Consider the following 288358-nt stretch of genomic DNA (forward strand, 5'->3'; position numbering starts at 1 on the left):
ACCTCCTCACCTACACAACTTAGTCCTCAACCAACCTCCTCACTTCTTGGGAGGAATCACCATGTCCAGAAGCCTGGTCATCCTTTTTGCATAAACACTACAATCTGTGAAGCATATAGGACAGCCAGTTGAGCAAGATCGTGCCTAAGTAGGCAATGTTACTCAATTAGCTGAGCTGGCTGAAGGTTTTCCTATTGTAACATGATTTTTCTATTCCAGTATTTTTGGTGAAAAAAAAAAAAAAAAAAAAAGCAGTGGGAATGGGTGGGTTTTTTTGCACAAAACTCGATGCTTTTAATGAAAAAAAGGCCGCTTTTCTCAATATTTTGCTGTTTATTTCTGTTGGGAAAACTTGAAACACATAATTTTTGTCAGAGAAATATCACTCTGTGTCTGTCTGAATTCCTCCAGTGTCAGCTGGGAGCTGTAATTCATGGGCTGTATGTCCCCCCTCTTTCTCAGAAGGCTGGGCTCCTGGGCACCGCTCCAGCCTCCGTGACGCACTCCCCCTTTAACTAACCCGCAGTAAGATCATCATGGGATCTGTAATCCAGCCAAAGAGATGGGCCGCAGGGAGACAGGGGGCACAAGGCGCTCGAATGGTAATTTCTGAGGTCTGCAACGGTAGCTCAAACTGATGCTCCTTTAAGGGCCAAATGGATTTAATTAAATGTTTCCATTTCAAAAGGCTAGAACATTTTATTCAGCATTTTCCAGCTGACAATTTCTCATTTTTTGAAAACTTCCCATTCCAAGAAAATTTTTGGTATTTCAGCTTTCTGTCTCAATTCAGGATGAAATTAAATGTTTGAGTATCAGAAATTGATGCTATATGGACGTTTGGTTTGGGAAGCAGCCGAATTAATTAGCTTCCAACAGTGAAATGACTCCATCCATGCAAGAAGGGTGTGATCCAGTTTGCCTTTGACATCAGTGGGAGCCACTTTTTCAGCTTAGTGGAGCCTGGATGGCATCCCAAAAGACCAAGGGTGGGGGAAGTTGACCATAGTTGCAGGAATTTGAAACAGGCATCAAAAGTGAAACAGCAAGAACCTAAGAAGCCACAACTAAGATGATCCATTACCTGGACTCAATTAAAACTCAGCTTTACTTAATTCAGTGAGTAACAGGAGGAAACATTATTAAGATCATAACCTAATTCCCAGCTACAGTCAACATAGCAGTTAATCAATGCTTTGCAGAGTAGAATAAACACATAGAATGAATTTGGCATGAGCTCTGTAAGTCCCAATGGTCAAAACACTTCCTCAGAAAACCTTCATATACTCTGTATTCAAGGAGACTACTCTAAAGCTGAAGATATAACATGGTACTGAACTGCTTGCCTCAGGTTGTCTGTCCTCCTTCAAACCCCACAAAATTGTTCCCTTGGATCAGTATCACAGAAGCTCTGTCAGGATGGATCGAGGTCCCTGGCCTTTGAGCACATATACAGGTGGGAAGAAGCTAAAGTGCAGGTTTCCAGAGTGGACACTCTGAGTGAGGACTGGGCACTAAATCCATCCTCTGCCTTGCCCAAACTGTTTCTAGATTTAGCCCCAAGCCTTCCACCTTAAAGAGTAAAAGAAGAGCCCTAGGGAACCTCTGTCCATCGGTAACACGGTGTGTGCTGAAAGCAAGAGAGCACTCAGAACAGTAAATAAACCGATTCACCCAACCATGAGGGGTCTAGAGAATTGTTTTTCGTTTATCTTTCATTTCCCTTTAGTACAAGGTAGATGTTTCTAAGTAGTAATCAGAAACCTCGACAATTTTTAAGACTGAAGAAGAAGGGAGGGAGGAAGAAACACGTACAAGCTTTGAGGATGCTCTCAGCTTCAGCTTAAAAACAAAAACAAACAAAAACAAACAACACACCACCACACACACCCCACCAAAAATGTATTTTTGTAAAGGCAAGTTTTTTCTTAAGCTTCTTGGTAATTTGTAGTTCATAGGAGCTTTTTATCCAGAAGGTTCTTGGTGTTTCCAGTCTAGGTTGTAGCAATCTCAGTGAGGCATTACATTTTAGGCTGTTAAAGTCTCTCTGTGCAGCATGGTCATTTTAAAATGATGTGGTAGCCATCATTGCTTTCAGCTGTAACAAAGAAATGCAAAGCATTTTTTCATTGGTTTTTAGGAAACAGCATGGATACAGAACTCTAGATTTTCTTCGTAGGTAGTTTGCAAGAGTCTGTATTCTTGTTCCACAATCCACTCAATGAAAATGAACGTTGAACATCTCAGTCAAAGCATTTATATAAAAAAATACAACATGTGTCATCTTTTATCATTCTACTAGAAGGTTTTATGTTTATGTCAGTGATATCAATGGATTTATGTAAGTTTTTTAACACTGTAACTGCGAAGAAAGCATCGATCAATCAGTCTATCATAGCATAAGTTGATGCAACACCTTGACTTACACTAAATTAGCTTCTTATCTTTTCAGGATAACAGTATGAGTTTGTGATAACATTTAATGCAACTGAAAGGAGAAATTATTTTTAGCACTACATGTAATAGTGGCAGCAATACATACCTTTTAATGTGCTGATAACAAAACAAGATTCATCTTGGAAGTTTTGCACCATCTGAAGGGCAGAAGGAAAAAAGGGAACATGAAATGCTTTAAGCAACTGAATTCCAATTTATTTCAGTGCCAGTATAGAATTTAGAGGAGAGTTATCAAATAACATTTGGTGCCTAGTGTTATACAGCCCTGAGTAACCCTGCCCATAAAATTATTAAAGTACATGACTGATTAATTAAGGTCCTTGCAGCTGCTAATGTGCTTAAGAGAAGCTCATACTAAAGTGCTTGCCTGGGAACTCATGTGGCTGGTTCAGCATTTCAGCATCCTCTTTGCAGCTCTTCAACCTGCAAGTTCTTACACCACTCTGGTTAGTCTATTAGAGACCATGCTCTTAATTGCCTTCAATAAAGCTATACTACTTGAGACTGAATGAAGATAGTCCCTTTCCTAAAATCTAGGAATGGTAACACACATTCAGCTGAACCAAGAAGCTTCACTGAGCTTACATGAGCACCTGGGATCCTATCTAGAGTTAGTCAGCCCTGAGAAATGGACTCCTTGATGAATAAAGGAACGTTGTTCCTGTAAAGCCACCTCAGCAGTGTGCTTTCAGGAATCATTCACTTGTTTGTATTTTGCAAGGCACAGGAATCCTAATGAAACTACAATGAGAAGCAAGGCAAATCATGGGAGGCAAGATCAGTATCTAAAGGTATTAGAGTTATTCATGAGAAACAACAAGTTTTCAGAACACATGCACATTCTAGTGAAGCCCCTAAGCAAAGAGATGAGTTAAAAGATTCAGATGACTTCAGATACAATCTGAAATGCTCATTTAAGCTTCATCCTTCGCCATTCCTCCCATCTTAGAGTAGTTCTGTGGGACAGAGAAGGTTAATTAGCTTCAGGAGGTGTCTCATGCAGTTGAAGCAGCTGCTGAACACCCAACTTCAGAGGGGAGGTGATCAAAACCTCTCTGATCAGCTCAGAAAACCCTGCTTCAAGCAAAAGCCTTCTCCTAGCTATTAAATACCATTCCGGTAGAGCACTTTCCAGCTGTAACCCTTTTCAACTTAGACTAATCTCCCTATTCTCTTTTGGGTTTAATATCCATCCCCTGTTCCTGCAAACCAAACTTCACTGGCCAGCCAGTATGTCTGTGCCTAATGATGCATGAAGCACATTCACAGAGTGCCTCACTCTTGCCACTATAGTACTAGAACAAGAAAAAAAATATAGAAAAAGCAATAAACATTGTTAATAATTGACTTAAATAAATACTTAAAGCCTTATACCCAAGCTGGTTCAGGCAATTCCCCTACCAAGATTTGCCTCCAAGCACTTTACATCCATAAAGCTTCAAGGTTTCAGATTTAATCAGGCTAAAATCGCAAGGAGACTTTAGGAATAAACATAACAGCCTTCTGTTCAGGCTCCAGTTGAGGCCTACGTTCTGCTTCATTTATTTTAACAATGTTTCTTATAAATGAAGCTCCTTAAGTGATTCTGGTGTGTGAATCAATAAGTAATTTAGTGGGGGAAAAGAGGAAGAAGGGCAACTTGCTATTAACCTGCAAGTTAATGGCATGGACTAAATTAAACCATCATATAATGGGACACAAACAGCTAGCAGAGGTCCATGAAATTATAGTGCACTTACACAGCACTGACGGACCCAGTGGCTGTAATCACTGGCCAAGGTTTAAGACTAATTGTCCTAAAAATTTTCAAATTTGCCTTCTTCAAGAAACTCTCCTATTCAATTTTAAAGGTTCTCATTTTAGATCCTCACTTCAGAATTTGTTTAAGTAGCCATCACGAAAAGAAAATGACCGCTTTTGTGTGTGTTTTGTTTTGTTGTTTGTTAAAAAAAAAACAACCAAAACTTGTTTTACAAATCAACAATCTTGAATTCACATTAAAATCAATGGTATGCATGTATCATTTGCTGTAAGTAATTACTTTAAGTAAGTTGGGATTAGTAACCTTGCAAAGCTTCCTTCAAGATTCATTCAATAATTTAAAAAGTAATTCTAACTTCAAGAGTTCAGTCAATGGTTACAACTCTGACAGAGTTTTCATTAACCACTTACCTCATTGCTCACCAATACATGGATCCCTGTGGGTCCCTGCCGATAGATTCGATTTATCTGCTGTGGGGAAATGCTGTACAAGTTGGCAATCTTCTCAATTAATTCCAGCGTGGTCAATTCTTCCAAGAAGATTGCATGATATACTGCAACAAGTTGGAAGTATTCATAATTAAAGAATTACCGAGTAATTCTAGAATAGCAACAACAGATAACACCAAGATGTTCAATATCAGCAACCAAATGGGTTTAAGATCAAGATTCAAATCTTGACAGTAGATAAACAAGCTCAGTACCTTTTAAAGCAGCCCCCCAACATCCAGCTTGATGACTTTTAGAAAAACATCCAGTATTTGGATGCACTGGGCAAATACAGCACACGTCACTTTTGGTCAGTGAAACGAGAGGGACTAATGACAACATGTACCATGAGGCACTAAATCCTCTCATAAAGACATTTTTAGATAATCTACTTTTACTGTTTTTGACATTTTAAGATATATCAAATAAAATAGTGAAACACACGATGTTACACAAAATTAGTATTTTATTAGGGGTTCTCTCATTGATCCCACAAGCACAAACTAAAGACTACAATGTACCAAATAAATGTAGATGACAGTACTATTCTTCAGATCCAATCCAAATCACAGAAACAACCAAGTAGAAAAGCTGTGCCTGGTTAATACTACATACAAGAACTAAGGACAATCTCTATTCTCATTCAATCGCACATCACATCACGAGGGATAGTTAAGAGCAGCAAGTCCCCAAAAGCTTTGAACTTCCAAGAATTAGAACCTCACTTTAAAACATACCAACCTTCCATTTCCCAGAATATTTTGAAACAAGCCATAATCTAAAGAAAATTGTGGATGGGACAGTAGTTTTTAATACTATGGTCCCTATTAAGAACTGAATAGTGAATTTGCTGTGGCATTCTGCAGACAGCATGTAAGTTGGGTCTGTTCATTGGGCAGAGGGTACCAGTTGGAAACTGTAGCCCTGAAACTAAGCCCAGTTGCAGAACTGGGATAAACAGGACCCCTTCAAACCCTCAGTACACAAAGCTGTCCACACAGGAGCTCAGGCACAAAGCAGCATTCTCACCAGATAAGTGCTTAAGAAAATTCATTCATAAAAACTTACCACAAAGACTGCCATCTCCATTTTCTCGTTTTTGGTGGAGATGGGACCTGTTTTGCTCTGGTTCTTGACAGACATAAATTGTCATCTTGGGCCTTACATTTCTATGGATTATTAAAAAACAGTAGTGAGTTATTTAGATCTAAAATTGTTCCAGTCAGCTAACAGACACTGAGAGATGGACTCATTTGGGCTGTGCGTAAATAACTAAGGGATAGTCTTGATCCTTGTCTTAGGAAGTCTAGTAAGAACTCTCAGGAGGTGGTGGCACAATGCATAACACCTTAATCTCTTCAGGATCAGATAAGAATAAACAGTTTACAGCACTTGCCAAGCAGCCTACTGTACCTGCCTTTACTGATCTGAATCCTGCCCAGCTGCAGAATTTATGATGTTACTGCAATAAAAGTTTAACGGTCATTTGAGGCTCCAGGGTTTGGTTGGTTGGTTTGGTTTTTATTACTTGTGATGGAGATACAACGTATTATTGTAGTCTGTGTCTCATATGAAGTAGATGTAAGCTATCAACTGGTAGCAAATAAGCCACTGGAGATCTATATTATACTGCTTCATTTTGGCAACATTTCTGAGCTGTGCTTGGATTTGAATAACACTGTGATCTCCACACTGAGATGACAGATGACCTCTCTGAAGTGCTAAAAGGAATTCTAAATGTTACAGCTCCAGGATTAACTTCTAGTTAACACTGAAATTATCAAAGGATGCTGCCGTAATTAAAAAAAAATAATACAAACCTTCCTTTGATCGCATTAAAGAGCCGAATTCCATCAGCAGGCCCACAGATTTGAACAAAATCTTCTTTGGACATCTTCAGTAAGTCAGCACCTACATATTTCAAATTGATTTTTTTTTCAGAAGTTAAGCAAATCTTAGCTTCCAAATTGTGTGTATGGGCAGCAGGAAAGGACAGAGGGAGAGAATCCACAAAGCTAAATCAGACAGATTTGCCTAGAGAAGTTGCAAATTCAAAGACATGTACACCGCAAATCAATCACTGCAAAACAGAGCACTAGAAGCTGCCAAGAGAGCAGTGCTGAACTGGAAGATATCCCTACCCAACTCGGACAGCAGCTAGATATTTAACATTGGCCATTAAATGTCCCAATTTTCTCTAACTGCCATGTTCACCAGGTTATTTAATCATGTTGCAAGCCAGAGGGAGGCTTCTCAAGGTTTCAACATCTTTAATAATTCCCTCTTCCACCATCTTATTGCTGAATACAACAGGAGGGTATAGTGAAGATGGAGATGCAGATGGAATCAAACTCCTCTAAAAGGTGCACAGGGACAGGATGGGAGGCAGCAGATAAAAGATGGGAAACAGGTACAAGGAAAAACTTTTCCACTGTGCGAATAGTGAAGTATCTGAAGAGGTTGCTTAGAGAAATTGTGGAATTTCCAACCTTGGAGACACTCAACTGCACAAGGCCCTGGACTTGCTTCAAGCAAGGGGTTGTACCTAATGAATTCAAGAAGTTCCTTCCATCTTAACTTATTCTCTTCCATCTTATTCTATATTTCTACAAAATGTTTTGGCAAATGCTAACTAATCTAAGAACAAAAGAACCACCACACTGGATCAGACCAGTGATCCCATCAACAGTGGCCAGCAGCAGATGCTATTGATATGAAGCATGAGCTGCACTTAGAAAAGAGAACAAAGACAAAATAATTGGACTGCTTAAACTCACCCGAAAAACTTGAGAAGAGTCTACAGAATGGAGAGAACCTATTACGATGAAGCCACTGCTGGGCATCTTGAATAGAAGCAGAAGGAAGGAGATGCTACATTGCAAAAAGAATAAGAAGGTCTTGAAATGAACTGTTCACCAGTGTCCTAAAAAAGAAAAGCACCACATTAACATGATCTCAAGTACTTACATCATTGCTGGGAGGCAGGAGCTCCACTTGGTGGGTTGGAGAACTGTTGCTAAAAAAAAAATTATATAAAGTTGGAAGAAAAAAAATATATTATTTTAAATTTTACATTGCAGTGTCCATCCTCTTCCCCCTCCTCCATTTAACTCAACTGTCACAAGTTACATACCAACTTGGCTTTTTTTCTCTATCAGATTTTTGAAGAGGTGTCCAAAATCTGGACTAAGTAAAAAAGAAAAAAAAAAAAAAATCTCTACTTGAGCCTTTTGTTGGTCAGTTGAGGACCTACTCAACACAGAGAAAAACTCAGTTTACTGACCTCATTCAAGCTTTTCTATACAGGTGACTCAATATGTGACACCATCTAAGTAAGGAAGTTGTGACCTACAGGGTAGCTGAACTCAAAATTTCCATGACCCAGAAATCCCCTAACTAAATCCACTCTCTAATAACGATTCTTCACAAAAATTGAATAAAGTACCTTATAATTCAACCCTGGTGTTATTTTAAACACAGTAAATTGCAATTTAACTGTATTAGACAAAACCACATTTCTGCTAAACCCTCCTAAAATATAGACAGTACTTCAACACATCAAGTATTTTCCCAAAGAGTCAATAATCTACCACTGGAAGCAAATGCTCAAGAGATCTCTCTAGTGACAAAAATTTTTGCCATCTCAGTGTTTGTCCTTATTCATAGGTTGAGGTCACTCATTGAAAATTCATAATACAACATGGATTACTTAATAAGCTGTGCAGGAAGGCAACACGGCTGCAGAGTCCTAGAGGATGAAAAGAAAGGCCTAAGCCAAATTCCTAGGGAAAAGTGTGTTGCAGGAAGGATTCAAAAGTACTGAGGGACCCTGCTGCGCATTTCTGTCTTCAGCTATCATCATCCTGGTAGTTTCAGGACCACTGAGACTGTTTCTTTATGATGGTTATATTAATGAATTAAACATGTCTCCTGTTAGCCCTTTGTACTGGAATGGTTTCTCAAAAGCCAGGCTGGTTTGCCCCAGACAGAATTTCTATACACCCCATTCAACTGGGAATTCAGCACCCCTAGCTACCTCAAGACAGAAAGGAAGGAAGGAATACCAACTCTGAAGAGACGTTGATGGCTGAAAGCCTCTAACACCCTTGTCAGAAGATACTGGGAATTACTGGCACAGGATATGGTGTGTTGTCTGATCCCCACAGAAAAGTAAAAAGGGAAATTCATGATAAGAATTGCCCTGGTGGGCCTCTGATGCTCATCTCCCAGCCATCACATAAGCAGCAGATGTACAATCAGTATTCTGTGTTATAGGGAATTCCTGGATGGAAGGTCTTTCAAGGCTTTGTGGGAAACGTTTTCCCCTTTCTAGGAAGGATGGTCCTTGACCTCTTCTTCCAGGGTATGAAATGCGTGGACACACAAAACACATGGACGTGAAGGCTACGATATCAACAGAAAAGATAAAGCATTTATTTGTTACATACCCATCTCCAAGGTTGAAGCTGTTTGGAGAGCTGTTGTAGCTTGGAGATGGAGCATTGTTCATTTGATAAGGCACATCTGGCCAGGGAGAACACTGTTGGAAGAAAGGCAGCGGGGATACTTTCATAAGGATGGAAATATAAAGGATTCGATTCTCATACCACATTCATGCTGTTGCCACGCCACTAACTTCAGCTCATCAATCCTGCTGGGAGGAGGAGACGGGCCATGGATTTTCTACGTTGCTCTCCAAGCGGGCTGTCAGGGGGCCAGATTGATTCCAGTTGTGCATTCCACATTTCTCCCATTTCACAAAGCCTGTCCCCAAATAACACTGGGCCTAAGTGTGCACAGCTGTAAGTCAGAGCAGCGCCAATAAGTCAACTCAGACTGAAGGCAGCAATGATAGAGAAATACCCCTGGTCTCAATTATAAATCCCTAATTAAATCCAGGCAAGAGTGACAAATACACTCCAGTGGCATTTCTTCAGGTTTATACCAGTGAAAGAGCAGAATTTGAACCAGTCTGCTAAAACCTCTGGCTATTAGTTGAATAGCTCGAGTTATAAATGGGTATTACATGGAGAAAATTTAAGATAGACAGACACAAAGCTACTGAAAGCCTTCACAAATATAGGTCAAACTCCATATTCCATTACAGTAGTATAAAACCAGAGAAACCCAGCTAGAATTGGTGACTCTGTTCTGAATTTAAGCCGCTGTAATCAGCTGGAGAAATCTAGCCCTGTGGAAGCCCCCACCATCACAAGCTCAAGAAAATGCTCTGTAGTATTCTTGTTTGCAATGATAAAAAGACGACAAATGTAGCTTTGGTGTTTTATCACCTCCGCAAATACTAGCAAATATTTAACTCTTTAGCAACCTGCATTTCCCCATGCAATATGTCAAAGTGCATCAGAGCTCGCAGGGAGAGTTTGGGATCTGCCAACTCAGTAGAATTAGGTCTGTATACACAAGAGTCTCATGAACAACCACCACGTTGAATTAGAAGATGTGCTGGTCGCTCCTGGCAATTTGAGGAAAATTGAGTGGGAGGGACTGGATCTCACAAACAGGAAGTTTGATTTAAATTAAGAATAAACCCTCATTTTTAGAAGTCCAGCAAGCCACTTCAAAAAAAAATAAGCTAAGTCAAATGACAAGACATTCCCATAGGGAGACAGAACAGCACTTTAAAACCACTGCCTTAAGTCCTGTTGTTTAGTAATTCTGCAGCTTGGGTGAGCTTATGTAATAGCAGGGACTGGTAGAAACACATACATCTCTACACCAGATGCATCAGAATATAAGACATTCAAGATATTCCTAGAGTACAAGCCAGAAACTTCCAAGATCTTGGATGTAATAGTAGCTTCATAGGCACATTCATGGAAAAACAGATTAATAATTCAATCAGACAGCCTATTCATCTGTTCTAGTGCCCTATCTCCAACATAAGCTTTTGACAGACAGTTCTGAAGAAAATACCTCATATAGATGGCATCTAAGTGCCACAACAAGTACCCAGGAGCACAGCAGAAGATAGAGAAAATGTTTCTTTTAAAGCTAGGCTGTTACGGGTTGGTTTATACCCTGAAACATAAGAAACTGGCATCTTTTATAAACTTCACCAGACATTTTATAACTTCACTCTCAATTTGAATCAGATCTGGGCATACATGTCTCCATAAGACAATCTCCAGGACTCAGAATGCATTTGCTCTCAAATCTATCTCCCAACATGCTGAAGTAGTATGACATGTCTAAAACGCTTTACCTCTGTGAGAATAGTTGTCTCATAGGAAGGCTGATACTTTTCCTTCTCTTGGGTGGTCTTCTTCTCCATTTTCTCCCTGTCAGTCTTCTGTTTTCTGTCTGCTCCTTTAGGCTATAAGCACAAGCACAAGCTTTCCCTTATGCCAAGTATTACAAGTTTGGAGACAGAGGCCAACAGATTTATTTTTTTTTTCTAATCTGTTCACAAAACTCTCCTTAAGATTTCTGGGGACTCTGCCTATGGAACAAGATCAGATCTGCATTTTCTAGGCAAAAAAAAAATAAATTGGTCAAGCATCTCTACTGTAATATATCTCATTAATGTGTATTGCTATTCCAAAATAGGCTGACCACAGTCCTGAAATTTGATACCAACTATTTCAGATCATGAGCCCCTCTGTTGCTATTTGTACCATCTCCCCAGGAACCAGAAAGACACTGATCACTGCAGCCCTAGAACCTTTGAGAAAACAGGTCTACAAAAAGCTTGTTGTTAAGTGGCTACAGGTCTGCCATGCCCACATTAGGAGCCTCAGAAATGCTTTCTCTTTGAATCTTTCTCTCCTCCAGGTAGCATGGAGAAGAACTTCACTGAGACAAGCAAAGAGTATTTAAAATCTTCAATATATACTCCCATTGTTCATGGATGATTGAATCAAAGAAATCAGAGATGCCATGATGTCTTGATTGCTTAGGAGCACTAAAACACAGTGGATGCCCTAAATATATCAGTGTTTGCACAGTGTTCAGGGCACAATGGACTGGCATAAGACTTGGTGCAGCACTTGGGTCATTTGAACTTAACTAGAATCGCTGTGTAGTTCAGTGTTCATGACACTTTGTGTGCAAGAGTTCTGTTTAAGATCTTAAGCATACTCAGTTAAAAGTCTGTTCTTTACTCCACTATTTGCATCATTCCTACACAACTTAAAAACTGCACGTTCTTATGTCTTAATCTAGTGGACAACAAAACCAAAACTACATCATACCTTGAACACTTTGATCTGGCAGCTTGCAGAATGCAAGTGTTCCGTGTATTCACCATTTTCATTCTGCTTAAAGGTGTCGATTTGCACTCGGAATGGCACCCCTTTCTCTCCTCCATGTTTCCGTGGAGTAAATTCTGTGCTGATGCAATGTACCTGGCAAAACAAAAGCTGTGCTCATCTCTGGAGACAGTTGGAAGCTGTGCAAATCTGAATTTCAGATTTTGCCTGAACATGAGGTGTTGGCTCCACCTGAGAAACTTAGAGGCAGAAGAGTTCATATGTTTTCATCTCTGTTCCTGAGGACAAAACAATTCAAAGAACAAGCAGCATGGAAAGGAACACAGTGTCAGGAAAACCATCCTTTGACTTAAGGTAAAATCCACATATAGATTAAAAACACATAATTGGAGTTTGGGATGAGAAACTCTCATGAAAGAGAAAAGCAAGCAAAATTACCAGGTTGTGAACAGTTTCCTCCAGACAAAATCCATGTTTAGAAAGCAACATCAATTAAAGAAAAAAAAAAAGCTAAAATTCTAGCCATAGCAGCTAGTACTCCAAAACCAGCAAGTAGCTATCAAGCTGGTTCAGCAAGTATCCTACAAATTATTATACATGACTGTCACTTGAGTTAGTATATTATCATTAGCATCTTTCTTCATGTCCTGTTTGCCTTAACTCTCTAGGTCTTTATAGGATATCTCACCATTGTATTTACTACAGGAATATAACTTCTCTCTTACCTGAATGAATGCTGAGGCTCTCTTTGATGGATCCCACAGAAATTCAACAGTATTCAACTGGGTTGGGCTGGCCCTGGGATCCAAGATACCAACCGACAGTGGAATATCTGTAGAAGAAAACCCCTAAAATTTTAAAAATATTAAATTGAAGAAGAGAAAGCATTTCCATACAATTACAACATGCATGTGAAAAGCCAAGCCACCAAAAATACATCTATTTGGGACGTATAGTGCTAGATCTCCTTCCCACCCAAAGACATACAGGATTCATAAGAGAGTAGGATATAAAAAGCTAAACACACATGCAAACACTCCATACATCATTCAGCATCTCACTTCCAAACACTGCACAGGAATCATAATGAAATAATCTCACCTATATCAAGGATGCGGTCCCCAGGTCGACTCCACCTCCAGCCCTCAAGCTGCTGATGCTCTGTGTACTGCAGGCGTCGATCATGGAAAACTACACGAATTATGCTCTGTTAAGAAAAGACAGTAAGATGAACAACGTGATCCAGAGGCCCTTAGGATGACTTTGGTTTTCCAGCATAGAAGCAAAAGCTGATCTGTTATGTTTCTCATCCCCATTAATGAAGAGAGTAGAAGGACCACCTAAGAGACCCAACACCATCAAATTCCTAAGGGACCTCTGAGTGAGAGAACACCACATGTTCCTTTCACAGGGGACTTCTACACTGTACAAAGCAGCCCTGTACAGCTTTCCGGGATGCAGTCTGGGGGTAATATTTAATGTGTCTGTACCATGCCCCAACCCCAGTATATCCCGCTCCGACCGACCAATGTGAAAGCCAGCTCATCTGTCCCTGCACCAGCAGAGCTGACATGCCCAGACACACTGTCAGTGGGAATTAAACTTGATTCCAGCCATCAACAGCCAGTCATTGGATTTGTCCCAGTGTTGTTAAACAAAAGGAGAATAGGAAAGCTTCTGTAACAGGAGAATTTTCATCTCTGGTCTGCAGTGGTGCAGCCATGTCAACAACCAGAGAAAAAAGGCTGGAATAAGGGCAATCCCCAGGGCAGACAAGTCCAAATTACTCCTAACTAATATATCATTTTGTATATTTAGAGTGCTACACTTGCCTGAGTTGATGTCCCCCTACATCCCAGTTTCTCAAGTTGATGCTCCTGCTGGGAACTTCTGTATCAAATGAGTGAGCAATTTTTTGTGAATGAACCTGAGAAACACCCAAATCAAACCCTAGCTCAAAAAAGCAAGCAAGCTGCAGCGGGAACACTTGCAAAATTGGAATCCCAATCCACACTCTTCTAGATATGGGTCAAAAAGCAAATACGGAACTGCCTAAATTTGAATAACAGTGGAAATCCAGATTGGAATCCAAATTTTGCAACTAGTCCCCATTTCAAGAGAAATCCTGAGGCCGAACAGTCAAGAATTGGGGAGAGAAAGGTTTGAAGGCTGGATCCAGAACTGAGGTCCAGACCAAAGTTTTTGAATTTGAACTGGTTTAATAGGGGGTGGGCCAGGCATCAACAACAACGAAAATATCAAAAATCAGACAATCCAGTTCTATATGTTCATCATTATGCACACTACCAAAGTAAACTTGAGCTATGCAGAATCTGCATGACAGAATAATGTAAACACATGTAACCCCCCACGTGCGTTACTGGGGTTAAGAAGGGAGACCAGTCTGCCTCTCCGCAGTTTTGACCATGTTCACCTCTGAACTTTGGGATTCCGTCAAACCCAATATTCATGGTGAAACTGTGGTCACGATAAAAACAGAGTAAAGGTTCCCCTGAAGCCCTGCAAAGCCAAGCTGCATAGTCTCGTGAAACTATCACAAACTCCAGCAGCTCTGCTCCCACTAAAAACAATGGCAAAGTATTTTCCATTGTCTCAGTGTGAGCAAGGTCAGGCCTTTCATTAGAGGCTGTACGTAGTAGCAGGAAGAAAAGAAATCTATATTTCTCCTTACCTTTACATATTTTGTGTTTAAATCTTGAAACTCTCCCAATTTCCTATTCTCAAGTAGACGGATTTCATAAGACTGACCTAGAGTTTAAGGAAACATTTCCAAGGTGTTTAATATGTTGTAGCAATGAGAGAGTCATGCTGGCATTTATGTGGCTAATAAAGCATACGTTTGATATGGGAAGGTTCAGTTTTGGTAATATAATGCATTTGCCCCAGTAATCGAGTAATCACTAAAGCACAGCAGAAATCTGAGGGGAAGGTATGTGTTTTGGCAGCTAAAATCTCTCAGGTCATCAGTCATAGTCTGTCCCCTGGGGTACACTTCAGAAAGGCACCAAGGTGATCAAGGCAGCTGTCCCCCCCGTGTCACTTGGCTGTAAAGAGCTATGCCTTTGTCTGTCTCTTCTCCTGCAGCAATGGTTGTGTCAAGAGCTGCTGGCACAACAGGTCTAGGCACTATTCTGCTGAGGATAGCAACCTGGGCAAAATCTTACTTTCTCCAGAGAGCAGTCAAGGCTGTAAAGTGTTTCGGTGAACCAGAAATACAAGATTTGTTCCATAAGGACTTGAAGGTGGCTGCCCAGGGCATAAATACTTCTTCAGACATGTGTGGAAGCAGCAATGGGTATCACAGCATGTGCAAGGACAAATCCCATGAAGGAAATTCATACCTCAGCACCTCACCACCTTCCCCCTACCCCAACATAAGAAATTTAGCCAGTTCAGTAGAATTAAGCTAATTAGTTTATGAAATAACATCTCTCTCCAAGGCTGACAGCAGACAAAGGAGACTAGTGTCTCAATACCTTATGCACAAATGCCTAAGACAGCACAAAAGCTCACTGTATAGCACCAAAAATTTACAATCAAACTGCAGCCAGTACAGATGTAGGACAGGATAATCAGGATTAATGGAGCACAGGGATATTTTATAGCTAGTTTTTCTTGTTCATCTTGCTGTCCTCCCTTTTACTGAAAAATATACAGGATATGACAAGGCAGGGACAGAAGAAGGAGATCAGTTTGGGTTTGCTGGCTCAACCAGTATCTCCGCAGAACTGGCCCTGCAGATAACTGCAAAGCAGGTATACCCCCCTCTAAGCAGTTCTTACCAGCAGAGACAAAAAATGATACATTTCTGGGTCTGGAAGTAGAAGACTTATCACAGCAGGTGTGTCAGAAGGGCACTATGTTTCAGGCAGATTCGCTTTTGTGAAACCCAGCTCTTCTGCTTGCCCATGTGAGTACAGACCATATCACTAGAGCACACAGATAGGATAATTGTGCCTATTCAGCTGGCTGCCAGGAGGAGGGCACAGGGAGAGGGAAGAACAAACTGTATGAAGTACCAAATTAAGCACTGGAAACATGCATAGGTTTTAATGCATCTCTTTGCATATAAGTAAACCAAAATTACAACAGTGATCTTCCTCTGAAGACTGATGGACAACAACAGTGGATTTTGTAAACAGTCTTGAAATTGAGGTCTTCCACACATTAACTCAAGAGACTTTCTAATGTTCCTGCTGATACACATTAATAGTGTTCACTTGGTAGTTTTTAGAGAGACACACATATCTCCCCACGTAGCCAATACTGTTGCATTCACATTAAAAGATCAGGCTTAGGGTCACAAAACTGGTTTTCTCTCATAGAATAATTTAGGTTGGGAAAGACCCTTAAGATCATCAAGTCCAACCGTTAATTTAGCACTACCAAGTCCACCACTCAACCAGGTCCCTAAGTGCCCCATATGTTGTACTATGTACTCATGTATATGTTGTATATATCTGTGTATGTATGTTATATGAAGTAGTTGGCTGCTCAATGACTCTGGGGATAGATTTCACCAGCTATAGAGTGATACAGTTCATTGCCTCAAACAAATTTACACAGCCAACCATCTCTTGCACTTAGACGGTTCATTCCCATGCAAATGTAAGGCTAATTAATCATTAGAGAAGATTAATTTAGGCTTTGAGACCATGAACATCCAAGTAACAGTAAAATATATCTATGACTGTACTCAGATGGGATAATAGGGAAAGAAATTAAGTGGCATGAACCGTGCTACAGAAGAAAGCAATAGTAGAACCAGAAGCACTGCCACCATTCAGTGAGCATCTCAGGAATGAGACGGCTTATGGGGCACCTTTGTTCATTGATACACTCCTGCTCTTTGGTCAGCCTGATTTGCTTATTTGTAGTTCCAATGAGACAAAAGAAAACAATAGGCATTAAAAAACAGGCCATGTTACTTTTGAACTAGCATTGAGCAGTCAAAAATTCTGCAGCATGCACCTTGCAACCACTCGCATGGGACAGGAACAATAGTGCAACCCGGCAGACAGCAAGCACCACATCTCCCGACAGGAGAGATTAAGCTTGGATGGAGGTACAAACAGACTCTGCCCACTGATAAAACAGAAACTGGGGTGAAGATAGAGTTAATATTAAACGGAAAGCCAAAGGGGAAATAAAATGCTTTGATTAAAGATATACAGGTCATCTGATGTAAGCCCTGGAACACAATTTACGCCATGAAAAACCTCAATCAAAATGGTATTTTATGCTAACTGCTTTCCCCTTGACCTCTGAATGTTTAACTCCAGTTACTACACAGAACTGTTATCAAAACACGACTGCTCCCAGACAGGCTTCAGGAAACATGAGGTTTATTTCCCTCTCTGTGCAACTCTGACAGTGAAAATTTCATCCTAATTCCTCACAATTCCTTCACATATAAATGTTTTGGTACTGATTCTGAAAAAGTCATTCTCCCTAAATTTATTCCAGCAAATTCATTCCTTTGTGGCTACTGACACCCACTATTCATTGGTATAGCACAGACAGCATTCAGATACTTGTACTTTTATAGCACCAAACTACTCGGATTTTTTTTTTCCTTGAAAAATACCTTCCAAACCTTGTTTATCCAATGTTTTCCACCATCACTACCAGCAATACTCCTGAAATGGTGAATGACAATCTCAGCCCTGCAATTACAACAATTGAAGGGGGGGGAAAAAAAAAGCCCTAAAGAAACAGTACTTGGATGTCAGAAAACAAGATCCTTTTGTAATATAAAGCAAATAATAGTGACCAAACCTGAAAAATGCTGAACTCCCCCTGGTGTCAAAGAAGTCACTCAAGACTGGTACGCAGATCATCTATGAACCCTGCATCACTGACTCACCAGCACTAGCAGGCACAGACTGACAATTTTCTGCTAAAACTGAATCAGTAACAGATCATTCTTCCTAAGGTATCTAAATTTGTAAATAATGTAGCTGCAAGCCTGACTAAGACAAACTGTATTCCCAGTTCCCAAGACAGACAGCAACTAGCTAAGCCCAAAACATCCAGCTGAAATACAGACAGCTCCCCTATGCTGAGTTTTTCTATTTGTCTCAGATGGAAATTCAGATTAACACAGGTTAGATTACATCCTTCCAAGTCAATGTTTGATAGTAAAGCTGGAGACAGGGGAAGAGGGTACTGGATGCTGAGACTCTGCAACGATTTGACTGAATGTTCTGACTTTGTCAAGGGCAGTACCTGATTCTCAGATGACAAGGGTTTAAAAACACCTGTGGCAACGCAGAGCAGCAGCAGCAACCGTTTTAGAGCAGCCCCTGTTTACCAGGATGATATTTGACATTGCTGATTGTTAGTCTTAAACCCAGTGCTAAAGGCCAGCACCTTGTCAAAACCCTTTTCTTTCCATGCTCTCAACATTGGCGATAGCTGCACCACCACAGATAACACAGGTTCAAGATTGCTTCAAAGTTGGTGACCATCCTGCTCTTTGGTCATGTTGTAACACTGGGCTCATGCATATAAGCATCTCTGTCACTACCTGCAACGAAGAAGACATTTTGCAAACAAATCCCCAGCATAACTGAGGCCAAGCAGCCCCAGTGCTCCCCTCGCACAGAGTTTGCCACAGCCCTTCTTCTCTACTTCAGGCAGAGAACAGAACAGTAAGAAATATTTAGAAAATTACAGTAAATTCCTGAGATGCAGTTTGTCTCACAACTTCACTGAAAGCGTCAGGGCTACCAATAAAAACCTGGGTGGGTGATGATACACTGTAATTTGTATTTTGAACAGACATTCCCCGAGCAACAGCAAATTTACGCAATCTCCTCCTAGGCTAGAGTTTGAGCAATTCTGCTTTACAAACAAGAGTAGTATCCAGCAAAGTAGTAACCACCCAGGTCCAGAGGGTTCCTGCTTGGTGATTCATAAAGCAATTGGATCTATCTTAAAGAGGATTTATAGACTGTTCGTTTTTTTAACTTTTATTGTCTTCAGTAATTAACAAACATTAAATGCAGGCATGACCACTTAGTTTGGGGACAAAAGAACTGAAAGTCAACAACTTGCTACAGATGAAAAATAGCTTAGTTCAACACAGGAACGCTTTCACACACTCAAAAGGTACAAGCCATAACTTAACTGATTTCCATTGCTGGACTTTAGTCAGCCGTCAGGAATTTTAGGCAGTTTCTGACTATAAAATATTATTATTATTTCAAGCTCAAAGTCACACTTTGTTCAAAGATTATTTGCTATACAACCAGAATATCATGCTTGCGCTTTTTTGTTTTGGTGTTGCATTTCAAGGGCCACTTGCACTACGCATTTTGTGGTTTTCTGCACAATGTGCCGATACGATACACTAATTTCCAATTAGGATGCTGATGTTCCAGACCAATATGACTCAGGTCTTACTTAATCTACCCAAGCAGTCTGTTTACCCTTTCCAGCAATTAATGAAACCCTAACCTTAGACTTAACAATATCCTTAACAGAAGTCTGCAGAAAGAAGGAAAAAAAAAAATACAACAAATAAACCGCAACCAACTGCAAGTCTTCTTTCTCAGAATGGATCCACACAGCACCAGAGAGAACCAGCTTTGAAAATGTTTGATTATTAAGCCAAGCTGGCCAATAAAAATTCCATTTAGCAACTTTATATGGACATCCTAAATAGTGCACAGATAACGGCAAAGGAATGCTGACAGTCAAATGCAGCACACAGAAGAACAGGGAGAAAAAACAAATAGAAAGCATTTATCCTCCCAAACCAAAGCACATCCAGCAGGCAGGAGAATCACCTTTTAAACAGCCAAGTGCAACTATTCACGGCATCAAGCACACACAAAGATTTTTCTAACAAGAAAAATTAATGAACCCCAAGGATGAACAGGCAAGAGTGGCAGAGCTGACATCTGAACTTGCCTGCTTGACTGCCCACACCATTTTAGCCAGACAAAAACAAAAATAAAACTTAGCAGAAGACTTGCTGAAGTGTCCCATTCTGCAGGACCCTCCCTCCCCAGGCCACAAACAGCAGTGGATATTCTGCAGCTGCTGACTTCAGCTTCATTTGACAAGATGCTGTAGGAGATGTTTATCCAGTGGATATTATGAATTCAGCAGCTACACAATAGGCCACCCTCAAAGCTCCCACTCTGCTAGGAATATAGAAATCCTACAAAGGAGGACCAACTGTGGGCTGGGAAATGCAGAAGGAACACAAGAGTCATCCTGATACTTCAGGCTCATCTCACTCTGCATCTCCAACACAGCACCCAGTTACGAGCACTCAGAGATGGGGCAGGGTGAATACAGCCAGCCCTTTCCTGGCCGTATCTTCCCAGTTTCTGTTATTCAGTGTGCAGACATCACGCTCTCCAGTCATGACCAATGCTCAAGTACTCCTGTTTCGTGTGTTCTCCTTTCAAGCTTTCTTATACTGTGGCAATAAGAAACACAATTTAAACATGCCTTGCTTCATTAATCACAGTCTTAACCTTCACCTGCCTGTTTCTCTTTGCAGAAAAGCTACCTTAGCTCTGTTTCAGTACCCATCTGAGTCCAACACCAGGGACACATGTCCTACTTGCCACTACCACCAGGACAGCAAGACTGCAGGAACATAGGAGAAAAATTCAAGTACTAATTCTACTGCCACACCACAGAGCTTCACTGTCACTTTGTCTCTTATGTTTTCCCTCCTTTAACAACCTGCCCCCAACTCCAGAGGGGTTCTTTGTCCCCTTCTTTCTCTTTCCCTACCTCTTTCTTGTGGGAAAGGCAAACACATGCCTTGGAGCCAAGCCTGCTGGAAGAAAATTTCAGTGCTCATTTACTATAAGAACATTTGGCAAAGCCCTACTCTTCCCAGACTTTTGAAGATTGTCTAATTTTACAGTGGTGACACTTCATAGCTAACAGGCACTAACAGAAACACTCCACACTTACAGTGGTTTCCACTCAAAAGAGAGGGATGTACATTTAATTCCTCCAACACTACAATCTAACTTAGAATCAAAGACACAAAACCAGCCAGCAAACACAAAATTGCTAATTACACTGTACGCACTTGGACTTCTCTTGCATAGACGTCATGCAGTTTGTTGGACCCTGCCTAATCTATGCCATGGTATAAACTTTGATTTTTAATATAAATTAATCAGTGAAAAAGTTACAGATTTCTAATGGAAAGCTGAAAAAATACATGCCCTGAGAAAACAATTTCTTCCTGTATTTCCACTTCTCTAGTGTGTGCTTGAAACACCCAGGACTATCTTAGTCACATCTGTCCAGCTCACAAAACTTCAGCCTCCCCTGCGTAAGTAAAATATACAGGCTTTTTCTGGTTTCAACCTGTTCTAAGTCAATTCGGACAAGTTTTATAGCTCTGTAAGAGCAGCTTTGTGTGTAATATTTACTTGAGTTTCAGATAACTAAGAAGAATGGTCCCAGGTAAGGGTGCTGAAGAGGGATGCAGAAGAGCCGGGTATGACTCCTGACCCCACCCAGCAGCTCCCTCAGATGCCCTCAGGTAAGTCGCTTCCTTCGCCACATTTCTGCAGTAAGAAACTTGGAGAAATCAAATCCCATTCCCACATGTGGCTACCCAGTGTCTACCACAGAACAGGGGAGAAGATGTGATTGGCAACCGTCCCATCAAAGCAGACTGTACCTTCGACACCGGTTGCAAGCATGGCACCAAACTAGGACAAGAGGAATTTCACTGCTCAGGTACTTTCTGTCTAGTTTCAGGAACACATAATAAATGCTTGGTAGGAAGCAAAGGGGAGAAAAAAATGTGGTTTTCCCAGCCTCTTTAGAAAGAAAAGAACCATATATTATTCCTATAAAAACAGCTAGTCATGTAAAATCTACAGTATTTCTCAAGCTTCTTAATGTTACCTAAAAAGTGGTCATTTAGGACACAGCAAACTAAAGAAAGCTAATTGGAAAATTTCCAGATCTTCTCAGATTGATAGGTACATTGATACAAGCACCAAATGCTGTAAAACCACAGACAAAAATTTCACTATCACAATTACAGGAATCTCAGAGTAGATATGGATAATGGGAGAAAGTAAAAAAAGTAACATGAAACACAGGAAAAAAAAAATCACAGATATTCTCTTACTTCTCATTACTCTCAGAGGAACGACTGAGCACTCCCTTCACAGATATTGAAGATTTATAGAAGTGGAAGAACCAAATGCAGTCTAAGGGCTTCCAGTAGGAGTTGTGCACAGGATACAATCCAGCAAGTTCACAGTCCCATTTGAATTTCATCCAGATGTTAGCAACAGAATAAAGGATTACAGAAAGAATAGAAAACAGCCTCTTGGTTAAAAGACAACTGAGATTCAAGCTTCCTAGGGACAACAGAAGTCAGATGCTCTACTTATGCAGAGGTGCCCTGTCATCTGAAGTAAGATTCATAGTGAGCTGAGGGATGGTGTGGTTTGGAGACAGGGTTGTTTATCCTAGGCTGCCAAGTGAAGACAGAGCTGCCAAACATATGGGGAAATTGCTGCTGGCATAATCAAGGGCTTCAGCTGAGACACCAAAACCTACACAGAGCTGTCTTCAAAGTCAGGCAGGAGACAAATTCCTGCTCCAAAGATGAAGAGGTGCACCACAAGAAACAAAACCACCAAGTTGCCAGAAACAGGAAAGACAAACCAGCTTTGTTAAGCTGTTTTTTAAACCGCCCAAGCCTAGGAACAGTTGAAAGGGGTCAAGGAGCAGTACAGCACACCACAATGGTCAGGGATCGAGGACATATAGGTGGGCAGACACCAGGGAGCACCTCATAGTCACAGTCTCAAAGACACAAACTCATGGTTGTGCCTGTGATCTCAGGCAAGGGTAGAATCCATGTTCACATAGGAAAGGCCACCAGCAGCAGAGCTCCTTGAAATAACAAGGGCCTGGTCAGTAACAGCAGTGATAGTTATGAACAGAGTCAGTCCTTAGCATGGGACAAAGCAAAAATATCCCCACAAACAGAGCTATAATTAAACCAGAAGCACACCCAGGCAGAGCTGGTCACTCAGCCTTCTCTACACTTCATTTAGGCAAATAAAGAATTGTTCCAGGAAAACTACAAACATTCAGACGGTTGTGACCCCATAAAAACTCAATTACGTAGGAGTTAACGTCAATACAAAACAGCTTTTTTTCATTTACTGTAAATCTCAGTGTTTAAAACTGGGTTCTCTGGCTGTAGAAAATTAGCCAAATTTGAACTTTAGACTTTTTAAAGGAGACAAAGGTTCTCTTTTGTCTTCTGTTGTAAACTGTTTCATCTCCTACCCAAGCAATTAGCTTCAAGGTGTCCTTTTCAGGTGTCATTGCCCAGTACTGTCTGCACCTTTCTTTGGAGGAGAAACCAGAACATCTGCAGTGAGATGCAACAGGACACCACTGAGCAGATTTTAAATGTAGCACAGTTTAAAGTGCACCAGTTTATTCACGCATGTTTTGAAACTGGATACATGCCTTTGCACCTGAGGGCTGAAATTCGGGGTTTTCATTTAGGTGTGACCCAGGCTCAAACTAAGTCCATCTTTAACTTTATGAGATATCTGTTGCTTATGCATCTCTACAGAAACACTCCCAATATCATCACAGGTCTTCTCAGATGTTAGTGGTTTTCTCTCATGGTTTAAGACTTTTGCTTGTTTGTTTTCTGAACTGTCTAGGACTGGCAATAAAGATGACTCCTGGACAACACTGTAAAGCAGAGATGGCCAGCCTTCCCAACCCTAACCAGCTGTACACCAAAATCCCCACATGGCCAAGAACCACAAGTCACATACCACAGATCTAGAGAGCTGAACAGAGGCCAAGAAAGCTTTACATGCAGGTGACGGCCAGTTACTCTGAAGTACCACTGAGAGACAGGGCTGGATTTGTGCCCCAGCCTGCTCTCAGTGACCCTCTGCCATCAACCTTAACCACCCTCCATTTGGAGTAATTTAGATCTGAGGCTGTGAGCCAACCCTATGTTGGTCATGAAACAAAATCATTACTTTAATAGCTCACAGTCCACATGTGGTTCTGGCACTACAAGCTGATTCCCTTGGGCAATGACTTTCAGGTTTTTGTGTTTTTTGGCTTTTTGCTTTGTTTTTTAAAGGAATGATTTTATTTCCTCACATTTATTAGCATTCATATCTACAGTACAGTACTTGTTTCCTCCACATTCCTCCTGGTGCAATTTCTGGAACCATCTTCATTGCTCCCATTTCTGTCTGTATTTGAAACCAGTTTCAACCAACCATGGTCAAACCACACCCCAAATGACTGCAGACCATGGAATATGCAACTGCATCAAGCTCTCTTGCTAAAGCAGTGGTTTGTAATATGGTTGCTGGCTGATTGTTTGTCTGAAAATCCCAATCCGCAAGAGACACTGAAATAGTGCTAAAAGGCAGGCTAGTTCCAAAAATGTTAGGCGATGTTTGTGCTGCAGACTTCTGGACAGTGCAGCTCTGTTGGCAGATGCAATCCCTGACCAAAGAAGGGATGCCAGGAGCAGCTCCTAATGTGAGGACAGCACTTTTACCAGTTTTGTGGACTGAAGGTATAGTTGTGTTAAGACACCACACTAATAAGTCTATACCTTGTCCTGTTGGATGAGCAAATCCTCCCAAGCTCCAGTAAAGATATCAATGTAGGAACTGCCATATGGATTAGCAAACTAAGATCACATTGAACTTGGGCTAGCAGGGCTCTGGCTCCAGTTTCCCAAGGAATGTGGGAAGGCAGGGGGGAAAGAGATCAGGAAAGACAAGTGTAATGAGTCAGTCTTTGGAAACCAAGCTAAGGATTTGACTCTAGTTACTTCATTTACAGGCTAGTTCCAGATCTGCAGCCAGCAAGCACTCATGGTTTTGAACTGGAGCAGACAAACTTGGGAGCCTGACACTGCTGAATGTCCCCAAGTCAACTTAACACAACAGCTAAGCTCACTCTCTTATCTTCCATCACAAATTCTTCCCCTGCCATTGCTGAAAATGCTGGTCTCCAGCTCAGGAGTCTTCTCAGCTTCCTTCTTCACCCTTGTGGAGAGCCCAGGCCAAAGACCTTTTCTTCCTCAATGCCACTGACCATCTCTCTGGGTCTATCCAGCAAAGAGGACTGCCTCCTGAGCTAGTCCACTTACCAACCACCATTCAATCAGTCACATCTGAAGTAAGTGTTTCAGGGCAGGGAGTAAAGCTACTTCATGATGACAAAAGGTCAGTTACTGAGTGGTGAAGAGTTCAAGTCAGGAAGGAACATGTGGACAGCAACTGAGAAGTGTCATCCAGCAAGTAGAAAACCCCAAACCAAGTCCTCACAATTTGGGTGAGTAACCACACTGGATGTGAATTGCTTTGTTGGCACTGGAACAGCGACTGTGTCTTTGTATCTGCCTTACTAGGAGTCAGCTATGACTGATGTCCACACCAGTGCAGACAGGGTAGAGAGACATCCATTAATGAAGTTACCCATTTGCTAAAGTAATCCATCACAAAAGTCAAGCATACAAGGGAAGTTTTATGTAACAGTGTTTGGCCAGACCATGATAAGCACAGAAAGAGGGTAAGGTGCAAGAGGTGTCTTTACTTACATTGCGTATAAGGTGATAAGGTGTAGGAAATAGTCTAAATTGCTTCAGGAGATGGCTACAGCACTGCGGCTGGCTCACAGTGCTCTGGAGTCAGTCACCTCCTCAGCCATGCTGTGAGTGTTCGGTCCAGAGATTTGGGCTGCCTCAAGGTCCCCTTCACATAACTCCTCAGGCTCACACAACATAATTCTATTAATAGGATTAATTTTCTGTCAGAGCCTTTAACTCGCACTTAGCTCCAGCTAAGGCAGGACAACTGAGGCCAGTATGGAATTCCCTGGCTTGAGTTGAGTAGACTGAAGTAGAGTTGCAGGACCCTCCTCTGGATTTAGAGAAGGGGTGGACATTACCTACACAACAGGTACCTGCTGGGAAGCTATATAGGCTCAAAAATCAAAAGTGGTTCCCACAGAAAAGTGATGCCGACAGGAGAAGAAAATTTGTCTTAAGCACTTTAATTTCTGCTTTTAAACAGACACTCATTTTTTTTATTTCAAAAGGTCAATGCATGAAGAATGTGCTTTTGCCACATTCATAATGAAAGAGACCAAATACCCTTCTGTGTAGAAGTTCCTAAACAGAAACCTCTAAGCGAAATGGAAGGTTATCTGTCACTTCAAATTAATTCTTTGTTCTGGAATTGCAAGACAAATCTTCATTTCTTCTTAACCCCAAGCAATGTCCCACTGACATGCCACCAAAAGAAATTAGACTCCCCAGTTCTGACCCCAGCTGCTTGAAAGGTGTCCAGCATCATCTTCTCCCCATATGTGTAGTTACCCTCAATGAACCCACAAGCTTCTCACAGCAGCTCTTATCCACATGGGAGCAGATCCCAGTCCCTTTTTCCTAACAAGGACAGTCAAGGGATTTTACCCTAAGAGACTTAGTATCAAGGTAGACTGCATGTCAAATGAATTTACGGTCAAGACCTGCGCTTGCTACCTGAAAGGCTCAATGCTGGGAGCAAGAGTGCAGCCAATGGACTCCAAAGCAACCTGCTGGAGTGGACCAGAATGGCTTTTAAAGTAGATATATTGCAAGATCAAGGAAAAAAAAAAAAATCATCTACATACAGAGAGCCAAGAAATTTTTCAAGAAACTCAGAGCATCTCAGTGTAAAGTGGAAGATGAATTGCTCGGGACCTTAAATAAATGAGGTGAGGATGCTTCTGGGAAGGCGGTCCCTTCCCAGATCTGCCCCACTGCAAGGCTCCTGCCAGCCTCATCCCTGCTTTGTTCCTCCAGGCCTGTCCAGCCTCATGCTCTCCAGGGTGAATTCTGCAAGGACATATCCCACCTTCCCCCTTGGGGGATAACAGGCAGATGCAGAAGATATTGAAGAACTGGTGGCCTGCCAAGGAAACAGGTCAGAACTGTGTCAAGATGGCAAAGGAGACAACTTACAACAGTAAGCAGGAGAAAGCCTAAAACAATATGGTCTATCTGCAAAGGCAGTAACAATCTTAATTTGCACAGGAAAGCACAGATTGCTCTGGTCACACAGGGTTTTTTTAAACTCATGATACTAGGTAAAGACTTGCCTTAATTTTGCCCTGCCAAGGTAAAAAAAACAGGTACTGCCTCATGTATGCTAAAATATTTGGTTTTCAGCTGCTTTTCACTACAGAAAATCTTTTACTTTGAAAGATGAAATAATTGTGTTTCACAGGAATGTTCACCTCCATCTCACCCCGATATGCCCTGTATCACCTCCTGGGGTCTGCTGTATTTGGATGAATAAACTGGGAAGACAGTCACAAACCTCAAGCATGTCTTGATCCTGGGAGACAGCACAGTGCCAGCCTATGTGACAGGAAACATCTGGCTCCTTGGGTAGAGCCTGCAGCATTTGGCTGATCTTTCTAAGGGGGCTCCATGGGTCTACTAGCTAGCAACACAGCTCCAGCAGCCAGCTGCACCTGAGGTCCAAGGGAGTCCAGAGCTCTGCTTCGTAAAAGCATTGAGAGAAATTCAACCAAAGAGACACCAGAATGAGCTTCACACTCAGTGCACAAAGCTTAAAGAGCTGGAACAGTGTCCTGAAGCAGGAAAGGGTCTCAGTAACAGGGCAAACAGCCTTCAGCATCTTGCTAAGCCCTTGTTTAAAACCTGGCAGAAGATAAACAGTAAGTTTTAGCACAGTCTGTGCCTGGAGAGGTCTGATTCCCCTGGGACACACACAGGAGGTGCTGCAAAGTGACAGCCAAACTCCAGCCACAGATGTGGCCGCACAAATTCTGCCAAAGCCGGGGAAAAAGCCTAGAGAAACACCCAGTGTTTTTTTATCCAGGAGTTAACGTTAGCCTGCTAGGTCAGTTACAGAGAACCTTGCTGCACTGAACCCCAGCAACTTGTCAAGTTATAAACTGAGCAAAGCCACATCACCCAGCCACTGGGAGCGATGCCACACTCTGCCCAGATCATCCAGGAGCCCTTGGATACCTGCTCACTCCTCCTCTGGCAACATCCTCCAGCAGCACTTGGGAACTGGCAATATTAAGAGCCCTCTCCAACTCCAAGTTTGCTAATCTGCTTAATTAATCTGGCTTCTAAGATGAAGGTAGGAGGCTGCCTGAAATCAAGCTGTACCTGGACACAGGTGCATGCTGTAATGCTGCCTTCAATCAACAGTTAAATCAGTGGTACTTCATTATTTCATATCAGTTGACAATCTGGTATATAAATGTGAAAAATAATCCTCTTTTCCTCCATCCCCCTCCCCACCTCTAGCCCTCTTTTTCTCATCCCACTGCCTTCCCAGTAAGGCAGAAGTATGTGATCAGATGTGTGTCTCATTAATTGTTCCCAGGAAACATGCCCTCCCTTCAGTGTAGTACAAACCCTACCTTGGTTGAGGTAGGTCAGGGTTTCCTCATGCAGTTTCACAGCAGGTGATGTGGCTGTGCAGAGGACGTACTGAAAGGGTGGCAGTTTGGCATCATTCTCAGGCGACAGCTGCGGCTCTTCCTGCTTGAAGATCGGCAGTGCGAGGACATCTCTGCAACATGTAATTCACACACATTCAGTCACAAAGACTTTACAGAACATCCTAGCCTCAATCTGCACTTCGTTGTCATGCTCTGAGAGAATGGAGATGGTCTTCGGAAAAACACCGAGTTATGATGGCTAGAAAAGAAGACAGAATTTGGCCTGTATAATGTAACAAGCCAACTTCTGCCTCTAGGATGTCAGCACTGGATAGAAAACAACACAGCATTAGCAAAACAGAATATTTCTGAGAATTCATGTTTTTAAAATGTAAATCAGATTTACTTTTCCATTAAGCAGTCTTACTGATGAGGAAACAAATCATCAAAAATAGATTCTTCATCCTTGTGGAAGCACATTCTTTTAAGAGTTCTTGGGTTCTCAGACAAAAGACTTTCAGGGAAAAAAAAAAGGGGGGGGGGGGCAAAACAGGGCACTTTATCTTGATAGTTGAATGTCAAACTATAAAATGCCTACAAGTAGCAGCCAAGGGTGAAGAGCAGACAGGTTTGGTGTAAAAAGGAGACATTCAGGTAAATGATGGCAAGAACTGCTGGATTAATTCACTCATAACATCTCCTTGCACTCTAATAAACCTCATCCCAAGGATTCACATAGCTCTTAAGCCAGCATTGGGCTACCTTCATAAATGCACACAGGTTCTCGGGAGCAGCTTCACCAGGACCTACACACAGTCCCAGCTGTCACACCTTTACAAGATGTTTGTGCTGACCTGCCTGCTGGTTTAGTGTCAGACTGATCCCAACCCACACTAATCCCCAAGCAGAACAGGCATTAGCACGACTGAGAACACAGCAGAATGATTAGTACAAAATGAGACACCAGGAACAAGCATCCTTATCACAGTAGGTCTGATACTGAAGAACCACATTAGCCTTCGCCATGTCACTAACATTTCTGATCATTGTGTCCACCTACTTAAGACATTAAAATCCTTCCAAATTAGGAGGATTATATTGAACACAGAGACAATTCATAACAAGAAGTGATTATTTTTTTCCTCCTCCATTTCCTCCAGATGTGTGAAGACTCAAGATCACCATTACCAAGGCTGCAGTTCTGCTGCTTTCAGTAACCCTGTGGCACAAAAAAGCTTTAAGAAAAACTCTTCAGGAACCTGCCAGCATGTACAGGCATGCTCCCTACGGAAAGAGCATTCAGAATTTTTTCCTTGCTTGTTCAGTTAATGATCCACCCTATGTTCACTCATGGCACCGACAACCTTGAAGGCTACCCAGGTCATGAGTGAAACAGTGCAGCAGTTTATAGCAAACTGCTGAAGTGCATGCTTGAAACACGGATACTCCCTATTTATGGCAAAATAAAGCCAGAGAGAGCAAACTCTGCCACTTCAGATAAAGACAGGACAAAAGAAACACCCATCTGTGTTTCCATTCTCTGTTCCAACCCCACCCCCTTCATATTATCACCAACTTGAAGACTTCTAGCCCTGTTTGCTTACTGGCATTAGTGACACAATCACAGCTCTTGCTTAACTGTAGCCATAAAGAGGATGTATTTTTTTTTCCTTAGTGATGATGATTTACTACAGCAACGAAGTGACAGAAATGCCTGCAGTAGATTTCTGAAATAGATAGCATTGCTCCACACACGCAGAGGATCTGATACTGCTCCACAGAGCCATCTCACTCACCCCAGATGCCAACACTTGCTCTTAACATGCTTTTCAGCACAATGCTATTGGAATGTGTGTTGCTTTACAGTTGAGAACAGGTTAAAAACTCTAAAGCCTGAAAGCTCCTGAAGTTCTGCAGAGAAGACTGCACAAAATCTGGCCCAGGTTTAACACTTAAGGGGGAGGAATTTGTACACCTACTCAGCTGAAACAGTTGAGAAATTTAGGCAAGAGGAAGTGGAAATTCAAATATCGTATTTCACATCAGGCTCTTAACACCTCTACACTTGCTGCAGCAGCTGTCTGATCACTGAAGACTACAAGCACTGAGGAATCCATGATTTATTTTCTGGAAAGCTTTGTCCTATTAAAGCACTGATGAAGCAACACAAGTTAATCAGTTTTATTCCTACAGTATTTGAACTAATAGCAAGTTCCATCCGTGGCTTTGGATCAAGCCCTTCTAAAACATTTTGCCTTATTAAAAGCATTTGGATCTTAGAAGGACATGAGCGACAGATCAAGACTTATAAGAATTTCTAAGCTATATGTATATTAGCCATCACAATATCACAGTATTTGATCAATTCTCTTCATTCAAGAGTTGCAAATTAAGTTTTGGGAAGGGATAAAGTTATTTGAGAGTTCAGTCAGCTGGCAGAACAGAGAGTAAAATATATATCAGGTTTCCACAAAAACAAATGAAAATTTACAAGAATTTTGTGTAGTCTTGTCTTGCTGTAACTCCAAATACCAGTGAGGTACGGCAGAATTTACACACATGCCTCAGATACACAAAACGCCTTCGATCTCTGCAAGGTATAATAGACACAAACTTTTCATACAGCTGCTTCAAGGATTGTACAACTTCAGCTTCCTCTGCAAAGTCACTACAAGTGGGTATGGAGAGCCTCCAGAAAGGCACAGCTCCGCAGAAAAATGCCCCTCTAGAAATGCATGTCTTGACACACTCCCATGGAGAGTGAATTGGCCAGAATTAGAGTTCCCTACAAAAAAAACAAAACACCCAAGCATTTTATTCAACTGACCTTCCTGAAACACCTGAGGCCATTGCTGCCATAAAACTGATTTAAGGGCTTTTTGTCCCAGGTCAAAAACACTACAGTCACAGTGGCTGATACTCACTAAAGCTGAAGTTTGTTCCTCAAACACCAACAGGTTACCTAATCTGCCAGATCAGGTACCTTTAACCCCCCAGCTAGCATGAAGCCAGCAAAAATAAATTAATGCATTTTCTGGCCAATTAAAATTAATATGAACTGTGGGCTCAAGCCTGATGCAGAACTGATGATCTTGTAGCACTCACACTACAAATCCACGGAGTTAAGGAAGCAGCCTGAGGACCATAAATGCTCTCTAATATAGAGACAGTACACACAAGTACCAGTGCTGATGCTCTTCTGCTACAACCATTCTCATAATCCTAAATCAATCATATTTGCAAGCACGAAGCAAGAGAGAACAAGACTTTTGCCATATACATGGTTTTTAAACAGACTTGTCGGGATAGAAGGAGAAGGTGAAGAACCTTGTATGAAGAAGTGGAGAAGCTGCCAGAAAGCAAGAATCTCACAGTATTGTATCATTTGATAACAGCAAATTATTATTTGGTAAAAAAAAAAAATCCTTCGCAAATACACTGATAGGGAGCAGGAATAGTTAAGATTGCATGTCTCCTTGAATGGGAAGTATTATCTGTGTTTGAAGTGCTATGCCAGACAAACTCAATGTTCTCTCAACAGTAGTTATTTGGGGGTACATTTTGAAAGCAACGCTCTTGAGCCACTGCCAGGTTCTCCACTGCTGCTATTCAGCAAAATCACATTTCAGCTGGGCAGCAGCAATTGACACCAGCTGAGACCTCAGCTTTACATATGCAGAACAAAAATAATTCATAAGCACCCAACAGAAAGGAAACTCCCAAAGTTGTCTGCTTAGTTGTCTTTTGGAGGGAGGAAATACGGGTTTGTGCTACACGTTACAGACTATTGTTTAGCAGCTCTTGTGCTTAAATTAGGCACATTTAATTAAACACAACTGCGTAGAGGCAGGAAAAAGCTGGTTTAGACAAGTTCAGAAAGTGAAATTCTGAGCTTTTTACCCAACATCCCAAAAAGAAGAGAAAGAAATCCCATCCTGAGAAAACTGGATGCCCTGTTGGTTTGCCAACAGACGTTTTCCACGGACTTCTGACAGTGCTTTGCCACTGTCGCACCTTCTCCTTTTGAACTGTCCTACCCAAGCCCTTGAGAAGAGGGAAACCGTCAAAATCACAGTAAAACAAAACTGCAGATCGTTGCCTAACTCGGCTTTATTTAAAACAAAACAAAACAAACAAATAAAAACATCACAACCGGCCAACCAAAAGAAAACGCCCCCCAAAAAATGCCCACATCCCCCAGAAGGAGTTAGCCGCGCTAAGCTCGGGCGCCGCGGGGCAGCCCAGCGAGCTTTGGGCTTTGTGACCGGCGGACACAGCCTTTCTCACCCAACACCGTGCCGAGGGCACGCCCGGGTTCTCCCGCTGCCCGGGGCGGGCGGGGACTCACCGCAGGTAGCTGCCGGTCGAGTGTTGGTTGTAGTGCTCCGGCTGCGTGTGCCAAAACAGCATCTTGGAGGGGACCCGGCGCGGTCCCTGGGGTATCCGGGCGGCAAAAAGCGGCCAGCCGGGCTGCCCACCCCGAGGCGCGCCGGACACGGCTGCGGACAACTGGAACCGCGGCCCCGGCGGCTCCCGGCACTTTTATGGCTCAGCCCCGGCGGCCGCGGGTTGGCCGGGCCGGGCCGCCAGAACCGGGCGAGCCCTCCCCCGCCCCGCCCCGCCGCCACCCCCGGCCGCCGGGCGGGCAGGGGCCGGGGCAGCCTCGGGGCGGAGGGACGGCCCCCCCCGAGGGAAGGGCGGGGGCGGGAGGTGGTGTCGCCCCGGGAGCAGAGTTGGAGAGATGAAGGATGCACACGGAAACGCGCCGTGGGCAGCGCGGGCAGCTCGCACCCCGAGAGGCGGGGGCGGGACGCAGGGGGACCCCCCGCTCCGGACCGGTTCTGCTGGGACTTGCCCTCTGTCCTCCAAACTGCCCGTGTTTTTTGAAAGCGACTCCACTCACGTCGAACCGTGGGGGTGTCCTGGCAGCTCCGGCTGACATTGGTGAGGCTGGGTGTGAAATCACTGCTCAGGTTCCTCTAAAGTCTCTATTTCTTTAAGTGAAGGACAGCTGATTGTTTTAACTCTGCGCTGTCTCTTGCACCAGCCTGTGCTCCATGTTAAAGTGGCCTTTATGTCAGTGGAGTATTTTCCAGATGGAAGGGGAAAACAAAGTAATTTAACCAAGGACATGCAGGAACAAGAGGATGGTGTCAAGGACTAAACTTACCCCTAACCCGTCCAAAACCCTCCTGTCTTTCCTAACCCAACTCCCCTACTTGATAAGGAGAAATCTGTTCTTTTCCATTTCAAATTGCAGATCCTGATCCTCACCTTCAAGGCCATCCATACCCACCATTTTCCTAAGCCCACTGCTCTCAGAGCACCTTCCTGTCCCGTCAATCCTTCTCATGTTTGATAGTTTGGTGAGAGGGATTAAAAGGGTAGAGGGCCTCCTGTTTGGTCACATCCTATTGTCTATCCACCCACAGAAATGGAAACAGAACCTTAATTTCTCTGATTCATTAAAAACCTTCCAATCAGTTTTGCAGGAGAGGGCTTCCTACCCACGAGCTTCCTGGTCAAATTTCACTTGAGAAAAAGGCATTTTACTCTGGGTAGCTGTCAGCATATATTATTATGTATTGCCATATTTTGCAGCAGAGATAGCATAAATTCACTGTCAGATGAAATTTTTATTATCCTGCTATGATTATAGAATATCGACATTGTCATAGCACCTATAGATCATCATTTGGTCACGCCCAAGAGAGTTAGATGCAGTACAGGCATCGGCAGGTCATATCCTGATGTGTCATGAGGTGAAGAACAAGGTAACCTGAAGGGTAACCAAGTAGCTTCACAGAGGTGCTGGGAGTCTTGAAGTTTTCAAGATGCATTATTTATATCTGCTTGTTTCTGTTAATTTCAGACTAAGAAATAGCACAAATAAATGTGCCTTTAGGGTAGTTTCTTTTTCCTTTGTTACTATGCACTTAGACAAACTCCTGCTTCTTTCAAATGAAAATGACTGGAGTTATTGTGTCACTTTTTTATACTTTTAAAAATATTAAGCTTTGCTCACACAACATCTGAGCAGCAGCAGCTGCTGCTCAGACCTTGATTGAGCAAAGTCTATATTTAGCTCTTGGACACAAAAACAAGACAAAGTTTGCTGAGGTGTCCAAGGACTTCCCTAAACAATAAATATTCTTCCACAGTTTGAGTAGTTTGTTGCACCCACTGGAGAAACATGAAGTTCTATGTAAGAGTAAATGACCATGTTGTACAAAACAAAGGATCCCATCAAGTCGGGCATGTCAATATTTTCTGTACTATATTTCTAGAAAGTAAACATTTTGAAGGGAAAATGACCTTAAAACAATCCCATTTGTTTCCTCTCTGGCCTGTTGCTGAATGTAGAAAGTAAGGTGAGATCTGCTAATTAATTTTACAGAGACTCTGCCAGCAGTGCTGTCTTCTAAATCTTCATATCCCTCCCATCCCTTTCTTAGCCAAATCTCATTGAAAAAACCATCTTTGTTCTTTGTCTATCTCCCCTGAAAGAAATCTCAGCCCTCTTCTGGTCTAACCCCTGCTCCTCTTCCCCCAGCACGGAAGTTTGCATTGCAGCATCAAATACCCTCTCCTGATCTTCAAAACACACCACATCATACAGACCAAGTCCTCCTCTGCTCCCCTCTGGGGCTGCCTTCCTCACCCAGCGTCTGCTCCTCCGCTCTCCCTAACACAGCTTCTCAGTGAAAAAAACTTCACCACCACAGCTTTCTCACCCCAACCTCCCTTTGCTCTCCTACTCCTTCCCAGATGAAAGTCATCTCTTTCCCCCTGCTGTGCTGATTGCTCTTCATCTCTCTTTTTAGATGCCCTTTAGATGCTTGTTCAATTGGCCACAGTAAAATACTTTGCTCATATGATTAAAAGGGACTGAGTGAATATTTTGTTTGATGGATTTTTCTACTTGAGATAATGCTATGAAGTGACCTCAGGATACTTTTTGTGTAAAACAGTATTTTAAAAATAAGTATATTTTCCTGTGGATTTTTGTGCCTGGGCATAAAAGTACCATGCCAGTGAATTCAAGCTGGCATGAAGAGGAACAATATTTTTACTTCTAATGTTGTTGGTTTTTTAAAATGTCTTTTTAATTAAAAACAAACAAATAAACAAACAAAAACCCAACAAAACAAAAACTTTCAAGCATTAATATCCACACTTCCAATTTAAAATGTTATTGCCCCAAAAGTTCATTCTGCTAATTCATGGGTCATTACAATCCCTTTGGCTAAGCAATGAGTGGAAAACATATATGCACTTCATCTGATTTGCTGGAGAGTCAAGAGGTTTAGATCAGCTTCTCCACACTTAGAGTCAACCTAGTAGACTCTACATAGAAGCAAATGAGATACAGTCATGTATTCTGTTCCCTTTGTCTGCTGGAAAAAGAGTTTCCATAACCCAAGGGGCTAAAGGGCTCTGAGCATGGGAGCATTATAACGCTGCAGAGATGGCTACTTAAAAGCTTAGATCGGTAAAAGTAATTAAGCACTTAACTCTCACCAAATTCAAAGGAAACAAAGCATCTCTCTACCTTTATGAATTCCATCACAAACATCTGAATTGCTTCTGAAAATCTAAAAGGAGCTTCTACATCAGATAAGCAATTTTGTGTTCACAAAGCCCAAAATAAACCTAGTTCAAGGATCAAGGTTGAACATTATACTGTGTCGAAGAGCTTCCAAAAGCTGCTATTAGCTCATTATGGCATTAGTCAAGGTTATTCAGAAATCACTCCATCTCTCTTCTGATGCATGGGCCATGGAGTTACAGCTTGTCTGGATGAATTGCAGGGATCTGAAATGGGCTGCAGAGACTTGGGAAGACTTACTGAGGTGGTCACCCAAGCACTGAATATGCGTTAAGAAAAAAAAAATGAGCACGGTACCTTTGGTGTTGCCTCTGTGTGTATTTTAGTTCACAGGTTTCCAGCCTCTGACTTGTGGATCCTTGAGGGAACTCTATTTAAGTAGGCTCTGCAAGATAACCAAGAAAAGTGGCTGTACTGTGACTGGTTAGTTTGTTCTGCCTTCCCTGGAAGGCACTGAAGGCACCAGAAACTAGAAAGGACTGAAAACCCAAGGTTTGAATCAACTGTGATTTTCTGAATGGAGAAAGGAACAGCTCTTTTACAGTCTTTATTATTCTAAAAGCCGGAAAATCATTGTTTTGCCTTTGACAGGGTCTGGGACAGCTTCCATTGGCAAGTGCAGGCTCTCCCGGGTAGCCCACTGACTCCTGTAGTCTCCTCACCCACTCTGTGTAGGTCCACGTTTCAGATGGAAACCAGCCTAGATGGGTTCCCATTGCCTTCTACTGAACAGCACCACAGGGCATAGCTGGTGGCCAGCAGCTCAGGATAATGGCCACCACCAGGAGTATGAGTGTGCTCTTGCTGTTACAACTGAGAAGAAGGAACTGAAATGGAAAAACTGAGAATGAGCAAGGTCTTGAAAATGTAACTTATAGTGAAAGAAACAAGGAGCTTAGTTTGGTTTTATCCAGAGGAAGATTAACAGGTGACTCAGACATAGTCTATAAATACTCACATGGGAAATCAACATTTCATAACAAATGCTCCTAAACCTCCCAGCAAAGATACAAGAGCAAGAGAATAAACACCACAAAGTAATAAACTGAGGCTAAGAAGAGACTGCACAATTTAGCAAGGAAAGTAGTCAACCATAAGTACAACTTTCCTGAAGTTTGTGGTTAAAGCCCGCTTTCCCCATCCCCATTTCCTAGATGTAAATCATGATGAAATATAAAAAATAAAAACAAACAAACAAACAAACCCACAAACACCTAGAAAAGAAATAAATTCATTCAGGTCCTGTGGCCACTTTGACAGAAGAGAACAAAGATGCTCACCATGATCCTTTCTATCTTTATGATCTCTGACGTTTCCTTACCAAAGGTTTCCAGATTCTTTCCTATTACAGTCACCTCCTTGTTCTACCTTGTGTGTCTAAGGCGATGGATCCCCTTCGCCGACAGCCAAACTCCCAGCAATGCGCGTATGTCGTGATGTGCTGTCAACACAATCATCATGACACAATGAGAACCACATTAACTGAACTTAATAGCAAAACAAATATCAGGAAGAATACCACACAGACGGGCTTATTTATTCTCTTATTCAAGTCATTCATTAAAACCCTCACCATTTTCTTGCTTATCAGAGGTCACCATCAAATTTCCAGTTGCTACTGAATTTCCAGGCACAACCAAACACTGATGAATCCACAAGGTCTTTTTGCCACAGAAATTAAGCCTCATTTGTGAGGTTTCCCCAATGTCATATTAATCATTTTGACTGTCTTGATTTTATCAGCAGAATCAAATTTATTTTTCTTCCTGGTGAACATTTCTTTTAAAGTCATTTTGTTGTGGAAACAAAAAAAATATTTACACAATGAGGATGATCGATGATTGGGTGAGAAAATAAGCGCCTTTTAAATGCTCATTATACATGTGTTGGCATTGTCTGTCTCATTGTGGGCTGCAATTACGGGGACCAGCAATCACCGATGGAGCTCACACAGGAGCTGTGTTTACATTGCCGCAAGAGAGGCCTCTGCAGCTGACAGCACTAGCAGGAAAGCAGCACGACTTTAAAAAAAAGTACTTTTTGGCCAGCAGCAGACACTAACTCTGCAAACAGCTGTGCTTGGTACTTGCCCCATGGGTTAGTTACTGTCCCTCTGCCTGAGGTCACTGTGTGCTGCCTGCTCCGAGCAGCCTCGGTGGTCCTGGATGGAGCGGTGAGAATACATCGTGTTGTCACACAGGTGGAGCTGGCAGAGCAAGGGGGACCGTCACCACCGGGGGCTTTGTGGGGAGCAGCGGCCAGAGGTGAAGCATCGTCACCCAGGGCCAAAACTGGACCAGCTCTGCTCACAGCTCTGCTGAGGAAGCTTTGCTTTACAGCAAAAAAAACACAGTATACCCGGGACAAAAGTATCTGTGATGGCTGCATGTATCCCACATCCTCCCACCAGTCTGTTTGGCCAGCCTGTCCCAAACACTGGTGTCAGCGCAAACAGTGGGTGGAAAGTGAGGGATGGAGCAGCCGGGCGCCGGGCTGCAGCAGGGGCTGCTTAAACCAGCTTTGCCAGAGAGGTGGGTGTGTGGCAGTGCAAGAAGAGGTGCCAGGAGATGTCTAGTCCATAGATGCTACAGGCCAGGACTGTGTCCCTCTTTCCTCATGCAAAGTGAGTCTGAAAAGCCTGACAAGAGGCAGAAAGCACCCTCCGCAGATTTGCAGACAACACCACGTTAGGGGGGGTGGTTGGTATGCCAAGCACCAGTGCTTCAATCCAGCAGGACCTTGGAAAACTTGAAGGCAACAACCTCATGAAGTTTAGCAGAAATGTGTGAATTACTGCAGGGATCTGGAATAAGCCCAGACACCAGTTCGGGATGGAAAACGACTGGTTGAAGAGCAGCCCTACTGAGTACCCATGGGTTATCTGAGAAGCCAACTGAAATAGGAGACAACAGCTGCCTCTCACCACAAATGAGGCAAACCATTCCTCATAATGCAGGAGAACAAGGGAAGTTATTGTCCCTTCTGCTTGGTGCTGGTGAGACTGCATTTGTTTTAGCCTCCTGTTCAAGATTGAGGTAGAGAAGCTGGACAGGATCCATCAGGTGAACTGCTGAAATGCTCAGGGACTAGAGGCCTTCTGTGAGGAGACCTTGAGGGCATCAGGTTTGCTAAGTCTGATGATTATGAAGTTAAGGCTATATGTAACAGCAGCCTACAAGCTATGCAAGGCCAGTTAAAAAGATGATGGAGACCGACCCTTCTCAGTAGCAGCAGTGACTGAGGCAATGGCCACAAGCTGTGGCTTGGGGATTAGATTGAACACTAGGAAAAACATCTATGCCAGAAGTCTGGAACAGGTTACTAGACAGCCTGTGGCATCTCCATCCTTGGAGGCAGTCAAGAGTCAAGCAGGCAGAGCCATAGTTGACTCAATCCAGTGTAGGCTCCAGCCCTGTTTTGTAGCGGAGCTTAGATTAGAGACAACCAGAGGTCCCTTCTCACCAGCATTTCAATAAGTCTCTAGAATCCAGCTGCAAGGGATACTATGGTCCTGGCAGAGGTTTTACTGTGCTCCACAGTCCCATTCATGCTCAAGGCAATGTCCAGATCTCACTACACAGGTAATGCCCAAGCACAAGTGGAATGTCCACAGCTTCTGAAGGCACTAATGGTAAATGGTCCACATACTGCTCTACTACATGTACTCTCCTGCCCCATTGAGACTTCTAAGCAAAACCATCTGAAAAGTGGTTATTTTTAACTCTGGAGGAAAGGCATTGTAATTTGAACCTGGCAAAGCAACAGTGACAAGTAGAGACATCCTCCCCAATGCAAACTCCTCAAATGTGAAACGATCCCAGGGTAATAATTAGACACAGTCGAGCATGGAGAAAGATCTCTACTCCAGGGAATTTATCTGTTGTAGGACAGTACGAAGCATGAAGAAGTACATTACAGAGCTTTTCATGTCCCCTTAGACACTTTAGAGACAGTTTAAATCCCTTTAAAGGAAAACATTTTCAGGCCCTTCATGCACTCAAAATGCCTTTCAATAGTCCCTCAGAGAACTCTTTGTACCTTAGCAGAATCACAATTTACAGCTCACAAGACCTTTACAAATACTATGATTTGTAAAATCTCAAAATATGATAAAACAATGAACATTATTATTATAATATTTCGTCTTTGCTTCAAAACGCTCTTCCATCAGATGAGGTTTTTGTTATAGAAATGCTCTAATTAGATGATTCACGCTACAAACTCATAACCAAGAAGAAGAGAAACTGGAAAAGGGAGTGTGGTTTTCTTGTATTAGCTACGTATATTCTTACTATAATTTTTCCCAAATGGAATATTCATACATAAAAGCAATTTTGCAATCAGAGTAATTTGTACAATTATACTAATAACATGTTATTCCCTTAATTTTTATAAACCTAATTTAAGACTCTTTTTTATTGTGTTTGCACAACAATTCCTGAGACTAATAATTAAGCCTCCCAAATCCCCTGCAAGGTAACATAGAGGGAGGTGGAGTGAGTAGAGACTAATTTCTACTAACAAATGCATTTATTTTCTTGATATCCCTTTCTTCCCTCCCAATATCTCATATTTCCTCCTTGTAGAAAGTGTCACCTCTCATCTCTGCAAGTCCTGTGGGGCCAGTTAATACATTTGTATTAAGTTCATATGATAGCACACAACGTGGATGCACTCTACACATGCAACTATCCTATCACTGTTAGGTAGCAAGCTACTAGTCTTACCTTACAGGTGAGGAAACCAAAGTACACACTGACTTCCCATCACTGAGACAGTGGCAGATCTGTGAATAAATCCCGGAGTCATGAGTCCCACTCTATATCGTATGGCTCTCCTCAACAGCCATATGGTTTGACCAGAGAGAGAGCACCTCTTTCAAGGCAGAACATGCAATACTGAAGTGTGCAACTTCGTTTTCCAATTATACATACAGGGAAAAACTGAAGAATTGTTTGGCAAAAATTAGTGGAGTTACATAAATGTAAATGCTGTGTAGGTGGAAGGAGGATCAGACCCTTTATCTCTCCACAGCAGCGGTGGGTACATTGACTTGTCTTTACAGTAACATTAGTGAGATCAGTAGAAACTGGACACTTTTAGCTCATTCCCACACAACCAGGGCAGTTGTACTTGCAAGAGTTTAAGACACAGTTGTTTCCAAATTTTTAAAGACAAATCAGCTCCAATTTCAAATCTCTTTAATACAGAAACCACCTAACCACTGAGGTACCCTATGGTATTCATGAAGACTTCCCGGAGCAGAATGAGATGGCAGCCTGAGGGCATGAAATGTAATGAATATATCCTCAGATAAGACAATCCAAGTGACCGAAGTGCAGAACTGCTACATCCTCACTCCCAAACCAAGGCTTGTCAGTTTGTTTTCATAGTGAAATAACCAGCCTCGCTGCCAAACCCTCCTGGGGACCATTGCTTTACTTTTCCCATGATGTAGTTAGGCAAGGTCAGCGGCAGTTCAGATGCACAACATTCAGTACCACTAGCTATATCATGGCAAAAACTGCCTTTTTCTTGTCTCCTTTAGGTTTGATTGCAAAGTAAAGACAAACCTCAGACTTTCTGAGGATGTTTTCCTTTGTTCTACTTTAATCAGTCAGTGTCAATCAACCAACATTTAGTTTCAGCTTGAGGAAGGAAGACAGAAATAATTATGTCCTAAGACAGACATCTCATCAGCTCCTCCAAACCTATTAACCACCTCAGATAAATTGACAATCAATTAACTGAGATTAAAAAGTCTAACACACAAACCATCTCCTTTACAACCCTCTTTATTAATATCTTTAGAGCCAGGGTGACACAAAACTGCTATCCAACCTCTGCATATGTTCATATAAACGGAATGTTACCCTGTCCATAAAACAATTTTACTGGTTCAGCCCAGGACATGGGTTCCTCTGACACTGAAGTACCATGTGGACTTGTTCCATGCTGTCCCTCACCAGGAAACAGAATAAGCCACTCCTGACATGACTGTTCATAAGGCATCAGCTAAACAACTGTATTATCACAGAATAGTTAATGCTATAGGTTCAAGTTGCCCATTGTGAAATAAATTTGCAGTCCTGAAGTTATTCTAGGTGGATTAAAGATGTGAAAAATACACATACTAGTGTGAAATAGGAGGATAAGGTTGTTTTAGGAGGATAAGTTTTAGGTACTTACAAGGTGTAGGTCTGCCTTTCCTATTGACTTTATGTAAACTTGTGTTTAGGATAGGATGCATAGTGTCACGTGTGCCTTGGACTGTGCCAGAGAGATCCCACTTTCTATAAACACTGGAGATGAATCCTGCCAAACATCTGCTTTCATTTATCAAAACAACGTTAAGAAACTTGATCACAGTTTATAAATGTCTCTTGGGAAGGGTTTCTCGTAACACAAATAGAAGGGAGGCAGCAGCACTGAACGAGAAGCTGACCCTGTCTAGCAGGGTCCAGCTCGCAACACCTGGTGTGAGCAGTAGCAATCCCTGAGATTATTTTGTGAGGCAGCACTGTTATTTTTATTATGAATAAATAGAATAAACCAAAGTGACACAATCCACTTGGTAGTGTGAAGCTATCAGATTTATATCTAACCTTCATAGCTGGTTTTGAATAGTTTCCATTTATTTGGAGTGCCTAACATTTTGATTTTGTCATTATAGCCACCACATGTGCTTTCTTTTTCTCAAATACATAAAAAAAATTATTCTTGAGTTCTTCTACCTGCAGGTTTCTTTTTTTTACCTTTTCTAACCTTACCAGTGAGTGAAATTACATGGTTTTAATCCAGCAAATCCAAGCATGAACTGCACTGAAGAATGGTCTGGACCACTGGTGCCAGTGTTCAAGATGACCTGGAATTCATAGGGAATTCCAGAAGAAAACCCATATTGTGACAATATTTTCAGAACGGGAAGAATGGACTTCTTAAGTATCTTGCTAACTGCCCAGCTCTAAGGAATCAAACAGTAAATACCAGGACAAGGGGAGATGGCTCTTGCAGGAAGCCATCAGAGCGGCACACTGGGTGTTATCACACCGGGTGTTATCCCAGCTCAGCACCGGGGAGTTGGGAACAATCACAGCCTGTCACTTTTTAGTCAAAAGAAATGTGGTTTTAGTAGAGGTAACTACTTAGCCAGACCTCTCAGTCTGAAATATTAATAATTTTACCACCACAGCTCTCTCTAGTAGCACCTAGAAAAATCTAAAATCTGATTTACCATACAGAAGTTACAAAGACACATACTGAGGAAGGCGCATGAGAGATGCCAGATTCCCTAGCTCAGAGGAAAAAAAAAAAGGAAAAAAAAAAGTGTGTTTTAATACAACCAAGCAGGAGTACGGGACATGGGTAGGCACAGAGAACATCAGCCTTACTCACAGGGGGCAATCTGCTGAGGAGACCATAGGAAACACCTGTTGGTTAATAACAGAGCAAGTCTCAAGATGAGGGTTTGGAGGAAGGGAAAGGGAATTCTCATCCTGGCTCCTTCCATGGCTGGTGACCACTCATTGCTTCGGGATGTGCTTTTGAACCCTGGAGTTGAAAGCAACTGCCTTCTTTTGTCTCTCCACCCCACGTCTGTGGGTCATCAGGGCTGACTCACTGCCCTTTCTCTCCTCCCTGAGCACCTCAAGGTTGCAGCCCCAACCTTTAGCCTCCTCCTTTCACTTCTTTGTTTCAGCTTGTGTGTAGGTTGTCCTTTGCTGTAGGCCATCTCTTGTTTGCCTGACACAGCCTGAAGGTGTATTTTTGCCAGTTCCAGCTCAGCCTAGCTTTGCATGGATAAATGTGACAAGAGGTGTTCTTCTGCAGCATCGCCTATGGCGATTTAGATACCAACAATCATGGATGCATTCCTATGGCTTCCCGTAGGTAGGAAGTCAAATTACAGCAGACTTCAGCCAATGATCCAGAGACCCTGCAAGGGCCCAGGTGGCTCCTACGAGGTCTGTGGAAAGTGATAGCACCAAGCTGATTGCACCAAGCCAGCCAGCTGGCTTTAGATCTGACTTTTTGGGAATTCCCATCTCCACTGGAAAAAAAAAAAAAAAAGGTTGGAAAACCATTGAACTAGATAATGCAAGAGCCTTCCAATGGCCTTGAATATGCTATTCATTGAGGTCGGAAGCTGTTATGGAATTTTTCAATACACGATTTAATCTGGGCAGCCTGAGCTCCAGAAGCAGAGGGAGGAAACCCAGCAACTCTGCAGCCAAGGCCCCTCAGGCAAGGAAAGGGAACATTTTCAATGGCTTTTAGAGGATGCCTTGGCCAAGTCACACATGTTACAGCAGCTCACTGGCAGCATTACAAAGCTAGAAAGGCAGTGTCAGGTGAGCTGCCTAAAAGGGAAAAAATTGCTCCCTACTCTGTAGCAAGCTAATAATTCAGCATGTGTGGGTTTTAACTACCTCACAATTGGAAGGCAACTCAGTGCATAGGGTTCAAGCGCCCATCCTAGACACAGAGTTTGCAGCAGCTCCTCAGCCCACGGAAACCTGCTGTGGCATTGACTTCTCAGCAACTGAGGTGTCCCACAGCAGTTTCTGGGGTGACATAGTCCTGCCCAGGTAGCAGCACTGCCTCACCCTGCTCCTCCGTCCCCCCACGCAGGACATGCTGCACCTCTCCCCTCGCCTGCATCAGCAGCACCGGGAGCCAGCGGCTCCTTCTGACAACTGTTCTTTCTCCATGAGAAAAAAACAGCTTTTTTTTTGGTCTCAGCCAGGTCAGCCTTGGGATCTGAGCCCCAGTGTGGCCATGCAACTGGTGATGCCACCGTAGTGGGGGAAGTGGGGAGAGAAGAAACCAAGAGAGGGCTGGGGACGGATCCTGCCCTCAGCCCAGCGAGGTGTGACTGCCACTGAGGATATAACATAGCTTCAGCTCCAAAGAGACCAGTGGTAAAACAGCTTTCCATGAACCACTTCAACATCTACCTACCTTGATGGTGTTCCTTCCCTCCTTGTGCCTGAAAAAGTGTGCTGAAGTTTTTTGCACACAGCATCTTCTTTTCTATTATAGAAAATCTGGAAGTTTATTAACAAAGCAATCAAACCCTAACCTTCTAATCCTAACCAAGTCCTAACCTTCAGTGCTTAGTTCCATTCACTCCCAATATCCCAGGAGAAAACAAAAAAATGCAAAACATTCACTGACTGGTTCCTGCAAGGAGTAGAAGCAACTCACAGAAGAGAGGGGTGGTGCAGAGCCAGGGAGCACCCAAGGGACACCGTGACTGTCCCTCCTCACCCTGCACCACGCAGCACTCCCCAGGCCCTCTGACAAACATGACAGATCTTCAAGTGTGACATCCTTCAGTCAAGGGAGTGATACCGCTATGTCCCCACCAAAGAGGAGCCCATTAAACTTTCTGTCCCTCAAATGCCAGTAGCCTTTGGGTAGGTTTCTTTGATTTTAGAGACTGATGAAGCCCAGGTATCACACTCAAATACACCCAACTTCTAACTTTTTAAAGTAGAAGGCATTGCCAGTCAAAGAAATACAACCTTATCCCAAGGCCTTGAGAAATTCAGTGGCTGTTGTGTGTCTTCCGCTATCAAAAGCAGCTTTTGGTCAAGGTCATCCATCCAACATGAACAAATGTTGATAAAAGAACTGCATCCCCAGTTTCTGCAAATGGTCCTACTGCTCGCAGGGGGTCAGGCCCTATATTTTGTTAAATAAAAAACGACCACAGCCTAGTGAAAGGCATCATGTGAGCACTGTCTGAGGAAGAGTTCTCTGCCCGTCTCCAGGTACCCTTGGCACCAAGGGGTGATGGAGACCTCAGTTCAGGCTGTAAAGTCTGCACACTGGCTTTAGTCCCAAGGGCAGCAGCATTGCTGCACACAGGCAGGGACCGTCAGTTGCGCTTCCCATCTTGGGACTAATTAATTTCCAAGAGCTGAGGGGAGGACAGCAACTCTCTCCCCTGGCAAAGGCGCCTTCTGCAACATCTGTGAGATGGGGTGAATCTGGGGTATAAGTGAAGTTAGAAAAACAAACTCTAATACAAATAGAGCTGAAGGGATGGTTGGATATCATTTAAATGTGTTTTAACAATAGAGGAAGCCCAGGTCTGAGCATCTGTTTTGTCTCCTTGCAGATACATAATAGGTGTGGAGGGATTCTGTAAGTGCAGGGACTCACCATCCCCTTGATGACAGAGGTCTTGAAGGAAGATGTGTCCCATGTTCCCAAAGGACCATCCAGCAGCCATAAATGCTTTGCTGATTTGGAGGTTTTTTTGATGCAAGGTTTGTGTGGCCTTCTCCAGAAAGGGACCCTGCTAGTGCCACCAGCCCGTGCCTCAGTTTCCCCACCTGCACAGCCAGGGTATCTGGGCTGTCCCCACAGGAGCGCTGGGAAGATAGATTTGTTAGTATTTGCTTAGTGCTCTGGAGATAGCACTATACAAGTCTAATTACATTTTATGCCCCCATGTGATAAGGATGTCATCTTGGATTAGAGGGGATTAGTTGTTAATGTCATTCCTGTACATACCGGTCCCCTCCAGGGCTTTGATTTCTGCTGAGAAGGTTTTTTGTTCTGCTTTCATATCAGCAAGGGGCTCCTGGTTATGTTAATCAAGGAAATCAAAGATTTTTGGTGGATGAAAACAACACTTGGTGGATACCAGCATATGCCTTTGGCTAAGCACAGGGGTGTGCTCAGTGAACACTAGTCTGCACTCAGTCAAACTGTCTTGCTTTGGCATCACTAAACCTTTGCCAGGGCAAGGGAAAGGGGGTTGAACGCATCCCCTCCCTGTGCACCGGGCTCCAAACACACCACCGAGTTATTGAGTATAAATCTAAGTTAATGTTTAGTGCTCATCCAAAACACAAAGATTGCCAAATGCCAAAGGAAATGGAGTGAGAAGCCACATACTGGTAACAATTGCAGGGCAAAATGCTTCTGGGAGGACATCCCCACATCCCAGCAGTGCTGCTTTCAAGGAAGAGCTCTGATCCACAGCAACATCCTGGAGCAAGCAAGAGGAGAATCTGGGTCCCACACTGCACTGTGAGAGCCAAGCAACTCATGGGGATTTTGCTTTTCTAAACCTATTGCTGTGACGTTTTCATTCCTTCACTGCATTGATCCTGGCCGCTCTTGAAGGACCGCTTGGAGAGCCAAGGCACTCTACCCTGGTTGCAGAGCTATCAAGGATTGCGCTGAGATCCCTTCCGGGGATCCCTTTCCAGTGCTCCCACTTGCTCCGAGCATTGGCTCAGCCCTGGCAGGAGCTGGATTTCAGCTGCAAAACCAGAAGGAAAAGGGCTGTCCTGTCCCCACCTTCCTCCAGTGTGGGTTTGTCTCACAGGAAACGCTGGATCTGTCACCTATTGCCAAACACGCAGGATTAGCCAGGAGAAGGACCCAGGTTCCTCTCACCAGCAGGAGGGCAACAATCCCACCTCCTGGCTCTCAGCCCCCACCTGATGGGAGCAGCTTTGGCTTACCAGCACGGAGAAGAAGCTCAGTGGGAAGGAAAACCTCCAGGGACTTCTCAAGCTGCATTACATTTCCAAGGAGAGATCCCACCGTGGTCCTTTAGTGGCGACCATCTGCAGCCAGGTATAAACCAGGGAGCTGCAACAAGAAGTGGTGGGAACTGGTGAACAACAGCAAAAGTCTTACAAATGTCCCTAAATTGGGAAACCAGTATTTGCCCAGGCTGCATGGTGATGGCCAGGGATACATGTCAGCACAGGCTGGCGGGCGCATCTACCAAAATACTAGGAGAAGATGGTCTTCCCTGGAGCTGAAAGTGGGAGCAGAAGCTGACAGCCTGAACTTGTTGCAGCATCAGTATCCACCTAAATGGAGAGGTGCTCCCAGAACAAAGGAGACTCCATGGCAGCAAATGCTGATGATGTCAGAAGGGGTTTTGGAGAATGCCAAAATTTCAGTATTGGTGGAGCTGGGCATTGCCCTGGGTCCAGCCGTGATAAAACGGCCTGCTCTGTGGTGCAATGTCCTGGGCAAGAAGAGCCTGAAGCCTCAGACATGTCACCACAGCTTCTGCTGTCCCAGCCTTGGGGTGGTAATTCCCTCCAAACCTGTGGGAGCAGATGGATGCTTAGTGGCCATGAGAAATGAGCTGGACACACAGAGGAAACAGGGACACAGCTTTTACAGTTTATATTTCACTGGGAATAAGCAGCTGGAAGTCTAAACCATGCATGAAGGACAGAAACAGGTACCCTTGCAGTTATATACCAGGAAGTCCGCGTCCTCCAAGGAGGGCAGCCCATCATTCACATGTAGCATTTGGGGGAGGGATTGATCCATATTGTTCACATGCAGATGAGAATCATTTTCCTCATTTACATAAATAAAATCACCCCAGAGAAAGGAGGAATCGCTGCTTTCAGGAGAGTTTTAGGGTGCAAAGGGCAACTGCTTATGGGGCTGGGACCTTTAGGGACCACATTGCTGTCATCTCATGGAGGAGTTGCTCTATGCCAGGGCAAGAGCAGCTGAGGTGCAGATGGGGACATCCTATTTAACTATCTCCAGCACAGCATCCTTAGCTCAGACCAGTCCTGCAAGGCAGAGCTGAAGCTGGCCGGGAGGCTGAATTTTCACTCCTAATAAATAAATAGTCAAGATTTTGAGGAAAAAAATGTTAGTTCAGTGTCTGAAACAAGATAGTTCCCTGGAAGCCAAGCCATGGCACAACAAGCGCTAGGGACAGCTGCAAAGTGGGGTGCTGGAGGATGTGGGGCTGCAGATGCCACCAGGGTGCCCCAGCTTGGCACAACCCATTCAGAGCCTCAGCAGAGCCACCGCCTGAGAGCCCTGAGCATCACACTCCTTCAGCTGCAAAGACCGACCTCCCTCCCAGCAGCTACCTCAATTGCAGGGCACTGAGCCAGCCTGTCAGGGAAAACAGCAGGGTCCCGTTAGCAATTTTATCAAACTCAATGTTTTTTTGGCAGAACATTTCCATTTTGATGAGTCAGCAGCCTTAGAAAACGTCTGCTGACAACAGTGAAGCTCCAGGCGGGCACGCAGGGAAAGATCTTTGGGACATGCACCTGACGCAGCTGCATGGACACCGTGCTCAGAAGGAGCCATACAATGAACCACCCCACTTTTTGCCCAATTCTCCTCCAGTCTATTCCTTGTCTATTAAAAGAGATGCTCATCCAAGTTGAGAACGACATGCATCAGGTTGAGACAACCGAAGGATTTGCCCACTGGCTCATTCACTCTTTGAGAGTTACTGTTCCCTTCACATGCTTGATCAAATCATCAGTTTGTCAAAATGATGCCTGGAAAAAAGTCAACTTCATTACTCCAACTATTAACAAGTTTTCTTTATTTAAATTTTTCTTGCTAAGCCCAAGACTTCTTCCAGCAGGTCCTCATGTTCTTCACAAAAATTTACAGCCTGAGTGTTGCTTGGCAGGGATGGAGTTTTTCGCTCTGTTGGAGAGATGGAGGAGATAGGGCAGGGGATGCAGGCATGGGGGGAGCCAGCATGTGGGAGACTCACTTGGAGACCAAAAATGCTGCCAGCCCCCACAGTCCCCACTCCCTCTTCAGCCACCGGGCAAGGAGTTTGTACACAGGGTACAGGATTGGGTCTTCCACATCAGCTCACAGCCCTTGGACCACGGTTTCACCTGTCCCAAAACAGGGACGTGCCTCTGGACTGGGAAGGCAAGACGTCAAACTGGGCTGGGGACCCACAGCACAGACCGGAGTCATGGAGCCCCTGCCAATGGGTGGCTCGCTTTCTCTCCTCTCCATTTTTTTTTCCTTTTTTGTTGATTTTTAATCAGGATGCATTACAGAAGTGCTGACAGGTGGCAAGTCTCGCCAGACAGGACTCCACCACTCACCTCCCTCTCCCAGCAGCATCTGCGGGGTTGCAGACTGTGGTGGCTGCAGGTACCTCCTTGCAGGAAAAAGCAGGAAAAAACTGGCAGGGAGTGGAAATGAGTAGCAAGCAGATTAGAAACCCGGCTCCTATTTATAGACCAGCAGCCCTGTGACAGGGCCATCTGTTTAACTCTTTCAGCCGTGGGCACTGACCTGCCCAGAGATGCTGGGCCAGCCCCAACCTGTGCTGTGAGGCAGCATTTCAGCATGGGGGAAACAGGAGAAACCCCACACTGGGGCACCCATGAAAGAGGCATGAGGCAGGTCCAGGCACAATGGACCTTATGGGGGCTTTTCTCCAGCAAGGACGATGGGGAGGGAGATGGGGTTATAGGTGTAAAGAAGTTTGGTCATCAGGAAAAGGAAAACAATATCCCAGTGTCCTGCTGCATGTCAGCCAGAGCAAGCCAAAAAACATTTCCTCTAACAGGGAGATAATGAACAGGTTTTAGGGGCAACTCCAACGTTTACAGCCTGTTTGTTGACCCCTGAACTTTGGCAGAGTTTAAGGTAATGGGGGCTGTTGCTTTGAGGGCCATTGCAAATCCATTGCCCACGAATAGCTGCTGATGCTCACAAAGGGCTGCTCCATCCCACAGGAGTGGACTGTGGTCCTTATCTCCTGCTGCTCCCCAACATGGTCACCCCAGAGCTCATTAGCAAGAGGATGGCCAGACATCATCAGCAGCTCCCTGCCAAATTCTCAGTGATTTGTTAGGGTTTCCAAGGAGAGGTCATACAAACACCAAAAAACGTAGGGTTCACTTTGCAAGTGCCCTGTACGTCCAACAACTGGGGATCAGGAATCAAGTAGAACATGGGGTGAGTCCCAGCAAGAGATGGTCAGCACACCCCTGGGTCAGCACACACTGGTGCCTTCTTCCTTTGACCGCTACTCTACCTGCTGTCACTTATAGGTGCTTTTATGCCATACATAGTCATTAAATACAGAAATCGGGTATTTCCAGTTTGCCCAGCCTCCTGATTTCCTGGGCCTGGATTTCACCAAAAGCGAAGACAGAGACACATCTGGGGAACTTTTTAATGGAAAAAAAAAAAAAAAAGAAAAGGCAAACTGCAATATTAGCTCTTGGGGTACACTAAACAGAACAAAAGAGGTGCTTAGCTCTGCCACACTATGTTCAGTATAGCTCAGTTTATCTGCAGGAGAAGAGACAGGGCTGCAACACTGAAAGAGGGTAGATTTACGTTGGACATAGTAAGAAATGATGTACAATGAGAGTTGGGGGTACTGGAACAGGTTGCCCAGAAGGGCTGTGGGTGCCTCATTATTGCAAGTATTCAAGGCCAGGTTGGATGTGGCTTGGAGCACTGGTCTAGTGAAAGATCTCCCTGTACATGGCAGGGGGGATGGACTAGATGATCTGTGACCCAAACCACTCTGTGATTCTGTAAAAAAACAACCAAAAAAACAAAAACAGAAGAACGGTGTCATAGCTGCTTATCTGAGAGTTGGGATTTGGTACTTGACCTGCAACTGTTGCCCATAACAGAGAGAGCTGAACGAGAAGCTGCTGCATACTGGACACACACAGGCACGTCACCACATCACCAGCAATGCAGGTCCTGCACCAGCACGCTGACAGCAGGGCAGGGAGCGTTTTTTACTCCATTTCCCCTCCTGCAGCTCCAGAGGCTGAGCAGCTCCCTGCGGCCGCTGGTCCAGGATCCACTCCACTCCCTGCATGGAGACGGTTGCACAGACATGAGGCTGGGTCCGGGCAGGTTTCATTGCAATTCTCCATCATTTAAGAATCAATACTTCCTCCTCCAAGCCCCCTCAGCTATAGGCCTTAGCCATTTGCTGCCTCTGCCATGAAGAGACTTTCCAGCTGTTCTCCCACTTGCTTGTGTCAATAGCTATTTTTACAAGATTGCTTTTCTTTACTTCTTAATTGATCAAAATCCTTTCCCTTAGCTTTCTTGTTAAAGGTGGATTTAAAGAGAAGGAGTTCATTATCTCAGGCATTTTTTAGTCATTATGAATTTCATCCCTCTCCTCATTAATTACTCATTACCCCTCAGCTCTGGAGGGCTGCTTTGTCTCTGATGTGTTTGCGAGCAGCTTCCCCGGCACCCTGTAATCCCCCCGGCCCCGCATTAGCTCCGGCTGGTTTACGCTGCCTCTGCTTTCCCCTCCGCTGCTCTCTGTCTCCTCTGCTCCCCAACAAGCTTTTGCCTTTTCATTGTGTTCCAAACGGCTCTTTCCTGCTGACCCTCCGGCCTCGGCCCTGGGCCCCTCGGTGGGTTGAAGCCCCACAAACATCATCCCTGTGCATCGTGCCTGCCCCAAGGGACAAGCGCTCATTCCCACTGCCGTGCCAGGCAGCAAGGAGAGTCACTGGCCCCAGTTAAAGGGCTGGCACTCGAGTTTGAATATAAATAGACCTTTTTTGGAAAGCAATGTCTTTGCTTGGCCTGTTTCAGTACCTGCCAAGTTATGACAAAGCTGCACGGAGAGTGAAGTAATGTTGCGTAAAGGCCTTGCGTTTAACAGGCCAATATTTCCTGAGCCTTTGGCTGCAGTCAGGTCCCCAGGGAGAGCCCGAAACACGTCAGGATCTCCTGTGCTGCAGTGGTCCAGGGAAGCACAGCGGCTGCGATGGTGTCATCAGCCTCCCATCCACATATGAGCGCTGCCCTGGCAGGGGAGAGCCTTGCACGGTGTGGGCCCTCGGATCCTGATCCTGCTGCTGAACCAGCCTGCTCGAGCCCATTTTGCATCCCCGCGTTAGCTATAACCCGATATTATCCATGACTGGATCCATGACCAAGGGAGCACAATAAGTCACGGTCTTTCTCTGGACCTAAACAAACACACAGCCAGTGTCTGATGGCAAGAGTCCCCCTCTATCCCAGCTTGATGCTCAAGGTTGCCTTCCACACCCGTGTTGCCCCAGTAGCTTCCCAAAAGCCTTGAAGGACTTTTTTTTCTTTCCCATCACAGAAGGGGATAGAGATTTACGGTCTGTCCTCTTCTCCCTGAGGTACGACTTGACTTTCTGCACTTTCTTCCAGCCAGCTCCTGCGGGGCTGGGCACGCTCGCCCGGCAAATCCCTTTCCGTCCTGCGTGGATGTGGATGAAAAGGGAAAGCAGGAAAAATGTGTTGTGTTGGTAAAGGGAAGAGAGGGGAGTGCAACAGTTGCTCAGGGAGGGTAAACAAGGTTTGCACAAGCAGGCAATTGGGTTGCACAATCAGAAGCAGTGGAATTATTGAACTTATCAATTTACCACTGATCAGCTGAGCCGCACTTTCTCAGGGGTTTTAAGCCAAAACATCTTATTCTTTAACTTGAGTAAATTAAGATAAGGCACCTGGTCCAGGAGTGCAACTCTGCTGACATGCACTGAGCCATTCCTCGGCACATCCCTCTGTGGGAGGGAAGGGGTCCCAAAATCACTTGAGGGCGACTGCAAAGAGCTGGGCTGCAGAGAAATCGGCAGTTCAGACCCTCCAGATCAGTGACTTAGGAAGGGTCTGCAAGTGCTCAGAGCAAGCCTTCAACACTTGCCAGAAATCTCCTACCTACCTTTAATTGCTGGCAGCAACTCCAGTCCTTCACTGTAGGGGAGAGCCCAGCAAAACCATCTAAGCCAGCAACTACAGCCATTCCTCGTTCTCCATCTGTGAAGCAATCATGCAGCTTAGGACAACAGGGAACATTGTGACAGCGGAGCTACAAGGAACAGATACTTTGAGGTGGTTCAATAAACAAACACCCTCTTGCCACCAAGCTGCATCCTCAGCCACAAAGGACACACCAAAACCCAGCACAGAAGGAGCCAGGAGACTGAATGAGGCAATTATTTCCCTCTGCTCCTGTATTTCTTTGGGAGTAACCACTCTGGGATGCTCCTCTTGAGCTTTTCACTTGCTGTGGTTGCATCCTGCAACACTGTGGCCTTCTGCCACGCAGCTCCTGCAGCAAAGAGGGGTGGCCTGTGCTGGCATCCCCAAAGGGGCAAGTCTTGGCACCAAAGCCCATATTTGTGTATTTTCCAAGGACATCAACAGAGGTTCAGACTTGGCAATGAGTACCTAGATGCATGAGCCATTGCTGGGAGATGACAACTTCTCCAAGAGGAGCTTTGTGCATCTGGCAGTAGTTGGTGATGAGCCAGCAGCTGCAGCTCCACCTTGGTCTTCTGCCTTATAACCTGAGCAGCAGCCCAAGGGTTTGGTAAAACCCAGTTGCAGGGTACAGAGGTGTCCTCTGGAGGTGGAGCAGGTAAACACCAAACCTCAATGTCCAAACCTTGCTGCCTGGTGCTCCAGTAGGAAAGGACACGCAGACAGTCCTCTGCGTGAAGTCTTGCACAAGCTGCCAGAATGACCTATTTCTATGTCTGCGGGATGTCCCTCTCCTCACCCCCCACAAAGGGTTTTGCAAGGACTGACCATTTTAAGCACATGTCAGTGAAATGCAGCTCCCTGGCTTGGGTTGTCTAATACCACATTTGCAATGCCTCAGACTTCAGAGCTTTTCCAAATCCCTCAGGGCTGTAAGTCTAATTTAGGCCAGCGTTTGGAGTTTTACAAGGCACAGACGAGATAGTGCTCTATTCATTCCCTCTTCCCTTTCTTATAACCACAAGTACCTGGCACTGCTCAAGAAAAAAAACCAAATCACATGGGAAGAGCCCTGGGAAGAAGACAGAGTCACAGCCAAGGGTGGGCCTTCCATCACGCTGCTCTGACACACAGCAGAGTCAAAAGAGACTCTGGCAGCGCTGGGGTGAGATGGTCCATCTGCAGCATGGAGACCAATCACTGCTCCTCACTCCCACCTAAGCCCCCGAATCCCGACACAGGAGGGTCCCTGGGCCAGCAGGGGCAGCGCTTGGTGGCAGCAGGAGACACCAGGGAGGGCTGCTGGTGCTGTGAAGGGTCTGCAGCTAAACAGAACTATCTCCTGTCTGAAACTTCAAAAAAAACTGTCAATCTTGTTCTAGCTCAGTAACTAGCTGGAGATTAAAAAGTACACTTTAAAATAAGCCTCTTGCAGGATTCCTGCAGAACCACCATGTCCTGAATGCATTGCAACACTCTCCATGTCCTCCTCTGTCTGGGAATGTTCACACACAAAACCTCCCAAAGGAACTCTGAACCTCCCACGATCTCCTGACTTCCTTGCACCCACCACCAGGTATTTGAGGACCTTTTACCTTGATGCTAAAGGAGCAGCATCAAGGTTAAGTCATAACTTGAGGAAGCCATTTCTCTAGCATAGAGCACGGCTTCACTACAGGTTTAGGTGTCATCGTCTTTATTGCCCCGGATGACACACAAGCGCTTGAGCACTCAGGCTCCCCAGTCACTTCAAATTCAAGTTCTTTGTGTTTTGGTACCAGGCAGAGACCTGTGCAGTTCCCAGCACCCCTTCACCTCCTCAAACACTTCATCGCCCTAATTTCTACTTCCACATATTTTAAAACCTCTGCAATTCTCTTAACAAACCTCGTAACGCAGCCATCTTTTGAAGCCCTTGCTCCTTGAGTTACATGACTTTGCACAAGACCATCAGTTTTCAAATAGCAGACGGCTCTCCAGTTTGTTAAGGTCACATGAATTCCCTAAAATAATGACTTCCCAAAAGCTTTTTAAAGCTGACAGTGAATGGCCGTCACCCCAAAAGATCATCTGCTGCTGCTCACAGGCTGGTGCCTGGAGGAAAGAGCCAGCCCACCACACACCCGTTCATTAATGCATGAAAACACAACAGCAGCAGGGCAGGAATAAAAGCAAATCCTTTACAAGCAAAGGTCGCTGGAGTGAGGAGCCGTGTTGAATAATGAATCTGCTTCAGTATTTCCTCCTCAAAAAGAAACTCAGCTTCCACGTATTCTAGGGCAAACTCAAAAGGTTTTATTTTAAGGTGGTTTTTTTTTTTAGCAAATTCTATCACATAAATGTTAACAAAAAACATCTGTACAATTGCCATGATACACTCAAAAGTGAAACAAATAAGATATAAATACAGATATGGATGTAACATGACAAAAGCGGAAAAAATAGAAAAAAATACATGCGCATGAACACGGTGCCAACAATGTCATTTCTCATGGCTGGCATTTTTCAGAGCAGTTTTTATTTCCTATTTAAAACATTGTTAGCAACGTTTTGCTGTATACTACAAAGGTCTATTTTTCTGTCCCTTAATATGTAATATTATGCTTGATAAATAAAGGGGTGGGGAGAAAACGTTTCGATGACAAAGATGCAAGTTACATTACTTATACAGGTTATTGGTAAGCTAGTAATAAGCAATAAAAAAGACAGTCTTGTATTGTATTGTAATCCAGGCAAGCACACATAGTGTACCTTAAGAAAGCCACATGCCTCGATATTTCTGCACTACATGAGAACTACAGTACGTAGACCTGTGGGGCGGATGGAGCCGCTATCTGCCCATGCCCATGGAGCACTGGCGCAGCCAATGGCAGAGAAAACATCCACATCTGAGATTTCGGCAACCTTGCAGCCAGGAGCTGCTGTCTGCTGAGAGTTTTCTCCCATTCAGACTTTTAAAGCATGGTGGGCAAAGAAAATACACTTTTTTTTTCTTTTTTTCTTCTTTTTTTTTCTTTTTTCTTTTAAAGGTACGAAAAATTGAAGCCCTGCATAATGGGCAGCAAGGAAAACAAAAGGCAGCTGCAGTAGGTGCCTACTGCCAGAACAACATGAACACAAGCTTCACTGGTGCGGTGAGGCACTGCCAGCGTGCAGATCTTTCTCTGCAAGCATGTGTGGACACTGTGATTTGCAGCCAGAGAGACCTTTATGCTTGCGGAAGGAAAACAAAAAGATTGTACAGCTTGTTGAAGTCAGAACACTGGAGATGAGAGGTGACATTCAGAGCTAGCCCTTTGAGTACTTCAAAGGAAACAAACAAAATTATAAATCGGGTCATGTTCAACATACTAAACAACGTTACTATGTACATTATACTCAATGATTTATAAATACCTAAGCAGAATGCTCTCTACTGTATACAGGTATAACATACTTGTAGAGTACTCAAAGGATGAACAGTCCTCGACTGACTCACATAACAGAATTGAGTAGCACGTTAATGAGCATCTGTTGACAAACAGAATTGAATTTGATTCAGAAAGTAAGGCCTGTTCTACCATTTGCAGCCCCGAGGGTGCCAATAGTATCGGAAAACACGGGCTTGTCACCGGAGTCGGTGGCAGCAGGTCACAGCGTCGTCTGAAGGACAGGCTGTCAGCTGCTGCGGTGGCAGCACACATGCCAGGGTCAGCTCAGGGACGTTACAGTGCGTTCACTCTCAGTGCATACTAACAGGATTTTATAAAATATATAAAATCAGTTGAGAAGGAATTCAATTCCTGGAGATTTGCTACAGTGTGCCATCCAAAACTGAAAAAAAAAAATATATCCACAAACAAACACACAAACAGCAAAGGGTGATGGACCAAGCTCCATCACAGCTGGGAGGGACTAACTGCCATCTGGTCAGCTATGCTGACCTTCTGAATCCCAGAACTGGAACAGGAGATGCTGAACTGAGATGGGGAGAGAGGCATAAATACAAAGCAGTTTAAGAGTACAAATTTAAAAAAAAATCCAAACCCACTACTAAGAATCCAAACAAGACAGCTAACTGCTGCCAACAAGTTGGCTGAATATTTCCTCAAAAGGGAAAATAAATTTGTGGCAAACTAAGATAATCTGAATCATTCAAAACATTAAAAAAAATATTCTAACAAGCATACCAAAAGATGTTGAAACAAAATGGTCCAGGGAAAGGGAGATGCCAACCATGGAGCAGCCCATCCTCCTCCTCACAGGGATGGCTTTTCTAAAGCCTGCAGAAGGACCCTGGGGGAATCCCACCCACCAGGATGGCATGACTTCTCCTGCTATGGCATCGCTCATTGGGAAAGATGAGGGAATCAGCCCTGCAGCTAGCAAAGGCCTGGACACATCCTGACAAGCTCAGGAGCAGGCCACATCCTCCGCTCTCATGTCAGCTGGGAAAGGGACCCAACAAGCTTTGCAGCTCAATCTTGCACGGTCCCCAGCAGCCTCAACCCCGTGGGAGCTGGGGCCTCGAGGGCTGTGGGTACCCAACGTCACCTCCCAGCATCAGTCCTCAGGGCCAGGGCTGAGACACACAGGGATGAACTGATGGAAAGGGAGGACAATGGGACTTAACCATCCCCACTGTGGTACTGGAAACTCATCTTCTCAATACACTACCAAGGCGTCCCTTCAGCTCCCCAAAGGGGAAATGGAGAGAGACCAAGGCACCAAGAGCAGCCAGGGGCACATATCCATCACCACAGCTGCAGCTGTGAGCTGCAGGTCAATCATCCCCATGTATCACTGGTACTGGGGGAAAAAAACGCAGTTCTGTAGATTTGGGGTGGGCATGCCCATCAGCCAGGACCCAGCCCAGGGCCAGACACAGCACTAGCATCCTCCTGCTCCCCCGGTGACAGGCAGGGGCTGGGGGAGCTCACCCTTGGCAAACAGGGGAGTCTCATTTTGGGAAAGGGTGGTGCTACAGGGTATTTGATTGCTGCTGGTTTGGCTCTGACTTGGTCTGTGTCATTAGGCTGCTAAAGGATTTGCCCCACTGCACCCTCACCCAGAGCAACAGCTGACAGCAGTGCCCAGTGAGGGCTCTCTGCACCCCTTTGAAATGCAGAGCACCCAGCAGGGCTGTGTGTGGGGCTGGCTGGGAAGAAGGAGGTTTCTAAAGGCAGATGATAGCTCTGCAGGTTCTTCAGGCACAGGAGGAGCTGTGGCAGGCAACCAGCACTATCCCAGCTGGCTCAAGCAGGTGCTTCCACAGGGTCTTTTTGTTCCATTTCAGGTGCCCCTTCTGTCCTCTGGGATGCACATTTTGTAAAAGCAGTTGTGGGGACAAAGCCATTCACCACCCAGTGCCAGTGGGTCAGGTCAGAGCGGCAGATCAGCCCTTTGATGCTACAGACTTCAAGAAAAACGGGGTAACCTCACAAGGCAGCACCAAGATACAGCCCTGCCAGGTCCTGCTGACCGCCCATGGACACACTCAGCCTAATCCAACACCCACGCACCTAACTCCAGTGTCCCATCACAGACATCGGTCCCAGAATTAGGTCTCAGGTTCCCTTTGGAGAGTAACAAATAACCTGGAGAGTCTTTTGAGCATATGAAAGAGTTGCATGGGTTGGAAGGGGAGCTATATTTACACAGTCAATGAAAGGAGCAAGAGCCCAGCTGTTTGGCACAGCTGGCTAGAGAGCAGTTACAAAGATATCAGCCCATCATAGGTCTGTCAGAAGAACTATGTACAAAAACTCAGATGTTTAAAAAGAACTTTTTCATTACTCACTTGATATCTCTCAGTATTAAAGCATCTGAGGCTGGAATCACAGCCACATCTGCAACGATCTCCTCCCAGAGAGCCCTGCACATTAGGCAAGCTGCAACAGGGAGTACAAAACAGAATCACAAGACTTGTAAGAAGAGGAGAACCCAGCCAGGACGGCTGCAGCCACGGGGAGAGAGCAGGTTACTAGCGCACAGAAAACAAAACTGGGTATGAACTAAACCAACGAGATTTGTTTGACCTTTACGTGTGTCCAGGTTCTTGGACTCAGTTTTAGAATGCTAACCTAAACATATTTCTGAGATTTCAGCAGGCTATACAAATATGTTTAAGTATGGCTTTCTGTTGCTCACTTTTAATGAAAACTGCAACACAGACCTTGCTTCCTTTACATTCAATACCAGTAAGATTCTACATAAAAGCTTTTAAGAGACTAAAATACTGATTGCAATAAATATCTGCATGGCCTCCTTGAGCTGATGGAGCGCGCCAGTGAAGAGTAGCAGAAAGGTCTCCGAGAGGCACCGTTGATTGCTTCTAAGTCTACACATATGTCCACATATCTCTATTAACTGTGCGTTGAAACATCTGAAGAGGAACTGCTGTTGCTGTTGGTGGTCTGGGCCCTCTTTATGTACAAGTTTAGTAGCTTCATCTGAAAGAAACACAAAAACATCAGGAGAAGATGCCAGGAATAAACAAACCAGGTAGACAAAAGTCAACAGCAAATCTTAAAACTTGCATTCTGTGGTGAACTTAAGTTTTGAGTGAGCTGACACTGGGCTCTCTAGAGGAAACACAGCAGCAGAGTGTATTTCAGAAAGGACAGAGGCAGGAGGGTATGCCTAGTCCTGCTGAAGTTACACACAGGTTTAATGGGATTTAGAAAAACCCCTTACATTTCACTTAAGCAGCCATCAGTTCACAGACCTCAACCCTGCAGCCTCTTCTGGGCACGCAGGATTCCCACAGAGGTCAGTGGGGCTCCAAGAGCCAAGGTTCCTCCTAGGAAACACCCTGAGCTCTCTCTGCTTTATACAATTTTCAATTACATTTAAATAACTTCACTAATTTAATACATCTAATGAAGCTGCAGCTGTTATGACTATCTACTTCCTTTGCATGGGTTTGTTTCTGTTTTTTTTGCATTACCCACCTTAGCTCCAGATCCTGCAATGACTCATGAACATGTTTAACTTTAAACATGCAAGCAGTCTGCATAAAGCCAGAAGAATTACTCACATGTTTATAGTTAGTTATTCGGTGGAGTAAAACTGTGGCACCTAGGATACTGGGATAATAAATACTCTACAGTATTTTATGGAGGGATTTCCTAACTGCCTAAATACAATGAGGTAAACCTCAGCATCCATAGCTGTGTCTTTCCAGAGCAATTTGGAGGCACAAGTAATTTAAGGACAAGGCAACTCAGTTCAAAAATAAAATCCAACTCTCCTCAGTCTCAGGTTGTTTTGGTCTACACCACACTTCCTAACCACAAAATAAAATTATTGCTCAAAAATAACATAAAAAAGCCCTCCGAACTAAGTAAGTAGTCATATACAGAGATCTATTTCAGAAAAAAAAAATGCAGAATTCATCTTAAAAGTGCAGAGAAATATTGGGTATGATGACTTCAAACAGGAGAAGAAATCTTGTGACTGCTTCCTGAGCAGCTCTGAAAAGCAACCTACCACCACCCGCTTCAAAACAAAATGCCAGCTCTTGACTGAATTAGGACTTGGCTGAATTAGGACTTTGTTTTACTTGCAGCATCAGGTCAGAATTTGAGTTTTACTGCTAACCTGAGTCCAGGGCATAAAGCCCTTTGAAGGGTCACTTGAGTTTGCCGGTGTCCCAGGAGGAACGGGACACATCAGCCATGCTTTTCAGAGTGAAGCTTTACCTGCATTTCTACCAGCCCTAATCACAATCTGCTGCTGAAAGGATGTGCTCTCCCACCATCTCAGGCACTCTTTGCACTAGGTTACCTGTGCATCCGCAGAGAGCACTGGGAGCTAATTAATCTATATTGCAGATCTGGTTTTCAGCCAGAGCTGCCAGCTGATCCAGCTCACTGCACAATCATCACCCCTGGATGCAACACCAAGGAGCCAAGGTAAAACAGCTGTAGTGGGAAGGACCCGCTCGGTGGCAGCTTGCAGTTACACAGGATCAAGTGAGATATGGAACTGATCCCTGAACCCCATCGAAACTTGCTTAGTGGGATTTCAAATGCTGGCACTGGCTGAGCAAGTGCTGTGTCGTTCTAGTGGCGTTCGGCAGGGCGAGACAGGATTTAACAGGGTACAGGGAACTTGGCCCAGAGCTACCATGAAGCCACTGGTCTTGCTGTCAGTTGAGCAAGCCGTTTGGCTGGCAATTATCACACCAGAGCCACATTACTTTTGTACCTTGCTTCCCGTGAGTTGTGCGAGATGAGGTTTCAGTTCTTCTCCAATGACTGAATAGATTGCCACTAGGCAAAATACACTAGCTTTACGGACGCTGCTCTCCGTGTTATCATAACCCTAGGAAACAAGAAAAAAAGGTCATAAGTCACGCAGCACTCACATCCTTCCAGAGCAATATACTGGAGAGCTGATGAACATTTTTCAAATGTGGCTGACGTAACATATCAATAGAAAGGTCCTGCTTAACATAACAGTTTGCAACCTGAATATTCAAACAGTGGGAGAATACAATCACCCAGTATTTCCTGTTTGTTCCTTATATTATTAGTTATTACTATCATGTTTTAAGTTACTAACATCTTGTTATTTACAGCATTAAGCAGCAAGACAACATGAGCTTAGGATTCTATCAAATATACACACTCCTGTGTCCAGTTCAGATGACCATATATTTTGTTATCCTGGATGGTCAGGACTTCCTGGAGGAGAACCCTTGTGCTCCCAGCTTGCCACAGAAAAGTCTCTCCTAACTCAAATCTAACCCAAAGGAAACCAATTCTGCTCCTGAGAACAAAGTAGCAGATGGAGAGGATTTTCTACAGCAGAATGGCCTGAGAGTCATATCACTTGGGACATGAAAACCAGAATCCTGTTTTGTGAACAGATATGCTATCCAAATAGCTCTTGGACAGAATAGCTCTATCCAGGCATTAGAAACTGCAAAGTCAGAGGCACCATGGATGTTTTCCAACTCTTTGAAAGCACTGGGCTTAAAGACTGTGTATAACAACACTACACACATGTGCTAGTCTGTTAGATGAACTGCCTCTGTAACCTGGAGCTTTTTGATGACCTGTCAGGTAGGAAATACTCCAGAAAATTAACAGGTTGAAAGACCCCTGTAGGTGTGCTGGATCTCTGGCAGCTTCAGGAGAGCTCACACTAGCTCACCAGCTAGTGACATCAGTGCCATACTCAGGCAGAGATCTGTCACTAAGCAGCCAGGCTATGAGAAATGCAGGCATCGCCTCGGGCTGTGGGACATGGCTCCTCCAGAAGCAGGGTGATCTCTGCCAGGAGGAGGCATGCGGCAAGGCTGGAGCTGCCAGGCTGCCCGCTAGCAGGGCTGACGTTCTAGCTGCAGGGCCAAAACAGTCTGAAATAACAGCTAGCAATCCCAGAGAGTGCTGAACTAGAAAAGCAGGAGACCTGGGTGAGCCCAGAGGAACATCAGGCTATTGAGGACCAAGGTGGAAAAAAGGCAGGGCCCAGGCCCACAGCAGAGGAACATCCATGGAGACAGGAGTCATCCTGCTGGGAGGACAGCTGGGACATGGGGCTCTCTGGGTCCCAAGCCAAAGGCTCCTGAACTCATCAGATGACTCTGCTTGACCTCAAATTTCTCTATGGGCCAACAATTTTACAGCAAAATGTAAGTCAATACAGAATTGCCTGATTCCCAGAGACTGTGATTTAAGAAAAGAATGACAAGAACTGACACTGCAAAGTTGGGACAAATGCCAGGATGCAAAAGGGGAATTTCTGACTTTGCTCTTGTCCGTCATCTTTTTACGCTCACAATAAGGTAGCTTCTTTATGCCAGTTCTCCACTGAAGTCCTATCCACCCAAACATGTCTCCCCTTTCACATTGATTTTTTCCTGTTACAATCCTTTCCCACTAAACACATATAAGTTCTCTCTCCTCCCTCACTGCTACCTCCTCCTTATTTCCTTCTTGCTTGCAGCCTGATCCCGGCCTCTGGCACTGCCAGCTGCTTGTGCAGGGGAACAGGAGACAACATCGCTACAGCCAGTGCTGAATGCTAAATTCACAATGTAAGACCAAGCCTTAGCACTGGCAAAAACACAGCTCCCCACCCAGCCCAAGAGGGTTATGAAAGACGCTGAATCAAGTCAGCGAGTAGTTTGGTCATGATTTCAGAGAGGAAAGAATAAAGGACCAGTCTGCCTGCTGAGATTCAAATTCAAGTGCAAAGTACAATCAAAGTGCAGAACAGCTCAGCAGATTTAAAGGAGACTACGAGATGTATTGCTTAGGATGTAATGAGACAGCATAATATGTGTTTAACTCCTACTCTCAAATTTATTACAGAGCTGCTACCGGCTTGTTTAGGGAGTCAGGCCAAGGCTTCTAATTGTGGAACACACATGTAGAAATCTGAGTTTTCTTTTCCTTAATATTAAAACTAACAAAAGCTCAAAAATATAAAAGCTTTGAGGGATCCAAACTTTATTTTAACAAAATCTGGCCCCAGAGGATCCATCATTCTCAGACCTCAGAAATCATTCCATGCTGGTTTGTGCTCAGGGATGTGCATTTGTAACATGGGATTCTGTACCTGTAACAACCCAGGAATGATATCAGGAAGGAGCTGATGCAATGATTCCTTGGAAATCCTCTCGATGACTTTTGTCTGCATTTTGATAGCAGCTAGGTTAATTGGATAATCCGCAGTCTGAATGATGGGGCAAAGCACCTTGATGCATTGCTCAGGGTGGATGGAACTTGCCAGAGTAGAAGCAGCTTCTTCAGCAGCTCTGACGACCTGCAACAAAAGCAGAGCAAAACTTTACATTAAAGAGGTCACACATCACAGACAAAACCACTGGTGTGTACAAGGAATGACTGCCAGGAAGTGCTCGGGAATGGTCATTAACAAATCTGCAGGAGGCTCTACCAAGAGGCAGCTGGCTCAGAGAGTTCACTTCCTTTGCCTCCAGTGACATCTTTGTTCCAGCCAGCAGTAAGAAGTCCATTCTGCCTAATGTAACTGTGTCAAAGTTGTGGCCGGTTTGAAAAAGTCAGCTGTCCCTCAAGAGATAGGCACCCCCATCCTAGGAGAAGAAAGACAATAACATCTCTCCAGCCACTGTCAAGGAACCTAAACCCACCAGCTTAGACTTAACACAAACTTTAACTCCTTAAACACTAAAATGAATGACACCATTGCACCTTTTAGTGCGCTTCTCATCTGCCAAGTGCTTGGGTGCCCAAGCAGAGACACCTATGCCTGCACAGATCTGTCCTGCCATTTCCGAGCTAAACTATGCTGTAATCTACAGACATAAACAGGCTTCAGGGTATCCCTGACCAGGCAGCTGTGCTCTCAGCACGTCTAACCCATTACGGCAGCACTGGAATCACTATTTAACATGGAAGAACAAGTGGAAATAGTGGTAGCACCCACCTTTTGCAACTAGCCCACACTGCAAAGCAGTCACGCAAGACAAGGGAGATCCTAAATTCAGTTCCACTATTGGCCTGAGCAACAGCAAACTTCATACATATTTTGCACATCGTAAGGTCAGCAAGAGAAGCTGTAAAGGTGCAGGATTTATTTTTGCCCCTGCAAGTCCTCCTTTCAGCAAAGCTGCCCATTTCTAGCAAGGATCTGGCCGCATTTACACAGCAGTTGAGTATTTCACACCACTTCTCCCTGCAGTGTCTTCTCTCTGAACACAGAAGGACACTTTACACGTGTCCAGCAGGCTTCCTGTTCGTATTAGCTTGTAAATGTGACAACACCAGGGAGACTTCCAAGTCTTCTGAGAGCACATCTGGCAGGCAGCATCTGCATCCGAGCCACACTTCAACAAACCCCTGAAGCATATGTTTAACTTTAATAACATGCTGAAGTCTCACTGACGTCAATGGGATCCAAGCGTGTGCTTACATGCTTGCTTGAATCAGAGCCTCTGCAGGTAATTCGCTCCCGGTTCTCTTGGAAAGGGCCGGCAGGGGACAGGGTGTAGGCAGTACCAGCTGAGGGTAAGCCAAAAAGACAAGCTCATCCCTGCTGGCACAGAAAATCGAATGCCACTGTTCCGCAATGCACGTACCAGACCTGTCCAAACGGTCTTTCCTTCTGGCTTTGGCAAGATAAAACATTCAGCCATCCAGATCGACTTCGGGAAAGCACGTCTCTGAATACTTACATGCGCTCACCTGGTTACGCAAGAAAAATCAGCTGCATTCCCACACAGAGCAAAATGCATTATCCAGATACAAAATGCCAGGTCATTTGGCAACAAGAACATGCAATTATAGCAGAGTTTAGCAAAGATATTTTGCCACGAGGCATAACACCTATGTCTTGCAAATCATACCTACCATAAAATATGAAAAAAGAAAAAAAAGAAATCTCTTAAAATCTGACCAACAGAGTGAAACAACCTTAAAAGGAGTTGTGGAAATGAGCAAACAGCATCAAGCAACAGGTCGTCTTCCCATCTTTGGAGGTAAGATCAACAAATACACACCAGGAAGTGACAGGAACGGCTCACACTAACAGCAGACACCACAAGTTGTGGCTGTGAAATGCATCCTTTAAATTCGAGAACAAGAAAGGGTGCTGTCTGCTACACATTCAGACTAGGGAGAGCTCATTGTCACAAAAGGATCAAAAATTAGACAAATTTACTGAAGAAAACAACAAAGGCCAAAATACAGAGCGAGGCAGGCAGAACCATTAGCATGGGAAGGCTGTAAGCTTCAGACTGCTGGAAGAAGGGAGAACATCCTCAGGGAAGGATCACTGTATGCTTGCTAGTCGCTGTCAGGTAGAGTACCAAGTGAAGCAAACTTTTTGTCTGACCTAATATAATTATTCTCAGTGATCCCAGAAAAATGAAAGAAAACTAGCAAAGTTGTCAAATGATGATGGTAGCTGGAAAAAGCGAGTTCAAAAAGGTGGCTATGAAGCAAGACATGCAAGAGCCTGCCGTGTTTTACTGAAACACAGACACTAAGCTGTGTTCAAGGTATGTCACAAACGTGATTTTACCTCCCAGTGAAAGCTTAGAGCAAACCATGGCTTGAACTGGATCGTTTGATACCATTCAACACAGGGCAGGTAGCCCAGGAATGCAGATCTACAAGATACCACTTTGGAAAGGAGAAAAACCTGCTTCTTTAAGGCAAATGCTTAACTTACACTGTATACGCTAGAGACTAGATTCAGCCTGACTTCTGCTGGCATAAATTAAGCTGTGTTTGCTGGTGGCTTCCTTTAAAGACATCCATGGTGCATTAAGACCTTTCCAGTGAGTCTCCCAAAAAGAGAGAAATGGTAATACTTTCACCCAGGTTGCTTCAGGGACGGAACCATATTCACATACACGAAGCCAGCGAGGTGTAGCACACAGGTAGGCTGTTCACCTCTAACAATGTATTCCTTACTGCTATAAAGGAGTTACTGGTTAGACGGTTCCAGGAACATGCACATGAAATGCTTTTTGATATAAATGGGAGGCGATATGCTGATGTGCACTATTAGGAACAGTGTGATCAAGGCAGACATCTGTCACAGATACCTTTCTTTTAATAGAAAAGCACATTGGTATCATCGACATTCTACAGAATTTGCTGGACAAACTTTGGATGACATTCCCACTGGTTTACCTGGTTCACAATGGACTGCAGCCATGGGATCCTGTTCACTTGATACAGCCAGAACAAGGACTCCATCTCTTGTGCATAATCTCTTTTGCTCAGATATTACTCTCAGTGTATTACAGACATTGCTTGCTGCCTGATGGCTGCAGCAATTGGCTTGTCTGTGGTCATCTAATCTTGGTCAACGTGCAGCAGCCTTCTGAAGAGTTTTGATGGTTTCATTTCTGCTTTGAAGTGACACAACTACTGGCAAATAAGGAAAGACAAACACACATCCTGACTCGCGTAAGGCAGAAGATGCCAGGTTCATTGGCTACACCTGGCACCAGTGTAACCTGCTGGGACCTCAGCAGAGCAACACCTGTACACTTAGATGAGGGCTGCACATGGGAACATAAGCTGGAGTACTTTGCTACAACTGCTAGTTGTTCCATCTCTGCAGAAAAAAAACCATGCTGAAAACTTAGAGGCCTTGTATGCTATTGTGAAACATGCAGAGCGCCAGAGAAGTTTATTAAGCTGAAGAACAAGGTTTTTGCTTTCCGGCTTACAAGGCACACAGCTATGTTTTTGAGCCAATTTTTGCCATCTAGAGGTGGTTAAAGCCTGAATAATCTAAGCTGGAGGGGATGGAGGCTTACCAGTACCTAGCCAGGCAAATTCCTGCCCCTGAAGGCTTTACAGTCTGATCCAGACAGGAACAAACAATTAAGAACTGGGTTGCAAAGCAGGAAGTGGACTCAGCAATGGGGAGTGCTAAGCAGGTGAAAAAACAATGTGATTTTTATAAGGGATTCAGAGGAGATGAGGTAGATTAGACTGCTTCTCCTGTGCACTGAATATCTGAAATGTGTTGGGAATTAGAAAAAGCACAGAAGCATATACTATGAAACATCAACGACTGCCAAGCTGCAGCCCTTGGAAGCTTCCAGCATGAAGTATGTATCAATTAACCTTAAAGACTTATCATTTAGTGCCCTTCTTTAGTAAGCTACATGTTGCAGGAACCTATTATATTAATACATAAATCCCACCAGAAGACAGCTGCAAATCATAAGTGTCAGAGGCCAGTCTAAAAGCACCTCAGCAAGATGGTAACAATTACCTACAGTTAAAGGACAGCTGTGATTTCTTCTTTTTCACCTTCTTTTAGAAGGTTACAGCAGAGGCTGTTACATCCCAATTAGGCTTATGGACCTTCTGGATAATAAACAACTAAAACCAGATATTTAAGACATGGCACAATAAAAAATACTCATCAGTTAGATATACACAGAGTGGCATAGACAGAAGCAGGGAATTAGCTATCCTGTGATTTTCACTCAACCATTTCCCAAAATAGTGAACTATTTCTGGTTTAATATACTCAATAATAAGAAATTACACTCATTTTGCTGGTATGAATCCGAATGTCCTAGCAATGGTATTGGGTCAGCAGGCAGCATCTCTCCTTAGTTATGGGTGAGTAACTACACTGGAACAAATGAGTTAATATTAACTAATTGGCCACAGAAAGATGGTTCTCTTCCAATTAACTCCAAACAAAGAGTGATAAAAATCAACAAGATTTAATACCATACACAACTTCAATTACACTCAAATACTCCAAAAGTGAAAAGCATTTACATGTCAACTCCCATAAATATTTACAGTTGCGATTGAAGCAGGCCTGACTCTTCACATCACCCCATTAAATCAACAGCACTGAACAGACTGTTATGCTAAAACCAATATTAAAAACAGGCCGATGTTAAAAAATGCACACTAAACACGGATCCCAAAACAGAGTCTTCTAGTCTGTAGCCCAGGGTTACATTAATTTTGACCCTTCATGGAGGTCTGTGCTTTGCCAAACTCTGGACTTGCGCTCACATAACCTGGAATAAAACCAGAGACCCTTTTGTTTCCATCTTTAGGTATTAGCACTCAACTGGAGGAGCGGGTAGTATTTGCTATGTGGTGAATATGCTGGTTACAACTTGTTGTCCCTCCTGGCCAAGCTGAACAGCACCAATATTGGAATTTAGGAAGACAAATGAACCTTTTTCTTGATTTCCAACAAACTGCCTCTTAGTACAATGACTTCTTGCAGACGGTACCTGAGATTAAGAGTTCTGTACCATGCTCCTCTTCAAACTCTTTCGTCTTTGCTTGGTCACTTTGGACTGATTCTCCATGGACCATACATAACAGAAAATGGGAGCAATAACTTGGGGCAATTAGCAGTCCCTGTGCTGAAAGGGAAGATCAGGTAGGAAAGACTGAAATAGATACAGCTTGCTCAATACAGTCATTTTCGGCTGACTTATGCAGCCTGTTGCATGCCAAAGGATCTCAAGCTGTAAAACTAGGATCCCTCCTGTCTTCTACTACAAGGCAGAAGCAGCCCAGAAACATAAACTATGGAGTGACATCCCATCAAGGCATCGCTGGCACAAGAATTTACACTTTACTAAATAAATTATATAGCAGCTTTCCTCAAAACAGTTTTTAGAGTATAGAGGAAGATTTAATTTTGTATAGTCTAAAGACAGTGCATCACTCCCCTTAATACTGCTCTGATTTAGTGAAAAAGAAAAGTGTAGAACTGGCCACTGAGATCCTCTCTTCCCTCTCCTCCTTCAGCTATTTTTTAGAAGTGCCCTTCAATCACAAACTGGGGAATCTTCACTTAGTCTCTCGGTCAGTGGGATTAAGCCAAAGGGCAGCTCCTCCACCCTTCCTGGAAGAAGCAGTGCTGGGAAGGTAGCAGGGAGACCAAGCCAGAGGGTCACTATGGGATGGGCATGTGTGACCTCCTGGCCCAGGGCTCCAAGTCTGACCAACTGCACCATGCCCAAATGGACTCTTAGTTAATTTTTCACAGGCTTAACTCAATCAGCAAATTCCAGCTATAAGTAAAAGTACCTAAAGCATATTCGAGGTCTATCTTTAGCCTAGTTCATGCAGAGATCCACATGCAAGTTGGGAAACCTTTCTTAACTTAATGAATGCTGATACTCTCAAGCTACCTACAGGTATATTATGCATTTCATGGTTCTGAGAGCCTCATTTAAACAGGGTTCCAAAAAACCACATACATGGAATGAAAAATCCAGCACCAGTGCCACCACTTAATACTGCTGCACACACAACTGTTTAGCACCAGACAGAAAAATAGGAACATACCTACAGCATCCTGCTGTAACAGCTGTCAGCCAAAGGCCTCAAGGCAGCAGTTGCAAATATGACATTTCTTAATTATGAAGATGCTATGCAAAACCATTGCAAATGAAAGGCATGCTATGTACAGCACAGTAGCTACTTGCTGATAGCAATATAGCTATGAATTATTCTTCTATAAAGAAGTGCCAGAACTCGCATCTCTTCATTCCTGGCTTCAGCTTTCGTTTCTCTGTAGCAAAGACTTATTTTCTCTGCTTTTCCTTATGAGGCATCTCATGCAAATCCTGAAGAACCACTCCATACCACAAGCTTGAAAAACACAGTGTGGGGAGGACAGAGGCAAAAAATGCCATGTTTTCAATATCGTACTTTATTTCTATAAAACCCACCAGTTCCATGAGGACAGGGAGTTCTGAGGGGCATTAAAAACAGTGCCAGAGACAGTCTGGAAAGGTCTGCTAGAAATGGCAGTTTTGGAGGACTCTCAGAAAAAAATTACAAAGGGCAATGAGTCAAGGTGAGCTGAGAAGTATGCAACCAGGAAAACTTGCCAATAAAAGGCACTCCTTCAGAACACAATGTTTTGTCTGACTGCTTTATCAGGAAATCAATTTACAACTGCTTCTTATTACTCTGAACTGAAAATGACAGGAGTGCAAAGGCTCTAAATCAAGGAGAGGAAGGTAGGCAGAGTACAGCAGTCCTCATTCACTAAAGGATTGCAAATTTTCTACTTTTGCATTTTAGGGAAATCCAGTCTGTTAGATTCTTTCCTTGAGGGTGTTTTTCATTTTGTTGTTTTGATTTTTAAATAGTACAGTTTCTGCTATGCACAGCTAACATAACCGTGTGCCAATAATGCATTGCTCTGGAGCCGTCTGATCTACACAATGGTCTTTTTAATGGCCAAAGCTCTCCAAACAGATACCTAAAATTGCTAGTTGAGAACAAGCCTGTTGCAGAGCAGTAGAGTCTTACATTTGTTACCAAAGTCCTTGCTTTGAAAGTCATCACAGACATACAGAGAAATTAATGTGGCATTTCCCAAGGTATAGCTCAGACTCTCAACATGCACAAGGTTGAAAAGATACAGCTTGGAAGTCAATCTACAAAGGCTGATTATAAATATAATTTGAATGATCTACTTAAAATATTATCATCATGTCCCTTTATTTTTGTTTTGCTCCAGAAGATACCTTCAGTTTTACACAGTTCTCTCACAAGAGGAAAATGCAATTCACCTTTGCAATTCCCTTCTCTTCTTCCTCTGCCCCAGCTTCTTTTCAGCAGCGTGGCCTCTTGCCCATTTTCTCCTGTTACTCACCAGTTCCCAGTTTTCCAGCATGGCCTTATTTCACCATTCAGTTTTCACAACAATTCTGCTTGATCATGGGGGGCTTTGTGTTCTCCAGTGCATTTTTCATCCTTACCCATACAGATGGAGCACAGTGCCCCAAAATTATTAAACATGCTTTTATACTACAGGGTCTCGGCCTCTCCCAGAACAGGCAAGGAAATCCTGGGAAGTTGCCAAACAGTGGCCTACAATTCCAGATAGCCTCAAATCCACTTTAACAGCTCTGTCAGTCTCAACTTGTTTTCTCTCTGCTTCAGCATGTAAAAATTCTGTCTCTTTGTGCTTGAGAGACTTAATATCAATGTGTTCTACTGTCAAGATGGGTCAACATGTTTGCCTGTTAAATCTCGTGGTTCCCACACTTCTTCAGCAGGTCCATATTGCTTTCCGAGTAGCAACACTGAAAGGATCACTCACCTCCTTGTGTGAATCCTTATGTGCTTCCAGTGTTTTCATGATGGTCAACTCCGCATAATTCTTAAATCTCGCTGGCTGGTTCCGTAAGATCTCTCTCAGGACTCGCAGCGCCAGGGCTCTTATTGAATGCTGTATCAAGAGAAATCCACGTTAGAAAGTTTGAAGCAAATTATCATGGCTCCCTACGCTGCCAGAAATCTTATATCACTCTGCCAGCTCCAGTGGAGCAGGCAGAGAAATATATATAACAAAAATTCAGAATTGGTCTCCTTGCTTGCTTTTGCATACACATGCACACACACAAAAATCACATAAAATGACTGTTGTCACAGATACAAGAAATAATCAGAATGACTCTATTAAATTCCATACTCTTTTGGCAAGGAAGTACAAATTTGTACCCAAGGCAGCATGTCTGCATTAATCTACAAAGAAGCTCAAATCATATTTACTTTGCCCTTCCTCTTTTGCTTAGTTTTGCGGATATCAAACTGGGCATGATCCGTGCAACAAAGCTGTTTCTCATGTACTAACGCAGTAAAATCGACTCTCTTCCTGCAAATCCTATGGAAATTACTTTCAAGAACAGTCAGTCATTGTAGTCAACGCTGACCTATGTGTTAATCGTTTATATCAAAATATCATTAGCAGAAGGGATTTAACACACCTGCTTCAATTTCATAACTGTTACATTAAGTTTTTGGCCTGTGGCCACTCCAAATAGATTCTATCATTTCGGCAGAGGAATACTTACTTTCCTCTACACTCAGCCTTTAAAGCAGGTCCTTTGCTATTCATGCAGTGCTACAATACACATGCACTCAGATAAAGCCACCGTATCTTCTGGTACATGTGTGATGATACTACGATTACACACGCAGGGCTACAGCAGCTCATGCTTGAACTAAGAACGACTCAGAAAACACCAGCCACCTACACTGCTTCAGAATTAAAATTTCTGACAGTGTATCATATACTTTACAAAGAGTATGGGAAATACAATGGATTTTGAATCAGAAGAAACAAGGAAGAACTGTGTGTGGTTTGAAGCATGAATATTGTAACAGCCAGATGTAGTGTGGTACTGATGTGAAGTTGCAGCAAGGTGCTGAGTTTTACCAAGTACCACCGGGCTGCAAGCTGAATATACAGCCCCAAGTGGAAAAAGTAAAACTCCAGCCTGTAAATGGCTACTTTAATCGGCTATCAAATAGAAAGCTGTGATATGAATGCAGCTTTTTTAATACTTCAAAACAAGATCCACTGTAAGCATAGTTTGTTCTCAATCACATTTTTGCAAGAGACAGAGACCCATCCCATGAGATCTAATAGCCTGGATCTTTAAACCACAGATGAAAAAAACCCATCTATTCTAGGGTGCTTTTATCCTCCTTTTTTTGGGAATGGGTATGATACAGTTAAGAGCTTATAGCTTCATTTAACTTGGAAGAGAAAAACTTTTGAGATCTTGATAGTTTTTGTTCAAGACTAGAAAATGACTTCTTTTCTGATTCTAGTTCAATTTCCTAGTTATTTGTTACTAACACTCCAGAGGGAGGGGGGAAAACTGGAACATTTCAGAGTAGCTTACAATTCATCATTGAGCACACTGAAAAGAAAATCACATTTTGTCAACATCCAAAAGAAAAAAACCAAGTAATGCAGCATCACTGTTGAGATGCCGTACAAGCACAGCAGGTTTAATTTAACCTAGTGTGGAGGAACTATCACCCCAGGTGAAGTAACATAAAGAGAGGCAAGACAAAAAGAAAAAAATCTACATCTCACATCTTTGTCTCCAAGTGTTTCCAGCAGCAAGAGCAGAATGGTTTTGAAATGTTCCTCCCAAACTCCAAGGTTATCTTCCCTTGTGATCTTTAGCAGTTCCAGGAGAGCTCCTTTCCGCTCCTCCACCCGCTCGTTGTGGTTGGAGAGCTCTTTCAGAAGATCAGCCACCAAATCTGAATGGTCAATGGGTACTTCTAGGACAAATGGCAGCAAGTCATTTGGGGAAATGGGGAACAAGATTAGAGGTGTCAAGATTACTAACCCTCTACAGAACAGAGTACATGTAACAAGGGCAACCCCCTGCCCAAAAAAAGCACCAGTCAAGAGAATCTGACTAACCCACAATCTCACCTGAGTTCACAACATAGCTCATGACTCTGCAGATGGCTCCTAACGAACCAGGAAGAGATGATGATTGAATTTCATCCAGTTCCAACAATTACTTCTACAAGATGAGAACTGCCACATTTTTTCCCAGACACACACACCCAAAACCAGCGATTGCATGTATGACCTTTAGATCAAACTACAGTGACTGTGACTCATCAGTGTACTGCAAAAAAATAAAGCTAAGGTGCAGCATCGCTTAAATGAAGTGAAACACTCAGTAAGAGCTACTGAGAAGCTTCAGTCATAAAGAGTGGAAGGTGCCCAAAATAGTGTCCTACAGATGTACGTAGATGCTTAAGGGACTAGTATGAGGGAAATTCTAGGCAAATGAGAAGTAAAACTGCAGTATAACATTTTCTCAATCACCAAAGACCAGGTGAAAAGTAATACAAAACAAAAGCATGGGCAGGCATTATCTGGGAGCGCTCCCCATCCACAAATACACCAGTAACAGAACAAGCTGCTGCAGTTTTTTAAGATATGCTGATACAAACCATCCCGAAGCTGATCCATGTCATCATCGAACACTGCTTCCTTCAGGGCAGTCTTGTCATAAGTGTTAATTGTGTCGACGTAAGGATAGGGGTTATATTCTCGAGCACGTGGCCCTGAAAAGGCGCGGGGAGGCTGGGTGTTAAGCAGGGAGGTTTTGTTATCTAGAGCCATCCTTCCACCTTCCACAATGTCACTGCTTCCACGGACATCGCTGGTAGGCACAGCGAGGCCACCATCTCGAGACACCTGGAGGATCAAACAGACAGAAAATACATGAGATTACTCAAATTCTGAAAGCCGTAGCTTTCTTGGAGTTAACGCACCAATATGATGATGCACAGAATCACTTACACGTACGTAATGCTTGAGTAAAACTTAGATTACCACCTCTTTCCCTTAGGTAACTACAGCTGTTAAAAAAATCTCACGATCACAGGGCTATACTAACATTCCTAAATCTAAGTTAATACTGCTAAAACTGTAAAAGCTGGCAAAGATTATAAGTTCTGGAACGGGACCAATTTGCTAAGGAAGGGAAAGGAAGCAAAAGCAACATCCTCCTCACAAAACTTCACATTCCACTGACAGAGGAGACTGGATGGTGCTTAGCAAGATAACATGAAATGAACAACAGAAGGGTCCCAAAGAAAAGTCCCAAAAACGTTTAGATTTCAAGGCTAACTTAATCTGCTATTTTTTTCCAGATAGGATGCAAAACTGTCATAGAATCATGAAATATCTCAAGTTGGAAGGGACTCATAAGGATCAACAGCATCTCACATGGCAGATAATTCTGCAATCATCCATGCAGCATAAGGTACGATATGAGTGGCACACTCAAAGTGATTATAGGGCCTTCCTAGACATGAAGTAATAAGCTTGTGAGGGAAACCACCCATGCATTTTAGGAGCTAACATTGCCAGTCGCAGACCTAACTATACACAGTCCATGAAAACACCATCACTGAGCCATGCTGAGTCTGAGGAACACTAGTACTGTTCCCTTCGTACATGAGACTCCCTCAGAAACCCAGTGAGTCCATTTCACAGGGGGCCAGAACTCAACAGGAGCAAGGGACTGCATTAGTGGGACCCCATAATGTAGCTATAAGAAATTAGCAACCAGTAAGCCAAAGACACTTGCAAGAATACAGCAGGAATAACTGGATTTTGTACACTGACAATCCAAAGCCAAGTTTGAACAAAATGTTCTAAAATTTCAGCTATCTGGGGACACGAATTAAATACTTACAATGTCAGAGTCTTTCTTTCCATCACGTTTGATTGGCTCATTCAGGTCCTCTTGACTACGGAAACTAAATTTTTCAATCGCTTCTGTGACTCCGCGAAGAGAGCTGTAGATTTCATCAGAATTTAGGTTCTCCGTGTCATAATCCAGCATACTAAAGACCAAACGTATATGAAATGTTACGTATGAAACTGGAAACCGCTTTTGACTGTTAACAAAAACAACGCCAAGTCAGAGACAGATGATTTGGCATACTCTTTCTAAGAGTGACTGGTAACAAAACATGGATGGAATCAAAGCAGACTTCAAGTCTGAGTCTCCCCTCAAATGGGGCTAAATCGAGGAGAAGCTCCACTGAAACCAGTGGTGTCACAAATCAGGTCCACTGTTTGTCACATTCCACAGGAGTGAGCGTGCTGGCTTCAGAAAACCAAAAACCTATACCCAGTGTGGTAATGGTGTTATTTAAAAAGGAAAATAAAGTAAATAAATCACAACGACAACTCAAAGGGTCATGACAGACGATGGAAATGAAATAAGTTTCTCAATAAATTAAATATATTCTATCAATGGATTAAAATGTGACAGATTTAAATGGAAAGGAAAATGCATCTTGTCATAAACCTTAGTCTAACATGTCCCATTTTCATTTATAGCACAGTAAAACCAAAACCACTTGCAGGATCCCTTGATAAAAGATGCATTTCAATACTGAGCCTAAGTTTGGGAATTCTCTCACTCAAATCTGATGCCTTCTTGCAGTCTGTCTGTTCCTCAGAAATTCTTGAGCAGCATAAAGCCATGCGAGTTTTTGGATTCCTCAAGGAGTTATCCAAAATTAAGTTCTGTGAAAAAATACCAGGCATGCAAGGGCAGATGATATGAAAAGATGTGGCTGAGAAGCTCCAACAAACCTGGACAAAATGAAAAGGCATTATTGGCAGGGCTTTGCTCTGTCTAGGAGGGGAAGCTGAGTTTGTATGACAATCAGTTTTCCAAGAGACTTACTGAAGAGACCCAGTAACTGAGAACAATTCCTCTGGGGGAGTCTCAGATCTTAGTAGCACCAGAAGCAAATAAACCAAAAGAATATGAGACATTTACATCAAGTTGTTTGTCAATAAATGCCAAGGAGTGGCTCCCTACAGGGGTGAATTACTATTTCTTAACAGCTGGGGGAGGATGACAGAATAGGCTTGGAAGAGGATGGCTGAACAAAGAGCCATGTTCCTTTTCCACAAAAGAAAGATTCCCTGTGAGATGGGTGGGGAAAAAAACCTCCCTTCTGAATCCTGGGTACACAGCTATTTTCAACAGAACTAAAAGTAGGATGTTTAATACCTAGAACCACTAATTTATTTTTTTTTTTTGGAAGAAACTCAGGAACTTCAGACAGGAAAAGATTGGTGCTGCCCAATTCCTTTGGGATTAACACACTGAAAATAGCCATAATGCCTGGCTCCCACGCAACTCGCTCGCTCTGCAATCGCACAAGCATCAGCACGATGTATTCTGGCAAAGAAACCAAAGAACAACTCCCCAGCTTTAAACAGTGTCTGTCAGGCCAGGAAGAAAGAGAAGCCAAGAGCAGGAAAAAAAAAAAAGCCGTTTATACACCTACAGAAGTCAAAGTATTTAGAGCTTTTAACCAGCTGAATGACACTAATGCATTATGACGGCTTTCCAACAAAAGTGAAGGCAGTTCTTAAATTCTTTATAAGTATCAGGCAGGGATAGGACAACTTTGTTTCATAGGATCTCGAAAAGAGTAATCTTGAGCTCAAGCACATTGGATTCCCAGAGGTTCTTCACACGATATTTAAGTGAGCGATGAAACCAACATTCAGGAAGGTGTACATGTGACTGTACCACGTACCCACACCAAGAGATGACATGACTTACCAATGGTCACACAAAAAAGAGAAATAATTGCAAACGTACTGACACTAAATCTTCTGCTAAAATCATCGTTTCTTTCCTCAGGGATGAATTTTGCCCTACAACTGCTACCAAAGAACAGATCAAAGTGCAGACTCGGCAACGCAAAAGGACTAAGGCAATTTCTGAGAGAGTCATTGGTCTGATGCATTTTTCAAAGCACAAAACCACATTTTGATAAAAATCTAAAGAATCCAGTGATTTCATATGTCAAGAGTAAGCCTGTGTAGGTGATCACATTACGTCTGTGTTCTGCATGAACAAAAACTCTACATGTGAACACATGTCTATTGACAGTATGTGTGCTGGAATACTTCACAGACAACACAATGGGGGGAATAAAAAAAATACAATGGAACTACACCCATCTCTCAGGGAAAAATAAAAGGGTACAAAAGGAAAAAAAAATATGACCCATGCCGAAAACTAGAGGAAAGTCACAGGATGAATAAGAAGTGAGTAGAGATGAGCAGTGTTTAAGGATGTCACAACATTATTTTCCATCCTCTGCTGCACTAAAACAATGCAGCTCTCCACAAGTTTATTGGGATATAATTTGGCAGTTTTCCAGTCTGACATGAAATACATTTTACTTCCATAAACTTTTATTCAGTTTCCAATCCAAACTATGTGTAAGTAATCAACAGTTTAGCATCCTCAAGCAGTACACAGTAACTTACTTCCTTGCACTTTCAGGCTCTGGGCTGGAACATATATCAAATTATTCCAAACTTTGGTGACAGCTGATGAATGGAGGAAAATAAAAATCTCAACTAGTTTAATTCAAAAAAATCAACACAGATCTCTTCCACAGATATCTTAGTGTCCTAGAAGAGTCAGAACATTGATTTAAAGTTTAAATTCTGCAGGTATTCACAGAGGTACAGGCTGTGGGATTTTGTTTTCTCAGTCACCACAGATTCCCAGATTTTGAGCCTTCAAAGAACAGTTTCTTTGCTTTTCTTTTGATAGTTTTTCATTAGCAACTTCTTGCTTGAAGGAAGACTTGTATGCAGTCCCTCCTCAGATAACAGGTATATTGAAGTCAGGAGAAACCACATCTACAGCCAGCCTGTTGTCAGGTATAAACTTAAAAATAATCCAAGGAATTTAGCATATAGGTCTGACAAATCTGTATTCAGAAGGGGTCTTTTTATTAAAACCAGGATACAGCTTTAGTCCAGTATACTGATTTAAGACCTGTATGCGGACTGGAACAAAATGCGAGGGCACAGGAAGAGATGTCAAAATTAGCAATCAATAACCTCTAAATCTTGTGGTAAGGACGATTTTAATTTCAATACTACAGATTTCCAAGATGTTCCACAATCACACTGTGCAAGCAGCTGGTAAAATCATATATGCAAGCTTCATCCTCACTGTCCTATGGATATTCACTACTGCAGATGTGAAAACCCTACTGAGCCATGTTTGCCTGGATGAAAGTATCCATGTGCCGCTTGCACAGTGTCGCCAAGTTGAAAGACCTTGCCTGTGCTGTCACAACACAAGCAGTACCTGCCAGAAGTGCTCAGCAACTGTGTTCTGCATTGGAAACCAACTGTGAGATGTATAACCCATTCAGGAACCTGGCAGGGAGGAAGAGCCTGGGAAAATTCCTCATTTTTATTTTCCCACTTGCATGCTGCTGGTTCTCCAAGCAGCGAGCAAGCGGCCACCTGCCACCTCCATTTTCTGAAAGCTATCGTCAACTCTTTTCCTTCTCCAACCAAAGCCTCCGCAAATCATTTCCCACATTTGAACAAATCCTACAGCGTGAAAGGTAAATAATACTGTGACACCTCAGACAAGTTGGTTTAACAGGTAGCTTGTTACCTGGGAGAGTAAGAGCGTCTGAAAGTCTTGTGGGAAGGAGCGGTGGGGATGGAGTTAGGCTGAGGAAGGGGAGGGGGGTGCTTCGACAGCCCGTCTGCACTCCAACCCCAGAACCGACTGCCGTGATCAGAGGAGAAACAAAAGAGAGAAAAAACAGAGAAAAGGAGAGGGAGGAAAAAAAAAGAAACTATAATCTGAGTGGCTTAGTGCTGTCATGCTGCCTTGGAGAGAGAAAAAAATTAATAGAAACAAAATTAAACAAGAATACTCCATTGAGCCCCATAAGTCATTGTTTTGGCCTTTATTATTAATTTCCACTTTTATTCCTAACATAATGATATGGTTCACACAAAAACAGTCCCTGTTTGTACTAACTAGTAAACTTTACAAATGGATATAGCCTCTACAAACAACTCTTAATATGTTCCAAGTGAACAATCCCCAACCACACATCTGTATTCAAACTCTAAGCAGGTATTTGCAAGCAACAGGATTTCCCTGGGAGAAAGGAAAGTTGGAACTGACACTTTTAATCAGATACCTAAATGGAGCTTGTCTAGTTTGGCTCCTGGTACCTCTATAAGTGCTTGCAAACAGGTCCTAGACAAACAGCAAACCTTCATAGAGCTTGCGATCGGACCCTATTTCACTAGATTCAAACTGACCCCAAACATGCAGCAAGTGAAAGTCAGCCTAGAGTATAAATGCATCATGTAAACTGGAGACTTGGCCCAAGTCTCAGCAAATAAACCAGCAAAGACTGGATGAAACCAGCCTCTAAGTCAATTCAGATCTCTCAAAGTTCCAAAAGCTCCTTCTGGTTCCTGTTTGATCTTGTGCCCTTGGGTCAAGGCATCCATCCCTGTTCCTATTTGACTAACCTTTGCTTTCATTCTGTACCCTTTATAGCACACGGATTTTCAAAATCATCTTCTGAATGAAAATACAGATGCTTAAGCTGGTGGAGTATTCAAGACACTGCTTTGTTTCTATTAAGTTTAAGTACACTATCTCAGAAAGTCACATTTGCGTACACACAAGTGAAAGATATTGCAAGATCAGAAGTGGCAAACAAGTCAAGAATTGCTCTAGTGCAAAAAGCAGCAAAGCCAGTTGAAAACTCCTCTGAAGACTGGTGTCCAGAAATTCACTCATTAACCAGCAATCAAACCCCACAGCTGTTACGTGCAATGGTTATAGAAATACACCCAACACCCAGACTGCTGATCAGAAGCCTCACAGCTCAGGTCTCACCTACCTGCAAACAGGTCACCAAACAAAGCAGGCTTGTCCTTATTGTATAAGGTGAGTAGCTTATTTTCATTATTTTTCCATGCCCTACCTCACTCAATTTAATACTGAAACTGTCAAATGGTATTTTCTATTGTCAGTGAAAAAAACAAGCACATAAACTACATTGCCAAATAAAAGAGTGAGCATTTTGTTTTGATGCATTTCCTCTTTGAAAGACTAAATTTGTTGGAGTTTTTTGTTTGTTTGGGTTTTTTTGTTTGTTTGTATGTCTGGTTTTGGTTTTTGTTTGTTTGTTTTTCTTTTTTTGGTGGCTTTTTTTGTCTGTTTGTTTTAATTAGATCTACACACAGGTTTCTCTGAGCTGCTAACAAAGGTAGAAACACTAGGGCAAACCCATTCTTTTGATATTCCTTCACCTAGAATTCTGTTGGAATATTTGAAAATTCACAGCCTGAATGCAACATTTGAGTTTACAGAAAGTGGCTCTGCCATTCAGAATGATATTCTTACACTGGAGGACTCCACAACTTAGAATTTTCCTTTCTGTCATACTACGTCATGAGATACTACTTTATCTCAGAAGATTTTTCTGTCCATCACAAACTCAAGCCATTCATCTGAGCATTTCCCAGGAAACATTCTTTCCTCTCAGTCAGAAGTCTGGGGTTTTTTTCCCCTATTATTTTCAGTCTTCCCAAGTGCCCTCCCCCTGCTTTTCTTCTTCTTCTTCTTTCCATAACTTCTCTTCCCCAAAAACTAAAACCGTGAAAACAAAAAAGCCAAAATAACTCAGATGCAGTGGATATGCTCTAGTGATCATGAAACAGAGCTGGATGGGGCAAATGAAAGCAGAAGGAAGGACTCCGTCTGAGGCCGTGAAAGCATGTTACCCTTCTGAAGACACTAACATCAGGGGATACTTAAGCAGATGTTATCATCTGGACAGGCAAGTTAGTTGTTTGCATCAAAGTCCAGTTCAACCAAAACATCCAAAATCTACCCAGAGCTCAAATGTATGTACACACAAATAGACACACACAAAATAAATAAAAGTGTCAGTCATCTGGAATTCAGTTGTGACAGCAATAATATGGGAGAAGTAATGTGACCTAAAGGCAATGGCACACATATATTCTATAGAAAGTCTGTATCAGCCTTGCTGATTAATATTGAAGATATCATCCACAAACCATCAGTGATAAGGGAAGGCGGCTATGATTTGCAATATTTTTATATGCTATGGGGACCCAAACTATCTTTTCTATACATATTCCCGCCCCAAAGACATGTGTATCTCTAGATATGACTCTTCCAATCTCTGCATCAAGAAAAAAAGAAATAAAATATAATCTTCAAAGCCAGAGCTGGTGTTAAGAACTGGAGAGAATCCTTCAGCCGACTGCACTCAGGCTGCCTGTGCAAGACACCGGCACAGGGCAGCGGGACCTGCACACAGAACGTCTCAGGAAGCGATGGGCAAACGTGACCTCAGTACAACCCTCTGGCAATGGCTCCCACAAAAATGTAAAGCCAAGCCTGGTTTCAGAGGAGGGCTACAGAGAGAAACTGTGGGAATCTTTATCCTTTTACACTGCTATCAGAATGACTCTGGTGTTCTCATTTTCCACCTTTGTAGACAGAAAAGTGACAGTTTACACTACTGATGAATAGCAAATGACAAGCATTTGTAATGGAAACATGACACCGAAGCTTCTATATCAACAACTGCAACACTGCAGTGTACCCTACTTCCCATCAACTGTTATAGTGCATCTTTCAAAGCCTTTTTTTCTGAAAGAAGGATGTCCACATATACTCCTCAGAAACAGAGCTAAATTCTCCCTTGTTCTGTAAGTCAGGACCATGTTCAAACTGTGCTACACAAGACATTTTCAAGGAGGATGCTGTCCCGCAGAGCATCAGAAGCTACAGCCACTGATTTGCAGTCTTTGCCACTGCCTTCTTTACAAAAGGTAAAAATCTAGAGCTACTGCTACTGCTCAGAGGTCACTCGCCAAAAACAGCAGAACTTTAACCCTGAATATTTTAAAGGGCTTTTACAGCAGCTTCCACGTTCGCCTATCACTGAAGAGTAACTTTTACACATCACTCTTGAATAACTAAATCCAGCAAAGAAGCAGGACACACTTCTTGAAAATACACCTAAATTCTGGGATCAGCTTCTCCAAGAACTCCATAGAAAACTGAAGGAATGATTGTTTTCTGAAGATACCAGTGGCAGTTTTGGTCTTGGCAACAATGGCAGAATACTCTGGAATTACTTTAGCTGTTCCTTAAGAACACACCATATGGGGAAAAAACTCCAGTTCCTAAACCCCAAATGCTAGAAAACAGCAGTAACAAAGTATTAAGTGTATGCTGAATGCCATAAGCAATATTCTGATACATGCATCCTGATCTTGAGAGGTGAGAAGAATGCAAAGAGAAACAGAAAAGCAGTGAGTGAAGTGGCAAAACACAGTTGTGTCCCAATGGCAAAACCCCAAAAGCATGGTAAAAGGCCATGGACTTATAAAATAAGTGCCACATGCAAACATGGCCAGCAAAGCCACAACGTAACCACAGGGAAACATATCTCAGTTCATAATCGCCCATGACAGAAATCAGCATAGAAACAATGCTCAAACTAGTCACAAAGGAAGCAACATTGTTGGAGCCGTTCCCCTGAAACTCTACCACTTGATTTCTTAATGAAACCTTTGTTGAAAAAAAGTTGTAATAGCCAACTTGACCTTGGCTTGTAACCTCTCAGTCTAGTTTTGGATTACAGCAGATCTAGAGGTCACAAAGATCTATTTAGATATCAAAAATTTTCTCAGGAAACCCCGTGTGTTCCACATATGTTGCTGGAATTAGTGTAATTACTCATTAAAGGCAAAAAGCCTGTGTTTTTTCTGACACACAGGAACTCACGTCTCAAGCGTCCCTCCAGAAGAGTTGATCAAGCCACGACAGGGCTGATAACACATTTCAGCATAAAGTACTATACTGGACTACAAACTGCAGTCCTCACCCAACACGTTTCCTTCTGTCTGTTCCACGACAAAGGGACATGGCCTCCCATGGAGAGGGCAGGCAGACCAGAGAAGCAGCTTTTCAGCTTTCCCCAGCAAGAATCAAGGCTTGTCCAGGTAACAACCTCATGTTTTCCTCCAATAGTTCTATGGTCCCAGAGCATACTGTTTAAATTCTTATTTGTTCTGCTCTAAGCTTTTATGGTACAAAACATAGACTCTTCAATATTGGGAAGGTACATGTTTGCTCTATAAAAGGTTTTGGAGTGAACCACTATATTCTAGGGTAGCATCTGCAGCTTCAGCAAAACACTGGTTGCAATAGACTCGCTGCCCAAAGGATCAGGTCAGTATTCTGCTGATGAGCAGCCGGAAAGTGCTTGGAGAGATATTTAGCACTGAAAGACAGTCACCACCTCTGCTTGTTTTGCATTTTCACAAAGCATCAGAAGGGAACAGGAGATGCAGTACTTCTCTCAGCAGCACAAGGACTGTACAACAGTCAGAAGAATTACTGATCACAAGAGCACACCTAAAAAACAGACACAATCTGAAACCCTTGACCTGAAAGTCATCATATACTTTGTGATATTCACAACCTCAACAAGGCCTCATTTCTAATGCTGCCATTTAAAATTACCTTTACTGACCCCACAAATATGATTCTGGAGAAGGCCTAGTTAAGAAAGAAAATATTATAAGACAAGACATTAAGATCACACAGATAACTTGAGGACTAGAACACTGAAGTCAATCACCAACCATGTACTATCATGTTCAAACAGTTTCTTTGGAGCAATGTACTGTAAACTTTTGGCCTTCCTTTTGCTTTCAAAGTGAGTCATATTCTGCAAATGCACCCTCAGTGTTGAAATCCTTTAATATATTGTAAGAGTTTTAATCAGCCTGCCACATTACCTTGGAGACAGTCCACCATGGGAACAGTTGGTAGGTGAAGTTAAGGGGCTGGTTCTGCTGCTGGAGTGCCGGGAAGGAGTCCGACCAAGGGTATTGCTGGGGGAACCCTGGCACAGAAGCAGGAAGACAGGGATTAACAACGTGTCGCAATGCACAGGCAGGAACACACAACAACAACAGGTCCAAATATTGCCTTTGTTTGCACTAGACAAGCAGTTTTGGTTCTGGCTCCTGACCTAAAAATCTGCAGGCACGGTTCATGTAGTCATTAATATGTTATTGAAGGTACTACTGTGAGGACCAAGAATGCACATGTGCACTTTTCTGGAATCTACAGTACCTGCAATTTTAACTACGCAACACATACAGACTGCAAATATTGCCAGAAATGGTTTATCAATCCATCAGGCTAACCGGCTTCTCAGACATGACTTGCCAGGCCTCTAAAGTATGCAGACCATTACCCTGGCAATTTAGCAATTTATGCAGCTATTTTCCACATTGTCTAAAGCATTCTGATTGTGCTTATTATGAGCATAAGTAAGTAATCTAACTTATCATTTTTCTACTAGCCTGCACAATCATTTATACCACAGTAAAATGAATAGAAATTACTCCCAATTCCAACTCTCTTCACACAAAGTTGAAGGTACTAGGCAATCCAGTCTGTCTGCTTGGAAGCCTAATGCTGCAGTTCTAGCTTACAAAGGTCTGATTGTCTGTGTGGAAGTGCAAAGATTGGAGGGTTCAAATTCCAGCAAGTTTCACAAGATTTCCACATAAAAAAGGCAAAAAATACTCTAATCCTTGCTGTTCTGGGGGAAAAGAAGTTTAGAAGCATACTTAAATGATCTATTAACATACACCTTCAGAGAAATCAAAATACATAACAGCTCCATGTAAAACCAAAACATAACGTAATAGGTGTAGACTAAGGAGACCTTGTAGGCCAACAAAGATCCCAAAAGCTTCTTTGTAGATAGTATTTCTGTTATTAAATTGATTTCAATAGTAGTGGTAAGCCCAGAAAAATCTGTGGTATGGGGATCTTTGTTTTAGCAAAGAGGTCATTAATGGCAGGATTTTCAAAACCACCAACAACTTGAAAGCACAAACTCCACCACCTTTCGTAAACTTCTCAGTATTTATTTTTAAATCTGTTCTGGTTATGACTGTACTAAATTTAAAATTAATTGAGCTTTTTGTTTTAACAGTCCCTATAAAAGTAACAAATAGAAGCCTCTGCTGCCATGTTGCTTCAAGACAAAAGTTACAGGTAATTCATGCTACTGAACATCTGTGTATCAGTGAGCTGCTGCCTTCGTGGCTCTGCTGTTTGCAAGGACAAGGGCCTCTCACCACACTGGTGTTACTGGAGTTCTTGAGGTGGTTGTGCAGGAGCTTGGTAGCACCATCCTGGAATGTTTTTGGCAAGGCACCAAGTAACATGGTAAACTCAGGAGTGTTCAATTCAAAGAGAGAAATCAGGACTATTTGTGCTGCCTGAAAAGAAGAAGAAAGAAATGACCATCAGTTTTCATTCTTTGAAAAGAGTATGCATCCTGTTGGTAATGATCCTTATGGTAACTGATGTATGTTTCAATCGAAATGAGGACTCCCATTCCAGGGGTTTTTTTTGACATATTCCTTGTGATGTGTCATAAGAAATTGCTAACTCCTATAGTTAACTTGTCAGTTCTTGGAGCTTAAAATATTTGCATTTATTATTATTTTTATTATTTGCATTTATTATTATTTTTTGCATTTATTATTATTTTTACTGTTAAATTCTCAGACATGAAGCATACAGCTACTCACAGCTAGAGACAAAACCTTAGCATCGTCCTGTCCAGCACATATTTCAATTGAACAAGCTACTATAAAAATTTAAAGGAAACAAATAAAACCAGAAGCTGAGATAAGTATGAAGAATCTAGGACTGCAATTTGTCATTCCCAAACTTTCTATTTTAGGAGGGAATGGGACTAGTTCTCTTCCCAACCAACCTCTCCTCTTCCTAAGGACCTGACAAGCTTGTTGCATCGGACAATCTCCGCTTCTGTTTTCCCACCTCTCCTGGCAAGTCTCACCTTCGAGGCTGTTTCAGTAACAGAAGAATCCATCTCACATGGAAGATCCACTGGGATGGTGAGAACCACCTTCCTCTCATCCATGGGCAGGCCAGACCCCATCAATTCCCTAAATTTAACTAAATTTAACAAGTGAAACCAGGCTACCACTGAAACAATTAAGAATTTTACCATTCATTTCACTGGACAGGGTTTGCCCTATCTACCTGGAAGAATAGCTGCCAGAACAGGATCTCCACTAGCTCCATTAGCAAACACACAGTTCTGTGTATCCTGAACTAAGACAATGGAATCAAATGGGAATGGAAGCAGAATAAATCACAGAGTGCAGATCTGCAAGATTAATTAGCATCTCATGTTCCTAACCAGACATTACCAGCAGCATAAAACTCACACATATTGCACCAATTCTGTTTGGTTCTTTTTTTTTTTTTCTGTTTTGTTTTGGTTGGTTGGTTTGGGTTTTTATTTGTTTTCCCCTCTCTTTGCCTTGAAAATATAGAAAAATACAAAAATTGATTAAAAGAACAATAAAACTGAAGCAGTGATGAAGGACCTCTGATGGTCACCAGCATCACCTCCCTCCAACAGGGATGTAGTCATTGACACACCAACCTCCCAAACACATATCTGGATACAAAGCAGTGGCTTAGGCTCACAAAGTAAGAAGCGAAGCTACACGTGCTCTTATTTTGGAATAAGAGCAGACACTAGTGTCTGACCTTCTTGGGAACCTTCTAAAGCTTCCTAAAAATGAAAAAGAACTTTAAAGAAAGTAAAAATATAATTCACTGCTGTGGCAATAACTGTACATTCATTCTTCTCATAAATTCAAAGGAGGAGTTTTGAGTAATGTGTTTGTAAAGTTGCAGTAATTAAGTGTATCTGCAGTTCCCTGTGAAGTGGTATCCTTTAGCAGATGATGAATATGGATACACAAAAACCCTTTTCATATGGGAGAGGAATCAAAGTACTTCATTTTTTCAGTGTCCAAATTGCAATTCAAGCTCTACTGTTCCCTTTGCTCATCAACCCCAATTCGCAGTAACACAGTTTTGTATATAAAAACATTTTCCATCCATGAAAGTTTGGTAAGTAACATCCTTTTCATATAGCCAACAAAGAAACTGAGGCACAACATGCTTAACTGGCTTCCAAGGACTGCAGCAAACAACAGGTCTTCAGACTCTTCACTCCAGATGGACCATGTTGCCTCCTGCCAAGACACTCACTGACTTGAACAGAAACATAGTGTGTCATTATTCACTTCACACTAAAGATCTGAGGATGAAGGAAGTGGGGAAATAGTTTTCCCCCTGGCTTGCTTATCTCTGTACTCTACACTCCTCTGACCTCAAGTTTTGAGCATCTCTGCCATGAAGCCTGTCTGGTATCCAAGAAGGACACGTATTTCTGTCCTTTTTCATCCAAGAACTTTTACGTTTTCACCAGCACAGTATTTTCTATAATAAAAATATTACTGCAAACAAGAGATCTCAGAAAAACAATCAGCAAGTTGAGCTGAATGTGAAGTGACAAGTCATGCCAAAGTTCATTCCTATTTGTGAATGGCATGCATATCCCAGATGGTTAGGTGGTGGACATGCAGATCATCTGTGTCAGAGCAAGCAGGTATCATATTCATTGAGATGAAAAACAAAACATACAAACCAAACCAAAGGAAAATTGATCAACAAGGTTCCCAGGCTGAGAGGTTGCTCAGAGACTGGAATATCTGGAGATACCCACTGGTAAGTCAGGAGCTGCCCAAGGTACAGTGAGGTGGGAAACGATTTCAGATATTTGTCCCACATATCTCTCATTGATGGGTTAGAAATAAGGTCACCCTTGGAGATCTAAGTAAATACAGCAAAACAGGAGCAAAAGCACACGCACTGTATGATGTGACATTCTGGAGGTGTGCCCGAGAGTTCTAAGATGCATCTCACAGATCTGAGCAAAATCTTCAAAGCTCCTCTGGGGACTTTGTGGTCCTGTGGCTTCACTTTGAAGTGGGGAGTTATCTGACTGGGACAGTTCAGCCCTGCCACGCAAACACTGATAGCACAGATGCTGTGCTGCAGGGGTATCTGAGGGAAGTTTCGGCTCCCAGAAGTCATTTCAATTTTGTCCCATTTTTCTTTTGTTTCGTCTTTAATGAAAACAAGACTGTGCCCACCCTCCCTCTTTGCAAAAATACAGCTTGTTTTTAGGACTGTTTGCCAGTATTCTGTGTACACGGTGCTAATTAGTAGCTTTGCTGTTGCCTGCAAACAGGCCATTGGGCTTTGAATGAAGAGCTGAATGGTTGCTCACAATGCTTACAGTCTTCTGTGGCCTGAAAGAAAGCAGACCTATAGTCAATGCTTTTTGAAATAAAGCCAAGTACTACTACAGCTTGGGAGTGGTGCTCCAGTACAGCTCTCAAAAGCAGCACTGGAGCTACGTGGGTTAACCCTGGCTGTGTTCTTTTTAAATAGTCCTCAACCATTCAGCTACACTTCTAGGTTTACTTCAGGCAAAAGCCATTATTTGAAAATTCAGCTGTTATTTCCCATTTAAGATGTAAGAGAGAAAGGTCTGGTCCCTGCCACCATGAAATCAAGAACACTGTTACCACTAACCTCAAAAGCTGGAAGGTCTATGTTAGCTTGAAAGCTCATTTATAACATGGTCCAAATTTCAAACTTGCAAGACTTCCCAGTTCTAATACAGCTTATTTTAGTAATGTAAAGCATCAGGAGTGTAATTTTTACACCTAATAGTTAGATCTGGACACACTTGGTCATTCTCTAAATTTCACTTATCTAGCATACATTTATCTAGCCAAAGGACATCTTTTACAGACAATGTTTCTAGGAGTTTTAAATTTGTGGATTTTCAGCTTGTCACAGACCAGAGGACACTTTCATCATCTCAAAATCACCAGTCATTTCTGAAAATCTTGGCCCTTGTTTCATTATATTACTTAAGAATTAGATAAATTTAAAACAAGAGATAAGAAATTTATTTCTGTACACAATGTACAAACATTCTCCATGCAACACTCATGCTTGATGACACATAGTTTCAAGAAAGAGTAATATCTGAATTTTCCCTTGCCTTTGTGCCTCTCTACCATTAGCGTGGAACGCTAATCCATCTCCTTGCAGTGACATATAACGTAGACTTTACAGATTATCTAATCTTAATGAAGCAGTTTCTCTGCTGGCTTGAGCTGGAGAAACTCCAGTGACTTCAGAACCTGACCATGTGAGTGAGGGGGTCTGGCTCCACGTCAGGTTCCTGAATCATTTGCAAAGGATCACTTATGTAACTTCATTATTTTCCTCATAACAATGCAGTGAGGGATCAGGTTCCACAGACCAGTAGCAGCTCCCAAATTTGCACAGTTAGATCAATGCAATTCATGCTGTCCTACAGTGTCAGCTGCTAAAGGGACACAAATGCTTTTGTTTTTTTGTTTTCACCTAGACAGTGGGTGTTGGACAGACATATTAATCAAAATCGGTAACCTCTGCAACTTGGCTGAATTATTATAAAGTGTCTGCGAAATGGTTTGGGTTCATTAGGCAAAAAGATCAAGGGTAACTGGAAAAATCCATTTATGTTAGAGAGGAAATGTGGTCGGTGACCTAAGCTTGTATTAAGCCCTTGCCTTACGATTGCTGCTGCAGCTGATTCAATAGACCACGCAAAATAAGCAGGTAGTTGCCTGAGCTACGTGAGAGCAGTTTTCAGGTTACTCAGACTTCTGTTGGTCATTGGCTCACAACACTGGCAGCCCCACAAAAGGAGAGGACCTCATACCCTGATTGCTTTTGGGGGACTACAACAACAAAGTTAACAGAAAAGCACAGCAAAGCCAAAAATTACTTCAGACAGAGACACTTTTTTCGAGCTCCCAGTCAAGGTTTCTCTACACAGCCAGACAGTTGAGACTGCAAACATGATTAGTGTGATTAGTGCACACGGTTTTTAGTCTACCTGTTTACATTTCTCTTCCAAGTTTCCTTCACCAGGCCCTGAGGAAGCTGTAGTTGTCCTAGCAGGCAAATCCTCACCCACCCAACTATGCATGGTCTGGGTTTGACAAACAGGAAAGTTGATATTATTTAGAGAAAGCATAGATTTTTACGAAATCATCTAAACAGTACGCATGCTATCTTTTCACAGAAGAGTTTTAATCAGTTGCTCGCTTAATTTCAAGTAAAGAAAAGCATTAATATTTGATTTACCAAGGAAAGCATTCTTTTCAGCAGAGGGCAGCAGCGGCTCAAAATTTCCCACAACTCTCAGGTTTACAGATCACCCCCTTGTTCTCCTACAAGGCTTTGGCAACCTCCTGATGGCCTCCATAACCACCTGAAAGCCTGTGCTGAGGTACAGAGCCCAGGTGGAGATGGCAGTTGCATCTGGCCAGGCAGGAGCAGGGGAATAGCTGCTTGCATCTGATTGCACCTCACAAACATCTCCAAGTTCAGAGGAAAAAGCAGTTAAGAACAAGGAAACTCCTTACTCCAGGGCAGGTATTAGTCTGATAGACCAACAAATGCATTTTGTCCTGTGCCTGGTCCGGGGAAGACCCACACTAACATAGAACAGGTTGCCCAGAGAGGTGGTGGATACCCCATCCCTGGAGACATTCAAGGTCAGGCTGGACAGGGCTCTGAGCAACCTGATCTAGTTGAAGATGTCCCTACTCATTGCAGGAGGTTAGACTAGATGACCTTTGAAGGTCCATTGCAACCCAAGCTGTTCTATGATTCTATGATCTACTCCCTGTATGCATCATTCATTTTGCCACCCATTCTGAGGCAAATAGAGTTTCCACAACTTAAGGCACACTAGAATAGAGAAGGTCTCTCTCATGTCACTTTGAATCATACTAAACAGCAGAACAAATAGAGATCCGCTGAGATTGAGAGGCAGCACTGACACATTAGGCAGCTTGTATTAGCACATATTGGCATAGGGCAACGCTTTGATTCTCCAATGAGTGTAGCTGATGTTAAATGAGTTAATTCACATCTACTGAGACCGTTTGCAGGCTCTAAACAAGTGTTAAGTAAGTGTACTTTCCAGCAGACAGTTAAGTGCTAGCTGACACTAAGCTAATAAACTATCTACCAAACCTCCTGCTTGTTCCTTTTTCAGTCTAAAATCAGATGACTATGGACAACCACATTACTGATATGGTAATATGAAACACAATGGCTTCGTGAGTTCATACATAATCCAAGCACGTTAACTTGAGTATAAGTTTTAAACACACAGCTTTCCCAAGATACTTCTATTAGAGTATGCTGTTTACATCCACAGCCTGAAAAGGAAGAATTTGTTTAATAGACTTAAATTCAGAATTCACATACAGATTAAATCCACATTGCTATTGTGTTTTATACAGCATACACTTAATATATCATGAAAGGCTCTTACAAGTTAGACAGTTGCATTACATGTGTCAAAGGCATCTCAAACAAGTGCCAGCAAAAACTATGCAGTACTGAATCACCACTTATTTAGATTATCATTGTATAAAGGATTACGAATTCTTATGTGTACTGTTGTTTTGTGATCTGGACATAGCAAAGACCATGGCAAAAATGTTCTTTATTTCTGGAAAGCCAGGTATTACTCTAGAAGTCAAGCTGATGAAGGCTACACTGAGTAGCTTTGCATCTTACAAAATGGCACTGGTTGCAAAAATATGTTTCATGACTAGAAACAAAGGTTACATTTCATTAATAACTGATAAGCTTTTATTATAAACCTGGTATAGGTCTGAATTCTGAGGGAAAAGTTCACACATACAAGCTAAGAAAGAAAAGCTACTGAAGTAAGATGGTTTGTAATGAAAATATGAACTTATCTACACAAGGTTTTGAAATGCATCACATAAGTATCACCTCTGAGTTTCAAAACAGATACATCGCCTATAGCTAGGTAGGGGGTTGTGTGTATTTATATAAGAGCCACATACACACAAACATGTTATGCACAGACACATAGTATAAGCACGAGCATACACATTCTGTGAAATAACTCGTATTGTCACATACTAGCTCTTACTGTTTCAAGTAAACTGAGAACATGCATTTATATTACAAACCGCTTTCAACTCAAAGGATACTAGAAGACTGTATAAGGTAAAGAGATTCATTTTCAGGAAATCTACACCCGTACCACTGGGGTAACAAACACGTGATTTTCTGGCCACTGATGTTGGGAAAAGCCATTTTCCTCACACTGCGTTCACTAAAAACATTTGAGTCTCATAGCTCACTAGCATCACATTCAAAACAAACAGAAAATGACGGCTACTATTTTGGAAACACAGCTAGGACACAGAGATCCTTTTTGTTCTAATAGCACTAAATCAAGTAAAAACTGAAGTCCACCAAGTGACATTTTTGATGTATTACACTATTCTTCTAACACTGACTGAAAGGAGCTCCTCTGTGCATTTAGGCTGAATTTGACTTCTTCAGGAATATCCTTTGCCTAAAAGGCTGACCTGAGCAGTATGGACATAGTCCTATTTAAGACTCCAGAAGTCTGACATGAAACCCTAAGGTAACCTCGCTCTTCATGAAGTCCATGAGATGCACAAATCTGGTGCTGGAATATTGCAAGAGTGCCCGAGAAACCTCCGACTTAGAAAGGCCAGGGCCTGTGGCTGGGGAATATTAAAACAATTTGCCATTCAACAGCATTTCTGCAGACATTGTCTTTGCCACTGCTTCTGTAACAGGCCACAGCCAACGGTGTTTATTGCCCAACACCAGTAAAGGTGAACAGTGCCACTTCAGCTCATTAAGAGTCTTTGGGAGTGCTTTTACATTGAAGCTTCTGACCCAGCGTTGCTCAAATCAGCCTGATGCTAGACAGAAAATTAAACCTTCAGAAGAGACTTTAGAGGTCTCATGGCACCACACTGCAAAGGAGCCCAATTCCATTTCCTTAGCACTGTTTGATTTTCTGTCACTGGTCCTCCTACAGACATCACAGCAATATTTTATTCAAACTTGCTCTGGGCTTTATTGATTAATATGATTTCCTTACCAAAGTAACAAAAATCAATATTTCTCAAGAAATGACACCTACGACTACTAATTAAAGTAGTAAATACATCGTCCTTGCCTGTTGGAGCATATGAAGAATTTGTTGACCTGCAGCTTTCTCTCTGAAATCTTCCTTATATTCTGGTATAATTCAGAAACAGTTTCTCAATCGGTTTTAGAAAAAAATCTGATCCCAAACTTTTCTTTGGACACCTCTAAGCTTTGTCTGCAAATCAGCAGTGCCAATCCAAGGAGGGCACTATCCCTAGAAGTCTCAGGGGGACTTCATCTTCCTGAAAATCTCAGTAACAAGCATTCTCCTGGGCTCTTTGATTCATTGCAGTGGTTCTGGTTTCTTACCACGTCCCATCCACTGTCTGTATTCAAGGACAATTGATAAAAGTTTTCCCAGTTAGTTAAGTGGAAGACAGAACATGATGTACATGTGACATGAGCCTGCCCATAACACGTAAAAATGCACCCAAGTTTGTAAAATAAAACTACTATAGGAAAGTGTCATCAGCAGAGAAGCCAGCCAGGATACCTGGCACAAAGGAAAAATGTCATCTTCTTCCCTGACATTAGCAGTCCAAGTGATAATCGGGCAATACAGATCTTGTTACCTATCATTAAGAACAGAGCTTGGTTGATTAACAAGATGCTGGGCAGTGACATCGGCCCTTCACCTTGAAGGCCTTGTTCCCCTTCAGCCTGTACAAGCTCCTCCTAAACTCCAAGATCCTGTGTGCCCTCACAGACAATTCCACCCCCTCAAACGCTGAGCACTCATGTTTAATAAAAGTTTCCATTCACCCAAGCCTTGGGCATGAGGCTTCTTTAGGCTTTGGCCAGAATCAAATCAGAAGCCTCATTTTAATTTCCATTCTCAAAGCGATGGCTCTCTTCCAAGATCAAAGTATTTTCCCATGCAGAGCCCAAGCCTGTCATCCAAATTCAATAAGCACTTTACCTATGTAAGGATTGCACAATAACTCTGCTGGCAATATTAGTGATAATATAGTGAAGTTACTGACAATGTCCTCAGACCAATCATTGTGGTTTTGCATTGTTACTTTTCTGTGTGGTAATTAACTGGCTTTTGTAAAATGACTTCATCAAATCTTAAACCTTTTCCAACAAAAAATCAAATGGACACCTTGTTAGAGAGAGGAATAAACCAAGGTAGAGGAAAGTCAAGTGCATCACACAAGGCTAGCTGCTAGTGCAATCAAAATTAAAGCTCAGTTATCTGAAATCCTGATCTGTGCCCTGCCCATCAATACATTCTGCTTAGGGAAAATAGCAGCAGGACAGCTGTACGTGCAGAAATTACCAACAGGTGCTCTCCTTGCGCTGGAACCACATCCCACCCAAGTTTCTATGCGATGCGGTGTGACCTGTTCCTACCCAGTGGCTTTTGTTCAGCATGGAGGACAAATGTCTTTCACCTTTCTTCTAGCACTGCTTGCAGGAAGTAAATCCTAACTTGAATGCGGTAAACACCCATAAGTATCAACATTCTTTAAAACAGGACAAATATTTACCTGTACCACAGGGCAGTTCACCTTATTTTAAACATAAAGCTTGACAATAATTTTGACCATACATAGCTCATGGCTACTATCAGCAGCTTAAATGGTTTCTGCCCTGAGAAGGAATCATGACATTTTGTCAATGACACTCTGTAATACCAACTGTTTGTTCCTCAAAGTACACCATGTTTTTCTTGTGTTAACAGAACTTATGTTTAGCTACAAATATAATTCCACATGAGAACATAAACTGTTTTATGCACAACAGCATTTCCTTTGACTGAGTTTTTTTTTATTTCACTAGCTATAAAACATGATCTGGAGCTCAAGTGATGTGTCAGATAGGTGAAATATGCTCACTTAGTCATCACAAGAATATGCAAAGTTTATTAACAAAGCTGTATCATTCAGTGTGAAACAGATATCTGGACTAAATGTCACTTTTAGTTCTATTTTCCTCCAGTGCCTTAACACCACAGTGCTGGGACCTCCGTGACCATCATATATAGTGAACACAGTAATGGACAGATGATAGCTAATAAAAGGATAATCCCACTATTGACTGAAAATATAATCCATTTCTGGAACAGATCCTTTGGTTACTACCATAGGATCAGATCTGCATGACTAATTGCCGTTTGCACACGGCAGCTATGTGCTTTCCCCACTGAGAGAGGTCATTTATATATTATACACAACCACCAGCCTGAGTGAGCTTGTTTTACCTGCATCTGCTCCAAGGCAAAATCCAGCCAACACAGCATGGCCATCTCACATACAGAGATGCTACTTGCGTTAAGGTAGCATTCAGTAACTCAAATCTGGGTGAGAACCACCACATTGGGACTACTTATTTGGGGGAAACAGTCCCTGCCTTTGCAATTAGCTGAGACCTGGCATTGCTGTTCCAACAAAGCGGCCACAGTCGGACACACGGACTGGACCACGCCAGCCAAGACTCTTCAGTACCCCCAACAAATTCTGCTCTTGTCAGCTTGCAGGAGCTGAGTCGATTGCACTGGTGGTCTCAAATCCAGGTTCTATTAAAAAATATTACTTTATTCTACACTTTTCATGGCCTCTTGTAGTACTTTGATCATTTGAAGACTGAATTGGTTCTTCTCCCTCCCCCCCCCCGCAACCGCTGTCTCTATTTTCAGCTTGTGTCAATGTTTACAATGCATGGTCTGTTCTGCACTAAGAAAACCTCAGACCTTGAAGGCCACCATAATACATTTCACAAGGGCAGAATCTTGTGATACTTAAATGAATCATCATGATATAAAAAGGCAGTTTTTGTTCCAGGTTATAGTCTCCAAAAAAGGAGGACAATTTCTTAATTGTGTTCTTCAGAACACTTCACCTGTCTGGGTTGGCCCTTGATAATCCAGTTTGTTACTGCATAATGAATTTATTAGTCTGTTAACTACAATCCTGACAGAGATAATGGCCAGTGATTGCTTATAAATCCTTCACCGCAGTGTTTCTTCTAAAGCCCGTGGTTTGTACTATGTTCTTAATAAAATCATAGTACAACAACGGTATGATGAAATAAAAGATCACCTTCATTTTTAGTAGCCTAAGTTAGCTTAGCTGTATAATAATTTATTTGAAATCTACAGGCATCAGAGGCCAATCCAAGCCACACACAGGTTTAATAAAAAGAATTTAGATTCAATAATCTCTTATCAGCCCCAAAGGCACTTGCCCGGGCACCACTCAGGTGGAGCTGCTGGAAGTCCTGGCAGAGCTCTGCATGCCTATGAAACAGATAAAAGGATGGATACCGCGCTGTGAACACCCGCTCCCCACATCCCACAGCAAACAGCCCATTTTTTCAGCTCTGCCCACACTCTTCACTCAACTTTGCATGCAGCAATGATGACCCCTAATGGTGAAACATTTCTTCTACTGTGCAATATGCAGAGATTTTTAATTTGTATTTCTACTTGAATTAATTACAGCTCTCTCTTGCAGACCACCAGCAGAGTAAACTGCTTGAGGTTTACTTGAACTGTAACAGAGAAGCAGCTTCTTTGCCTGTTTAATTCTTTCTGACCTTGTACATAGAAGCATCAAACAGAAATGCATATTCCAGATCTAAGTCCAGGATTTAAAGTCACCCTTTTTTTTCCCTGAGGCAGAAGCAAGTTTCAGTCACACTGGTGGGAATAATCCCTGCACAAAATCTTCAGAAAAGAGGATGACATTTTTCTCCAGATCCAATCAGTTGTATGCCAGAAAGCAAACGGCATGTACCCAAAAAGCTTCTTTGAAGCCTTGTGTCAGCTGCAGCATCTTTGATACCAAGTGATGATCTCATCAGAATCACATAATTGCTAATAAAAAATATATTTCCAAAGTTATAAAATCGTACATTATTCTAGCATTAATTCAATATTTTAAGTGCAGGTGGAGTGTAAATATCCCGTACAATTTATATATTCTGAAATGCTTAAAGTTTTTTTAATTAAAAAAATTGAAGTAAATCTCAAAGTCTTTCACTCCTACTGGAATCTATCTCTACATCTGGGCTGGAAAGAGGAGGTAATTTTGAATCGTGTTATAGATGCCAGGTACATAAAACTAAGTTGCACTTTTCTCTTGGGAGAGATGAGTATCACTATCTGCCCCATTTTAGCTCACCTGACACTTGCATCTACAGCAAGATAAAGAACAAGGTACTGTTTTACCCAGGCCTGACCTAAATGTGTCAGTGTTTTCCAGGTTGAGATAAACACACAGCTCTTAAAAGAAAAAGAGTTGAGAGCCCCTGGCAGGCTAGTGATTTGTTTACTTTCTTTTAACAATATTATAACACAGAAGTTGTGCTAGATTTCACTTGAGTCTACAAAGCACAGAGTCTTCACCTAAATAAACAAAAACCTACAGATATTTCCAGACTGCTCAAGAAAAACATTTTCAAACTGATCTCTTTTTGCACAGTAATAGTACTTCAAGTTACATGGCTAAGTACCCACTAGAAAAAAAAATATATGAAGATATGCTTCAGAAATGTGTTTTTACTGAATCAACAATTTGTTTTGGACAGTAAGATATGTAAAATCCATTTTTCTTAAGTAGAATCTAACCTTTTTTTGAAGAGCAATAATGACTGCAATTTATTCTTCATCCTGGCTTACCTTTCTCACATCTGAGCTCTTTGGTTCTGTAGTCCAAGTTATAATTCTTGATACAGCAAGTCTTGTCTCACTGGAGTTCACAAAGTCTGTTGGATCCATCTGTCTTGCCAAGGACTCAATATACTTCAGGATAGCAACTTTCACCTGAGAAGTGAAAAGGGATTTATTAATCTCATGAGCCTGCAAAGATGGATTTATCCCATAATAAACAGTAACCACTACAGATCGATAAGACCTATGCCATGTTTTGAACATCAAGAGCAACTATCCACTCAGGATAAATTCTGTGTAGAGTATGGACTAGTGTATCAGAACTGACTTGAAATACAAGTATTTGCATAAGCAAAACAGTACTCCACCATACTGTTCCCACTGGCTGTTATTGTTCTAGATACCAAAACACAGCTTTTGGTCTCAAATCAAATGCCTGATGCTGGAGTCTCAACAGATCCAAAATTTGGGAGACTGAAGAAAGAACACCTGAGTCATTTGTCTCAAGTACATTCCTGTCTCCGGAAGATGAATGTTTACAGTGTTCCTACAGCTTTGAAACAGTAACCTCCTGAAAAACAAGTCCGCACAACAGCATCCCATTGGTAGGATTCAGTAACAGAAATCTCTGATGCTTTTTACTTCAAATCCTACATGTGCTATGCCTGATCTGCACAACAAGCACTTAAGCTGTGCCTAGGGCCCAATCCCCCAGTTGGTCAGACTGGGTCTGGTCTGTTCTGTGCTGCACAGCCAGGTTTGCCTCCATCAAGACCATGGTGAAAAGGAATTTTCCATGTCTAAACTTTAATAAGCTCCAGTGTGCCTAAAGCCCAACTCTTATTGATTTGAGTCATAGGGTCCTATTTTAAAGATATTTAGATTTATTAAAACTGAGAACAGAGGAGATTATCAAAGTTGCCAATATGATTTCTATATCATGCAGGTAACTTACAACCAGTTATCTTGTCATGAGCTCTATGCTTTACAGTATGTCTGACACGGCAAGCTAGGACAACCACGTTGATGCTTTAGTGAAAAGGCTTTTGATACTGACCTTCAGGTTTGGTGTTTGGGTCTGATCTACAATAAACCTCATCAAAATGTTAAATTGTTGATCAAATGGAAAAGAATCCCTGTCCAAAGAAAACAAAGGCAAAAATGTAATGCAACATAGATTTTCAGGACTAAATTAACTCGATACATTAAAGTTTACACAACAGATTGCAGCACCTGCAATGCTTTTCTTCTTAACTTTACTGTCACTCAGAGAAACTCCAAGTCTAAGGATTAGCTGATTATTGATTTAGTACTACCAAAATCTGCTAAGTCAATACCTTTATACACTGTTACTCTATCTGTTCTCTGTAAATTTATCCAGCTTTTGGCACACCTTTCCATTCCTTCCCCATTTCAGGCTGTGCTTTGTTCCCTTATCTCTAGTAGCAGACAGGTTCATCTTTTCCTCAGAGTTCATATCTGGTTTTGATTTCTCTCCTCTTTTTCCTCCCTCTATCCTTGTTTTGCCTGGAGTTCTACTACTATTTTCTTAACTATCCTGTTTCCAGGATGGGCTGAACTTCATTATTACGGTGTCCTGTGCTGGATGTCCATAGAAAAGGATGTGGACTACAAACTGCTGTGCACATCGCAGTAGCGTTCAAGGTCTGTTATTTGTTTTGCTGTTTGAACACATGAAAGATATTCTAAACTTTGTGGTAAAAAACATTTTCACTCTGAATACTGCAAATATGTAATCTAGAAAACTGATAAAGCACATGCACACCAAAAAAACCCCCAAATTGTTACACATTTAAAATGTTATGCTTTGAAGCTATCTATTTAGAAGAGAGACAGGCCTTTTTAATTCAATGCTTGAAATGTTGTGACATAACTTTGCTCTCCTTTGTTCTGGTATTCATCAAGAATAAGCCCTCAAAATACGGGTTTCTAAAATGTCCATGAGATTCCTCCTGTAATCCCACAAAAAAACTCCATACCATTTGCCACCTGAGTACTCTACCTGGTGACATCCAGAGCTTTCTGAACTTTCGCCTGCACAGAGCCCAGCAAATCCGCTCCCATTTTTTTTAGCAATTGGGTCAGGAGAACAAAAAGCCAATCCTGCAAGTCATCTTTGTGAATGATGATGAAATCAACCAGGGTTTCCAGAAACATGCTGAAGACCTATAACCAAAGTAAGTGTCACAAAAAAGAACGCCCCGCTTTAAATAAAAATAATCAAAGGGGAGGGGTTTACAATATCAGTTTCAAGATGATTTTGTTACAGACAGTTTAATGAATGAATGTTTTAGTTACTATAATACATTGCTCTAAAACAAAAAAAAACCCAAAAACAATAAAACAGACAAGACACATCTAAAGTGTGTCATATTAAAATACCACATGAAACAAATGAAGGAAGGGGGTAGAATACACTTACTCTCTGTTGTGAATTCCACAGCAAAGCAGGCCATGCAACAAAACAAAACACTCGTTAGCACACAGTGATCAAGGCTGGTTGTTCAGATGCAGTTTGCCAACAGATAAAAGATGCATTCATTGAAAGTTTACATTTTCTTAAAACACAATCTCTTCGTAGTGGAGTTATTAAAAACATTATATACCTTAGATCAGATCCAGTCTCCTCACTCATGAAAGTAACACTTATATATGTTTGTATGTAACAAAGTTTACATATGCTTCACACCAGAACTAGTGAGTTTGTAGCAATAATTCTATAAAGGCAGTGCAGATGACAGATCACTGCTGCCACAGAGGACAAACTGAAGTCCAGTGTGCAACAAACCCTCACCTTACTCGGAAATTGGAAATATTTTGCAAACTAACTATACCTTCGCTCTTTCCACAACACATACTGAACCTCTGAGCACCCAAGCATTAAGACCTTACAGGTAGGAACTGCCATAGGCCTGTGGGACAGCTGGCCCAGTCTATAACTATGGCCAAAAATACACACTTCAAGCAAGATCTGTGACAGGCAACTGTGCCTGCCCGGGAGTTTCCACCTGACAACCATTTATTAAAAGTGGTTTACCAAGTGGTCTGAAGTACAAATACTTATACAACTTATTCTTTCTTTCTCAAACTGTACTTAACCCAACAGCAGATGTTTTTCCCCAGCCATCACTGGTTGCCCTCCACCAGCAAACCTCCTCAGGCAAGGGCACAAAACCCCCTCTTCCCCTCTCACGCTTACCTGCCGGCCAAATACCACTGGGTCTGAATGTGCCTGCGGCCCAACCTCCCCATTCCCCAGCCTACTTCTTTTTAAGAGATGTCTGTAACTTCTTGCCACAGCCTTTAACTTCAACAGTCAGTGTTATAAAGAAGGCAAAGTGGCTACATTGAAGACTTTATTTATGAGACCCTGAACAATATTTTGGTGAGATTCCATATACAACATACAAATCCCGATGACCATGACGCTCATTACCATTCCTGAACTTCACTCTATCATCAAGATAGTCCCTAGAGAAGCACAGATAATACTGAACCTCTCGCTGCAGGAGCTGACACCTGAGAGCCATTAGGCTGCTCCTTGGGAAGCACAGAGTAACCAGCTCCTAGCAACACGAGAGAGACTGAGACACATCCCTCCATTGTAAAACAGATAAAAATCAAGGAGATTTATAAATGGCAGTTTCCCCTGGCAGATGGCGGGGCAGAAATACAAAATATTAATCTTGGAACAGTGTCAAGTGTGCACATACGGTAACACAAGAGAGTGAGCCAAGTCTTTGTGATCTTACCTTGCTGTGAGGGTCAGCAAACATGCGAGTAAATATTTCACATAGCCTTTTTAACTCGACTCGGCTAAAATACATAAATAAAACATGGTATTAATGCTAGAACTCCAGTTGCAGTAAAAAAGCTAGTAAATATTAACAGCTGAAAAATCTAACCTCCTTTATTTAAATATTACTTAAGTCACACTTTTAAAACCATGTATCAAGGCAAAGCCTTAACTGGCATTCTATTAATAGTTTAACTGCTGGAATCACCAGTCTTACAAAGTCTAATAAACTGGTTTTTAAAATCAAAGCCAGACACCTGCATTTCCTGCTGCTTCTATCTTCTTTGGTATTCTGGATTGCAGAAGACAACATGAAATGTGCATGTTTGGGTGGTATTTACTTTCTGCTTGCATCAAGGCTGCTGACTAACTGGAATACTGGTCTCTTGCAGCTTAAGAAAAGGTTTAAGTCTCCTTTGTGTCAGGGAATTTAAATTTTAAGTCAAACAAGAACTTTTATGCTGTTTGGGTATATACTAATCATAAATATTTTGGTCTAAATTCTCAGTAGCTTCCAGCAAAATCAGTGTAGAATTGCACAACAGTTACTAGAACTGACTACAAAGCCTGAGAGCAGGCACATTGAGGAGACAAATGTTTAGACCTGGAAGACAAGTGGCCAACCTAGTAAATCAGAAGATAATTAAATCAAAGCGCAATTTAAGTGGAGGCTCCTTTGAGTAAGAGATTATTAGACACTCAGTAAGTAACGCTCTATGCCAGGGGAAAAAAGAATGATGTATGAGTCCCTTTCATAAGATACTGAGTTTGAGTCAAACACAGAACTGTTTGGTGCCAAAGCTCTTACTTGCCATATATTGAAAACACAAGTCTTAGTTTTCCTGCAAGACAAATTGCCAAAGACTGAAGAAGCTTTGTTTGTTTACTGTGCAAACAAAAACTAGAGCACAACAGTTAAGTAACATTTCCTGCATATGATTGATGCAGTTAGATATTTTTCACAATAAAACCAGAGCAACTAGTGAAATGCACATGGATTGCTTAGAGAACAGCCATTCAGGTCTTGACTAAAGGTATCCTCTTCCCAGAAAGATGTTAATTCTACAATCCACCAACATATACTCCTCTCAAAACAAGCTGCAAAGAACAGGCTGGAATATGATAGTAGTCTGCAATTATTTTATGTTAGCCTGTTTATAAGTATCACAGGACATTTCTTCAAATAAATTTATGCATGAAAGGTTAATCAAACATTTTAAAAGGCACAAAACCAATGGTCTTAAGAGTCTGATGATGAGGAAAAAGTCTTTGTAACGATACCACAGCAAGCTGTCAGTCTCATTCAGGATGAGCCTGCCCAGTCTCACAATGACTACTCTACAACGGTCTCTTGACTTCATGCAGATTGCAGCTCTCTGAATTAATTCCTATTTATTACTCTAATGAATTTTCTTTCAGGCCAAAGGTTGCATGAAGACACCGCGTGTAAGCGTGTCTCATTCTAAAAGCTCATGGACTCAAGGTAACAATGCACGTACTAGATTGAAAGAGGCAGTGGAAGAATGTCTCCTTAAGGGAGCTGTTGGCCTTGTTTTATTTAGAAGACCTTATGGGGAACTCTTATAGAATAAGGCCACATGAAGCTGTAGAACACAAACAGGATATGTAAATGCCACATCACTTTGCATACACATCTTTCTGGATATGCAAATCCCAGCTAATATAGTCTCAGCCATCTTTCAGTTCAGACTACTAAAGAAAACCCAGCCACATCATTGTCTTTTATTAAACTTGTTATACCACAACAGAAATTATGTTTAATTAGAAGACAGACAGACTTGCCCCTTGGACTAATGACCTTGATGATGTTCTGCAAGATGCTGTGGGAACAAACAGTATGATAAAATCTAATAATCAGAACAGGCACCAGATCAACCCCAAACCAAGGAGGAAGCAGACCAAAAGCAAACCAAAATGAAATATAATCTAGAGAACTAAAACCAGTATCAAATTAAAAAAATAACTCCACAGGGGTTTAGTTTCTGAGACAGGTTTATAAACTATTCAGGATCAAAGGTAAGTAAATGTGTCAGCTTGAGGGACTGGTGACAGCAGCACAGTTCAAACACCACCACCAGCACAGCTGAAAACAATAGCTGAATTCTACTGGCATTACTGCTAAGAGCTACTGATCTGGTTAAATAGCTCATCACTCAACCTTCGCTGCACTTCCTCCATTGAACTATCCCAAGAGCTCTCAAAACCTTGGTTATAATCCTCACGCACCTTTCTGGCAAAAAAAACACCCACAAAAAACAAAAACCAAAGTCTGACTCAACTTTCCCATGTAAGTGTATGAGGTGCCTGAGTCTTTCCAGACAGTTCATTAAAATAAAGAAAAAAAGACAGCACACATGTGAGAAGTATCTTTTAAAAAACAGGTAAATAGATCATACCAGAAAGCAACCCTGATCTAGAGACTCTAGCTACCGATGTCATTATAAAAACCTGTAGCACTTCTCACTTAAGAACTGCACCACATCAGGTGAAATGCTAGAATATCTTTATGATGGCACAAGAATAACTTTTCCAGGCCTGCTCACAGTACATTTTCATTCAGCCTGTTAATATGAACCATCAAATATGTTCAGCCAGTGTGAAGTTCTTTCAAAACAGAAAAAAATGTGCAAATCCAAGGATGTAGGCTATAAACCATACAACCACCATTATAAACTTGGTCATAATGTAAGTACATAATATTCATAACAGGAAAATGAAAACATTACAGCTATTTGTGAATGCTACCTTCAAAGGAGCCAAAAGATAAACAGCTTGTTTCCAAGGACTTTCACCATGAACTAAGGGTGAAAAGCCCATGGTTTGAGAGCCAGTTAACTTTAGCTAATGTGACCTGTGGCCATAATGAAGTTTCCTCACGACTGTTGGGTAACTCTACAATCCTTTAATGTGTGACATGCCAAAGGTATTTGAAGGGTTTATGTGGCTTTCAATAAAGAAAATGGTCTGCCTCTCCTAGCATAAGCAAAGTTTCAGAGTCGGTACACCTACTTTATGCCTTAAGAAGCTTCCCTCTACATTATAAATGACATCATTTAGAGGAGAGTCAAGTTTCTGATATGAGATTTTAAAGAGTTACAAATAATATCTATAATTATAGCTAACACAGTCTTCATAAAGAGTTAAAGTATACTCAAGGTATTGAGCATCATCTGATCTCATCTCTGAAACACACACACCCTGAGTCATTTTAGAATAAGTGCAGTGTTTGCTTCAGCAACTAAGTTGCTGGGGAGAAAAAAAATAAAAGATACAGAAGATTCAAACAGACTAATGTAGAAACAGCACCACCCTTTGAGCACATTTACATTTCCATCACTGTGGGAAATCTCACTGTGCTGCAACAAGCACCAACCATCAGACGTCTTCTTGAGACAGAAGAAGGGATGAGGAGACAGCATGCTTATCTAAGTCTTGTCTACATTACTGCTACAACTTAATACAAACTTTACTGGTGACACCACAGAAATTTTTCCAAAAGTAATTAAAGTCCCACATTGTGGAGACAAAGCCTTCAGAACTGTTAAAGTTAATGCTGTCTGCATAAGGCAGGTAAACATTACTGACTTGTGACTATAGCCACCTCTAATGAATGACTGGCACTATGAAACTACCAAGGTCACCTCAGTGTCCGCTGGCTTTTCAGCAAGTTCTGAAGACCTATGAGCCCCTCTTTCCTTTCAGACCAGTTGGAGCTGGCACAGTGGTTGAGGACCTCGGCCACATCTTCGGTCTGCCGCAGGTAGTGAGGAATGCCCCCGTTCCTGGAGCCATAGGAGCGCTCCGAGCAAGCGCTTGACGCATCGCTGTTAGCATCGTCATCAGAGTACATCCCATAGGGTTCATATCTTCTTCTCACGGGCTTTTTCTGGAAAAGGGGAAACGCTGACTTTGTAAGTTATATAAAGTTACATCAATGCCAAAAGAAAAAACATTCCATCCATAACCACTGAAAGGAAGACTAGTGCTATTGTTATAGTGACAAAAGTGTTTTAAATATGTCACCAAGCACTGCCTGCTTACCCCTCACAGTCAAGCAAGGCAGATCCCATTGATTTCAATGAGACCATTCAAGCAACTAAGAGGAGCAGGGCCTGCCTTCCCCAGCATGAAAGCAAGGTAGTTATGCCCAGCGGAATTAGCAACTGGTAATGAAATCATATGTTATTTTATTGTCAATAATGGTCAGTTCCATTGTTAGAGAGTCTATGATTATATAACCTCTAATTCAAGAAAAAAAATAAAGATAAGGAAGGAAAAGCTGAAGGAATCTGTGCTGGCATGCACAGTCACTTTGATATGGATAATTAAGTGACTCTAGAGATGCACTGGGATATAGAAGATGACAATTTCTCTGTTAGTTTGGGCTAGGATTTTTCCAGAGGCTGCTACGGGAGTTTTTTCGAATCCCACTAATTTCCATAGCATGACATTACAGGACCTTATTCCCTTAGGTTCATCTTTGACAACCTCGACCCCTACAGAACAGATAGTACAATAATTATGCTAGCAAAACAAATTGTGTGCTATACTACAAAGCAAACTCTTAAATGAACCTTAACACAACAGGACTGTTAAGACAATGTATTGGGAAAAGATGGCCTATATTCTAAAGTGTTTGATACAGAATTCCTTCCAGTGTCCAGTTGTGCAGTTCTTGGACTTGTGAAGCCAGCAGAGTTTTGCTTCCACTAGGACTGCAGGACTGAAGCGTAGAAATTAACTCAAGTGCAGTATCATGGGTGTTAGCAATAGGGCGGGGAAAGTTGGAAAATAGAAATAAAAAGTCAAGAAAGCACTAGTACCTTGCTCCTGGAGTCTCCTAACAGCTGTAGGCAGGAAAATATTGAAGGGTGGGAAAAAGCATAGAGAATTATGTCAGAAGCTTATGTAGGGTTTGTTTTCGCAACAAAAACGTATAGCAAATGTGTCTTAGCAAATAAAAAGAAAATACAGTTTAAGCAAAATAAAAGTGGGTATAATAACGCCTGACTTTATCTCATAACTGTTGCACTACTCTTACAGCCTACAATCTCCATTAGGGAGCTTGGAAGTGAGATTATCTGTTCATAAATTTTTTAGTGTCAGATCTACACACAGCACCTCTTTGCTTACTTTTCAGAAATGCTGCTCTGGATGATACCAGAGTTTTTAGTAATAATTTATTTCCTCACACATTAGTAGTAGCATTTGATTTTAGAGTCTTGGAAAGAAATTCTGATGTCAGGAAATCACTATCTACAGTACAACACATTTAATCAACTTCACTTAACCAAGTTCTCTTTCAACCCGCAGTTCTTACACCACACTTTTTTGAAGCTTAGCTTCTTTCAAGACCCCCTGGCTGGCACCCCTGGTTTAAAGGCCTTACTCAACACCGAAGTTTCCATCGCCCTTTGAGTACTTCTGACAGATTCAAGCACTGATTCCCAGCCTAGACTGTGGATTTAGGCCAAGTCCAGTTCTCAACGAGAAGCAGTGCATCCAACAGGAATTGTACACAGGGAGCGGAGGTCACAAAATGACCCAATGTGTGTTTTGTTTAAAACGAGCATTTGCCTGAAGTCATCTTTGGAGAAGCTCTTTTCATTTCCTATTACAAGGAAAAAACTCCTCTGAAAGCAAGGCTGCTGAGTTAATGTGATGGCCGCTTTTACTCTCTCAAAAGAAACCTGAGGAGGGTTTGCAAACTGCCTGTTGTGAGAAGACAACCAAGAAAAAGCAAATTGGAGTGGTGGGAAAGAAGGGGACAACATGATCACGTTGCATCCCCTAGAGTCATACAAATTCAGATTGATCAACCAAGTCAGAAGCACCCCTTAGTTTCCAGCTACTTATGAACTTCCTTTTTTATGTATTCGACTCTTTAAGATTTTAACATTCTAGTATACTGCAGTTTAGTTTAAAAGAGTGAAATATTTAAAAGGGAACTCTCTAAGCGTAGCTGATTATTGAGTTACACCCAAAGAGATCTCAGTGATGAGTAGTGAACTGAAACAGTGATCCTCTCCTCCCCCAAGAAACCTGTATTCAGCAACTGCTCACGCTCAGGGACACAGCCCTATTTCATTTACACGGGCAAACCATCGCTTATAATTATGCCCTGAACTGCACTGGTAGCAAATTCAAGGTGCTGAGAACAGAAACTGGCTCACAAGCTGTTGTATTTGGTAACAGAATGTCCACTAACTATTCAGCCCACTAAATGCAGCATTGCCATCTACCATATACTACCTTTATATTATTCACAAACACTTTTTATAGAATCTACCTTTCCTTTAAAAAAAAAAGTTACATTTCTCCAGGAGTATCATCCAGAAATGGAGGTGACATGAGCTGGGTGACAATCTAATATAAAAAGGAAAATGTTAGCCATCCTTAGGGAAGGTGAACTAGGAAATAAAGAAAGTACATTGATCACAAACTCTGGGGACAAGGCTCATTCTCCAGAAAGAGAGACCTGAGATATCTGTCTCAAGATACATCAGGAAATCCTCCCCTCAGCTCAGGTCTAGGGCTGGAGAAAACCCAAGGTACGCTGCTACTCAGCTAATGCTGTAAGGTAATTGCTCCTGTCACTACACATTCTCTCACCTGCAAATACTTAAGCTAAATCCAAAGGTTTATCTTCACATTTGTCCTCTGAAGACTAGAAAACACTCTCTAGCATCTAGCTGAGAGAGATTATAGTACAGTAAGATTATACAGGACAATGAAATTTTTTAAAATGACAAAAAAAATCTGGAAAAGCACTGCATTTTTGAAAGTACTAACATCAAACTAGACAAATACACTTCAATTTAACTGCATGAAATGGTACCAATGACAGGCAAGCTAAGTTATGAGCTGATCCAAGTACCCAGCCAGGTGCAAGTAACACAGGGCAGGAACTTGTGAAATTCTCCGTTATTTTTGAAACCTGATCAGGAATTGAGACTAACAGAGAATACAGGTTTTTTGACAAAGTCTTCATGCAGGTAATGGGGTGGATGGAAAGCGCTGCCCCCATTGGTGCCAAGCAATCCTATAGTGTCACGTTTGTCCTCTGACAGTCAAGCAGAAGGCAAACAACTGATCCAACCCACCCTGTAGCTCTAGCACTGAGCCACAGCCTGCTTGATAACAACTGCAGAGAACTGACGTGGAATAAGGAAGCAAATATATCCAAAGACAAAACAGCAAAAGGTAACCAACTCTACAGCATGAGACACTGGCACAATCAGAACAAAGCTATTTAAGAAAGAGGAAAACGTACGTACAGGTAACTTTAAGCCACTTTCCGGTGTTGGAAGCATTTTGTATTTTTCCTCTTACCAGTGCATCGGCCACAGCAGCCTCCAGATCTGTGCTTGTGCTCAGGACTCGCATGGCATTCACAGAAGCAGGCATCCTGCCTGGCTGGCCGAGCCCAAACCGGTCTGCACAAAAGACAACATTGAAAGGGATTGTTAAATGAATTCACATCCACTTTGAATCCTAATCAGGTGCCCGAGCAGCTCTCCCCACAGGCTCTGGGAACTCGCAGTGCTTTTCCATTAAACACTCTTTTATCCAGAGCTCCAGAGAGTTCACCATTAGAGTAAGAAATAAACTATTGTTTGTTGGGCCCCAGAGACAATTTTGGATCCTCAGGGCATTACTTTTTAAAATTATTTTTCTTTCTTTTTTTAAATCTGGGAAGCAGAGTATCTATTTTGTCTTTCTTTTTAAACAGAACTTGTTTCAAAGTTTTACTTTAATGTCAAAGGTAGACATGCCAGTCCCTATCTGGCACCCTCAGAAATCAAGAGAAAGCCTTTCATTAACTTCAGAGAGACAGAATCGTGCCCAGCGTCAGAACATGTTAATACCTGAGCACTCATCCATCCTGCAGCTTTTTCTCAGGCAAGGATGTAAGACTAGCAGCACCAGATTAGCCTATTTTATGTCTGAAGGCTTGATTAACCTGTAGAATATCCCCCTACACTCTACAGTATAAAAAAAAGATTTGCTTGTGAAGTGACCCCAATTTTTGTTTTATTACTGTTCTTGAGAAGCCATTTAAATGTACACTGGACTGAAATATTGTTTAAAAGCTCTATGATATTAAAACCAGTATTTTTGACGAAACAATATCATCCTCCCCTTGAATTTGACAGTAAAGCTCTCAGTGGCATCAAAGTAACAAGGCTGAGTGCAAAATGATGTTTACACTCCTAAAACTAATTAGCTCACTTTAACATTTGCCCAGTCTGCCAAAAAAGTTACTGAAATTAGTTTATTTGGGCAAAAGCCAAATTCATAAAGGTGTGCTAGCAGGGATATGACAGAATCAGTGACTTAAGTATCACGGGCCGGTCCCACTCAACAGGGACAGATACGCTATGACCGGGATCCTGGCTCTGGTCTACAAGCAGCAAAGATTAGTTTTGGCACTCCAAGTTTGTGTTTCCATGTGGGCTTGTCTTTACTTGAGAAGGGCTGGGAACATCCCTCCTGGGACATACCTTACACCTCTGTCCCCCATATGTGCCAATAGAAGTTTTGCCAGCAAATTTGGTGGAGCAGAAATCAAACTGAGTGGATCCATTTGTATTTTGAGAAAAAAAATCTCAAACCTGAAGAGTAGTATTTATTTCAAATAGGAGTGTTATATATAAAAATTTACTGTTTCTTAGAGTTATGTACCCACACAAGACATTTCTGATTTACAACAAAAGCACATTTTCTACAAAACACATTACAAAGGAAAAAACAAACAAAAAAACAAACCAAAAAAACAACTAAAATTCTTAAAACTACTGCCAAAAAGTAATCAAATCATGACATTTCACAAAGAAATAAAAGTTGTATGTGTTATTACTATCCCCTTTTTTAATGCACTTGTGTTGAAGAATGATTTCAAATATTTAGGTGAAATAGTACATCATCCCTAAAATGGAAAGATCTGTACACTCTTAATAGCAGCACAGAGACAATGACAACGCATTAGGTCTTATTGACACTAAAGGCACCACTACAGAGATATACACTACAAAGATGTACAGAAGACAAGTATTTTCCTAAGAGTAAACTATATCTGGTATGGTACAAGGGCTGTAAATGTTGGTAAAAGTTCTGGACGCATTTTTATATTTAAACCCAACTCAGTGACATTACTCTAGCAAAATTTGGCTTTAACTTTCGAAATAACATCCATCAAAAATACCAGTCATTTGTTTTCACATTAATTTAGTATTACATTAGAAAAGGGAAGATAGCTTTGTTGTTTGTTTGGGGTTTTTTTAAATGAAGAACAGAATGACAAAGTAATTCAATTGTAGATAAGTTTAAATACCCAGCATAAAGAAATAAAAAAAAAAAAAATGGAGCCTTTTTTAACAAATTAAGTACAGTGTGGCATGCTGGTGTTCATCTGTCTCCATTGCTATCAGGAACTTTCTGAAATACTTCTTTCAGTGATCTTTAAATTCGTAACACCTAAAGTCACCCTGGTCTTCTCCCCAAGACACTATTTTCATACCCAAGTGCAGAAGCTGGACCTTAGGAGAGACCTCGGCGTCTCTCTAACGTGAGGCTGGAAACACATTTAGATCCAGAAATAACCAGTACAGGCAAGTCCAACGTTACTGGACAAGAAATAAGCAGAGCATGCTCTGCCCACATTCCCTTCTTCCCCTAACTATATTTATTATACTTGTTACAAACTGGGTGAGAACTCCTAGCCAACATTTTTGGCCTGATTTGGTCATTTTTAGCCTTCTTTAGGACACAGGTAACCATATACAATTTGATTAGGCTTTGCCAAATCACTGGAGCCAAGTATGAAGTGACTATCACAGGAAGCTGAATGCAAAGAAAGTTTACAACTGTATTACAGCTGAGGGCTTTTAAAAATATTTTCAACTATTTTTGTTAATTAAAAATTCAAATTATTACTTTGAAATGATGCAAACTGATTTGACCCTTTGGCATTTTTCATCAAGTAACCTGATAAGTGAAATATTTCGAGAGTTTTAGGTAAGTGACAGCCATATAACTAGACTTCAGAGAAACAGAATATTTTTCACTCCCTACCTAAAGGGATTTAGTCACATAATTTTCAGTATCGCTAATTCCATATGCAATTTTAACCTCCAAGTAAACACTGAGCCCTTACCTTTGACATCATCTTTGTCCTCACAACTAAGTTTCTATTGACCCAAAGCTAGCAGCTCTCTTTCATTTCAAGATTCCCAGTGAAATATCCCCATTCCAAAGGTAGTTAAAAGGTTCTCCATAACCTGCACCTGTGCAAATCCTGCACAGGGATGGGGAAGAAGCCACTGGAATCTGCAGATGTTTCTCATTGTATGTAAGCATTAATTTCCTGATGCAAACACAGTGAAATTAAGGAAATAATTTTTTCAACAACTTCCATGTACTTCGGACAAGGCCTTCAGAATTATATGAAGGATGGATTAGCACGTTATCCTCCAAAGTTCATTTTGAAAGCTCATCAGGTGCTTAACTCGTGCTGCTCTTGTGCATTTTGGAGAGGATCCCAAAAAGCACTTTCATTAACAGAGACAGGAGTCCAGAATATTTAGTAATAAATGGGATGAAACCCACTGGGATCAGGTCCTGGCACTGGGAACTGCTACACTGCTAAAGAGGAAACAAACAGGAGCTACAAGGACTCTGCATCAGTCAGGATTTAGCCCATGCTGGACAACTGATGCAATTTACAGGAGAACTGAGAAAGCCCTGGATCACCCTTTGTTTAAACACTGCTCACAATGTTTGTAAAATACACAAAATTAAAAACATCCAATAAATGATATTTGAAACAAAAAGGCACGTTGAACGAAACTGAACAGAAAGCCCCGCAGTGGTGAGAAGCACATGCCAAGTGCTGGCTGATGCACATGACAGCAAATGTGAAGATGGTGTAAAACAAACGTATAAGAAGTGGATTCATGCAGTTAGCGCTTGTTCACCTGACTGCCCAACAGAATCAGCAGTGGAGAGAGCACTAGTGGACCTGGAATGACGTCGAGAAGCTGCAAGTAGAAGGAATGGCAACACCCACAGGATTAACACACATTGAACCCGAGACAGAAAAATGCCACAGTCCAGAGGGGATGTGTGTGACCGCGACCACTAACAGTGTTTCATAGTGACAGGGAAATGACGCTGTGTATGGATGCAGAACAGATACAGTGCAAGCCTCACAGCGACGCCTCTGTCTGTAGCTTACCCCCACTTTTCCCCCATGATCGTAAACACGATGCATGACAAAACTCACTTGTAACAGTCCCAAACCCAGTGCAGTTCAGCAAACAAAAAAAAACCCGGTGCACATCAGTCACGTTCCAGACCCAGAGATCTGGAAGACGGCATCATGAGAACGTGGAGCACAGACCTACAGAGTAGGATTTAGATGTGTCTGATCTAAACCCCAAAGTGAAGCCATGATGAATGGGTAGGAATTGTGCTTGCAGGTATTTTTCCACAACATTCTAGCCTATGCATAAAAAAGCAACATTAACAAAGAGAATGAGTAACCACAGAAGTAGAAAGAGTCATACAGGGAGGTCAGCCAACCACTGCACATAGGTCTTTGGGCTAGGTTTGGTTTTTTGTTGTGTTTGTTTGTTTTTCTTCCAAGTGAACACACGTACACACATATCACAGCTGTTGCTACTACCTAAAGTCTCTTGCTGTTAACAAATTTTGCATACATGTTTCTTCAATGTATGCGTGTACATGCACAGGTAATCTGAATATGCACATCATACACTGCATGTATGCAAATTGTTAATAGCAAAGGAGCATACACAGTAGCAGAAGAGCTGAAGCCAAAGGCAGCTCCTACTTCAATTCCCAGTTGTCAGCAGCATAGGAATTATAAAATGTCTTTGGAGAGGTTTTCAGTTCTTGGATTCATCATAAAGGCGAGCTCTTAACGAAAGCAAATGGAAACCTGGTCCAGCCACTTCCAAATTGGAGAAATTCAGTTTTTCTCAAGAGGTTTTCCCTGTGTCTTAGCAATGACATGCTCACCTAGCTCCAAGCAACTGACCCCAGAAACCGACTGCTTATTTGAGCAATTCGCCACCACAGACTCACTGAAGGCCTTGTTGCTTTAGCATCATTACTAGTACTGTCAAGAAACTGAAAGAATAAAGCAGAATCCCTTCCTAACACAAATAGGCTTTGTCAATTATGCATATACGTGTGCAGGAGAAAAATTATAAGTCATCCATTTAAGGCAAAGCATTCATAAACACAAATACTAATATTATAAACTAGAAGTCAGCAAAGTGAGAAAAATTAAGAAGTTTTTTCCAGCTGTGAGAGCTTGACTAAAAGCTATACAGATTATGCAATGTGGTCTTTAGCTATGGAGAACACATGCATCTATTCCAGAGAACAAATGCACTGACACCGTAACTCATGAAACATTTGCAGGATCAGTGCAGGATTATGGACTGAACCTCACAATTAGGATTCTGAGCTCACAACTGCTTTCTCCTGAGCCATCCGCTGTGCCCCTGTGGATGTCACCGCAAGATCAAGGCCCATGGAAAAACAGGAATAACAGTTAAAAAAAAATAATCATCACAACTCTGCAAGGAGACTGAGTGTAGAGTGACTCTTCACTGGCGCTTTCCAACTTAGGACACAAGAAGTGTGGTGCACAGACATGCAAACCTGCACAGCAGCCCCGAAACAAAGCAATTTGCGAAGTCAGGATGTCAGCGTTGACATTGACTGTAATACCATTAAATATAACAATCCTGTCGCTTACATATAGCTAGTTTAAGCATAACTTACTAATATACAAGTTAATATTTATGAGGAAAAATAGACCATGCACAGCAGGACTATACTATTCTAGCACTAATGTAAGATTAACTGGGTTCTAGAAATACTGTAACAGAATACATATAGTTTTGGCTTAAATTGACAAATATCAATTTCTTTCAGGTGAATTACACACAATATAATTAACAAGTTCATGAACATATTCAAGATTAAAGCATTCCAATGAAGACACACAAAAAAAATAGGATAACAACCACACTGGGTTACTATTATATTGATACTTCCTCCCTTAACCTTACCTTAATGACTTTTAATAACAATTTCTAGAAATGCCTTAATCTTCATGTAATTAAATACCATGAGCTGAAATGAAATCACCCTCTCTCCACAATAAAGTTTGTTACAACCACTTTAACAGACATCTGTAACTGAAATTTTATAGTCGGTGTACGAGTCAGACTCCATGGTGGTGGTGTACAAAACTCACACCAACTGTGATTCTCATATGCTGCATTTGTTTTTCAGAACAAGGGCTCAAGATAGTATTTCAATTAATGTATTTTCACTACAATAAACAAAACACAGCACAGTGACATAGAACACTGATGAGTTAACCCTGAAATCCAGCCAGTTTAAACACAATGGCTGGAGAAAAAAAAAGCTTAATCCAGAACTGAAACTAGGAAGGGTACTATAGAAATGAGCTGAGGTTGCATACCTGCTATCTCTTTATGGCTCTAGTATCAAATCTGCTTCATTTAATCAATAACAAATTAATCTATTTATCTTAAAAGAGCCATGAATCAAGTTCTGAATTGTAACTCAGACACCTCACAATTTTTTAAAGCAGAAATTTAGATATTACATATAATGCAAATAGGTTATTTCATAGCTCAAAGTTTTGAACGCAGAAGCCTCTCTAATACTAACCTGAAGATTTCACTCCACACCACTGAAATCAATGGGATTTTTGCCAATGATTTCCCATGGATGAAGATCACCAGCCTCTGCACTGATAGCCAAATCAATGACAACACCTATGCAAGTTTAGAAGATTACAGTATACAGTACAGCAGACTAATCAAGTGGGAGAAGCAAACAGGAAAATTTTGCCCATTTGTCTGTATTTTTCATAACTTTTTCTCACTATTGGATTAAAGTTGTAGAACTAAGCCCAAAATGCTGTTCCACCTACACACTACATGATACACCTATATTTTGTCACTATGTACAAAACAGATCCTGTAATATCATTCTTTAGACTTGATTAGATTTGTAACATCATCTTTCTCACTTTTAATACCACATGCGCAGCTATGAAATTACTACAAAAATGAAAAGGGCCTGAGATAAACTATATTTCATTATGTCTGTGATGACAAAAATCTTTCATACAACAAGTAATGTATTTGGTTGAAAATATGACATGGTGTTTGATCAGAAACATTAAATATCCTGCTGTTTTCAGAATTGTGCAGAAAAACTTCTGCATGTGGTAAATGTAATGAAATTTTCTATTTGTACTGTACACTTAAGCTGCACGTTAATGACACTCCCTCAAAATCTCAACCTTTCCACGATTTTAGGCTGCTTGAAAAAGTTTTCTACAAAAAGGCATGTGCAACTTGTTAATATATGATTGACAATGTCGTGTAAAACCTCTACAAAAGAGAGCTTCTAACTCTCTTGGAGGATTTAGTATAGAAATGATATACTGCTACTGTACCTAGCTGTAAGAAAATCAGATCATGAATAATTAAAGTCACTCAACAGTCTACGATGCTACCGACAACTTCACTGTGACCTAGAATATAGAGGCTTGCCTTCCCATAAGATTTCCACCAGTGCTGTGAAGCGAAGCACAGCAGCCCCATACAAGCTGATTTAATGAAACTAAAAATAACAGACGTTCAAAAAATAAACTATTTTCCTGCTACCAGTGAAATGCTGAAAACCAGAATTGAAGCATGCAGAAGAAAACAGAAGGCAAACAGCGTTGGAAACAGGGAGTGTGTCAGGAATCCGAGAGAGGACGGGCTCATTCCACCTGGCAGTGCCTTGAAAGGGCAATCGGAAAAAGGGAAAAGGAGGAAAAAAAAAATTGACCCTTAAAGCTCCAATGCCTACATGTACTCACCAAGTGGAGGAAAGCCCCGAGCAGGGCTTGTATCTCGACTGCTCTCACGGCTGGTATCACGGCTGCACCCCTGACTCATGCTGGGTCGGGGGATACGACTGCTCCGTGCTAGCATGCAGCATGGAGAGTTTCAGAGAAGGTGAACAAGTTTAATGAGGACAGAAAGCTCAAAGTCAAGTCACATATCTGTTAGTTACGGTAATTATTACATTAGTAATTATAATTTGCAGCAGCCTTCCCAGGCTCTTTACAAACCAACTACCTTACGTGCTGAGCTGTGTTTGTGATGTGAAGTTTCAGCAGCATTAAATGTCTGGCTGACGGTCTAGTTTTTTTTCTTAAGCAATTCAAGTTTTGTTATTCAAGTAGAGCAGGAATCTTCAATCATTTAGGGGAGCTCTACTGTTACAAAACATGCAAAACAGGGCTAAAAGAAAGCCTTCTGGAATATTTTTTTCCTTAATTATAAGATAAACATCCTTCTGAAAGAAAACAGGTCAAAATTTTTAAAAGTAGTCACAATATCATTATGCAATTTTACATAGATTTGTCTTTCATATGGATAGTTTTGCCACAAACAAATATCCTAAGGAAAAAAGGTGTATTGTTCAGTCTTGCAGAGATATTTCTCTCCAATGAAAGATACTGGGAAAAAGCACTTAGAACCTGAATACCTGAAAGACAGGTTAAAAAAAAAGGTTTGAATTTTAAGGCAACACCAGCTTCAGATCTTTAACAGAAGCTATCTAATTTCTGCTACTCAAACATTTCTAAAACCTTATGTTTATAGTTTTATATCAACACAGATTGAGATATATGTGCACTTAAGGAGAGTTTTAAACTATATTATTTACTTTGACAAAGCCCTACATCAACAATACTCTTTGGTCTGGTAGCTATCAAGTGTTCCATCTCCCACTGCCTAATGAGGCTCCTGCCTGGCAGCTGTGTCACGGAAACTCCTCATGCACAATCTTCATTTGGCCAAATACAAAGTAGAAGATAGAAGATTAAGCTGCTTTCATAGTAAAAACCAATTCCACTGCCTTTAGCTGAAGTATTGTCTAAGTAGGAAAAACAGAGCCAGGCCCTTCAGTTGCTTAACATCAAGGATTTTATAAAAATCAGCATTTTAGGTATTTAAAATTGGATTATTCCTCTGCAAATCGCGTCATTTTGACATGAGAGATGTTTGTAGCATGTTATTTAGTAAGCTGTATGCCTGGTATAGAATACAATGTTTTCTTATGTAAAAAAAAAAAAAAAAAAGGCAGTTATAAGAGTTTTCCTTGAAAAATTTAATGACTAGAGAGGGATTTCCTTTGCTGTTTTGAAAAGGCAGTAGCATATTTTAAATGTTCAGGAAGTGCCTTTTAAGGAATTTTCTCATGTAGAGTAAAATCTAATCTACCAGCTTTGATAACAATGGAGCAGAGCCACATAAACATAACATCAACTTGCTTTATATGAATACTTTAACCATATCCTCATATTTATAAAAATAGTGCGATTTGCACACTTCAGAATATTTATATTCTTATAAAGTGGTTTGTATACAGAACTCAAATGTCTAGACTCAAGCTAATAAAGTTCACCTACAGTGCTTCTATGGGCTCTCATACTCTGGATCTATTAGGACCCTTTCAAGCAAAACAGTACAGAACAAAATAGAAACCTTCATATTTAGGCTTTAAAAATGAAATAGAGCCTACTGCCAGATTCTTCGTTTCCCAAATCCTTCCCAGTTTTGCAAAACCCAGCTCATATTTCTCAGATGAATTAATGGTTCTGATGGTTGAACTTTGATGCCAGACAACACAAGATGAGCTGTTGACAAGGTGATTAGATCACCATAATGTCTAAAATTTCTGAGTTAGATGGTCTTGTAACAAATAAGACAGACTAAATAATATGAATTGGATGGAATTAAGGCCCACAAATACCATAATCCTACAAGTGAAAGTAACACTTTAAAGTCTTCTACACGAATACTTTCTTGAAAATGAGGACTCTAGAAGCAAAGTTCTCATTCTTGGGTCTCATGCTTATGTGTAAATAATGGCAGCCTTCACATCAGGTTTGCACAGTCTTAAGTAGAGAAGATTTGTTAATCTTTTCTATGATATGACCCTACTAAAACTAGGAAAGGTTCTTTAGAGAGGGAGAGATGTAAATGATCAAAAAATTATAATGGATGCACACAATACACTCTCCTTCTATAACAGCTAACAGCAGCTGCACAAAGTATGAGGAAAATGCAGTTTACCTGCATGAGAACAGACTAGTAGGACAATGCCACAGATGAAGCACAACGCACCCAAAAATGAACACTGGGTACTTCATGAGTAATGGTCAAACAAAAGATTTGCATGCTACTGGATACAAATGCAAGAGAAAAGAAAGGATTGGAAAGAACTGGATGAGTCTGTTGTGGACTCCCAAGCACCTGCCCCACATTTTTACTGCTGCGTTGTGTAGGGAAGATGGGATATCAGCTGTTCTCGTTGGGCACTGCCAGCAATAAGGGCCAGCAGTGTTGTCATTTAGACAAGCCTTGTACTGTCACAGCCTGTTTTTGCAGTGCAGGCAGCAAAGGCAGAGAAGACAGACCTAAGTCTCAATTTCAGAATTCCCAGCCCCTAGAAACTGAATAGATATTAAATAAATGAATAGCAAAATTGATTCAAAGGAGCTGGCAGGATGAAAGCAGACAGTGTGGCCACAGCCAGCTCTGGACTGAGGGCCTGGGACCAGACAAAGGGAGGTTGCTTCCAATGAAGCCCCAACTTCCTAGATGTATCTTAAGTCTTATCTATTTGATCTAGAAAGGCAGAGCAGTTGGATATGGTTATCATCATTATCAAAACACATTATTAGGCTGTCTTACACCAGTGGAACCCAACAGATGCAAATACCACCAGCAGAACTTGATGGTGTCCCTGTTTGCCAATCTACCACTTGGAAGAAAGCTGTATTTCATTAGGGTGTGATTTTTAATGATTCTTAAGTGGAGACTAAAATTCAGCAGACACTTCTATTACAGCAATACAAGCATTTTAAAGAGCCTGTAAATGCTGCCAGAACAACCAAAGGAAAGCTCTGCAGTTGGGTACACCCAACAGATGCAAGTCAAGAACCGTCTTCAGCTTTCCAATAAACACACACAACATAACCCCAACAGAAGTAGTGCTGCTGCATTAACTGGATAACCAGCTGTGTCTGCTTCACTTTCTGGAGAATCAGAGCCTTGATTCAGATCCAACTGTGCCACATGATATGCTAAGCATCCAACAGAATTAACTGCAAACAGATAAACTTTCAAGCCATAGGAAAGAGACATCACCTTTGAAATGTCCTTCAAGGGGCCTGAAGAAAAGCCCCTGGATAACCTCTGGGCAGCACAGAAATCATAGAAAGGTTTGGGTTAGAAGGGACTTTCAAAGCTCATCTAGTCCGATCCCTCTGCAATAAGCAGGGACATCTTCAACTAGATCAGGTTGCTCAGAGCCCCGTCCAGCCTGGCCTTGAATGTCTCCAGGAATGGGGAATCAACCACCTCCCTGGGCAACCTGGGCCAGTGTTTCACCACTCTCACTGTCAAAAATTTCTTCCTTACATCTAATTTGAATCTAAGTTAACTGCAAGCTGCTGATGCTTGCAGGCATCCACATGCAGAGGCACTATCAGCTTGACACTGCCACAGGCAGGCAGTGGAAGCTTATTGCAAAAAGCCCAGCTGCATGCAAACACTTACTCTCTGTGTGCTGACCTTGCAGACACAGCACAGGCCCAGCTGCAACTCCCAGTTGTCCCTGAAGACACTGCACAAGTCAACGGATGAGTTATGAAGGGATCCGGATATTACCCATTTCCAACGGCCTGATCTGCACGATGCTTTACCACGTGCTGCACTGCAGTGTGATCACAGGCTTAAGAGATGTTTCAGCCCATTGGATAAGCACATCTGTGTCAAATGTGTAAATAATCCCACATACATTTGGTGCCAGACATGAGCTCAAGCACCTTCTTGAATCAGAATCTGAACAGGTCTATCAACATACTTAAGACCAAGGTGAGTGGGAGTCTCCATGAAATGAACAAATGAAAAAAATGCCAACAAAAGCAACTGAAGCAACACAATAAGAAAGCAAAATACTGTTAGCTATTATGTTATAAAGTAATAAATACAATAGAATGAAGTATGAAGATGACAGCTCAAAAAGCTATCTCCATGCAAGCCGATATTACCATTTTCAAGGTCCAATAAAGACAATTTCTGCAACTGACCACTGAAGACAACACAAGTGTCAGACTCTCCAGGTTCCCATGACAGCCCAAAAGAACAGGCTGTGGCCATCAACCCAGGGAGCAGGTGGAAGCCACACACCTGATAGATCTGTCAGAGCTCTCTCCCAAAGAACAGACATGGACTGTGTTCACGGGGAGCACATCACAGCAACGAGATACAAATTATACGTTCAAAAGAATTCAAGGCTCCCATAATATACTTGAAAGCAGGCAACCCAAGAGTGAGGATTTGACACAAGGCAATTTCCCTTCAGATGCTCAAGACTGTTTCAAATCAGATCACATAATGTGATGATCAGTTTAAGCTTATGTGATGGTACTATCCATCATTCTTTGTTTCCTCCTAAAAAACAATGTCCTTCTGCACTGTGATAACAGTATAATTACGTCTAGTATTTTGGAGGCACTTTACATTTTAAAAGCAATGAAGAGAAAAGCACAATTCATACAGAGGCCATAAAATAGATCAGATGGGAGAAGAACATTGAATTTGGAAAAATAATCACACTGAACATGTAATATTTTTGATGAATCATAATAGCATATGCACTCAGGTGCTTTAAATTCATATCAATATACTTAAAGAATGAATAAGATACGTCTCTAACAACATACTCTAAATAGAAAGATAGCTTAAAATACATTTGCTAAAGCAGTAATTAAATATTCAATTGACAACAATAGGACTATAATTTCAAACAATTTCAACCCGCTAATAAATTCTTTGGAAATATAAAATAATACAGTAACGGTATTAAAGTGTTCTTCCTCTACATAAGCTTCAAACTTGTGAAAACATCTCAATTTAAAAAATGAAAGCAATAATTACTTGTTCAGACAGCACACTGAATACCTTTTCAACCCAATCCAGATACACAGAAGTTTATATATAATGATGCTCACTCACCTGACTTTAAAAAATAAGTCTGCTGATAAATTTGAAAATAAAAACTATTATAGAATATTTACGTAAGTCACTGAGACAAGAATATTGGGAACAGAACAATTAAATCACAAGTCTAAAACATCATCTAAGAAAGTGGCTCCAAAACGTTAAAGATGAGAGAAGCAAACCAATTAAGCTGCAAAATCTCTAAAATAATCCAAGAACATGCTCTTTGCCCTTGATTCTACCTGATTGTAAAAATTGCTCAGCTCATTTTAGGACTAAGCCAAATGAGGTGTTTTTGCTGTGGTGGTTATCCACAACAAATGTGTTTGTTGCCTGATCTAATAATATCGCTCATGTTGAATTTCAAGCAGAAAACATCTCATGACATCTTTACGCCAACTTTGAAACTATAGCTCAACTTGGAAAATTAAAGTATTTCTCCCACAAAACACAATCGCACTAACTTGCCAGCTGAAAAACTCAGAAGAATAACAGTAAAATGTAAACAGTCTCCAAGTCAAGAGGAAAGCCCCTCTGCCGAGCACACTGGTCAGCATGTCACTGCAGGGACTGTTCTTACCTAGTCCGATTCTGTTGGGGCTTGTCTCTCGACTGCATCCCTGGCTCCGAGGGATCTTGCTGCGCTTCTCTGCAGAAGACGGCACCGGCTGGACTCTGGACGCTCCACCGCTCAGGCCACCATAGGCGCTTCCTAACAGCTTACCCGGAGAACTAGACCGGCTACCAGCTAGAAGAGAACCAGAAATATGGAGAGCGAGAGAGAGAGAAAGAGAGAGAAAAAAATTAAAACCGCAAAATTTAAAATACGCTGACAGCAAAACTGGAACACAATCAGCCCTATCTACAAATTTGACCCAAATCACTCAGAAAACTAACAGGACTGTTCCCCATAGGCTGTCAAAGAAGACTGAGGGAAGTCCAAGGACAATGAACGCTCACATCAGGAACCCTGCCTGAACGAACCACACTGCCCAGCTGAGAGCAAGACCAAAGCAGACACTGCAGGGTACAAATACCCCAGCTGGCCGTGCCCGAGCCTGCGGAGGTGCCAGGAGCAGCCTCGCTGCAGCAGCAGGGAAGTCACAGGCTGCGTCAGCTCCTCACAAAGCAACACGTGCCTGTGGAGCTCCGTGCTGCAGCGAGCCGGCTTCTGGCACAGGTCACCTGCTGCAAGGTGGCCCGGGCATCTTCATGCTACACTACAGCAGTGGCATTGCCTTCCTGCAATAATTAAGGAAAATTTTTAAAAATATCATCTCAACAGCAGCAGTTCAGCACAATAAACAGTAAACTGAGTGTCACATTTGTCAAGATGCTGGCTTACTTAAGCCTGACTAGTTTAACCTAAGCTATTTAGTTTTCAGTTGGAGAAAATTTTCAGCAAGTTGAATAGTTGGCCCATTTTTCCTTGTTTGCTTGAATAGTCCATGGCAAGTTTACATGTCTTCCAAGCAATGTTGTCTGCAACCCAGTCTACTAACCAATGTTTGTTTACATATTTACATTCCAGCTGCAGTAGATATTTTTTATCTGAAATACTTCTACTATCTAACTCAATGAGTTAAAAAATACCTTTTTTTTTCCAGTGGTTCTTCATTTGGTAAGTTGCTTGAAAACAAACTAATGCAAGCTTAAAGGTACTCACAAAGAACTGTAATAGATTAAGGACTCTCTCTTGTTTTTTCAGATATAAAACAGTCAGTGAAAGTTTGCTGCTGATCTTATCATTCCTGACATTCAATTTGTTTGATAAAACAGTCAGCAAATGTATCTTTGAAAAAGTTGTAAGAACATACTCAGACAAGCTGATATTCTGAACCAACAGTCATGTTCATTTCCTTCTGAAAAGTATCCCCACATTTCAGAAAAAAAATCAGTTCCAGATACTATTATGACTAGCAAGAGTTAAACACTGCTCTTCTGAAGATATGCAATTCTATTAATCCGATGGACAACATGATAACACGTTTTATTTAATTTACTTGTTCACTACAATTTCTTGGCCAAAGGAACCAAATACTCCAATACTGTATGTGGTGCTGGCTCCCCCAAAAAGGTTTCACACCCTGAAAGCCAACACTCCTCTCAGTTACACCGCTGCAATCTCACTGATGTCAGCAGGGTTGCACTGAAGTAACTGAAAGAAGAATTTAGCACCTGTGGTTTAAGATGCAGCAATAAGCCAGCTGCAATACGTGGAATGTATGCTCACCATGTTTGATTCCTATGAGAAAGCAAAATCACTTGCCAGGCACATTTGGATTTATGACTTTAAGAAAATATTTTGTAGGTCTCATAGTTAGCAGAGAGGGAGGGAAGCTTAGCAGTTAAAAATGTGAAGAAAATAATGTGAGAAAGCAAGAAAGGGAAAACGTTTCTTACCACCAGCAGGATTAGCTGATCTGGATCCTTGATTATGAGGGCAGACCAAAGGACAGGCAAAAAGTGGATTAAAAGACAGCAAGACAATACAGTGTTCAGCATGCGGTTTATGCTATACACAATACAGACAGATTTATTCACAAACATGTCACTCCTAAAGCCTCTGCATAACACAGTGAGTTAATCTGCAGGTGTGACTAACCATTTCCCAAGGTTGATCAGCTTCTTAGCTAAATATCAACCAACACACTGAGACCCAAGTTCTGTTCTAAATTACACCCCAGCCCAGTCTGCAAAATTGCAACAGGGTTATCCCTGTGTGGGCATGCAGAATTTGGTCCTGGGACTGTATTATATCTGAATTCATAACTTATTTCATGCAATGTTCAGTTTAGGATAAAGATCACATCTAGCTGGGCTAGGCTGGAATTGGGAATCAGCAAACTAGACCAAGGGAGCAGGTTCGGATGTGACCATCCTAATGCTTCATAAAACATTCTATAGAAAATTAAGCCCATAATCTTTGAAACCTTTGGATACTCAACTATTCTTTAAATGCTTCTGAGACTTGTCTCATCTGGTCTGATCACTTCTTCACTACACTAAGTTTAGGGGGAAAAAAAATCATTCCTACCTTTGGGTCAGTTTTAGGTTCCAAATTGAATAAATCAATTTAGATGGGCATAGCAAAGCCCAAATTCCCTCATGACCTCACTGTAAAGATTTCCATTTAGCCTCATCCTGAATATTTCTCTCCATCTCTCCCACAATGCTATAAACTGCTTCCCCATCCCTCCAGCATGACAGAGCAAAGCAATGAGAGCATGAACAGAAAAGGGCTTTGAAATAAGGGTGCAAAGCAAGACAAGTCCTCAGAACAAACATGTCTTTCCACAAACACCATCTCCTCTTTCCCAGAAGCTTGAAGGTCCTCAAAACACCAGTGGTTTTCTCCCTCCCCTCAACTCTTTAGTGTCCAAGTGACAAAATTCTCCTTAGATACACATGACAAATACGCAGCAGCACCATACATGTGGCTCCTTGGTGAAAACCGTGCTTTGCCAGGAAGCCAGAGACTGCAGATGTGCCATGTGAATCAAAGGGCAGAACTCTCCTCCCTGTATCTAAGCAAAATAGATTACATCCTATTTTAAATTTATGTCCAATCACATTAACTTCAGACAGCTCACGTATTACACATACAGAAATACAGTCACATAAGCAGGAGAAGCTTGGCAGGGCAAGAACCCAGGACAGCAGTCAGCTACAGACACAGAGGGTGTCTCAGTGGGACCCAGTGCAAGTTTAGTCCTACACATCACAACAACGTGAAATTCTGCTGCATGACTGGTTAAAAAAGCAGCAAGGAAGCTCTCAGATTTTGGGACCTATTTGTCAGCAAAAGCACACACTGGCTGAGTGGGGATTTGTTGTCCCCCAACGTCCAAACATTGTTTGGTAGAAGTGAGCCCAATCCTCAGCTGATGCTACCACAAATCAAGAAAGATGTATTAATAGCTATTTGTTCTCCTCCCCCAGAAATAAAACATTTCTTACGCTGGGACTGGGAAACTACTTTAGCCCGGCTGCGGCCGCGGGTATCAGCAGGCATCGAGGTGACACTTGTGGCACTGCCAGAGCTCTGTCTCCTTGTACGGATCCGACCTGGAGGAACGCAAAGACAATCAGACTGTTAATAGGTTTCTTCCAAAGGCAGCAGCAGCATCTAACATGCTGTTCTAAGCTTGTAGGGTTGCTATACACATAATTAACCAAAGTACAGGGAGAAGAAACATCTTGCATCAGACTGGCTGAGATGCAGGTGAGGAGTGGAAAGACAGTCACGGTCCACAAACCTGAAAACTTCTTTGCTTTCTGTAACCCTATCAGCTGGTTTACTTCAAAAATATTACTTCTCTGTACCCTTTGCTTCTGTTCTATAGTAGTTTCTTCACAAAGGATCAACAACAAAAAATTCAGTCTCCTAAATACTGCTTCCAATATCAAATTATTACTTTCTGACATGGCGATCACCCTTTCAGAGACATGCGTGACAGATCTCCCCACAAATTCCATTGCTGGGATTTCCAATTAGCAGTTCAGCGCTTTATAGCCTGCTCTACACGCGCAGGCTGGCAGGCACTCCTGCGAGAGCCTGTCAACACAGCCTGACTACGCTTTTATTTCAGGCTTATTGAATTCTCCCTGCTGTTTATAGATCCCTCATATTTATCCCAAGATCAGTGTAACTTTACTTGTAATACAATCAATGTTGTGGAAAAATGATTCCTTGTGTCTGCTCTTTATTTAAGCAGAGAATGGATATAAAGTCTCAAAGTGTTATTGGTCCTTTTTTCTGCCCTTTCCTCATGAAAAAGCCACAGAAATTTGATCTAGAAAAGCTTACAGGGTCATCAGTTCAACCCCTTCCTGGGGCAGAGCTGTTTCCTACAGAATGTTCTTTCCAGTGCTAAGCTTCAATTATCTGTCTCTAGTTAATGGGAAAGAAATGATAATTAAGAGCAACACAAAGAAAGCCTCCATCAGTACTTTTCAACAACTCAGTTCTTAGCCAAACGTGAAGCTGTTTCTCAGGACTAATGCCAGTGCTATCCTGCATTCAGGAGACAACTTCAAGTTTCAGGCACAATAATAAGAGGGAAAAAAACCACAACAGGTAGGAGAAGAGTTTAGACAACTGCACCCACCGGTTATAGATATTCATCTCCTGCCATTTGTCTCCACCATAAGCATACACAGAAATATGTAAAGGGAGATATACACTTCCCCCCTCCCAAAGAAAGAAAGAAAGAAAAAAACAAAACAAAACAAAACTAAACACATAAGGTACACATGCAGGGCAAGACAATGGCAAGCAGCCCAGGCTGAACAGATTGAGAGCTCTGTTCTTCTCTGAGCTCCCAAAATATTCATAACATGGTCTGCAAGTTTCTCACAGACACAAAGCAACAAGGAGATGCTTAACTTTGAGAAGAAAGTCTGGACTTGTTTGTAGGGTAACAGCCTAGAAGACAGCTGTATTTCAGACCTCTCCACCAACATCTAGTTTTAAAATAGCTCAGTAGGTAAGACACAGGTATCTACATTCAAACATTTATTTGTAGAAGTGACACAGAAGAAATCATTGGAAAAAAAATGGGCAAACAAATCAGTTTTTTAACCACTGGCTCAACTAAAAAAGCTCCGAGCATGCGCACATGTGCTCTTCTTACCACCAGCAAGGCTGCAAATCTCTTCTGTCTTAGGACGTGACCTGCCCCTTACAAACCGCCAGCCTGAGGCACAGCAAGGGCCAGCTCTCCAGCTCCCTGCTGGCCCATGCCCTTCCCTCACGGGTTTGGCACAGGCACAGCTACACACAGAGGAGCAGAGTCACTGTGTGACCTGCCACAAGGTCTGTACCCCAAACCCACCGTGCACTGCAAGGAAGGAGGCAGACGGACCTCACGCTTGTCGGAAGCCTAAAGGCTTCCTTGCATTTCTCACATCAGAGGGCACTGCCATGGCAGCAGGGGTACGAAACAGTGAGACAAGTTAAACCTGACCAGTCTTAGGAACCAGTAATGGAATTAACTCACATCCTTCCCAGAAGGCCAAGAGAAAGCTTTGGCATTGCAGAAAGTCCTGGGGGGTAACTCAAGCTGAAATTCGACATTTCACACTGTAACAGACAGTACTGGGAAACATGTTTAGTGATGTGTATGGGCCAAGAATATGTAAGAAGGGACTGATGTCTCCTCCTCTTATGCACCAACATCTCTCAAGATGCTCACAATTTTCTGTTCTTCCTGCAGCTACAATTTTACTGCATCATACAATCTATACAATACAAATGTGTCTACTACACTCTCTTATGGATTTCACCTGCAAACAGAAGTCTGCATTCTCACCTAAGGGGCACATGGGGCTATATGTGGCTTTATCCCTATCATTCTACCACAGACAGAAAAACTAATTTCAAGCAATACTGTAAATAACATATCAAATAAGTTATCCAAACTACTTTTTATTGTTAAACTCAGGCAAACACCTCCCTTTCCAAAACTTTTGCTTTTAAGTGCGACTGTTTCCATATGTAGCTCAAAGTGCAAATGTAGCAATTCATATTTCATAACCATTATCTTTTTGCTCCTCTTAAAAGACTTACTGCATCCTGACAACAGCAGCACAAAGGAACAGATAAGGACTGTCCCAACTAGTTTCCAAAAGCCATGAAAGCCCTTGATCTAGATTTGACATGTGACACATCGCTGTTGGGAGAGGAAGTATTTTGAAAGACTTCATATAAATGCTTTGTGTTAAGAAACAATTTGTGGTGGTTGTTTGGGGTTTTTTTTAGGATGTTTTGGTTTTATTTTTAAGTCACTGTCAGTTTTTACAACAATCAATGGATCAGAATCAACCTTAAAATATCTTAACATGTGTCTAAACCTAGGAAGGTTGTTTTGGTTTATTTTGTGATTTTTAAAGAGCAACAAGCAAAGGAAGTTTCTACAATAATGTTTTTGCATCACAAGAGGCTTCATCCAGCAGCATTACCGTGAGCTCCTTTGGGAAGATACTGCAGCATGACCACCCCTTGTGCTCAGAGCAGACACCGGCTTTGAGAGACTCAATCTGCCTATTACACTGAAAAAAGTGGCTTTCAAATAGTCTAGAAATGGTATACAACAGCTCCACAACAGAGCTTAATCAGTTCCATGCTGTGAATAATTATACCTACAACCACACAAGTTTTATAAGGAAGCACTGGGATAGTAATGGTCTCTCTACAGACCAGGTTAATGCATTTAGGTTACTCAGCATTGGGTTTTTCCCCTGCTTGGAGAAAAACATTCCTGAAAGAGCCTTTAGGATCACCCCCCCAAGCTGTGTCACTGTTAAATGACATGTGGACATCTGTGAGAAATGCACACATCAACTAAAAACATGCTTTAAATAGAAATCTGTAAATGACTTTTTAGAACCACCATTGGAATGGATTCCATGCATATCTAGCACATGCCCAATATTATACTGGTATAAAGACCTGATTGCACCATAATTTCCCCCGAGAATCACTTGACCCTTACTGGAAACCATCAGCATACGTTGCCTCTGGGGTCTGCACAAGAACTCCCTCCAAAGCGGAGGGTTGAGGGACCATCAGTGGCACCACTCTGCCCTACAACAACAAGCACAGGCAAGTCAAGCCAGCACTTGCAGAAGGACAGACCAAGAGAACAAAGAAACCTACTCCCTGAGCATTTCCATTTCAGACACCATATACAGTTGTACCTTTGAATCGAGCCTTGCCCTTGAGGACAAGCAAAAGCTTTAAAGCAGAGAAGAAAACAGGAATGGTGATTTCATAAACCTTGCTTTACTCCCATATTCTTTGGTACAGCTCAAGATGTTCACCTAAGCTGACCACTCTTCTTGAGCCCAACTTCTCTGAAAACTACAGACCAGATTTTATTTCCTTTCTGGTGAATACTAAAAACTATTAAAAATTGTGCTGACGACTCTGGAAACTGCTGGTTTTGTTTTAAACTTGCCAGTTTCAGGACAGACCAGCTTCCCCCTTTTGGGAAAGGTTTGTCTGAAGGGCTTGTCTTTACACCATACCTTTGGAAAAAGACAGAGACAACAAAAGTTCTCTGAACCATTAATCTGTACTGATAGTCAGCATTATGCACCCTTTTAAAAAAATTCCTTGAAAATCCATTTCATTGTAAAATAAACTTTTCTGAGGTTTTTCTTTTAATTGGGTATAACAAACATGGATTTAGGACACAACTGCTATTTATGTAGCACCAGGTGTTAAATCCTGATCAAGGCTATAAAGGTTTAAATCTTACAGGCTTCCTGCCTGCAAAACTCTTAAGATACCCACACACAAAGGGTCTGGGCAATCAAGACACGATGGTGCACCGCATGAAGACGCAGCCTCACAGCACAGAGACAGGAGAAGACCTGCGCATATTTCCATGGTACACAGACTCACGCTACCTTTCCATAAGGAAGTACATTTTATCAGCATTTGTCAAATGGGCTGACACTACTAAAACCAAAGGACTGATACTCTGCTGTTAACTTGTATTCTTGCCACTGACATAACATACTCTGTCTTGCTCCTGTTTTGAGATGTCTGGCTCAAAAACAAAACACTGAGGAGAACTGAGGGCAAAGCAGATGGGAACTGCCAAGTCCACACAATGCTGGCTCCCGGCTGAGGGGAAGGTGCAGAACTTTTGCATTGTAGCTACAGAAAGCCATGATGGGAACCAGACTGCAGATTTAGTGTCTAGCTGAACCACAGAAAAAAACCCATGGATTTGTTCTTAAATTACTTATTGGTGACTTGGTGGAAAAAAACAAAACAAAACAACAGGGTCATGGGTGTGGATGGAATTTCTTATGTTCAAAGAGTATCCAGAGCAAGGGGATGTTTTTCTCTTGCCCTGCCCCCACCTCCTAATTTTTATATTTATGTCAAAAATACAAACTTTTGCCTTCCCTGTAATTCCTGGTAAACTCTGCAAGATAAGAGAGTTGGTAGAAGACCTTTCTCAGCTTTTATGTGCAGGACGCACCAAACCCTGAAGAAAAACTGGTTTTCCTTTAACTGTCTCAACAAAGAAAAATAAAGATGAAGAGTTTCAAACAGTGATTAACCTCATCCTTCAAGTGTGCCACGTTGTTATAGGCCTCCCTGATCCTCTCTTGCCTAAAAAAAGAGAATCCTACAGTAAAAGGAAGAGATGAGATCTGGTATTAACATGAGGTTGGTGACAAACTCCATTTCTGAAAGCTCATCTCACAATCTTTCCCCCAGGTAACTTGCTGGTTTCTACTGCAGATTTTTATCACATCAGATCTGTTTCCAATGTAGCTGTATTAAAAAAAAGCGCCACACCACTAATCAAATAAACCCCACCCTCATGCATGAAGAGAATAAACCATTTAATAAAGTAAAAATAAAGGTATTCCAGAGGAGACTGTTGGAACAGGCCTTCACAATTATCATTACAGCCTGGGAGAGGACTGAGACCTGCATAGGGTATTTCATAAATTAACATTAAACTTCCAATGTCTAGGCCAAAAATAGAAACGTTTTACAACTCGGAGGAAAGGAAGAAGAAAAAAGAAGGGTCAGCGATGAACAAAAAGAAGCTCAGGATTATAACAATCTCGAGTTTTCATCTAATTAATCTGATTTAGAAATACAGGTGTTTAGGTCAACTTCATATTCCTTATCAGTGACAGATCACAAAGCACAAACACTTGCTCATGATGCAGAGCCAGTTCAGCTCTCAACACTAAGATTAAGTGCCAGTTCCAAAAATGGTAGAGACCTTTCCCCCAAAATAATGAATCAAGGCATCAATAATAGCAAGGAAAAAAACACACACGTCACAACGGCACGGTGGCACTTCCGAGAACACCACATCCAAATACAAGCAGCCATCAAGAATACGAGCACAGTCCCGGGAGACAGTAATAGATCCCTTGAAAAGAGACTTGCATCAGGGAAAAAAATGGGTTTGTTGGGGGATGTGGTGTCTTCTTTATGCGCAGAAGGCATTCTTGTTTTTCACTCCTGTCTACCTCAGAAAAAGTGATTTTCCAGTGATGTTGTTTTGCTTGAGAAAAATAAAGAACAAGCTTTGGCAGCAAGCCAGGAAACCAGACTGGAGCCCTCCCAAACTAGGAGGCTCAGTGTTTCTGAAAAGAAGCCTTTCCTCCAGCCATCTTAGATGTAGCCACCTCGCTCAGCCAGTTAACAACAAAAAGAGAGAGTTCAGGTTTAAAAAGGTTGACTAAATATTCCTTCCCTAGAGATCATTGTTTACTGTCCTCATTTTTCTGCCATGTGATCATCTCATTCAATTCTCTCGCTGCCCAGTCTCTTCCCAAAAGCATTTGGCAGCTGCGACCTGAGCTTTGGATGGAAAAACACAGCAAACCTTTACACGTCGTAGGGCAAGAAAATACAAGCCCTGTGTTGGTTTTCTTGGGTTTGTTTTTCAGGTTTTTGTTGTTGTTTTGGGTTGGTTTTAATTTTTTTGTGGTGTGCAGGTCACCTTCAACCAAAAGCAGTGCTTTTAACAGGGAGACCCACACACAGCTTTGTGATCGGAACTCATAAGAAAAAGTAGGGCCCATTAGTGGGAAGGAGCTCAAAGAGAAAGTGAAGAATACCCCATGGCATCAAAATGAGCAGGACAACCATGCAACACTTCATGCAGGTCACCAGTGAACATGGATGAGAACCAGATAACACTTTGAGAACAGAGACCAGGTAGGGTGGTACATTGTGGACACACCTCAGTTACACAGAAAGACTGCTTACCCTCAGTTTTACTGGTAGTACCATCTTTAGGCAAATTAAAAAAAAATAAGCAAAGTGTTAATAGGGAAAATCAGTAACATCAACAGAAGTGGGCACTATATATTAGCTACAGAAATAAGCAAAAAGAATTACACAATTAAAGAAATGAAAAAAGTTTGACCGAGCAGCAAATCAAAGCTTGATGTATCTGAAGAATATGCAGGTTTTCTCTCCTGCAATAACCAACCTTTGCCAAGCTCCATTTCTTTGTTTGCCTCACCATTTCTCTCATAGGAACATGCAGGTGATAAACGTCCCTACTAGCTCAAAAGGAAGCAGGCTCCTTCAGGAGAAGCAAAATTTGCATCACTTAGTGCATTTGTTGCTTTTCTTCTAGTGTCTTTTAGGGCAAGACTAACACCGTGTTCAGACTCCCAGCTTCAAGGACAAAGCCAGCTTGAGAAGACACTTCCCGCCCTCTTCTGTTCTTCCTCACGACATAGGTTTGAAAGCAGTTTTGCCACTGAAGCCCGCGCACAGCGCAACTGAAAAACTGCTGCATCTGTAAGCTCGAAAGCACGCTATTATGCAATCAACTTCATATTCTGTATTATGTTTTCATTTCAATGTATCTAAATCTTGGAACCAAGTATGAACAATTTAGATCAGAATAAGAATTCAACTTCTGAACCAAATACAATCAATACATTTAAGCCAAGACAAGATATTTCGGATATGAAAGAAATTTGTCTACAAAAGGAATCTATAGAAACCATCCTTAAATAATTCACCAAGAATAGTTTAACCAGACTGAAGACCAAATGCCCTACACTAAGGAGAAGCAACTTTTCAACCGACTCAGTGAAGACAATCTACACAGCTTAAGATCACTGAAGACAATCTACACTGTTTCAATCAAGATCACTGATTTCTGATTTTTCTCCCTCTTGTAAAGGTAAATCGATGAAAAGTCTGGAATGAGATTAGCATAAAGCCAGCAGAATGAGAAACTAGCTCAGATGATCGGCTTGCCTCAAAACCAAGTTGAAGCTCAGCGAATACGGTATCACCACCTTGCGTTTCCTCCTCCATGCCTCCTTCAATGGCATCTCCAGGAGAGAAAGATCAAATGCAAACTTTGTTGTAAGAAATCCTGGGGCACCTGAGAGTGATACACGATGCTTTGAGAGAATAGTGTGACATGTGGCTATAATCAAAAGAGAGTCAGCATAAGGAACAGATACTTAGATACTGCGTGGTGAAACAGGAAGGCTGACGAATTCTACATCATCTTCTTTTGTAAAACAGAAAGTGAACAAGCTCAACTAAGATGTACCATTCAAAGCATAAAACAATAAGGGAAAACAAGTTTCAGGAAAGGAGGGAAGGCAGAGAAGGAACAGGGACAGGGGGACATGTCAAAAGGAACTGAGCAGTAAGTATTTTCTTCAACAATGTCCCAGAATCGGAATAAGATCTGCTTTTCCCCAGAAAGAAGAACTAGACACAGACTATTATACAATTCAAAAACTAAGAAGTTACTTCAAGTCATTTCTGTTACAAATTTTTCCCTTAACCCCAAAGGGCAAGAGATCACACGCTGATCCTCGAGAGCCGGTAACTTTCTCAGAGATAAGTTCTTCTAGTTGGAGTTTAATAGTCAAATAAAAAGTACAGGGCACCTTCTGGTAGTCAGGAAAGCTAACTGCAAGAGTAGAAGAACATGTAGATTTACCTAGTGATGCGTATGAGCCTGGGGGCAAGGCTGCAGCAGAACTGAAGGGGGCGGGTGCTCCAGAAGACGTCACTTTTGACTTGGCACTAGCTGCTGCATTCACATCGACGTCACTGCGGGATCGCTGCAGAGATCCTGGTGTTGACACAGATTTTGTACTTACTGTAGATGCTGCAGATGGGAGTGGGAGATCCAGAATAAAGAAGATTAATTTTTTTGAGCTGTGTGCTTCAAAGAGCCTGACAAGCAGTTTAAAGTACTATTTTTAACATTCTCTGCTGGAATTGAAATACCTCAACTAAGAATGCTTTATCAGGGCAATGCGGGCTTCCCCACGCTGCCTGCAAAGATATTTCAATGGTGACCTGATGCAACCTCTAAAAGCTTTATCAGACACTATCCTAAATGCTGAGATCAACAAGTCTGCCAGGCCAGTAATAATGGAATTTCTAACAGAAACTAGATGGGAAAGTTCAACCATGGTACCCATCACCAGCTGGTGAGTTGCTGGTAAGAGAGACCTGCAGGTCCTTCAGTCCAAGTTCTACTAACTTCCCAGCACCTTGTCTTCTCATGAGGACTGCTGTTCCCATCACTTGTTGATGCTGACCCTCTTAAGCATGAAGCTTGTCTATTCAGCTGCAAGCAAACATGCATTTGTGTGCACAATCAAGTAAGTTACACAACAATATCTCCTTGAATCAAAGGTCTCAGTAGGGTGTACTGTATACACAAACCAGCCAGAACCCCATCTGGGTCAGGTGTAGAAAGCAGCTTATCTTCTACCAAAGTTTTCTCTATTATATTCTGTATTAAAATTTATTATTTAGACTATTGTATGCATTTACTTAGGACAGGAAAGCTGCACCTAAATATTCCATCTGACAGTAAAAACAAATTAGCAATGAGATGGAACACTGAAGGACTTGTGTGCTGATGATGCCTCCAGTCAATGCTGAGATCACAGAATAAATGAAAGAAAAATGTATAGCTGAATGCACCATTAGACTATGTAGCTGTACATCTTTGCATAAGCAGTAGTTTGTTTCAGCTATTGCAAAGCTAAACATACTTTTGCTACAATTGTCAAGGATTTTTAGCCTTCCTTTCAGGTGCAAGCAATATTTATTAACTTTCAAAAGCATCTTTACATTAGCAGTTGAGGCACAGAATGTGTGTACAACCTAAAAGTAATTAAAAATTTTACATAAGTTGTCATTTTAACGAGCAGTAAAGAGTGAGCAAAATTGTTCTTTGCATATTAGAATGAGAATTTCAGACACTATAATTCATCACACTTCCTCAGCAACATCTGAGTGCATTTTTCTGCTCCTCTTCTCACCTCTAGATGTAGTACTTCCAGTAGGACTTCTTTTGGCAGACAATGGACGGCTAGAAATTAATATAAATATTTATTAAAACAAAACTGGTATTTCACAGTCATAAGTAACAGTGCTACTCTGTTCCTTGGGTACAAAGCTGAGTTAACAGGAAGTTATTTATATGGACATAGACTAACAAAGCTGACTATTTAAGACTAAATCAGCACCACCATGAAATTATTTGAGCAAGAAGATATTTTTAAGAACACTTATTGTAGATTTAATAAGTTACATCAATAGGTTATGGATATTTTCCATATAGGTCTAACACTTAAATTGCAGGCATTTGGAGCCTACGTTGACCATACCTCTAAGGAAAGCTAAAATACATACATTCAACAGAAGAGTTACATATTGATTTCGCAGTAACAACTCAGACTTAGTTTTCTCTGATATGGAAAGAGGCAGACTTACACTTCTAGGACTAATGCTAAACAAAGAATTTCAATCCAAGCACTGTTTTAAGCATATCTGGAAAGAATGACTATCAATTTCTAAGAAAACTTTCAGAGCTCAGCAGAAAATTATTTATGGAGTCAAGATAATGATTTTTTTTTTTTTTTAAAGACAGTAATGGGTGGTTCTAGCTTTTTATTTTAATACAGTTTTAGATTAAAAAAAATATTTTGAAGTAACCAAGTGCTGAGGCCAAGCTATGACCAGATGAGACAAAGCAACGTGATGGACTGCACCTATTCAATGGAGCTGTCTGCAGTTGCTTACATCAAGAAGTAGTGACATCAAAGGACTTACTTGAGACTCTCCTGGGAGCTGGAGGAAGAACGATCCGACTGTGGCAAAGACACAATGCTGTCAGAGTTCTTCAAATGTGACTGCAGGGCCTTCTGGTAGGAAGACTCCAAGGTGTGGTACAAATGTTCCGCCTCCCGGCTGAAGTGACTGTGGAAACCCCAGTAACACCTGGAAGGAAGGTACAACACTGTCAACATCCCCTTCCCGTGTTTTAGGGGGCAGAGACCTTTTCACTGCTGGCATCAGTAGGCTCATCAGCCCAGTCACTTCAACTACCTAGTGCCCTCGTGGCATACTCGAGACACATCACTTTCTTCAGCCAGTTGTATAGCTTAAACAGCCACACAGAAGAGAAATGAATTAATATAAGTAGAGAGGAACGTACCGCTTGGTGTGTTGTGAAAACACAAGTAGTCAAAAAAGCTTTATTACAGAAGAAACCTGCATCCTTCTGGCTGTCTGCCATGCACAGGAGATGACAGATCCACAGAATGATACTAGTTTGGGACTGGGTGCTCAAAATCTACCTAAAAAATACCCAAAGGCAGAACACACATGCATGGGCCTGATTCAGGAAAGCACCAGCTGGTGTTGTCCTCTTCCTTAACAAACAGCACTTCTACAACGCTGCAGAGACAAATATTCTGTACTGAGTTGTGGCTATTGACTGTCTTTTGGGGAAGAAATAACAAGGAAAAGCAAAGAGATGCTTCTATGGATTTTCAATCAGTGCCATGCTGAAAATAAAAGAACGTTTTAAGATGAGAGAAGAATGCCTCCCTGGTCCAAATCTCCTGGCTGATGGTTAAACACCCTTCACTCTCATCACAAAGGAGATGAAGACTCTTGGCACTTTTCAGGGGAAACTAACGGGCAGCTTAAGAATAAAATCATTAGCTCAAATGAATCAAGAATTGTGTGTGACAGTCAGGCTTCAGAGCCTCAGAGAAGTCACATGCATTCTCACATCACTAGAAAGAAGAAAACTTCCATCTTACAATCAGCCATGCTGTTAATTAAAAAGTATGGGAAGAGAGAGTTAAATATGCTCTCTGAAGTCTCACACCATTCTCCTTGCTGTCTCTTCAGCTTAACTAGGCACCTGCTGTGAAGCCTCAGTGCCTACTATATTTTTCAGTGATGGACACACTTCCTTTCAAAAGGATTTAAACAGTGACTGTGAAACACCTTAAACATAGCATTTAGCTTAATAAAACGTATTGTTCATTTATTCCGTGTTTTACAGCATTCTCTTTCTGAAGAAATATGTTCCTGTACTGTTCCGTTCAGAAGAGCATGATCCTAGCACATCAGCATACTGCCATAAATACACACATATTAACGGAAATGCAAGAAACCTTCAACACAAGAAAATTAATTACCAGTATTAAAGGTTCCTATAGATACACATAAAGGTATTATTTCAATGTCAAAAATATTTCCTTAATTTAAGAATCCATTTAACACTGTACTAGCACAAGGGCTTCTGTTTCAAGAGCAGTAAATAACTTAGTCTTGCATACAGGCCAAAAAGAAAGGAAAAAATATACCAGAAATAATAGTACTTTTGTACTAAACAGAAGCAGCTGCAGCTAACTGCAAGCAAGTCAAACACCCAAAAAATAAAAAAAAAAGGCAAGGTTCTAGTTCTCAACTCTAGAACAACTCTGGTAAGCATTTTACTGCTCAGACAGATAAAATGACAACAAAATATTACAAGAACAAAGTGAAGTAAGCACCATTAGAAGATGCAATACACACATAACTCAGCCCTATGCGATCACCTCGTATTACACGCTCCCACTGAAGCCAAGGGAAATTTGGCATTAACTGCCAGGAGAACACAACTTGCCTGGGCTTGAGTCTCCCCCATGCAATACCATTGACTCACAGTACAAGAAGGGGAGGAGGAAAAGACACCAACAGCAGCTTCCACTTACTTTCTTGCCTCTATCCTGGCTTCAGAGTCTGCATCATGAATTCCCTTCTTTATCGTTTCAGCTAACACTGATATGTGTCTGAAATAAGAAGGAATATATTATCCAGTAGTGCAGAAAGACACATCATACTTATAAACAAATTACTAATTTGGTTTTGCCTCTGTCTCCAAGAACAAAGAGTTCATCACATTCATTTCCATGCAAGATCCTTTGGAGCCTTTATTTACTCTTACAAGTCAGTTGTATTTCAGCCACACTTCTGACTAGGAAAAGGCAAGCCGCATTCTTCATGGTCAGTCTTCAGTTAGCTACTAAAACTGCGGGGGTAGTCTGGGGCTAAGGAAATTTTGTGTCAGTCTCTTCTCCCATAATTACTTCCCCTGTTCCTTAGTCTGAAGTGCTGTAGAAGCCTCGGAAGCTCCTGACAGACATCTAGTAGCTTTTACCTCATCACCTCACTTCAGGGTGAAAAAGGGGCAGGGCAGGGAAAGAGAAAACACTGCTGAGTTTACCAAGTTCAGGGATTCGCTCAGCCAGGTTTTCCAGAGCTGGAACAGAAAACAGACTCACCAAACTCTGACTGCCAGAACTACAGCAATGAATGTTGTACATTCACATATATAAATGCCATTTTTGTGGCAAAAATCTCTCTGCTAGAGCTACCTGATATAGTCGGACCTCTTAGATTACCCTTTCTTCAGAATTAACCTCACTAGACATAAGTAGGAGAGAATTAACCCACTTGTTTTCAGAGCTTACCTTTCAAGAGAATGTGTTTGCCACTCCTGCAACAGCAAGTCTAAAAATTCATAACAGCGCCTGAGAGAAGAGAGAAGAAGTGTTGAGTTCTCTGCATTAATAGAGGCACACTGACTTTGCCATACTTGGCTCTAAACAGCTTTTTTGGCCATTAGAATTCAGCAATGACCCCTACAAAAATATCAACATCTCTACAAATGCCACCAATAAACAGTCTGAGGTAGCAGCTGGAGGCATCGCTCTACAGACAAGTCTGAGGAGAAGACTTGACCTCCAACAACCCAGAAAGTCCCTTTTTTCATTACACAGGATACAGACCCAGAAGATCCACGCTAACACTACGTTGTACCTGGTAGCTCAGGCTTCACATAGAAACTTCACATTTAGCTTCACGTAGAGACAGACCTTTTCATCTTTGATCTCCCTTCCTCATGTCAAGAAACTAAGGGACAAGTATCTTGCTATTTGTTTAAAGTTTGTCACCAAATTCAGCAGACACAAAGCTCTTCTTTTTGTTTAACTACAAGAGAAGCAGCTAATCCACATGGATCAGGTGAGTGTCCCAGTGAGGTGGTGGACTGAAACACACTGAGAATTAAGTGCGGAGAGAACCATTAGCACATCCAGGTCAATTTCCAGATGACGCTGTCACTGAACACAACTGCTGACTGGCTCAAAAACAAATGTGTCACTATAACAGCTAGTAATGGGGAATAGGAACATGTCTGTAAAGAAGCCAAAATAATATGAGATTATTATAATGACATGTAAGCACAAAGATTAGTTTAAAAAAATATTTTTCTGGGGAAAACTGCCTTCTCTGCAGGACTGCAGCTTACACAGGATAGCTGATTTTGAATTTGACTCAAATTCATGGCAGAGAAACAGATGCATTCTTTACTAAGCATGTATATCAACTCTTTTCACAAATAAAAACAAGCACGTGAACATTATCAAAAAGTACATGTGAACACATTTACTGGTAAAATAGAATAAATCCAAACTAAATGCTCACCTTCTAACTGCAACAGACTTGGAGGTACAATTACTGGTTATGATGGGTATTAATCGAGGGATGTGCGTATGCTAGAAGAAATAGAAACAACAAAACTAGGAAGAAATTCTTACACCAGAGTCCCATGGAGTGAAAGGCCATCTCTTTCAGCCAACTCATCCCAGTATGTAGGTGCTTATTTTTGTTCAATTCTTAAAAACAGAACTGCTAAATAAAGGAGCACTAAGAGATATGGACATGTATTTTTATTATTAAAAATATTTTCTATTTTATCCATTAAAATACGTTTGTCAGATATTTTCTTCTGTAATGACAGCCTCCAGTCAGTCAAGTCACTGCAAGAGGATCTAAACTGCCAGTGTGACAATTGAGAGGCATTAGGCCATCTACAGCTTTCCCAAAGAATCACGAGGCAGAAGTCACCTCTGTGACCCAATGGTTTTGGGAAACGTGCACTGTCTGTGTGGAGTTTTAGAGCGCAGTCAAGAGGATGAGTCTCTCCTGCAGGGCAGGTTTAAAATCCATTCAAAGGAAAACACCTGCTCAGCTCTTAGGGGGATGGAAATATATTACTCTGCAACTGTTTTCGCAGGGCTTAACTATCACCATCTACACAAGGCTGCATGGCATCTGAGACAGCCAAGCTGGGCACAATCAGAAAAGTAGCTTAGGCACTTAATCTAATTTCCACAGCAGTTAACATACATATTTTCTCAGAAACACCACAGTGTTTGGAAATTATAACATTGATCTCTTTTGATGCGTACTTACTCGAATGATTAATCTAACTGCTACAACACCAGAAGTGGCCATGACTTTGGCACTGTTGGGAATTAGATTAAAAATTGTTGGCATGATGGCTTCTGCCCCATGGTCAAACTTGTTTCCCAGAACTGATGACAAATGTCTGAAAAACAGAATGAAGTCATGCTGGTAAGTGCATTGAGGATTAAGCGAGTCAGACTTCTATAGAACATCTGACATAAGCACATCTGACATAAGCACATCTGACATCTCAGTCTTTGCAACTGTCGCCTCCTTTACAACTCCAAAGGACAGAGAACAACATGTTTCATAAAATAGTCCCTTTACTTTCATTTCAAACTTATGCTCTATATTCATCTCAACTCTGAGAAACAGTAAGTTCAGCATAAAATAAAGTAACTAGCACAGCTAAAAATTTGTTATCAAACAGGATCATGCTGAAAGAGTGTATTTTTCTGAACCTGTTTGTATTAGTTTCTCTGAAACTATTTTGCCTCAATACGCAAAAATTTCAAAAAAGCTGTAGCACACTTTTTCTTGAAGCATTTCACAAAAGATAAACCATCAAAAAAAACCTCAAACTAGCTCAATCCAAACCAGAATGACACATAAGCATTTTCAGCTTTATTGGTCAATCCTTCCCTCCTCAGTGCATGAATGCACGGCTTGCTTATTCCCCCAGCCCATCTCAAATCAGCAGCATGTAAACCTCAAAAATACTGCTAAGCACAACTACAATCAGTGACCTACACGGACGTAGCTTCAAACAGCTACAGCAAAATCATGTTCTACCTATAACTATGCAGTACTAACAGCACAAGCTACATCCTAAATGTTTTAACCAGTGTCTGTTGTTTTTTTCTGCATCACATTTTGGGCATATTTAGAAAGTAAACTTACCCCAGCGTGATACAAGCCTCCCGCACTACTTGAGACCGCAGGTCTTTAGCAGATAGTTTAAACGCTCCGTCCAGAAGTCTTAAGTGTTGGAAGAAGTTATCATATTCTGCAGCTCCAGCCAAAAGTAAGGAGCGGATCTTTTTCAACTGTTAGAACCATAAAAGAAAGAAGTGTCTGTTAATGAGCAATAAACACAAGGACAGTTATGTTCGGGCGTCACAGTTGGTTTTCAGAGTCCTCAAAATTCATTGAGGAACTCTGTTCTTGAAGTCTGAGCAATTTCATTGTTTCAGATCTTCTATCCAATTCGTAGGTTAACATACTAAGCAGGATAATATAAACACAGTAGATAACTTATCAGAACCCAGAAGCGCTGCATACATCAAATCAAACCGTATTGTTAATAACACAAACATTACTTTTCAAGCCAAAAGATGTCTCGAATGTTCTCTGCCATTCCCCTTTGAAACCACCCCTCTACAACAGCTTGTAAAGCTCAGGTCCTCTCAGAGGTAACTATTGTATTAAAAAGATTACTTGAAGGGCATGGCTCATACTTCAGTCTGAGTGACACTGACATCTAGAATATGTCCATTGACTTCATTAAAATAATTATCTGCTCTACTAGAAGTAGAACCCTGACCCCATAAAAATGGGAAGTTTTCTATTAATAACACAGGGAGCACCATTTCATTCTATAGACTTTCTTTTGGACACCACCACAGGTTCTCATGTGTACCAATGCAACTGAAAGTGCCTCGATTTAAACTCATTGTTACTCAGTGGAGCAAACAAAAAAACCCCAAAGCTGAATCAGCGCAGTTTGCCACTCAGATCTGTAACACAGGATTTGACAGACATGTCAAAGATGCTACACCATGAAGAAAGCCTACATTGTAGACAAGCTCATGCATCTATTTATATCATGAAGACACAGCTCACTTCAGTAAATAAAACACAATCTTGGCATGCATATAACATCTGATTTTCCACTTCCGAATTTCCCACAGTCATATTTATTTATTCAAAACCTAAGTGTGTAAATGCTTTCTGAATTGTTCTACACCTCTCCTTTTGCAAAAGTATAAATAAGCTCTCTATAACCAAAGACTTTATGCCTCATCAGGAAGTTTTAAGATATTCTGAATACCACTTTGGGCATCCTGATTTCAGCATCTGCTAGCAAATTTCTAGCTTTACATCTGGATTTGCTGCATGACTTTTAGTTCAACCTGATGCTAAGTAGATTCTTGTGTGTCAAATAGCATTTTCCTTCACAGATGGTTTAAATTTCAGCCTCGTAAGGAAATGTTTCCCCCAAGTTTGAGGCAACATAACAGATGTTCACCACTTAAACTACATTCTAGTCTTAATCCGAAGTTCTCTCAGTACCCTTTCCATGGGTTTAAGCTCAGTGCAGCAAAAACTTATCCTAATACTAGTTCATATCTCAGTTTGGTACTTACCGCAGAAACTCTCTGTTCCCAGTCATGCTTATCATCTGAAAGTATTTCTCTTATTTTGTTTATGGATTCCTCAAGATCTCGGCTGGAATAAATCTGCAAATTGAAATACAGAGTAGCACCATAACGCAAGATTTAAAATCCAGAAAATCAGATCACTATCCAACTACATTCTTACATCCTTTGCTCATCAATGCTTAAATGTCATGTGCCAGCCCTGGACACAGCTGGCTTTCCAAAATGCAAAGAATTTACACCCATTTCCTGCAATCAAAAATTACTAAATGACTACAAGATCATTAAAAGATCATCTTATTATTTTACTATATTTTCACAATTTTAAGCAGTGGCTATATTAGTGAAGACCTACAGAATATCGTAAGGGGATACATATGCTGTTCAGCTGTTCCAGAAATAAAGCTCTGGTGATGGAGGGGGCATACGTGACACAGCTCAGCTACTCAGCTCAATGTATCAGCAAATGCACGCTATCCAGTTGTCACCCTCACAATGGTGGCGATTCCTGAGACACAAGCCACCTTTTTGCTTTGCGTTCCCAGGTGGTAATGGTGAAAAGCAGAGAGGCTCCTGCTGACTCAGTCAGCACTGTGCACCGGGCAGCACGTGTGTCCAGCGCCACGTCTGCTCCCGGGATATCTCTATCACAACCATCACACTCCAATTCCCTCCACTTCCGAGGGTTTCACACAAAGTACTGGCAGATACCACTGTTTAGAACTTGACTCCTTCCAACTTGGCTTTCCCTTAAAGATTTGCCAACTTCACAATAAAGCACAATTTGCCAGTGATTAGGACTAGGTCCTACACTACCCATTTTCTGCTTTTTAGTACTGTGTTTTAACATGTAATTCTACCTGAACCGTTGGGACATCTTCAAATGCTTTAATGAAGTCTTCTTCATCCACAGCACCTGCTCCTTCTTTGGCTGCTGACACACAAATGAAAAAGCCTTTTCAATCTTCTTATCAACAAGAGAATCAATTAAGAAACCACCAGCTATCAAGGCATCTAATCAGGAGAAAGTTCACTACACACGCAGCCTCCGAGTGCTGCAGATGCGAGGAAAGCAGAGACAGAAATTCAATGCCAGGCACAGACCAGCATTCACAGCATCCTTCAACTCCTAGACACAGAGGGCACATTAGGGAAGTCATTACAGTTGTCACTCAACAGCCAGGGGACACAGACAAAAGATGAAAGGGAATATTTACTTTAATTATACAGGAGATTTTATTTTAAAGGATTTAATTCCATCTAGAATAGATGAAGGTGCAGATTTGACAGGTGCACTAACAGACAAATGATAGGGAAGGTAAATAGGCTCTGGAATACTAATCAGATTAGAGATCTCACACAGGGAACTTTCTCCATTTCGATAGTCACACGTAGAACTACAATTCCAAATTACTGCTCAGTTCTTTCTGCATATTCATTACCAGCAATGCCCAAAGGTCTCAGAAAAAGGTGGTTGTATCAGTTTTAAATTGCATGGGCTGAAGTTTAGCGTGGAGCTGTAAGCAGCCTGCCTCAGTTCAACTAGAGTTGCAGCTGTAAAGGCAAAAACCTACGGACTGCAACATTGACATGATTTACTCGTACCCCTCGGTGCACAACTGCACAGGTCCAACCTTTCACAGATGCAAAACACGTCACAGGGCTGTGGGGACTGCTTGGAGATTCATCCTACTGAAGTTTGTTTGTGGCATACAGACAACATACACATAATGATTTCATAGGGGAAAATTTGTTACTGGATCCTGGGGGCCAGTCTGTAATTTCTTACACAATAAGCTCAAACACATAAATACTTTGCACAAAAGTCAATTCATATATGTTATCAGCTTACTTGAAGACTTGGAGCCCAGAGCTGCAGAGCCAAGTCTGCGTGTAGTCCCCATCCCGACTCTGCGCGAGTTTGCAGGGGCCTTTGAAGACGTAGAGGAGCTAGCTGAGGAAGGTCTGTTCCCATCCACGGAGTCTTCATCATCAAAAATTTTATCTGCCAAAAAAAGAGCACACTCGGCGGTAAGTCAAGTGAAGCAAAGGGACATCCCAGGGAACACACCCACGCGATGACAAACATGTTGCCTGCTCAGGTGTGCTCTGCCAGCTCTCATCTCAGCAGCATCCTCATGCTAGAAATCTGGTTATTCACAAATGACCACCAAACCCAATTCTTTGCTACTGCAGACACTGATTTCATAAACACTTTCTATGAATGCATTCAGGTAAAAAGAACAAACTTAAAATCTAGAGCAGAAAGATACAAGTTACAGACAATACTTGGGATGTCTATGGACTATCTATGTTGATGCCTCTGAGAACTCTTTTGCCTTAGGCTGGAGCAAAACCAAGGTCCAGGTGTGACAGGGATCAGGCAGCACAAGCTGCCCTGTCACACCCTGCCAGCTGCCCACACCAGATCAAGAATAAACAGGGTAACCTCAGAAAACCACATGGCAACACCCATGTTGTTGATAAACTCTAGACAGTTACAGACCCATCCAGAACTACAAATCCACTTTAACTTTTAAAATGATCACTAGAGATTCTTTACAAGCAAATAGAAATACTGACCTCAAACTCATAAAAGCTCTAAATATAAGGTGTATTAAAACTTACTGAACCCTCTGGGTACATCCAAAGGGAACTACAGCCTCTACCTCCAAACATGAACATAAATTAACTTAAAATGAATTAGAGTCACTTGGATTCTCCCTGAAGGTCATTCCAATTCCATAGTAGTGCTTATATTGCAGTTTTACACAGATTAGTTAATCCACTTAAAAAAACAGCCTTTGGTTGAAAGGTGAGAGAGTGTTTGGACAGCTGACATAGATGGTGCACATTATTTATTGAGGCCAGAAAAGCCATCTCAGTCCCCATCACTTAAGCTTCTTCACATTAACACTTCATTCAAGATTGGAGACCCGCTTCATGTCCATCCCCCTCTAGCAGCCCAGGGTACACATGCACTCTTCACCATCTCAGGAATATCTCCTTTGCAAAATTTCACTTGGCAAATACTCATGCAGATGCTCTAATCCATCCCTGTTCAGGAAAGCACCTCGGAGTATCTAGTAACAAATACAGGCTCCTAGTTAGACACTGAGTGAAATTCAATGCAGGTTGAGCTTTCTGAAAGTGAGAAAATAAATTGATAACAGTAAAGACATATTCTAGGGGAGGCAAAAGAACAGAAAGAAAAGCCTGTACTGGCCTCAGCCCAACAGCCTTAAGGAGTTTTCCCTGCCCAATGTGGTATTCACTTATTAGCAGCTGGACAAAGGAGAACTGTCACAAGTCATCTAAAAACCCCAACCCCACATTTCCAATATGCACCTGTGCACATGATACCACACTCCAATCACAACACAACACTGGAATGGCAGGTAGGCAGCTGCATCCAACAAGTTAAGAAAAGTGACCAAGGACATATCTCCCTTTAATTCTGATGCTCAAGAAGTCTTAGAATACAGGAAAGGGCTAGGGAAAAAAAAGCACAACATCTAAAGGAAAAGGTTAATGTAATAATGGGTACTCAGACTGTCGTTCAGGCAAATGTGAACTTTAACATCAAGGAATTTGAGGTCACACACCTAAGGAAAAGAACATACGCCACATTTAGGATGTGGGCTCTCTAACACCATGCCCTAAGGCTGCCGTGCTACCTCCCTGCGGACACTGGTCATGTTCTGACATAGGTAATGAAAAAACATTTGAAAAGAGCTCAGGGAACAACTATGAGAATGATTAAAGGATTGGAAAATATGTTTTAAATTAAATTAAATGAAAATTCACTGCAGGGGACTGTTTAGCCTGGCCAGATTCTTAACAAGTTGCTTCATTATATTCTGTGTTAACACAGCAACTCAAGATTTATTAACATAGTTTTCCAGTGTGATTTATTGTTTCTCGCCTAATAGAAAAATATACAATAAGGCCACAGGCTGGAGGTTAAAAACAAATTAAGTTCTGAGATTCCTTATCTTCCCCCCCCCCAATTTCTTGCAATAATCACAGGACTGGTTCCCTGTGAGGTTAGGAGGTGTCACCCAGAGAATTCTACCACAGGCAGTTCTTAAAAAGCAACATCGAGGGTTTTTTCATGAAAGATACAGTCTAGTTCAAACACAAATTGTTTAAAAAATGTTGTTTGGTGAGAGTTACACAGAAGGTCATGGCAGATCAAAACAGACTTTAAAAGTTATAATCTCCAAAGCATCTAGAAAGGGGTTTAAGTGATGCAGAAATACTTGCACAGACTTTGAATACAAAAACTTGTGAACAAAATTTGCCCCAATTGCATTTATTTCAAAAGCTCATATAGATCTTAAGCAAATGACTATTTGTGATACAAATATTACCAGCCAAGAGAAAGTCAGTCACATTTAAATAATAAAAGACACTATTGCTTCAAAACCACTTTCATCTGGTAATAAAATTCTCCATCAGCGGCATTTCACTCTATATGCATTCTCAGTTAACTCACTTCCCCTTGTATCTGCATTTTTAAAGCTCCTCTGAAAGGAGAAGAGGGTGTGGTTTGCTATTTTGTATAATCAAGAAAAACTCAGAAAAAAAAAAAGTATTAAAAGGAACACACTCCTATAGTGTTTTAGCAGTTACATCAACTACCATTTCAGTGTAAAACAGGCTTTTCTGAGCTTTAGGTACAAAACAACATTCCAAAAAACGAACCAGCCCACGGTCTGGGGATGTCTGAATTACAATCACATCTTCCTTTTCATTAAGCCTACAAATGAAGCATTACATATTTATCAAATCAGGATATCCCTTCAATAACCCTCTGAGCAGTGCAGAATGACAGCGCCACATTCTGAACGGCACATCAAGTCTTCCAGCAGCACGTGTGCAGGACAGAAAGAGAAACAAAGAACAGAAAGAAACCTGAACATGGGAGTACGGAAAATAAGAGGAAAACAAGCTACTATACATTACCATTAAAAAAGCCTTTTTTTTTTCTCCATTCATTGACTCCTGTTCACAATAATAATTTGAACTAGATTCATATTTTTTGCAGCCTATCTGCAAATCACAAGGCGGTAAATTCAGCATGGGTGTAACTCATGACTCCAACAGAGGTGCACTGAAGCAGAATCAGTGCCACGTTCTAACATTAAATAACCATTGATGTTCTCCCATCCCAAGACCCCCCAGTGCCCATTTACAAGGGCCATGTAGTACTCTCTGTCGGAGACAAGCCCTTATAAAAGAGGCCTTTGTCTGCTCACCACTCTGCTATCTCAGAGAAACAGAGAACACCATTTGCTTTACATTTCTCAATTCCTCTACATTATTTAAGAAGAAAACAAAAATTGCTTACAAGTACATATCCTTCTGCAAATAAGCTTCCTCAACATTCCTTCATATTTTCCATAGCGTGCCCAGATGTAACAGTGCTTCACAGAGCGCCGCGGCTTTCAGTCCAGGACATAATCAATCATTGCCCCTCGTATTCATTAAGCATGCCGTCTTCACACGTGGATTTAAACAGCTACAGCTTCAGTCCTCTCGCTACGACTGCAGCTCTGCGGGATTCTCATCAACACCCATTTCAGCTCAGGAAACTTCAGCTCACTCTAAGAACGAAATACCCTGCTAGCGAGGGGAACTCAGGACAAACAATCCAGGCTGAAGACGAGCTGAGTCTGCCTGGCTGGGCTGGCTTACGCTAGGAACCAGCCTGACTTCATCCCCTGGGAAGCGCTAACAGGAGCATCTCAACAGCTGTCATCGTTTGTCCATGACGAATAAATTTAGTCATTATTCATTTTAAAACGTAACCCCTTCAGGTCTGGGCAAGGTGTAAAATGGGGAGAAGAGACTGTGCTTGTTTTTCAGAAGCCACAGTTAGTGAGGGCCAGTGCCTCCCCTTCCTGAACCACCAGCCTGAGACCTCTCAGATTTCCTTGGCAATGAAAGTAGATGCTTTGTGGCTTTTAAATACTTTACAGTGTCAGACTCAAAACCTTTAGTTATTCGTCTGTAAGCTTTAGAGAAGATAGGTACTCTGTAGTGACAACACATGGGGGGAAAAAAGCTTACAATCATGTCTGTTCCTAGCGAAGAGGCCCAACTGTACAAGGTACTAAACTTGTTTTGGCCCCGTTGTGCCAATTTTTATGTCCCACCTCCAAGCATCAGTGCAGCTGAAGTACGCACGATGGATACAATTTGAAAGTATCACTGACATCTCTCTCAAGAGAATCCCTCTTTCAGGTGCAGATGAAGATGGATGGCAGAGAAACCTGCCTCTCCACCCACCACATGGTGTCCTGCACCTGGAGCAGACACAGCTGCTGAAGCTGACATACACTTCAAGGCATCAAAACCCCACGCTCAACTCCTACCAGGTGGGCAAAGCCCAGCTCCACGAAGATCCCCGTAAAAAAAGCCTAGAACATGCACAGGCAACCCCACCAATGCCAAAGAACATGGGGTACATTTCTCCTTACTCTTTTTTACCAGACACAACCCCACATGCTTTGGCCAATGTTTTTGAGACAGACACCCCTTGGACACCTCAGCCCATGTCCTCCCCAAAGGCCAGTGTCTGGCACCCCCATCTCTAGCTGTGACTCCTGAAGGACACAAGGCACAGTTCAGTCCTCTCTGAGGGTGTCCCACCAGCCTCCAAGCGTGACAGAATCAGCTGAGGTTAAATGCCTCCTCCCATTAGCACACACCAAAATCACGCATGGCCTAGCTGCAAGCCTGCACAGCTCCAACACTGGTTTCTCCAGGAAAACTAATTTATGAACCCACTGAAGATAAAGGGACATATATAAGCTCCTCAGCAGGATTAAGCATTTAAAAAACGAAGGAGTCACAGCCAGGATAAGTATATAGACAGCACATCGTACAGCTTTCTTGCTCAGCCACCTCCCACAGATGCCCAGCTGCTCTCTCCTGGCCCCAGCCTCTCCTTCCCCACCCTCCACACCAAGCACACAGTTCTGAGACTTTAGAACACCACCTGCTTGGGCTCAGGGACCCCTGTCAACCCCCAGTGCCACCCACCACCCCTGTTCCCCTTGGGTCCACTTCTCTCTGGTTGAACCAGGCACCAGCTCCAGTTCCAGCCCACACTGCTGCAACCTTTCAGTAGAATTCCATGAACCATCCCAACAACCTTCACAACTAGCTTTCAAGTGAATTCCCAAAAACCTAACCTCAGCAGGGCACCCTCCAAGGGCTCACCAGGACCAAGCCAGCCTAAATGATAGTCTGCAAGGACACACAGATCACTATTACCTTGGCTTCCTTTTCCTGTTTCACATACATTGCCCTTTTTAAACCAGCATATGTATAACTGTGTGTGGGAGTTTGTCGTCTTAATAAAGATTTTTACTAAGTAAGTCTAGACAATGTATATATGTATATAATGATCGTAATCAATACAAGCAACATGGGTGCCATCAGCCACAGGTAAGGGGATACTTAGTGACCCAACCCAAGAACATCATGCCAGGTTTGTTTCTTATTTTAATAATCCTTTCACCACCCTCGTGGTTTCCACTGTAATCCGAAACATTTCATTTTTCCTTTTTTAACTATGAAAAATGATGCTCGTCTTCTTGGCTGCTGCCTCATTCTGTCTAATTACGAGCTAATTAGACTGCTCATAATCTAACAAGTCTTCAGCTGCCAAAGGGAAAAAAGATTCCTGAAAGAAATAACACTTGGAATTGTTTTCTGCTCCAAATACATCCTATGTACACAGACAGGTAGCTGTTCTGATAGACATTTCACTCAGTCCCAAGCATACCGCCACCACAATTTCAGAATACTGATGCCTGCCATCCATCTGTAAGCAGAAGAACAACCAGCCCATAGCAGTAATAATAAACAAAGCACACTTCTGTTATTAAACCAATTGCAATATGCTATAGTTAATTAAGGAATTAGATGTAGACCCTGGCCTGACCACATCCAATAGCAGACACTGTCTGCATATGGAAAGCAAATACCAACTTCTACCAGAAAGAATACGCAATAGCCCTGGCAGCACTCAAAATCTGTGCTCAAGGACTGTCCCGATCAACCACACAAAATCTTCCTGCAGAAAACTAACATGAGAAACCATGCAAATCATGAACAATCCAGGTTACTTTTCTGAGGAATTTTGTAATTTTCAACCCTGAAATCAGATGGCTCAATTTAAGTCGTATCCACATTGGCTGTGTGGAACCTTGAGACCAAAAACGATGAAGACTTGAAAACAAGAAACAAATAAAAAGGATTTTAAACCATAAGGCTGACATTTAAAACCATAAAGTTGACAATATTATTATCTTGTTAACAAGCCACAGCATGCACTCTATAGCAGCATATAAACATTAACACAACTACAAATACATCAGCCAAAGTGCCTCTCAGAAAGTGGTTCATGAAACTAACACCTGGAAATGAAAATTTTTAAGAGTGTGTGAAATTGTCATTCAGACAGTTTTTAGCAATACAAAAGGTTCGATTAGTTATAAGTACATTTGGAAGAGAGGTGGTAGAAAGGTTTCACATTCCTACAAGTTTTGTAAAAATAAGTAGCAACAGGAGACAACAAAATAGTTGACACTGAGTGAAAGAGCATCAGCTCAAACACAAGCTTTACAGCGCAAAGAATTCATAAAAGCACCAAGAGTTGAGATAAAATCCATTAAAGCAGCCAGAATTCATTAGTTCTGTACAGTACAGGTTCATACAGACACCTAAACAAGAATCACAAGCCCCTGTGCTAGGAGCTGCACAAACACAGCCCTCGCCCCATGAAGACTAAAAAAAAATCAAGTTAAAAAATTGAGAGACAAGTACAGATATGCATACAAGGCAGAATGATTGAGAAAACAAGAAGATAAGGATTTGTTTTCCCCAGAGTCAACCTTGGAAATACAATATTCCCACAGTGCCCTTTCCAGCCAGCCACACAGCTTTCCTCCACACCTCTAGAGCATCAACAAATCCATAACCCATACCTTGGAAATAAAACCACACCTACCCCAAAACTCCAGATGTTTCCACAGAGTTTCAATTTGAGCAAAGCCAGCCTTTACCAACCCAACCTGCACCCTCCTCTCACCCAGAGGTTCATTACCAGGGCACCCGCCACCACTCCCAGCCAGGCTGTTCACACAGATACACTATTATCTCCCATCACAGCCTTCCACAAACACACTAATTATTTCACTCTATTAAATGCTCCGCAACAAGGCGCTATTTCTGTGTTTTGCTGCAACAGCTTTCCCTGCTGACTGCACTTGGCAGCGCTGTCCCTTTTTTGTTCTAGACCCTTGAAAATGCCCTTTACATGGCAGTGGGTGGAAGCACGCCAGCAGCAGCCCCCGGTGCAGACATCGCCCCCTCCTCACTGCGCTCTCATCAGCACAGTCTTCACAGATAAAAACGCAAAGTGGGTCATATACCCTGAGCCCTAGAGATACCAGTCAATGAAAAAGGCTATTTATGCAGGATGGACCAGGGGATCTTTCAGAGTCAGGAAATATCTTCTTCCAGACCTAAAGGACAGCCTATTGCAGGACTGGTATAGATGCAGGAAAGTGTTTGTTGATTCACAAACAACAAAAAAAGCAACGAGTTTTCCATTTTAATATCAATCCTCTGTGCTGCACAGTGCCAATGTTCAGGTTTCTCCTCAGCCTTAGTAACATTTTACATGATTATTTGCCTAAATAATTAAAGAAAGCAAATTCTTCTGCCTTTGTTCACAAGACAACAAAATTCAATTCTGCAGCAGCACAGGAGCTCCCTCAGGCACCATCTCCATACATACGCATGGTTGGGATGAAGAGTGAGTAACAAACCTTTCCCCTCCTCACCCTCACCTCCAGGCTTCTGGCAGCTCTTGACACTTGCTGGAAAACTGTCAGAACTGCAGGCAGAGGGTAAAATGGGCAAAATCAGCAAGATCCAGCTACTGGTCATCCACAGCACACCCACAGCTTGCCTTGCCAGGGGCTGTGGTTTAACTTCCACAGTGTACTTGTTCCAAAAATGATACAAATGTGATTAAAAGGCACAGTCATTCCATAGCAGCTAGAAGTATTTGTTATTATTTTAATATGTGAGCAAACAGAGTTGCTGGGGGAAATCTCAAGGGTGTGAAAACTTCAGGGCATTGCTAGAGTCTGGATTAGGTTCCGTTCTTTATCCTAAACCACTTTTGCTCCCTCCTACTAAAGGTGTGAGTAGTGTTCCAAATACTTGATTTTTCCTAATATTACCTTCAAAACTGTTTTATGCATATTTGAAAAAGGACATTTGCAAGTGGCATGGAGAAACTATAAATCACATCACAAGATATTAGAAAAAAAATGTTTTAATTTAGTTGTTCTTGACAGTCTGCTTGAAGTTTAGCAACACTTGCAGTTGAGTTTTCTGTATTTCACAAGGTTGGTACCCAGCAATGCTATAGGGAAACAGCTAACAAAGCCAGTCCTAAACCAAGCTCCCAGATGCTGGCAACAACTTAGGTCTAAATTGCCAAAACCCACATAGAATGCAGATAGCTGGGCAACCAATAGGTGAAGGTTTATCTTACTTGGGCTGTCTATATCCTATATGAGTGAATTAAGAAACATACCAAGAATCTAAAGCCTTTAAATGGACAAGTGCATTTCACTTGCAAAGGACAGGAGCACGGCGTGCAGAGCAATCAGGTGCCTCCAGCCCCATGGACCAGGTTGAGGTTTCCAGCTATTAACTCCATCTGTTGCCATGACATCATCGGAGGAGGCATCTCCTCCAGCCCGCACTCCCCAACTGGCATCCTACACACAAATCCCTCTGCCCATGACAGTAATTACCACAAGCGGAGCTCACCTAGATTAGATTGCCCTAACACATCATTGTCAGTGAAAGGAAATTGCATTTTGTATTGCTACCACTTATTGCTTCCTGAAGGGCTGCTCGTTTTCTAGACGCAGAGCATACGGAGGTGTAAAGCATTGACAACTACCATGGAGAGCTGTATTAGGAACGAAAGAGCACCCTAACATTTTTAGGACAAAGCACTGTTACAAAATGCTGGTTTCTACCTGGAAAGATGCCCAGCAGAGAGGGATCCGGTGGTGTTGATTGAGAGCCGGCTGAATATGAGCCAGCAGTGTGCCCAGGTGGCCAAAAAGGCCAACAGTATCCTTGCTTGTATCAGGAATAGGGTGGCCAGCAGGACTAGAGAAGTGATTGTGCCACTGTACTCAGCGCTGGGGAGGCCACACCTTGAATCCTGTGTTCAGTTTTGGGCCCCTCATCCTAAGACAGACATTGAGAGAGTGCAGAGGAGGTGACAAAGCTGGTGAGGGGCCTGGAGCACAAGTCCCACAAGGGACAGCTGAGGGAACTGGGGCTGTTCAGCCTGGAGAAAAGGAGGCTGAGGGGAGACCTTATTGCTGTCTGCAACTACCTGAAAGGAGGTTGTAGCATGGAGGGTGTTGGTCTCTTCTCCCAAGTAGCAAGTGAAAGGATGAGAGGAAATGGCCTCAAGTCGCACCAGGGGAGGTTTAGATTGTTAGGAAAAAATTCTTTATGGAAAGGGTTGTCAGGCATTGGAACAGGCTGCCCAGGGAAGTAGTAGAGTCACCATCTCTGGAGGGGTTTAAAGGGTGTTTAGATGAGGTTCTTAGGGACATGGTTTAGTGCCAGAGTTAGGTTAGGTTATGGCTGGACTCAATGATCCTGAGGGTCTCTTCCAGCTGAAATGATTCTGTGATGCTATTCTATGATTCTGAAATGGCCCAAAGCAGCTTACTGCCTTCATTTACTCAGAGCACATTGCAGAGTGGGGGGAGGAGGTTGCCAGAAATGCTGCAGGAGATCCCACTTCCAGCCACCACAGAACATCCTCCCTGGTGCAAATCCTAATACTCCACAAAAGTCCTGCAGCAGAAAGCTTTCTAGAAATACCTACCAGGAGATCAAAATGCCAAACTGCAGCCTTGTTCCCTTTCGGGATAGCTCTCACAGGACAGCTAGGTCAGTGACATTAAGCCAGTAAGATGTGTTGGGGGGACCCGTGGAAGTTGTAGCACCAGCCCTGTCCAAGACCTTTGTTTAAGTGTATTTACAATCAGTAACAGGGGCAACATGCGGCCCAGTACTTTGCATTTGCCAGGGGATGACCACCCTATGAGATGGTGGGGCATCCTAAACTTTCCAAGGAGTCCCCTCTGAGCCAAGAAACGTGCAGTTATTCATAAACAAAAGGGGGAAAAAAACAAAACAAAGAAAAAAAACCCCAAAACAAAAACCCACAAAACAACAACAACAACAAACACCACACACAAAAACAAACAAAAAACCCAAGGCTGTCAAGGCTATCTCCTACAAAGCCACAGAAAACAGGGGCCAGGGCTGCTGTCTTGAGACGTTCCTTTGCCCGGTTAACGGCTAATGCAAGAACATAGGTACCACAGCTGCAAAAACTATGTTATGCACATTACACACCAATGACTCCCACCCAGAATGCCTGGCCTGATGCATAATTAATAAACTTTAACTAGATAACCATTTAAAATACTGTAAAATGCTCAATGGGGCAATAATCATGAGATAAGAACATCTAAAACCGCAGGTGTATGAGACAAAAGCAGCACCATGAAAGAAAGACTGGAGAGCAACGGGCAGTGACTTTGCGCCCTACATGGATCTACTACAACAGTCATGACCAGGTACTTCTACCATAAGGAAATGCTGCTGCTTTATAAATGCTTCCTCACAGGCAAGTGTTCTAACCACACCACCCAAGTGGCAGAAGGCAAAGGCAGGGACTGATGCTGACTCTTGTTCTGGGAGTATTTAGTGGCAGTGAGTGGCTGCATCAGCACTCTCCTGATGCATTAAAAACCAAAAGTTTCTGCCTACTCTAACTAATAAAGCTAACACTCCGAGCTGGATTCTTGCCCCTCCCCACCTCAATTCACCTCTGTGCAAACAAGCAGAGCCTGGCTTTGATAACTCACACGCAAAATATCTTACAAACTACACTTCAGCACCATCAGGCCAGTGCCAAAGTCTGCAGCCACACCAGCTTCTGTAGGTTCAACTACAGCCAGAGCTCAGATCAGCATCACATCAAATTTGGCAGGCATTGGCACAGAAGCAGCAATGGTCTGCCATCAATCAAGCCATCTTTGTTTGTTCTCTTTTGAGACACTGGGGACTAAAAAAATGGCAACTAAATAATTAGCATTCTACGTTTCCCAGAAGCACTGTAAAAAAGGCAGCGAGACCACACAAGAGGATCAGTGATTTCAACGGTAACCTTGAAAATGTGTATTTTTTTTAAAGCAAAAGTAGAAACCAGCAGATAACAGATTATGAAAACATTTTGGACTCTAATGACTAGTTTGGAAATAAATAAAGCACCCAACCTGAGAACAATAAGGTATGCTTTACTCTCAGTGAAAAATGCTTGTCCAGTAACTTTGTTCAGTTACTATGGATTTTCAATAATGCTTACTTCTAATATTAACTTTCCACAGATTTATTTCTGTACGATCTGGATAGAATTATTTCCATTTTTGACACATAGTGGAAACAGAAGCAAAAAACCACTCATGATTCATATGACTTCAAATAAAAGTACAATCTGAATTCCTGATCGACAAGTGGAAAACTTCAATTCCTGAGACACATCAGTTTCTTGGGCCCTCTTCACCTACCCTTGAAAGCTGCATTTTAAACAAACCATTGCCTCAAGGAAAAAAGTCAAGGAGAAAAAGGCTCCAAAGCCAAAAATGTGTCACAGCTTATAAAATATTAACAGTCAACATGGCTTCTGTTTTCCCAAAGCTTGTTTCCCCCTGCTGCAGCTCCTTTAAAACAAAGGACAGATCTAAGCTCCTTCCCTCCATATTCCTCCCTCATAAACAAACATCATCATTAGGAACAGCAAATAAAGTGGTCATATTCAGAGGGGGGGAAGGGAAATAAAAAGGTGGAGTCAAGACACTTAAAAATTCTACTCCTTTTGTCATTAATGACTTTAGGCTATTAAATATAATATTCATATTTCAGAGGTAATGTGAAGCCCTGAGCAAGCAGGAGGACTCTAATGTGCTACAAAGAAAGAAAAAGGCATCTTTCCCGAAGAGCTTACAATATAAATAATGCAGTCAAAGCACGGTTAAAAAAAATTACTGTTATTCAGACTTTACATACAGGAAAAATAAGCACAAAGATCCTCCTCCCTTCTTATCAAAAGAAAAAAGGCAGTTAAAGAAATGCAAGTACTTGTGTCCTAATCAGTCTGTTTAACATAAACCTGCCTAACTCTCTTATTTGACTCTGTCAGTTCTGGTATTCACTTTCTCCTCACAGCTCAGCATCCTTTCTCAGTCACCCTCAGGTCTCTGCACCTCACTTAGCCAAAACCTCAGCCTGTCACCCAACAACCCCAAATTTTCTGCCATGACCGAAGGTTGGTCCCAAATGATACTCAATAAAATTATTAACTTTGATGCCACATCTGGTCATTTGGGTTCTTCAGTAATCAATCTGTTTTCCTCCCTGTGCACATATTATTTCCACAACTGCGATATCCATGAAAGAATAAGAGAAATCAGTTTCCCCACATAAAGCTACTTACTGAAAAAGATCAGTGATGGACCACTAAAACCTTAGTTAATCTGACCTGAATTCTAACAGTTTCTCCTACCATATCTCCTGTACCACTTGACCCGGACTCCACAACCAGCTTACCCACAAGAAAAGCTTAACAAAAGCACTAAGAGCAGACTGATTTTGACCTTAGTCACTTGGCTTAAATCAAAGTTCGGAACTTGGTAAGAGGTGGTGGAAGCTATGAATAATAATAATACTTCCAAGCAGGCAAAAGATCTTCTCTGGTACAAGGTCAGAGTCTGTCAAATAAAGCGAAGGATGAATGTGCCTGAGGACTCAGACTCATGATCAAATTATTGCTGTATAACAAGTTATAAGACACCAGCTGAGCCACAGTAACAGCCCTTCTGCTGCTCTTAACCCACAGCAAATGCAAGGTAATATAATTTAACTCAGCCCTAAAGAAAGAAAGTTAAGCCAAGCAGAATCATTCACATCTACCACAACGAACACAAATATTAATCACAATCACATCTTACTCAGGATACAGCCATTACAGACTTCACAAAATAGTGACCTAAATGGAACTGGAGACATGAAAATAGTCATTGCAGAGCCTGCCTTAGCCATTTTCACCACTGCTTAAAAACAAAACCAAACCAAATACACACACACCATGTTCAGCTTTCCTTAGTAGTGACACTTTTTCCACAGATGACTCTATCAACCTAAGAGTAGCTGATGTACTATGAAATTCAGACAAGGTGGTGAGCACTGTTGGTTTAAGTCATACCATCCTTCCTCGTTCAGAAAAGACACCAAAATCATTAGGTGAGGCAACATCAACAGCACACATTTGCATTCACAAAACATAACACCTTGGATCTGGACATCCATAAGGAATCCCAAATCCAGGCAGATGCAAAGGAAATGTCCATGTCAGTCTTGTAGGTTAACCAAATACAACTGATGTCCATCTATATAAGACTTCTGGCTTCACACAGGCACACTTGCCTCCACGCAAAACTTGAAATGAGTCGGTAAGTCAAAAACAAAAAGAAAATATTTCATTAATATAAGGAACGATTTTCCAAAGAGCTTGAGATCTCTCCTCTCCCTTAGGCAAGTCTGGCTGGCACAGACATTTCGTACGTCTGCACCCTGAAGGGTCACTGCATTGATAACTCAAAGGGACAAATTAGCAGCTTCTTCCTCCTTGTATTGATGTGTCTGCCCTGTAGCTAGCTACTTCCTTTGTACATGACATTTACACTTTATTCCACATTGCAAGCTGTCAAGCGTAGTCCATATAAAGACTCAGCTCCTAGAAACAAGCTGTCCCCTTTTCCTCAGCCTGCTCGTGCTGTAGGCAGAAGTCACCAGGAGAACCACAGACGCCATTACATCACTGTGCTTCTGTTTTGTTAAATACTGTGTCAAATAGTAAAGAAAAATCACAAAATGCATGTTAAGATTAATAGCTCCTATGTTCCTTTCAGTTCTAGGATGTACAACACACCCTAAAGCTTAAACTCATAAACCTTAAACTCATAAACCTTAAAACTTTGATAAGTTTTTACTACTTAGCTGGAAACATGTAGATTATCCACCACAGTGAAATCCTTCTTTTGAAGTGCCAACCTGTTTCGGTATCACCTACACAGATCCCACACCCTGGCAACTTTTCCTGCCAACTGTAAGGAGTCTAGCAGGAAATTAAGCTCATGAGGTTATTCTCTTCATTTGGCTGCTACCAGGAACCATCCATCTATACTCTAAATGTGCTGGGTAATTTGGAGTTGAGCGGGGTATTTTTTTGAGAAAGGGGAAAAACAGGGATCGGATAAAGGCAGGACACTCAACTAAGTGATTTTTATTGGCAGCATAGTGGTTATTTTTGGTCTCTCTGTGGTCAGGCAATGCATATAACTAGGTAGCCAGCACAGAGCTTAACATGGTACTTGATGTACATTGTCTGAGTTCATTTTGGGAGATGGAAATAGGCTCTGGAAAGTAAAAATCCTTGTACATCATTCATTTCACAATAACCTCTCACTTGGATGTGCAAAGCTATGCACTTGTATTAAACACAAGTATATATTTTTGGTGGTTTGTATTTATTATTTGTACTACGTGGTGTAGCAACATCAAGAATCCAGGCAACATGAACACCTTCCCTTTTACTAACTGAAAGAGACACTAACATCAATCTTCAAATTATGACAACTAGATACAGACTTTATCTGAGAGTTTAATTTTTGAACCTTTAACTTCTGTCCTTATTTACCTGAGTATTCACAGTGACTCACAGCCCTGCAAGTACACCTGTCCCAAAGCACACACAACTTCAACCAGATGTAAAAAGCATTTGAGAGCAGAGACTCACCATTTCCATTTACTCATTCACCAAGTAAAAGGAGCTTGACAAGCAAATATTTTTAAATTATAATACTACTTAGGAGCAATAGTCAGGTTCCAGACTGTTATGCAGTTGCATTACATTTTCACAAATCAGAAGCAGAAAGAGTGGCCATGTCAGTGTTATGCTACATTTAACTAAGTGTTAATAATCCCTTTGACAGGCAGGATTACTGTCTGTTAGCACATTAAAAAATGCTCACAAACTCCACGACTCAAACACTATCAGGTATGGAGGTGGTAATAGCACAGAGGAGGTGTGAAAGTGGAGGCAGAGATGAGCACCGAATTAGCAAGTTTTTATAATTAGAAACTGTTTCCAAGCACTTCTTAGACTATCTGAAGAGTCAGTGTGAAGAACTAATATTAAAAAAATAGCATGACCAACTGACTATAGTCTACAGAGATACGAAGTAAAGGAAAACAGAAAAGTGTATGAGTAGCAGCCTACCAGAAGATGTCAGCAGACTGGGTTGCAAAAGAAAAAGCCACATAACTTTTTCCACCCAATTCAGTAAATTTTAACATGCAACACAGACTGCCGGCACCTTGTTTAACCACAAGTAACAGGGAGCACTCAAACTGCTGCCATCTGCCAACAGCTGTTACTGAAACCAAACAGGGGTAAGCCAGCAGTCAGCAGCACCCTGCCAAAACTCAGAAATAGGAATAAAATTTGTGGTAAAATAGTGTCTTATTAAATCCCTAAACTCAAATTCCATGTTCAGTGTGCAGATAAACCTTCAGCATTTCAGGAGAAGGCAAGTACCAGTTACAGCTTGAAGGGCCTGCTGGACTGCCATCTTTGCTGGTAACCTGGAAGTAAGAGATTTCTGTCTATGGATAATTATTCTTTGTATATCACCAACTGCTTTATCAGCTACCAGTCTATTTCGAGAGAAAAGGCTTTGGGGGTACCCTGAACACAAGAGCAGGATCAGTCCAGTTCATCTGAGGCTCACAATTCAACCACTTGGGTCACTTGAGCCACCTGAATCACTCACCTCCATTACGGAGCACTTTCCAAGTAGCAGTAGTTATTATTTTGTCCAGACCGGAACTGAATTACTCTGTTACACAATGGCTATTTACTATTTGTACTGCTGTGGCAGCCTGAAGCAGTGACCTGGTTCAATGGATATTGAACACAGCCCCCCAGCTCCCCAGATGCTGCCGATTTTTGAGTCTATGCTTAGGAGCCACAAGCCAGCCAAGCAATCAAGCTCTGAACCATTACCCTGCACATTAACCAGCACCTGGGGGGCTTTTGGTCCAGCTAAGCTAAGTCAATTGAGCTAAAATGATGAAACTACACTCATACTGTCTCACTGGTGCGGGCCTCTTCTTGGCATTACTTAATTTGAAGGAAAGGGTCTGGGAAGGGATGAGGAGTCCTTGCCGCCTGGCACTATGGAAAGAAGAATCCCTAAGTGCCTTATGGAACTGAGGCATGTCCTACCTTTGAATTTCTTCATGCACGTCCCACTGACATTTAGACTCCACACCTAACAAAAATGGCTCCTTAACAATAGATTACTGAAAAGTCAACAAGCATCTTGCTAAAATGGAAAAACCCACAAATAAATCCTACTATAAATTTAAAAAAAGGGGATAAAACCAAGGAATTTCAACTTTTAAAGTTACCACTTTGAAGTAAAAGCAATGACAATAAAGCAGCCTCAAGCCTGTCCAAGTCTCACTCCTGCAAACACACCACCATGCTGGCAAATCATCTGGTTCTCTTTAGCAGCCATCTGTGCTTGCCTTCTCTTACAGAAGAATTAGCAAACAGAGGAACTGGCACACGTGAAGCACAGCACGTTACAGACAACTATATTTAGATTCACTTTCAGCTTTGCTCCAGAGATGGAAAGCAAGCAAGATCAGGTATTTTATCTGGGAAACATGAGTTTCAATGCCACCTTTACGTACTGGCAGTCATAAGAAGTCAATGCTGCAATTAGCCTCATTTTGAACGGTTTGCCTTGCTTGCTTTCCCATGCAAAGCTCCACGAGGCCTTGCTATTGCACTCCTTCCACTCCACAACCTGGAGACTGAATTGATGAAGCCTTCACTAAAAAGCAGAACAGAGTAGATGGGCCAGAAAACTTCCATTCCTTCTTTGTTTTAGAGTAGTTTTGTGTTAATCTTTTTAAACACTAGAATCTACTAATTCCTGCAAGCATCTGGAAACTCCATCACACTGACACAAAGCCCCACTGATAATTACTGCCTAGAACAAGGGCAGTCTGGTGGTGGTGAGGGCAGGCTGAGGTGAATGGTTCTTAGTTAGGTTACATTTAAACCAGGCTTACTTAGCTTACTTTTGCAAACATTATGATAAGAGGGTCAAAGACTTTACTTGGTCACAGACATAAAAAAAAAAAAGATTCAAACATCATGAGTTAAAATAAGTGTTTAGTTTTCCTACTTGGGGAACAGGAACACGGAGCTCAGCCAGCAAAATACCATTACAAGCAAAGGTTCAGAAGACTCATTAAAAGTATTTTGAAGAATGGAGTGATGGAACAAAATACAGTCTCACATACTAATTTGTAGTAAGCTGCTCCTCAGATAAACAACAAGAATATATCCATCTTTAAATATCCAGCTTTAAGTTCTTTATATTAAAATCAAAGAGCAACCTACATCTTAATTCTTCACTAAATATGCCCACATGCAATTTGACAGTCGCACTGATGACAGACCAATAAAACTAGAATAGTGTTCTCATCAATTCTAGTATAACACCAAATCAGCAGAGGATGTACAGTGATACAAGCTGCCATTTATAGAGGTGCCTCTGTTGTGGCTTGTGGGCACTTCATGCTGCTATCAGGTTGTGTTGTTAGCTGAGGTCACATTTTCTTCTGCCTTTAGCACTGTTATCGCTCTTGATAAACCAAAGTGTTCAGTAACAGACAAACACACCACCTCAAATGACACTGGAAATCTTTGTCTTCAGCTTGCTAACACACACAGCTACAAAAGCACTGAATTAAAAAAAAAAATCATAATTTGGAGCTCTTTGATAACTGCTGCCTCCTATTGAAGGAGAAATACAAATACAAATCACAGAATAATTTAGGTTGGAAGGGACCTGTGGAGGTCAAATGACCCAGCCTGCTTCCTAAACCAGTGCTGATAAAGTCATATCAGGTTGCTCAGTGTCTCATCCAGCCAAGCTTTAAAAGTCTCCATGGATGGAGATCCTCTGGGCAACCTGTTTCAGTGTTTCACTAGCCATCCTCAAAGCGAAAAAGCTACCAGCTCATGGCAAAAAGAAGCATAAAGCTCTCCCCTCAGTCTCTGTAGTGCATAAAACACCGGAACTTGCATAAAATCAAATGAAACATGTCTTGCTGGGAAGGCCTTATTTCCAGTTCGGACGTTTTCTGGAATCAGTGGTCTATGCACTAAAGGTACAGAAAAGTCAAGATTCTAGCTCAAAAGTGACGAGATGAGCCGCTTACGGTCTTTTATTGGCATTTGTACTGTGTGTTGTTTTATAGAAATCACTTCCATGCCATAATCACTCCCACAATCTCAGGCAGAGTGCATAGTGTTTCTTATACTACATTGCTATAAACGATAAATAGTTTGGACAAAAATAGGGACAAGCTTTCTTTATAACCCACAATAATAAATAGGATTCAGGGAGCAAAACTAAGGGGAGCAGCAAGCAAGGATCACGATGTGCATATTCAAGACCCACCCCAGACTCAGATCCTTGGAGAAAGCCCACCGTAGTGAGACAAGACCCAGCACATCACAAAAAATAAAAAAACTGAGGAAAGCAATAGAAATAAGCATGAAATTTCTTATGGGGGAAGGGACAAAGAATAAGTTGCAGTGACCTGGTACATAAACATTTTGCCTGGGGAAACTTGGGATCAGATCTCATTTAAGTCTCCGGTGAAAAGGAATGTGATTGTCTCTCCACATCATAGGAGGTCCGTATGATTAAAGTCTCTGCAGGTTCAGCTCCTGGCCAGCACAGAGCTCAAACAGCAGGAGCAGAAATCAGAGCTGAAGGGCACTGGCAGAGCCACCGCCTCTCCAGGCCTGGCTCCAGGACTGCCCCGATCCCTCCTGCTCACCAGCAAGAGCTGGGGGACAGGGGGAGAAATATAAATGACCGAGAACAAAATCAGACGCATTATTCTTAAAGTAGACCTAATTAGAAATGTCAGGTCTCATTAGGAGCCAGAGCTCCACTAGACAGAAGTCCCATTATTCAGGAGAGATGTATGTGGAAGACATGTATCACTTCTTAGAGATGCAAGATGTACATGTCTCTCTTCCACCCACACCATACCTGAAGGGAACAGCCTCATTACATGGGGGTGGAGGCAGCACCAACTCTGTAAGAGCCAATGCCAGTTTCATAAAGAAAACATCTGAGAAGCAGTGCCAACGCTATCTCACACGCAAAACTTCTATTTCCCCTTCCCCCTGAAAGTCTAGAAGCAATTATGCCTAAAACACCCATACAAGGCTATTACAACATAGTCAAGCAGCAGTTTACAAAGTGCTCCTTTCATTTCCCATTGAAATCACCAGAAAGATCCCATTAACATCAAAGGGAACAGATTTAGACTAAAAAAGTGTAAATTTATCTTTGCTACTTCTACATATAAGCGTCCAAAACTCTTTGTCAAACCAGTATCCAGCCCTGTCTCCAACAAAGTCCACATACGTTTCATATTCATTAGACATTGGTATCTGCATCTAGTACCAGAAACTTCCATGTCAAGCATCTAAAGGACTTCCGTGGTGCCCTGACGAGCTCTGAAGGATGGTGGGCCAGGTCTGCCACGGGAAAAGGAGCAGGTCTGGAAGTGTAGTTGCTATAGGTTTTGCCACTCTTGAGAAAAGCAGTTCAGGTGACACTGTACAGTGAATAAAAGGTATATATACCTCTATAGTGCACTGTTTGTACTAAAATTCACCTGGCTTGACTCTGAAGGTCAACTGCAAAGACCCAGCCATTAGCAGTTTTCCTCATGAAGGTTTGGCTGCAGTGAGCTCCCTTCAGGCTACACGTAGGGTGTAAACCAAGCCAGGATTATCCAGGGCTGTCTGCAATTTTGGGCTTCAGGGAATAAACAAGACCGACCCAAACTGCCTCACAATGCAACAAAAGGATTCCTTTGACAGAGCAGCAGGGCAGAATTAATTCCTTCAGCAGGCAGAAGAAACCCAGTCATTATGCAGTATTTGCTGTCTTAATGCTACAAAAATAGGACGCTTTTACGTATTATAGTTTGGTTTTGCTCTATTTCACATCACTATATTTATGTTGCAAACAAAATACTTCAGCCAAAATGAATGAAGGAAGAGGGCAACTTGGCCAGACCAGGGCCAAGTATAGACAATGCATGAACTGTACTTCCCACTGGAGTAACAAATCAGCACTTGTCCACCCCTGCGTTTAGAAGAAAGGACCTTTTCATGCCCCCAACTCACATGGCTGTAACTGCAGTTATTGTTCTACCAATGTATGTTAAAACTGGATACACCATCTGTATTAGTATGTCTTTCTCAGAAATGGACTTGGTAGTCTCATCTCATCCAGCCGGTGAGAAGATACGGTCAATGATTTGAATATGAAAAGTGACTAGATGTGAGAAGACCTTCAAGCATTTGCTCTTAGGTTCTTTAGAAATCAACCAGGTGCTCTTCAGTCTAATATTTGAGGAAAATCTCATGGTTATGGAAGCTGCAGCTACTGTGGGTATGCCATACACACACTGTTGTGTAAAGGCAGGGATGTTCTTCATCACCAGCAGGAGAAACACACATTTCATGTATTCTTCTTGCCCCTAAAAGCTTATCCTATAGTTCACTGATTACCTTAGGGTGACTGCTGTCCTCAAAGGCTGCTATTACTGCAGCTGAACTCATTCACTTGTTACACGCTCAACCTGAAAACAAATTTCATCAAATAAATGAGAGCAGCAGCACAGGAATTCAAAGTGTCCCACAAGAGGTGCAAAAAAATTCATCTCTCCCCCAAGCAGCCTTTGGCCATTGCTGAGGCTGCTGATTAAAGACAGCAATTTAATTCTAACTGGGGCAGTGATTCTATATAAAACAGCCCAGAGCATTTGCCTACAAGAAGTATCAAGACACTGTTCTCAAGAACCCAGGACCTCGCCAACACACAAAAAGGGGGAAAGGAAGACAATCACCCCTCTGCCGTTTTTTGTGGAGACTGAACTGTTTGTGAGCCCCAGGCAGAGTTTCCTACATCAAGAACACTCATGTAATTCTTCCCATAGCAGCAGAAAGCATGTGATACCGTCTCATGTGCTCAGTGAAGTACTTTGCTGTGCTTCCCCAACAAGCACTGAAGACAGCATGTGAAATACATAAACAAACACAACTCAAATAAGCCTCACAAATCTGCAGAATATATAATTATGGGATACTTCTTACACTAAGTTGCCCTTAGCATGCCAGCCTTCCCTTAGGATATTTGAGTATTTGTACTTCCATCTCTCAGAGAACTGTTGAGAATTAAAAGGCTGACTTAAAAATCACTGCTCCATTCACAATGACCGATGTGCATGCATGCACTTGTGTATGAACCATCCCCTTGATAAATTTGCCCCTGGAAGATGCTGTGTATAATAAACGACAAAGGTAACAGATGAAAAACATGAGATTTAGAGTCAATCCTTTCATGTGAAAATGTCACTGGAGTTAATATTGCTCCAGCCTTGACCCCTAAACTCGTTCTCACAAAAGATCTATGAAGGAGAGACAGCTGGGCAAAGCAGCACAGAAGATACCAGGAAACTGGTCCAGAAATTTTAAGGACTATGACCACAGCAGATCTGAGGCTTTGTTTTACAGATGAAACCAACCTGACACAGCAAGATATGAAGAAATTGGAGGAAAAGACCATGGCAGATATAAGCATTACTGAAGTGTGAGTGTCTCTGCAGCTTTACCAAATGTTACTGCAGTTTCCATGGGAAAGGTGCAGGATCTTTTCCAACTCCTGTTATGGACATTGGACTGTAAATTCATCCTTGCAACATGTTCCAAGTTTCATGTGTTCTCTAAGACAACCATTGAGGCCTCTCAGATCCACATGGTACTTCTACCAAAGGGGAAGAAGAGAACAGGCGCTGCATTAAGGAGCCCATCTCCAGATGTGCAGGATGTTCATGCATTTAACCTCTATCAGTGTTAACAATTGTGCATGATAATCTTTTTGCTCTTGAGTTCCACATTAAACAGCATCATTTCATCATTCAGCTGCTCACTCTTTTAGCCTACATTTTACGCACATCTGCTGGAAATGCCATGAAATGCAGTGATAGAGTGGTTCTGCTTGGTTACGCCAAAGTTTTGCCAAAAGAGCATTTTTGTGTTTCTGTCAACTCCCCCATCAAGGGTTAGAGAAGTGATAATACACACACAACCAAAGCAACTCTGGTCTGCTCTCCTTTGCAAGGGAGTCCTACAGTCAAGGTACTTTGGATTCAATCCACAAGACACAATAGCACTAACTCACACACTACTTTTTCTTCTGACATTTGCTACTACCACAGCTCAGACAACCAGCGGTGACCCGGAGGTCAGACATTTTCCAGCAAATAAAACCAGCTGGACTATGGCCCCAGGCTCTTCATTCTACCAGCTGATCTTTCAAAGCTGAGAAGTTCCCAGCATGATGAAATTATCATGCTCCATGAACAATAAATACATGCTTGTTTTCTTTAATAAGCAGTTAAGTACCTTAATTATTCAACACAATTCCAATTTTGGAAAAATATAATATTATTCTCAACTCCTCTTTTGACCTGGACAGGAAGAGCCAGACTGAAAAGTTCTCTCAGCTGTAGATGGTGACACTGTCCAGGTGATGTAGTTTGGGATGAGAAGGAGAACCATTATAAACAGGCTTTGGCGTTTTGTTCCCGGAACTAGGAGACATTTGTTGACAGTTCACAAATAACACCACACACACGCATCCTCTGCCTCTTCTGAAAATACATGTAATAACTGCCTTGGAAAGGCATTGTGAAACCATAATATTCCAAAAGGATCCAAGCCCCTAAAATGCCTGTGAAAATGGCGTGTATTGTTCACATGTAGAATTAATTCCAGAACATACAGTTTGCCCAGGTGATCTCCACCTTCTAATCCATTACAAAAAGAGCTGTACATTCACTCTTGTCTTGAGACAGTAAATATTGATATAAAACCAAGGTCTGTTCAACTCAGATATCAATAATCTCAGACTTCCTAAATTTAGTCTGCTACATCGACAACGCAATAAGGATTTCAACAGGACAACAGGTACACAGAATGGAGATAAGAAGGGGAAGGAAAAAGGAACAGATGCAGCTTTTGCAAAGATGGCTAAACAGAAATAATTTCCTCTGAAAGCTGAGACGAAAGGCACAGGCTTCTGCTCTACCAAAAATAAATGCAATACGTGCTTCTATCCTGTAAATTCATGCTTCACAGGTAAACAGATGCAGAGCTCCTCTGCCTTTCCCCATCAGCTACTCCCCTCCAGCCCCTCCAACTTCTACAGATACCCTTTCTGGTACAGAAAGACAGTTAAAACACAAAAATGCAGAAGAGCCAGTGACGTCTCCATTTGGTGCATTCTTGGAACTGTGATTCAACATTAATCCAAAAGTACTTATAACCAATTTAAATAATCTTCCCAGCTGATGCTGCAGGAGGAAGCAGCTCAGAAATGGAAGCCTCGGTGATCACTCAAAACCACCACAGACCAGGAAGGGTGTCTGAAAATGCACCTGTCCTTCACCTCTCACAACGTGTTCTATTCCCTTACATATATATATATATATATATCCTGTCTCTTTATCCCAAACAGATAATTTATCATATTTTATAGTAGCTTTAACTGAGCTTGATGCCACCAGGCTGCAGATGTTTACAGGCTATTTTTTTGTAAGTTCCCCTTTTACTGCAGGATTGCTTCAGTCTCTTTACACCACTAAAAATAAATTTAACAGGCAAATATTAAGATGCTACTAAATAAACCCATCCATCCCTGTGGCACATTCATCAGCACCCACCTTTCCCCGTGGTCATTACCAGAGGCGTTGGGTAGATGCTGGGTTCGAGCAGCCCCGCAGCACACACAGTACATGGCTCTCGGCAACTTCACCACAGCAAACTCTCCACCCTCCCGAGCGACTTCTCCGCGCTGTGACCTCGCAGGCGATTGCCACCTCTCCTCCAAAATAAAAGCCTGCTCGGCATTCTGCTCAGCACCATGTGTCCTCTTGCGCCTGCTTGCTCACATCCCTCCCTTCTGAACTGGAGAGTTTAAAATCCAGGAGGCAGTAATATGCTTATTTACAAAGATGTGTAATAGAAAGGGAGCAGAGCTTGTCCATCTATACCTTCCTCAGGGATGCACTATCAGTTAATAGTACTCATTCAAATATCAGATGTTACTGCTCTCTCAGCCCCCATGCAGGACCTTGCTTTTTAATGCCACAGGAATGCTGGGTCAATGAAAGGAATTTTCTATTTCAACTTGAAAACAGCGTTCACAGAGAACAAGCCCTAATGAGGTAAAATTGCGCAAGGAGGTACAAATGCAGAAAAGCACAGTGCAGCGTTTGTTGGTTAGAAATCTCTCTGTGTTATCACTGACAGTCGCCCCTCCTTCCCATCTGTAATTCTGGTGCTTGGATATGTGTGTTGACAAACAAACAACATCCTACCCACAGACACACACCAATGCTTGGCAAATGGGGGTGATTTTTCCTCCTTATAATAAACATCAAAACAGCATTTCAGTGACTCTGCTCTATTGCCAGCAAAACACAGGAATCTAGAATAGCTCTAGTTTCCATCTAATTACCTTCAAGGTGTCATCTTCATCATAACAGAATTCATTCAATAAAAAGCATCTTTACTTCAAGCAGTACCCCAACTACAGAAGTAGTTCTGTTCTCAAGAGCAACATTGCTCTTCCTTCACAGGCTTCCAGTAACTGGAATTATCACATCTGCTATTTCAGCATTGTTTTAATTAACCTGCTTATTCTTAGAACACTAACTCACACAGGCAACTACTGAAATTGCATCCTCCCCTCACCTTACTCTGTGCAAGTGTCCGTGAGGGAAAGATCTCAGCTCCCAACTTCTGGCTTTAAGATCTCCTGCTTTGATTTCTTTGCAGCCCAAAACCACTGCCACCTCCTCTATCCCTTAATCTTGCCCTCGTGAGCAAAGTTGAAATTCATTGTAGATGAGAAAGTTCAGTCCCCTTGACACCCCCAGGTACCACGCGGGCACACCACCGCAGCACCCCTGCGTGCACCACTGCAGCGGCGTCTCCCACAAACTCTGTAACTTACGTAAAAAAAGGAGGGTTTACATCAAAGAACACCACATTATATCGCAATAATCAAGGGAAAAAGAAAAAGCGTTTTGATTACTAATGGCTTGGGTTTGGGTCATCATTTCCTATCAGCCCATATCTCTCTGAAGATCACTTATTTCACTCTTGATCTGTTCTGAAGCTTGATCATAAAGTCTTCTGGTGTCCAAGTCTGACCCAAAGTCAATTCAATTCCATGGAAAAACTGTACACTTTATGTTCAGGTCCTTCCAGACATAATACCAAGGACACCCACGCAGCATGGACTTCTTGGAATCTCTGTTTATGGCCAATAGCCTCTCTCTGTATCACATCCAACTAAAGACTGTCACACAATGCCACATGAACACAGCAGCTCACTAGCTGGCAATTATTGGTTCTTTCATGCCGAAAATGTATTTGTCCCAGGGGAATAAGGCATCCGCATAATTAGCAAAAGCAGCTACACAAAAAATAATTAGCTTGCTGAAAGCCCAAAGGGGGAAAAACTATAATTTTTGCTTCAAGAGGCAGACTAATTATATACCAAACAACAAAACAGAGATGCACTGAGAATCATCGAGAAATCCGATGTGGATTTAACTTCATATTCTAGCTATAAGGGCTGCTGGTAGCCTAGCAACAAGCAGCATACTTGAGCATGCCAAAACCTCCCTCTGACTTAATGAAACACCTCAGATTACCATGCAAACCTCCCCCACCCCACTATGCATTTAATTCTTGTATTACTAAACGATACAAATAAAACCTAGCCCAAAAAAAAATTCAAGCCATTCACTAATGGACCATGGTATAGAAAGATAAGTAAATATAGAACGTATTAATTCTTTTCATACACTTAAAATTCACATTCTGATTAGAGTTGTTTGATTTGATTTATTCATGGGATCAGAAAATGCCCTGTTATCTTAACCACATTTTTTGGTAGACTGAAGAGTTTTCTCTTTATTTATGCCCTGGGAAGCATTAATTAAGGAATATTTTACAGTTCACAGAATATTTGACAGTCTCTAAATTACATAAAATTACAAATTATATAAAAAAATGCTGCTACGTTGCTTTCTATTTGCATCTTCAGTGATCTGCTAAAGGAAACTCAACCCAACCAGTAGCCTCAGAGCTAAGAAACCAGTTTTACTCATCATTCTTCAACCATTCTTTTCCCATATTTAACCATTTTAGAGGCCACAATTGCAGAACTTAGTGGTACTGGGCAGGCAGGAAAGCAATAACTCAGGTCTGACAACCACCTTCAAGTCATATTGTAATTAGCACAGCTCTAGTACTCTTGGGCCAGGGCTCAGTGACAAGTGACACCGTAGCCAACAGCTTGCTCTTGGTTAGTCACCTGAAATACCCAGAGAAGTACAGATTCACCAGATTCACTCATAAAAACACATAAAAAAAAAAAGTTAGGCTTGATCTTTTCTCATGAGCCAGAAGCCATGATATAGCTTCAGTTAACCCTTCTATCCCAGAGGCCTGTGTTAACCCTAAACAACAGAAAACCCTTCCCAAGGGATAAAACCTGTCACTTTTTAGTCGGCACACACCCAACATTGGGAGCAGCTCAGGGCAGAAACGAGGGAGCTGATGCTGCTCCTTCTGCAGTGCTGTTTTACACCAATGAGGGCAGGGCATACAGACTTCAGTCTGCCTCCCAAAACCTCTGGGACACTGATGCAGCCTGCGCAGAGCTAGAAATAGTGCATGCCAGCTACAGAGAGGGACTAAAGGGAGCTTGTAAGACACAGCATAACTCCTTCGTATTGCCTGAAGTCATTTAATCCAGGTCACGTAACATAACGTGAAGGTTAAAGCGTTAGCGGTGTGTTCACACACATAGCGGCATTACAATCAAAAATAAGTGAGTAGTACTACCAATAACAGATAGGTATCCTCATAATCAATACCATACTCTGCCAGACTCAAAGAATTAACAAGATCAAAATAACTACTTCCTGAGAAAGGCAAATCTCTTGGATGTGCAATATTTATCATCATCTTTCCTGGTGATTTTGACAGCTGCTGAGATTGTCACCTTTGTTCCAAAGCTGCAGGAGGTGTCAGGGACAGAAGAAACCTGACAAACTTAGCTTGTCTTTAGGGCATAATAAACTTGTGACCATGGGTGAAGATAAGCCTCCTCCGCGGGCTTACACAACCTCAAAAATATAAACTGAAGCTGCAGAGAGCTGTTGACACATTAGAAACAGAGAGCATGTCTGCTGCATCTGTGCTGTGCTTGGAGGCCAAGGAAGAACTAATCAACCTATAGCACTGTGGGGAAACTGAACCCTCCCCTCAAACACACAAAAAAAGATATTATAACTAATATTCTCATTATTAGCTTCACGAATGAGGACTACTTTAAAATTAACTCATGCAACTGCAGACTTTTATTGGTAAGGAAGATGAAAACGTCCTGTCAGAGTGGTGGGAGATCCCATCCTCTTCATGCTTTGCTCTTGAACCCCTTAACAGTCCTCCATTCTCCCCAATTCCTTTTTCTCCAGACTGCTTTTGGGTCTCAGTGCCCACAGAGGTCACACAATGGAGAAGAAATGCCAACACACAGACACTGTAGGGGTTGCACCAGGACAGCAGGACACCAGCAGACAGGGTTAACCAGAGGAATACAGGCGTTCTTGTGCCTGGAAGCACAAAGAGTCTGGCGATGGAGTCAGGGTCATGAGATGGGGTGTGTAAGGTCTCAGGCACTGTGTGTGCAAGAACAGCAAATCTTTAAATTTATCAAAACAGTGACAGAGGAAGGGGTATTAAAATAACTCTAAATGAAGCCTAAAATGAACAGATTTAATATACATAGATGCTTTACTTGCACTTATGAGGGAAAAAATAGAAAATGTTTGCAATAGGATCCTTCCTTGGCAGTTTTAAAATAGATGTTTTGCTTTCTTGGAAAGAGATGGCACTAAGAACTGTCAGCCCGGAAGAAATTATCCCTATTGTCCCACCCTGCTGCCTTCTATGTTTTCCATGTTGCCAGCAGCCTTGAATCACACCACAGCATGTGCTAGGATGCTCAGTCTAGAGACCAGAACCACCCTTTAGAAGTCACAGGTATCAGTAACGGATGCCTCTGGTGCTGTTCTGGGATGCATAGATGTTAAAGTGATTGCACAGCTAAAACTTGCATTGCAAATAAATTAACTCCAGTTTCTTGCTCACTAAAGTTTATTCTTACACATATCTCACCCATTTCATACTAAATACTCTTCTAATCCATCACAACATACCTGATTTTCTACCAAGATAACCTTCACTTGGATTAGAAAAACCCTCTGTAAATTTAAATTTAGCTAGGGGCATATTAAGCTCCAAAATATTTCTCCTTGCCCCTAGAGAAGAAACCCAACAGAAATGCCACCTACAGTCATCACCCCATCACAGCATTTATTTAGAAGACCATGTAGCAATACGTGTCACCACAGAGCACATCTCGCCGCCTCAAACTCCAGACAACAGCAAACTACATTGTAGAACGCTGCATCAAATTAACTTTTCCTTTTTTGCAAGTCCATTCTATTCCACTACTAAAAAAAACCAATTCTACGTTAGCCAAATAGAAAGCAAAGAAGCTGGAACAGCAGCAAGCTTGTTTCAGTTTGAGTTGGGATTTCAGAATACACACCTAGAGACTGTAAACCTTAAGATATTTGCTAAGTGATTGAATATTTACTTCCCCTTCCTCTAAAACATGTACAAGGACGTTGTTTCTTAACTGCACTTTTTTGCCTCATCTACCTATACAGCCAATATTTTCCCATGTTATGCAAAAGCATAATTTTAACCCATTCCGTCATAGAGGAACCTGCATTCCCAGATGTACAAAAGAATCACATCACATTTCTCAATAATCCAACATAACTGCAGAATTTTCCAGTAGGTCAATTTTATTATTTCCTGCAGGGATTAAGTTTACTCAATTTTAAAATAGATACGGCCTGAAGAATGGTGCCTAGAAGTGAAAAAGATTTTTCCAATTTCAAAAGCAGAGACCTCTTTGTTCTCTTGGCTTCTCAGGGGATGGTGGGAGAGATGAGGCACATCACCCCTCATGCCCTTGGTCCTACAGAGGGTGTGAGCTTGACAGAAACCCGCAGCATTGAACCCCTGTTCTTCATCTCTGCCCTACTCAGCTGTTGGCAGAAAGATCAATTCCCTCACCAAGAATTCTCTCGAAAATCTATTCCTAAAAAATGAGTGATAATTACTAAAAATACTTGCTAGCTCATAAGCTTATCTGTAAGAAAAGCAGTAATACACACCTGTTTTTAAAGTAAGCAACATACTAGTCTCAGACAAGACTCAAGGCTCCGATAAGGGTCTTTGGTTATCAGTCATAAACATACAAAGCACACAAATTTAGGAACTGCAAAATGCAATCCCTAAACAATGAGCTTCAAATGAACAGTACTACATTAATATTTACACTTTCTGTGCTATTTAGAGCATTAAACTGAAAAGGCTTCTTCTCTTAAATTACTATTTAATTTACCTTATGAACAATTTAAACAAAGAAGCACACACTTAAGAGAATATGTATTTCACTAATGAAAGCCAAGAGGAAAAGAAGGACAGCTCTAACACCACCTTCTGTTCTTGAAACTTACGTTTCATTCTCCTTCTGATACTACTAGGAAGGCAGAGCAAACTAAACATCAGTTTTATTTGCTGCAAAACCAATGCATACATTTCTGAACAATCACCCATACTTGTTTTCCCTAACAGAGTGCTGTGCTTGCTCTGTGTCCATTTGAATGCGTCACCAATCCAAATTTGCTAAAAACACCAAAAAGAGAATGCAAGTACTTCTACTCACCACCTGAACTCTGGATCATGTTTCCAGATTTTTGGACCTCATCGAATTTTGTAAAAATTACATTCAACCTGTTTGAAATTTAAAGAAATACACAATGAACAGTAGAATTTCATCTTTAAGAATCTTCTAATTTGTTACAGGACAAACTTTGCTTCGCTCAGGTCATTGGGAACACTGTCAAAAATGTCAGTGTGGAGGGAAATTATTTTAAAATTTAAAAACCCACAACATGCAACAGCTGATAGGAAGAACTGAGAAACAATTGATACTACAGAGGTGTAAGAGACAGAACTGGAAATACTACACTACTGAAGATGTGACATGTCCAACTGTAGATGCATTTCCAGTTCGTTACTACTTCACCCATCTTATTTTTTGCAGAAACGCCACAAAAAAACACCTTCACACAACTTTTGTCTTCAGGCCTGACACTTTCTTCCCATTCATGTCACAAGCCTGCTGGACTAGAAGATCCTTATCACATCTCATTATTCCTTCACAGAATTTTTTTTACTTTAAGCCCCATTATGGCAGCAGATGTTTTCACTGGAGAACAAGAGGCAACAGTGCACTCTCCCATGTGCGCCCCACCTCTGAAAAAACCTCCTCCCTCCCTGGGTCCAGCCATGCTCCATCCTGCACACCGGAGGTGCAGCAAGATGCAGAGCAGCATTCTTAGCGCACCTGGAGTGGCAGAAGCAGAGGGACGTGGCGTTGCTTTCAGTGTGAGTTGGTTTTTGTTTGGGTTTGTTTGTTTGTTTTAATAAAGCCTTGGAATCAAGGCTTCCTTGTGGCCAGGAAGGCCAATGGCATCCTGGGGTGTATTAGAAGGGGGGTGGTTAGTAGATCGAGAGAGGTTCTCCTTCCCCTCTACTCTGCCCTGGTGAGACCACACCTGGAATATTGTGTCCAGTTTTGGGGGCGGGGGGAACAGGGAACTGCTGGAGAGAGTCCAGCACAGGGCAACAAAGATGATGAAGGGAGTGGAGCATCTCCCTTATGAGGAAAGGCTGAGGGAGCTGGGGCTCTTTAGTTTGGAGAAGAGGAGACTGAGGGGTGACCTTATTAATGTTTATAAATATATAAAGGGTGAGTGCCACAAGGATGGAGCCAGGCTCTTCTCGGTGGCAAACAATGATAGGACAAGGGGTAATGGGATCAAGCTGGAACACAAGAGGTTCCACTTAAATTTGAGAAAAAACTTCTTCTCAGTGGGGGTGACAGACACTAGAACAGGCTGCCCAGGGGGGTTGTGGAGTCTCCTTCTCTGGAGACATTCAAAACCCACCTGGACATGTTCCTGTGCGACCTCATCCAGGCGTTCCTGCTCCAGCAGGGGGATTGGACTGGATGATCTTTTGAGGTCCCTTCCAATCCCAAACATACTGTGATACTGTGGTCAATGCTATTGACCATTGTTATTTTCGGAGTTTGTTTGGTTTTATTTGGGTTTTTTTGTGTGTGTGTGTTTTGTTTTTTGTTTGTGTTTTGGGGTTTTTGTTTTGCTTTGCCGTGTGGTTTTTTGTGTGGTTTTGGTTTGTTTTTTGTTTTCTTTCAGTTTTTGTCTATGACAGCCTTCTAAGTTGCATAAACACAGGGTACTCCTAAGTGTCCTCACTACACATGCAGAATATACAGGGAAAAACACTACATAAATCTTAAATCAGTTAACTATAAATCTGTAATATTTTATTGGTTTTTTCAAAGATACTGTGGCATATTTAGGCAAAGGTATAGGATTCACAGTAAGTGAAACCTGAGTGTTTGTAGGATGAAAAAAAAACCAAACCCCAATCCCAGGAAAACGTTCAATCATGCAGCTCCTGAAGTCTTCTACAGGAAGGAAGGGAATAAAAAGCAGACCAAAAATAATGAAGAGATAAGGTCACTCTCAACTTACCGAGATTGGGGTAATCCTTTTTTACTGAGATCAGCCCTTACACGTTCACCAACATGTCTGTAAATTTCCACAAGGCTGTTTATTGCTGCATCTCGAACCTGAATGTCAGATATGAGAGAAATCAATCCTCTTTATAATTTAAATAAATAAAGCCCTGTTCTACCTCAGAGAAAGAAATTTGCATATTTCTCAGCAACAACAGCTATACACGTTACCACAGAGTTCACGAAGGAGCTTCCATTCCTGCATTTCAGATACTAGCAGTATCAGCAGGTCTAATTAACCGGAAAAGCAGTCAAGACATAAGATGAAAGGTTTCGTATATAGGGACACATACAGGGAGCTCAGCTGCCTTTGCCAAGCTTCACACACTGTGTGCACCACATATATTTATTGGATCAAAAAAGAAAGGAAACAGACACAAATAGACCTTATATTGCTAGAATGTTATAAAACAAACTGATTTTTAATGCCATCTTACAAACTTATGTTTCTGTGTTGATAACAAAATATGGAGGGAAGAAGGAATAATCAGTCAGCTGAGCCACCATGAATTTTGCATGTTTTCCGAACTGATTTGCAAGAAATTGCTGAGCACATCCTTCCCTCCTCCCAGCAGAAGAGCCACAAACCTGATTAAAGTGTCACTTTTCTGTACTGAATCCCCTCCCCTCCAGACACAGCAGGCAGAGAAAGTAAACTACCTGCTCTGCCTACAGAAATACCTATGGAGCCCTGTACTCCTGCTGCTCATGGCATGGCAGCTGCCCAAGCACCCACACGCGTCACAACTAGACACAAGATATTTTGTGGGCGCTGTCAGAATGGTCGCCTATAGGTGGGAGTCAAAAACCATAATCACTGTTTAAACACAGTTTTCATCCCAGACGCTCACAGAGTTACAGAAACTCAAACTGCATTACTCAAAAACAAACAAATAAAAACTAAAAACCACTCATTCTGAGAAGGGCAGTAACAAAAACACAGATAAGCCCTGCACTTGATCTGGATCTGTGTTTCTCCACCATGTCTCACCAAGAGAGGGCGGCACTGTCCCAGCATCCAGGAGAAGGCTTCCCACCGCAGCAGCAGCTCTTCTCTGAAGGCAGAAGGATGCTGAGGGAGCTCAGAGGGATCCCTGCAGCCTCCCCTGCATTCGGGCTCTCAGGCAGGAACGTTTCCTGCTCTGTTTACCTCACCTGCACATTTTATGTTCTGTTGAACTCTCAGAGTATTTGAAATGCTGGTTTAGACATACTTCAAATCATATCTCTTCAAAACCAGCCAAGGGCTCTTCATGAACAGTATTGTTCAGAGCTCACCAACAGCAGCACAATTAGCTAATTTAGCAGCCAGAACGCAGAGTCTTGCTTACAAACAAGGCAGTCAGCACAACCCTTAGACGCGATTCACAGCAAAAGCTTACCTGGCTGTTTGGATCTCCAAGTAAGTTACATATATGTGGCACTATCTTACTCAGTGTTAAACTCTGAGCTCCAGATCTGGGAATAAAGAACAAGAGAGTACCAGTGTGAATCACAGAGCAGGCTTGTGTACGTAACACAGTTCTGCAGGAGCTTCTGACTTACGCATTGAGTGTTGCAATAAGGCAGAGGCAAATCCCTTCTCTTGTCCGGAAATTCTTGTGTTTGAATCCTCCAAGCATCCTGTCCCACACATACTGTGGAAGAGAAAGAAGAAGGTGAGACAGGAAAAAAAGCAGGTAGGGGAAGAGACAGATTCTTTCCTCCAGCAGACATACATCATAACATCTCTGAAGCTTATGTATAAGTAGCAAGAAGCAGGAAGACATTTTTAGATCAGACTAATTCTTTGTTCTGTGCTGCCTTCACGCAGTAACTCCCCACTAGCTAAAACAATACTTCTACTTACAAAAAGCAAGTGCAAAGACCCAGAATAACTAGTCTTGACATCCACCCATCCCACCCTGGGAAACCCACCGACACTCACACTCCCAGCATTCTCAAGTGAAGCAAATATCTCATAACAAGGCATAGGGAGATTAAGCCATTTCCAACAGAGCCACAGGAGAAAACCTTCTGTCTAACAGAAAAAGTTCTCCTTTTTAAGCTGCCACTCACTCACACTGCAAAGGGCCGCCAAGCATACCTGAGGGTTAGCAGCTTGTTCCATGATTTTTAGCAGCAAGGTCTGATCCTGCTCCCTCACCGAGTCCTTAGAGTCTCCCAGCCTATCAAGTAAACTTGGCAGCACTGAAAAAAAGGAAACAGAAACATCCAAATCCTTCAGAAGTCACACATCCCTTCTGCTCCTCCCCCGCCCTGTGGAGGGATGAGCCCTCCTGCCTTTTAGCAGAGCCTAAAACCACCAAGAGCCTCCCGAGTGTTCTCCAGGGGAGAAGGAAGGTTTTGTGCACAAAGTCAAGAGGCTTTGTGTACGGCAGCCTGAGGGGGTCCCATTAGAGCAACGGCAACATGCACCCCTCACACACAGACCCCTTACCTGTGCCAATCTGAGCCTTGAAGCGATCTTGCAAGCGGGACACCAGCGCAGAAAGGATGTCAATCCCCAGGAGAACCACCTGCAAGCACAGGACAGATGGCATTTTAGCACACAGCCCTCCACCACCTTGGCCAATGCACCCGAGAGGCAGGAGAAGGGCCTCTCCCCACCCACCCACACCACGGTGCTGCTCAGGTAGGTAACAGGTTGCACAGGTACACTCAACTCCTCCTTGAGCAGCATCTGACAGACAAGCCAAGCTGTTTCCAAAGAGAAGAGCCCCCAAATTATTTCCCCCTGTGACATTTGCAAGCCAAAATTCACTACCAAGGATTTGACAGAGCCAACAACCATAATTGCGGCCCAATGCTAAATTCATACATATATGTGCAATGTACACAATACATTACATGTGCATAACAATTTCAGTATTTGATGTAACTAACATTTCTATTAATTGATTGCAATTATTACATTCATAATTATAAAGCAGTGTGCACTAAGAGCTGCTTAACTATTCACTTACAAAAATTAAACCAAACACTTTTATGACATAACTAAAACCTGGGGGAAGGCACTCTGAGAGAAGCTTCAGGACAGGCTGCGGATTTGAAAAAACCCTCTGATTAACTCAATTTAATGACAGTACCAAAAAAAAATTACATCATCTACCGAATATATTGCATAGCTTGTATAACAGACACTTGGCAAGACCCTGTAGATCACGATAGTTTTGTATGAGACAGCGCTCCGTATGTTTTTAGCGAGGCGCTGAAGTCAGTAACCCCTGGAAGTGTTAGAGACAGCCCGGCTTCCGAGGCGGTGCCACCATGGCTGTCACAGCGCAGCCCCTGTACATACACACATCTATACATACGCGTGTGCACGGGGCGGCCAGCAGGGGGCGCACTCCGTCAGCGCCGCCGCCCGGCGCGGTTGGCCAGCCCCCTATGCAAATTACCACCGGGCTGGCGCAGAGCACTCTGGGTAGCGCCGCCACAGTCGACAAAAAGGCTTAAACCGGGGCCGGAGGTGACACAGAAACACCGCTCTCCGTGCCGCAACCGAGCGCAGCGCGCCCTCGAGCCGGGCAGCGGGGGAGCGGGCCCGGCGGGTCCCCGCCCCTCGCCCGCACCTAGGGCGCGGTTAGCTTTCCCCTAGCGGGGCCGCGCCGCAGTGCTCCCTTAACCGTCCTTATCTTGGGGTTGCGCGGCTGCTCAATGAACGCGTGGTGAGGGCAGCCCTGCTAACGCCTAAAGCAACACACCAGCGCCCGCTTCGTGCGCGGCGCAATTTTTGGAACCTCGCACCGCGGCGTGTGCCCGGCGCGTGTACAACAACGGCCGCTCCACGGCTAACACGAGCCCACAGGAACGAGTCCAGGCTGATACCCGCGGCGACTGAGCTGTTGGTTGGGTCAGGACAGCTGACTCCCCGCCCGGCACAGCAGCATCAGCCGGTGCCGCCAGTCCTGTGGCCCCACCCCCCCCACCCCTATCAGTGTGTGGTTCTTGACCTGGCATCTCGCTGCAAACCAGCGGCGTTCCTGTCGAACACACGCGTGACAAGAAACACGCTGGCTGAGTTATGTTGATTGACAGCATCACCAGTGTCTTTCACGCTACTGCCCACACCAGAAACCCTGACGCTGCAGCGCTCAAACAGCCTTTCAACCCTCCTGCCGCAGATGCCGTGGCTGCTTTGCACACCCGTGGTCAGTGCACAACCCGAGCTTCCTTTCCCTCAGCGTGTCGTATGGATTCACTCCAAATTCAGCCATATAGCTGGGAGCTACGAACAGCGTGCAGAGGAAACAGCCTACTGCACATCTAGTCTCCTAAGAAAGAAACTTCTAATACAAGCACCTGCATCCTAACTTCTCCCAACATAAAACTTCACCTCCAAACAGCTCTCGCAGTTTTCTCCCATCCCGCCCCCATGTCTGTCAGATCCCTCAGCTCCCAGAGCTGGGGTACAGCAGCAGAGCCCCAGCAAGAGGATGGGCTTCAGAACCTCATTACCCAAGAGATGCTTTTAAGAAACATCCCTGCGACCATGACTGCTGGTCATCATCCACAGCTGTCTGATCAGCCATAACCCAGCAGCATCTTGCACAGACAAGTGTGGTGCCTGCAATTACAGAGCTGTGCCTTGGGGATAAACGTGATCCCAGGAGAGGAAGGCATCCATCTCTTCTTCAAACTGCCTGCAAGCCAGAAAGAGCAGGGGAACTCACCACTCAGACACTAAAAGGAACACATGCACAGTGCAAACACAGACAGTTACCCTGCAGTTCGCCTCCAGGATCAGACAGGGAAGATGAGCGAAGCCTCCCAAGAATTTTTGCTGTTGCACTTACAGAAATGGAGAGCTAATTAGCACGATGATTACAGTGGTGGCTTGAACAGCTATTGAGGAAATAACCAAGTGTTACTCCCTTCCATGCTGGATTCCTTTATCAACCATGATGTGCCACCTGCCTCTGGAACTGCTGAAGGTCAGAAGTGGAAAGTTGAAATTGAGTGTGGATTGCGATCCAACAGATCCCTTGTAGAGAAACAGAAAACCCAGGGCATGATCATCAAATGTAGAATGAATCAAATTCCAGCCCTTGCTGCAATGGATTGACTGCACTGAAGAGCCCACTCCAATTTTCCACTGAAGCAGCAACTCAAGTTCTGTCTGAATTAACACACATCGATGATCAGGGGGACCTGAGGAGCGGGGAGACTGTCACACAGGGCCAGGGCAGTGATGGGACATGACAGCAACCCCCGTGTCACTGTGATCCTGCAGCACAGCCCCGCCTGGGGAAGTCAGCCAGGGGCTACCACCCCCTCCTGAGGCACAGGCAGGGCAGGTCTCCATCTGAAATTCCATGGAACGCTGCAGTGCTGATGACTACAGAACTATTCCAGGCTTTTACATCAGCACAGGTCTTGCTTCATGCTCCAAGCAAGGTAGGACTCAACTCACCAATATCTCTAGTAGCACAGCGGACCCCAGCCCTCAACCAAGAAAATACCACGTCAGCAGCTGCTGCTTTTAGCCCCCTACTTCATACAGGTCCCCAAATGGGAGATCTCAGGTCTTCCAAACCCACTGCAGAAACACACAGTGGCACAGCCCTGGGTCTGCAGCTCAGATTATTTGCTTATTTGACTCAGGAGGTTCCCCAAGACAGTCAATAAAGCAATTTGTGCCATCCAGTATTCAGCTCAGTGGCATCTGCTGCTGCTTTGTAATGTCTCAGAGTACTGCTCACAGGCACCAAGCGCTGTCAGTGAGCCCCTCTGCCACCTTCTAGCTGCCAGGTCCCAAGGCACCATCATTCCAAATAAATAAGGCTCTTGTTAGTTCCCAGGATGCAACATGGCCTTTCCCAATACAGAAAACTTGTTATTTTTAAGAGTTCATAAAAAGCTTACTTCAAAAAACTCCAGGTATCTGTCCTCTAATAGCTGGGTGGTGTTGAAAGGCCTTCAGGCAGCTGCACGTATGAGAGAGCAGCCAGCCTATCATCATCTGCTCTAACAGCAAACACGCACCAAGCATGGCAGACAAATAGATGCATCCAACACAGCTTAAAACAAGACACACCTACATGCACTCCCATAAAAGGCCAAGAAAGCAAACTGCATGATCCAGCAGCAGCTGATCCAGCACAAAGTGACCAGAGTGAATCCCAGCCTGGGGCTACCACAACAGCCAGCTCGAACACAGCAGCTCTGGACCATGGTTGACAAGAGACAAGCGCTGTCCTCCGCACTGCACCGTGCCACGCACAGCAGAGATGTGCACACGGCTGCGGTGGTGGCTGCTGCGCAAACGTGTGTCCCGTGTCCCTTGCAGCAAACCGGCCAAGGGCCGGGCAGCACATCCCCGTGAGCCGGCTTCCCGCAGGACCCTCCACACAGTGCAGCCTGAGACCCAACTGGGAATGCTAGAGATACGGTTTCTATCCCAGACACGTCACCAGTTGCTTCATGTTCAGTTTCCTCAACTCCAACACCGTGGTGACACCTTTCAGCTGTTTCAGTTTGCAGTCTGTCTGTGAGGTCTTCCTTGGAGGAGGAAGAGAAGGCAGAGAAAGACAAACTTCTAAATCTCAAAGTGCAAAAAAGACTAAGATAATTCAACCAGGTTTTTTGAATACTTGCTTAGATAACCTTTTAGATTCATAAACAATGACACAGAGAAGCACTTGCATACTTTAAACTTAATATTTTTGTGAAAAGGAAAACTCTTCAGATGACACATTGAGAAGTCCAAGACAAGCACCAAGGTCCTACATCACTGACTGACACAAGACATGAAATATCCACCATAACTGAATGGGGCACCCAAGACCAAGCTAGAGCTAAAGTTAGCTGACATTTGCAAATTTAGTTTTGAAGTCAGGTACATATTCTGGGTGACCACAGCAATAATAATAAAACTCCTGGCAGACAGGCAAACATTAAATTAGCTTAGGAAATACTGAGTGCTGCATTCCACCTGCACACATGCACCCTGGAGGAGTCATCTTCTTCCGCCACTCCAGCAGTTAACATTTCATATTCCAAGGCAGGATCACATCTGCACTGGCAACACAAGTCCATCGCCCCAGCCCAATGATCCTAGTACAGACACAGGTTGTATGTGCCGTTCTGTATGACACAGCTTGTAAAACCAACACCAGCAAGCAAGACTGCAACAGGGGCCCAAATGAACAGGGGAAGATCTAAGATCATTACTCCTGGGTTCTTTCTCTAAAGCCATGAGATACCATCCATTGTGTCACAAGGGTCACTGCTGGACTAATGGAGGCAGCTGAACCAAAACACAATGAAACCAGCAGGACTTGTAAAATGAGCATGAAACCAGCAGGACTTGTAAAATGAGCAAAAACATGCTTACTGAAAGTTTTCCTTCATTCACAAACCTGGAAACAGATGAGCAACTCAATAATGCATTGCTCTAGAGTAAAATCAGTCCCAGAAGAACTAAGGTCACTTAAAACACTAAGAGGTATTAAGAAAAAGTTGTCAGAAACCATCACTACAAGGATGTATTTTTTACAGCTACTGTGAGGACACAAGATCACCTTATGCAAAAGTAAAAAAAATCCCAATAATTACTTTATGGATCCAGTAAAAAAAAAAAAATCCAACAATAATCCAGTTGCCTCTTGAGGTAATAGCTAGAGACACATGAGAAACTCAAAGCAATTCAAGGAAATGCACCACAGAGCAAGAATTCACAGAGCAAGAACTTCACTACAGAAATCCTGAAAAGAAAAATGGGGGGAATGCTTACAAGAACATGATCATTCTGAAATGTGGACATCTCTTCCAGGAAAGCTGACATGGATGTCCTAGGTGAAGGAGCTGGAGTGAGTCAACCCCCAGCCACACTGCTCCCTGCCTCTGCTCAGTGGAACTGAAGAGGTGAATTCCCACAAATAACAAATTCACCCTCTTTTGCACAAATTCTGCGTTAGTCCTTGAGTGGTTGCACATAACCTTGATGAGAAGGAGCCGCACATAACCACTGGGCTCTGTCCAAAGGACATGGAGCGAATCACAAGTTGCAGAGTCACTGCTGTGGAGCACAGGTGGTTTTTCTAAGTCTGAGCAAGGTCGAAGCTCCAGCCAGCAGAGCAGGTAAATCACTACTGACACGAACTACAGTCTGTGCTCAGTCTCCAGGGAAGCAGCACTCATAGTAATACATCAGGAGATGCTGCAGATGAAGTCTCAATTTAAATCTCACTTTCAGCATCAAGAACTGTTTTGGGAAGGCAATCCTGTTTTGGCAGCACCTTACAGGTATGGATACCTGCACGGCAGTGCTCAATGTATAGTATCCTCACATAAAGAACATCAAAACAAAACACCTACACTACAAACTGCTATTGCTTTTGCTTCCTCACCATGAAGCAGTTAAATATCTTAGTCAAAAACACTGCCACTACTCTGTACATTCCCACTGCCCCTACCTGAGCACTTACACTTGCAGCCAGGTCCTCAGCCAGTGAGGAAAAACAGCTGTAGCTCTGTGAGCACCAATGACATCGTGCCTGTGTGTCAGCCGGGGATCAGCCCCACCACATCCTTGAATGAGCTGGTGCCTTTGATGCCAAGTTGCATCTCAGGAGCTCAAGGCAAAATGAAGCACCACACAACAAATGCCAGGATCTCTCTTGCAGAAAAGCAACGAGAATGTCAGGGAAATTAAAAAAAAAAAAAAACCACAACAACAAACAAAACAAAAAAACCCACCAACACATTTCAATGCCCTGCTTTGTTTTTCATGGGAAAATTGAAAGCCTTTATCATGGCAACTAGTAAATTGCTAGTGTAGCTATGCGCCTTATTAATAAATCAGGTTGATTTACCTAATAAGAGTGCTTTCCCCTCCATTACAGACAGAAGCCTGCTACTGTGCAGGGAGAAAGAAATAACATTGGTAATCCGCCTTCAGGCAGAACCATATTAGCTGGTGCACCTCAAAGCTCCCAGCACCGAAGCACTGAGCTAGACTCCATCTCTAATACCTACAGCAATACAAAGTGCTCAGCACATTCTAAAATTCAAACAGAAGTGCTTCTGTGGGTTTAGACAGCATCTGGAAAAAAAAAAGGCAAACACAATCTAGCAGACCATCACCCATTCTCTGCTCCTTTAGGGCTCAAGAAGAGTAGTGAGTATTGTGAGGATGCTCAAATATTCAGCTACCCCCCTTGACCAGTAGCTTCCACACTTCTGAACATCTGCATTTCCAGATTAAACCATTCAATGCAACTTTCTACAACAAGCAGCAATCTTGCGAAGTAGTGATGACAGGCCACATGGATAGTCTCATGAGAAGGGCACCAAATAGGTGACAACACAGCCAAGACCCACTAGCTGCTGAGGGGCAAAAAAAAAAGGTGGGGATCTCTCAGGGAGGCCAAACAGCCATCGTGGTGAGGAGCTGACAAGCTGACACGACTAGAGGGCAGTTACTAGATGGTGACATCTCTTGCTAGTTCAAACTGTAACAGCACTTCCAGCAGCCACAGCCTTTGCAAATCTGTAGAACCACCCTAAGATCTGAAGCTTCCATAGCAGCTCCCAGCCCTGCACAGACTGCCTGCTCAGCATCTATCACACACTCCTGCACCCCTGAGAAGTGTCTCCAGACATCATCCACAACAGTCTAATAGCATGACAATGAATAACTCCTCTGAGAAAAGCAGAAGAAAGGTCCAAGATGCCATTGTTAGCTGCAGCAAGAAAGGCAATAGTCCAAGTAAGTGAAGGATGGGTTCTGGGTAGAGAAAGGGGCCACCGGTGGCAGGAAAGAATGTTTTCTCCATGGAGGGAGGCAGCACCTCAGCAGGAATCCTATTCCTGCAAAGCTGCCCCTTCAGCCCACTGACATCTCTTCACTCAGACGAGATGGTAAGAGCTGACGCACTGACCAGCTGGCCACATGGAAAGCCTTTAATAACCTCCTAACACAAAGACAACAGCTTCCACATTCCGCCAAAACTCCAGATCTGGTAATTACAAAGCCCCTACTGGAATTCCCCCTCAGCTTCTGCCTGAGGAGTCCTTTCTTCACTTTCCATTGCTAAGAATGGCTGGAAAGTGCTGCTAGTACTATAGTGCTCTACCAGCCAAGTAAATAAGCAGCTGATTTCATAGCTCTCAAAGAGTCCAAAAGGTTGACTGTTTAGAAAGAACAACACTAAGTGCTATGCTGGAGTGTGCAGTTGGAAGAAAAGGTGACACATTTAACCAAAGAAAGTTAAATAAAGAAGCTTATATTCTTCATACCTGCAACCATAAGACAACATAAATTTGCATCCAAAGAAAATCATTTCTGGATGCAGACAGACACAAGCCATAGGGTGAGGCAAGGACAGAGCTGGCTGACCCAGCTGCAAACACAGCAGCTCAACCAAAAGAATCCAAGCAAAGCTTTCCATGGAAAGAAAAACAAACAAAAACAAACAAACAAAAAACCCACAAAACAACAACAACAAAAACACACACACACACACAAAAACCCCACAAAACAGGCATGCTCTTGCAGCATATCCTGCAGATCTTCTGGTCAGTTTTACATACAACAGGCCCCACAAATGCTGTTCATATTTCAGAGACAGCTCCTCCAGAGTGCCCGGCATCACAAGACGAGATGATTTCAAAACTTTGTGTGACAAAACTAAAATTCAGATTTTCAAAATATTTCAGAACCAAGCAGCACCCTGATACATGGAGGAAAAAGCCAAATGTGTTGAGAAGCACAGGGAAACCAACCTCTGGGACTAAGCAGCATCCTTGTCAAGTATAGAGGATCTCTCACACATGCTGCCATTCTCTGCCGGACCTATGCCTTCTGCTCCCATCCCCTTAGGGCTAGTGAAGCTGCGGTGACCCGTGTGGTATTGGGAAGCACTGCCCTCAAGGGAAGTCCTCAGCAGTACAGCATGAGGTGTTCCTTCACAGATGAGCCTTGGAGAGGAGACAGTGCATTTCAGATACCTTTCTGTCCCATTCCAGGAAGCCCAGCGGATGACTCTTAGAGCTTTGGGTGACAATACTTCCCAGTCTCTTCTACACCAGTGAGAGGTGCACACACCCAAGCTAGATCTGACCCAGCACCCACAAGATCTAGGACAGCCCATACAGCAAACGTGATGCTTCTCACAGCTTAACTATTCAGTACTGTCGCAACAGATGAGTGAAGACTGAGTGCTACTGGTTTAAGCTGTTGACAGTATCAGCTGCTGCTCTCCCTTAGTCTCCCTAATATAGTTAAATGCTGGTTTTCAATGCATGACAACTTAAAAAGCTTCCAGAGGTTTACTGTCAGTGTTATACCAGTGACTCCAGCTGAAACCAGGCCCCCAGAAAACCAAATGCCACCAATATAAAGAAGGGGACAGTCCCAGTCCTGTCCTGCTCACCCAAGTGTGTCTATGCATGCAGAACCAGACCTTCCACCAGCAGGTATGTCCCAGTACCCATGTGCACTGAGCTGCTGCCAGCATGCACTCTCTGAGCCATTGAGTCATCCTGTGAGGGACCAGGGACACTGGACAACTGGCCCAGGCCTAGCATCCTGCAGACCTCTTCTATACACAGCTTCTGGCTCAGCAGCTCCAGCCAGCTCAGAGCCCCAGACAGTCTGTAATCCAGGCAGACCTCTTGCAGCTGCAGCTCTCTGACATCCAGCTCTTAGCACTGGCCTCGATCAACTCAGGTATTTTTAGTATCTTTTAACTTCTGGCAAGTAGATCTCTTCCAAGATTTCAGAGGAGGTGACAAAGTTGGTGAGGGGTCTGGAGCACAAGTCCCACAAGGGACAGCTGAGGGAACTGGGGCTGTTCAGCCTGGAGAAAAGAAGGCTGAGGGGAGACCTTATCACTGTCTGCAACTACCTGAAAGGAGGTTGTAGCATGGAGGGGGTTGGTCTCTTCTCACAAGTAGCAAGTGATAGGACAAAAGGAAACAGCCTCAAGTTGCGCCAGGGGAGGTTTAGATTGGATATTAGGAAAAATTTCTTCACAGAAAGAGTTGTCAGGCGTTGGAACAGGGAAGTGGTGGAGTCACCATCCCTGGAGGGGTTTAAAAGGCATTTAGACGAGGTTCTTAGAGACATGGTTCAGTGCTAGAGTTAGGTTAGGTTATGGCTGGACTTGATGATCCTGAGAGTCTCTTCCAACCGAAAAGATTCCATGAATTTGATCTATCAGGTCTAGGAAACAGCAATCAGAACGAAAAAAAAAAAAAAAAATTCTGTCTCTGCCCATTTAAAGCAAATGCTAACTTTGAGGGCAATGCTTTCCACATGCTCCCCACATGCCACTTCGCACACACAGGAAATAAACATTCTTCTCCTTCTGAAATATGTTCCTTTCCTCAACTCCTTTTGACCTATGCGCCTGTCCCTTTGCCTTTTTGGCTGTCATCATTGAGATCTGGAGCAACAGCTGAAGCATCACTTTACTGAGCTCTCACAAGAGAATAAAACATCTGTTTTCTTCCCTCGGACTGAAAACAGACGCCTTTTTAGTTGTTTCCAACAGATACTTAATTATATGACAGCATAGTGAAGCACAATGCATCTAAATTAGGGCACACCCTTGGGCCACATTGCTGCACGGCATGTGGTCAGAAACCCAAAATAGTTTTGCAATCTCAGGCAAGCTACCTATCCACAAGTAGGGTCTGAGACTCAGAACCACAGGCAAGGGTGGGTTTCTTGCCTTGGTACTTGGAGGCTGCAGGTGTCTGCAGAACTGCTCCAGAGCAGAACACATGCACCAAGCACTATGCACTGCAGTCCAGCTGCATATTTGTGGCTTTTCTAGCAAGCTGTTTGGAAACTCAGTTGCATACATATAACACTCCACAGCATCCCACTCACCTGATATTCCAGGTTCGAAATGGGTGACAGTCGACACCATGAGACAGCTGTTCAAAAACATCTGCCTGGAAATAGTTATCCTGGATACTGTAGTCCTGTTGGAAACCCACTGCTATAAAAAAACCTCACACAACTGGCATCCTTGGAAGCCACAGGCACCTGGGTGGGCAGCCTGGCAATGGCTGCTTCAAGATCCAACCCGAGACATGAGGGTGGGCTGGCACCGGTGAGGCTCAGCTCAGTGTCTATGCTGTGTCTGCTCTGCGGCTGAAGCACTCCTGGCTCCAGAGCTGTTATACCAGTGAGACACTTTACGGAGGAGGACACAAAAAAAAAAATCAATAAAAAAACAGCAAACAAGCCATCTGAGCAGCTGATAGCACAAGCGGAAAATAAGTGGAAAATTATAGGCACAAACCACATACATTGGGCTTTTAGAGTTGGATATAGAAGCCACATTTAAACAAGTCAGGCAAATAATTCTTACCAATGGTCTAGGACTTCAGCTACACAAACAAGCATCCCTCACATTAGAGGCTTCTTGTGGATTAATACAAGAAAGGAATTAAGTGTTCAACTAAATCATTAGCTCTTAGATTAATTATCTTAAGTAGAACTCTGAAGAAACTGAAATACACTAATAGCTTCTGTTCCTCTGATGTAATACCAGAAGCCACCCAGTTCAGCGCAGGGCACACAAAAGGTGACATCCTGGGAAAGCACAGCCCAATGAAGCAGGTACCTCTCCTTGCCTTTCACAATGTTTTCACCATGTTCTCCTCTCCTTCACAACTCCCATCATTATTTTCAAAGGGTAAGCTGAATCAAGTGTTTAAAAAACCACTTTGTTCATTATTTTAGAAGACTGGATGACTTATTTTGTAATTCTGTTATTTTCTCAAAGAGTTCTGTTTTCACTGGATATTTATTAAAATAACCTTCTAACCTTCTGCTGAACTGCTTGCATACATTTATGCAAGCAGTTAATAGCACACACACTAAAAAAATGCAAAAACTTAAGAATCTGAGTATAGCTTTGTAAAAAGAGACTGTGCCAGGCTTCAGGGAGGGAGGTTTTGTTGGCTGGTTTTGGTTTTGTTTTTTTTTTCACCTCAACATTGCAGAAACCTGAAGCAACACTGAAAAGCAACTTTGAAGAAGAATAAATGTGACCTGCTGGATGCAAGTTATATATCACCTCCTAAAAGGAAGGGAACAACAGTTACCCAGTTTTTTCCAAATTGTTCCCTCTAGTGAAAAAATCAACAAGTTCAGGTTTATGATGGTTTGGTTCTTTTGTTAAGAAATCTAGAAATATTTGTAATTTGCCAAGGCAAAGACTCGGGTGTCTCCTGTCATCACGGGCAGGTTCAAAGATGCCTTTTTTTTCCCTCCAAGACTGCAAGGGAGGCTTCATGGAATATTTGAAAGCACAAATGAGGTGCCCGCTTAACGCTTAAACTGAAACCAGCAGCACCCAGTGATGCCTAAGAATGTGCCCTTCGCATCTTTGAAACCTCTTCATTCTACACCATCTCATCTCTTTCTGTTCATACGGGTTGGAAGTTACACAAGCCTTCCTCCTTTTGTAACTTCAGAAGTCGTTACTTGACTTGGAGGCAACTATTTTAAACTAAAGTGCTCCATTATTATTAAGCAACTTCTTTTACACAGAAGGGAAAGCACAGTCATTCTGAGAACTCCCAGAACCAAAACCTGATGTCTTGGGAATTCTGAAATAAGGCAGACACAAAGCTGGACATGACAGTGGGACACTTCACCTGACGTGAAAAGGATGCCAGGTTGTTTCCTGCCATCCCATCCAGCCCTGCTGCACATATATATGGAGTTAAAAGACAGAATAGCCCTCCAACCTTTAGCCTAATAGGGCTCACCAATAAAATTGAGTTAGACGGGGTCTCCAATGGCCAACTAGGTTCAACACCATCCCCACTCCACTGCTCAAAATTAGATCAGGTTGGTCACATTTCTACAATGCATTTTGTTTTACCCTATTCCTAACATACAGGTATTCAGCTGTCATTGACTTAAGTATTCATTAAAACTTGAAATAGTTTTATACATTCTAGTTAGACATAGGCTTATCAATTCATGAATTAGTGAGCTTCTGCATCACGACCAATAAGACTTTGCTATGAAACAGCAGAACTAATTTTATTTTTTTAATTCCTCTCTAAATACAGTAGTACAAGCAGGCAACAACTTGTAGCCCCCAAAGACTCCAGCTACATGACCTGATCCATGACAATCTTGAAACAGGGTTTCATGCAGGTATAAAGAATCTGAGACATGAATCACACAGCAAGATCAGCAACCTCATGTGTCAAACTCAAATACTGCCAGCCATAGGAGGAATTAGTATATTCTTTTCAGCAAAGAAATTACATTGGTTTTTTGGTTTATTTATCTAGCAAGTTTTGTTTAACTTGACATGACCTGATAAAAATAAAAAGTTCAAAGTCACACACAGCAATAAGCTCCAATTACTATCCCTCTATCAGTCCGTGCCAGTGGCAGCTTTGTTCAGCAAGGAGGAGGGATCGCTGCCAGCAAGTCTTTTGCAGTCCAGTGCACAGAGACTATTCTAGAAGAACAGGCGGTTTTCCCAGATAGTTACTATATCAGAGGAGAAAACATTAGTTAGAGAAAGAGGAGCTAAGATATGGTGATGACCAAGGATAACACCAAGAAACATAACATGCTTTCCTGATAACACCGCTAGTGGTGCAGGTTAGAGGTCAAGCGGTCACTTTTTCTTCAGCACAGACATTGGGAGAAAAGTCAAGCACATCAGTTGCTAAATCATCCACAAAATAAACATCACTAACTGATGAGGAAGAGAATCCAGCTACAGTTACTATTCTTCTTGCCCGTCATCTTTTTCCTCCTTTAGGCTAATGACACTATCCTGCACCCTGGCAAGACAGGAAATATAATCCAGTGTTTTTCAAGAGCTTTCATATTCTCATCAGGAACTACAGAGCATTATTACTATCATAAACTTGTCATGCTGAGGTCTAGCAGTACTGTATGCTGGAAAGATGTATTATTTGGCTACTCTGTATACATCTGCCTGCAGTGTTGGGACACTGCCAGTATGCAGTCCAGTTACAAATAAAGTTTAGCCTAAGATCTATACATGCAGAAAAAAAAAAAATCCATGCAGAGCTACTCATATACTCACATCACCATTTAAAGAGATTTCTCCTCCCTCCTTCAAAGGACTTGAAATTTTTTTAAGAGTGCACATATACATTCTGTTCTTTGTCTTCAAATTCATACATCAAAAAAGATGCCACGAACAGAAAGCAACAGAAGCGAAGCACAGATTCTTCATTAACTCTTTATTTAAAGAAAGAAGATAACTGAAAGAGATGTACAGGCCCTGCACTGTTTTTTGATCTATCTTGACTTTTTAGTCAACCAAAGGTAAGGAGTTCAGATTTGCTGCTATGGGCCAGATGTTGACCCATCAGACTAGCACAAACCTAGAATCTGAAGCCATCTGTTTGCACTCACCTCATTCTCCCCAGAAACTGCACACTTCTTGCCTTTTGATAATTCAGACTGTGAAGATCACCTATATTGTATTAAGTGGGGAAAAAACAATTCCAGAAACAGGTTTTTAGCTAAGCTATTTCAGTCTACTAAGTAGATCCCATGCTCTCCAAATAGCTGCCTGGTTATGTGCTGACCTTACATATGCCTTGATGGTTTCTTTAAGTGACTCATTAAATCATCTAAGATACTGAAAACTTTATTTTGCAAGACAGATTAATTCAGTTGCATTATTTTTTCCATAAAATTCCTCTTGCTCACTAGAAAATTAGGACTAGAAGTCAGGATATGCCAGCATCAACAGCTTCCTTTTATCCTTCATCCTCAGCAAAAAACACAAGGTCCCAGGCAAAATACCCATGGAAAGCAGTCTCACTCCCTGCTCCCCAGAGCTTAGTCTGAAATCCCTTCTTAGGAGGGTTTGAGAAGAGATATAATACTGAAAACCCACCACACCAATTTTATGGTTCGTTTTTCTTGTGTGAAGCAGCATGCAGGTAAATAGCACCCTTCCAGCCTACACTGTCTCTGAAAGGACACGAAGGTATTTTGTTTCCAACTTTACAGCAGGAAACCGGTGCTGTTCTGAGCAGCACAAACCAGACTTGCAGTAGAGCCAGGATTAGGCTCCCAGGTCTGCCTCCCAAGCCTTCAGCCAGTTCTTCAGCCTCCGCGCAGGAGATCCAGGTCTGAACCATCTCCACCCAGCACTCCTGCAAGGTGAGTCCACAGCACTGGGCAAACTGCACCAGGCCTGGGAGGGGGACAAACAGCATCACCAGTAGAAATCTTGATTCCACCCTCTGGGATGGGGAACCCACAACCTAGGCCACACAAAACTGATAGAAACTGCTACAACACACCCAGTAACTCATTTTTGCTACAAATGATGTCATGACTAAACAGCCTTGAGTGGGTGATTTTGCCACTGTGCCCACCCAGTAAAAGCCCAAAGGTCAATTCAAGAGGATCCAAGACCTGCACCTCCCATGAGCATCCCATCCCAGCAGTGTCTCTCACACCTTCAGTTTTCTGGGTTTTGGTTAAATCTAAGGAAAGGCAGGTTTATGTCACGAAGGTCCCACAGAAGAGCCTGGTGGTAATTAACTAACAGACCATGACCAGGGAGCCCCTGCTCCCTGGACTCAGTTGTCCCCATGACCACATCAAGCAGAACACAAGCCCAGCAGGTGCCGCGCTCCAGAGGCAGTTGACAGGCATGCTACAGCCCCACCAAGTTAAAGCAGAAGAGCACAAGCCAAACTCATTTTCCACTCATATAACTGCAGTTCAGGAACTTCAAGACAGGCCTAAACGACATCACTTCCTCCTCTGAAGGATCCACTGCATTCATTTGGTCTCTCAATGCAGCAGCATGCTGCAGTTCAGCTCCAGCACACATGCAAAGTGTCATCCTCAGGCTGCAAAGCTGACCAGGAATACCAAGAAGGTAGCTCCACCAAGGAACAGACAGGGCAGACTATGCTAAGTGGACACAGACACAAACCAAAGCACCATTAACACCACCAGTCAGTTCCGCCATGTATGTAAGATGACTGGAGACAGTGACCACCAAAGGAAACTACAACCCAAGTGACTTGTCCAGGACACTTCTCCTTGCAGCCAAGAGACTGAGCCTCAAAGACCATTTCTTCTCTCCACTGTTGCTTCCCAAGCTGTACATGCAAGTTCACCCAGACGAGACAGACTTGAGCACTCTGTCTCCAGTGGCAAAGTTCTCTGTGCACACAGATCTATCTTCTACTGATGCCCTACCCAGAAATGCTCTTAATTCATATCATCACATTCTTGATAGCAGCAGAAGCTCCTGCTCAGGGTGACAAATCAACATTGTGACCCATTTGTATGCCACAGCACGAAAGCTTCATGACGCTGTCTCCTTGGTACGACTGTAGCTGCCCTCGCCCCATCTGCCAGCCTGCTCTTTTCCCTGCCACATGCTGTGCGCCTCTCCAGAGATTACAGAAAGCATCTCTGCCCACGACAACGCCTCTAAAGCTTCATCCCACATCTCCCCCCACCTCCTCTTTGTTAATGACACCACTACAGGGCTGGAAACCTGAGCAGCTAGTGTAAAAAAGCAGGAGATTCCTTTAGGAGATCTTCATTAAATCACGGGATGTGGCACCTCCAATGGCACGCGATCCCTCAGCCAAGGGGAGGCATAAGCAAGATCTGCCTTTGGGCAGATCTATCTACAGGCCAGTGAAGTGGTTCTTCTCTACCCTTCCATTACTTAGTATCTTTCTGGGATGAAAAAAACATGTGCCCTTATCCCCGAATCATGCCAGATCCAGCAATTAGAGGATGCCTTAGCACAAAGCTCTGCCAATGCACTGCAGACCAAAGCACACGTAAGCAGTTACAATGGAAACTACATGGAAGAGATTTTGCTAGTATGGAAATGAACAAAGGTAGTGATCAACTTTTCCCATATCCTTCAGAAGAAGGATAAAGAGAAATCCTCTTAGATCAGCTAGAAACGAAATTAAGCATGAAGAACAGAGAGGCACTGAAACAGACTCATTTAGAAGGTTGTGAAATCTTCAAAGGATGTATTTTAAGCATAGGTTGGATAAACATCTGACAGAAGACCTTTGGGTACATTTGGTTGTCTTCTGTGAAGAAGAAACTGGATTTGACTATTTCCTCAAGTGTCTTATATTACAATACCTACAAAGCCTCAAAATTTCCTCTTTGCCATTAGAAATACAGTATAAACAAGATATGTTACTAGTTGGTAAGCATCCTTTGTGAGCAACAGCAGGAAAACGGATTATTAGATTATTAGATTAGATTATTATTATTAGTGATCCACTATAGATACAAATTGCACGGGCAAACAGAAGTTACTCCTCAGGGTAAGGCTGACACTCGGGTTAACAAAACTTTCCAAACTTGGATAACTCAAGATTAATAAAACCATGAAGTATATAAAGGCTAAGGTGAACCTTAGACTCCCTCTCCTGTGTTTAAAACCCAAACGATAGTCATCCTTTCTTTCCCCACAGGATACTTTAACACTACACCAATGACCCCCAACTTCAACACAAACAGAATTTTCTTCTTGACATTTGGATTCTATCACACTGAGCTGCTCTGAGATCCAATAACACTCCTCATACTTGTCACATTCATTATTCAACAGCAAACAAAAGCTCTTAATAAACTCTTGGCTATTCAGAACATCTTTCTAATCACCCATACATCTAAATTCACAGATCACACATGCTGGACACCATGTAAAAGGCAATCAAGGTTAAAATAGTCAGCATGCTCTGTCCTGGTTTCCATCTCGGTGTGACTCAGTTGTGCTGCTTTGCCACAGCAACACCTGCTACTAAAACCAGAATAACACACAGATCAGCCCTTTCACAGTTAAATTGAACCCATTTATGCAACACTAAGTGAACTAAACCTTGAGAAAAAGTCCCAGGGCCACTCAAATCAATATGAAATTAACTTTAGACTTGTAGTGTTTTAGCTCACTAGGGACAAGTTTAAATTAAATTGTATGTCAAAACATGAATTTGTACAATTTCCCAAATCTTACAATATGGAAAGTGTCTTCCCTCTATGTAATTAAGATCCACCACTGAATGAAACCCCATGGTGAGGTCTATGCTAGGAACATTCATCCATCGTCCTTAGGTGGTGGCTCTGAAGGGTGCAAGAAAAAAGTTGATTTAAAGTTAAAAATCCTCCCTGATCTACAAAGGCCTCGATATCAGCCCCTAGTTTCAAATAACCACAATGGGCTTACACAGTCAGTATCCTCAATTTAATGAGTACAATATTCTCCCAAAAGAACAGAGAAAATACTCAAGAGGAGACGAAGACATTATACACTGTTTACTGTCAGCTGGGGCAGAACTGGCAGCTGAACCTGAGTCTGTAACAGCCCAGGGTCTGCATGAAGCTCAAGCCTTGTATCTCCACTGACTCCAGCTGTTTCACAGCCTGTGCTCCCAGGCCTTGCAAACATACTCACTGCTCTTCATATGAGTGATGGTACTAAACTGCCCAAGTTACCTGGAAAAAGAACCTTTATTTTAAAATAGTATCTCAGAAGACTTTTTTTTCCCCCTAAGGATAGCCTGAATACCATGAAGGCAGAGACCACCAAAACATTAATTACCGTAGACCAGCCATACACATTAACATATAGTACTCACATCACATAATTGCAATGCCTATTAATCTTAAAACCACAGGAAAAAATACAGTCTAGCTTGTGGTTAAGGTTTCCTAAAAAGTCATATGCAATCTCCGAAAGCTCCAACAGATTTTCTCCAGAGCTTTCCCTGAACATGCATGAACAAAATATACAAGAAACTTCCAAGTGGGCCACCTTGCACTGCTGCTGGAACAGTGTCGTCTCTTGCTTCCTCCAACACGGAGCACAGCCTCTTACAGGCAGGGGCTGCATCTCCTTTTTACCTGCAAACACCGTAAGCAGGAGAGAAACAATTGAAAAAAGTCAGCTGGATCTAAAACTTCATCTCATGAGCCACCCTGCAGATTCACTGGACTGCTACTGACTACATGCTCAGGAAAGCTTGGTTGTGGTGAAGACCTGTGGTTTACAAACCTGGATTCTGTAATTACCACCTCTGATTTACAGCCTCAGCAACGAAAGGAGGAGGGTTTGCTGCAACCTAATGGTGGGCTCTTCAGTATTAACCACTCTTCACTATCACTCTCCTCTTATTCACATGAAATAAAATCCACACAGCTCCTTCACAGAGCAGACTGGGAGCAGTACTAGTTGGCTAACAGGGATCTGCAAAAGAAGTTTTCGTCTTTCAAACCTAGACTGCAATATGTTCGGGAAAGGAGAAACAGCAATGCTCTGCCCTCTGGTCATTTCCCAAGAAACTGAAATACTGGAGGCATAATTGCAATTAACTGCTGCTAAGACCACCAGCTCAGCAGCAACTAGACCCTTCCCATGCCTCCTGAGTGAATTCACTGTGGTGGTTTTAGGAACTGGGTGAAGACATCAGAACCAGCAACTGAATCCTGCCAGTACACTTCTCCCTTCTTCAAACATCCTCCTCAAGACCTGGGGGAACAAGGAATCATTAATCTGGAACAAGGAGCATCTACATGTGGCATTAGCTAGAGCACCATATACCAGCAAGAAAGAGAACACCTTTTTCCCTGGAGCTAATCCCTGCAAAGGCAGCTGCTTTCCCAGCAAACCTTTATGCCAGCAGAAACGCAGTTCCTACTCAGTTGGTCACAGTTCAGTAATGCAGACAGATGGTCTCTAACTCGTAATTTTTGGACACAGAAAACCCCACTTGCAGTAGTTTAATCATGTTCTTATATATACAGGGCCAAGGCTAGCAAGCAACCCACCCAGCCTCTCTTCCACAGTGAGGAATCCTTCTCAATGGGAATTTGTGGAGAAGCCTTCATCTTTTGGGAGTGACTTACACCTTCACAGAAACATAAGGCAGAAAAAGACGAGTGTGAAAAACAACCAGGATTTCCTCTCCACTACCAAGTCATCTTGCCTGCCAACCTGCTTCAGTCAGGCAGAGGAGGGCTCCCTCCCACCGAGTCTGGTACAAGCATTTTCCTACCACTGGTTCTGTATCTTTCTCTCCAAACAGAGGTCACAGTACTGCACACCAGGCTCTTGCCCTCAGTCACATCACAGCAGGTCAAGGAAGCTCCAAACCAATCTGGCAAGCAAAAGCTTTTGGGCTGTCAGAGCAACAACAGCACACCCCAGGGGCCAAGCTACCCAACGCAACTGCTGGTGAAGCAAACAGGGGAGAAGGAAGGAAGAGCTTCTCCACATGAAGCAGGCGATAGTGAGGAAGAACCTCTTTACGACTGCTTCAGCAAATACTCTGTCTTCAGACCAGTTTCTTTTCCATTCAGGAGGGGGTCAGGATACATTGGAAGTACCCTGCACCACCGTCTAACCAAGTCCCACGAGACCTGATTTCTGTAGCTCCAAAAAGGGTGAGTGGGAAAAGAAAAATTCTTATAAAGTCAAGTGAAAGGAAGCAGGAGAGAAGCACAGTCCTACCTCCTGTCTAGCCTTGGTGGTTTGGTTTTTGTTTTTTAAATAAGCAAGGTTTGGAGAACACTGGGGAAGGACATCAGGCAGGAATACGCGGCCATCGGGACCAGCCCAACTGCAACAGGGATGCTGCTCAGCTGGGCTCAGCAGGGCTGACCCTCAGCACAGCCGCAGGGTCAGAGCTGCCAGGGAGGAAAGTCATCCTCCCACTCTTCTCTTGGAAGCTCCATTCGATGTGCTCCGAGCTGAGCTTCCAGGCCTGGTCCACACTTCATTGGCAGCCTGGTGACTAGTTCAGAGGACAAAGAATAATAAAACTCACTACCCCATTGCCAGATTTTTTCCCGTGTAGAATTGCCTTGCTACTTTCTCTGTCAGCTAGGAACTAAATACAGCCTCTGCCTTAATGCCTGGTGACAAAAGAACATAGCATCAATATTTAAGGCAATCCACTTCCCTTGATGAAAGTAACACATTTGTGCCAAGTTTATTGTTCAAGCAGGTGAAAGCAGCACACTTCAATGATGGGTTTAGCCATTTTGTTGGTTCGAAAAGTAATTCCAGATCCTTCTGGATGAAAAGCAATACAGAATTTAAAAATTTATATTTGTCTCATCCTTCCAAAATATTTTTTTTTCTTTTGATCTAGCATCAAAGAATTTCAGGACAGATATATCATTAGCTATGCCAATCAGAAAAGCAGTGAATCTCCAAAACAACTATTTACAGCATATGTAGGGAAAACCACGCATTAAGTATTTGTACATCAGATCCTGCAAGCTAAGGGGAGAAGCAGGGGGTTCCTCCCAACAAGCAAAACTTCAGGAAGTTTTATACACAGATTAGTTCTACTGAAGGCTGTAGACATTGGAAAAACAGCATTATCTGCATTGAAAGAGTCCATTAAATGCTCCAACCCAAATATTCTAGACAAATACAGTTCCTTCTGAAAGACTTTACACAAGGCACGGGCCATCACCACAGTCCAAGACCCACAAGGCCTAGAAAACTACATAAAGACTAACAAGTGAGGCTCAACTATCCGTAGTACAGATGGATCACTTATTGTTCATTATTAACAAAATAGCATTAAAAAAAAACCCCAGGAGATTACAGCTCCCCTGGAACAGAACACTTATCTCCCCGACTCTCCCCTTGCAGACTCCTGGTGCCTGAGCACAAGCCCACTTTCAGCAGAAAGCTGGAGCTCACTGCATTAAGGAGAAAATTAGCTGTGCAAGTCAAATGAAGAACGTATGCTTTTCAAGTTTCCTTTTAATCTTTTGATGCTAGATAAAAGGAAAAAAAAATAAGATCCATCTCACAGGTATGCAACTGTTCCTAAAATGAGCACTGAACAGCAGTGATTAAAAACAGGCACAAAGACTAAAACAATATCCATATGCAGTTTAAGCATCATCCACAAATACTGAACCTGTCAGTGGGAAAGAGAAGATGATCTTGTGGCAAAGGTCCCCTCTCAGCCTTGCTGGGTTCAATCTCCACCTCCCTGCCTGCCTGGCCTCAGCCCTCAATTCAAAGGAATGGGATGCACCTCAAGTTCTTGCAAGAATGTGGACCCTGCTGCAGGTCCTGGGACAACTAAGTATCTGCTGATGAGCTCTTCTAAACACCTCATTCTCAGCTCTATTTGCTACAGAACAGTAACCCTTTAAAATATGATGACATACCCCCCCCAACTGATCACCCAGCAATGACCCAAGCAAATAACATTCTGCACAAGGACACACCTATGTGACTGAAACCTTAATTCCAAATCACAGTCCCGACTGCAATGCTGGTCAGTCAACTGCTCTCCTCACCGACATTTATACCTATAATGATTCTATTTGAGTCAAATGAGATTTTCAGTTTCCTCCAAAATAATCAAGAGTTGAACACAGGATGTCAAAACGAGTACTGTCTGGAAGCAGAGGGAACATCCTTCTCACATCACTGATCTGGAAAGGGCAAAGGAAGCAGCAAGGATAAGGGAAGAAAGAATTGACTGAAAACAGCATTATTCGTCATCAAGCTACATTATTTTGAAGAACACAGCCAGCAAAAACCACGATCTCTTTACTCTAAACTATTTGCACCAATAACAAATTTTTAGAGGTGGAAGCAGTTCATTAGGTCAGTTAATCTGATAACCTATGTAATACAGTTCATGAAATCCCAACCAGTTCCTCCTGCACTGAAATAAATTTTTGTGAATAAAGCACTTCTTCTGCAACAGTGTTAGGGCTTAATCTGATTCAAGATTTCAAATCAAACAAAGGAATAAGATTAGAACGAGGAACTCTGACATTTTTCTTAGAAGTACAATATTGCATACCGCACAGTAAACTCTAGAAAGACATAAGCATTTTTCTCATCTGCTAGAAAAGGACTGTCTCACCCTTAGATTCATATGCAATAGTTTTCAAGCTTCTGAAACGTACAGGCACCTACATCCTTTCTAGGAAGGATGTGGATCTCCAGAGAGCATGTGTAAGCCCACAGGCAACAGCCTCACTTCACATTATCCTTTATAGCTCCCTAAACAATTATACAAGTTCTACATGGCCCAGAGATCACAGGTGGGAAACTGGTACACACTAGCCAGACTGCAAATAACCAGAGAGGGCTTGGGGTGGTCTTGAATGAATGCCTGTGGCAGTACAAAAACAGTAATAGCCCAAGATGTTTTTTTCCATCTTCTGTTTTGTAAAAGCTTTCTACAAAACAGCATCTTTCAAAAATGCCACATTAACACAATGCCACAGTAATTGGCATGGAAGACAAAACTTCTGACACAAGTTCACATTTAATTTACTTATAAGACTACTGGTGTGTTTTTACTTCAAAACCACCAAAACTATCACAAGGAAATACAAATACAAAAGCTTCAAATAGAGAGAGTGTGAAAATCATAAATTTCAATCACATACTCCGACTACTGTAACAAAAGAGTAAACAACATCAGTTATCCCCTGATAATCTATTATTAAAGGTTAGCCTCAAAGGAATATCTCCCCGACCAAAATTTCCTTAAAAAAGAAAATTCAAACGTGAATTAATCTTTATTAAACATGCATACAAATAACATAAGCATAGATGTTATCACAAGCATTTCAGACGTTAAAACTACAAAAAAGACAGATGCTTCCCACCTCAGCTGTGGTGCTAATCCAAAATAACATCGCATCTCTGGAGGACCTGCTCATGGGCATTATTGAAGCAGCACATTGCAGCAGGCAGGGTCAGTCTGAGTTTGGCTGATTTCAATGGCAGCAGGATCTGGCTATTAATTAAGTACCAGATTTCCCATTGTCCCAACCCTACCACACCTTTCCTGATTAAAAAGGGCAGCTTTTAGAGCATTTTTGTTTTAGTTGTTGCTCAGCCAAGTCTGGCTGCAAAGCCGTTTTTCTGGCACACATTCACATAGCAGAAATGCTGCTCTCCCTGTGAGAAGTGCCCTTCTGATCCCCGGAGCAACCCCAATAACACATTTCATTTCCATCCTCCCAGAAGATGTGATAAACACACTCAAGTCACCTCCTTGACCTCCCAGAAGTTTCTCCTGGCTCACCTCCCACCCTGATGAACACCATCACACAGCCCTGTGCTCAGCCTCTTCTCTTTGCCTGTGCTTACCTTACCCCAATTAAAAACCTGCTTTCCATAGACGAAAAAGTCAGCAAGCCACCCTCACACTGCATTTCACATGACTTAAGTTTCATACCAGAGGTACCACCTAGAAAAGTAACCAACTCTTGTTCTCACGGGTCTGGCCTGAGATGTCGGGTCCTGCCTTCCCATTCATCTGTAGTGCCAGTTCCCATCACACCACCTCCAGAAGAATGTTTTCAAACAAGAACCACTGCACTTTTCTAGACACGTGGCCTCCTGCTTGGGAAAAGCTTCTCATTAATTGTAAGCTGGCTTACTAGAACAGGAAATTCCAGAAGGAAACAGATGAAATTGCATAGAGAGAACGGGACCCAAGCAATACGAAGAAAGAAGCAGAGCTCTTTAAAGCCAACAAGGAAGCTCTGATCTTGAAGACTGCTGGAGCTGGTGGAGTCTTTCACAAGCAGACTTACTCACATAACTTATTCAGTTCATCAACATTATACAGGAAACAACTTTTTAAAGACCTAAAGGGACAGAAGGTAGAAAAGGTGGACAGTAGACTACCAGGAAAGACATCTATGCAGGCCTGGAATAAAAGCTTTAGCCAGGCAGACAAAAGAAAAGCAAATATTCCAAGAACAGGTACCTCCTAAAACCTGCGTGCAGTTTCAGCTTTCCATCATTGTGAGAGAAATTCCTTTTGGACGTCACCAGTTCAGCCAGGCACATAACAGCAGCACATCAATGGCACCGGTCCTTCCTCAGGGTACAACCCTGCAGTGCTCCTCTGAGGGCTCAGAGGTGAACAAGGTACACAGCTATCTTCTCCAGGGTCTTAATTTAAAAAGCTACAAGTGTACCCCAGCATCTGCCCAAGGATCACTCTCTCCACAGCACTCCAGTTAAGCAGATAAGAACACATGTTGATACGTTGCCTCTTGAGGAGTACTGGTTTAAGTAAGTTGATGCAATAGGACCAACTCCCTTAGCTATAAGCAAATGGGATTCCCTCCAAAACTTTTTTATTCCACTGTGAAAGCTAGAGCTGTTTAAATTTATAAAGTTATTAAAGAAACTGTATTCTTAACAGATCTGGCTCCATCAGACAACTTTGGTGATGGGTATATATCAGTAAAAGCCTGTAACATTCAGCTTTAAACAGCGCTGAACAAGCAGCATCCCTTTATTTAAGCTCCCAACAGTGAGACATGAAGTTCTCCTAAGCTGTTAAAAGCAGCCATTTATTCCACATCACTGCATAAGCAGTGACGCCTCCATTTGCCGTAAGATTTCCAATTACACCAAACATTACTATGTCACTGGATATTAGTCAAATGGAGAGCCATGGCAAAATGAGGCAAAAATACTGCCTTTTAATGGAATACATTTCTAAGAGACATATTAACTAAGACAATTAGCAGAAAGAGCTGATTTCTAACATATAATTCACAGTAAATGCAGATATTACTCAAAGAGTATAATTTCAAAACACACTGAGTAGAAGCAACTTTAGGTTTTCCATTTGCTGTTACCAGTTTCTCAACCGCCAGCTGACTGGCACGAACACTCTTACCCTGGCACGGCGGTAACGCTGCCCTTAACCCCGCAATGCTCCCATACCCCAAAGAGAACCCGCTGGCCTCCGCACCTGTACACACCTCCTGCCATGTGAGCGAGACCACAAGGACCGTACAGCAGGATGGGGCTCTGCTACCTCATTTTTCATTGTTTCGACAAACTTCTCTCCAGAAAGCTATTTTTGGAGATGAAAAAGCATTACCGGGCATGAAAATTTTCTTTCTCACACTTAATTCAGGGCCCAATCCTACATATAATTGCCTTTGGCTAAACTCCCAGCCACACTACAAAAAATTATCTTTTTTTTCATGCTCTGATAACTGGGACTCTTTGCTCTGATTCTTGAATACTCAAACGTTGCTTTGTTTTAAAGTTTCACACTTGGCACAAAAGCAATACCAAATGAGGAACATAGGTTTTGTCTAGTTAAAAATAAAAAAAGATCTGTTCCGGGAAGAAAGTAATGAACAATTTCCGGGAGGTAATGTTCACTTGGAGAAAATCGGAGACTACATGCGTCCACCGTGTTCCACACATCGCCTCCTGCATTTAATGATATAGCCAGAGCACTGACAGCACACGGGATACAAATACATGAGGTAGCTTCTCACAAACACACAGAGCACAGTCCATCATCAGAAACCTGCAGCTCTGAGCCAGACTGTGCTGAGCCTCCGCTGGATTGTCACCAGTGCCTCAGGTGGTTCATCTCAGAGCCAGCTCACGTATCTTTAAGATAAAGATAAACTGTTATGCTGTCATCACTGGCATCCCAAAGTATGTATATGGGAACAGATACACATAGGCACTTCTGACATGGGGACACTTACCACTTATGTGTCAATAAATTTTGTTAGAAAACAAACCAGAAAGCCTTGACTGCAAACAACTATATGGTGGACAGAACTAGATGAGCCCAAGGGCCTTTCCAACCCAAATTACTCTGTGAACCCACAAGCCGATCCTACCATCACACAAGAAATCTTACCTTTCAGTCTCAAAATGAAACTGCTGCAAAAGGAATGGTGCCAGAACCAGAATCACATATGTGAAACAAAAAGTATTCCTGCAACAGACTTCCTTGACTGGTCCTCCAAAAGCTAACATGGCTGCACTTAATGCTAAGAACACACTAGAAGGTTAGAAAAGTATTTTTATTACTAAATATCACCTATTTTTCAGCCTTATTTTTAAGGAAGAGATTACTAAATTGTTCATCTATGATTCATATATTATTTCCTTTCCCCATAAACTCTTAATTCTTTAACCAATTTTAGCAAATTTCAACCTACCATGGTAGAGAAGGGAGAGATCCCAAAGGTATTATGCTCTTACGAATACAGTAATCAAGCAAGAGACAGACTTCAGCATGAGGAAAACCACAACATTAGACACCAGCAAATCTACAGAGAAAAACCCAAAGGAAATGAGGCTTCATAAACCTTCTCTGCTTACAAAATGACTTAATTAAAACAAGACAAAGTCAGAGGCAACTAGATCCCACCACCAATGGGATTGTCAGTAGGTGATTTTTCATGCTGAAGTTCAAAGGGTGAGACACAAATGGCTTTCAAGACAACTTGCAGGAATATCGCACAATTAAGACAAGGAAAAGAAGCAATCAGGCTGGTGTTGGTAGGGATCCTGTGGACTGATGAATATTTCTTTCAGCATCCAGAAGACACCAGAACTCCACTAAGCCATCCAGAGCCCACCACCGCAGACAAGCTCCAGTTCAGGCAATGGCCCTCAGGCAGGAGCCACCACTCCAGGGACAGCAAAGATTCTCCCCCACTCACTCTGCTACCTACTAAACATGAGGGAGCTGGATCACACATGCATACAAGCAACAGCTAATTCTAATGCAGAGGTACCAGGCACATGATCCTCTGGCACAGCATGAACAGTCTCTGTAAGTCACTTTGGGATTTCTGAGGCCCCAAACCAGTACACTTTTTAAATTATTTGTGTTGATTCATATTTGTGTTAGAGCAGTTTCAGGCACATCATACCTGTTCTACAATACGAAGGACTGAAAGGAACTTTCCCTATCACTGTGCATAATCCTGTTATTCTATATTATTTATAAACTATTCAAAATCATCACAAGATCTATCCTAAAATCAAACAGATGCCTTGTCCTCATCTATTCCTCTCCCAAGAGCTTTTCCAGTCCCTTAATGTTCTTGCTACAGGCAACTTTCATCTCACATCCAGCCTGAATTTGCTCACAGCCAGTTTTATACACATTTGTTCTTGTGCTAACCTTGCCCTTTAGCTCTAACAGTTCTTTCCCCTCCCTGATGCTCATCCCCTTATGTATTTATAGACAGCAGTCATATTCCCTCTCAGCCTTCATACTGTAAACTAAACAAGTGAAACTTTCAGTCTCCTCTGGTCAGACAGACTTTCCAATCCCCCAAACACCACAGCCCTTCCCTGCACCTGTTCCAGCTTGAATTCCTTCCTTGCAGACGGACAACTAGAACCATACAACACATGCCATGGAAGGGCCCAGCAAGGCACTGCACAATAGCATTAGTACACCCTTATCCCCACAGAAATAAATCCCCAATAATCTGTCTTTTCCACCAATGTGTCAGCTGTGACCCTCAGCCTGCAGTCAAGGAATACACCCAAGGTTTCCACAATAGCTAGCAAATTGTGTGAGACCTCTGAATAAACCCTGGTGACAAGCACGGAAGTGCTGCAACTGAAACACTACACCAGCATTAAAGGAATAACTTTATCCTCTCAATTTAGTAACCACAATGGTCCAGGCTCTTGCATGTTGACCAGACTCAGTCCCAGCCAAGAGCCTGTTTGGCTTCGCCAATGCCGAGGCAGCCACACCACCAAGCAGCCAAGAGAAAATGGGTAAAAAAAAAAGAAAATCAAATAAAAATTTAAATAAAGCCATAAACAACATTCTTGCCCTGACTCTGAGCCAGTCCCATCACTAAAATCCTATGAGACTGTAATATAAATTTGATTAGAAAGTAAATAGATAGATAGGTAGATAGACAGATAGCAGGGGCTCAAATCTCTACATGCCAGAAGGATATATAATGAAGATGCTTACTTTTTATCCCATTTTTCTACTTGGGTCTCACCATCCACTGCTGGCCACTAAGAGACCAAGATACCAAGCTAGACAAGCCTCATGTGTACCACTATGGAAACAAACTTCTGTCCTATTTATTTCAACATTGGATCTCCACTCTTCACACTCTCCTGGGATCCTGTAGGTTTGTCACTGTTTATATTGGATTTTGTAATACTTCGGTAAACAACTGAAAGATACTGTTGCCTGGTACACTCAGGCTCACAAACTGTTGTTTGTTTTATGCAACCAGTAGCATATCCACATTGTATACAAAACAACCAGAAAGTGTAAGTATTATATTGGAGTTCTTATCACCATAGCTGGAAAAGGAAAACCCTTCCTGCTACAACCAGTCATTATTACATTTTAAGTGTTAAGAGAAGCCACAGGAAAACTCTAAATGCTGACATGCTACAGCAGTTTATCTTTTCCTGTCCTGAATAAGAAGCACTGAAGCTAGTATTAAATTTGATCTAGCCTTGCTGCTGCAGATCTCCTATTTCCACCACATCCTTATGCTGGTTTTGGCTGGGATAATTTTCTTCACAGTACCTAGTATGGGGCTATGTTTTGGATTTGTGCTGAAAACAGCATTGATAATACAGAGATGTTTTAGTTATTGCTGAGCAGTGCTTACACAGTGTCAAGGCCTTTTCTGCTTCTCACACCACCACCAGTGAGGAGGGGACACGGCCAGGACAGCTGACCCCAACTGGCCAAAGGGCTATTCCACACCATATGGTGTCACACTCAGCATATAAAGCTGGGGGAAGAAGGAGGAAGGAGGGGACATTCAAAATGATGGCGTTTGTCTTCTCCAGCAACCATTATGCATGATGGAGCCCAGCTTTCCTGGAGATGGCTGAACACCTGCCTGCCCATGGGAAGTGGTGAATTAATTCCTGGTTTTGCTTTGTTTGCATGGCTTTTGCTTTACCTACGAAACTGCCTTTAACTCAACCCAAGAGTTTTTCTCATTTTTACCCTTCCAATTCTCTCCCCCATCCCACTGTGGGGGTGTGAGCGAGCGGCTGTGTGGTGCTTTGTTGCCAGCTGGGGTTAAACCACAACTCCCCATATTGCTGACACCAAATAGGTAAGAGCTGCACCACAATCCAATCAAGTTACCATACAGGGTGGTAAGTGTTGGAAAGGCAGGCCCAGCCACTAGAGCCACAGGACAAAAAAATAATCAGCTGGACTGGGAATTAATATAAATACCTACAGGAAACTGGGTATCTCTGAGCCAAAATTCCACTCTTTTCTAAGTTTAGGGCAGGAAAACTCACCTATTAAGAGCCTGCCAGCACAGGAGCCTAAAGAATCAAGGACTGAGCTTACCCTGCAAACGCAGTTCAAGGCCAATGAGTCTTAAGACAGCCATTCTCCCCACATGAGAGGAGTCAGAGGCCACTTTTGACAAGATAGCTTTCGCAATATGGGCATACACGAGGAATAGGCTCTACTCACATGTCCAGACCAAGATCACTCTTCCTTCATTGTCCATTTCTCATATCTTTTGGGCATTAAAACTAATTTAATTCATTTTTATTAGCACTTACAACTTCAAGGTAAAGAGGTTTTCAGGGATGAAACTGCTAAATGAATGTATATGTTACTGATCCTCACGTATCCCTCAGCAACCCAAAACTCACCAGCTATAATAACAACAGCTGCTTGGAAACCTTGTACAAGTCTCTCTTTTTTATTTCCCCAGATGGTGAAGTTTTTTTTTCCCCTGTGCATTAAATAATCAAAACACACTTACCAAATTATCATATCAACCCATAACCATGCATGACAATTATTTCTTAAATCAGGATTTCTTCCACTGAATTTCAACCAAAAACAAACATGGTATAGAGAAGAAATGCATGCTTACAGTGAAAAACCATTCATCAGCTTAAGTAACTCTAATAGATGCCACTTTAAACTAAGCCTGCACCATCTGTTCTACCCCTCAATTAGAGAAGCCAAAAAAATTATTCAATACACAGTTTAAGAAAGCCAGCTAATTTACATATGTAAGTTTTATTTCTCTTCAGCTCAGTGAAGCATGCTCTTGTAACACTTGATATTCAGACACAGATCAGAATGGAAGGCTGCTTTCTCTAGCACTATTAGAAGTTTTGTCAGGGAAATAGAATTTCCCTGAAGTATTTCACCACATAAAAAATTTCTCTGTAACATCCCACCATACATTTTAAAGGGTGTGATGTCTCGATAAGTAACAAAACCAACTAGCTGCTAAACAAAGTCTGAAGTCCTGCACACATGAACATAAACCTCAGGACACAGCCCCGCACAGCTCTCACCCTGCAGACAGGGGAACCCGCACAGCACTGTGTCCTCAGCCAGGAGGCCTTGGCAAGTGGTTGTGCCCTCAGCCACCGGGCTCTTCAACCACGGCAGTTCGGTTCCTAATTCCCCTTCCACGAGCACAGCGAGCTGCGGGGCACAGAGCCTCGCACAGATCAGGCTGCACTGGGGCAAAGGGATCATCCCATGAAAACGTAAGAGACTCCTTGGGCCAGCGCAGCCTGCACAGTGAGAGCAGTGCAGTGCCAAAAACCCACCACCTGCCAAAGCACAGGGGAAAAAGAAGTTTCATCCAGTTCTTTACCGCAAACCTCCACCATGTTTCACTTCAAACTGGTCTCTTCTGCCACTCTGCAACATGAGAAAACACTGAGTAGAACCTCTCTTCAATTTGATGGACCCTGACCTGCTTGAAGGCTCTGTCACCACCAAATCTCTAAGCTGAGCTCACTCTTGGGTGTTGCTAGTCAAAAACAAACCAGCAGTACCACGGGCTGCATCCAGTGTGAACCTCAGCTCCAAGAGTGCAGGCCACACATCACAGGGAAGAGAAACGTGCAGGAGACATCAGCCTCATTGCTAGATGGAGGTGATGGTACAATACTCTCCTGTTGTGGAGAAGCAGGCAAGAGAAGGTCACTGCCAAACACCCTCACTTCACCTCTAGGAATACCAGCCTGGTAGAAAACTGCTTTAAGATCCTGGACATATTCCCTTATGTTACACCTCAAAATGAAACATCAATGGCACATCAAAGTCTGGGTACTGAGAAAGGCACCTCTAGCCATGGATGAGTCAGGAGATCCTGCATATCTAACAACAGCATTACTAAATACTGCCACAAGCAGCCCAAAGTGAGACGGCTCACCATGGAATTACTGATTATTTCAGCTCTCTCCCCTAGGATTGTGAAGCTGAGAGGACATGCTGAAGCCCCTGACACTGCTGCATTGTTTAGCTGCATTTCTCAAGACAGCTCAGTGCAGACCTTAGTTATTGTTCAGGAGATTCAAGGCTCTGCAAAATAGCTGGTTTTTGCTTAGCTAGATAGGAAATGGAGTCCACCATAATCACCACCCTAAAACGGCACAGACCAAGCAGACAAAGCACACAAAAAAAAAAAACAGAACAGAGGCAGAATTTCTCTGTGTTCTGCAGCATCTTGCAATACCTTCTGCACCCCAGTCTCACTAATATGCCCCACACATCCTAGTGCACATGCAAATGGCAGCTGTCACTGAGCTCCAGAAGAAATTAAGAGCTTCAAAAGAGAAATCACTCTGCATCATTCTTCTTTCTTCGACCTACCTATAAGCACTCCTGGAAAAATACAAGCCAAGCAATGCCTGTTAGGTGCTGTTCAAGTGCACTCCTGGCAAGCACAAACATGCAAATAGCCTTGCACTGGACCTCAGTGCCTGACTTCATGTAACAACCCTCATGTTTCCTCGCCTTGAAAAGAATCCTGAACTACCCAAGTGCCTTCTGCACCCAAGGCAGCTGCCTGTTACAAAGCAGGGATCAGTGACCAGGTCACAAGGCCATTTAGAAGAATTCCAGAGTGCTGACTGCTATCAGAAGTGTGTTAGGTCTCACTGTTTCACACATGATGCTTTTACACGCTTGGACAGCACCAAGGAAAGAGAAGCATCTTTTTCAAATGAAGGGAGTGAGGTGAGCAGAGAAAATATAATGGCTTTTTCAACCACAACCAAACAACTGCAGTTTAGCTCTCCAAACGGGTATTCTAGAGCAGTGATGCTCAGCCTTGCACTCTCAGGGTTGTCACACTAATCCATGAACTGGATCAGATGATACCAACTACCCTGTTCTCCCTCACACCAGACAGAGCTGAGCTTCTGAACCACCATCCCACAACCAATCCAGAAGGCAACAATCACACAGCTGCAGCACTAAAACAAAAGGAAGCGACTGGCACATGATGATGCACTAAGCTGTGCTTGGATACGGAAGCAGACCTCACTACACCGCTAACCTCCAGGTAGCCAGCTTGCCCCACTCAAATGCTTCACATCCTCTATTATATTCATTCCCTGAGAAAACACCCTCCAGACATCTAAAACATGCCTCTGTTACACTTCCTAAAACTTACTAAACACAGTAAATGCTATCTATAGAACACACACATTAATGAACAGTTAGCTCAGCAGCATGAGTTCTGGAACAGTGTCACTGCAGTACAGAAGTGCCACCAGTTTGTTACTGGAGGACAAATACCACAGTGAACATTTTAAGTGTGTAGTTCAGCAGACAAAATACTGGGAAGGGGCATGGGAGAGGGAGAGAATTCATCCTTAAACAAATTCTGCAAACTAAGTGTGATGCTGGAAATGCAAAGAACTGCATAGCTCTGCGATCCACATCACTTTGTAAAATCCATGCAATCCACACATTTTGTAACAATTTCAAGTTAAATGTGCTTGGGTTACCTTTCCACTGAGAATCATAGAAGTCTAAGAGAAAGCCAGTTAGCAAGAAAAGGGGGAATAAGAACATGCCTTGCTCTCAGAAAACTATCTATAGCACCTGGTAACACCAAACTAAGGTTTCTTAATGTGCTCAGCCAGAATGGATCCTCTATTGAGAGTGTACTGGCTTTGGTGGTTTGTTGGTTTGGGGTTTTTTGTGCCTACATGCCAAACAGCTTCCACCATAGCTACTTGTTAACAAAAACAAAGACAAAAAAAATGCAACTATGTAGAAGATGGACCGATACACTGCAATCTCACAGACATTTCCCAATCAAAATTTCTGTTAAAAATAGTGTGAATTAATCTGAGGATGTTCAGCTTCAGAGCACTTGCAACCTCTATGGCTAGTCTCTCCTTCGCTTCTCCAGGAAGAACTCCAGTACAGCTCTCAGTTAGTTAGCAACAGGTTCAGCACTTGTAGGAACTTTAACTCTCTGATTTTTCTGGATTTATCGGAAAAGAACAAAGTCTCTTATTACATCCTATACAACAGGCTCAGAGGCCTCATGAAGGGACCAGGACTGGAGTTTTCCAAGCCACAGCTGCAAACCCTCCCCACTCCCACAGCACAGGGCACTGGTAGCACTTCCTCCTTGAGACCTGTAGGGAGGTGAAGCAACATGACACTGGATAACAAGGCAGTGAAGGTCCATGTCCTCCCCATCCATTGCAAAACTGTGAAATTCAACAGAATATACATACACACACACACACAACCTTTCCTGAACTAAGTGCAGTAGATCAATTGCACTGAAGTTGCCCACAGAATAGGGAACACAAATAGTCTAGCAAGATTCAATGACAGAGAAATATACTGCTGTTTATATCTACTTTTTGCATTTTAGAAACTCTCTTAATATGGCAGGAAATCATCAACATTGCTAACTACTAGGATGATCAAAGCATGCCACCAGCTAACAAGATACACAAAGAAACCAGAATATCACAAAGTATGAACACCAAATGTAAATCCATTCATTAAAACGCCATTTACTAAATTCTTACTGCCTTGAGTCCTCAATATCATATCAATTGTCAACTACCAAGATATGGGTCAAGAATTAATTCAGCATAATTATCAGCTCACAGAACTGTACATTAGAAAGTCTACTATACAACTTCCACTTAGATCAAGTAGCACTTGACATTGAAACGTCTCACTGTGATCACATTTCCTGACAAATCTTACCTTGTAATTGCTGGAATTTACCCAAGAAGTGGCCAGTCCATCAACCATTTTATCCAGCATAGTCTGATCATGTTCAAGATCAGCTGACTTCTGTTTATCTGAGAAGTAATCTATCAATTCCTGGCCAACCTGAAGTCTCTTTCCAACATCCTTCTGCAGCACCTGCGCTAAGCAGTACTCCATACTGGGCTCCATAGCGTCTTAGAAATACAGCACCAGCAAGAAAGCTAGAGGGCAGTAGGTCCAAAAAATCCCTCTATAAACGTATGCAGGAGGTCGCCTCTTTGTTCGATGAAGGTTACTGAGGGTCTGGGTTTCAAAGATGCAATTCTGAGAATGGCAACAATGCACCATGTGTGTGTGAACAGCAGCTGGCAGGATATTAAAAGTCCAATTCAAATAACTAGTAATAGACGAAGCAACGAGCTGTGCTGTACTGTCAAGTCTGCAATAATTCCCAATTCAGCAATCCATTCTGAAAGAAATGAAAAAGAACAGTATTACAGGTTAAATCAAGACTGGAGCAAAAACGGATCGAAAGCATGTCACAAAATAGGTTATTCATATACAGCTGCGAAGCTGTGACAAGCTGGATACGAGCAGCATAGTTCTATTTTAAGGACTCAGACAAGGTAGGTCAGGACAAAAACCTTTGGTTAATCTTCACAACAGCAGTTACCCATCAGTACCCTAGAAGTTTTAGTGACAGACAGTAAATCTGGGGCTTAAGTAAGACCTGACTAGTAATCAATATTTTTGTAACTATCATCATCACCACCCATCCACAAAGGCAGAGACAAAAATCCTTAAGCAGGTCACCAGGAAAATACATTTGCTTTAAGAAGTGAAAGCAGGAAGAGGTCTGGATCCTGTTTTGACTTTAGCTTTCAACAATCTATGCCATCAGCTGGCCGGCAAGATACAGCACTAACACTGGGTTCCAAGAATGTAAAACTAGCAGTTTTTGAAAAGTAGGTGCTCAAGACATTTCCAGGATGAATCTAGTTACATCCCAACTACATGTGTCCAAGCAACAGCACTGAAATGCAGTCAGTGCCTGCGGTGTCACCCAGAGCCAAGGCCATGCACAAAAAAAAGCCACACCAAACTCTACTGCCACTCAGAGGCACAGCATCATGAGAAATAAGCTTTCGGCTTATGTGCAAAGAAAAAGGCACTGTATGTCTTGGGTTTGGTTATGTTCCTCAACCCCAGAAACTGCCCTGTCCAAAGACTTCATCAGGGACCCTGTTGCAGCTTTTTTGTCCCTTTATCTGCAGCCAAACAAATCCCTCCAGGCAGCCAGGGAGCAGACCCCAGCCTGTTCTCCACCCTCCCACAGAACAAGGCTCCCAGTACCACCACACTGCTTCCTGGGGCACTCCGTCACAGGTTGGCTCTTTTAGGAGGGTGTGTTAGAAATCCAGAGCGTGTTTTTGTTTCCTGTCTAATAATAACTGAAGGTAGAAATCTGCCCTACTTTTTCCGCCAGCATGAGGAAAGCAGGTCAAGCTCAGAGCAAGGCTGTGGACCAGACACCTGGTTCAATAAACAACTGGAAGGAAGCTGGAGGCACAAGTTCACTAAGTGGAAGCACTAGGGCATCAAATCTAAATACCTTCTGTTTGAGCAAATAAGGCCTTCACAGAAAAGTCTTAATAAAACAGAGTGGATCTGACAGCAGATGAGACGCACACAAGAACCCCAGCCTAGAAACAAAAGCACACCTTGAACAGTAGACTATTTCAGTTCATCCTCCCACCTGCATTCTCCTTGGCCAGACATACGAACTGCCACATCTTGCCAACACCAAGCACAGCATCTATAGGGAGCACAGAGAATTGTGGTCTTGCTCTTCCCTAACCCCATAAGTGCTTCCAGACATGTCCCAGCTGCCCACACTGCTTATTCGCCAGGCAGTAGGAGTCACCAGAGAGCAGGTCCCTCTGTTCCCAGGCAGCCAGTTCAAATCCCCGACGGCTGACAGCGATCGGAACCGGTTCTGTACATCCAGGGACTCACCTCAGCCAACTGCCTGGCCAGTCTCACCATCAGCCAGATGGGACTGCCCATCCTGTTGACTAACTCCCTCCTCACCCTCCAGAGCAGCAAAGCAGCATTAGCTGCAACTGCGCACACAGCACCAAGGGCTTTAAGTTAGTGCCATGACAGCTTGTGACCACTGCCCCAAGCTGAGCTGCCTAAAGAACACACCACACTCTCACCATTTTGCTTCAACTCACTTAAACAGTGACTTGACTCCAAATTCTGAAATTGTCAACAACACCCCACATCAGTACTCTGAAAGTAACACCTTTTCTTCTTTCTGAGACAGACATCGATTCCAAACTAGAGGAAAGCCATGCCTTTTTATTGCCGACGCTACAGTTTCTCTTTTGTTTCAGTTTAGCATCAGATCTGAAGGCAGAGCTTGGAGCTTTCCCATCCTCATCCACAACCGTTCACAACAGGGCTCTGACTACCCATGGCAGCACAGCTGAAAAACCAGGGCTGCTTCAAGCAATCCTAAAACCACAGCACAAGTTCTCCTCTGAGTCTCCCAGTCTGTACCTTTGATTACCAGCCCCTGCCCTGCCCTCTGGCACAGGCCGGTCTTGCTCCTTGCTGCAGGCGCTCCAGTCGGGCCAGACGGTGTTACACACAGACAGTATTACACACAGGAGTCTCTACACATGCAACAGAAGGGTTTGCACACGGCAGGGCAGCATTTCGCTGGATACCTTGCTAGCAGAGATATACTGAAGAAGGGGCAGGCAAGCGATATTTAGCAGCTACCATGTGAAACGCAACTTATGTTCCAAAGGGGACTCTTCTGTTAAACTGGGTAGAACATGGCGAAGAAAGTCCCCTAACTGCTTTTAAAATGGAAATGTGGAACTTGCTTAAACTTGAAAATTCAGATTACAGGAGGGTGTGAATGACTGTAAGTTACCATGGAATAGCCATTTTTTATTAACTTCACACATAGACAAGTCCAAACACATCCAAGAAACCATTAACAGACCGTAGTGCCATGAGAAAGGGAGAAAGGAACATTCAAAGTTTCAAATCTTTCTTATATGTGGTTTTCATTTAAGAGTCGTAACTCTCCACCTACAAGCACAGTCTTTAAGGTAATCTAGTATAAACAAATTTCTCTCAGAGTTCCTCATTTTTCAGACATGTGAAGGAAGGCTCAGGATAAGAATCATTGTTCACTATCACAGATTTCTGTCATCATCTTGAGAACTGTAATCTAAAGAAGATTCACTATACATTATGGCACCATCAAATGCATATGGGGAGAAAAGCCAGAAATACCTTTGAATCCTGGGGTAGTAAGCCAAGAGGGAAGGCTCAAGCTGGCTTGCATCTACCAGCCAACAGGTGTTACAGTTGCACTTTTTTTAACTAAACAAAAATAAAAAGCTTTTCCACACATGTTAGGAAGTCTGTTGACTCTCCCTCTTCCTCACACAAGGAAGTGGAAAAAATACCACCTGAAAAAAACAAGATCCAAGCTGACAAAAAAAATGAAACTCCCAGGCAATGAAGCATACGGCTGCTATATTCCATCAAGTCTGAAATCAATGCTCCCCACATAACAAGCTTCGGAAAACACAAAGCCACAGTCTCAGCCCCAGGAACTTCTGCTCCTGTAGAATTTAAACACCATGGTTTTCAGGTAACCAGTGTTAGAAGATACAATTTAGGCCTAGGATTTTGAGTATAACCTCTTCCCACAGACGCAGTCACACGGAAGTCAAAAGTAACAACTCAGTGGCACAGGTCCTGTGTTTGGAGCCTCTTCAAATTTTGATAAGGGTCACGAATACAGGCTCCAGTGCAAGAGTTTTCTGCAATCCTCCTGCTCAACTTGCAGTTTGCACTCGGAGAGACAGGTTAGGTTACACCTGACATAAAGTCAACACATATACAAGATAACCCTGGAGAAAAAACTATTCTCCCCACCACCCCAACTCTCACTGCAAAAGTAAAGTTCCCTCTTTCACTACTAAGCCATCAAAACTATGTGCTTAGTCAAAGCCTCTGCCAGTAACATCTGAATTTCCCATCAATGGCTATCCAGCGGAAATCCACTAGAGAGGTTTAGGCTAATGCCAGCTTGGAGCTCAAAACAAAGAGTTTAAAGGAGAAAGACTGAATAGCCCAAAGTTACTCACCCTTAGCACTGTCACCATGACACCATAAAATCTGGTACAACTCACAGCAAAGCAACTGACTCAGCATGTAGAATAAAACAATCCAAAGAGGATGATTCCAAAGGAAACATTTGTTACCTAAGATGATGTAGCAACATTAAACTGGGTACATAAGCCAATAATCTTTTCCCAGTGCACAGGAGAACCCCACTGACCCCAGACAACATGAAGCTGCATTATTTGCAATTCTCAAGTAAAACTTTATCTTAGTATAAATTTACAGAAAATTTTAGGTCTCTTCTTCCTCCTGCAATGAAAAAAGAAACACAAAGCACATAAAGAACACAGTACTACTCTCCTGGGGGTTTGTCTATACTTGGGAACTCTTCCGACATAGCTATTCAACTTTAAAAATTATGCCGCACTCTTCTGCTCTAGTCCACAGGTTATCATCTTTGTCATGTTTCACCATCATCTTCATCTGCCAAAAAAAAGTGCAGTTCACAACCTCCCCAGCCAACTGCTCAAACAAAGCTAACTCAAGACACGCTTGCAGAAAGACAAAATATTGCTGCCATTCATTATCACCACAGGCAAGAGCCAGTGCCACTCAATAACCAGGCCTTTCTAGTCTCTATACCTACCTCCAGTCAGTAAGCTTAACTTGTAAACAACTTGTAAACATCACAACACTTCTCCAGTTTGGGTTTTTTTTTGGTACACGGTTAACTGAAGCCCAGCAGCTGTAGTAATAACATAGCAACACAGTTATACCAACAAGTCTCCTCCTTCACAGGTCTCACGACTAAACTGCATGCAAACTTCCATTTTAAATTAATTCAGGGTACATTATACAGATATTTCCTTGGGTTTCCACAACAAAGAACTCCTCTTCCTTCAAGAGCTCTCCAGCCTAGCCCCATGCAGCAATTTTCCAAGTATAAGAGCTACCAGGCATCAAACCTGCAGTAGTTCACCACTACTGGAGGGTGGGCAGTGTAAATATTTAACCATTGCCAGCCAAGCCCCCATGGGCAGGGAGTTCAGCGCAATTAGAACAGCACCTAGAAATCACATTACTGCAAAGACTAGAGTGAGATCTCATCAGCAAGGCAGCATCAAACTGCTGCTCTGCACAAAGGGTGGGAACTCTTGAGCCCTGTGTCCACTCCTCCTTCTCTATTTTTGTTTCAACCAGTGCAGCTATGCCCTGCCCAGGGGGAATTTGGTCTCAGGCCTTGACAAAGTCTGGCACTCAAACCTGCTCTTCCCTGGATGTGCAACCAGCAGTGGACAAAGCAGCTGTACTGACAGTCTTTAAACTCAAAATATTCTTAGTTGCTCAAATCCCCTGGAAGAATGAGGTGGCAAGTAAAACATCAAGTGTTCTACTTGAAGAAAGCAGCAACCTTTTTCTGGAGCCAAAGGCAGTTTGCAGAAAACACCCACCCAAAAACTGCCAGATGGGCTCTCCCTTTTGCTCATCTGCCTCCTTAAGTAGGCAATAACATCTCTTTAGTGCCCAGGAATATTGCACAATCACTGTGATTGTTTTACATCAGTAATGAGTGTTGCCTTGTAGTTAAGCCTCCCCCTAATGCAAAGATGGTATCTTAGATTTCCAGCCTGACAACTCCTTTTCTAATTAGCTCAAGGTACTAATGGCCTCTGACTGCACTTTTTGCAGATACGCCTTCCACACCCCTATACAGTAACTTCAACCACCTCCACCTCTCATACTCAACAGGACTGCCTTGCTGATAAGCAAAGCCCATGTGGATGCAGCTTCCCAGCTGGAAGCGCTACCAGGTCTCCAGTGGAGGGGCTGCTCTGCCTCCTCCCACAGCACAAGCCACACTAAGGAAGCGTCTGTCAACTCCAGACTGTTGTGGGCAGTTCACCCTCAGAAGAACCAGGTCTGGCTGAATGCTTGCTAGGACTCTGCTAAATATCAGCTGTTCTTCAAACTTCAGAGTTGGAATCTATTAATGGATTTATATCTAAAGCACAGACCATATTCAATCCACACCAGGGGATTGAATCCACACATCACTGTCACGAGGAAAACTAAGGCAGATTTCTAGAATGAAGACATCTGGAAGATCTCCAGGGCTTAAGCTAACTAAGGCCTTCTAGCCCCCACACAATCCTTCTAGGACAGATGCTAGCTGTGAAAGTTACATTACCTTACACTGGGTAAGATGAGGGATAAGCTTCAGATAACAGGAATTCTTATGCCTCCACTAAGGTCTGTGCTGCTGCCTCAGTAACTGAACACCTCATACAGAGCTACCGATTTCAGCGAGGCATCAGTCTTCAAAAAACCTCCACAGTAATGAAGCTGCTGCAAATCGAGACAACTTAGTCACCTCAGTGTGACCTCAACACCTTACACTAATGGAACCACTTTGCAGAGTGGCAGTACCCTTTCAGGACTAGGGTAGAAAATTAGATTATTTTGAACATCATTTGTTTGCCTAATACAACCCCACTCTGAAATTCGTTTGGTTTTAACTTTGTCTGAGACCAAGGACAAGTCTAGAATGAGTTTTCAAGATCTCCTTCCTTTTGAATAGGTTGAGCACTGAGATGCAGATCAAAATCCTATGATGTTCAGAGCTGCTTTGTGTGACTCCCTCTTGTACGCACTTCAGTTCACGGTTCCAAGGTATCACACTAAAAGCAAGTTGTAAGGGTTCTAACTGGACCACAGGGGAAAAAAAAAAAACACCTACTCTGATGATGCTTTACTCAAAATAGTACCCAAGCTGTGTGTGTGTATACAAAAATATCTTTTCTTTCTCTCATTTTAGAGGTCTAATGTTACTTTATAGCCTGCAGGCTCCAGCTCTGGCACCTGTGGGACCCTGCCCAGCACACCATGCAGCACTGGGGCTCTGACTCCCAGCTCTGCTCTGCACGGTGTCAGAGCCAAGGGTGCACAAGGTCCCCGGGGGCTGTGGTGGCATATCGCAGGAGAACGGAGGTGGCATCCAGCCCCCCTCCTACTGCAACTATGACTGCAGGACAAAACTTTCCAGACTCATGTCCTAACCTTCTCCTCCACACTACAGCAGCAATATTGGATCATCTGGAAAAACACAGGAAAAAGGAAGATACTTTCTCCTGTAGCCTCATGTAGGTAAAATGCTTAGCAAGGTTTAGAAGTAGGACACTGAATTAGAGCAGGGTGGCCCATCACTTGCCAGATTGCTAGCAGGATGAGTGGCTTCACCACACACATCTGAATCTTCTAATCTCTATTTGTATTGCAACAGATGAAGCCCCTTAGGCCAAGATCACTAATTTAAGCAGTCCTGAAGACAGAAAGCACATCTTAACGTACACTAGTTGAAGAAAAAGGTGGGAGAACAGAAGAACCTCTTACTTTACAGGCAGGAATAGGGTAGAAATTCAGTGCCTTTCCCAGAACCACTGCAAAGCAAGTCAGCAGTGGGAGCTGAGGGCAAGATAACACCTTGGGGAAAGAAAGAAAAAACCCATACCACCACATGCTGGTACAAGATCAGGATAATCTAGTTTTAAAGAGATCAGAAGGTTTGATATAAATTCCATACCCAACAAATCCTCCAAGACCTCATTATCCCTACTGATGTATAACTGGTTAGTGACACAGAAGAAGCAGGTAAGATTTTTTTGTACTGAGTCCAAGCCAGAACAACTCTGGAAGAAAGTACTTAAGAGACAAGTGCTAGTAGTAAAATGACAGGTTGAAATGCAAAAATAATACACAAGATCATACCTTAGGTACGAGCCCTCAAGCGACACTAAGTGTCCAACTAAGCACCTTTCAGTAAGATTTCTTCCCTCTGCACTCCACGTCATTTTCTCAAAACATAGGTGTGTATTTTAGACAATCTTAACAAAATGTGTGTGATGTGAGTATAAAGAAAGGAAAAAAAAAAAACAACCTACACACAGTCTACACCTCACATAAGTTCATTCACAGAAGAACCTCAGGCAGGTAAGCAGATACGGACAAAAGCACCTCCAATTCTAAAACAATGACTTGCATACTTGTGACAACAAGCCATGCCAGTATATTACTGATATGAAAACCAATCAGATGCCCAAAACTGAACAAGATAGGAGCTCAGGTAGAAGCCTGTAGCAGACTGGCTGTGGGATGCAGCAGCAGCATGTTTGCAAGTCAACAGTTCTGGAAAACGTTTATTTTCTTGGTCTCTCTTCAGGCCTCCCAGCTAATGCCCATCTCTTCCCCCATGACTCTAAACACAAACTTGCATCACAAAATAGCACTCTTTGCCTGCTCCTGTTCTCCAGGGCTGCCAGCCCTCATGGCAAATGTTGGCCAAGGACAGGAGAACTCTCAGCAGCAACTGGATTGCAGCTACTGACAGGGGCCAGCAGAAACCATCCCCTAGGACCAGTCTGGCTGCAGGGAGGGGAAGGAGGGCTACTCCATGCTCAGGCATAAGCAGATTCTATTCAGCCTGGCATTTGCAACTGCACATAAGCGGATGGCCAAAGAAATCCCCCAACACAAGCAGCAAGGGATTGCAGAAAGCCACCACTACAGTTGAGATTTACAAAACAGTGGGAGGAGGGAGCACAGGACAATGAGGAGCAGAAAGGGTTTTTGTTTGACAAAACCATGAATTTGGCTGAACTCTAAGCTGCAGTTCTGAGACTGCTGGGCCAAGAAACCAGCTGCAATGTAACAGGCAGAGACACACCTGCAATTCATCTCTTCTGCTCAGCATCACCTTGAAACACAGGTCAGAAACTAACTCCCATTTTGATCAGGTCTTTGCATCTGCAAATCATTGTTGGTTCAATTTGGCTTTCTGAAATATCTTGGAACCTAAAGCATCTACAAACAAAGTATAAAGAGAAGGCTCCAGCTTAGACCTGAAACACAGAAATGCTGCACCAGGGACCAGCCTGGTTAGACTGTTTAGCCTTTTATTTTGCTGGCAGGGGAAACAAATAGAGATTTTTAAATCTGCCCACTTGCTTCCAATAAACTATTGATGATGATGCTTTTCTAACAATTAATTTTGCTGCCCCTATTGGGCACACTGCTTCTAGATGCAGAATTGATACTTCCCTCCTTGTGGAGCCGAACATGCAGAGATTTGATTAAGTGACAGAACAAGAAACCAGATGAACTCAAACACTAACCATGAATTGAGATCATATCTCTTGGAGAGCACCTGCAGCCTCTCAGACCACAAACCCCATCTGCTGCCCTCCTATAACTTGAACAGTTACAACTCCATCCAGTTCATTTGAGATTGGGTTTGTTCGGGGTGGGTTTTTTTTTGTGTAGCAGTGCTAGTGCTGCCAGAAAGAGGAGAAAGCGATCTCTCTTGTTTATGACAGACACTAGCACAGCACAGAACGTCAAGAAACTTGTGTGTGTTTAACTCTTCAGCACTTCGCTGTGCAAAACCCTTACCCAGCCCACATCAGGCTTTTAAACAGCTTTGTGGACTGATAACAGGTTGGTCCAACACATAATATCCAAAACACTGAGTAAGCTATGATGAAACATGCCATGCAAATTTCAACCATGCATATAGATTGATGAAAATGAAGGAACTGAGCTAAGAGCAACATGAAGCATAAACCATTAAAGAATAGGGTAAAGCTAAGTCTGTTCTGTACAAGACGGCCACAAACATCAACCCATCACCAAAGAAAGAAAAGCCCTTTCCTCACAGTCAGACTACTTACAATTTACTAAAGTCATAGTCTAAACAAATTAACAGACAAAACCAGCCTATTTTATCCACTCAGCTGAGAGACCTTTATATACTTGCTGCATTTTTTAAAGTATGGGCAAGCGCTGTTGGAAAGTGCGCTGTCAGAATTCAGGAGGAAGCTTCAGTTACAGCTGCCAGCCCAGGAGGCAGCAGCAGCAAAGCCGGACCCAGCAGCAGGCTGAGATTTCCAGCCCTAGTCTAAGCAAGGCCCAAGATAATGAGAGACTCAGGGTGACACATGAGCCGGATCCAGAGTCATCTGAGGACAGAAGGGTACCCGTAATGGCAGTCCAGCTTCAAAGCCACATTACTCTCACAAAAGTCTGGCCATAAGCTGAAATGGGGAGCTCATAACTTTATCCCTCTGAACATTTCATTTCTAGCCCCTTTCACACTGCTTGTAATGCAGCATGACCTGCCCCTAACACAAAGGCTGTTGAGGGCAAGATCTAGCTCCCCATGTTGTAACTCATTATAGAAGCGGTCAGACTTGCTGTCAGCTCTTACCCTCTAACAACCAACAGTCCTGACCTACCTGCCTGATGGATAGGGAAGAACTGACTAACATATGGGAGAAACAGACAAATCATGTCAGATTGAGTTTTGCTGTTTAAATATCTGGTTTCCATAACACTTAAGTTGTAGCTCAGATTTGAGCTTCCTACAGAACCTCACAGACGTCTGGAGGACTAGCTCATTCTATCACAGGCGCTCTACGCAATTGTCCCTCAAGGGAACATCACATGAACTAGAGAAACATTTCCATCTCGCAAGTGTGCTGCTGTCTCTCTTCTAGCACTGCATGTTATCAGCCAAGTGAAGCAAGGCCAAAGTGTTGAACTTCATAGCATTTCACTTCTTGAAACAGAAACTTTGGAAGCTATCTGACCAATTTCAAAGATTCCACAGGAATGTTGCAGGTATCAGTGTGGAAAAAAAAAAAAATCACTCATGGTGGCACAGTCATTACTATAATAACTGGCAGTCTTTGGTCCCACTGACAGGGTTCAACAGAGAAAACAAGCGAAAGCTGGACTTTGCCAAGGCCAGGACTGCAGCACAAAGGCTTGTTCCACACAGCAAGCAATGCTGTTGTGATGAGGAAGACCCTGAATGCGACAGCACTGGAGCTCCATCGTGCACTTGGTGTAGCCCTTTGCTGTAGCAAAAGCTGACCACTGTTAGAAGTTCTGAAACATATTCAGCGGCAGCTCCCTCTCCAGTTGCAGCCATCTTTTAAATCCAGTTCAAAATGCCAAGCAGAAGTAAACACTTGCACTTCTAATGCCTTTGCAAGATCTTACTGATCTAAGTGTCGGATTTGCATCATCAGGTATCAAGCAACAATACTTCAGTTTGTCTTCAACAGTACCCAGGAGCCACCAAGAGAAGCATGCGATGGAGATAAAACTGATCAAAGGATACAGAGAAACAGTCTGCACTACTGAGCAGCAAAACGGACTCCATTGTATTGGGCAAAGATGCTGGGCAAGCACTGGGGCGGAGACCACATCTCTGCCCTAACAACACCAGCTCAGAACATGCTTCTTTACTTAACTCTCATCTCCTCAACTAAATGCTGACTTATGAAATAAATCTGTAAGGGACAAAGAGATCTACTGGTCAGAGTAAGCCTCACACCTGGGAAGACTCTGCTTTACTCCACCACAGGCTTCCCACACAGCCCCAAGCTTGCCACCCTGCCTCAGTTTCCCACCTTTCTCAAGAAGCTGTGCAGGGGGTGAGGAAGAGGGCGGCTTCTCCCCTCTTCACAGATGCCTGAAAACACATACATTGGAAACACCTTCAGCATAGCCCACAGAGGCCTGTGTAAACACACTGACAAGTAACTACATTCTATTTACTCAGATCCAGCATCTCTCTAAAGTATTGCTGCAGGATTTGTCTAATAGTCAAACCACTTCCCTGTGCAGCCACAAACTTCCAGTCCTCACCCAACCTGCATTAAAGATTTTGACAGGCATAAATTAAGTAAAGCATAACACATGTGCAAAAGGGCCAAATGCAAGAGCCGAATCCACCCGTATCACAAGGCCGTTTTAAGAACACAGTAGCCTCAAGTCGTTACCACAGCCCCGCACTGCTGTGCAAAGGCAGCGCGGCTGCTTTCACGCCGGCAAAGAGCAAGGGCTGCACCCCCGAGCCCGCCGCAGGGCTGCCCGGCGACAGCGCTCCCGCGGGCGGCCCCGAGCCGTGTGCCCGCAGGGCAGCCCGCACCGCGGCTGCACCCCAGGGCCCGGCCGCGCACTGACCCCGCAGCCCCCGGCGGGAATGCCGAGCGGCGCCCCCGCGCCGGCCGTTGGGCCCCGGCAGCCCCCGCACCCCCGGCTCCCGCTGTGGCCGTTACGCCGCCGGACCCCCCTCCCCTCCCCCTCCCACAAACCGCACCGCTGGGCGCCCCGGGGCCGCGCTCCAGCCCGCTCCCGCGGGCGGGACGGCCTCGGCGGGGCCCACCCCGCCCCGCTCCCCTCCCCGCACCCCTCCCCTCCCGGCTGCGCTCCCCATGGTCACCCAGCGGCGGCATCACACAAAGACCCCGGCCGCGCTCCTGCCCCCGCCGCCCCCCGCGCAGCGGCTCTCCCCGCCCGGCGCGGTGCCGGCACAGGCGTTACCCACCGTGCCCGGCGCGGGAGGCGGCGGCCGGGCAGCGCTCAGTGCCGGCGGCGCCCGCTGCGCTGCATGGCTGCGCCCGCCCGCTGCACGGGAAGAATGGGAGCCAGCGCGCACGCGCCACCCGCAGCCCCTCCGCGCCGGCGCGGCACCGCCCAACGCCTCGAGAAGGCGCCCGGGCGGGCAGCGCGCATGCGCCCACACACCGCCCTCCCGACACGTACCACAGAGCGCGAGGCGAAGGCTAGAGAGGACGCGTCCCCCGCGGCTCTCTATGGTAGGTGGGGGGAAGCCCCCCAGCACGGCTGCGGTGAGGTCAGTGCGCGCGGTGCGCACGCGCAAGGGCGGCCCCCTCCCGCCGCGGCCGTTACGGGAGGGCTCGGTCGCCATGGCGACGCCGCGCGCGCGGCGGGAGCCGTTGGGGCTGGCGGGGCGGTCGCTGTGAGGCGGCACCGCCGGGCGGCTCTGGAGCAGCAGCCTGCGGGGAGCGCGGTGCTGGCGGCTGCCGGGCACAGCGTGTGAGCAGCTTAAGTGTGCTGAGGGAAATTCCTGACACTGCGCAGAGGGAGCGCGGGGGCCGAGCCCTGCGCGTGGAAAGAAGCCCGAAGCCGCATGTGAGTGCACAGCTCCTCCGTTTTAATGATTCCCCGCTGAGGGAAACGGTGTCTTGTGTGGTCTTAGTTAAAAAGCTACACTTAAAAGCAACTGCTTCTTTCTCTTAAATTGAATGGGTTGCAGCCCTCATATGACTAACTGAAGTGAAAATAGGAAACAAACTCCCTGTGCACAGGCTCTCCACCAAGATGTTTGACCATCTTCTCCCCTAGGCTTGTGTCGCTTCTCTCGTGTTGGTTGTGGGGAACCTCCATTTCACCGCAAACACCCCCCGCTGCCTCATCCTCTGCGACGCAAAAGCAGTCGAGCTCCATAAGGTGATGTAACATTGCAGTTTCCACCAAGCATGTAGTCTGAGCCATCAAAACAGTTCACACCAAAAAACTCCTTTTGGAAATAAAAAATATTCCTTTGCAGTCATAACTTCTTGAAATACTAATGCCCTTCTCCTTGGCTCACAGTTTTGGCATAGGCCTCTCCAAATAATACTAAATTTGCTCATTTGATCTTACCACCAGGTTCCATAGCAATATGTAACTGCTGGTTTGCATGAAGATCAATTAGCACAGGTTGAACGTAAAAAATGCAACAGGCTGCACAAGTGTCAAGAGAAAGCTGGAGATATCGGTGTCTAAAAGGATGCCAGCTCTCTTTAACCTGAATGCAGGTGATTACAAACCAGCTTTAGAAATTACCTCAGTTCTCACTCTCCAGACAGTAGGTCATGTCTTGAGAACCCTGACTAACTGCTGCCCAGGACAGAGACTCTGTCCAGCTCTGGAGCCTTCAGTACAAGAAGGACATGGACCTGCTGGAGAGGGGCCAGAGGAGGCCACTGAGATGATCAGAGGGCTGGAACAGCTCTGCTGTGAGGACGGGCTGAGAGAGCTGGAGGTGTTCAGCCTGGAGAAGAGAAGGCTCTGGGGAGATCTTATTGCAGCCTTTCAGTATTTAAAAAGGAGCCTATAAGAAGGGGACAGAATTTTTAGCAGAGCCTCTTACGACAGAAAAAGGGGTAATGGGTTTATGCTAAAGGAGGGGAGATTCAGGTTAGACACAAGGATGAAATTTTTTACAGTGAAGGTGGTGAAACACTGGCCCAGGTTGCCCAGAGAGGTGGTTGATGCCTCACCCCTGGAAACATCCAGGGCCAGGCTGGACGGAGCTCTGAGCAACCTGATCTACTTGAAGATGTCCCTGCTCATTGCATGAGGGTTGGACTAGGTGAGCTTTGAAGGTCCCTTCCAACCCAAACTGTTCTATGGCTCTATGATGATATGATTATAAATAATGTACCTCAGTAAAGGTACTTCTTACTCTGCTCCCATTTCTGAAAGATCATTGATCTACCCATCTCACATGTGGATGTCCAGCCCTGGCAGGACTAGTGCAGCAGAAAGGTAGGAACATGAGTCTTTTGAGAGGACGCTGTTCCCAGGGAAGCAGCACACATTTCTCTAATCAGTGCACCTGCAAAGTACAATGTTCCCTGCTTGTTGGGAAAGGTCTGGTTCACCATGAGCAGGAGCTGTGTTCCTATGCAAGTGCAAAATAAAGCACAGTCCAGTTGCAAGATGAAACAGGAGATCAGCTTATGGACATCTGCAGTGAGGGCACAGAATGCTGTAAGGATGGGCAAAGTAAAGCCAGAAAGCTTTTTTTAAAATAATGTATGGATGTTCTAGCTTTCATTTACCAACACTGCTTTCAAACAAAAACACATCAATAAACAGAACTAGTGGGAAGCAGAGGGATGGACTGGGAAGGAGAAAGGCTCTGTTTCAGCAGAAACACTCACTATACCTGAGTGACTTGCTCTTCCCCTTCCCTTCAGGGTTCTTTTCCACAATGTCTGCTCAGGAATCTGGTGGCCGAGTGCTCCAAGGAGAAATGACAGCACGGTGATGTAGCTGCCCATGGCAGCAGAGGAAGCAGCGTCAAAGCCTGGCTGTCCCTGGGTTGCTTCCCTAGAGTTGAGCACATTGCTATGCAGACTTAGAAAGCCACATTTCCTGTAGGTGCTGTCCCAGGCTTGCATGGCTGAGGGGAAGAACAGCAAGTCGATGTAACAACGCATCTCTCCCTTTGCCATCTCCTGGCACTTGCATCTCCCACACACATCACCTGAACAGAGCTGGGCAGTGCTGAGGAGCGGACTGGATGGCTCCTGGCACAAAGAACTTGGGCCAGCATGAGGTGAAGCCCAAGTACCTGCCTTCTGAGTGCTGTTGATCCCACTCTGGCACAGGCTCCCAGTCTGACTCACCTCCTTGAGCCCTCACTTACCTGACCAGTGAAACGGGGAACAAATTCCTTGTCCATACTTTCAAACACTTGAAACAGGGAAAGCTTTAGCTAATCAACATTAAATTTAATAACTCCTCATTCTTTCCTTTGCACATGATAGTTGTCACAGCCCCACATTCGAGCACTTTCAGCTCAGACAATATGCTCCTGCATTGCTATCTTTAATTGGCACTTTCCTGCCAAGCCTCAGCATTTTACATTGGGCTTTTTCCACATGAGAGCTGCCACAAACAAAGCAGCTCGCTGACCCACTTAACTCCCACGTGAAGGCACATGAAGCTTCGCTTCGGTCACCAAACAGAAAAGAAAATGCAAGAGCAGAAGGTTTTGATTAAAGTGAGCAAATGGCTTCAAGGCTCATTGTCTGCACCAGGGACACGACTGTGTGTGTTCTCTCCTCTCATAAATTTGGTCACCGAGGGAGAAGTATTCCATACAAAGCAGGTAGTCCTCATGCACTGTGAAGTGAGTTTGATTCAAGTTTTCCTGTTGGCATGAAAGTCCTGTGAGCCATGCAATGTGCCCACGGGCCTCTTGCTCTGACCCGCAGTGACTGCCTCCAGGGACAGTTCATTCTCCCTGGCCAAAACACCAAGGAAGGTACCAATTAGTGTTAATTGCAGCATTCTTTATTTTGTGACAGAAGTCTAAGCAAAAATCCCCCAAAACTGAACCCAGGCTACTGGCCACAGCTTTCCATCCTTTCTGACCTGAGCTAGGTTTAATGCAGTAGCCTAGAAGATGATCTCTAGTCTTAACAAGTCTGAGGCATTAGGTCTTGTATTTGCATCAGAGACCATATTTTTCCTGGCTGCCCCCAGTCCTCTGGGAAGAGAGACATTTACAGGTCAAACTGACAGGAGTCTTATCTTTGTCAACATTTCAGTCCTATTTCCTTTTCCCTCATAAATGCCCTTTTAAACTCTTTCAAATTTTCCTGTGCCTGTTTCTATAGCTATCTGCTGTTATTTTATATAGTTATCTGCATTATTTTATCTTTTTTCCACCACCCAAACACTTATAATTATGCTCACGTCTCTTTTATTGTACTTGCACGTCACACATGCACATACCTTAGCAACATGGATTCTTTTAATCTTTGAAAAACATTTCCCTTTTATCCTCACCCAAATATTAAGCCAACTGGAAAGTGACACATCAAGGTTAGGAATGCAGTCTGCTCCTGACGAGGAAAAAACGCTGAGCTGTGCAAGAGAGGCTAAGTGGATTAAGATCCTTTTTAAAGATTAGGTCACCCTTCACCCTAAATGTAGATTTTTTCTGAAATTAATGGGAGCTCTCACAGAATGCAATGGGAGGGCTGACATTGAACAGCAACGCAGCAAACATATATCGGCAGCCTGCTCAAACCTGATTGTCCAAATCACCCACTCCAAATGGTTCTTAACAACCAACTGATTGAATCTATACTATGTATTAACACGGCAGGATTTCATCTTGTAAAAATATGAGCCGATGGGGAAAAAAAGCTGAGCTAGTCGTTCTCAGGATAAAAACTTGGGCTGTGATTCATCTGATGTGGCTGCACTGACGTTACACCAAAGGACAGGTTTGCCTCGGGAGAATCCATTCTGCCTCTGGAACTGGCTCCTGCCAGCCCAGTGGCAAAGCTCTGGCAGCTCCAAACCTGGGTAGTTTGTTTTTCAGGATGCAATTCAATAGAATGCACTTTAAGCATTGTGCAGCTAATAAACCACAAATGTCATGCCTTTGTGTGGGATAGCTGAGGCAACAGCCTTATAGATTTGTCTTACATTTCCTCTGCCCATCGCTTCTGGGCCGGGGAACCCAGCCCTTCAAACAGGGAGACCTGCAAATGCAGCCCAGCACCTGAAAGTCATACCAGAAATAACAATCCTGCAGGCAACAAAGCAGCTGTGCTGCTTCTGCAACTGGCACAGACCCCCTGCTCACTCCCTGACGCACAACTGCCGTCTGCAGGGTGGGCTGGTGAGACACAGGAGCTCTGAGCACACCCAGCAAGCGAGATGGGGAGGCAAAGTGCTACCTTCACTCACAGAATGGTGCAACACTCTGAGCCTTGCAAAGATACCCTAACAGAAGTAACTCTATTTCCCTGCTCATTTTAAAGAAACCAAAACATAGACAAGCTGTGGGTTTATGCAAGCACTTGTGTGGAACTGGCAGCAATGCCACACTGCAGAGCATGCAGCCCGATTTCCAGGTCTGTACCTGCTCACCAAGCCCTCCTCTCAGCCAGCACTGAAAAAGTGCACTGAAAAAAAGCCCTGGCTTTCCAAAATCACTGTCCTAAAAACCAGTTTTATTTGTTTTTCTCCTTCCTGTTCTTTAAAACAAGTTTCAAATCCTGGCCAGGCTCTAGACTCCACATGATGGGTCAAGTGCAGGGTCAAACATGTGGCCACAGAAAGGTGACCCCAGTGCCTGTGGCTCACTGCAGACACCCACTTCACTATTTCAAAGTCCTGCAGCACTCTTTCTCACAGTCCTGCCTGCCTGCAAATCTTCACCACATTTGAAGACAATTGCAAACCAGCATTTTCTTCCCTGATCAGAGCCAGGTCTTGTGTAGGAGCTTCTCTGCAGCTTATCCTTTCCCAGCATAAGAGACCCACATAATTACTGGCCACAGACACTCAGGTGTGTAACTACTCCAAGCCTCCCAGGAAAGCCCGTATCTCTGTCCCTGCCATATGCTTAATTAACGCCGGGCGGGAGAAGTGATGAGAGGCCTGGCTACACCCTGCATGGGAGAAAACGGTGCACTTTAGCAATTCTCACTCATGCAGCTAACCATTGCCTCGGCTTCCTCTGAAAGCTGCTCACCTTGGGCAGGAGGGATGTGTCTGGATTAGCAGTGCCAGGCGCAGAACAGCCCTCCCCACCGCCTCCCTCCCAGCAGCACCCTGGGGTGGTCTCTCGCATATCTCTGGCCAAGAAGGCACAGATTATCGCCACCGGGAGTTGGACATTTCAAGACTTTGTGGGTTATAACCTCTGGGAAACAGGATGTATTTGAAGAGCATCTTGGACAATGGAAGAGTCTGGTCCAAGAGGAGGACTTGTATTCCCGGAGAACACCTAGTGGAGATCACACCCACCACACTCCTGTTACCTGCCAGCCCAAATTTCACCGGCAGTACCCTGCCCAGAGCAGGGTCGGGCACAGCACCTCAGAGAGCACAGCCCTATCCTGGACAGCTACAGGCACGGGCGAAGCGAGAACCAAAAAGCCTAGCGCACCGAAAGCTGCGAGAGGAGGAATTTGCTAGAGCTACCCTCTGCTTTGCTTGGAGAGGAGAGGATATCACTGCTCAGAGCCATGCATAAATCCTCCCTTGCACCATGAGCTATTTGCAGACAGGTTTTAGCCTTGTTCCTTGGGGCTGCAGCCATTTTAAAAGCCAGGTATGCGAGCAAACAGGCTCATTACTGGCAAGAGCAAGTGTCACTTGCCCAGCCTGCTCTCCTCCTCCACTCAGGGCTCATGAGCAAGCACTAGCACTTGGACCACGGTTTCTAGCACACTCCTGACATGCTGTGCAGCCTGGGCAGCCCACACCACATCTAACAGGCAAAACAAATAAGTAAAACACCAAACTGCATCTTTAATTTCAATCAGTCTAACACTGCCAGATTCACCAACGCTTTTTTCTCTAGAAGAGAGCACTGGCTTCATCATTCCTTTTTCCTCTGTTTTGCAACCAACTCTGCTTTCCCCTTTTCCCCTCCACTTCATTCTTCTTTTACTTCCAGCACTTCATGTGTTGGGATATGCTATGCAGTCCTAAGCCCAGTTCCCCTTCCTGCAAAACAGTGACATTGGAATAAATGAGTGTAAATTAGCAGATTTTGCTAGCACCTAAGTGTTCTGAAGTTTGAAAATTGTACTACATACAAAGGTGTTCAGTAAAGCAGCTCCACTATTCATGAGAAAGACAGGGAGCCTGCAAGTTATGCCTTGAAACCAAAGCCCCGGCACCCCTGGCATCCCAGGAAAAACAACTCACAGTCTGGAGGTTTGTGTTTGTCTACGATGAATGAACAAACGACTGGAGAGCTGAAAAATAAAAATCGGTGCAAGGACTGAGCTGAGGCATAACGCATGACACAGCACGTCTGTCCATTTGCTATGGAAACTATGTTTGGCAAGTATCAGGTGTCTGAATTTCTGCTTATGTACATCTCCCAGGACAGCAGTATATTAATAACACAAGCAGCCTAAAAACAGCAACTATCACCAAGAAAAGCTACACTTCTGCTGAGAGTTCCTTGCTGTAGCCTGGGTATTGTTGTGCATTACTCGAACAGCAGAGTTTTGTTTCTTTGCTTTTCAGATTTACCATCTAAGCTGATCTCAATTGAAAGAAGACTAATAAACAAAAGGAAGGGAAAGGAAACTTCTAGCAGGAAGCACAGCTTTCTTGACCGTCTTCCCATCAAGGAGAGTGTACAGCAACCAGGGTGCCAGCTTAAAAGCACAAATCTTTCCAAGAGATCTGCAGAAGCGTGTTTGGAAGCTCATGCAGCTCGACAGGATGGCCCAGGCATGACAAGCGGCACAGAAAGAGGCCACAGAGTCAAACACATCAGAGAGCAGCAAGGAGACATGGGCCTGCAGGCAGGGGCAGAACCCCGGGCACAGAGAAGCTCGGTGAGAGAAGCAGAGTAGGAAGAAATCTACTCCAGGTTCAAAAGGCAGGCCAAGGGTGGGAATGGGAAGCACAGGGAGGGCACTGCTCAAACTTCAGTGAATATGGAACTGCGCTGGATGAGTTACTCTAAGTTGTCTTAAGAGCAGCTTTAACTCAACAGCCTTGGAAGGAGTATTTGTGGCAGCACTAAAGAAATGGGCAGATTTGGTTAAGATCCATACTAGATTTCTCCCACATTCTTAAATGGTGTTAGAGATGCGCTAGTCACACGAATGCAGCCAGTCACTCCAAACTGCCTGGACTAGACACACTTCTTAAATCTGGGAGGTCATTTCCAGGAAACCTTGTTTTTGTCAGAGGTCAGCCAGTGCCCGCACAGCTGAAGGGTGCTGCCCCCCGGTGTCAGGCTGCGCCCAAGGGGTTCAGCTCTGGACACGAGAAGGTGCAGCCACATTTCTAGTTCATCTTGGCCCAACAGCCATCTTCATTTTCACATGAATTTATGAACATGGACTTTAAAAGAAAACTGTCCACTCTGGGCAGATGCATTTTGCTGCTGCTCTCTGCTCTACAAAGTCAAGGTAGAAAAGTTATTTCAGAGCTGCCTGACAGTTACTAACAGATAAGCAATTGCTGCCAACCACTTTGATCTTGTTTAACCCAAACCTTAGCTAAGGATGTATTTTCCCGGGCTTTGAGGTATAAACACTACCTGTCATATGAAACAATGCACAGAGAAAGCCTGCAGACATATGGAGCAACACTACTTCTGAAAGGTAAGGATTGTCCATGGCCATTGGGCTGGTCAACAGATTTCCCTGGCACGCCCAAGATGACAAGCCTTTGATATAGAGACACACTCATTCAAGTGGTTTCCCCAACAGTTCACAGTGACAAAGGAGAATGCTTTCATTTAAGTCTCGGAGAGCATGTCATTACAATCACAATTATTCAAGTGAGCACGCCAGATAAGACAGAATTAGCCAGGCCAATGGCTCAGGTTTCTTCTCCTCTGCCAGGAGTCTTAAAATAGCCAAGGAATTAGTACCAGCCACCTACCTGAGCAGCCGGTTATTATCACCTGGGCTTTCCTCTGAAATCTTCTGCCAAGCCTGACCTACAGCCAACAGCAGCAGAGTGTTTCATCTCAGACAGTAAACAATCAAGGAAGGCTAAGTAAGTGCCGCAAAACCTAAACTGGAATTTCTGCAGGTCTCAGATTTGCAATAAAATGCAAATTCTAATTGCATAGTCAAACTGCATTTTCAAACAGGACTGGCTATCTGCAGCCAGCTACAACAGGTCGTGTCGGAACCAGAATAAATCTTGATGCACAACAAAAAGCTACACTCAGTTCTCTCATCTCCTACTACTGGTGACAAAAACCTGCCTTTCCATTCCTGGTTCAGCCACCCAGAGGCTTATTACCATGTTGTGATGTGTTTGTCACCCCCTGAAGCAGAAAATACCCTTGTTTTATGTAGACAGTGAAACTAAAATAGAGGGACAAGGTGCTGCAGGGCCCAAAGGACAACTGAACTCCTAATAAAACGCAGACTGCCCCGATTGCTGCCACATCTTCTCAAAGATCTTTGCTTGGTCTGAGAACAGTGTTAGGTAAGGTAGTGGTCACTGTTTGCTCACTGTTCAGCAAGAAGTCCCTCTAAAGGCAGCCACACTTCACACATCCTTGAATGTTTTCTGAATCAGGCAACTGTACATCTAAGGCACACAAAGCCTCACACAATCAGCAAGTTACCTTTGCCTGGTCAGCCTAGAGGTAAAGTAGATCCATAGGTGCACATCACGGACCTCTGCAGAGTGCAGGGTGGGGTGTTCCCGCCTGCCTCCCACTCAAGTGATAACCACCAGCGGTGGTCGTGATGGATGCATCTGGTCGTGATGGCTGCATCCTGCTCCAAGTGGATTTGGGGAGACAGAAAACACAATAGCCAAGGGCTCATTTACAGCAATGCACCCAATTACCTACAGTGCTAGCCAGTGTGACTCAAACCAAATTTGGAAGAGACTAACATCTGCAGTGGGTACACAAATATGATGACAAATCAACCATCTTACTCCATGAACAGTGGACAGCCCAGAGCCCTTTGAGCTCTCCTGCACAGCAGTGGGCTGCACAGCAGTGGGCTGTCCCCTTGAGCAGGGACACCTCTCAAGGTCATTCCTCAAGGCTGAGAGGATCCTGATCACATCAGATCCTCAGTGACTAACAGCATGCTGAACTTCGAAATCTTAGCCAAGTGATACAAAGGATTGATTGTGCATATATAATCCTTCAGACATATACCATTGACCAAGACTGAGGTTAAGTCTGGATGCAGCCACGCCTAGACTCTTCTCTGAGAAGGAGTTTAGAATGCAACAGAGTCCTTTCTGAACCTCATGACTCAAGAGGTAGGGCTCCTTCCCAGTGTTGTCTGACCCTGTCCTCTACGCAGTACACAACCAAGTTCACCCTGCCATCCACTCCTGTTAAATCACTGACGCATTTACTACCAAACATTGTGAAATCACCGTTTTGTATCAAAAAACATATTGCTGCTCCTCTCTTGCAAGTGAAGTGCATCACTCTTCCCACAACAGAGCAAAATCACTTCTATGCAAGTGTATGAAGAATGAAAGCACAGCTGTGACTCCAGCTAAGTCACCAAAACAGCCACCGTGTCCCCCACAGCAGGGCCTGCTCCCAAACACACACCCTCTGCCTGCACAGGGAAAGGAATGGGAATCTTGAATGCGAATGACCTCCTCTATGCGTGTAACTATGTGAGAACTTGCATGAAACAGAGACATTCAGTTAAACAGAAGAACCACCGCCAAGAGCCAAAGTAATTGAAAAATGGTTTTTTTTTTTTTATAACCCATCATTAATCATCATTAATTATAAATGTAAGACACAGCCCCCATCAGCAAGTTCTGAACGGACAGCCTCACATTTTCTTTCAAAACAGCGAGTGCTAGAGACAAGTTATAGAACTGAAGGTTCTGGCACGACCGTAGGTTGTCACAGCATGGGCACTTGTGAGCACAGAGTCAAGAACATTTTCAAAAGCAGAGAAGACCATAGGTTCTCTGATGGCTAAAGAGGAGGGAGAGGATTTGTAAGTAGATTTCTTGCCTAGGAAAGACTGAAACAGTCTAGCCAAGACGAACCGAGCCAGGGCAGCAGAACCACCAGGTCTACCTCACCAGTTTCTGAGTTGAGGAAAAACACGGCAGTCATGAAAATGTTAAGTCTGTTTCTGTTTCTTCAAGTTTGGTCTTTTTCTTGGTCGCTTCTTTGGTTTCTGCACAGCATTCTTAACACTGGCAGGGGGCAGTCTGAGAGTTATTTCATTGTCCTCTGCGTCATCATCCACCTGAGCAGCTTTCCGGCGCTCGAGCACTGCAGGAGTGCAGACTGGAGTAGGATCCTGAAGAGATCAGAAAAACATGATTCATTGCAAAGCATCTGCCAAAGAGCTGTCATCTTCACAGAAATATATGTGAAAGGCAGATGTAAATGAATTCACCTTTCCTACCGCGTCATTATGCACATTTGTTTTCTAAACTTCATATTTCCATACTCAAAGCACTAAGAAAGCCAAGAAGAAAAGAACCAAGAAAAAAAGTATGTTTGAGACTGGCATATAGAAATGCCACATTCGAGCCCACGGCAGAGCTGAGACATCCCAGCTTCGTTATCTCAGAAGTTCTCAGAACTCATTTGACTGAATGTATGAGTTACCCTGTCCTCCTCACAACCAGCCCCAGTCCAATTATCACAAGTAAATCCAGTAACATTAAAAAAAAAAATAATTAAAAATAGAAACTCGCAACAGCGATGAAACAAATCAAAAAAGGTTAAAAACTATCAGAGATTTCAGACTGTCAGTGCCCCAAATTTCAGTGCTGATTACCCAAGCCTCCCTTACATTCCACTGCAAGTTTCAGCTGGCATTAGTTCTCAAAATACTGGAACACCACACCTGGAGAGTGCAAGGGAGGAGGGACAGCATACGATATAAATGGACAGACAGCACCAGAGTGTACTAATGGTTCCTTTTTGTCAGAGCAGGCTGATATTATAACATAGCACAGACTAACATAAGGATGGCAGCAAGCAGATCATCCTGCACCAGTTTAAAGCACAGATGTAGGTGGTGCAGAGGTGACTGTCCCCAGCACCCTGCACTTCTCCTGCCTTGAGTGAGTGTGGAACGGAAGAGGCCGACAGCAGCCACAGAGCTGCCTGGATGCACCATGGGACTAGTGCTGCTCGTGATAAGATGCTGAGCAGAAACCTTTGCTGCTAAATAGTCCCACAGGAGAAAGAACCAAGAGGATCCAACCACCTTCCCCCATTGAAGAGTGTTAACACATCTCAAAGGAGCTACTTCTCTCACAAAAATCTCTCAAGCAAACTATGTCAAGGTTTTCAGGTGTTGAAATTAAAATGAAGAAACCAGTTGCAGGCGTGAAACATCCGCCCCAGTGTGAATGGTGGAGCATGGTGCTGGGCACCACCAGGGCTGTTGAGTCTTACCTGGCTGCTCAAAGACATGTTCAGTTTTGATTTCTTGGTTCTTTTAACTTTTTTTCTCTTTATGGAAAGCTTCTGTGCAGCCTAGGAAGCAAGACAGATCAGGCAGATCACTATAAACTTCCTTGTGTGAAGACACCATCACCTGTCTATAGGTTTCTTTGCTTCGTAACTACAAAATCTTTGCTACGATAATTAGCTCTGAATTAATAAAATTACTTACAGTGCCACAGAGTTGATCTGGTTTGAATAAAACCACCCAAAGCAACATAAGAAAAGAAAAGCTGCTACTACGCATTGTAAAAAAATACATTTAACAGTATTGTTTAAAATTCAAGTACTTCAGCCACATGCTCCACAAATGAGCAATATGCTCAGTTTGCTCAGGCAAGGTCTAGGGATGGAAACTCTAGTCTTGGGACCTGCCTTCAAACTCCGACCCTGCCCAAGCCCCCCACAAGGCCTGGGAAAACCCTGCTGTTCTTCTGGGATCTACAGACAAATATGAAAAACACAAGATATATACATATATATATATATTATACAGAAGAAAAGGAACATCTTCACTTTGCTGTTACTTATTTACTTCTCTAAAGGCAAACCCACACGCACCTATAGCATAACATGGCAAGAGCACCACACCGATTTCCAGGAGCTTCTACACAGTTCTCAACACAAGTAAGTCTCCCTGGCCCTCCAGCTCTTTTACCAGTTCCTCATGAAACACATGATGTTATTGTATTTAGCACAAGCTTAGAAAAATGTTTTGGATAAAACAGTCACCAAAATAATGCCAAACTTACAAATCCTGGGAAGTCATAATTGAACCCTTTTTCAGCCAGCCTCTTCCGTAAACGCTTCTCCTTCTGTAGCAGCCGCTTTGTCATCTTCGCCTTCTGAACGAGCGAGCGTATCTTATTGTACCTCCTGACCGCGGGCTGAGAAGGCTTCAGAAATCTTCTGTTACTGTTTTTGAAGAGGTTTTCATGAACCCTTTCAGGAGACATAAACTGACCTGTATCGTAAAGATACCAAGTTATGGCAGAGCTCCACTTCTCACCAAATGTACTCACATAACGCTGTTCAGTTCTCCTTGTAACACTATCCGCTGCTGCAGCAGAGTGCTAGTGTGGCATGTCATAAACAAAGAACACAGAGAGTAACTAAATATCCACTAATAAGAGAACTGATAATGGATAGAAGAAAAGAACCCCCAGAAAACAGTCAGATAAACTTATTTGTCAAAAGTTCATGCATATACAGCTCATAAGCTTTTACAGAGCAAGTGTCACTATCACCATATTTGAAAGAACTTGCTAATTTCATAAGTCTTTTAAGCAAAAAAAATCCTCTATGTCTAACTACCCAGGCTGCACCTGCAACAATTACAAATACTTTCTCTCGAAAAAATGCAAGACTCTCCTAACCAAAAAGATAAAACAATAACTAGGAATTTCCTCTGCACGTTTGAGGACTTACACTCCAGCTTATACTTACACTTTAGCAGTCTTTCAGAAAACAGGTAGTTGTTCATTGTGTCTGCAACAATCTTAGCAACGTCGTCGGACTCAAACTCTATAAATCCGTAGCCTTTGCTAGCTCCAGTCTATAAACAACAGAAAGAAATCTAAAATGATGCTCGATACAGAAGAACTAAATTAAAATCACTTTATGCTTCCAAAGTCATCGCCTATTCTCAGCTAAATACAAGTAAATTCATCATGTTCAGTGAATCAATGAAAAGCACCACATTTAGTTCTAAATTAGCAAGACATTATTCATAAATATATATTTGTATATGAAACAAGCTGCTCAGCAATACCTACATGTGAAATAAAAGCTGCCCTGCGTTGCTGTTGTTCTGTTGCTGTTACCAAGTGTATACAGCAACGTTATAATGCAACGATAAATCCAGAAATTAGACATTACATTTACTAGCACAAAGCAACAAGAAAGCTAAAATGGAGTGTTTGCCGTGACATTTCACACTGTACCTTGAATTAGTGTGTTCTGCCAACGCTTCTCACATAAGTATATTTACTTATAGAACAAAAAGTGGGCTCTGTTAACTGTCACTGAAACTGCTTATTTGCAGTCACAGAATCACAGGACGGTTTGGGTTGGAGGGCACTTTTAAAGCTCATCCAGCCCAACCCCAGAGTCAAAGCCTCAGCCGCTATCGGCCCGACACTCGTTGGAAGCGCTATGGTTAGAAGCAGCCGCTCCGCACGGTGCCCCCTCCGCCCGCTCACCGAACTGCAGCTCAGGTCTCCACGCGGCGCGCACGGCGGGCGGAGCCCCAGGGACACACACGGAGCTGCAAAGGCCCCTCAGGCCAGAGTTAACTCAGCTCGTTCCCAACCGGCAGCCTGTGCAGGGAAAAAGCCTCATGGAGCCCGTCCGGCCCCGCCCGAGGCGTGACCGCGCTGTTGTGCCTCAGGCCCTCACGGGCAGTGGCGGCAACAAGGCAAAACCGGCAAGTTCCGCAGCGCCCGGGCCCCTCAGAGCGGGCAGTGATTTACCTTCTTACTCCTCGAGAGCCGCAGCCGCGTCACCGTCCCGAACTGCTGGAAGTACTCGTAGATCTGCGGCTCGCAAAGCCCCCGCGGGAGGTGCCCCACGTACACCACGCCCGGCGTCAGCTCCTCCTGCGGGCACAGAGAACGCGTCAGGCCGGGCCGGGCCGGGCCGGGCCGGACCGCCCCCGCCCCGCCGCAGGGCCCCGCTCACCTTGGCCGCCCGGTTGTTGCGGACTCGCTGCACCTTCTGCTGGACCTCTCGCTGCAGCCGCGGCTCCAAGGCCAGGAACGACGCCGACGGCGGTGCCGCCGGTACGGGCGCAGCCGCCTCCGCCGCCATGCCGCCGGCCTCGCCGCCGCCGGAAGCGCGTCACTCCGCTAGCACGCGGTGTCGCGAGGAGGGCAAGGGCGCGCAGGCGCAGAGCAGCGGGGCGCTGTCTCCTGGCAACGGCGCTTCCCCGCGCGGCCCCTCGGTCCCGCCGCGCGCCGTCGCGTAGCAACGCGCCGCCGTCACCAGGCAGCGGGGCTCTCGCGCGGCTGGGCGGGGCGGGGCGACGGCGTCCCCGGGGCCACCCCGCCGCACCGGGAGGGGGGCCCGAAACACGGACACCCCGTCCGGGGCGAGCAGCTCCCCACGGGCACCCGCCTGCGCCGCCTCCTCCGCCGTCTTCTGTCTCATCCGGCCGCTCAGGCACTGAGCAGGGCAGCCCGGCGCGGCGCGGTGAGGCAGTGCGCGGGGCAGCCCCCGCGCCGGCGGTACAAAAGGCCCTCTGAGGGCGCAGAAGGCCTGGGTGGCGGGAGGTGGCGGCAGCATCATGTCGGTGAGCGAGATGTTCATCGCGCTGCAAAGCGTCCTCACCGCCGACCAGGACATCCGCGAGGTGGGTGCGGGCCGCGCGGAGGCCGGGGCGGGCGCGGCGCACGGGCTGACGGCGGCTGTCCCCGCAGGAGATCCGGCGGGAGGTGCAGGCGCTGGAGCAGACGGCCCGGGAGATGCTGACGCTGCTGCAGGGCGTGCACCAGGGACCCGGCCTGCAGGACGGTGAGCGCGGCCGGGCCGGGAGCGGGGAGGAGCGGAGGTGGCCCCCGCGGTACTCGGGCTCCTCAGTCGCGGGCGCTGCTTTTCCAGGTTTCTGTCGCCCGCGGGCGCTCCTGAGGTGTCACAAAAGTTTGGCTTGTCTAGTCGAGCCCCGCGCCAAAGCAGGGACATCTTCAAGCAGATCGGGTTGCTCAGAGCCCCGTCCAGCCTGGCCTGGGATGGCTCCAGGGATGAGGCATCGATCACTTCTCTGCGCAGCTGGTGCCAGCGTTTCACCACCCTCACTGTTAAAAAACTTCTTCCTTTTCTCTAGTCTGAATCTCTGCATTTGTAGTTTTAAACCATCACCTCTTGTTCTGTCACAATATTGCCCTTCTGAAGTCTGTCCCCATCTTTCTTATAGGCTCCTTTTAAGTACTGAAAGGCTGCAATAAGGTCTTTCCAAAGCCTTCTCCAGGCTGAACGCCCCCAGCTCTCTCAGCCCGTCCTCTCAGCAGAGCTGTTCCAGCCCTCTGATCATCTCAGTGGCCTCCTCTGGCCCCTCTCCAGCAGGTCCATGTCTCTCCCATACTGAGGGCTCCAGAGCTGGACACAGGGGTCTCACCAGAGCAGAGCAGAGGGACAGAATCACCTCTCTCAACCTGCTGGCCACGCTCCTTTTGGTGCAGCCCAGCATACAGTTGGTCTTCTGGGCTGCAAGCACATATTGCCAGCTCATGTACAGTCTTTCAGCCACCAGTACCCCCAAGTCCTTATCCTTAGGGCCGCTCTCAAAACAGTATTGGTCCCAGTACAGACACCTGAGTGACACCACTTGTTACTAGTGTCTGTCCAGATGTTGTGTCGTTGACCACCACTCTCTAGGTGTGTGACCATTCATCCAGTTCCTTGTCCACCGAACAGCCCACCCATCAAATCCATACTCTCTGGTTTAGAGAGAAGGATGTTGTAGGGGACCATGTCGAAGGCTTTACAGAAGTTCAGATAGATGACATTTGTAGCCCGTCCTTTGTCCACTGATGTAGTCACTCCATCACAGAAGGTGACTAAGCTGGTCAGGCAGGACTTGCCTTTGGCTGTCCCGAATCACCTCTCTGTCCTCCATGTGCCCTAACACAGCTTCTAGGAAGATCTGTTCCATGATCTTGCCAGGCATAGAGGTGAGGCTGATAGGTTGGTAGCTCCCAGGATCCTCTTTTCTACCCTTTTAAAAATGGGTGCAATATTTCCCTTTCTCCAGTCACGAGGGACTTCACCTGACTGCCAGGGCTTTTCAAATATTATGGAATATCAGCTTGGCAACCACATCAGCCAATTCCCTCAGGACTCCGGGATGCATCTCATCAGGTCCCACGGACCTATGTCCATTCGCGTTCTGTAGGTGGTCACGAACCTGATCCTCGCAGTGGGAGGGACTTTGCTGCCCCAGGCCCTGTCTTGCAGATCATTTTCTACCTGAAGTGTGGGAAGAGAGCTTGCCCATGTGGACTGTGGCGAAGAAGTTGCTGAGTACCTCAGCCTTCTCCTCATCCATTGTTACCAGTTTACCAGTCTTGCACATCGAGGGGGCTACGCTTCCTTTGACCTTCCTTTTCTGTAGAAACCCTTCTCGTTGTTTTTTTTGTCTCTTGCCAAGTTCAGCTTCAGCTGCACCTTGGCCTTCCTGACTCCATTTCCACAACCTGGCAGTGTCCCAGTGTCCCTGTCCTTTTCCCAGGATTCCTGTCCCTGCTGCCATTGCCTGTGCTTTTCCTTCTTGTGTTTGGTTTGACCAGCAGGTCTTGCCTCGGCCATGCCAGTCTCTTGCCCTCCTTAACTGATTTCTTACACCTGGGGATTGTGAGCTCTTGTGCTTGATGGAAAGTGTCCTTAAAGATCTGCCAGCTCTGTTCTGCTCCCTCATCCCTGAGGGCGGGTTCCCAGGGAATCCTGTTGGCTGACTCATTGAAGAGCTGGAAGTTTGCTTTTCTAAAATTCAGTAACCTGTGTGAGCTTCTTGGTGGCTGCTGAGGGTGGGGAGGGAGTAGCTGGGAGGTTTCCTGCCTGATAAGTAGAAAAGCTGCTATTCCTCCTAAGGAAACACTGTTCTTTCCATTTCTCCCCTCCTCAGCTGGTGTTTTGCTGTGTGTTCTTTATGCAGGAGTTCCCTGTCAGCATTGCTGAATTGGCTCATATGTTATCCTCAAAGTGACATGCATGTAGGGTTTTTTTTTGTCATTTTAGCGTCATCTGTTGGGCCTTTGTATCCCCTTCCTCACCTCTTCACTGCCTCCCCCCCAAAAAAAGCTGTGATCCTGAATGCTCTGAGGGGTGTTCAGGAATGTGTGGGGAGGGGAAGTGTTAATCTGGTTTGCATAAGTCTCTGTATCTCTTTAATACTGCAAAATATAAAGGGCATGTGGAAAGCTGATAAAGCAAGACCTGTCCTTGATGTATGTTTGGGTGACAACTGGAGTTGTTCTGCTGTGTTTGAGGCTTGGGTTGTTAGGCAGCCTGGTTCCTTGCTTTCGATGCAAATTTGTTGAAGATGTTTGACAGAATGTTTCTGGGCCAAGCTATTTCCTCCAGGGCATGAGAACAGCACTACAGACCTGGATGTCAAATGCGCTCTTTGTGCTCCCACACTCCCATTTTCAGACTTATGGGTGAAATTACTGGAATAAACAAGTTTTTCCCCCTTTAAATATGTGAAGCAACCGTTCTGACTTGCTTGGAAATTCTTGAGAGGAATTTGGGAAGGGGAGAAACCTGGTAGGCCACCCTTGGAAGATAAATAGAGGAACAAACCCCCCCAGGTGCTGTTTGATTCACCTGCAGAGCTGAGTGGTGGTTCTCAGCCCGATGGTGCCCACCAGCACACTTGGGCTGGAGCTGGAGACCTGGAATTTCTGGCCTCTGGGAGGGTATGTGTTTAGCAACCTGCAACACCTGAGGTTTGACCTCTGCTGGCAAGTGCCACTTCCACCTACTTGGGAAATCTGGCAGTGCTAAAAATTGGAACTGCTAATTGGTTAATTTACACAAGCATTCACTCACTTTTATGTTGAGTAAACGTGTGGATGTTGCGACTGTTTTGCGTGGGTATCAACACCAGGAGTTGCTTTCCAGCATTTAGTAGTAGAGACCCATGTCTGGCTTGGTTTATTTTAATTTGATCATTAATTCCAGGGGAGAGCTGGTCATGGAACATGCGGACTGACAAGAGATTTAGAACAGCTGGGGAAAAAAAAAGCTCTGCTTATAGTTCTTGTAATACCAGAGATAATGAGTACTTGCTTAATAGGCTGGGAGATAACTCATCATAATAGACCTGTCAGTTTGTCATCAATTACAAGCATAATAAAGAAAGTCAATAGACATTTACATTAATAAAGGTTTACAGCAGAATAATACAGTGCCAATTAACAGATTGTTAGGGAGATAAATAGCACTTGTCAAATGTCACATATTTAGACTACTGCTTTATCTGATAATGGTTGTAGTGCTGCGGTGTAGTGTGCTTAAATGGCTGTTTGGCTTTACTACAGCATCTCATTTGAGTCAGTACCACATTTTTACTTAGAAAGTAGAATTATTCTTCATTAGTAAATTTAAAAGGGATAAACTATGACTCAGCTATGAAAGAGAGGATTATTCATCGCAACAGAGTTTTGGCTAGACTTTGTAGCATCAAGATATTTTTTTAGCCTTATATTTATTCTGAGACGTAAGGAAACTATTAACACTATTAATAAAGCATACTGAAATATAAGAATGTTAAATGGATAAACTAATTTTAAAAAGCAAAAATACTATTAATTACCACAAGTTATCAGGTCACAGAGTAACTAATGATGCCTGGTGACTGCAGCTGTAGTGCTGTGGATGGTTCCAGCTGGTGGTGGTGCTGCTGCTAACAGAAGCTGTGTTGCCTGTTGTGTCCCATCCCTCATGCCAGCATAAGTGGGAGATGATTCTTTCTCCCACAGGCTGCTGGTTGATCCTTTGTAATAATTCTTGCATCATCACTTCAGGCAGAGGGATGAAAACTCAAGGAGACAGAGCCAGTGAAAACAGGGAAAGGGTTTGGACTGGGTGAGCAGTCTGTGCTACTGGAGAAGGGGAAGCGGTGGCATGAGTGCTGCTCATAGAACTATGAGGTGGCTGGAGGCTGGATGCAGATGAGTTTTCTGCACGAGTTAGTGGTATTTAAAATGTTACCTTACACAGTGCCTTTCCTCTGCTTTCCAGGGATTTAACATACCTCTTGGCTAAACCTGTTTTCATCGAGGTTTTTGTCCAACCTCTACAGTAGTGGGGCAGCCACCTGCCTGCAGACAAGCTGTCTCATGGTGATGGCTTCTCTGTGGTCTCTCTGCACCGAGTGTGAGACTGTGTTTAGCTGCGGGATCAGCACTTTTGGTTGTAGCTGTTATTCAAGTGTGGGGAAGGGAAGGAAAACCAGCAGAGCCTCAGCATGGCAGCCTCCAGAACAGGCTTACAGGATCTTTCTTCTGCTCCCTGGCCAAAATGGAGCTTGAGAACTGCTCAGAAAGCCGCTCAGGGTAACGTGTGCTGCAGCCTGCTGTTAGCTGACACGAGTGTGAGTGGCAGGGGATTTGGACTGCCCCATTTAGGAAAACATCAGTGGTGATATCCAAGGATGCTTGAGGATAGTTTGGAGTTGTGATGTTATGAGTGAATTGTTGGACACCATCTGAAACTTTACAGTCAAGATTGTTGTGGGGCTTTTTTTTTTGTCACAGGTTCCTTTGGCAGAAGCCAAAATGCAGATTTACTTCTTGCCCTGTCCCCAGCTGCTCACAGGACTGAGGCAGACACCAGAGTTTGAGGACAGTGTTCAAAGGGCACCTGTCAGTGAGCTTCACACACTTCCTTCCTCCTGCCTGCCACATGGAGCACTTCCACCTTCTGCTTCCTGAAGCTTTTAAGTGCCCCCCCTTTTTTTTTTTCCAGCAGCAATGATGGTTTATTAATTGCATTAAGTGGGGTTTTTTTTAAAAAAAAAAATACACTTAAATGACTCTTAGTAGGGCTCGTTTGATAAAACCTATGCATTGTAGCTTTCAGGTTTAGCTTCTATGATCTTGTTTCAATAATCCCAGCTTCTGTACATCAAAATGCAGGAGAGCCTGTTAGGTTGATCTTCTGTCTTCCTTGGGTCAGGGCCAAGGTTTCTGAGAAGGCTGTGGTTACCAAGTTTGATTAGTTCTGTTGGGCCCTGGTACTGTGGGTGCAGTGTGGCTGTAACTCCTGTCAATAAACAGCAGGTGGCAGTGGGTGGTGCGCAAACAAGGGACCATTTCTCCACAGAAGTATTTCATATATTGGGCAGGCTGAAACCCGCTTTCTTCAAATACAGTGCTTGAAAGCAGGAAATGCAGTTTCCTGATGGGATGTTGCACCTCATCTAACCTAACTCTGATTGATAAGAAAAAAATATTGTAAGATTTCAAAATAAATAAAATCTTGCCCTTTGGCTGTATGAGTTGCTTGGTGGCTCTGTGTGGTATGGGTGCTTGCTTTGGGGCCAGCTGCAGCGTGCAGTGCTGTTCTGTTGCTTGTGATCTGGTGGTTCCCTTTTCTTTCCTCTGTTGCCTCAGATGAGGTCTTATACTTGACACCCTTTTCAGCCTTTCTTTTTCTCTACTTGTCATCTCTCCTTCAGCACTGCTTGTTTGTCACCCTGCTCAGCGTGTCACCAGGCACTTAGCTTGTAGGTTCAATCCATAGGCAGACACCACATTGACTTTTACGTTCCTCTGTTTCTGCCTCCGGCCATTCGTAATTCCTCGTTGCCTCTTGGTCCACAGGCTGACTGACCTTTCCAGTGCTTTCTTCTGTCAGTGCCTGTTACAGAATGGGGTCTTCATCCATGACTTAAGTTATGAACAGTTATGAGTCACGATTACCAGTAATTCTTAAATATCTGGAGCATCTTATTTCAAGTTGGAAACTAAGGACTAGAGCTTCATCCCTGGAAATGTTTAAGGCCAGGCTGGATGGGGCTCTGAGCAACCTGATCTGGGTGAAGATGTCCCTGCTCATGGCAGGGGATCTGGACTAGATGAGCTTTGAAGGTCCCTTCCAACCCAAACTGTTCTAAGATTAGACAGCACAAAACTCAGGATTATTTCTTATCTACCTGTGTGACTCATGCTGTGACAGTGAATATCTCTTAGACTGATTCTGAATGTCAGTTGACTGTCTTGGACAACAAAGGAGCATAAACAGCACTGTCTACACAAGAAAACTGTTAACAAAACCCTGTTCTCTGTCAAGGACTGAATGTTGTGCTGTTTCTTTTTCAGTACCGAAGAAATGTCAGAAGGCTCGTGAACACTTTGGTACAGTGAGAACACAGCTAGAATCTCTGAAGACCAAGTTTCCTGCTGATCAGTATTACAGGTGTGCAGGACCACACACAGCCAGACATTGCCTGGGCACGTTGGGCATCATTACTTTGGAAGAATCGTTTAAAGGCTTGTGAGCCCAGTGCTGCTTTGTATTTGAAAAGCAAATTGTGGTAGAGAAGTGAGGTTTCTATCAGCATAAGTAAAAAATGCTTTGGCTCTAAGGCTTTATAACTTCTCACTAAAAATATCCAGTATTTAATTATTTTTATATTTTTTTTAATGAAAAGGGATATTTAAGAAACTGTTGGAGCTGCCCTTGTTTCTGGGAGCAGAGCATTTGCTGCTCCATTAATTTCAGTTAAGTTAGGCTTGGGGCATTTCTGAAAACAGAGCTCTAAATCTGTCATGAAATGGCTGCTTGTTACTGCAGATGCTAAATGAAGTTGTCACCTTTGTGTTTTGTTTGCTGCCAGAAGGGGACAGTGTCTAGCCAGAACATTTCAAAGAACAAGAATCTTGTCAGCTTAAATCTACTGAGGGAAGATGGGAGGGAGAGGAAAGCCCCCCATGTCTTGTGGGCACAACAACCTGAAAGTTCTGTGAACTGAGTAGTTGTGAGAGGTGTGAGCAAATGCTTGTGTCCAGTGTAGCGTCCTGGGGAGAAGTTGTAGAGTGCTAAGGGGACAGTGGAGTGCTGGTGGTGTCTTGATAAGCCAAAAATATTGCAGAGTGCTATGCGTAAAGGTGGAAAACATAACATATACATAATGTATGCTTGTTACTAACGCTCCAGTAATATATGTTACTTATTTATACCTTGACTTGACGTTTACTTCAACAGATTTCATGAGCACTGGAGGTTTGTGCTTCAGCGGCTGGTATTTCTGGCAGCATTTGTAGTTTACTTGGAGTCAGAATCATTGGTGACCCGAGAGGCTGTTGCAGAAATACTTGGGAGTAAGTTGATGTTGTAACTAAAGAGAAAAAACTTGTCGTGTTTTTAGACATTGTAGCTCTCAAAGGTATAGGGAAACAGCAGAACTTATTCATCCCAAGAAGCTGGTTCCAAAATGTATCTGGTATTTGTTTTTGTTATATAAATAAATTCTTTTAGAAGGTGAAAACCAGCAAACCCAATGTGAACAGAAGCATTCATTCATTAATAAGTTCTTAATCAATGAAGAGTCTTCATTCAAATTGCCTAAATATGATAAAAGAAAATACAAAGATGAGAGCTTATTTTTCTGACTTTTTTGCTTTTGGTGTTTAAAAAGTGTGGAAAACAGGTTAAATTTTTATATTGTAAGAGAACTGTGTCCATCCAGAGCAAATGATTAAAAAAAAAAATCAAATATTTTTCTAAAAACTAAAATTACTACAGACTCCTCTCCTGTATATTAATGTAAATTGAGTTTTACTGTTGGATCAATTATAACCTATTGCACATCCAGCTGAGGATGCACGAGATGCTAAATTGAAATGCTGAGAAGAGGCGTAATTACATCATGTACAGGAAAGGCTGACTTTTATTTTGTAATAATATTTCATAAATTTGATATTTCAAATTAGCTTCAGTAAACAAATGCAATTTCAGCTTGCTGGCTTTGCTTGTGTTCAGTACCACCTGATGACTGCTCTGCTTTTCCTTAGTTGAAGCTGACCGGGAGCGGGGCTTTCACCTGGACATTGAGGACTATCTTTCTGGTGTATTAACTCTTGCCAGTGAGCTGGTAAGGAAGATTTTCATGTGTACATTTGGATTGAAACTGACCCGAAAAAAGAGAGTAATGTGTTTTCTAACTTTCCCAAGCTGTTTCTGGAAGTTATGATACAAAACACCTTGATCTGAACTTCTAGGAAACTGCTTCTCTGTGTGTCAGAATTGTTCCTCACTGATATTTTAAGATTTAAAGTAGTAGCTTGATTGAACATCCAGGATTATTTATATTTTAGATCTACCTTTCTGTTGACCATAATCTGACTGCCTGGAACAAAATGACTTCATTTGGTGGAGTAACTGATGGGAGTAGTGATGTGATTTGAGTGGGTTCTTCTACTGATGTTCTCCTGTGTGTCTTCCTCTTTTAGGCCAGACTGGCAGTGAACAGCGTCACAGCTGGTGATTATTCTCGCCCTCTCCGCATCTCAACTTTCATCAACGAGCTGGATTCTGGCTTCCGTCTCCTCAACCTGAAGAACGACTCCCTGAGGAAACGTTACGATGGCCTGAAATATGATGTCAAGAAAATTGAGGAAGTGGTTTACGACTTGTCAATTAGAGGACTCAATAAGGAAGCAACAAGTGGTGCGGGTGGAGAGAAGTGAAGGATGCTCATTAATAGCATCACCGATTACCTCAGATGGTTGCCAATTGAGGAAGCATGCCAGCAAAGCCTTCCTACAGTAGTTTAGAAGAACTGCAGCTGAAAGCTGCTCTCTATTTTCTTACAAAAGGCGTAGTACGGGTGTTAGATCTCAATGTTCTGTAAAATCGTGTCTAGATTAGGGCAGGAGGCTCCCTGTTTCCAGTGGAATTCCCCTGTCAAAACACACGGTGCTGTTCTGTGCACAGCAGCAATAGCAGCCAGTGACTCTCCTGAGCTGAAATTCTCCTTAGTTCTGCAGTGTTGTCACACTCTGTCCCTGCTCACGCTCCAAAGGTGTGTGCACAGCACGCAGCTCAGTGCAGTACGTGTGATGTTTTAAAAAGCGTTATGTAAATAGCTATACATTTAAGACACTTTTTTGCTTTTTTAAATTTCCACCTACTTCACTAAGTTGAACAGATTTGCATAACTGCTTATTAGCCAGATGTTTTAAATGGCTTATGTGTCCCACTTAATTGAGAAATTAGTGAAAATATTCCCGAGAATTTCTCCATTGGAACTGGTATATTGTAACCCAGCACATCTCTCCCTTTTTTTTCTTCAAGATTTGTTATCAGGGAGAGCAAGGTTTTCTCAAACATCTGCTTTTCACTGGCTGGTATTTGTTTTACTGACATGAGTCAATGTTGAGTTCTAATATGATCATTTGCCTTGAGCACTTGCTGGAACCTTTTTTTTTTAACTACCAAGGTTTCTGAATAGACAAGAGTTAACTGATAAACTTGCAGGTAGCATCTGAGTTTAACAACCTGTATAGGCCACAACTGTATCTGTGTCCTGCGATTCAAAAAAAACCCCAAACCATCAAAACTATAGTTCATGTACTGAAATATTTGTGTCCTCAGAAAAGAAGAGATTACCAGCTTCAGGTAGTTTGCAAGTAAGATATTTGCAAACACCAGCAGCCTCTTTCATTTGTGTCAAGGGACAGACTCTCACCTCCCAGTGTCTTTGTCCTCTTGTCCTAAATGACTTGAGTTTTCCTGTTCTTCACCTACTTCTGGTGGTGCAGCAGGGTTAAGGAGAAAAACTGACTTCTTCAGGAGGATGAACACAGTCATGTTTATGTGGGGTTTGTTAGTGTTTCATTTTGTTAGCAAAGGTCTCCCAATGTTTCAGTTAGGATTTTGGTTTTATTATTGGGGAAAAATGGTTTCTTTGTTATTTTGGCCAATAAAAGCTTTTTTTTTTTTTCTGGCCATTTGGTAACTTTGCCTGTTGTCTGATTATGTTATTTGCTTCCCTTCCTGAGCGTACCGTGAAGTATCATAAGTTTAAGTTCAGCCTTCAGCTGTACTTGGACTAGAATAGAACTCCTTGCTGGAACAGCTGTATGCTGTTGAGTAACCCACTCTGACCCACTGGTGAGTGGAGCCTAAGTCAAGCTGCAAACCTTTCATAGGCTTTTATTATTATTTTTTTTTATTTATTATTATTTTTAATTTTGACCTATTTCACCGAGTAAAACAGCAGAGGTATGGAGCAGTGTATGGTGTGGCGAGGTTCATCTTCAGAGCATCTCATAATCTTTTGTGTTTGTCCTCATCCTTTATATCTAATGTCACAAAACATAGGGAGGTGCCAATATCAGTCTTTCACAGCTGACAAAAAGAGGGTGTAACTTCCTGAGCCCCATGGCAATGCGACCAGCTTTCAAAGTCATTCTTTGTTCTTGCCCTGTGCCACTGTTTGCATCACTCTCACTTTAACCCTGTGGAGGTGGGAGGAAGGAAGAAGCTTAAGCCAGCTCTACTGCTAAATCCAGAGACAAGGTGAAACAACACTCTAAAACCCCATGAGACAACTGTGCAGACCAGGGTCACACAGGAAATGTGTGGGAGCAGGGGAGTTAGTGAAAGTTTCCTGAGCATCATTCTGATGTCTCTTGGCTTAGAGGACTCCTGGGATGTGAGGCTGTGTGGCAGCACAGGTGTTTGTTAAGGATTTGTGCTGGCTTGTGTCCCAGGTGCTCTGGTTGCATTTGGTCACACAGCAGGTCTGTTTCCTGATGTGGGATCTCATGTGCTGCACACAGCTTTTGAGTAGATCCTAGAATTGCTCACTCTTGTATATTATGGGGTTTCTGAGAGCTGGTGGAGATACTGTGGGAGGGACAACTGGAAAAGCAAGTCTCTTACCCAGGGCTTATGACATTGGCAAGGTGCGGGATCCTTCTGTCTAAAGCTCTGTGAGGAGCAAGTGCCTGAAAAAGAGATGCTCCAGTGTTGTGTTCCTGGTGTTTAGCAAATGCCTCACTCTTTCCTGTTAGTAGGTTTTGGGAGAGCATGGCATGGTTCTCTGGAAAACCATCATTTGCAAGAGCCAGGCTGAGTGGTGCATTCCCAAACTACATCTGGGGAAGGGAAAAAGAAACAGCAAGCTTTCTCCCTAGGCTGCAGCAGGGAGAGCTGAGAAAGTGCTTTTTGTAGCTTCCTCTGCATGAATGTTGCCTGTAGGACCTTGTGGCCTTGATCACAAACCTGCAGATTACTCTGGTCCTAAATGATCAGTTGTGTTTCTGTCCCAGAGCTGGGAGCAGATGGAAGAAGGGAAGACCCAGAAGGACTTGAGTAGGGGTCTGTCTTCTCTGACCCTTCCCTTTCCCAGAGAGCAGGCTGGGCAGCGGGGGAACAGCAGTGAGAAATGGAGCTCGGGGGGCTGCAGAAGCTTGATGGCTCATAATGAATCAGAAGCACTTGAACTCTGAACAAATAACTCCTGTTGTTACTGAATGGGCTGCGCAGCGTGTGCTGGCGGCTGGGAGGGGAGTGAGTCAGTGCAGCAGCACTGGAGAGTCTGACTCAACAGCCAGCACAGCTATTCTGTGAGCCACTTGAGCCTAAGTGTGTTCCAGGGAGCGCTCTCCTGGATCATCTTTGTATTCACTTGTTTGTTTTTTGGGTTGGTGTTTTTTTCCCCATCTTGACGTAATTTCTGTGGGTTTTCTTTATTTCAGTAAAAAGGGCACTTAAATAGCTGATGAACTGCTCTTTATTTATAGCACTGCCTGTTCAACCCCTGCATATCAATGGAAGTGCTGACCTGAAACCATTTGGGAAACAGGTGAACAGAGCTCCATGGCACAAGATGCAGAGACCTCAGGGCTGGTTGCCGCACTGGGCTCTGTCTGCTGGGATTGATTAACTGCAGCCTGAGTCCAGCAACGTCTTTAAACTGGCACTTATTAAAGAACATGTTATCACCTCCACGCTGCCCTTTTCTAGTGCCAGCACATGGCTTTGTGCAGTGAAGTGGATCAAGGAACAGATCCAGCTGAAATAATCTTTATTTTTCCATGGTGTTTGCTTGCAGTCTGGTTCACCGCACAGTCCCGCACATGCTGTGCCAGTGTGGAGGGAGGCTTCTTCCTTTCCCTGCTGTGCCAGTTTTCAAGCCTTTACTCAGGTGTAACGTGATGTGGTAAACTGTCTTGATTTTTCTTGCAGCAATTTAACTGCTTCCTGTTTTGTTAGGATTATCAAGGATTTTCTCTTTGGGTAAATAGCTTCCCTTCGTTTTACTGCAAAGTGATGACTTGGGTGCTATAGAGGCTCGTTCACATCTTTCCGCTGATAAGGTCATTGGACACCAAGGCAATTAAGGAGAGCAGAAGATGGACGTGGATGACTCCTGGGGTCTGTGTGTAGATACTGACCTGTTACTCACCAGCAGTCTGTCTTCCCTCAATAACGTACTGTCTCTTGCTGGATGCTGCAGTGCAACTGTACTAAAGTGTGTGTAGGCACTATTCAGAGAGGCTCCTGCCTGCTGAGTTCATGGAGTGTCTTTAAGCAAGTGTTTGATTCTGAAAGGAATAGTCCTTTATGGTATATCCCTCCTGTATGCATGCTGTGGGTCAGGCATGAATTACCTGGAGATGGGTATCTCCTTGCAGGCTTCTCCACCTCTGTTTATTGTCCCTTCAAACTGCAGTGCTTCTGGCTTACACTGGTTAGCCACCACTAGAGGATTGCCCAGCCCAAGGGGATGTCCTAAAACCAGTCCTTTCTTGCAATAATGGGCAATACACTCCTTGTCTGAATGCTTGTTTGCTTGCATGTTCACACTACAGGTGTACAAACTTCTAACCTGCTTCTGTTGAGGAAAATGAAAGAGCCTGAGGCCTGCAAGGGTGCTGTCTGCTCCCTGAGAAGCTTGCTGGCTCCCATCCTGCTGTGGACAGCATCTGGCTGCCTCCAGGTCTGCGCTGGGGCCCTCTGCAGCTCTCACAGGCTTCTGTGAAGCCTGATGACCACCAGAGCTCTTTGGAGACCTCAACAGGGATGGCAGAAAGCATAAACGGAAGATAAAGCCTGAGACTTCAGCCCCTGGGAAACAGTCCAGGGCTATAAGGCCTTGTGCTCCTTGCATGTTTTGGTTATCCCAGGCATCAGTCATGGGATCTGCTTGGTGACTTTCTTGTGACCTCCAGGCTTCCCGCTCTCATCTGCCAGCCCTCCCCACAACACCCAGAGGTCTTTGATGCGGGTCCTCCCAAGGATGTGATGCTGGCACTGCAATGGAGGCTCCTGTACTAGGAGGGAAGGGTTCAAAACCACCTGGGGCTCCACCACTGCTGAAATAAAGGGTTCCTTTGGCTCCTCTGCAGAGCACCTTCCCTGGGTGGGCTGTTTGCAGCCTGGGTCTTCTCACCTGCAGCTGAGATAATTTCTCAGTGTTGCAAAGCCTGTGCTAGAGCAGAATTTGAGCCGGAGAGTTGCAAACTGCTGTGTAACTGCTCCCAGCCAAGCCTGGGCAGAGACCAATGCTGGAGGATGCTCTGCTTTTGTTCTGATTCCTCATTGGGGTTCTCCACTCTCTGTTGAAGAGGACCCTCTATGTTCCTGCTGCTCAGCCTTTTCCATCTGTGTTTAAGAGATGTTTCCCTTCGGGGACCACCTTCAGCTTCCTGCAGGAAATGTCTTTTTTCTTCTAATGCGTGCCTTTTGGGTTTGCCTAGAGGTTTTGGACTGTGCAGTGGTATTCTCAAAATGTTTTGTTTTGCTTTTTTTTAATGGCTTGTACCTGTCTCTAGTCATATCGTCATATTGATATTCTGCAGTAGCCTCTGTGAGAAATAAAGTAGTTTCTTTGTCTGCTTGCCTGGTAAGACTTTCTGCTCTGTCATATTCCACTGTAGTGACAGAAGGTCACTCATCAGTGCCAGTGAGAGCTTGGATCTGATCTCTGTCAGGACAGTTTCCTCCATTGCTTTTGGCTCCAGCTTTTTCCAATTTCAAGTCAAAGAATGTCAGCCTAATTCCAGCTTAATCTCACCTGGTTCCCCAGCACACATTTAAGAGGAGACAGCTACAGTAGCTTCTTGCTGCCAGACCAAAGCTGGCATTCCCTTTCAGATGTGTTCTTATTCACACAGTGAAGACCAATGCTGAATGTCCCTTCCCCATCCTCCCTTCTGTTACAGAAAATCGGGAACGTACAAGAAAACCACAAAACAGAAGATCTCTGAACTAAAGTAGAAGTCTCTTCCCTCTAAAGTATTTGCTCTTCATGTGCCTGTGTTTCTTCAGGCTTTCCCACCCAGCCTGCTGACTCTTAAAGCAGCTGTTCCTCATTTCTTTGGGACTTCATCTCAGAGGGGGCTCTTAATCCAGTGTTGTGTTTCCTCACGTGTCTGCCTTCTGAGCTTAAAGCTACGCGGACTCTATGATGAAGACTGCCTGTTGTTGTTTTCCTGGTAAATGACCAGTAAGACTCATCCTAAATTCTTGTTAAAGCTGATTTATGAGTTCTGATTAATCAATGGAGCAAACCATTTGGCTTTTTTTTTCTCTTAATATGGTACTTCCAGAGAGGCCTGCTTGTACTCACAAGGTAAGCTCAGTGGGCATGAGTTTTGAGAAGTAATCTTGTCAGTCATGACTTCTGAGAGGCATAAAAATATTACAGAGCCCTAGGATGGCCAGTTTGTAACAAATAATTGCTTTCTTGGCTTACAGACAACTCTGTTCCCAAGTACCCCGGGTTATAATAGTATTTTGTTGGGTTTGTTAATCAGAAATGGAAAAATACAGCCCAACTAATCTCCAGGGCTGCCAAGTAAGATGTGTACATGTGATACCGAAAGACCTGGAACTTCCCGGGAGAGGGATCATTGTAGTTCAGTGTGGTGCCACAGGATTATGGAAACCTACTGCTGTGTCAGTGTGCTGACACTGCTCACCCTTCCTGCGCGAGATCACCCCACAGCGTGAGCTCTTGCAGGGCCACAGAAATTGTTCTGTGCTCCTGTTCCCTTTCAACACCTGTAATTTAAAGGCAGGTGAGCAGCTGAGTACACACCGGATACTTACAAGATAAAGAACATTGGAAACACCACCTCTGTCTAGTTTGACAGGTTCAACAATCAGGCTGCCCCACATCAAAGGGCTTGTCCTGTTCCCTGGCCACAGCTTTTTAGGACAGGGCTACAGCACTAAGTACGTGTCCTGCTTGTAATTCAACACCCAGTAATTATTTATGGACCTTCTTTCAGAGAGGGTTTGCCTGGTTCAGAGGAAATAGGCCAGGATTACCAGGAGCCTGGCAGGCAGGTGTTTCCTGTGATACCTAGAAAAACCTTGAACCTGACAAATCAAACAATTAGCTAAATGCAAGATTGATGCTGAATATCAGACTTTTTACTTATACTTATTGTTCTCTCTTTTTGAACAGGCAGGGTGACTGAAGGTATCTTGATTTAAAGATATGACTGTACAAACAGTCCATGGCTGGTTCTGAGCATGAATTGGTGTGGAGAAAATCACTGTGCTGGGGAAGTTGTTGAAAACTTTCCATAAAGCAGCAGCTTTCTGTGGCTGTGAAAGCCACTCAGTGTTTGCATACATATAGCTATTAGGCTTACTGTTCTTATGCCTTCCCTTATCTAAACTGCCACTAGAGGTAATGAAGAGAAGGTACCTGTGCCATTTTGATCTTGGGAGAGAAAACAAAGGTGCTACACGCTGTTGCTTTTTGCATGCTCAGTGAACGGGGCTTGAAGGCTGTTAGATGCAGATCTGTCATGACAGCATGAGAGAAATCTCCCTCGAGCAGCTGCTCTGCTTAGGCATCTGTTTGAAAAACAAACAACAAAGTATAAAAGTAATGTCTTGTGCTCTTCAGTGTGTGCTTTGGGGGAACAAACGATTTATTGTCTAAAGACTAGAAATATACAGAGGGAATTCCAACTTGAGGGAGTCGGGCTGCTGCCCCAATAAGTGCTCTGCCAGCTATCGCTCCCTACAGTGCTCAGCTGTGTGCTGCTACCCTCATGTCTTGGGAATGTGTTTGTAAAGCCTCCCATGATGCAATAACTCCCATTTCCTCAAGGGCAATTATGCTGGAGAGTGTAGATGAAGAGAAAATACAGCCAGTACACACGTGTTTCACTGCTAGCGTCTGCCTCGGAACCCAGAGCAGTGGCACAGCCCTGGCAGCTGTGGCAGGAGGACAGGCACTGGGCATGGCCTGGAAGGCTGTTTAACTCTTGGTTCAGTTGGGATCTACAAGACGAGGACTACCTGTCCTCTCCTAGCCTCTGTCCGCCCTCGTCTGTGTGCTTACTGATGCTGGTTCACCTCTGGAGAAATACACAAATACGCTTCCTTATGTGAATCCTCCTGTAAATTAAATGCCTGCAACAGAAATATTTTGTTGGTAGAGAATAATGCTGATTTGCTTTGACTTTACCCTGAGGGTTGAAAGAATATTTACAGGCTGTCCTCTGAGATCCACCGACCAAAATTCAGTCTCCTTTAATTTAGCCTCCAGGGCTGTAACCTGGCCTTCGCTGTGCAGGTCACAGTGTGACATTTTGCTGATCTTGTAATCGCAAGGTCACAGTTGGTGGTAACGTCAGGCTGAAAAGGTTAAACCCTGTTTGCCTTTTTACCATTGTTCAGCTTTGAATCATTTCCCTGCTGAGGACCTGGGAGGCTGGACCTTAGGAGGCAGCACTTTGTGGCCTCAGTTTTGGCTCTCGGGTCTGGCACACCAGGGCCTGACGTGCCCAGGCAGGGCTGCGGCCAGAGCATAACATTTTGTGCCAGTCTGTGGTGGTCTAGTCAGAATTAGGGCAGCAGGCCTGAACCGTTCTCCCAGTCTTGCTAGGAGTAGCCACTGAGTTCTGTTTAGGGGATTCAAAGAACAGATGTAGGCACATTGTTCACCTGAACGCCACCCACACTAAATGAAGTATCTACTCCAGGAAACAAAAATTTAAAAAAGTACCCACCCAAAGTCATTGAAATATAATTATTAAAACCTTTTATGTTAATCTACAGTACAATGTAAATTGTTCCTTTCAATTAAATTTTGAAATACACTAGATTACATCATTTAAATAATTGCAAACTTTTAAATTCACTATTTGTGATAGTGGAGTTATATTTACATACACTTCTGAGATATTTCAGAGGCAGCGTTATGTTCCAGTCCCCAAGTCAGTTAAATAACAGACTTTCAGTGGGGGTAGACTGTTCTTCCACAGGTTCTACACATGTTTGGGGTGTTTGTGTCAGAAAGCGAGAACTCCTTTTATTCTTGTCTGCTTTTTTTCTTTTCTTTTTTTTTCTCTGTGTGCATGCAGCTGTATGTCAGTGAATTGATACCTACTTGATTTCGATTAAAGATGAAAGATCTTTCTTTTTAAACAAGTATTTTGACTGAATATACAGAGGTGAATAATGAAATATAGTCCTTCGGAGTAGTGGTGGAAAACATATTTTCTCCAGCTTCCCTCCCCTGTTGCATAATACTGCACCTAATTTTGACCCTGACTTTACCTAATGCTGATGAAATACAGTCAATGGTGGAAACCTTTCTCATGTTGTCAAGACTGGCTTTCAACACAATCCATGCAACGGCAAGCATCATACATCATTCTCCCGCAGTGCAATATTAACAGGTTAAGCTCAGTATTTTCCTCCAGAGATCTGCTCCTCGAGGGAAGCCCATCTCTGTATGTACATCAGCCAAAAACAGGCTGTGAGTTCTGAGGGTGAAGACCAGAATTACACCATATCACTTGGTTCCAGTGCTGCTAAGAGTCCTGGTGGACCAGACTCCTCCCTGTGTTGTCCACAGAGCAGAGCAAGTTCAAGCCACCAAGGCTCTCGATGGTCCTTGCAGGTGGCACTGGCCAAGCCGAGCTCAGGGCCTGGTGTGAGGGGTGCTGATCATGATGTTGGGCAGCGCGTTCCGCCGCTTCTTCCAGGAGCCCAGCTCCCTCGAGTACCGCCTGATCTGCCTGAACCAGTGGTGAGTCCGTGCCCGGTCGCTGTCCCGGAACACAAACGCCTCCCGCCTGATCTCAATGAGTTCAAAAGTGTCGTCACTGTCAGGATCAGTGGAGACGATGCAATTACTCAGCCTCAAGGGCTCCCTGAGCAAATGGAACTTCCCGTTATTTTTGTCCCTGATGAGTACCAGCACGGCATCGTTCACAGGCCCTGGCTCAGCTGATTCCAGGCTGGACTCAGACACACGCTTCATGTTCACCAGGAGGAGGACCTGCATGTTCTGGAACTTCAGGGTCTTGCTGCCTTTCTTCACCCACTGTCCATCAGGGGGCTGGGCCAGCTGCAGAGGCCCCTCCATCACAAATCGCGTTTCCTCTCGCAGCCAACCTACAGTTTTGAGGGCAGTTTCTCTCATCTCGATATTGATGACTTCCCTCTTCTTCTTGCTGTCCTGGCGGAAGGAGCGGAGGGTCCACGTGTTCCCCTCCTGCTTGGTTTTCATGTTGATGTGCTCCAGGTGCGACTCGATGCGGCTCTTGGCCTCTCGCAGGCTGCCATGATCTGGGTGGTACTCGGTGGTGGCCTTGATGATTCTGCTGAGCAGCAGCGGGTACTTGGTGACTCTCTGCAAAGGGGCCATCAGGAAGGACCTCAAGTTCATCCGCCGCAGTGCTGTGTTGTCATTCTGGGAGACATTGAGGAATATTCTGTAGGGATTTAAGAGTATGGAATGAAATGGTGGCTGTTCTGCCAGCAGATGCTGCAATCCTAAATGCAAATGAACAGCTGGCAGCTGCTGGGCCCTGCAGCCCCCCTCTCTGGTTTTCACAGCCTTGCAAATTCTGTCCTATCAAAAACTAACAACAACTTCTGCAGCTGTGCTCAGGTGCAGAACATTGATGAGGTGCCTGGGACACTAGCACGTAACATCCTGACAGTCTTCTATAAATTGTTGTAAAACGAGGGTGTGAACTTTCTCTGGTACACACTGACGTAGGCCCCAGGCAGATACATGAGCTTCTATCAGATTACATTAATTTTTAGCTCCTTTCATCATTGGATTACAGAGCACACTAAATAAGAATTTGGTACAGTCATCATTTTAAGCTGTTGCAGTGGAAACAGAAGTGACTCGCCTGACATTGCCCAATAGGCCAGGACTAGGAATGGGAAACTAACTCAAGTCACGCATGCTCCACACAGTGGTCTTCCCCAGTGGAAATCCAAAGCTTGTTCTGGTGTTGGGACTGAGAGTTGTTCTCAGTTGGGTGTTATTTAGTCAAAGTTCAGCCCAGCGGTCAGTGAGCAAACACTGGTACCACAAAACACAGTGTAAAGCTGGGGACCAACTGGCTGCCTCAGTGGAGATATCAAGGGGTTGATGCATTTTTGAAAGTAAATTACTCAGCTCATCACTGAAGAACATTAGCATCAAAACTTTGATCTAGTTTTGCTGACAAAGGCTTTGCTCTCAGGCTGGTGCCCTCCTGTCCCCAAAGCCTGGAAGAACACACTCAGCCTTTTTCTCACCTGAGCAGCTCCTTCTCCTTCTCCAGCGCATTGAGCATATTCACGGAGGAAGACTGCTGAAGACAGTAGGTCTGGAAGGCTGGCAGCATGTTGACAAACTCCAGAAATATTTCACCGATACACACGGTCATCAGGTCATCATCACCCTGCAAGCATGCAACACAGCCCTCGCTGGGTCAGCTCGGGAGAGGCACAAGCATGGAGCCCATGTTCAGTCCTACCAGCATGAATCTACTGCAGGGTCAATACCAGCCCAAAGGTGGAACTGGGCTCACCTGTCCTGGTGGAAAGGCCATGCCTGCAGGTCTGGGGCGAAGCAGTGCATGGGGAAGGGAAGGAAAGCTAGACTTTGTACTCCTACACAGGCAGAGATGTCTTCTCTGCTTCTGTGGGCTTGGCTCGTTCACCAGAGCAGGAACTCAAAGGCCAGAGGCCAGAGTGAGCCTGCAAGTCACACTGGGACCCTTCTTGGTGGCAGGTCTGCCCTCAGGCTAATGCAGCAGTGCACAAATTAACAGGGAGTGTTTATGAGCAAATGGGCAGGGGAGGTGTGTGACTCAGGTAACAAACATGGCACTTAACAACTTCTGCAGCTGGTCTCAGCACAGGCCTGGCTGGGAAGCAGTCTCCTTCAGTTGTGCTCTCACTGGCTACATTAATGCCTAAGAGAAAAATAAATTTTATGCTAAATTGTTCTCCAGTTTCTGTATGTGTAATAAAATAAGGGACTAGTAAGAATCTGGTGCCACACAATGCTCTTAGCTGTGTCGAGGTGTATGCTGACATGCTCTGCAATCACTACTCATTTGAGCAGAGAGAGCGGAGCAGCTCTCTGGCTACTGGTGGCTTTTTGGTGCAGTTCTGAGCTCCGACTGCAAAGGGCAACATGGGGGCAGACAGAAACCCACAGCTGTTTGTAGAAGCCTTTGTCTCAATAAATTATTCACAGGGGACATCACACCCACAGAACGCATCTGTCTTCACTGTGCCAGGTGCATGACAGTAGTTGTCAAAGTTGCCAGCTTTTGAGACATGTGTCACTTGGTCTGACATGCAGGGTTTCAGAGAGGGAGAAGAGGGATGTTTCCTGAGAACAAAGCAACCTGGTGAAACTGATACAGCAACAAGTGGGTTTTGCTTTCTTGAAGAAAGGAGGGTGTAGAGCTGATTATCTGTCCTTTGCAGTGATTGTCTGCTGCTCTAGAGTCTTCTTTCTATTTCTCTGCCCTTTGATGCTTTCACGCTGGTGGGGTAGGAAAGTCCCTTTTGCAAGGCAGGGTGCATCAGCAGCTCCAAGTGCCAACTGTCAGCGGAGCAGGGAGCAGCCTGTGCTGCCTGGCCCCACAGCAGCCTACAGGCAAGCTCTCATAAACCGCAACCCAAGGCAAATACACTCAAGCCAGCGTGAAGTAAGTCAGCAAGTGCATGGCCTGTGAGCCAGCCCAAGCGGAGCTCTGTGCCCCTGTGCTCACACTCTTATCAGTGTCCAAGTGAACTTTGGTAATGGGACAGTTACGTCCTGTTAATGGGATAAATGAACTAGACTGCTGATGGGCAGAGAGTGAGGCCAGCAGCTCTGACCTGGCAAAGGCTCACTGAAATCACTGGCTTACAATAGCTGAGGTAACAAGGGACTAGGTAGATGACCAGAACCCAGGAGACCTACCTCCTGATCCTCTGCTCTACCTATGCTGCCTCACTAATACAAAACCTACTTCTGTCTGCCTGATCTGGCCCCTTTAGAGCATGCAGCGTCATACCTGGTCAAAGGCCTGATCGATCTCTTCCTGGAGTATCTCCAGGAAGTTCTCGTTGAGGTCGATGAGCTCCTGGATGTTGCTGAAGATGCCCAGGAGCTGCTCTTGGCTCAGCAGCCCAGCCGCCTGCATGGGGAGGTAGAACTCCTCTTTGATGATGCGCAGGTCCTCCCCATAGCTGGCCTCCGTGTTGACAAACTCCAGCACAGACTCCTTGCGCTCCGTCCTGCGCTTACGGCATTTCTCACAGAGGTCAGCCCGCCTCTGATTGCAGTTCTGCACATCCGTCTCCACCGGGAGGTCCCTTTCTCCACAGTCGGTGCAGGGACGATGGGCTTCCCAGGCCTGCAGGGAGCTCAGCGTTTCGGATGCCCTGTTCCTCCACTTTCTGGCTGCCATGTGGCCAATGCCACTGTCTGCCCTCTCCACATCCGCTGACTTGGTCCGGGTGGCCTCGCTGGGATCCAGGTCATCCCGGGCATCGTTCACACCAACAATCCCGCTGTCTGTGCTCAGGCTGCTGACATTGCTCCAATGATGTCTGGAGCGGAGGGAGCCACGTGGGGCATGGCGGGTCTCATCAAAGCTGCCACCATGGCCAAGGTTGGCTTTTGCTACCACTGGACCTGAGAAAAGACACAAACCATTACAAGCAATGCCAGCTGCACAGAGCTCATCTGAGGAGCTCAGGCTGGCACAGCCATGAGCGGCAGGAACCCTGGTGTGGGAGATCTGGTGAAAGCAGGGCTGTCAGCTGTCCCCCCTCCTGTTTTGCTGCTGGGAAGGGCAGAGGTCAAAAGACAACGGCTCTCAGGTGAAACCTGTCATCCCTGCTCTGCTCATACCTGTGAGCTCATTTGGTGTCTCTCCCCCTGCCATCCCCCAGGCAGGGACAGAGACACAGCACAGTAGATCCTGATTCCTTGCACATCTGAGCACGCTTCTCAGTACCCGGAACGCTTCCCTCCCCCTGGCCAGCAGAGTCACTCCATATTTACACCAGTGTAGCAGGGCTCAGCATGTGGCCCATTGACCCCGTCTGTGTGTGCAAAATGCGGTACCGTAGTCTCGCTCCTGCCGGCGCTTCTGTGCGTGCTGCCGTGCTGCAGCTGCAATCTTCAGCTCCAGCTGCTTCCTCTTCACCGAGTCTGTCGGCATAGGGTCACTGAAGTGCGGCCGCAGCCGGCACTCCCGCTGGGCCTTGGCACCCTCCGTGCTCTCGTGGACGATGTCAGAGCTGGATCGGCGGCAGCTGGGACTGGGGGTCTGCAGGAAAAGCAAATGGGTTTGGAGCAGTGGTCAAACCAGTGTCTGGTTTGCAGCCACTGGACTTTAGTTTCCAAAGGAGAGAAAAGGCAACTCATCAGTGTTAGGATTGTCAATGCAGCTCTGCTACGTGATCATTGGGAAATCTGTCTCCCGGTTCCTCTGTCTTTCTTAGACCTAACAGCAAGGGCCCCTCACCCTCTGAGTACAGTGGCTCCACAGTGGCTGCATCACAGCTGTCGAATAACCACGAAAATGTCAAGGGCAGAGCCCTGGCTAAGGGCCTGAAGTGGGGCTGAGCCTGTCCTCCAGGGATCTGAACTAGTTTGCCTCTGTTTTGCAAATGTTTCAGCATTGCGAGGTCAGGAGCTCCAGCTCTATGCCTTACCTACATCAGCGGTTTGACCAAGCGGGGACTAGGAGGGAGTCTGATCTCCTGGCCAGTGCAGCAGTGAGAGGCTGGTGCAACACTGAAAGCTATAAAGAAGTTATTGCTGAACTCCCTAAAAGAGATGCAGTGGCAGATAGGCAAGGGCACAAAACTGACTCCTGTTTGATTAACTGTAATAAAATAGGCACTAAAAATCCTTATCACAGAGCTTATTCACTCATGGGAGTTGGTGTGATTTCAGATCCCAGGTTCCCAGCCTGCCCAGTTTCTACAACAAAGGGATTGTTTAGAACTTCTGGCAAGAAAAATAATCCTGAACATGTGCCCAAAATGAGAGGGGAACTCCTCTTTCTTACATTTCCTGTAGGTGGAGTGTCACTGGATGTCTCATTGCTTGGCTTGTCCTCCCAGGTCTCTGTTGCCATGGACATCGCTGTGGGCTGCTGGCTGTCCTCCGCAGGTGGGAGATCAGCTTTCCTCAGATCACACCGTCCCTCGGAGGGGGATTTGGCAGCAGTCTCAGCATTGCAGCTGCAGGAGAAGAAGCGGACTCTGATGAACATCACGTATAGTTCATCTGCTGTTCCTGACACAGATGATACTGAGTAGTAAGCCCAGGTTTGAACAACCAGCCGCAACAGTTCAGGGAAAGTGCAGGCAGGAATCTAGACTGGCTGGCACAGATGTCAGTGTGTGTGTTTCAGGGGCTCTAAACACAGCTCAGTTATAGCAGCGCAAATCGAGTAATTGCACTCAAGCCAGCATCAGTCTGGGATATCAAGTCACGGGTGTTCACAGGGCATTTTTGTGTCCATAAAACATGAGGTTCTCCCATAGGGACCAGAGAAACCTCTTTCTAAGTAGGCCATATCCATATTTGCTGCTATTTCAAGAGATGTTGTCAACACAGAAACCATATTGCTCATCTGGAAGAAAATCGCCTGCTAAAAATCATAATACTTTGAAGAGATTAGAGGATTAAAAGAGCTTTCCCTCTGCTTTTCATCCCATATGATCCCAAGCCCACTGAAACCACTGAATGATTCCCTCTGCCTTCAGTGAACTCCATATCAGGCCTTTTGGTGCACTTTAAGAGTCCTGTAAAATTGGCACAGTCTGTTTTTCTCACTTGGCAATTCTGGGACGCTCTTACTCACAGCTGCCTGGTGCTAACAAGGGCCTGGCCTGGCTGATACAAGCAGTCAGTTCCAACCTCATGTTCTCCCGCCTGTAGACAACACCGCCTCTCCAGACAGACAGAGTCTGGTGCAAAACCACTGACTTGACAGAGTAGTGACAGTCTGTAGTTTGTGATACTATTGGTGATACTTTTTTTTTTAACAGACTCTCTAAAGACACCTTATTTCCATGCATAATGAAGCTTGCTTGGAAGAATATTAATTTCTCCATTTTGGGTTTATTTAATTTTTATGGGCTTGGGTTCCTTTAAAAAGAAAGGCTGTGAGGACTGGATATGGATGCTGGTACATACAGGAAGCCAGTGTCTGGAGCATATTTCAGGTTATGCATGTATTTTACACTTAACAAAAGTCTCATATGACAAAAATCTGCTTCTTAAAGGCTTCACTTGTGAACTTATGCTGGAAGGTCATACTGCTAGTGTGCAATTCCAACACTGCCAGCTAGAAGAAAACACATGAAACAGATGGGCATTTTCCTTACAATGAATGACAGTTGGCTCTGGTAACAAACCATCGGCCAATACTGAAATCATTGAAGAGGGAACAAATCTCCCAGAACACAAACTGGCTCTGTTGTCAGGCCAGAAAAGTTGGTTTGCAACTTTCCAGCTGATGCTCTTTCATCTTCCTCCTTTTATGCTTCCAGGTTCCAGCTGACACTACCAGAGGATTTACCACCTTAAAGAGTTTAGCCATGGCTGCACAGCAAAGGCACAGAACTAACAGCAGGCTCCTGGTTTTTACTTTGTTCTGTGCCAACTCCCCGCCATGCGGATTTGGAAGCATCACTTCACCGCTCCTGGCCTCTTCTCCTCAGCCTGTAGACGGGGGATACCAACATCAGTGCTGTCACAGAGCAGTCTGCAGCATGGACTGCATTGTCCCCTGTGCAGGGTTGCAGTAAGAGCAGCACAGGCACACAGCAAGGCTGTGCTCCTGTCATGGGCCTGGCCTGGCTTAAGAGATTCCCGTCTCCTTCCTCTCTCCCATTCCCAGCCACATTTGGGGTACCAACAACTTCCGCCAGTCCAGTGCAACTGGCTATGTGGCCATGATCTAAAATCAGTCTTGAAGTGACCGGGATTTAAAAAAATATTCTCTCTCATGTATTCCCAGCCAGATAATTCATCTGTGTTTAACGGAGTTGGGTAAAGTATGAACAGTTCAGCTCAGTATACCTGTGGGAGGGAAGGCAGAGGTTAGGGAGCAAAAAAGCTCTTGAAAAGGATCTGCCACTGCTGGAAAACCACCATTTCCAAAAGTTGCTCTTGCTCAGACAGCTTCTGGTTGAAACACGCAGAAAGCAGAGACAATGCTGAGGCATAGAGAGGCAACAGGATGTGTCCACGGTCAGCAGCAGAGCTCAGAACTGGAATATTATCTTCTCTTGATCACACTACCTCCCACCATACAGACCGTACTCCCAGAGAGAAGCTGAGCTCTTGTTTGTCATTTTTACAGTGTTGCAAGATCATCCACTTAAACATGAAAAGTACTCCAGAGTATTAGTGCTCCTCTAAGTGAAGCTGACAGCAGCTCTCTGCTGATAAGGTCTGCAGACCAGATGCCACTGCTTATTGTGGTTTCCATAACCTAATAGGGATATTTAAAAAAATAATCTCAAGGCATGACCTGCAATGGGAACAAGAGCTGATACTACCCAGAGAGCTGAGCTAAGGAAGTGAGACTGGAGATTGAGAAATTCAGCCTACCCCATGGTTGGTCAGCTAGAGATGAAAAAGGCAATGATGCAGAGCCCACATTGTGTGAAAGGAGATTTCTTCATCCCTGGTTAGACTGCTTTGCTTCTGGTTAGATCCCTCCTGCATGATGCACTGGCCATGCTGTGTGGGGGTAATGCTGCTCCACAGAGCAGTCGCTGTGCACCACACCACCAGTGTGATCAGAGGGATGCAGGCAGAACACGGAGGACACACACCATTTTGTAGGAACCAAACTTAGGGCTGCTCCTTTAACCTGTGCCCCTGGCAGAGTTCTGGATTGCCAACAGATCTACAGCAACGCCTGCGCAAGCAGTCCCCTCTGCTCTCAGGCAGAGCTGCAGAAGGGGGGACTCTGCTGTGTTCCCTTCTGCGGGATCAAATCACTTACTGGGACAGGAGTTTTCTGCCTGGGGTTGGTGTCAGTTTTCCCTGTTCTCTCCAAGACAGATGATGTCAGAGGGTGCTGGACACTGGAACAGGTTCCCCAGGGAGGTGCCACAGCCCCAAGCCTGACAGTGTTCAAGAAGAGACTGGACAGCACCCTCAGACACACGGTATGAACTGTGGGGTTGTCCTGTGCAGGGACAGGAGTTGGACTCAATGACCCTTGTGAGTCCCTTCCAACTCAAGACATTCTATGATTCTATGTGCTTGGGCCAGCACCAGAGGACAGGTTCTTTCTGAATGTCCTTATAAATCTTTGTGCCATCATCTCTGAATCTCATGGAAGCAGAGGCACTGGGTGTGCCGTGTACAACTGGAAACACACCTGGTTTCCCTCACAGTATCTCCAGGATTCTTCATGGTTACATCCCTGTCCAGGCCAGCAGTTCTCAGCCTTTCCACATGTTCTGATTCCTTCTGACTATGGAAACATTTTTGTCTGCTCCTTCCCTGCTGGCACCGGCCTTCCAGACTTGGAGTCCTCTGCTATGGGAAGCTGCTACTGTACCCGCCATCCCGGTGTCATCCCAAGCACAGCCCGTCCCTCTTTTCAGGAAGCCTTCTTAGCCATGCTCTTTGCTTTCCTGTGCAGGTTTTAGTTGTCACCTTGTCCTCCATTTCATAGATAAGGTCCTTCCATGTCCTTATCCTGAACAATTTGCTACTTAAAAAAGTTCAGAGAGTGGACTATATATTGAAATGCATACAGGGTATCCACCTAAATCTCAACAGCCTTTCCCCAGCAGGACTACCATCTAAGTTAAAGATATCCAATGACCTATGGGGAGGCTAAAGCCACCATAATTATGAAGCTGAAAATCAGATCTCCATTGCTGAAGTATTAAGCCATTTGAAGGAGTCTTAAGTAATTAACTATGAGTTACTAGGGAGTCAATTAACTTACCAGACAAGAGTGCTTTGCAAAACTGTAACACACAGAATGACTAGAAAGATAAGACAATTTCAGTTATTCTGTGATGCTCCATCACAACATCTCTATCAAAGGCCTGCTGAGCTCTGTATCACGGAAACAGGACCAAAACCCCAGCTTTCAGCTCGTTTGAGACATAAAAATGTGACTTGGATGTCAGTGATCATAATTTAGGACCCAAAACATCCAGACAAAAAGTCTTCCACCTCCGCAGTGAGAATCAGCTTGAGTTATAAATCAATATTCAGGCACTTTACAGTCTCAGGTAAAAATGATGGAAAACTGAGAAATTACCAGACAAAGGAAACTGGAGTTTCCCACTAACCAGTATTTGGCGCTGCCAACAGACTTATCTTCCTCCTGCTATCTGAAGAAATTACAATCTTTACCATTATTTGTTATTAGTATAGAAAATAAACAGGCCAGGGTGGTTTCTTCAAATGAAACAACCTCTCTAAAACTGGAACCACTATCATTCTCATTTTTAGATCCATTGTCATTTTGGTGTTAATGAAACCACCTCATATAATTTAACAAATCCAGCTAGAGAGACTGAACACACAGAAACAAAAACCACCATGGATATTAAAAGCACAGAAACCACACTGAAACCATAAAGGCCCCGGGCAGAAGGTGTTCAGAGTCTGGGAGAGTACTGGGAAGAAAGATGACATGCACTATGCCATTCCTGTGTACTTTGCTACACGGACACCTCAGGCTTCAGATTCTAGTCAAACCTTTGATCTGCCTGGAGACAGCTGTTCCTATGCTCTTACTCATGGCTTGTGCCATACTGTGTATTCCATAATAAAATAAAAATAGCCTACTCAACAAAAAGGGCTGCATACCATAACTTTCTCATCTGTTTCTTTATTGCGCTTTCATACTCTAGAGCAAAAGCATAAAGGCTGGGTTGGACAGCTGAAGGAAGCATTTAGGGCTGTGACACCACCTACTTTTCTTTGGATTATCAAGTTGCAGAAATATTTCTGCTTGTCACTCTGGCTCTGTCTACAAGGGGAGCTTCAGCTCCCCAGAAGTTCTTTTAGACAACTGTCATTCCTGTGCTGAAGTCACTATCATCTCTTCTAAAACCTGAGTCCAGTCCCAGAGCTCTAGCATGCCAGACATACCAAGTCAGTGTACAAGGTTGATGCCCTGGCATTTCACACACAACATCAGTGGATGGCAGAAGCAGCCAGGAACCAAGTCAAATGTAATTCTTGGCAAAGCTAGTCCCGAACGCCATGTGTATGGAAACAAACAACTCCAGCAACATTTACTCCTCCTCTTGCCATCAGCCTTATCTAGTGATAAGACAGTGATAGCTGCCCCAAATTCCTAGCTTCCAGAACTTTGCTGATTCCCATTGGTCTACCTACCTGCACAGGAAGGGATCCCCATTTCTTTGGCAGGGGGAATGTAACAGGGCTGCAGTGTCCTTGTGAAAACCTTACCCAGAGAAGGGGAAAACCCTGGTTGGAGAAGAGGGAGGAAGGCTTTATACAAGTATTTTCTGTCACTGCTTACACTGAGTTGGCAGAAGGACAGTATTTGTAAGTACTTTCACTGGCTGCCTGGGCTGGTCTCCAGAGGGTGGTTAAAGACTTGCAGCACCATCTTGCTCTCACTTGTTTGCCAGTTCACTCTGTACAGGCAGCAAGTGAAAGTGCTTGTTGCCGCACGTCACACTACCCAAATTCATGTATGGAGTGACAGGACAGACCCTGCATCTTTTTTCAAAGAAATCATATTAGTTGCCTGTATCCTTCTACTGTCCTTTACTTTTAACAGATGTCCAAAAAAAGAAAAAAGACCTTTCAACAAGTTATTACAGAAATGAAATGGGTGGGAAATTGGGTGTCAGGACTATTAATGGCTGCTGTCTGTGCAGGATTAAGGTGTACGAAAAGGCAAAGTCTAGATGAAAATGCTTTTTGATGTTTAATCCCACATAAAGATGGAGTTTAAGCTGAACAGCTTAAAGACAGGTTCACGTGGCTATCAGAGATCCTAAGAAGAAGGGCTCTGCCTGCAGCATATTTATGCTACAGGAGTTAAATGTGTGTATCGGGAGAGAGACCAGATTGTTAACAGGGGAGGTGTTTTCAGGTGACCCCACAGAACATGTTACCTTTTCTTAATAAGTTCCAGGGCTGAACCTATGAATTCATCCTTCATTTTTTGTAGCTTAGCTCCATAGCTGGATAAGTCCGTGGCTTCTAACAGCAGCGATGAACAGCAAGAGGACTGGGCTTCAGAAGCCAGCGACTGCCCTGCAAGGTGGAGGACATCATTTAATTGTCTTGTCTCTCCTTTCTGCTGCTCATCACTGAAGATCTCCTGCCCAGTTCTGTGTATTGATACTGCCTGCAATGGTGATCGTGGAATAGGGCTAGAGCAAATGGGGACTGGGGATCTATCCGGGCTGGAGATCTGGAAGGGTCTGTCCTTCACCTCAGGGCTGTTCATTCTGAAACCACCCCAGGTGGCTGGATAGTGGGAAAAGCCAGCAGAGGTGTGGTTTTCATGGAACACATCATCGTCATCCTCCACTGTAACAGCAGCCTCATTCACAGCTTTGGTCCCCAGAGCTTCTGGACAGACATTCTTATCGTTCACCTCCAGGGTTTGGTTTGCAGGCAGACCCTTACTCAAGCTCTCTGTTGGCCCACTGCTGATGGCAGATGAATTTCCCTCCTTACTTCTCATTTGCTTGAATTCCTCAAAGGTGGGGATGTAGAGCTTCCCTTTGCAGCGGCCTTTCTTGCTCTGTCCCAATGTGGCTTTGACATCTGTTTCCCCACTATATTGTTCCAGGGTTTCTGTTGTTCTGGATTTGGCCATCTCATGGCTTTCCCCAGAATGCTGAAGGGGCAAACTGGGGGAGCTATTCTGCCTTCGGAGCTGAAGCCTCCTCTGAGCCTCCTGCTTGATGTCTTCTGGACTGATGATCCTGTGTGCAAAACACAGTCTCTGCCTCTCTGTGAGGCTGTGCCTGAGAGCAGTGCGTTCCACCAAAACCGTGCAGCAGTTGACAGCACAACCATTCTTGTACTGCCGGCACATCTGGCATTCAAAAAACTCCTGGGCCATCAGGTCAGGCAGGGCTGCCTGTGGACGCACTGGCTTGCAGGGCTCTGCCACCTTGCTGCTGTGCAGCCTCAGCTTCTCTTTCAGCTCTTTTTTGGCATCTCCGTGTAGGCCTTTATCCTCTGCTGAAGGGAAAAGCCACTGAGGCACTTTGGCAAAGGGAGGGAGGAGCACATTCTGTGCTGATCGAGATGTCTGTTTAGCACGCAGAGAAAGGTTTCTCAGAGAGTCCGATGTGCTCTGTATTGGGGCCGCATCCACACAACCTTCTGTCCACTGAGTGGTGCCACTATAGCGAAAGATGATCTCGTTATCCAGGCTCCGGCAGTGAGAATACAGCCCCGAGTCAGCAGCGGTTGCCCAGTGCAGGTTCTCCACGCTCCGATACATCCGCTTCTCCACAGGACTGGCCAAAGATGCCTTGCCCGTGTGGCAGGAGTCTGGAGTGTGGAAGTCCCCAGAGAAAATTTGAGTGTCTAGGTTCTTTAGTGGATGCATGCTGCTAACCGAAAAATCCTTTAAGCCATGTTGTGCACAGAGCTGATTATTTTGGCAGCTCAAGATCACCCGGCAGTGTTCCTGTCTCTCATCAACACTGATGTATGTCATAGCAAATGCACATGGAGGCTCTAAGACAGTGGCGTCTAGGGGGAGAGGAGGGAGCTGGGGTGTCGCTTAGATGCCAGTCAATGTCCACAGACAGCAAAATGTGCTGCTGGGTGCTCGCAAAAGAGAGCTCTCACATGGGTTGAGTCGCCATGCGTAGAAGACCTGTGAATGGAAGGAAAGATGAGTTACTGAAGCAGCCTGGTGATGACTTGCAGGATGCAATAGCAGGTCTGCTTCCAGGGAATGCAGAAGACAAACACTAACAGCTTCGGTAGAAATAGAGCAGCATAACTAGGAGATAAGCTGCGGGGCTTGGGGCAGGGAATCTTTTCCATCTCTAGCCAAGCCAACAGTGGCCTTACACTACCCCTCTGAATTTTGGAGAAGTTTATACTACCTACCCTCAGCAATTCCCTCACTATAACAATGCTCAACTCCAGTGACAAATACTCTAAAGCACTTGCTGCCAGCCCAGCTTACTCACACAGCAGTGCTAAGGAGATGGGAGCTTTAAAAGAGAAAGTGAGGTTCTTTCCCTCAAATGGGGTGCAGACAAGATTGTGTGGCTTAAAAGGAGGAGGCTGGGAGTGGCAAAGGATGACATGACAGTGTGGTCTCCTGGAAGGCTCAAGTAGCATGGAGGAAGAAGGCGGCTGGCTGGTGGCGGCTTTGTCCCTGAGAGTCACACTACAGCCCCTCGGTGCTCTGATTTACCCTTCACAAGGAAGATGCACATTTTTTAGTGACTAGTAGCCAAGCATTTCCAAGGCCTTTCCAGCGCAGAGGCAAAGGCACCTTTCGCAAATGCACCCTCCTGACCCTTTAGCAATAGGCCCAAATGATCACCCCCCATGACAGCTCAGTGGTGGCCCAAAAAGAGAAGGTATGTTTCCCAAGGCTGTTCCTGTGATCTTTTTCAGCATTGTAAGGCCCAGGGAACCTAAATGACAAAATCACATGTTCAGAGCAATGTAGAGAATCAAATCTCAAAACTTCAGTTTGGACCAGCAGGACGTAGGCTAAGTATTTAAGTCATCCTTGGAAGTGGAAGGAGCCTCCTTACATTGAATGGAGAGACACCGAATTTCTCTTAAGGATTTAGACCTCATGGACTTGTCAGCAGTCACACAAGACATCAGTGTCTGCTACAGCACTGTCCACTCCCTCCCTTGGCAAACAGAGGCAAAGGGAATGAGTGAGTGCCATAGGTAAATGAGAACAAGACTGGGCAGGGGATATGGGGTTAGTCTGAGATTTGTAAGGGCAACATAAAGTTGGGATGGTGGGACAATGGTCTCTAGTACCAGACAGTCTCTAGTCTCAGAACCAACCAGGTAAAACACCCAGGAAGAGGTCTTGGTGAAGCAAGATGAGACCATGTGAGTTACAGCCCAGACTATTTGCTTTGTAGTGCAGCTGGGTTCTCCACACGCTGCCAACCATTCAGGCAGCACAGCCACCTTGACCAAGAGAGGAATGAAGAGGCTTGTTGCCCCCTGAAGGATAAAACACCTCAGGCATCTAACCATGTGAGACACCAAGAGACATCTTCCATCTGAGGGAAAGTCTGAGGTGACGCATTGCCTGGAAGCCAATCGTGCTGGTTACTTGATTCACCCCTTGCTTAGAGTGGTTCAAATTAGCAAACTTTCCCTGCATTAATGAACCTATCTCTAATCTAGTCCCAGAGAGGGAAGGCAGAGCTGTTCTTGCGGATTGCTGCTGAATGGAGAACTATTTCTGTCCTTCATAATTGCTAAAAATAACAATTAAAACTAGCTCTAAAGGTTTAGCTGCTCCCCAAGATGTCACAGGCACTTCTCACCCAGTCTTCTCATGGTGGGGCTGGAGATCCCCCTTCTTCACGGCTCTGGAGGAGCCCACAGGTGACAGCAGAGAAACGTGAGGATCAGGACTTTCTGTGATCATAGGTTATAACATGATCTGTCAAGAAAGAGAGAATGAGATGATGTGAGCGCCAGTCACTGAGTAGGGAACAGGGCTCCTGGTAGTGCCGAAGGGATCCTGTGATAAAGTGCTGTTAATGAGAGGTGCCATGGCCTGTCAGGTTGGTCTGTGATCAGGTCACAGCCACGGGACTAAAAGCCACTGTGTACTTTCTGCACTCTGCTTTCAGACCAAGTAGAAAGAGAAAACAACCCTTGCTGTAGTGAGAGCTGAAAATAAAGCAGTCCTTGCCCAAGGCAGGGAACTACATACAGCGAAGCCTGAAAAGAAACCAGCACTTGCTTGGCAAGCTCTGTGTGTGTGTGTGGGAACGAGGGAGCTGGAGAAGAAAGTGCAGAGGCAAGGGGAGAAGCAGTAATGAGAAGAGCAAGGAAGCAGAGGCATAGAAACGACAGACTGGGATCTGTCTGTGGCTGCTCCCTTTACCAACAGATGAGGCAACACTTTAAATACAATTGACTTGTGTCCTTGAAGTCTCTCTTCAGGTGGAAACTTATCACCAGGGTCCATCATGCTGACCTGCTCTGGGCTGCAGGACAGCTGCAGTGGCACCAGGCGTGGGTGGCACAGGCCACTGCCTGCTCAGGTATGTGGCACAGGGAGGGACGGACAGAGAGGGGCAGCAGAGACAGTTTTGCAGAGTGGAGAACCCAGAGAAGACAGAGAACAGCCAGATGCGGCTGTGAGAGACGGCAGGAGACAGAGGCTTCCCAGAGGAGGCTGGGCAGGGTTCGCTGACATGTAGGCAGGCACCAAAAATTACTGGATTAGGTGGAGGAAGAGGGGAATTTTATTTCCAAACAATTTATTTTAACCTTAGTCACCCATCAGAGCTGAATTTTCTTTCTCTAAAAAGTGACTTACTGGTCTAAGACATGGGAGGTCCGCTTGATACTGTCAGGAGAGCTCAGAGCAAGGTGCGCAGGGGATGTAGCTCAGAAGCGAGTGTGCAAGGGGGTGCAGTGCCCTGGCTGCAGTGAGGGGGAGCCTCAGAAACCCCTCAGTTCTGTGTCACCTCACGCTTGCAAGGCAGCTGTGGAAATCTCCCAACAGCCAGCTTAGACAGGAGCACCTTTCTTCCCTGTCACTCCACCCTTGAAAGGACCATCTCTTTCCTATCAAACTCTTCTAATCTTGCCCATTCCCCCCATGTCACTACTCTGTGGGCTGTGCACTGCATGTCAGGTAGAAAAGCTTAATTTCAGTGATCACCCAGCTCAACTGCAGCCCAAGTCATGACCTGCGAAGCAGAACGAGCTGTGCTGAGGTACAGGCTGCTTGCCCCGCTGCCCAGGGATGCTTGGACCAGGAAGAAAGCAGGGGACTCTCTAAAACATCAGATAATTCTGACCTGGCCCATAACCAGGAAACACTGAGCCCTTCTCCCTCATTCCCCTGCTCCTGTGCTTCACTCCTCATGGCACACAGCAACAGGACCAGAGTTTCAGCTCAGATGCCTGCATTTGTCAAGTGAGTGACACTACTATAATATAAAGCATGTGTTTACACACTCAGCTTTAAAGTAACATGACCATAAGCATGTTCTAGGCACTCTTCTGGAGAAGAGCATGAGATAGAGACAGAAAAAAGGCATCTGAGTTAATGTACTTATGGTTGATATGCTAAAGATGATCTTTCAGCACATCCTTGCAGGCTCATTGTTCATACAGAATATTTAGCTGCAGTCTTACATAGTCACCATTGAAGAAACACTGGGAACTACAGGAACATGAAAGTGTTTGGCCTTCCACCACTTTGGAGGTATAACTCCAGTCTATAGCTACAGCAGGGGATCCTAGGTATGCAAACTAGCAAATGCCACAGAAGTGTGAGGCAATGGAGAGAAGGAAATGGTGATCTCTCACACAGTAACCCAACCCAGGGTCGTAACTTACTCTCTCCTAGAGGTACACAGCAGTCCTAATGCACCCTGTGTTCTCTTCCAGTTAAACCAAGCAGTGACTTGCCAGTTCTCTGCTGTTCCCTGGTGTACGTGAGCACTATGGGTTGATGCTGCACTCCTTTGTTTACCCACCTGGGCAAAGGACCCACCTGGTCCACAATTCCCCCAAGCTAGGGATTTATTCTAGCCTAGTAATCCTCCAGGCCAAAACTGACTTATTCCAGGCCAAACAGCAAAAAAGAGCTTAGTGTTGGTTGCTGCTGTGGGAATAGCACATCATTGCTCTTTGATCATGTAGTCTGTGCAACATTTGCCTGTTCTCTGGCTCAGGGACTGAAAAGCTCCTGGTGGTTATGAGCCTCACGCCTTAAGTGAGCATAAGACTAAAGGCATCGTGTGCTCAGCTTATTTTCTACCATGTGATTCTGTTTAATCAACTTCTTCTCCACTACTCTGATAAGTGCTTGCTTGGAGACTTGCCACTAACCTTAATTTTCCTGCAAAATCCCCCCAAAGGACTTATTTCTTAAGGATTAAAGCTTGAAGGATAAATTATTCCTTCCAATACACATAAGCATTCTTCCTGGCTGACCTTCCCAGCAAAGCACCAGACGAAGTGTCAGGAGGATGAAGCAGGCAAGCACGGGATAAGCTGTTCAGTGCTGGTGAAAAGCATTATGGAGAGGACCAGTCACGTCCAAGGAATCCAGGGACATCAGGACAGGGGACCACAGAGCCTCACAAGGGAAAGAGGCCACCAAATGTGCCAGGGCTGAGTAGGCTTGCCAGTGCTGCTTTGCAGAGTTCACTGCAGCAAGAATTGCTCGATAGACTTGTCAAACAGGGAAGGTTGTTCCATGAGATGGTGGAGAGCAGCTTGCTATCATGTAGCCTCTCCTGCCTTGATCAGAAAGATCAAGTGAGTCTGGCACATTTTCTCCTCTCCACATTTACAACATCTCAGTCACAAACAAATTAACTTCTGAGTCATGGCCATCATACCAATCTCCTGTTTCCAGGGGAGGGAGTAACCAGAGTCACTCAATCTTGAAATAAGAGATTAAATTAACCTTCACGTCTTATTCTAATTCCTCTGCATTGGGTTTTGCAAATTACACCACTGAACAGAGGTTGGTTTATTCTGGAGTACAGTCTCCCTTTTATTTCAGAGATCTAACCAGCTAGAAGGATGTGAAAGGTACATTTCAAAGAGCTGTAAAAGGGATTTTAGCAAGCTACGATACCACTGTGAGTTTTTTGCTATCTGATACAGCAAACCTCCTGGACACAGCATGATCTGTCTACTGCTGTGTCAGGCATATCACTTCAGCTGCTTAGCAGAACACCAGCAATCTCAAGGGAAAGAATGCCAGATACTTCTATTTTTTCAAGTTAAAGGTTAACAAGAGAAATAAAGGTGCTTTGGCCGTATTTGCTTTCTTAGTTGTTCACTTAACCAGGAACTAGTTGATGCAGTAGGATGATTAGGTGACTGCAGTTCTATTTATTGGGGTTTTTTTGTCTATTCTAGCAGGTGAAACAGGAACAGGGCTTACATAGTGTCTGTTAATTGCAGCAGGAGAGGTACAGCCACAGAAAGTATATAAACTGGTACAATTTCCTGGGTTTCTTTTCCTAAACAGCAGAGTGTAACTTTCCTTGAGTTTACAGTATCATTACTGCTTTCATTGTCTGCTCCATGGCACAAACCAGTATCGCAAACAAGAGGAACAACTACCATATTGGTTACAAAACTAGGTAATACGGAGAAAACCATAAACTCTATAGTCTGCTCACTGTATTTATAGTCCTTGTGTTCTCAGCTTAATCGCAAACATGAACAATGTTGTCTCAGAGACAGCTTGGCGTGAGGAACGTCTCTCTTGAACCTCTGAAGACTGAGCTCAGCCCAGGGTCTAGGAGGTTGCTGAGAGAACAGGCAATGACATTAAATTTCTGCTGTGCAATGAGCTGCTTGCCTTATCACATTATATTGTCTTGACAGTTTTCTTCCTTTCACATCTCTTCTCATTCTTGGCTATTTTTTTTTCCCCCCACTTCTTCCCCAACTCTTCCTCCATCCCACTGCATTCAACATGAGTTTACACAGCCCATCTGTGGCTACTGCTTAACAGTTACCACTTCTGAAGCATCATCACCATTACCTCCAGAAAAAGAACTGGTCTTGGCCATGGTCAGGGCTGGCTGATAAGAGCAGCCCAAAGGTATGCATGTGCCAGCCAGACGTGCCAGAGAAGAATCTGCCACATTATCCGTTGATCATCATGGGAACATCCTGCTATGGTACACGCAGTTCCACCAGGGAAAGCATAGAAATCACCTTAACTTCATGTGAACTTCTATTTTGGTCCAGTTGCCAGCTAAGTAGTCTCAAGGCAGTGGAAAAGCTAATCTCAAAACATTATGGAATCAGTTGAGGGTCTTGGGCATTACTGACTCCTTTTCTGTGGGGTTTTTAAGCTGTTTGGAAACTTTGCGTTACTGACATGAAAGGTTTCACCTGAGAAGCCCTACTGCTCCACGCATCTGTGCACTTGGCAGCAGTACCTTTGATGAATTTTTCTGCCTGCTCTTCAAGTCTGAGCAGCTTCTCCTTCTTGTGTCACAGCATGGTTTTCTCCTTGCGTTCCTCCTTCAGAGAGGCTGTGATGACACAGTACTTCCAGCCTACCTCTAAGGACAGGCATCCCATCACACTGATTTCAGGCAGCATATTTTCAAGGTGACTTATGTTCCCTCTTGATTCCTTGTTTTGGGAAAGGGTTTCCCCTTTTGTTTCACCAACGCACCACTCAGTCTCTTGGGCAACATTGCTCCAACAGTCCTGCTGACAATGCAGCAGAGGGAATGGAGCTTGAGAGGATTAGCATTCACCTTACAGCAAAGGAAGGCTGAGTATGTTGGTTGCTGTGAAAAATGCTTCTGAAGACAGTAGAGTGACACCCCCATCATGTGCCCCAGCTGGAGCTGCTTGGCAGCATCAGCTGTGAAGCACCCCAGCAGATGGCATCACTCATCATCTGCCAAGCTTTCAGTGAGTCAACACACTGGCTGCCCACAAAGCTCCTTTGGGTGACTCCTCCTCAGGAGGCAAAAAACCCTACTTACAGTAAAGTCCTCTCCTGGGACAGATCACGCACAGCACCCGATCAAGAGATCCTGCACTTGTCTGTAACACCATGAGCCACTCAGCTCCACTCTTATAGGGTGGATAAAGAGCCCACAGGCTTATAATCAAGCAGAGCCAAGGCTTAGGCTCGAGTTAGCTGATGTTCAGGACCCAGGTGTTTTCCCCTGTCCTGTGTACACACCATGAACCAAGCCTTCTCATGCCTTTGGGCCATGCAGAGCAGACCTTGCCCACCACCCACCTTGGTTTTGGCACATACACACAGCAAGTACTATTAGCCTTGTGAGGCACAGACATGAGCTGAGCATAGTCTCCAATCCGGCTCCGTGCTCCCTGGCTCAGACACATGCAGTTCTCAGGCAAACCTGAGCCAGGAAAACCTGTCCAGTCTCCCGTGAGATCTGGGCAATATGAAGTCGTGTGTGCCCACTTTACAGCCTGGCATCTACACTCCTCCCTCCTTCAAATTCCCACTCTGTATAGATACAACATCAGCACTAACTTCAGAAAATGGTCACAATATGACTACAAGTGAATTTGTTACTCTCCTGGGGCAGGGAAGTGGTGCAGGGCAAAAAAGGTCAAGGCTGTGACTTGAAGCTGAGCCCCAGCAAAGGGTCCAACATCAATTATAACTTCCCAGTGCCAGCTGCAGATCTGTTCTCCTCTGGCTTCCAGCAGACAGAGGCGCATCCCCAGTACCACCCTCAGCACTCAGTGGATCGCTGGATATACTGATGTGAGCCAGCCCAGAGGCAGTGATAGCAGCAGATAATTTTTGAAAGAGCAGACATAGAGCATGCCTGCAGCAGGTAGCTGATGAGGTGGGGAACTGCACGTCGGAACATCTAGAAGTGTCTTGATCCTCTGCGTGTGTTTTATGAAGGCAGAGCGGACAATGCAAAAAATGCAGGGGGCACACTGGGTTAGGTGAACATTAGAAGTGAGAAAGTACCTCCAGCCAGCGGCAGGGAGGAGTTGGCCACCCCCCTCCTCTTGCAGCATGTGATGAGGAACAACAAAGCCTTCACCTAAGCACTCAGCTGAATGTTTTCTTCTTGTGCGCACTGAAGACTGGGTTTTCTAATCAAAATTTTCACTCACTCTTGGGCAAGAAAGAGATAAAAAGCCAAGTCACGCTAAACGGGAAAAAAATCAGGATTTTAATCACTTAACCCATGATTTAATGTCATGATTTGCAAGGCCTGAGTCATGACACCGGATTTTTTCGAGATGGAAATACTCCTGGCTGCACTAGCAATACATGACCAACAGGGAACACAGAAACACAGGTTTTCCCACGTCCTGTCACATGTCCTCCACCAGTCCCAGGAAGACAACAGAAAACTAGTCTTATACAACTGGATCTATCAGGGTTGCTGAAGAGATTCCTAATTTTTTGTTCTAAGATTACCCCAAGAGTCTCAGCCAAATTCTTTAAAATGCATAGGGCAGAGGAAAGAAATCACACACTAATTCTAAGAATAAGGTGTATGTCAAAAGTTTCTGCTCCCTTCCTTGCACCAGGAAAAGGTATTTTGCAGCATAGCCATAAACCTTCAAGATTGAGCGCACTCGTGGCTTCCTGCATTGGTCTTTCCAACAAGACAATATGAATGCTTGCTCTCATCTCACTAGTGCGGAAAAAAATCCCCCAACCTAACTGTATTGATCTTAGCTCATTACCTTTGCTCCAGAACCTAGTCCAGCACCCCCACAGCTGGTGGAAGTGGATGGGCAGAGTGCTACCAAGCCAGCAACACACACCTCACCAGTGAGCTCAGAGAGAGGCGTGGGGGAAGAATGAGGTGTCAGAAGCGTGAGGGAGATGGATGATCTCATCCTATGCCTTGTTTGGTCACATCCCAAAGCTGCCAACCACTGCGGCATATTGCTGGCGGGGGCGGGCTCAGCCTGACAAAATGTGGATGGCAGTAGCATTAGCCGTCCTGGCTGGGGCACGGATGGCCATGGGCAGCCATGCTTCCATTCCGCAGAGCGTGCAGGTACTGAGCAATGCTCCTACAGAAAACCTGGGAGGACCGTACCGGTCAGCTGTCTCAGCTGAAGGATTTGTCCTCAGAAGGTCCCACACCGCGTGTTCCCTGCTACCAGGCAGTGAGAATCCTCAAAGGAATTGGTGCAGCTGGTCAGGCTCTGTCCCCAAGGAACATCACAAGCTTTTTTCTACCCACCTAGGAGAACTTATTTCCTTTTTTTCAGATCTTCAACTCCTCAATCCCCAACTCCTCCCACAAGCCTCTCTAAACAACCCCCACCCTTTCAGATGCTGATGCTTTTCAGCTGATTAAACTGTGGACCAGACCATGAGCTGGGTGTAAATCAGTATAGCTTGTCAATGCTAATTTACACCCACTGAAAATTTCCCTTCCTCCACCACTTAGCAGAATTATATGACATGTCTTTTATCTCTCCTCGCAGTTTAGCCTGCCATTCCCCTTTCCTGGCCCCTGAGCCTCCTGCTTTGCTCTGTACTCCCTGTAGGTTTGGAATATAAGTTGCTTATTTGCAATGTAAAGTGCCTTTCAGTGCCACAGACCCATGCAAACAAACCCAGGAGAGGCACATTTATCCTTCTTTGTGCTGCAAAACCATCCCCATCTTTTCTTGGCAGTAGCTCCCTACAGCACACACTGCACATGACTTGCAAGGGAAGAAATATGTCCCTTGTTGCTGCTACGCAATGCAGGACCTCTCTGAGGAGATGCAGGGGAGGAAGAATGAGAGGACTGATCCCACAGAGACCCTGAGGTCTCACCTTTCTCCTTGAAGCTGATGGGGATGGCTCGTCACCCAGCTCAGCGCTGTGTAGACACTGACTGTCAATAGGCAGGATACCATTAATGACTTCTTGTTGCTATGGTGATATTGATGGATAGTGCTTGAGGTTGGTGGGAATTCAGGGAAAGCTAGCAAAAAAACCCCAAACAAGTGGGTCAAAAAAATCCCCCAGGAAAATGTGAGTTTGCCCATAAAAGGGCAGTTGTGTGACATCCTAGATTAATTCAGTGGCACTTCACACTTCCTGACTCATCCTCCCTCTTACAAGAACAACACTGTGTTCTTCAGAGCCAGAGCAAACGCTTCTGCTTGCGCCAGGGCTCTAGCACATAGGCATGCTGCTGCAAGTAGATTTCATTACCAGGCATTATTTTTGCAGCTTCACCCTGGCAATTCATTTCACATGCAGAGTAAAAATCTTGGCTCCAGTGAAATCACCTGGACCTGTGCCAGTGGGCACAGAGCCAGGATTTCCCCCAGCTTTCAGGATGCCTTATCACAAGTGACAATTTAATTCAGTCACCACGATAGCCACTGGGAACCCCTTGTCTCTCCAGAGCTGTTTCAAGCATGGAAAAGCCACAGTTGCACTGAGTGTTTTGCTCTGTTTCCTGAGGGTCGGCGCTGTGCACTCTCTGAAGGCAGTGTCGTGGGCTCCTCTCATAGCTTCCTACTCTGCACTATGTAGTTTATAATAATTTTTTACCCTTCATCCTAGCTGAGTAATGACCACTGGCAAGGACAGGCTGCACTCCGGTCACAAATGGGCCCTCTTACCTTGCACAAGTGTTCTAGGGATTTGGGGCACAGGAACCGCCTTCCTAAAACACCAGTTCTCTCTTTGGCCTTGATTTCTCTGGGAAAAACATTCTTAATTCAGGCTGGTGACTTATAATGACAAGTGATAAAGTCCCAGTGGAACTCCCCCTTCCTCTGCACATGCTATTTACCTAAGCCCACCAAGGGGTGTACAAACTGCAAGATGCCTTGTTTTGGGGGGGAGGATTTTAATACGACCAATAAATTTCAGAGTATGCTTTTTGTTCTAGCAAAGGCTCTTTTCTGCTGTGTTTTATGTCTAGGAGCTGGTCTACACACATACAAACTTATTAGAAGACTTTTTGTTCCAAACACTAGTACCACACTCCAGGCATGTACCACTCCATCACCTGATGGTCACTCTTACTCCAGAAAGTTGTTATTGGTTTGGATCTGTTACTAAAGATTAAGTATATCCACAAGGGAGCAGTATCTATAGCAGTATCATTATGCAGACAGTTTCGCCAGTAAATTATCTGATGTAGATCAGATCCAATTATGTGTGAGCTTTTCCATCTCCTTTCAGATCCTGTTCAGATCCTTTGCCTCCATGTGAACTCAGGAATTGGAAACAAAATTACCCTGTCCCTCTCTTTTGCATCTTTTGATAAATGTAGTTTTAATGGACTATGGACTCTACATCAGGAACAGAGCCCAAGAGCAAAATTCAGTTTCTCCTACATTACATGTAGCTCTTCATCAAATTTATTGGGCAAGCTTCCTAAGCACACGGAGGCCTGACCAGCACTGACAGGGGCTCTCTCTTGTATAGCAACCCTTTGGTTAGCCTGTCAGCATCATTTATTTGCTTGTGTTTCATATTCTTGAATACTCCAGTAAGTTCTTTTTCCTAGTTGACAATCAGAGGCAAAGGCTTCTCTTTCAGGTTGGATTTGCATCTCTTCCCTTCCCCTCCATTTCAATTAGCTATGGAAACAATTTGTTGGGTCATCTTTTTTTTCCCAGCTACTGTTGCCTGGCAGTCTTTATTAGAAGCTTTACAAACACCCACGGCTGGAGAAGACTCCAGTTGGCGTCTTCGCTGTAGGAAAGGTTGTGGCTTGCAATTAGCAAGCTTAATTGCTGTGCTTGACCTGCTGCTGGCCAGGGTGGAGAGCGCAGAGGCAGCTACAGCGTCCTGCCTTTCCCCCAGCCAGAAGCGAGGGGATGCGTGGGCTGAGTGCTATGGGTGGAAGAAAGGAGGTATCACCACAAACCGGTGGGGCTAAACAGGGACAGGAACTGGTTTATTGAACTAGGAGACAGAGGAGGCTACAGCAACATAATAGTTTCTTGAAATTGGATCTCTGCCTGTGGGGAGCTGTTGTTCTACTGCATGTGCAGCTATTACTTTTCTGCTAACGACTCTGTGACTGCAGAGATGTGGTAGGCGGTGAACTGCCCAGAGCAGCTCAGGGCTGAGCAGGAGTGGCCAGTTTGAAGTGGGCAGGAGCTCTGGGTTCCTCCACTTGGAGACACCAGGGTAAATGCCTTCACGCACAAATCCCAACACGCTGGAAAGAGCGCATTTTCCAGAGGGCAACTTTCCAAGTGAGGTCTGCCCTAAATGGCTGGTCACCAAAGGTTTCCAAGAGTAGATCCCTTATGCCAAGATTTTTAACTTAAACTGTATCAGATGCATCCAAAATAGGAGAATCTTTCTGGGCTTTCTTTGACCCCAGTTGGGCATTAACTCCCCAGTGACCCCATAGGAAAGGGATTTGGAGAGATCAGACTGGAGGCAATACAGATCCATGTGATTTCTCACAACACACAAACCTGGCCTCACCTCCCTGCACGTGCATCATGTCACGCATGGTTTTTAAACAGGCAATGTTTTTAAAGTCGCCATTAAGAAACAAATTCTATGACTGATTAATACCAACACATATGCTCTTGGGATGCTCCTAACCACATCTATATATTTTTACTTATTGGTAATGCCAAGGGATTGTCTTTTTGGTGCTTTGCCTGTTCCTACTCTATAATGAAAGGTAATAGAGGAAGAGGCAGGACATGACCCTTTGTTTGGCTTTGCTTGCTCAAATGCACTGGATAATTTGTGCAAGTAAGCTGCATTTTCTTGCACTGCAAGTTAGCCATTGCACTGGTAAGACTGTGAAGTAAAAATAAATGCAGCCATTCTGCAGCTCTTCCTAATCAAGTGAGGAAGAGAAAGAAGGACATCAAACTAGACGTGTGCTGTGGATCTCAGGTATTAGGTACATCACATAGTCACCATGACATTAGGTGTGAAGGAGACCTGTCCTGGATCCAGAGTCACAGGCAGCCTAAGTCCCTTCCTAGGGACTTGCTGCAGGGTCTGAAGCTGGCTGCTCCCAACCAGCTCTGGGCTCCATATTTCCCCTGCAGTAAGAGTGAGTTATCATTACTTTCATTCCATTCTGCAAAATATGCCAAGTGTCTCGTGAAGGTTGCTATATTCTCATTATTTTTTTTCAACTGGGAAAAAATAAGACACAGCTCATGGTAGCTAATGAAAGTCATCACATGCACATTCATATTACCAAGGCAGTGCTAAAAGCTGAACCAAGAGCATCATGGCTGCACCACAGGCAAAAAATAAGCTGTCTTCTAATAACCTGGCTTCTGCGCATCACTGAATGTCTGCAGCCTTTGTGGTTGTCTCCGAGTACCCACACCTACCCAAAGCTGAACTCATACAGCAGGGAGAGACAGAACCACTCTACAGGTACAATTCAGTAATATCAAACAAAAGAGGAAAAGCACTGTCCATGCGGGCACCAAATCCTTCATGGGCAACAGATACAAATTCTTTGTAAACACCTTTTATAAGGAGTACTTGAAGAAGGCTGGGCGGGGATGCTGCAGTCAATGTGATGGTAAGATTCTCACGCAAGACAGCACCTCAGAAAAGGATTTAACCACAACTTTGTAAATACTGCCCATCAACAATTCCTGCATGTAGCTATAACACCTCAGAAAGTTTAATTACCACTTAAGAAAGGGAAGACAAAATGAGCTATGTGACCTTTCCCACCCCAGATCCTGTAGGTCAGCATTATTTAAGACAACTGGGAGCCTGAAAAGCTAAACATTAGTGTTGGCAGATGAACAGATGGATGGATCACTGCCAGCATAATCCATCTTCTCACTTGCCTCCACAGGACTGAGTGACATTCAAAACTAAGTACTTCCCTATGCAAAGAGAAATGCATGCAATGCAGTCAGCAGGCTTTAAAATGGACTCATCCGCTGGCAGCACCAGTGGCAAAATGCTTTATGGCTGCTATTTAATGCTGCAGGCGAG

At 43.6% G+C, this 288358-nt stretch overlaps 4 protein-coding genes across 12 annotated transcripts; 1 reads left to right on the plus strand and 3 right to left on the minus strand.

The window, feature by feature from the left end:
- Positions 1-2060: 2060 nt before the first annotated feature.
- TFCP2L1 (transcription factor CP2 like 1) lies at positions 2061-32846 on the minus strand (the record flags this gene model as incomplete). The annotated part of the gene is made up of 15 exons (XM_080347018.1): positions 2061-2098; positions 2543-2594; positions 4630-4772; positions 5776-5876; positions 6528-6618; positions 7485-7578; positions 7675-7723; positions 9156-9247; positions 10931-11041; positions 11919-12071; positions 12662-12768; positions 13038-13143; positions 14629-14705; positions 28416-28567; positions 32785-32846. The coding sequence occupies 15 exons, from the start codon at positions 32844-32846 to the stop codon at positions 2061-2063; spliced, it is 1428 nt and encodes a 475-aa protein (XP_080203144.1).
- Positions 32847-59461: 26615 nt separating this feature from the next.
- Positions 59462-215534, minus strand: CLASP1 (cytoplasmic linker associated protein 1). 8 transcript variants are annotated; one of them, XM_080346546.1, is made up of 40 exons: positions 215267-215534; positions 180918-180996; positions 180564-180667; positions 180023-180114; positions 179860-179935; positions 178434-178531; positions 176534-176601; positions 146125-146277; positions 145133-145206; positions 144261-144353; positions 142795-142940; positions 141901-142036; positions 141130-141200; positions 140115-140174; positions 139356-139433; positions 137416-137583; positions 136623-136672; positions 135281-135451; positions 133567-133590; positions 126768-126875; positions 125211-125237; positions 123388-123555; positions 117608-117715; positions 113640-113702; positions 109996-110099; positions 107487-107510; positions 106305-106549; positions 102599-102662; positions 100849-101012; positions 99883-99961; positions 98835-98978; positions 86365-86508; positions 85006-85112; positions 76028-76178; positions 74775-75021; positions 73891-74081; positions 72103-72231; positions 64108-64314; positions 61747-61863; positions 59462-59987 (listed from the first exon to the last, which is right to left on the minus strand). In XM_080346546.1, the coding sequence occupies exons 1-40, from the start codon at positions 215459-215461 to the stop codon at positions 59901-59903; spliced, it is 4614 nt and encodes a 1537-aa protein (XP_080202672.1). In that variant the 5' UTR covers positions 215462-215534; the 3' UTR covers positions 59462-59900. The 8 variants fall into 8 exon arrangements, with proteins under 8 accessions (XP_080202672.1, XP_080202670.1, XP_080202671.1 ...); XM_080346544.1 differs by lacking the exons at positions 107487-107510; positions 133567-133590 and adding an exon at positions 79799-79915; XM_080346545.1 differs by lacking the exons at positions 107487-107510; positions 113640-113702; positions 133567-133590 and adding an exon at positions 79799-79915.
- Positions 215535-234450: 18916 nt separating this feature from the next.
- NIFK (nucleolar protein interacting with the FHA domain of MKI67) lies at positions 234451-242802 on the minus strand. Of its 2 annotated transcripts, XR_013922294.1 has the most exons (8): positions 242664-242802; positions 242456-242581; positions 241431-241539; positions 240737-240948; positions 239937-240017; positions 238601-238824; positions 234746-234795; positions 234451-234541 (listed from the first exon to the last, which is right to left on the minus strand). XR_013922294.1 is itself a non-coding variant. In XM_080347019.1 (6 exons), exons 1-6 carry the CDS (start codon positions 242790-242792, stop codon positions 238642-238644), a joined length of 840 nt encoding a protein of 279 aa, XP_080203145.1. In that variant the 5' UTR covers positions 242793-242802; the 3' UTR covers positions 238263-238641. The 2 variants fall into 2 exon arrangements, 1 of the variants encoding a protein (XP_080203145.1); XM_080347019.1 differs by lacking the exons at positions 234451-234541; positions 234746-234795 and having other exon boundaries at positions 238263-238824.
- Positions 242803-242997: 195 nt separating this feature from the next.
- TSN (translin) lies at positions 242998-253433 on the plus strand. Its single transcript, XM_080347113.1, has 6 exons — positions 242998-243333; positions 243401-243494; positions 249803-249899; positions 250689-250804; positions 251498-251577; positions 251936-253433. Exons 1-6 carry the CDS (start codon positions 243268-243270, stop codon positions 252170-252172), a joined length of 690 nt encoding a protein of 229 aa, XP_080203239.1. The 5' UTR covers positions 242998-243267; the 3' UTR covers positions 252173-253433.
- Positions 253434-288358: the final 34925 nt, after the last annotated feature.

The sequence above is a fragment of the Nesoenas mayeri genome, assembly GCF_963082525.1.
Source record: "Nesoenas mayeri genome assembly, chromosome: 6".
Taxonomy (NCBI): domain Eukaryota; kingdom Metazoa; phylum Chordata; class Aves; order Columbiformes; family Columbidae; genus Nesoenas; species Nesoenas mayeri.

What these genes read in the sequence shown, in the direction of transcription:
- CLASP1 (XM_080346544.1), bottom strand. Translation starts at nt 215,461, where the DNA reads ATGGAGCCCAGTATGGAGTACTGCTTAGCGCAGGTGCTGCAGAAGGAT. An exon ending in CATGATCCAGAGTTCAGGTG is followed by an intron (nt 146,278 to 176,533) that starts GTGAGTAGAAGT and finishes TTTTTTTGGCAG; the next exon opens with ATAAAATTTTTGATGATGAA. An exon ending in TCTGGGCTCCAAGTCTTCAA is followed by an intron (nt 145,207 to 146,124) that starts GTAAGCTGATAA and finishes TTTGTGTGTCAG; the next exon opens with CAGCCAAAGAAGGAGCAGGT.
- NIFK (XM_080347019.1), bottom strand. Translation starts at nt 242,792, where the DNA reads ATGGCGGCGGAGGCGGCTGCGCCCGTACCGGCGGCACCGCCGTCGGCG. An exon ending in GCAACAACCGGGCGGCCAAG is followed by an intron (nt 242,582 to 242,663) that starts GTGAGCGGGGCC and finishes CTGTGCCCGCAG; the next exon opens with GAGGAGCTGACGCCGGGCGT. An exon ending in GGCTCTCGAGGAGTAAGAAG is followed by an intron (nt 241,540 to 242,455) that starts GTAAATCACTGC and finishes TGTTGTTTATAG; the next exon opens with ACTGGAGCTAGCAAAGGCTA.
- TSN (XM_080347113.1), top strand. Translation starts at nt 243,268, where the DNA reads ATGTCGGTGAGCGAGATGTTCATCGCGCTGCAAAGCGTCCTCACCGCC. An exon ending in CCTGCTGATCAGTATTACAG is followed by an intron (nt 249,900 to 250,688) that starts GTGTGCAGGACC and finishes TTACTTCAACAG; the next exon opens with ATTTCATGAGCACTGGAGGT. An exon ending in TGTTGCAGAAATACTTGGGA is followed by an intron (nt 250,805 to 251,497) that starts GTAAGTTGATGT and finishes GCTTTTCCTTAG; the next exon opens with TTGAAGCTGACCGGGAGCGG.